The sequence below is a fragment of the Mesocricetus auratus genome, unplaced genomic scaffold (genome assembly GCF_017639785.1).
Source record: "Mesocricetus auratus isolate SY011 unplaced genomic scaffold, BCM_Maur_2.0 Super-Scaffold_6723, whole genome shotgun sequence".
Classification (NCBI taxonomy): Eukaryota; Metazoa; Chordata; class Mammalia; order Rodentia; family Cricetidae; genus Mesocricetus; species Mesocricetus auratus.
In genome coordinates this window covers 6334155-6584184 of record NW_024429183.1, presented here as the reverse complement: position 1 = coordinate 6584184, position 250030 = coordinate 6334155, and the positions used below count along the sequence as shown (strand labels likewise).

The window sequence follows — 250030 nt, the reverse complement described above, 5'->3', positions numbered from 1 at the left end:
ACTTCATACATACAAGTATCAGTTCCTTGACTCTTCACAAGATCTTTCTACAGTGAGCACTACTATTATTATCTTGGTTTTACAGTTGAGAAGACCAAGGCACAAGGCCACAAAGTCAACTGCCAGTGCTAAGAACTAGCAACCGGGATTGAATTCCTACATCTGAGTAGTCCCGTGCAATCATGGGGAAAGAAGATCTGGAAGCCAGACTGAACCACAATACAAACATCTTAATGGAAAGGGCATTGGGATTGTTAGAGTTGTCCCAATGATGGAACGTAGGTCAGCAGGCTTGTGTGGTGAGTGCTTTACCAGACCAGAGGGACTTATCCCAGCCAAGAGCTGGCCCTCTCTGGTGGTGCTTTACCATTGAACCACACCCCGCGCCTCTACTGGGTCTTTCTCTTTTTTTTTTTTTTTTTTTTTTTTTTTGGTTTTTACGAGGCAGGGTTTCTCTGTATTGTTTTGGAGGCTATCGGTCCAGCCCGGCCTCGAACTCACAGAGATCCGCCTGCCTCTGCCTCCCAAGTGCTGGGATTAAAGGCGTGCGCCACCACCGCCCAGCTGGGTCTTTCTCTTTTTAGTGATTTATTTGTTTTTATTTTATGCGTATGAGGGTTTTGCCTGCATGTATATCTTTGTACCATGTGTATGTCTGGTACCCACAGAGGCCAGAAGAGGGCACTGTGTCCCCTAGAATACAGTTAGAGACAGTTGTAAGTCACCAGGTGGGTACCGGAGCCTCTGCAAGAACAGCGAGTGTGCTTAACCACTGATCCACCTTTCCAGGTCCCTGACTCTTTCTTTTTTTTTTTAAGATTTATTTATTTATTACATATACACCAGATTAAATTGTAGATGGTTGTGAGCCACCATGTGGTTGCTGGGAATTGAACCCAAGACCTCTGGAAGAGCAGTCAGTGCTCTTAACCTCTGAGCCATCTCTCCTGCCCCCCCCCCCCACTGACTCTTTCTCTTATGTTATTCTGCACCAGGCTGTGGGAACACCCTCTAATGTCGTCCCTCAGGCACCATCCATGTTTTTGTTGTTGTTTTTTAAAATGGGGCTTGTCTCTGGCCAGGAACTTGCCAAGTAGCCTGGGCTGGCTAGCCACTGAGCCCTCTGTCTCCACCTCCCCAGCACTAGGCTTCCTAGTATGTGTCACCACGCCTGACATTTTTTTTTTGTAACATGGGTTCTGATGACTGAACTCAGGTCCTCCTGTTTGCAAGACGAACACTGTGGGATATTCTTCTACACTGTAAATATATGTTGATGTGATTGATTTAATAAAGAAGCTAACACTGGGTGGTGATGGCGCCCGCCTTTAATCCCAGCACGCGGGAGGCAGAGGCAGGCAGATCTCTGTGAGTTCGAGGCCAGGCTGGACCGACAGCCTCCAAAACAATACAGAGGAAAACCTGTCTCGTAAAAAAAAAAAAAAGAAGAAGAAGAAGAAGCTAACTGGCCAATAGCTGAACAGGACAAGGTTAGGCGGGAGAACCAGACTAAGGAGTGGGAAGAAGAAGGATGGGGTGAGAGGAGTCACCAGCCAGACATAGAGAGGAAACAGGAGGTGCAAGATGGAAGAGAGGTAATGCCATGTGGCAGGTTGTAGATTAATATAAATGGGTTAATTTAAGTTGTAAGAGTTAGTTAGTAACAAGCCTGAGCTATTGGCCGAGCATTTATAATTAATATTAAGCCTCTTTGCGGTTATCTGGGAGTGGTCAGGACAGAAAAGTCCACCTATACTTGGCCAATGGAGCCATCTTCAGAGCCCACTGTCCCTTTCTGAGCACACAAGTAGAGACTCTCTGCCCTCTTCTGATACGTGATGTCCTTCTGAATGCTGTGAATATGTGTTGCTTTTATTGGTTGGTGAATAAAGCTGTTTTGACCAATGACCAGGCAGGAAATCCAAATGGTGTTGTGGAGAGAAAGAAGGCAAAGTCACACCATGTAGCTGCCAAAGGAGCAACACACCAGAGCATTACCGGTAAGCCACAGCCTCGTAGCAGTACACAGATTAATAGAAACGGGTTCATTTATATTTTTGGTTGTGAACCTAGCCTTTAATGTCTGAGCTATCTCTCTAGCCCGAAATGGGTCAATTTATAAGAGAGAGCTAGCCAGTAAAAAGCCTGAGTCATTGGCCAAACAATTATATTTAACATTAAGCCTCAGAGTGTTATTTCATAAGCAGCTGTGGAGACCCAGAGCAGGAGAGAAACTGTTCCAGCGGGACTAGACAAAACAGAGAAAAGCTCAATTACACTCTTCCATCCCCATGCTTCATCTGGTTCATTGTAGAGAGCAAGAGGGACTCCCCCCCACCCCACAGTGCTGGGGGCCTTCCAGGAACTCGGAGTGCTGGTGTATTAGACCCTCTGCCTTGAGCACCAACCCTTTGTTGCTGCCTCTGGAATAAAGCACAACCAGCCTGGGAGGCTCTGCTCTCTGCTCAGATGCACAAGCACCAGAGCTCACACAGGACGTTCCCCCTGTCTCCACAGGGTCCCTGAGCTCAGTGGAGGGCCCAGCCAGGCAAGTAAGACAGAGCACAGCCTCCAAGTACAGCCTAGGGATGAGCAGGCTTACAGTGTCAGCGACTTGGGGTTACTGCTGTCCTCCAAACCACCTGACATCTGCAATGGCAACTGTGGGCTCGGGACATAAGTCTTAGTCTCTGGCTGGGGTGGGGTGGGGGTGTCAGGCCGTCGGGCCTCAGTTTTCTTATCTGAATGATGGACTGGATAATAATCCAGTTCCCATTGCATACTGGGACCCTCGGTGCGTCACAGCTGTTGGAGTTACTCTGTCCACGCAAACAAGATCAAGTGAAGAACCCTTGAGAGTCCTTATTTTGTATTTGGTTTGGGGCTGGGTCTCAAATAGCCCAGGTGGATTTCAAACTTGCAAAGTGGTGAAGTTGGCCTTCAACTTAGGATCCTTCTGCCTCTACCCCCTCAACACTGGGCTTCCAGGTATACCTGGCCACTGCAGCTTACATGGATGCCTCAGATGGACCTTTGTGTGTGGCAAGGTGAGCAGTCTATCAACTAAGCCACATTCCCAACCCAGTCATACTTTTTTTCCCCCAAAAAATACTTTGAATACTTTGGGGATTTTGCGGGTCAGTGTGAATCCTGCGTCAAAGAGGAACCAGAGGCCTGCATGGGGAGAGTGGGTGCAGACATAGTAGCTTCCAATACGTAGAGACCCAGGAACTGTGAGATGAAGGTGTGTCCTCTTTCACAACTGTGGGGACAGCCATCTTCTCTCTGTGACCAATTCTTTCCCATACTTCTTTCCATCAGGCTGCAAATCCCCAGTATCTTCTTACTCCTGGGCTAGGTCCTCTGGCATCAACGTGCAGTGAAGGAAATGCCCAGCAGAGGGTGTATAAGCTCACGATGATTTGAGCGCTGGGCTCTCGGGGCCACAGCCTGGAAACAGGAAGCAGGAAGATACAGCTAGCTGCCTGTCACCTGTGCCCTCCTAGCCAAGTCTAATACAAGACCCTAGTACCCTGGGGTCCCTGTGGCTGATGCAGAGGAACAATGGCAAACCCCTGCACCCTTCCTGATCCTAACCCAAACCTATCCCTGTCCTTTGGAGGCTTGTCTGGTTCATACCCTGCTTCAGGGCAGCCATGATCCCTGGAACTGCTGGAAGGAAGCTGCGTCTGCAAATACTGATTGATTGATAGGAACTTTCATGACGGCAGAGGTTGGAATGCTGTAGGTCTAGGGCCATATTATCTTGGGCCATCTGGTTTTTTTTTTTGTTTTTTTTGTTTTTTGTTTTTTTGGTTTTTCGAAACAGGGTTTCTCTGTATTGTTTTGGAGACTGTCCTGGAACTAGCTTTGTAGACCAGGCTGGCCTCGAACTCACAGAGATCCGCCTGCCTCTGCCTCCCAAGTGCTGGGATTAAAGGCGTGCGCCACCAACACCCGGCTATCTTGGGCCATCTTTAGTCCTTTACAGCCATTTATGTCCACCTCTGTGCCTGACCTAACGTGCTTCTGATTATTTGGTGAGTCCTTTGGAATGTAAAAGAGACCCCTAGCTCCTGACAACCCCAAGACTAAGAATGTGGTCAGATAACACTGGCGCCTATTATATACACGTTCCTAGTTGCTGAGACCCACCCAACCTGATGTCTCCACCAAACTATTTGAAACACATTGGTTTCTGCCTCTCCTTGTTCTGTTACTATAAAAGCTTTATGAAACAATTACTACAATCGAACATGGAGTTTGGGGTACCCTGAATCTGCATTCCTGGGTCATGTTCACTCATATTTGTTTCCAGAATAGTCCTCTTGTTCCCCATAAGGTGAGAGCTGCATTTTTTTGGTGTAGATGCTACACAATAGATACTTTTTTCTTTCTTTATTTTTTTGTTTTTTCTTTGTTGTTTTTTGAGACAGTTTTTCTGTATAGCCCTGGCTGTCCTAGAACTCACTATGTAGAACAGGCTAGTCTGGCACTCAGAGTGCTACCTGCCTCTGCCCCCTGAGTGTTGGGATTAAAGGCGTGCTCCACCACCACCCCGCTGAGCCCCACTCTTTTTTGGTTGTTTGTTTGCTTGTTTTTCGAGAAAGGGTTTCTCTGTATTGTTTTGGAGACTGTCCTGGAATTCGCTCTGTAGACCTCGAACGCACAGAGATCCACCTGCCTCTGCCTCCCAAGAGCTGGGATTAAAGGCGTGCGCCACCACCGCCCCAGGAGCCCCACTCTTGTGAGAGGTCGGGATCCAGTGCAGATGTGACCAGATGTGACCAGATGTGACCTCTGCTTCCACAGAGCTCTAGACAGGGAAGGCTTTGGAGGAGTTAGTCACTCACACCCTTGCCAGGTTCAGGTTCAAAGTCCGGCTGCCGCTAAAGCTTCCCACCCTCTGGCCCTGGCCTGTGACTCATCAGCCCTGGAGTTTTCTTCACTCGTCATTCACATGTCAACATAGACAGGTACTCACAGGGCGAGGGCTCGCTAAGTTTCCACCTGGAGAGGTGGGATGACTCTGGACCCTCTCTCCTTATCCACCCCCTGTTGTGTTTCTTTTCTCTCCTGCCTTCCTTCCTCCCTTCCTTCCTTCCTTCCTCCCTTCCTTCCTTTCTTCCTTTCTTTGTTGTTGTTTTGGTTTTTGGATTGTTTTATTTGTTTTTGTTTTCCTGTTGCTGTTTTTTTCATACAGGGTTTCTCTGCATAGCCCTGGCTGTGTTGGAATTCACGATGTAGACCAGGTTGACCTCGAATTTACAGTGATCCATCCCCCTCTGCCTCCCGAGTGCTGGGATTAAAGACACTCACCACTACTGCCCCCCCCCGTTGGTTTTGTTTCTTATAGCCATATTCCCATTGTGACTGGGCTCAGTGGCTGCTCCCTTGAGCTCTGGCTCACTTGGTACAAAACTATTCCTAGTGTCCTGACCGGCACACCTTTTCTGCTGTAGGTTGAATTCTCCAGTATATAACTCACCCACTCACATCATTTCAGAAGCACTGACACATGATAGCACCAAAGAGAGCTGAGCAGAAGGTAAATGGCCATAAAGCCCCACATAAGGATGCCCGCTGGCTTCCCACACATGAAGAGAATTCACACTCTCACCCCTTTTTGAGTTTCCCAGGGAGTCAACCACAGTTGTGCCCTGGGAGTGATTCAGACAGCAAAAGTAGAGAGGCTATTGGTGCCATAAATTTTCTAAAATGGTCACTAGTTCTTAGTGAACACCCAAAGTCACAGAGCCACATTCCCTCCATATACACAGTGGCTGTACTGTAAAATTCAGTGTCACTATTAGAAGGGGCAGGAAAAGAAAGCACATTTGTATGTAAAATGAGGTTGGGTTTTAGAGGAGGGTCCTTTCAAGCAGGGCTTGTGCCCACATGAAGGGACAGACGTATTGTCCTAGAGGACTATCCTACACAGCCCAGAATGTCTAGCCTTCCTGCCCACTGTTTCAACCAAATGCCAGCAGCTCCCACACTTCTTTATGGTTGGAGTAAATTTTCAGTGTTGGTGGGGTTATCTTGCCCCCAGGGTAACAAGGGGATATCGGGTCAAGCATACTTCCAGCCCACAGCCCACATGAGGTCTGCACACAGTGTCCTTGCTTTCAGTTCCTCTTTCCTTAGATTTCAGTACACTCTTCATTTCCACCTTCACTTAAGGGCCTCTGTCAGGGACCTACCAACTGGCCTAGAATGAGTAATCTGTAGAACAGAGCTGTTCTTGGGCATCTATCTGGTTCAGCCTCCTGAGGCCACAGCTGTTCACTGCCTGGGAAGCCGGAAGTGAATCAAGTTTAAAGCCAGGTCCTGATATCCCAGGGCAGGCTCCCCTTCACTACCAGGCAGGCAACACTGTCACTACTGAAAGTTCCTAGGAATTCCTGTGTACTGACTTTATGTGTTGAACCCAAAAGATTGACCCTTGGTTACTGGCATCAGAATATTCAAACATGAAGTCTCCAGCAATTAGGCAAGAACCTGGAGGCAGGAACTGATGCAGAGGCCATGGAGGATGCTGCTCACTGGCTTGCTCTCCATGACTTGCTCAACCTGCTTTCTTATAGCACCCAGGACCTTGATGACCAAGCCTCTATAAGAACTGTCCATGCTGATGTATCCATGTCTGTTCATTTTGGTTTTTATTCATTTTGAAATATGGTCATGTTGAATAGCCCTAGATGGCCTGGAACCTGAGCCCCTCCTGTCTCAGTCTCCCTAGTTCTGAGGTTATAGGCATGTGCCACCACAACTGACTACTTTGCTCATTTATAGTGTTGAGTGTGAATATCCATCCTATTGCTTGCATGACCATTGTTCTATGCTGTCCATGATAGATGTGTCTAAGCCTTTGCCAGCTTGGGGAGACTATGGACAAAGCTACTATGAATGTCCTATTGGGTATTAAATTTACCTAGTGTAGATAGTAAAAATCATATGTTACCAGTAACACCCCAAATCTCCTAGAGTGACTATAACAAAATTTCACAAACTGGATGGCCTGGAGCTATAAAAATTCATCCTCTCTTCATCCTGCAGGCTAGAAGCTCAGGATCAAAGTCTCAGGAAGGTCATGCTCCCTTGAAGGTTTTAGGGGAGACCAACTGCCACTTGGTGTCAGGTGACTCTTAGCTAGTGGCTGTGGCACTCCAAGTCGTGCATGGCTTCATGTAGCCTCCTCTTCCCCTCTCTCTCTCTTTTTATTTGGTGCTTGTCTTGTTTTGATTTTTGAGACAAGGTCTCACCATGTAACCCTAGATGACCTAGAACTCACTGTGAAAACCAGACTGGCCTCAAATTCAGAGATCTACCTGCCTTGGCCTCTGGAGTGCTAAGATCAAAAGGTTTGCAAACCATGTCTGGCCTGTGGTGGTTGTTGTTATTTTTGCTTTTTAGATGTATTTATTTATGAACTTATGTACAAACATTCTGTTAGCTTGTCTGTGGAAAATATGACTCTGGTGTCTGGGTCAGAAGATGGTGTCCAGATCCCCTGGAACTAGAGTTACAGATGGTCATGAGCCACTGTTCAGGTGCTGGGAATTGAACCCAGGTCCAGTGCAAGAGCAACAACACTGGGCAACCTCACCAAGAACTCCCCATCTTTTGAGACCCCGGGCTGGCCTGAAATTCTCTGGATAACCAAGGATTTGAACTCCTACTTTATCTCCCTTCACCAAGCCTGGTTTGTGCATCGCTGGTGGTCAAACTAGGGGACTTCCTGCGTGGTAGGCAGACTTTTTACCAGCTGAGCCACACCCTTATCCTCCTGTGGATTTTTGTTTGTTGGTTGGCTTGTTTGTTTTCATTTAAAAATTTCTTTGAAAGAAGGAGGACAGAGCAGATTTTCCAGCTCTGAGGACTGCTGCTGGCCTTGAGTCATTGCTATATTACAGATGAGCAACAACTATCAATCAAACATCCTGGTCTTTTACATATCTTCTTGGGGCTCCCCAGTCCCTAGGCTTGGGCCTTCCATGTGGCATGTACTCACTAAATAAGTTCTCACTGATTAATGGGTGGCTCGGTTCCTGTTTATCTCTAAATTCTCATTTTTCCAGTCCCACGGTGGGGTTTGATGGTGCACACCCACAATCCCAGCATTTGGGAGACAAAGGTGAGACAATCTTCAGTTGGAAGCCAGACTAGGCTAGACACTGAAACCTTGGCCCAAAACAAGCAAGTGAACAACAACAAAACCATAAAAGATCAAAAACAAAGAAATCTCAATACATCATTTTAATATTTGATAGCATTGGGTAAAAATTGGAGCTAGAATAAATAATGCTTTGACCTTAGCTCCTCTCGTCATATAAGTGCTCACAGCTGGTCTTTGGGACCCTTACCCAGGAATCTCTGGTGTCCTCATGTGTCCCTGAGCCCAACCTTCTTTGGTCTGGTCCCACACTAGCACCCTGGGCTCCTGGCCTCTGTGAATGTGGCTGGCTCCCTCTCACTCAGTGTCAGTCTCTGGGACCCAGGAGGGAGCCCGGCAACTCTCCCTGATGTGTGGGGGAGGGAGAGGTTGGGCGGGGAATTTGTTTACTCTTCCTGGCTCCTGTTTGGTGTTTTGGTGCTGGGTTCTGCATACCTTTCCTGCTGGAAGCTGCAGAGCAGCTTTGTTTGGCTGTCAGTTTCTTTCTGGAGCATTTTTTTGTTCCTTTCTTTTGCTGTGACATGAAAGATGGATCTGAATTCTTCGGTTCTTTATGAAACAGAAAATAGGGAGAGAAAATTGTGCTATGTCGTGTTGTTCTCTTTGAAGTCTGGTGTGTGTGTGTGTGTGTGTGTGTGTGTGTGTGTGTGTGTGTGTGTGTGTGTGTACTTTCTGGAACATGCTAGCAAATTGCTTTCTGTCCTTCTGTGCACAGGGAAATCACATGATGTTTTTCCTGGGGGAGGAAGGTGCTGTACAGCCCAAGGTGGATGTTGTTTAAGAAACATGACCAGGGTGGGATGTGGCTCAGCTGGTAAGGTGCTTGTCCATCGTGCACAAAGTCAAGGGTTCGGTCCTCACAGCATGAAATCAGGGAGAGGCACAAGCCTTATAATTCTATTACATGGGAAATGGGAGCTGGAGAACCAGGAGTTCAAAGTCATCCTTAGCTTCATAGTGAGTTCAAGGCCAGCCTGAATGAGACCCAGTTTCAAACACCTCTTAACCCTTCCCCACAGGAAAAAAAATGGAGAAGAAAAGAAAAGGAAATTTCATTAACCAATTTCTCTTGGACTCAATGTTGCAGGGCCAGGCCCTACCCTTACCCAGTAGGCACTAAATATTTGTTGCTTGGATGGATTTTACCTGTGGGGGGGGCGCACATGCACGAGTTGCTGCTGGAAATTGAACCCAGGACCTTTCCATTTATTGTTGTTGTTATTTAAGATAAGATTTATATAGCCCAGGCTAGGCTCTAACTCAGCATGAATCCATGACTGCCCTTCTTCTTCTTCTTCTTCTTCTTCTTCTTCTTCTTCTTCTTCTTCTTCTTCTTCTTCTTCTTCTTCTTCTTCGATTAAAGGCATCATGCCCGTCCTTCAGCAAGTGTTCTTAGCCAGCCTCAAGCCATCTCTAGCCAATAGGACTATAAAATTTGCATATTCATAATGAGACATTTTAGGATTTGCATTTGTTACTTTTTCATCACTATAACAATGTACCTGACAGAAGCTGCTTTAGGGAGGAGATTTATTCTGGCTCACAGTTAGGGCCCGCCATGATGGAAAAAGCCTGGCTGTGGGTGCGAGCGAGGCAACTCTTCACAGGTTCACTCCTCAGGAAGCAGAGATGAGATCCTAAGGGCCAGTGTCGAAGTCAGTCAGGAACTGGCAACAGTTACTGTTCCCTGCACAAGATCCACATAAGAGCAAGCTGACAGGGTCAGCCAGTGTTCTGGACTCCATGGGTTGTCTAAAAAAAAAAAAAAAGATTGAGTGTGCCTTTAATCATCCCAACAATTGATAGGCAGAGGTAAGCAGATATCTGTGAGTTCTAGGCTGCCAAAGCTACAAAGTTAGACCCTGTGTCAAAAAAAGAAAAGAAAAGAAAAAAAAAAACCATGAATTTAAGAAGGAGTGGCGACGGTGTTCACGGGAAATAAGAGGCAGGGTTGAGGGTAAATAGGATCAAAATATATAATATATGAAATTGTCAAAGGATAAATAAAAGATAAAGGGAGGAAGAAAAGGAGGAAGAGAAGGATGAGGGAGGGCCAGACTACAACTCTCAATGCCTGCTTCTGGTGACCAGTGTCTGCCAGATGAGTTCTCCTTCCCAGACATTCTACAGCATCTCCAAACATCACCCTCAGCTAGGGACCAAATGTTCAAACACATGAGTTTGTAGGGACAGTTCAGATTCAAACCACGGTAGCAAGAGAGTCAAGACTTATGTGGCAATCTGTCATGATTTCTATGCACCTCAGACACACAGACTGAAGGTAACCTCATACTGTATTTTAATAATTCTGAGCACAAAAGATTCACGACATGGTATGACATCAGTGCTCAGGGATTGCTGGGCTTGGAGCATTTGGATTCAGGGCTGGTGCTGCTCAGCTTGGGCTATTGCTTGATGCTTGCAAAAAGTTGGATGCAGTGTGCATGTCTTCAACTGTAGATAAGTACATCCATGCATTTGTCCCTCTTATAAAGACAGCAGTCATATTGGAGGAGAGTCTACATAATCACTTCAACGTGACTGTCTACAAAGACCTTACTTCTAAATAAAGTTGCAACCAAAGATATTCAAAATTAAGATTACAGAGGCTGGAAAGATGGCTCAGAGGTTAAGAGCACTGGCTGTTCTTCCAGAAGTACTGAGTTCAATTCCCAGCAACCACATGGTGGCTCACAACCATCTGTAATGAAATCTGGAGCCCTCTTCTGGCCTGCAGGCATACATGGAAGCAGAATGTTGTATGTTGCATGCAGAATAAATAAATCTTTAAAAAATTAAGATTACAATATTTATCATAGAGGAGACATACTCTAGCCCCTAACAATGACAAGTTAGATGGTTTCTGACTCTTCACCATTGGAGGGCACTCCTGTGGATAAGCTCAGCTGCCTCCTCATCCAGCAGCTCTTAAACCATGGGCCCAGGGCGGTAGCAGCAACATCTGGGAGCTTGTTAGAAAATAATAGTCCTGAGGCTGGAGATGTAGCTCTGCTGATTGAGCATTTGTCTAGCAGACACCAAGCCCTGGGTTCCAACCTCAGCACCGCTCAGCAAGCTAGATGTGGGGGTTCACACCCGCAATCCCAGCACTTAGGAGGTGGAGGCAGAAGGCTCAAGAAGTTCAAGGTCATTCTCTGCTACATAGAGTTCAAGAGCAATGGGCAACATGAGACCCTGTCTCAAAACAGTAACAGTGGGAAAACAAACAAACAACAAGCATCAGCAAGTGTTTTTCCAACCTGGGTTTCTCAATGTCTACCGTCCAAGAGAGCCCTGCTTCCCCTCACTCATGTTACACCGTTCTTTTGCTTTCTGCCAGTTTGATGGAGGTACGGTGCCATGTCCCTGCCTAATTTGTATTCTGTTGTGGAATAATCTTTTTGTACACTGTGAAGATGTGTCTCTGCCAAGGCGCCTTCTGATTGGCTGAATAAATAGCTAATGGTCAATAGTTAATCGGGAAGAGGTTAGGTGGCACTTCCGAATAGGGAGAGAGGAGAGAGGATGAATCTAGGCATGGGAGACATGCCAGAGGAGACAGAGAGGAAGCAGCACACGCAGGAGGAGAGGTAAAAGCCACGAGCCATGAGGCAGTGTGTAGATTAATAGAAATGGGCTAATTTAAGTTATACGAGCTAGTTAGGGGGGCTGGAGAGATGGCTCAGCAGTTAAGTGCACTGGCTGTTCTCCCAGAAGACCTGGGTTCAATTCCCAGCACCCACATGGCAGCTCACAACTGTCTGTGACTCCAGTTCCAGGGTATCTGATACCTTCACACAAAAGGGTATAAAATAAAGTTAAAATGTATTATTTTTTTTAAAGAGCTAGTTAGAAGCAAGCTTAGGCTAAGGCTGAGCTTTCATAATTAATAATAAGTTTCCACTCATTTTTTTGTGAGTTGGCAGCCCCAAAGAAAAATCTGACTACACCCTCCCCAGTAAGTATGTGTGGCACATGTGAATGTGCATGCCAGTGTATGTATGTGTGTAATGTGTATGTGTGTACATGCCTGTGCACATATGAGTGTGCATGCATATGAGTGTATGTGCATGTGTGTTAGTGACTGAGAAATGTCTCCTATGTTCTTGTTTCTGCTCTGGGAAATCCCTTGCTAATTTATTTGTCCATTTTACAGAAGGAGTTGACAGCTGACCTTGTTTTTCAGCCTGGGTAAATCCTGGGGCTTACCCACACAGCAGCATCTTCTGCTGGTTCTCAGCTTGTGGACCTGCTTGTTTATGGGATCCTGTGAGCCCCAAAGGCCTTTCTGTTTTTTAGCTTGGGTGTCATCAAATGTTTCAAGATGCAAGCCTTATCTTGTGGAAGCTACCCTGTCCTACCCCAAGGTTATGGAAATACTGTCTTATATTCTCAACTAAATATTTTCAAGTTTTGTTTCTCACATGCTGGCCTCAGGCCATCTGGAATTTGTTTGTGCGTGCTATGCATGAAAAGAATTTGATTTTACTTTCCCAACCCCAATAGCCAGTGGCTGCCCCCACCCCACTTCATGTTGTGCTTTTCCTATTGGGCAAAGCCGCGCACTGTTTGCCTGTTCCCCAGAGGTTCCCTCTGAGGGTAGGTCCTGCAACACAGTGACACCTCTGCCTGCCCCAGTGGTGAGCCTGGCTGACCATTGCAGCTATGTCCTTCTAGAAGGGGCAGCAGGGATAAATGTTAGTTTCCTGTGTCTACTCTGATACATTCTACACTCACTTTCTGTGTGTGTGTGTGTGTGTGTGTGTGTGTGTGTGTGTGTGTTTATCTGGTGTTTGTATGTGATGTATATTTGAATGTGTTTGTGTGTACACACACATGTGCAACCAGGCTGTGTGAGACTTTCCTGGAGTGACAATGTGTGCACATTAGGACACACACACACACACACACACTGCTGCTGCTGCTGCTACTCTTCCTATTACTACTACTACTACTGCTACTACTACTCACCCTAGTTAAGGAAAGCATCTCAGATTGAAGTGCAATCACACCAAAGTCCAAAATGGTGAATCTGTTTATTGGGGTTACCTGCAGAAATGTGGACAAATCAAAAGCAGGTGCATCTCCAATAGTGCACCCCAGCATGGTGGGACCCTGAAACTCTGTGCCTGATGAGCGGACTGCTGACACTTCTTCTAGAACACTCCTGGTTAGTCTCCTCCTGTGGTCGGTCGTTGATGGGTCTATATCCTTCGGAGGACTGTGGTGAATCTCATTGGCTCAGCTTTCCCTGTGTGAAGTCTGTTCACTTCATGAGTCTCATGACTCCTCCCCCATGATGGAATGTCACTTCCGGGAGGGCCTCCCCATCCAGCAGCATGTGTGTACATGACAGCCCTGTTGTGCGTGGGGTCCAGAGACTCCTCTATCTCTCAGCACCTGATTGTTTTTGAGATAAGGTTTCTTCCTAAACTTAGAGACCATCCCTTGGCTAGACTGTTGGCCGGTGGGCTCTAGAGTTCTCTCTGCTCTTTTTGTTTGTTTTTTGAGACAGTGTTTCTCTGTGTAACAGCTCTGGTTGTCCTGGAAAGCTCAGAGATCCACCTGACTCTGCCTCACAAATTCTGGGGTTAAAGGCGTGCACCCTCACTGCTGGTGTGATCTGCCTGCTTTTGCTTCCAAGCACTAGAGTTACAAACACACGTTAGCGTGTCTGGCTTAGTACAGGGGTGCTAGGATCCGAATTCAGATCCTCCTCTGCACAGTAAACACGTTACTAACTGGGCTGTCTTGCCACCCTCTCTTTTTTCAACATTGGGTTTCACATAGACCAGGCTGACCTCAAACTTCCCATGTAGAAGAGGATGACCTTGAACTGATCCTCCTTCCTCTACTTTCCAAGTGCTGGGATTACAAACATGCACCACCTCTCGGGGTTACACAATCCTGGGGACTGAGCCCAGGGCTTCATGAATGCCAGGCAAGCACTCTGTCAACTTAGCTACATCATCAGCCCCACTTTCCAACATTTTATTATTTATTTATTTTGAGATAGGGTCTCACTCTGTAGCTCAGGCTGGCCTGGAATTAGCTAGGTAGGACAGGGTGGCTTCAAGCTCTGACAGTCTTCCTGTCTCAGTCCTGCAAGTGCTGAGGACCATGTGTATCGCTATACTCTGCTTATCTGTCATCTACCCATCTATCATCTATCTGTCTGTCTGTCTGTCTATCTATCTATCCATCCATCATCTATCATCTACCTATCTATCCATCTATCTTCTATCTATCTACCATCTACCTATCTATTTATCCATCCATCTATCTATTATCTATTTATCCATCCATCCATCTATCTATCTATCTATCTTCTGGAGCTAAGGACGGAACCCAGGGCCTTGCACTTTCTAGGCAAGGGCTCTAGGGCTCTACCACTGAGTTAAATCTCCTACCCACATGCTCTGCTTCTTGATGTCTTTTTTGATAACTTTTTAAATTTTATTTTATATGCATTGATGTGAAGGCGTCGGGTCCCCTGGAACTGGAGTAACAGACAGTTGTGAGCTGCCATGTGGGTTCTGAGAATTGAACCCAGGTCCTCTGGGAGAGCAGCCAGTGCTCTTAACTACTGAGTCATCTCTCCAGCCCCGCTTCTTGATGTCTTAAAATGTGGAATTACAACTGGGCATAGTGAGACACATCTGCAATCCCAGCACTCAGGAGGCTGAGGCAGGAGGATCTATGTAAATTCTAGGTGAGCTTGAGGTACATAGTGAGTGCCAGGTCAGCCCTGCCTACTCAGTGACACCCTGTCTCAAAATAAATGAATGAATGAATAAATAAAATAGAGCAGGAAGCTAGAATGCCAGCATTGAGTGGCTAGAAAGCTGATTCTTTGGGAAGTTCTGGGGGATAAGGCATAGTTTTCCTCACAGCTCCTAGGTGATCAGCCATCCAGCCTTCCTTGGTTGCCAGAGGCATGGCTCCTTCCGTCTCTGACTTCACAGCATCCCCTCATGACGATGTGCTGTTGCTCTTTCTTAGCTCTTACACAGGTCTTGACATTGGATTCCCAGCCCCTCTAACGTAGAATGATTGTGTTTTAAGATCCTTAATTTAGCTGCATTTGCTAAGACCTTTTTTCCAAGGCCACATTCTCAGATTCTAAATGGTCTGGGGGCAGTGTTCTGGGGGGAAGGTGGACAGGACCATCTGTAAAGGGATATGAAGTTTCCACAGGGTAAGGCAAGCATCACATGTCCCAGAGAGCATGTACTTCCTGGACCCTTTGTTCCATGATGGCACTCCATCCATCATGCCTGTTGGTGGCTTGAAGAAAAATGGTTCCCAAAGCATATGGCATTATTAGGAGGGGTGGCTTTGTTAAAGTAGGTGTGGTCTTGTTCGAGGAAGTGTGTCACTGTGGAGGAGGGCTTTGAGGGTTCATATGTATATATTCACGCCACGCCCAGTGAGACAATCTACTTCCTGTTGCTTGCACGTCAACACATAGCAGCTTCTTTTCCAGCACCATGTCTGCTATCACAATGAAATGTTCTCCTTTTTTTTTTTTTTTTTTTTTTTTTTTTGGTTTTTCAAGACAGGGTTTCTCTCTGGCTTTGGAGGCTGTCCTGGAACTAAACCTTGTAGACCAGGCTGGCCTCGAACTCACAGAGATCCACCTGCCTCTGCCTCCCGAGTGTTGGGATTAAAGGAAACGTTTTCCTTTATAAAAGAGTTGCTGTGGTCATGGTGTCTCTTCACAGTAATAGACACCCTAACTAAGACAGTGCCTAAATCTCCATACCCAGCAATGGGTAATCTCACTCCTGGAAATATATGTTGTTGTTGTTGTTGTTGTTAATTATTGTTTATGTGCATTGGTGTTTTGCCTGTGAGGGTGTCAGGTCCCCTGGAACTGAAATTACAGACAGTTGTGAGCTGCCTTGTGGGTGCTGGGAATCGAACCCAGATCCCCTGGAAGAGCAGTGCTCTTATTGCTGAGCCATCTCTCCAGCCCCTAGAAATGTATCTTAAGGAAGCCATTCATCTTCTCAGTGGGGGGGTACCCTCCTTTGTTGACGCTTCATTACTTACATGGAGTCACCACCCCCCAGGAGAGGAGGTAATTAATTACTTCAACATAGTTGGCAATCTACTGAGAAGCTCCTGAGAGTAGCTTCAACACCTTCAGTGACTCAAGTCAGGTAACACAGATGAGGAATGAACTAGGAGGGACATCTCAGGTGTTAGCCAAGCCTATGCCTATCAGGCAAAGAGTTCCCGGTACTATGAAAGACAATTAAGTCCCTGAAACAGGAGACACTCAGGCACACATGAGGAGGATGTCTCCTGAGGCCCGCAGGCCCCACAGAAATAACACCCTGCCTTCCGGGCCCCAGGTGTGGTCATCAAAAACGACAAAAGTATGACAGCATAAAAAGGCTCCTGGTGCCTGGATGTGGCTGGCTTAGCTGATAGAGTGCCTGCCTAGCTCACCATGAATCCCTGGGTTCTGCCCCCACATGAAACTGGGCATGATGTCACATGTCTATAATCACAGGACTTGGGAAGTGGGGGCAGGAGGATCAGAAGTTCAAGGTCTTCCTTTGCTACATAGTAAGTTTGAGGCCAGCCTGGGCTACTTACTACATAAGACCCTGTCTCAAAAAAAGTTTGGTGTGTGTGTTAGACTTAGCCTGTGTGGGGAGGTCAGAGGACAACCTGTGGGAGTCAGTACTTTCCTTCCATCATGTGGGTCCCAGGATTGAATTCAGGCTGCCAGGCTTGGCATTGGATGCCTTTACCCTTTTCCCTATTTCTCTGACTCTGCACAAAGTAAGTATTTCTTTCTTTCTTTTTTTTCTCCGAGACAGGGTTTTTCTGTATTGTTTTGGAGCCTGTCCTGGAACTCATTCTGTAGACCAGGCTGGCCTCAAACTCACAGAGATCCGCCTGCCTCTGACCCCCGAGTGCTGGGATTAAAGATTTGCGCTGCCAATGCCTGGTGCAAAATGAGTATTTCATAGCAACATTGGTTATAGTCAACCAGAGACCAAGGAGTCCATTTTTTTTTTTTTTTTTTTGCTGCTTGCTAAGCCTTACCTGTCCAGTTAGTCCTCGGAAGGGCCTGCCAGTCCTGAGCTCCTGAAGGTGGCAAAGCAGGGCTGTTGCAGTGGGAACCCATGCACCAGGGAAACTACCGTGGCAGAGCCCCAACAGAGGCAGGACTCCTAGCTTTCTCTAGGACTCCAGATGGTGAGGTCACCATAGAGAACCCCAAAAATGCAGGACGAGATAGGAGATGTACCAATGCATGTCATCAGGGAGAGAGCTAACAGCAGGTGGTCTCTGGGGTCTGAGGCAGATGGAGCAGGAATAAGGTGAGCCTCCCTAGGTGACTGTCATCACCGGCAGGTGAGAAATACACAGGTTGCTGGCATACCCCCGGTGAAACTGGAGGAAAAGACAGGAGATTAATGGGGGTTGTTCTGAGCCAGGATGCCAGGCACTTTGAGCCTCCTATTGCTACCCATTACCTAGATGATGTTGGTAATTTTCCTTCTCCCCACTTGTGAGATTCAATATCCCATCTGCAAAGTAGAAGGGATGAACCAGAGAGCCCTCCTCCTGGTCTCTTCCCCTGCAAAGCTAGTGTTCCGTATCAATGACTACTCTATGAGGGGAAATGAAGGGAGCTTGAGTGCTGTTTAGATGTATTGATGGTGTCCATGTTTGATTGGTGATATCTGCCCTAGCTGTAGACTAGGAGAGTCAGTTTCCCTCACTTTAACCAAGACCCAGAGCTTCTGAAACACAACCAACACTCATGGTAGATTTGGCAAATTGACCTTCAGGAAAAAGTAGCTTAAAGCTTTTTTTTTTTTTTTTTTGGTTTTTCGAGACAGGGTTTCTCTGTGGCTTTGGATACTGTCCTGGAACTCACTTTGTAGACCAGGCTGGCCTCGAACTCACAGAGATCCGCCTGCCTCTGCCTCCCGAGTGCTGGGATTAAAGGCGTGCGCCACCAAAGCCCGGCTTAAAGCTTTTAGCCAAATGAAAGAGAAAAATGAATTAATATAGGAAGAAAGTTGGGTTAGAGAGATGGCTCACTGGTTAAGAACATTTGCTGTTCTTGCAGAGGATCTAAGTTCAGTTCACAGCATCCATATTAGGTGACTCACAGCTCTAGGGGATCCAACGCCTTCCTCTAGCCTCTGTGAGTACTGTGTTCACATGTACATACCCACACATATGCACACTTAAAAATATTTTAAAAATGACTGGAGAGATGGCTCAGAGGTTAAGAGCACTGACTGTTCTTCCAGGGGTCCTGAGTTCAATTCCCAGCAACCACGTGGTGGCTCACAACCATCTGTAATGAGATCTAGTGCCCTCTTCTGGCCTGCAGGCATACATGCAGACAGAACACTGTATACATAATACATAAATAAATCTTAAAAAATATATTTAAAAAAAGCTGGGCAGTGGTGATGCACACCTTTAATCCCAGCACTTAGGAATTAGAGGCAGGTGGATCTCTGAGTTTGAGACCAGCTCTGATCTACAGAGCAAGATCCAGGACAGCCAGAGCAACACAGAGAAACCCTTTCTCAAAAAACAAGCAAACAACAACAACAACAACAACAACAACAACAACAAAAGCAGGAAATAAAGAAAGAGCCGGGCGTTGGTGGCGCACGCCTTTAATCCCAGCACTCAGGAGGCAGGGGCAGGCGGATCTCTGTGAGTTCGAGGCCAGCCTGGTCTACAGAGCGAATTCCAGGACAGCCTCCAAAGCCACAGAGAACGCTGTCTCGAAAAACCAAAAAAAAAAAAAAAAAAAAAAAAAAAAAAAGAAAGGAGGAAAGAAAGAAAGAAACTGGGACTGAAGAATGGCTCAGTGGTTAAGACGGCTTGCTGCTTTATCAAGAGGGCCAGAGATCTGATCCTAGCACCCATGTGGGTGCCACACAAATGTCCAGAACTCCAGACTCAAGAGACCTAAGAAGCTTTCTGTCCCCCCCCACCACGTTTTTAAATCTTTAGAAATAAACTACTATGTGACTGACTAACTGGTTCAGGCCCTAGCAACCTGTCAGTTACCACTGCTGTTCTAAATTCATGGGGTCACTATTTCCCATGCTGAGTGAAATCCAGTAGTTTATTGTGAGCTGTTCAGGTTCAGTGCCTTTAAAATTGTCCGGAGAAACCGGAGCATGGTGAAGACTACAGACAATGGCTGACCATCTGGACAAAGCCTTCTAGTGCTGAACCAGGAATTGAGTCGCCTTCTGCCAAGGTCATCCCTGTGAGCCTAGTGAATCATGACTATGTCCTGTGAATATTCTAACATGAGACTGAGGATGGTAGGGCAGACTTGTGTCCATGCCTGTTCCAGGGTGGGGGTGGGTAATGTGTCCTGTCTCGGGTGGAGAGAGAATCTAGGAGGGAGGTATCTCAGACTGGGAAATAGCTGGGGGCTTCGGGCTCCGTTTCCCACTGAACTATGCCCATGTCCAGGAGTCCTAACCCCCAGCACCTCTGAATGTGACCTTATTTGGAAGTGGGCCGCTGCAGATGAAGTCGTGCTGGGTGGGGAGGAATCTCTAGAAAAAGAGGAAGCTGAAGCGTGGACACAGAGGGAGAGTGCCTTGACTCTGAAGGCAGAGATGGGGGGAGGCTTCTGTATAGGCCAGCGCTGCTAGCAGAGGCCTGGGGCAGACCCCTCCAGGGGTGGAATTATGCCACAGAGACCTGGATGTCAGGCCTCCAGTATCTGTAACAAGGGCTTTCTGTCGTTTAGGGTGTCCTCACACCGCAGTCCAAAGTCGTCTGTTAGAGGAACTTCAGGAAGGTCCTGGAGATGAGGACAGGTGGGGGAAGGCAAGAGTTGTGGCCTTCTTGGAGCCTAGGTGACCTAAGTCTCAGGGGCCAGGCTGGGTGGAAATAAGCAGGTGCAACTGGTTTCTTACCGGGGTGCCTGGGCATGGGGACCGCTTTGTGGAAACAGACCCGAATCTGACCAAAGCAAGGTACCAGCACAGACTTGAAGGGGACAGGAAAGGGACAAGGAGAAGAAGAGTGTGAGGCCCTGCCCTAGGTGGAGTTCTTCTCTAAGTCTGGCTTGTCTATCTCCTCTTCCTCCAAGTACCCCATGTGCAACACCCCATCTCTCTCTCCCCTTCTCCCCCATCTCTTTCCTCCATTTCTCCCATCTCCCTCCCCAGGTCTCTCCCCCATCTCCTCATCTCCCCCCATCTCCTTCCTCCTTACCCCTCTCCCCTCATCTCTCCCCCATCTCTCCCCACCTCTCTTGATTCAGGGTCTCATGTATCTCAGGATGACATAGAACCCCGATCCTTGTGCTTCCCCTCCTGACTGCTGGGATTACAGGCAGGCAGTGCTGGGGGTTGAACCCATGGCTTTGCACGTGCAAGGCAAGCCCCCTACCAGCCAAGCTACATGTGCAACCCATGCTGTGATGTCTTTAATTGTCTCTTGATGTGCTTTGACCCCAAGTGGTCTTGGCTGTGGCTCTAAGTGATCTGAAGCCAAATTATGTGTCACCAGGCTTCATGAGACTACTGCAGCCTCTTCCCTAATTCCTGGTCTAAATGAAAAAAGCAAGGATGGCCAGAAAAAAAACTGTTTTCCATTGTCTTCTGTGAAATGTCAGATCTATAATTCTCCCACCATCCTCATGGTTTTTTTGATAACAACATTTACTTTATTCGTTTTTAAATTTTTGAGACAAGGACTCATGTAGTCCATGGTGGACTCAATCTCGGAACCAAAGATGACCCTAGACTCCTGATCATCCCACCTCTTCCTCCCAAGTGCTAAAATGACAGGCACATATGCCTCCAAGGCCTGGTTATATGGAGTTCCAAATCTCACAAGTACTATGTAGGGCCTTTCCTGACTGAGCTACGTCCCACTCAATCTTTTCCTCTCACTTTGAAAGACAAATTAGAAAATAAAAGATTGAAGTTATAATAAGGTGATCTGGTGTGGTTTTTATGAGAATGGTTCTGAGACCAGATTGGTCCACCTCAAGCTGTTTAAGCTTGTTTTTGCCTCAGTTTCCTCATCTGCACAATGGACATACTTTTCTTTTAGTGGAGACTAATTTAAATGAATGAATATGATTTACAAAACTGCCTGGTACATGGTAGTTACTATGCCAGTCTGAGTTAGTACTACTAACACAATGGCCAAATGTGGTGGCATCTCAGCACTTGAGAGGTACAAGCAGGTACCACTCTGGGTTACAGAGGGGGACCCTGTGCATTAGTCACTTTCCAGTTGCTGGGACAAACTACCCCACCAAGGAAGCTTAAGGAAGGAGAGGTTTATTGTGACTCACAGCTGAGAGTCCCGTCTATCAAGGCATGTAGTACACGGTGAGAGAGGTGTGTAGCAGCTGCTTACACAGTTTCCACAGCCAGGGAGGGAGGGAGGGAGGGAGGGAGGGAGGGAGGGAGGGAGGGAGGGAGGGAGAGAGAGAGAGAGAGACAGAGACAGAGAGAGGAGACAGAGAGAGGAGACAGAGAGAGGAGAGAGAAGAGATAAGAGAGAGGAGAGAGAAGGGGGGAGGAGAGAGATATCTCAGTTTACCTTTTCCTTCTTTTTTTTAAGATTTGTTCCGTTGTTTTTGTTTGTTTCTTAAGATTTATTTCTTTATTATGTGTATAACATTCTGCCTCCATGTATTCCTGCAGGCCAGAAGAGGGCACAAAATCTCATTATAGATGGTTGTAAGTCACCATGTAGTTGCTGGGAATTGAACTCAAGATCTCAGGAAGAGCAGTCAGTGCTCTTAACCTCTGAGCCATCTCTCCAGCCCCGTACCTTTTCCTTCTTACTCAGTCCACATCTTAGCCTATAGGATGTTGCCCCCACATTCAGGACCAATCTCCCCTGTTCACTGGATCTAGGAACTCTCTCACAGACTTGCTCAGGACTCTATCTCCTGGGTAATTGTAAGTGCTCTTAAGTTGGCGATCAAGATTAACTCTCTTAAGCCAGGCAGTGGTGGCACATGTCTTTAATCCTAGCACTTGGGAAGCAGAGGTAGGTGGATCAATGTGAGTTCAAGGCCAACCTGGTCTACAGAGTGAAAATGAAACAAAGAATACCTCTCTCTCTCTCTCTCTCTCTCTCTCTCTCTCTCTCTCACAGACACACACACACACACAGACACAGGCACACACACAGAGAAAAAGAGAGAATACATCTCCAACCTCTCTCTACACACAGAGAGAGAGAGAGAGAGAGAGAGAGAGAGAGAGAGAGAGAGAGAGAGAGAGAGAGAGAGCAGAGTCCAGAGGACAGTCACACCAACCATGCTTGCACAATGTGTCTCATACATAGGCTGGAGTGGGTATTTCCTCCAAGCAGGGCCAAGCAAATCCTTCCCTTGGAACTGGGCCAAAAGTACCCTAGGTCAGTTTGAACTCTCCTGTAGAATGCCAAGGCCACACTGCTGGGAAGGCCAGTCTGACAAGGAGACAGAGGAAGGACCCGGGATCATTGGTTCTGGCCATTGAGGCTCTGTGAGACACCTCAGTGTGTTGTAAACCACGCCTTCCCTTTGTTAAAGCTGCTCTGATTGGTTTCTGTTGTACTGAGGGCCACTACCTCTGGGACTTGCCTTCTCCGTGGTTCTGGACATTGCCCTGCATTCCCGGAGCTACAAGCAAATGTTACTCTTTTCCCTGTCGCTGGGCATATGGGGACAGCTCCATGTTTATGAAGATGAAGGAGAGCAGGACTTGAGACCCTCCACACATTTGTTAAGCCCTGACTTCCACCTAAGCCTTGTTCTGAACACCTAACCACATTGTCTCTGGCCAAGGAGAGCCTGGTTTCAGAGACATGAAAAGACTGGTTGGTGCTACCCAGCTAAGGGTGGGCCTCACTGTCTTCCAAAGTTCTTGCTCTCCACGTCTCCTCAATGGTCTTCCTTCACTTTCTTGAGTGCCTTAGCTTCTTTTTCCTAAAGTACCCCAGGCTGGCCTCAAATTTCCTATATAGCTGAGGTTGATCTTGAACTCCTGATCCATCTGCGTTCACTTCCTGAGTGCTGAGACTATAGGCATGCACTTCTACACCACGTTTACAAAAATACTTGGAAGTCAAACCTACAGCTTCATGCATGGCAGGCAAACAAAGTGATATCTCCAGTCTTAGCCTCTGCTGCTGCTTCTGCTTCTCTTCCTCCTCCTCCTCCTCCTCCTCCTCCTCCTCCTCCTCCTCCTCCTCCTCCTCCTCCTCCTCCCCCTCCTCCTCCTCCTCCTCCTCCTCCCCCTCCTCCTCCTCCCCTTCCCTCCTCCTCCCCCTCCGTTTTTCAAGATAGGGCTTCTCTGTGTATCCTTGGCTGTCCTGGAATTCATCCGTACACCAGGCTCGCCTCAAACTCTTGAAGATCTGCCCGTCTCTACCGTCTCCTGCCTCCCGCCCAGTGCCTCAGCCTCTTCATATGCAAACTGAGTTTGTATTGTTACCCTCGCTCATCCCAAAACTGTCTCCAGGGGTTGGTGAAGGAGTGGGGGTGAGTCTGGAAGAGCGGAACACTCTCTCAAGCACACATCATAGCCCTCAAACCTTCCTTTCCTTGCCTCTTAGCAACTGACTCAGAGCGGATGGCGGTGGAAAGAAAGGAGGTCACACGTAAATTGGTCAATTTGAGCAGCGTCATAGAGAAGGCTGGTGTGGGAGAGAGATGCAATTAATATGAGACGCAGACACGTTTTTCTTTTCCCTTTCCTTTTTTCTGTTTTCTGTTTTGTTTTTCGAGACAGGTTTTTTTTTGTTTTGTTTTTTTTTGTTTTTTGTTTTTTTTGGTTTAACAGCTCTGGCTGTCCTGGAACTTTCTCTGTTGACCAGGCCGCCCTCAAACTCCTGAAGATCCACCTGCTTCTGCCTCCAGAGTGCTGGGATTAAAGGTGTCCACCATCACTGCCCAGCCAGGTTCTTCTTTAAGCAATAAACTAAAAGATCCATGATTTTCTACTCTGTGACTGGGCCAGGAATCAGCATGCCTGGGGTTGGAGAGATGGCTCAGCAGTTAAAAGTAGTAGCTGTGCTCCCGAAGGACCCGGGGTTCAATTCCCAGCGCTTACAACTGTCTGTAACTCCAGGGAATCCAAAATACCAATGCACATAAGTTTAAAATATCATTAATTAAAAAAAAAAGAATCACCAGGCATGGTGGCTGATGCCTTTAATTCCAGCACTTGGTTCAGAGGCAGGTGGATCTCTGTGAGTTCTGGGACAGCCTGGTGTACTAAGTTCCAGGACAATCAAAGGTAGATAAGGAGACCCTGTTTAAATAAAAATTAACAGTGCCTGGTGTTTGTACTCTGTGTTCATGAAATACCTGAGGAGTTAAGAAAATAGAGTAAAAGTAAGGAAAAGAAAAAGGAGGGGGAGAGAGGGAGGGAAGGATTCTCATCTATGAATAGACTAGCCACTACCCAGAAGAACTGATGCATCTCAATCCCAATGTAGCTGTTGGTTCTTTTCTGTTGAGGGCTTTTGAGAAACAGGGAGCCCATCTGTAGTAATGGAAGGTAGATCAGGCATTGCTTAGGTCAGCTGCATAGGGGCAGAGAAACTTTCCTGGTGTGTCAGGCACTCTATATCTGTATTATGGTCACATGACTGAGGAGTCACCCAAATTTAACCTCCTCTTTCAAATGAGTGTGGTTTGTTGAATATAAAATTCCACTTCAAGGACTGGGGGTGTAAAGCCCGAGGTTCAATCCACAGTGCCAAGAGTAAAATAAACAAAACACTTCAGTAACATCTACGTTTCTCCTATTTTAATTATGTGTGTAAGTGTGTGCATCTGTGTGTGTGCAAGTGTGTGTCTCTGTGTGTGTCTGTGTGCACATGCATGAGTGCACATGCGTGCAGGTGCCCTCAGAGGTCAGAGGCTTCAGATCCCCTTGGAGCTGGAGTTGCAGGCAGTTGTGAGCAGCTGATGTGTATCTGAGATTTGAACTCAGGTCTTCTGCATGACTAGTACATGCTCTTGACCCCTGAACCATCTCCCCAGCCCTTCTATTTTCTATTTCATTCACTCCTTTTTTGGGAATACAATCTCACTGTGGAGCACAAACTAGCTTTGTCCTTGAAATTCTCCCACCTCAGCCTCCAAAGGGCTGGGATTATAGGTATGTGCCACCAAGCCTGACTGAATAACACTGATTTAAAAGGGGGAAAAAGCCAGGCGTTGGTGGCGCACGCCTTTAATCCCAGCACTCGGGAGGCAGAGGCAGGTGGATCTCTGTGAGTTCGAGGCCAGCCTGGTCTACAGAGTGAGTTCCAGGACAGCCTCCAAAGCTACAGAGAAACCCTCTCTCGAAAAACCAAACTAACTAACTAACTAAATAAATAAATAAAAGGGGGAAAAATACAACACCCCATAGATGGCCATATTGTCACATTTCTGTAACCCCAGCATTGAGGAGGCTGAGGCAGGAGTATTAGTGCTAATTTGGGGACATTCTAGGGTACACAGTGAGTTCAAGGACAGAGACCTTATCTCAAATCAACAAACGTTAGAGCCAAACAAATACTAAGACTTGTATTTATATGTGTGTGTGTGAACCAGTCAATGTATTGATTGTAAGAAATGTGAATTCCGAAGTAACACTCGATCTTCTGTAATGCGTTTTCTTTAAGTCCACAGACGTCATTACATGGTGCAATAAGGGGAAAGGGTGGCACTTCATGTTCTCTCCTTGGCCTCTTGGTCCCCTGAAACCTGAGAAGGTGGGGAGGGACACAGTAGAGTCAACACTCAGTTCACAGTCATGGTCACAGGTCGATACATATGAAACCATGCTCCCACCCCTTCCTGTCCTCGCTGCCCACTAATGTCGCCTTGAAAATGACAGGAGCCTCCCAGCAGCCCAGAAGAAGGGGGAGGAGGAGATCCCAGCTCCAGGAAGCAAATGGACCTCCTCTATACTGAGAGAGCAAATAGGTGCATTTTATTACCTTACTAAATTAAATGCCATGGGTACGGAGTGTATGTTCTGCTAAGTGGGTGCCTGATGCCTGGGACAAATGAAGTTCTGGAATGCTCTGCAGGCTGATGCAACATCAACGAGAGAGTTTTCTGACTGTACTTCCAGAGAATTCTACCAAACCCAGAGCACCACCGTGGGTAGTTAGGAAACTGGAACTACTCCGGGACACGTATTTCATTGCTTACATTCAGCGTCTGCTCTTTGCTATACACAATTGCTATTAAACAGGCACCATGACCTCATTCATACTGAGCATTACAGCAGCCTATGGGTTCCCACATTCATTGATAGTCAGATAAATTTGACTGTGAAGACATTTGCTCCCATCTCCTCTATGAGGAAGTCACCACAGTGTGAGTGTGAATCCTGCAGCCTGTGACCCATAAAATGGCTGAACAGAAGGCTGGCACAAGAGAGCCACCCACCATGGACTGAGATGAAAGGGAACATTTCCCTTTAAACCAGGAGTGATGTTTTTTGCCCCCACCGCCATCAAGGGACATTTAGAAATGTCTGGAGATCTTTATATTTGTCTCGGAGGTGCTGGTAGTAGTCAAGAGGTGGAGGCCACGGGTGCAGTGAAACAGGGCAGTTCCCTTCCTGTCACCATGAAAGACCTGTCCCAAGTGTTCTCGGAGCTGCGTCAACATGGCTTCTAAAACAAAAGCAATGGTGCGGTGTGTGTGTGTGTGTGTGTGTGTGTGTGTGTGTGTGTGTGTGTGTGTGTGTGTGTGATGACATACTGAGTAAAAGCACTTGCCACCAAGCTTGATGGCCCGAGTTTGAGCTCCAGAGCCCACATGGTAGCATGCATGTGTCCATACACACTTACAAGTGAATAGGTGTAAAAAATGAAACAAGGAGGGTTGAGAAATAAGCAGTTCTCAGGGACTTGATGTGGGCACACATGGAGCGTCTGTAACCAGAGGAAAGGTGCTGTGACCGCTCCACTGTGGTCCATCAGCTAAGGACACTCAGCAGAATCCAGCGAGGGCAAGAATTTGTTTTCTTTTTGGAAGACGCCTTTAAAGAGATGTCACTTTAGGTCTGGTTTCTCTACATAACTGTAAACTTGATGGGGGCAGCATGGTGAGTTACATTCATGATACCTGGAAAAGTTACTGGCACTCAAGTGAGCTATAAGAAGTAAGTGCCTAGGGAGCTGGAGAGATGGCAGTGGTTAAGAGCCCTGGGTGCTCTTCCAGAGGACCTGGGTTCAATTCCCAGTACCCACATGGCAGCTCACAAGTGTCTGTAACTCTAGTTCTTGAAGATCTGATACCTTCACATGAATGCACATGAAATAAAGTTAAATAAGTTATTTTTCAATGTCTAGGGATAGGCATATAGATCAATATTCATGAATCCCCAGGTTTGATTCTCAGTATCACGTAAGCCAGCATAGTGACACACACCTGTAATCCCAGCATTTAGGAGATGAAAAAAGGACCGGGAGTTCAAAATCACCCTTAGTTATTCAGTAAGTTTGAGGCCAGGCTAGGATATGAGACCTTGTCTCAAAAGCAAAGTCCAACAAAAGCAGGAGTCTAATACAATTGAATGAATGAATGAACGAACGAATGAATGAATGAATGAAGAGTGAAAGAGGCGAACCTAGCACAGGGCTGTGTTAGACTGATGGATGTTAGAAGAAACCCATGTGTTAGAAGATGGATGAAGAGGTGAGAGACCCATCTAGCCCATAGATACCTCCTGGACACTTGCTTTATGCCAGGCCCTAAGGAGGTGTGCAACCACGTGCTAGGCTGACCTCAACCAGCTCAAGTGGGTTGACCATTCACTCCGCAGGAACTTTACAAGCTGACTGTCAACACAGCTATTTAAAAAAGATTACGTAGGGGGCTGGAGAGAGGGACCAGCAGTTAAAACACTATCCTTCCCGGAAGACCTGAGTTTGATTCCCAGCATCCTTATGGTATCTCACAATGGTCTGTAACTATAGTCTAAAGGGGTCACAACATTCTAGTCTTTATACGTACTACACAAATGTGGTGCACAGACAAACATGCCTGAGAAACTAATACTAAACGAATAAATAAATCTTTTTTAAAAAGACTGTTAGGGTTACCAAGATGGATCAGTGCTTGCCACCAAGCCCGATGACCTGAGTTCATCCCCCAGTATCCACATACTGAAAGGGGAAAAATGTCTCAAACAAGTTACCCTCTGACCTCCACAGTGCGCCATGGCACATATGCACCCACATATGCATGCACACACACCCTACAAAACATATGTCATAAAATATTGTGTTCTATAAATCAATTGTTAATGGTGTATTCTTTTTAGATGTATTCTTATTTCTAAAGATCATGTGTGTGCATGTGTCTGTGTGGGGGAGACCAGAGGCATCAGATAGCTTTGAAGCTCGAGTTACAGGTGGTTGTGGACCCTCTGATGGGGGTGCTAGGAATGGAGCTCTCATCTTCAGTGTGAGCAGTATGTGCTCCTAACTGCCAAGCCATTCCTGCAGCCACAAATGTTACATTCGCTTTGTTTGTTCCAATTAGCTGAGACTCCAGACCTGTGCCATCGTACCTGGCTCTGGGGTGCATCTCTACTGAACTTCCTGTTCAGCAATGAACTCAATAGCTCCTAATGAGTCTCAGTGGGAGTATTTACACCAGGGGAGTTGGCACACTGTGAACCAGGACTTTCTTTTATTTCAGCAAGCTGACTTGTTTGAGCACGTACCACTGGGTGCAAAGGTGAGCCTCTCCAGAAGGAACCCTGCCTGCCTGGTCCGCATCTGGATTTACGTGTCATTTCATGAACTATGCAAAGGTCAGGCAGAGATTGACACTGGGCCTAACCACAAGCTTCATGTCCCTTCCCTGGCAGGGACTTTACCACTTCATCAAAGTCTTCAGTAGAGTGGAGAATGCACACACTCCTGTTCCTTCTCTTACCTGTAAAGCTCTCAAATTCAGTGATGGAAGGGAGACTCTCAGGGTGTCTTTCCTCTCAGAGAAGAGTCTGGAATCTTATGGTACCAAGGACAACTTTGCTGCAAAGTCTATGGGGCTTTGTCTCCTACTGAGGTCTAGACCACCTGGGATGGGGCTTCTGATACTATCCAGTGTCTGAATTCAGATTCAATTCTAGGTCAGGAACCTGGGAGGGAGTGAGGCAGGGACTCAATCATGCCTTACCTGTTCCAGTCTAGGAGTCCAAGGACTCAACCATTATGGACTGAATACCAAATGCCAGCTCATATGGCGACTTCTGAGTCAACCCTGTGTCTGGCACTATCCCCACAGCCAGGAATGGGTGACCCTGAGGCAGTTGCTGTCTTGTCCTTCTGCTCTTCCTTCCTTCTCCTCTTCCTTTTTATTTTTATTATTTTTGAGGCAGCGTCTCATGTCAGGCTGCAACTCACTATATTGCAGAGGATGACCTAGAAGCCAAGATGGTCCTCCTGCTCCCACCTCCCGAGAGCTAGGATTACAGACATGGGCTCCCACGTTCGGATTTCTTGCAATTCCTTGAGCCTCTGTCTCACTGATTCCAACCTAAAGTGAAGGGGTAGTATTACCAAAAAGATGGCAGCGACACGATTCAGAGTTTTCTAAGTGCTGTCGCAGGGAAACACAAAGGATACTTGTCATGTCTCCCAGCATCCCTCGAGGAGAGAGCAAAAAGTGGACATAGAGGTCAAGTCAATCTTGATTTTGGCTTTGGTTTTTATTTTTCTTTTAATATTTTATATATATACATACATATGTACATATATATGTGTGTGTATGTGTGTGTGTGTGTGTGTGTATTTTACCTGCACGTATGTCTGTGTACCACATATATGCCTGGAGTCCTTGGAGGCCAGAAGAAGGAGTTCAATACTTTGGAACTGGATTACAGATGGTTGTGAACTTTTAAGTGGGTGCAGGAGACTGAACCCAGGTTCTCTGCAAGGATAGGAAGAATTCTCTTAACTGCTGAGCCATCTCTATTCTCCCCAGTCTCATGTAGCCTAGGCTGGCCTTGAACTTCTTTTGTAGACAAGGATGGCCTTGATTTCTGATCCTCCTGCCTTCACTTCTCACGCTGGGATTACAGACATCCACCACCGAATCTAGACTGTGTGGTGCTGGGGATGGACCTAGGGTCTAGTGTAAGCCAGGCACACGCTCCCATCTGAGCTATAGCCCTGGTATTCGGTCTCAGGTTTGAATCTTCATTGAATCTCTCCAGCTCATTAACTGAGCCTTGACTCCCTGTCTCTAAAGACTATGGCTTTTTGTGCTGCTGGAAGATCATATCAAAAGCCACACAGAGTCTGCCACTGGGCACTGGTTGCTGCTCTCATGACATCTCTGCTTAAGTTTAAGGGATTGACCCAGTGACTGCACTGAGAATGTCCATACTAATCCATGTTAGTCACCTTTTTGCTGGAGCCTGGGACCCTGGATGAGTAGAGGAAGTGTACAGATGTCCCAGACACAGAGACCAGTCCTGCCTATGCAGATTACTCCACCCAGTGGAATAATTGGACTTAGACCACCTTGCCTTCTGTCTGAGTACCCTTGACAGCCTCTTTACTGGCCTCCCCACAACCAGGCTATGTGGCTGCTACCCTCAGCTACATGATGCTATAGTCACTGATCTTTTGAAAATGTCACATACAAGTCACTCTGTGCCTAGTTCAGGACGTCACTCTCCACTTATCTACTTTCTGAGCTTGCATTTCAGGGCACTGGCGACTCACCTTCCAGGCCTCTGCCCTGACCAGCTCTACATTCAAACAAATGGCTATAGTTTTCTGAAAGAGCCAAGCAGCCTTTTACCTCACCTTCCTTTGAGATTCTATCCTCTTATCTGATTCCTTTTTTACTGAAGAAAATTTATTTTATTTTTAAGTGTGTGTGTGTGTGTGTGTGTGTCTGTCTGTCTGTCTGTATCTGTATGGTGTTGTGCACATAAGTGCAGGTGCTCTCAGAATCCAGTAGAGGGCATTGAACTACTAAAAGTTGGAGTTAACAGGTGGTTTTTGAGCTGCCTAAAGTGGGTTCAGGGAACTAAACTCCCGTCTTCTGCAAGAACAGAAAGCATTCTTAACTGCTGAACACTTCTGGAGTCTATTCCTCTGATTCCTAAAGCCCTCTTGGAGCAGGGGCACACACCCCAGTGCTATGCTCACCCTACCCAGCTGGATTAGCTACTCCTTCTTTTTCATCTAGTCCCAAACACAATGTGTTCGCTGTCTGCTCTTTACACTGCTCCTGGTGAGCCCATTCTGACTAACTGGGTGTCCCTATGGACCATTCAAGGGCTCTGCATCCTAATCTACAGGAGTGCATACTGAGAGCATCCTTGCAGATCTTAGGAAGTTAGGGACCACTGACAGTAACAGTCACTAATAACCCACTACCTGGCCTAGGCCCATCATAGCAAGATCTAAACAAAGGTTTGTAGGAACTTAACCCCGCCTCTAAAAAGGCTGGAGGGGTTTTGACCACCACCATCCTCCACATAAATTTATTTCAGGGATGAGGGCTAAGGGCTTTCCCTTATTGCTCAATAGTTTCTACAAATCTGTTGAAGTTTGGCACTTGAATGAAATGCCAGTAAATTGTGGGGAGGCAATGAATTTCCAGTTTACAACCTAACAGTGTCTCCCCTGGAGCACAGAGAACAGTTTTGTCCATCTTCTGCACAGACGGAATATGAGTTTTTTAGAAGACATGTAGCTCAGACTGGCCTCTAATTTGTGGTCCTGCCTTAGCTTCCTAAGTGCTGGGCTTACAAACTTGTGCTATCACAAATGGCTAAGTGTTTTATTTAGTGAGGGAGGTAGGCTGAGACCAGTCTTCCCCTCTCTCCAACCCCTGACTGCTGTTCTTAGGAGGGGCATGTGTGACTAGTACCATCTCAACGATTCTCTTTTATTTTTTGTTTTTGGAGACAGAGCTTCTCTGTGTAGCTTTGTAGACCAGGCTGGCCTCGAACTCACAGAGATCCACCTGCCTCTACCTCCTGAGTGTTGGGATTAAAGACGTGCACCACTACTGCCAGGCTCCATCTCAAGAATTCTAAGGACTTTCTTTTTCTTTTTTTGTGTTTTTGATACAGGGTTTCTCTGTGTAACAGCCCTAGCTATCCTGGAACTAGCTCTGTAGATCAGGCTGATCTGGAACTCACAGAGATCTGCCCTCCTCTACCTCCCAAATGCTGGGATCAAAGGTGTGTGCTATTACCTCCCGGCAGATTCTAAGGACTTTTTTGGGCATTCATCATACAGTTCAACATAGACCGAACACACCAGACCCTCACTTAACAAGAAGGTAGAGAGCTGAGGTTCGTGTGTGTGTGTGTGTGTGTGTGTGTGTGTGTGTGTGTGTGTGTGTGTGTAAAATGTTTGTGCACATATTCATGAGTGAATGACAGTCTTGTGTGTTAGTCAGTGCTTTCCACTTTGTTTGAGACAGGGTCTCTTGTACTACCACCGTGTAAGATAGGCTAGCTGGCCCTTCAGCTTCTTTGGATTTTCTTGTCTCTGCCCCCATTTTGCAGTAGCAGCGCTAGGAATATATAGACACATGAGCTAGTGTTTGTCAATTCTGGGGATTTGAACTCAGGTTTTTATTCTTGTGCAACAAGCAATTTTACTATCTCCCCAGCCCAGCTGCAGGGGTCAGAGGTGGATGTGTAGGAGATTGGAGATGAGGAAGCCTGGTGGAACATCTCCGGTGTTCCTTGCCAGCAATGACAGAAGGGGACATGTTTTGTTTCCGAGCTGTCATACTGGCTCATTTGATGTGTTTCTCTTCTAGGCAGGAGGGGGACGGAAGATCAGAGCTGTCCAGGTTCAGTGTGAGAATCTGGAGCTGCCTGAGTTGTGGGTGGAACACAGGGGGTTTGGATCACTTTGGGGGAGCTTTGTTACCTGAGATCCTAAGAGGGGTGCTGTGCTCAGGATGTCGAGGGTCTGTGCTGTCTCCCAGTAAGGACCCCAAAGCAAAGGCCAGGAAGCATCAAAGACTAGAGGAGAGGACTTCAGTGGGGACTATTCTCAGATGCGGGAGGGAATATTTCCTTTTCAAATATAGGTAAACTTTTCTTTTTTAAACATACGTACTACAGGCTGGCCTTGAACTCAAAGTCAAAGATGACCTTGAACTCAAATCCTCTTGCCTCCTCTTCCCTATTGTTGGGATTACAGGCACACGACACCTTGCGAGTTTACATAGTGGTGGGAATCCAGTCTAGTATTTTATACACGCTAGGCAAACACTCTACTGACAACCGAGATACGCACTCCCGTTCTACTTAAAAATGAACATTTTTTTTTTGAGACAGGATCTGCTGCCTTGACTGGTCTGAAATCACTATGTAGCTCAAACTGGCCTTAAGCTCACAGCAATCCTCCTGCCTCAGTTCTGAGTGTTTGGGTTGCAATGGTAAGTCACCACGCATCGCTGTGTGTGTGTGTTTGTGTGTGTGTGTCTGTGTGTGTGTGTGTGTGGGCAATTTGGGGGTAGCAGTTTGAATTGGGGAGGCGATATCAGGGATGCAGCGGGCAGCACCCCAGCTTTCAGTCTGGCCTTGGACTGGGAAGGGGAAGCCTGGTCCGCATCCTCTTGGTCATGGGGCAGACTTTATTTCCCAAGCCCAGCCCAGGATGGCGGGGTGGCTAGGGGCGCAGGGCTCCGCTGTGCACCCCTGGGGGCGCGACCCGCGCGACGTCCCCTTTCACACTGCCCACATTCTGGGGCGCGGCGCGGGGACTGTCGAGGCTCGCCCAGCCCGGGCCCCCTCCCCAGGGGCTGCCGCTCCCGTCGGGCGGCGCCCGCCTCCAAGTCCCCGCCCGGGGCCCGGCCCATCCCGGACTCCGCCCGCCCCGGGGAGGCCGAAGCCGCTGTTGCCGCCATTGACGTCAGAGGGCGGGCACATGACCCCGCGGGGACCAATCGCGCGCGCCAGCCTCCCGCAATCTCCCCGGCAGCCGGCGCGGCCCCCCGCCCGCAGCACACACTAGCGGACGGACGCGGACACACGCACCGCACAGCGCGCCCGCGCGAGGCCGAGACACGCCCGCGCCCGCCGTCCCCGCCGCCGCCCCCACCCCCCGAGGACCCGATCCTCTCTGCACCCCGGGATCGCCCGCCGCCCGCGCCGCAGTCGCTAACCCGTTCGCGCCGGCATGCGCCCCAGCAGCTAGAAGGAAGCAGCCCAGGAAGCGCCCCGCGCGCACACGCCCGCCCCCGCGCGCTCCCGTTCGTCCCCGCGGGGCGCCCCCAGCCCACGCCCCCCCACCTTCCCGGCGGTGGGGGGGTGCGGGCCCTCCGCGGGGGCCCCGCCGGCCCGGCCCCACGCCAGCCGCGATCGCGCGCGCGGCCCCCCGCCCCGGCGCGGCCATGGATGTGACGAGCAGTTCGGGCGGCGGCGACCCCCGGCAGATCGAGGAGACTAAGCCGCTGCTAGGGAGCGACGTGTCGGGCCCCGAGGGCACCAAGGTGATGGGCGCCGTGCCTTGCCGCCGGGCCCTGCTGCTGTGCAACGGGATGAGGTACAAGCTGCTGCAGGAGGGCGACATTCAGGTCTGTGTCATCCGGCACCCTCGGACCTTTCTTAGCAAGATCCTCACCTCCAAATTTCTGAGGCGCTGGGAGCCGCACCACCTAACGCTGGCCGACAACAGCTTGGCATCCGCCACGGTGAGTGGCCCTGCGTGGCCGTGGAGCTCCCCAAGCTGGGGTCCCCCGGGACCGAGGCACCCCCGCTGGCTGTCCCCGAGTGCGCGGCCCCCGAGTCCCGGCCTGCGCGCGGAGCTGGGCTGGAACCTCCAGACCTGATCCTCCAAGGCAGGCTGGGGAGCCCTTCTTCGTGCCCTGGACACTTAGCCCACCAGGGCTGAGTGCTTGGGGACTTTTGCCTGAGCGCCTGCTTTTCCGATGGCTGGGACCCCGGGGTGAACCTTAGACTGGGCCCTGAGGGTAGTGGTGTGTTGTTCCTTTACCGAATCCGTTGCCCATCTGGATCAGAGCTACAGGGGAAAACAAAACGCAGCCCTCTCCTCCATAAAAACCGTAACCCCCCAGCGCCAACAATTTCCAGAAAGCAACTCCTGCGCTGGCTTTAGCCTTCCTTTATTCTTTTTTTCTGCCGGGCCTGGCAAGGCAAAAATCGGGTGCCTGCCCTTTCTGAAAACCTCCTTCGCACGTTGGGAGGTTGGAGGGGGGAGGGGGTCGAGGTGTAGGACCCGCTCAGGCCCTGGGTAGTCGAGTTCTCTGGGTAGAAGAAGCTGGGCTGCCCAGTCTGCCCTTGCGTTGTCTGTGGAGCGTGTGTAAGCATGTTTTGTGGCTGCGTCCTGTTTTGTTAGTTTTTTTGCTGTGTGGCCAGGGCCGGGTCAGCTGGATGAGATGGAGAAAGGAGGATCTTACTAGTTGCTTTCGGAAATCGAATCTGCAAATGGTGGCCTTCTTCCTCCTGGGGACAGACAGCTGTGGTGGGGTCGAGGAGGGGGAGTGGGGGCGGTGGGCAGGGCCTAAACAGGATGCTTTGTGTTTTCCAACAAGGGCAGTTTCAAATACAGGCTCTGGCTGGGCCTTAGCTTGGCGCTTGGGGCCCCATCTTTGTAGGGGCCCCTTCTTGTCTAGAATGTACCGTCCCCCCATGGCAGGCTCTATGGTGTTTACTAAACACCATGGGAAAGGGAAGAATTCACTGCCTGCTCACACCTGTGTCAAAAGAAAGCCCAGCCAGGAAACAGGGTGTTGCTTACATGCATGCCACAAATGTGTAGCGTGTGTAGACATTTCCTCGGCATCCATGTTCCCTTGGTGGTGTGTCACAGTCTGTGACACATGCTCCTAAGAATGGGGGGGGGGAGGAAAGTTAGCCTAGACACCCTACTCCTTGAGTCTACTTCCCCTACCCCTGAGAGCATTGTGACACACAAGGACTTTTATTCTGAATTTTGAGTCTGATATGCTTAAAGCACGTATTTTTTTCTATGCTCTGGGCATGTTGGTGCAGTAACTGCAGACTTTGTCCCCAGGAGGATTGAGGGTTGCCGGAGGCAGCCCCGTCTTTCTCCTAGATTGGTGGTGTGTGTTCGTAAACCTTCCTTGAGTCATAGGCCTCGGCCTTGATTTTCATTTGACTGGCCAGTACTGAGGCTTTCAGGTCCCAGAGGTGGTGGGTAACCGTCCCTGGGCTCTGGGGCCCCCAAGCCTGGCCTTTGCATTGTCACCTAGCTGGGTGTGTTGTGTGTGTGGGGTTATTAGGCTCTGTCCTGTTTCCTGCCCTCCTTCCAAATGCAGAGGAGTTGTCAGGGAAGGACTGTAGTTGAGAGGAACAGTGACCTGCTGTAGGAAGGACAGGACATTCTCTGGTCCTCCAGGGCACAATCATGCTGTGGCTAGCTGATCTTCCTGCTTTGGGAGAGGCGAACTCTGGAGACCAGAGGCCCCCTACTTTCCCTGACTGCTCAAGGGGTCTGTCTGTTTGAGAGAGTCAGAAAGGAATCAGGCCCGACTATCTCCAGCTCCCGGGGTCCCTTGTCTACCCTTGGCCAGCCGAGGTCCGGGGGCTGCCTCTGAGGAACACCTGAGTCTTGTGTGTGGCCCTAGGTTATCTGAGGAACAAGTTGGGTCTTGACAGAGCCTTGTCTCTGTTAGAAAACAGGGAAAAAAGAAATGGGAGGAAGTGTCTCACAGGCTGGCATAATCCTGCCCTTCCCTTTCCTCACCTGGCATGAGGGAATTCCTTCAGTGTAGCTTTTGCCTTGTGGGGGCGACAATGGGGGCCTCCAGTGGAGGCCTCTAGTGGAGGCGTGTGGCTCCCCTACCCCCAGGGCCTGTGTGGATGGAGGTGTGGCCATCAGGGCCTCCAGCAGTGGCCTCCAGGCCAGAGGTGGGGATAGGGCTTGCTGCTAGGGATCTTGTCCCATGTGGAGATGTCTGCTTCGTGTCCACTCCCTGAGAAGTGGAGGAGCCTCCTCGGGGTTCCCTTAGGCCTGGGCATTATGTAATCTGTCTGCATTTTATAGTGCGGCCCAACCACTATTGAGAAATATTTGCTCAAATGAAACAAAGGTGAATTTGAGTGCAGTTCATTCCCAGAAAACCCTTTGTAGCCCCTAGCCCAGCCCCGAGTTGCCCATGTAGAAATGTGTCTCACGGAGGGGTGAAGTATATATCGTTCATCTGAGACCCAGTTCAGAGCTGTCTGAGGATTATCCGGTTAATTGTGTGTACTTCAGGAACGGGACCCAGAGTGACTGATCTGGATTCAGACCAGTCAGCAAACAAACCACTGAGCTGGCTGTCTACACTAATTCAGTTACCTGAATCATGAGGGATATGAGAGGCTTGGACCCCAGCTGCACTGGGCTGGGGTGCAAGCCAAGTTTCTGGGGTCTCCTAGTCCCTCCTGGCATGGGCCCCCAGCTGGTGACACACTGAGTGTGGAAATCTCTTGGTTCCCTGGGGAGGGAGACCCAAAAAGGAATTTGGTGCCAGGGACCTGACACCCCTCGCCTGACCCGGCCATAAACTTTGCCCTCGGTGGGGTCAGGTCAGAGCTTGCCCTGTACTGTCTGCTAGGCCGGTTACTGATTAAACTCTTGCAGAAGCAACAGCACGCCTGACATAGGCCAGGTTTGATGTGCCTAGGAGACTTTGGATCCTTTGGAACCAGAATGCTTGTCAACAAACAGGAAGCTCTCCAGCTCCTGTGGAGGAGTCATAGGGAGGGGGTACCTCCTGGGTGACAGAGGCGGTACCTTCTTGGGGAAGGGCCCTGCCTGTAAATGAGGAATGAGGATTCTCATTCCTCATTTACACTTACTTCCCCATCCGTGGGAATCTCTGCACTCCGGGTGGCTGCCCATTGTGTGTTATAGGTTGGACTCTCTAGCCAGCCCAGGTTTTTGTCCAAGTGTCCCCATTGGGGAGGACAGGAATCCATCTTGCCATTCGTTGCTTGGCTAAATTTGATCACCTGCTAGACGTGTTTGTCTTTTGTCTGTAGCCTTTGTTTCCACTGTACCAAAGAGGTACAGAAAAGCACCCCACCTTTCGTTTCATCTCACCGTTGAAAACAAAACAGAACAAAACAAAAACCTAACAAACGGTTTGAGGATGGTGGGCCTGATCCGAAAAGCCCACTCTTGGTTTGCTGCGCAGAGGTTCAGACACGAGGGATGGGGTAGCCTTCTTTATTCTCCAGCCCTGTTCCTCCAGGACTGCACTAGCATTGTCTCCTCTGCCGCTCGGCTGCAAGGCCTCCAGGAATCTGGTTGGGTGAACAGACACTGCCTTCGCTTCTGCCCCTGGCTTTTCCCTCCTCTAGAGTGTCTGAGCATCCATCCTGCAAACTTGGAATTTGTTTCAGCAAAATGCTTCTGAGATCTAATGTGTGGTCATTTCCTAGCTAAGTGTCACCTCCAGGTGCTGGGGTCTTTTCCTTGAGAATTTAAACCCTCCAGTCCCCAGGGACCCCCTCTAGGTACACAAATGCTAGTTAGTGTGATAAGGTTTTTTTGTTGTTGTTTTTTTTTTTTTGTATTTTCCCATGTAGGTCTTTCTTCTGTGTGCCCATTCTTCCCTCCTTTTATGATTCTGGCATTTAGTAAGCACCTTTTTTTTTTTTAATGTCAAAAGTGGATTTTGGGGTGCATCAAATTTGTTTCCTATAGTTGTGTGTTCAGAGATGGGGACAGGGATGGTGCAGATGGGCGTGTGTCTACAGCATTCTCCGTGGCCCTGCAGTGTGGCCTGTTCCGCAGGCTGTAGGAAGTTGGTGCGTTTTGAGGTGCCCTTCCAGGTAATAGGTGTTTTGCTGTGTGGCAGTGTGCTCTGCTACCAGGCCTCAAGGAAGGGGGCCTTGTGCTAAGCATCTGGTTTTGGGGACCCAGAGTGGCTTGTGTGTGGCCCTGTTTGCTCACTTGGTAGAGGGAAAATATTCTCTGGGGGCATTTTGTGGGGAGCACAGGAGGTGAATCATCCCAAAAGCAAAGCACCGCAGGGTACCCCACCGCGGGCCACCTCCCCCTCGACTCTCTCCAGCCTGGTATTTCTTCGGGAATAGATATTTGAGATGGACTAGTTATGACTTTGATTAAAGGATTAAATGAGACAGAGCAGAGCAGCCAGCCTTACGTGTCCCCACCGGGGGCGGAACAAACTTGGGTTTTACTGTTGTCACGTGGAGCAGGGCTGGAGCCTGAGGTTGCAGCTTCCTTTGGGCACCTTGCTTTCCCTAAAGGGCCTTGATTTGTCTGCACGTGGAGGGTGACGATTGCGCCCCATTTATTATGGTGACAATTCAGATGTTGACAGTGGTTCTGGTGAACACCTGGTATAGCAGGATGGCCAGCACACAGTCAGAAACAGTTTCTATGGGGAGAGTCCCCAGAGTGAGCTCTGCAGAAAAGGAAGGATTATGGGTCGAGCACTTAAAGACTCTTGCCTCCATGCCCCACTAGTGGAATACGATCCTTGGTGGAAGGAGAGACTCCCACAAACTGTCCTGACCCCCACATACACGGGCATGTCTCCTACTCTCCTACACCAAAAAGACACTTTTTTTCTTTTTGGTTTTTTGAGACAGGATTTCTCTGTGTAGCCTTCACTGTCCTGGAACTTGCTCCGTAGACCAGGCTGGCCTTAAACTTGTAGAGATCTGCCTGCTTCTGCCTCTGCAGTGCTGGGGTTAAAGGTGTGTACAACCACCCATTAAAAAAATTCTTTTTAAGGAAGATCTTTGCTGTTTTAAAAAAGAGGGGCAGTCACCTGAGGTACACAGAGTGCTTGGGAAAGTTAGGGGTGTCTGCTGTGAGATTGTTGCAGGTATTTTAGAAGAATTTCTCAAGAGGTACTTAAGACACACAAACACACACACACACACACACACACGCACATGTATATACACATATATGTAATTGAATCGTTGTGCACTTTACTAAGTGTATCCACAGTGTAGGGAAAGGCTGCAGTCTTTTTTTTTTTTGTTTTTGTTTTTGTTTTTACGAGACAGGGTTTCTCTGTATTGTTTTGGAGGCTGTCGGTCCAGCCTGGCCTCGAACTCACAGAGATCCACCTGCCTCTGCCTCCCGAGTGCTGGGATTAAAGGCGTGCGCCACCACCGCCCGGCTAAGGCTGCAGTCTTATCGCACGCTGAGGACCCTCAGTGGTCATCTTTCAAGGCAAACGCGCTAGCCTGTTTTCTTGGGTACCCATGCTGAGCACTCTGAACACGAACACTCGGCTGTGCGTTGTTACCAGTCATTGGAGGCTTACGTGGAGTTCACTTTAGACCCACATACGTGTGACTGACTGCCTTGTTCTCTCCTCACTGCTAGGTAATTTTCCCGTCTCGAAGTGTACCGTGCTAACATGGTGGGCAGACCAGTTCCCCTGTCGTTGGGGATTTAGCTTTGTCTTGGTTGTTGGCTGTTACAAACAAGGCACTTCCCATTTTATCAGCTGAGTTGTATCTGTTTTAACGGTTTAAATGTTGGCCTGCTTTCTTGGGGGTCGGGGGCATGCATTAGTCTGGCAGAGTGTCACCAGGAAGTGGGTTCCCGCAGGGCCTGTCTGCCAGCCCTACCACGGAGCTGAGTGAAGAGACTGCCAGCTACATTCATCTCCACTCTTAGGACGAGGGTCTGGGCTGCTCCAACCGAGAGCTTCTGCCTTCATTCACACTTCCTGTTTTCCTCAGGATGGAAGCCAGGTGGTTAAGCCCCATAACAGAAAGTGGGAGTGAGGATTTCTCGTCCTCTCTTCTCACTCTGGTGAACAGTGTCCCCGGGTGTGGAGGGGGCCAGCATACCTTTGGAAAGGACACTTTACTCCCTGCCAGCAGAGCCCTAACCAGAGGTGCCTGCTGTGTGTATATTACATATATAGTCTCCAGTCTGAGATTTCTGGGGTTGAAATTGTTCCTTAAGGCCACACACCTCCTCACCTCTGTCGTGGGTAAGATGTGCTGTGCACGGCGGCAAGAAAGCCAGGAGAGGAGACTGTGTGTGACACAGACTTGACATCAGACAGGTGATCTGCAGCTTCCCAGATGACTTATCCGCAGAGGGAGGATTGTGAGGACTTCCTCCTTGCTGTCAGGGCGTGGGTCGGGGGTGGGGCAGTGGTGGTTATGGGGAGACAGGTGTTCATTCAACAGCGAAATCCCACTGCTCTGGGTACTTGGAAGACAGGAAACAGCAGGATAGTAAGGCCAGGGAGCCGGTGGCTGAAGTGAGGAGTCAGGGAAGGTGTGGCTTCACTGTCTGGGGGAAGGATGGGCTTTTCAGGTGGAGGGACAGGATAAATGCAAAGGCACCCGGAGACCAGAGGGAATTTACAAGTCACCTGGCTGCATTTAATAAACAATGTTTACTTTCCTTTCCCCTCTTCTCCAGGGGACTGGTTTATTTCTTTATTATTTATTTATTTTTAAGCCCTGAAATCTTAGCACCCAAGAGATTGAGGCAAGAGGATTGACACTGGTTTTGAGGTTAGCCTGGGCTACATAGTGAGACGTCGTCTCAATTTTTATTTTCTTTTCCAGCGAGCATCTAGAATGTTCTTCTTGCCCCTGGAAGTTTCATTCTGGTTCTCCTCTTCTTTCCTCCCTCTCCACCTCTTTTTTTCTTCCCCTTTGAAAACCAGCTTCTTCCGAATGGAGAGTGAAGAACAGCTTTGTTGTAATGCTCTAAGAGGGTCTTAAATTACCCAGCCTGGCAGGATGTTTTAAAAGCCAACTCCCTTGGTGAATAACCAGGTTCCACAGATCCCAGGTTTTAGACTCATCTGAGTCACCACTGGCTTTGTAGGTGGCCGTGCGCTGATGGGAAGCTTGGAAGCGTGGAGCCCCAAAGACCCTTGAGGTGACTCAGCAGTGGGGGGGCCCCACCACTGCCCCCCATCCTGGCCTTTGTCCTTGTTGTTGGCCCAGCGCTGCTGTTATCAGCAGTGAGAATTATTAGGCTGTGGAACCAAGCAGGTGAGCTGGCTCCTCCGGTCTGCAGGTGGGCGGGGCCCTAGGAATCAGGCTGGGAAGCAGGTGCTTGCTGGGGCTGGGCTCGCTGGGTCCAGCTTAGGAGAGGTCACCTGTGGGGAACAAACACCTGCACTTCCATTGGCTTTCGTGAGTGTCCTGGGGCGGTCCTGGACTCTTGAGACTTCAAGAATAGCTAAAGATAGCAGGCCTGGCTTCTCTGCTTCCTACTCTGCTCCTTGGCCAGGCTGGGTGAATATATTTATTTGTTCCAGGCTCAGCTAAAGGATGTGTCAGTCAGGGCAGACTAGCTGTGTAACAAACAGCCCCTCCACCAAGAGGCCTTCTGGCTTCAGGCAATGGTTTCTTTTTGCTCATCATAGCCCCAGGGGAAATCTTTGGTGGCACTGTCTCATTTATCTCTTAGGTACCGGTCTCCTTTGTACCTTGTTTCAGCTTGGTTAGAGGATGATGGGGCAAGAGGACAAGGGCACACCTGAGGCCAGGTGAGCCTGGGAAATGTGCTTTAGAAGTGTGTCTTGGTGCTGCTGTGGTGGAGTGTATTTGTAGTCTCAGCACTTGGGAGCCTGAGGCAGGAGGATCACTAGTTTGAGGCCAGCCTAGGCTCCATAGGAAGTTTTAGGCTAGCCTGAGCTACAGAGATAGCCTATCTCAAACAAACAAACAAACAAACAAGATAAAATAGATGGGGCCGGGTGTTGGTGGCGCACGCCTTTAATCCCAGCACTCGGGAGGCAGAGGCAGGTGGATCTCTGTGAGTTCGAGGACAGCCTGGTCTACAAAGTGAGTTCCAGGACAGCCTCCAAAGCTACAGAGAAACCCTGTCTCAAAAAACCAAAAAAAAAAAAAAAAAAAAAAAAAAAAAGATAAAATAGATGATACTTAGGAAGAAGGGAGCCCTTGAGGAGCGGTGGCTACCCAGCTTGGCATGCGACAGTGGCCCTGAGGTCCCAAAGGCACTGACAGCACAGTCACTTAGAATGAAAGGGAGTGATCTCCAGAATTTGCTGTTCTCTGTTGAGGAACAATGGAGGGAAAGAAGCCTACTGGAGCCGGGCGGTGGTGGCGCACGCCTTTAATCACAGTACTTGGGAGGCAGAGGCAGGCGGATCTCTGTGAGTTCAAGGCCAGCCTGGTCTACAGAGCCAGTTCCAGGACAGCCTCCAAAACAATACAGAGAAACCCTGTCTCGAAAAACCAAAAAAAAAAAAAAAAAAAAAAAAAAAAAAAGAAGAAGCCTGCTGGAAGATGTGTATAGCGGTGCTCAGGGAGGGGTGACAGTTATCACTTAACTGAATGTGTGGGCCTGTGCTTACCTGGTTTTCAGAGTGATCCTGTGGAGGTGGTTATTATGAGATGGGAAGAAGGGTCAAGAGGCAGAGTCAGGTGTGAGACTGTGAACTGATTGTCAGATACTGTAGAGTCAGCATGAGTACCACAAATACTCTGCTCACAGTGAGTACTTCAGAGGCTCATTAGAGAGTGAGTGCTCCAGGTACTGTGCTGACACTGAGTACTTAGGACACCCATTACACAGTGAGTGCTCCACGTACTGACTGCTCACAGTGAGTACTTCAGAGGCTCATTAGAGAGTGAGTGCTCCAGGTACTGTGCTGACACTGAGTACTTAGGACACCCATTACACAGTGAGTGCTCCAGGTACTGTGCTGACACTGAGTACTTAGGACACCCATTACACAGTGAGTGTTCCACGTACTGACTGCTCACAGTGAGTAGTACTTAAGAAACTCTTTTTTTTTCCACAAAAGATTTTATTTAAATTTATTTTATGTGCATTGGTGTTTTGTCTGCGTTCATGTCTGTGTGAGGGTGTTGCAGTCCCTGGAACTGTAAGTTACAGACAGTTATGAGCTGCCTTGTGGGTGCTAGGGACTGAACCCGGTTCCTCTGGAAGAGTAGTCAGTGCTCTTAACTGCTAAGCCATCTCTCCAGCCTAAGAAACGCTTTATAGAGTGAGTGCTCCAGATACCGTGCTCTTAGAAAGGAAGTACCCAGGTACTATAGAGTCAGCATGAGTACTGCAAGTACTTAAGTATTTAAGACACTCACTTAGAGAGTGAGTACTCCAGGTACCGTGCTCACAGAGAGGAAGTACCCCAGGTACTGTGCCGACAGGAGTACATTGGAGAATGCCACCATAGTCTTCTCTCCAAAAGGGCTGGATGTGCCTAATTTACTGTACAGTGTCAGATAAACAGAGTACATGTCCTCGGAGGTTTATGCCTCCTCTTGCTATCTGGGGGATGAGTGTTTGCTGTCTTGCAAGTAGGTGGCTTTAGGAAGATCCTTGCTTACTTAATTAAATCTTTTTCTCTTTTAAAATATTACACTAATAATGATTGTCGTGTCTGCCCGTGCATGTGTGAATGTGGCTTCACTTGTACCATGGCACGTGTGGTCAGGGGACAGCTTTTTTGGTTGACTTGCTCCTTTACCTTGTTTCCGAGGCAGGGTCTGCACATCCCAGGGGTAGCTGGCCTGCAAGCTTCCAGGCTGTTCTGTCCCCACTTTCGTGCTGGGATTACAGATGCACACTAAGGTGACTTCCAGGCATCAAACTCAGGCTGTCAGGCTTATGAGGCTAGCCCTGACCTCGCCACCTCCCCATCCCTAGGGAGGGCTTTGTGGTGGAGTTGGAAGTGATAGAGAAAGGCTGGTCGTTCATGGGTGAGCCAAGGACAAAGTTTGGAGGGACAGAGGCACATTTTAGGAGGCCATGTAGTTGTGAGTGGCACTGTATCACCCTGAGTACGAGTGTGTGTGAGAGAGGGACCCGATGCGATCTGGGCCAAGTCTGCCAATGCAGGTAGTTTGTTTGAGAGTTGGAGCAGGCAAACCCCGATGGCTACTTTACAGGACGTGTAGGGTTTACATACAGACGTTGAGGACTCCAGGCATGTTGTGAGTCACCAGGGTCAGGAAGTTACAGTGGTGACCAGGCAGAGGCCATTCCGCATGGGCCATCGTTAATGACTCTCACGGCTCTTGTCTGTTACAGCTACCTCTCTTTTACAGCTGGAGAGACTGAGGCAGTGCTACCCAGTCGATTTCCTTCTTGTGGATGGACGAGTGAATGGATGATCTGGTGGGCGGGGGGATGAATGAATCAAGAAGCTGCTTACTCCCTAGCTGGGAGTTGAAAGGGGGTGGTCACACAAGTGAGGACTGTGTTTGTGCCTCCAGCTCTCCACAACCTTACAGCCCTTGTGCCTCTCTCTCGGGCCATAGGGCCAGCAGCCGGGCAGTCCTAGAGATCCCAGGCTACTGCCTACAGAGTCCTCGAAGAGTCCCCACCACAGTGGGAGGCCCTGTGTGGCTCCCAAGCACCCCTCCTGCCCTTCCTTGAGGCTGTTGAGCTGCATCCAAAGCCACAGGACGGATGGGCACTTTGCAGGTGACCAAGAGTGTTTCTTCTCTCTGTGGAGAGCAGTGGAGGAAGTTCAAGGGGTGGCTGGCGGTGGGGGCAGGGCTGCCTGTTGCAAAGGGGAACAAGGACTTGTTTTGCTCTGGCTGGTTTTTGGTTCATCAGGGTTCACTAGTCTGCCACTGAGGCTCTCTTCAGGGCAAATGACAATTGGCTGCTGGGATGGGGGAATCCAGTAAGCCAGGCTGATGATCCCGGGGCCCAGGAGCACACCCAAGATGGCAGACAGTGACCCAGGTAGCGGTGATGCTTCTTCGAGCTACACTGGGTCTCTTGGTATGTCCTGTTCTTAGTTTTGCGTCAGCACCCATAAGGCAGTGGGGGAAACTTCAGTGAGTGCTCCAGGTACTGTGCTCACAGAGTGAGCACCTCAGGCAATGTGCTCACAGACTGTTTCTTGAGAGATTAAGGTTATAATCAGGCCACATGGCTTCAAAACCAGTGGCCTCCAAATGCCACCATGACTCCATAGGAGCCCGACAAGAAGGGTTGAGTCACCAACAAGGTACGGATGACAGCGGCTTCCCTCACACTGTTTACCATGTGCCTCATCGCTCCAGGCCCTTCCAGTAAAAGAGCACCCGAATCTCCTCTCAGGAGCATCACTGTGTGTGGCTGGCGAGCAGGGCTCTACAGCAGCTGGTTCTCAACCTGTGGGTCATGACCCCTCAGGGGGTAACATGTCAGATATCCTGTATTACCATTCATAGAGGTAGAAAAATCACAGCTATGGAGTAGTGATGAAATAATTTTATGGTGGGGGGGTCACTGCAACTTGAGGGACTGTATTAAAAGGTCACAGCATTAGGAAGGTTGAGAACCAGTGCTCTAGAGTTTAAGACCAGAGTATCAGGTGAACCTCAGGCTTCACAATGCCAAGAGGATTATGTGAGCAGAGTTTCACCTGGGTGGAGAGGGGGCACCAGAGACCCCAGAGACTTCATTTGTCACTCAGACATCTTTCTGCACACCATCTCAGCAGACTCATGCAGGAAGCCTGCATCTTAGCTGCCCTTGTTGTTCAGCCTCTTAGAGCCTCAGTTTATCACCTGAATTGTCTTTAAGGACTGCCCCATTGTAGCTGACCCTGATGTATTAGCCACTACCAGCATGAAGTCCAGTGGCCATTGAGTGGTACCCTACCCACCTGCCTGTTGTCTTTACCCTCAGGGATCCCATGAACTTTGACACTAACTGCTTCTTTGTTCTTTTTTTTTTTTTTTTTTTCAAGACAGGGTTTCACTGTGTAATAGTCCTGGCTGTCCTGGAACTTACTTTGTAGACCAGGCTGGCCTCAAACTCAGAGATCCTTCCCCTCAACCGTCAACCTACCACCCTGTGGGGAGCCATGAGTCCGTGTCGGGAGCACCACCTGTGCTCTTTGTAGCAAGGGATCATGTTTTCTCCTTTGCGCGTGGGCGCACGTGACTGGCAGCACTGGCCCCTGTGTATCTTGGTGACTTGTCTCTAAGGTTATCCGTTGAGTGTTTGCTATCTGCTAAGCAGTGGTCACACGCCAACTCAAGGGATCTCTCCTGGCCACTCCGTCATGGGGCCCAGAGTCAGTTGTGGTGTAAGACCTGTCCTGTGTTGAGCAGCATCTCTGGCCTTGACCTACTAGTTGCCACCACGATGCTCCCACTAGGAGTTGCCTCATGAACATAGCACCCATGATTGAGAACCACTTAGTTTCCTCACAAATCACCATCACCCCCCTCTATGAGTCCCCATATGCTGGAGAAGTAGCTGCAGAGCTGGGCCTTCTTACCCTCACGGTCACCTTGTTTCATCAGTACTGTCTCCAAGGAGTCACAAGAACTGTGGGTGCAGGAGAGTCAGCCCCCTTCCTCATGCAGTATGGAGCTAGGAGTCCAGGAGGGAATCCAGGCTGGTCAGAGTGTTAACAGACCCTCCCCTTTCATTACCCTGCTGTCCCTGCCTTGGCTGATGACTCAGGACTTTTTAGAGCTGGGTGGTTGAAAAAGACAGTTGCATCATTGCCAATAAAAAGGTGATCAAGAGGAGTTAGCATTAGAGGGGCTGCAGAGATGGTTAGGATCATTTGCTGCTCTTCCAGAGGACCGACCTGGGTTTGATACACAGTGGTTCACAACCCCCTGTTGTGGGGGACGCAGCACTCTTTTCTGGGCTTCATAGGCACCAGACACACATGTGATGCTCAGACATATATGTAGGCAAAACACCCATACACATAAAATAAAATAAAAACATTAGAAAGTTTACTATGAGAAAAAAATGTCTTGAGAGGGTGTAGCTTAGGGCAGGTGGCCTGGCTCCTCCTTTCTTCTTTACTTTTTTTTTTTTTAATTGGTTTTAGAGATAGGGTTTCTTTGTGTAGCCCTGACTGTCCTGGAACTAGCTAGCTCTGTAGACCAGGCTGGCCTCAAACTCAGAGATTTGGGCCTGCCTCAGCCTCAAATGCTGGGATTGAAGGAATGTGCCACCATTGCCTGCAGCCTCTTCAAAAAACAAACAAAACCCAAAAAACTTCAAGGCCAGTGTGCACACCCTTAATCCCAGCACTTTGGAGGCAGGCTATTACACAGAGAAACCCTTCCTCAGAAAATACCTTAAGGCGGAGTCTGGTAGTGTAGCTACTCCAGAGGCTAAGTGAGGGGAGTGGAAAGGTCAAGGCTAGCCTGGTTGACTTAGTGAGACCCTGTCTCAAAAGAACAATGTAAAAAGGCTACAGCTATAGCTCAGGTGGTGGAATACTTGCCACCCGTGTCCTAGGCCCTGGGCTCATCCCCAGCACCAAGTAAAAATCAGGTGTCATGATGTCCGTTTTATAATCCCAGAACTTGGGAGGCAGATGTGCGAGGGACGGGAGGTAAGGTCACTCATTCTCTGCTACATAGTGAGCTGGAGGTCAGTAGGCTCTAGGAGATCCTGTTTCAACGACCGGAAACAAAACAAGCAGCAGCTAGGGAGGCTCAGTGGTAGACATTTGCCTGCTGTGTTCGAGGCCCTTGGCTAGTGGTAGACATTTGCCTGCCGTGTTGGAGGCCCTCGGTTATATCCCCAGGACTGGTTTTCTTGTTTTGGTTTTTAAAGACAGGGTTTTTCTGTGTAGTCCTGGCTGTCCTACAACTTGCTCTGTAGACCAGACTGTCCTTGAACTTGTAGAGATCGGCTTGCCTCTGCCTCCCAAGTGCTGGAATTAAAGTTGTGGGCCACCACTGGCTTCCTCAGGACTGTTTGATCTAAGCCCCACCAAGGTGGCAGAGTCCTGTGTCTTCAAAGGATAATTGAACCTTCGACAACAAAGGGAAGGTTTTGGAGTTGTAAGTGGGTCTTGCCAGCGGGCTCCATACAGGGTGGGGCGTCTTAGTCCGGAGAGCCATGCAGGAAATCCTCCTGTGTAGTCCGTGCACCCGGGTGTGTCCAGTAGACCTACTGCTGGAGGACTTCAGCCCCTGCCTGTTGCCCCTGGGTAGGGTCCTTCCTACCCAGCCAGAGAGCAGTCTTACATGAAGATGCCTCTGGACCTCTGTCCTCTGGACTTGACAGGGCCCTTCCCATCTTATCAGGGAAGGTGTGGTTACCTGAAGGAAACTCTCATAAGATCTACTTATTGGCCTTCCCTTATGGAACAATAGGAGGACGCCACTGTCCCTTATGTGGGATTCTGACCATCATTCCCTCCTGTGTCCTGACTGCCAGGGTCTCTGGAGGTGCTGGGATATAAAATGTGTGGGACATTAACCATAGGGGAATTACGAAGCCTTGGGGAAGTTATCTATACTGGAGTGGGACTTTATGGTTGATGCAGCTGTTTTGGGATCACCTATGTGACCTATAAGGAAGAACAATAAACTCACTGCCTCATCAAGCTAGACTTGGCATCTGTTACTCTGGTCTGTCTGTTGGTACCCTACCTGGGATGAATTGACATTTGTGCGTACCTTCATGTCAGCCAGGATCTCTTCTGGGTATGTGGTCTGGGAGCGCAGAGTAACCTGTGAAGCATTAGACACCCTGCCCACTCTAGCCAGAGCTGATCTGACAGGTGAACTTCTCAGTGAGGTGGGGGCAGGTCAAAAGTGTGTTTGTGCTATTTTAGATTCCCACCTTTTGCATTAGCTCATCTCTCTATGGAGGACCTAGCTCTGATTCCCCCACCTCCTGTGGCTGGAGGAAGGTAGAGCCACCACCCAGGGTTGGGAGAGTAAGGGTCTGTGCTTCTTAAAGGGTGTACCACTGTCACTCACTTCCACCAGTGCGGTGGCTACTTCCTCTGCCACACCAGAATCACACATTATGCTCTATGGGTTGGTGAATTTGAGTTTTGAGGTCTTCTCATCCATGAATGCCAGAGTCAGCCCAGGCCTTTGAGTGAATGTAGTAGTCACTTGTTGGGGCTCAGGTTGTAAAGAGATAGAAGGAAAAGCCCCGAGCCAGCAGTGATGTATACACCTTTAATCCCGGCACTTGGGAGGCAGAGGCAGGTGGATCTCTGAGCTCAAGACTAGCTTGGTCTACACAGTGAGATCCAGGACAGTCAGGGCTGCACTGAGAAGCCCTGTCTTGAAACACCAAAACAAAAACAAACAAACAAAAGCAAAAAAAAAAAAAAAAAAAAAAAAAAAAGAAGAAGAAGAAAGGGAAAAGAAAATTCCAGCTTTTTGGAGGGTCCTGCCCTGTCTGGTGGCCTTGGGGCCAAAAGACTCCTGAAGGGTATGTACTAGAGACCATGCTGGGACCCTAGACTCCTAGGATGGTCCCTCTTCCAGGTTTCATCCCCACCACCAAGTCTCTGGTTTGAACAGTATGGAGTTGGAACATTAAGACATCTCCATGGGTTCTACCTTAGCTTTCAGCAGCAGTACTTGGTAAATAAGATTTTGATCTCAGAAAATATGATTTAAAAACAGAATTGAAAGTTGTTTTTATTTTCTAAACGGTATTGCTTGTGACACATGTGTTGGATTGGAGCGGTGGCCTCAGTCAGAGCATATGAGCAAGAGAAAGCTGCTCACAGTCCCTTCATGCACCTGGGTTTGTCTGATGCACTGGCTGCCTCTGCAGGACAGGTGCTCTGAGCTGGATGTCCTAACCTGGGGCTGCTGTGTCCCGACCACCTGTTGTCCAACAGGGACCACTGGGAAGCTGCTCTGTCCCCCCTTTCTGTGTGTGTGTGTGTGTGTGTGTGTGTGCGCGTGCGTGCGAGCGAGCTCACGGTGTCACCTTAGCCTTGCTCAGTGTTGGGGTCACTGCCAGGTGCAGGGGGCTGCTTTCTTAACCTGTCAACCCTGTAGTCCAAGCTCAGGGGCCTTGGTGGATTTGTAGAACTCTTGTGGCCTTGGTGGATTCATAGAACTCTTCAGTCTAGTGCAGCAGTTACATTCGGTGGCCTCTTCCTTCAGGGAGGGAAGGTCCTCTTCTTCCTGTTGGATGAGTGCTGGAGACTGAGTCCCTTCTGAGCCCTGCCGAGGAGCCTTCTCACAGGGGAGACCCTGGCTGACCCGGGAGAACTCAGATTCCTGTCCTGCCTGTCCCTCATCTGTCCCCCATCCTCCATTCTCCCTATACTCCCTCCCAGGAGCTGCTTCGAGGCCCTTCATTAATTATCAGCTCCTAGATTCTGGGACCACCCTGGGATTTTCCCACAGGGTGTCTTATGTCCTAGGAAACTCTGTCCTCGACAGATGGCGAGGGCTGGTCTTCCTAGACAGAAGACCTCTCTTCTAGTCCACCCACACACACCTTCATGTCTCTTTGTGTAACTATCTTCAAATTCACACCATTTGGTGTCTACCCTCTGTTTCCTCCCAGGACCCTGGGGACACCAGGAGCTTGCAGAACATGAAGTGGTTCCAGGTCCCTTGTAAGAGTGATGGTCAGTGAACGGGCACAGTGCGGACTGTGTCCTGGGCTCACAGAGAAGGGTGGGAGCATTGATGCCAACGATGGGAACAGCAGCCCTTGTTTGTCGAGATCATCCATGTTCTATTGCATCGATTATTGTGCTCATCCCAGGCTGTGGGAAGCAGATATTCGGGTTGGGGAAGATGTCTGACTATGGTTGACCTAGAAGGTCTTTCCCAAAAGCTTTGTGGAGTTCCAGGTGGGGTACTGGATAGCCAAGGCTACACCAGGCAAACCCATGCACTTGCTGCTTCCAGTTGTCTTGCTGGGTTGAAGACAGCAGATGTGTGTTCCACATCCTGACTCGCAGCTTAGATTTTGTTGGAATGGCGGGCGGACATCCTGTGTTGGAAAATGCTCATCTGTTTTCTGTTCTTCCCTTTCCCCCTTTTAAATAAAAAGATTAGAATCAGAGCTGGTCAGAGTTGAAAGAGAACCTGCAGGTCCTCCAGCTCTGGAGTGACACATATATGACACATGCTGCTGCTTTTCCCTTGGCCTGCACTAGACATTACTAATCAATCCTCGTGTGTCTAGTCTTCCCAGTGAGACCAGACACAGCCACTATTAATCAGTATGAGACGCGGCTTCTCATAGTATAGACTAAGAACCCACTGCTTAGAGTAGCTAAATGACCCCCCAGGGTTGCATAGATGTCTCCCTGCCAGTGTGCTGATTGCTAAGAGATGACTTTAAGTTTGATGTCATGGGGCTGGGTAGAAAACTTCAGTTGGCAGTGGCTGTGCAAGCATGAGGACCTGAGTTGGAGTCCCAGCACCTATGTAAAAAACTGGGCACAGTGGCTTGCACCTATAATCCCAGATCTAGAAAGGAGGCAGGAGAATCCTCGAGGCTCACTTGGCCAGCCAGTCTAACAGAATTAGTTCAATGAAAGACCTTACCTCAAAAAATAAGGTAGAGAAATGATTGAGAAATGTATCTGACACTGACTTCTGACCTCTACAGGCACATAGACACACATGCACTTTTGAGCATGCACACCCACACATGTACACATACCTGAACATCTGCATACACACTAATGATTTTTGCTTCTTTTTTAAAAATTCTATTACATTTACTTATTTACTGTGCATGTGTATACCTGTGTGCATACATGAATACATGTAGAGTAATACTGTAAAAATGTTTTGAATCTGGGCACAAATGCTTTTTGTTTGTTTGTTTTTTGGAGACAGGGTTTCTCTGTGTAGCCCTTGCTGACCTAGAACCAGCTCTGTAGACCAGGCTGGCCTGGAACTCACAGAGATCTGGCTGCCTCTGCCTCCCAAGAGCTGGGGTTAAAGGCGTGTGCCACCACCGCCTCGCCAAACGAGTGCTTTTGAGGCTGATGTCTGAGGGAGAGTGGTGGCGGTCAGGATTCAGACTTGCACAGCAGTACTGCACACGCCCGGGTTCACATCCTAGTGATGTCACTTCCTGGTTATAACTAGGATCAGATGACGTGACTTCTCTGAGCACCGTCTGCCCAGCTGGGAATGATCACCTTCCGTCCCAGGTACCACACGTGCCCTCAAACAAAGCAGTGGATGAGGCTGAAGATGAAGATGGCATATGCCCCCATCCCTGTGCCTTCCCGGAGACCAGGAAGCTGGCAAACGGTCATTTAGCGTCTGTCCTGACCCACCCACTTAGGGTTTGTCCCGCTTACCTTTTACATGACTTGCAGCGGAAAGTGGTGTGGCATGTTTGTTTCTTCATGCCTGTTCTCCTTCCTTCTTCATCTGGGGCCCGTGAGCAGGGTGCCTGTCACTCACAGCAAATGGCAGGTGCCCAGCCTGCCCGACTGAAGGGGGTTCTGGGATGTTCCGAGTTAGATGTCTGGATTCTTGCACTGGCCTCGTGGTAAGACGGCAGGCATGCAGGTGGGGCTTAGCACACGTGCATTTTCCTGGGATCTGTAATTTAGACAGTGTTGCTTCGGGCAACAGAACTGTGAGTGGAAGTAAGCATGTAAACGACAGGGCATTTCATTAAGAGCAAAAGCTCAAGGCTTCCCTTTGGAGCTCTGCAGCCAAGGGAAACCACGATTTATCTGTGCAGCTTTCTGGGCAAGCAGAACCCTGTTTAGTCTTCTGGGCTGCGGTGAAATATTTCTTCTTTTATCCGAGTCTGGAGTTTCAAGGTTGGTGCTCCTTGCCCCTTAAATGTGTTTTTTTCTGAGGCGTCTTGGCACTGTCTGATAAGCAAAGAACAGCATTGAGGAAGATGCGTGTGGCCTCTGTCCCACAGGGGCCATCTACAGTCAGGCAGGTGAGGCCCCTGCCTCCCTACCTTGTGACCTTCCCAATAAATGGGGCGACCTTGGGCTACCTCACATCTGTAACCTGAAAAGCAGAGTGACAGGAAGACCACAAACCCTGATGGCTAAGGATTGTATTACAGGAAGCATTGAAAAGTCACATCCACGCTGGGTGTGGTGGAGCACACCTTTAAAAACCCGACGCTCTGGAGGCAGAGGCAGGTGGATCTCTCTGAGTTCAAGGCCAGCCTGCTCTGTAGAGAGAGTTCTAGGATAGTCAGAGCTACACAGAGAAGCCCTGTCGTGAAAAACCAAAAACTAAAAACCAGACCAAGCCAAAACAGTAAGCAAGCAAACAAGCAAGCAGACAACAACTCCAACAACAAACAAACAAGTCAGGCCCAGGGAACTCAGCTTTTGCGTTTGGATCCTCTGACTTTGACTGGAGGGTGGGTCCCCTGTGCTGGGAAAGGTTGGCAGTCTTATTGAATCTGTTCCAGCCGACAGAGTCAGCGAAGTGAGCGAGCTCCCTGCATGTTTGGTTGTAATGCGTCTCTTCCTCTGGGGTCTCCGAACACTTCACTCAAGCTAGCAAACTAGCTTGAGGGCTAGGCCGCAGGGGCCTTCGCAGCCCCGGCACTGAGTTCTCTATCAGCTGTCCACCTCTTCTGACTCAGGTGGGCAGTGAACTTTAACTAGGACGGCATGTGAGTGACTCTAAAAGATCAAGTGACTAGAGAGGCAGAGGGTGCAAGGGCATGTCTGAAGCTTGTGAGGATGGCTTTCTTATTCTTTTCTTTTTTTTAGTATTTACTCTGTGTGTGTGTGGTGTGTTTGTTAGTTTGTGTGAGCATGTGTATGCCACAGTGTGTGTGTGTGTGTGTGTGTGTGTGTGTGTGTGTGTGTGTGAGAAGATAACTATTGAGAGTCTCTTTTCTCTTCCATCATGTGTGTCCCAGGGATTGAACTCAGGTCACCAGGCTTGGTGGCAATGACTTTTTCCTTCTGAGGTATCCAACCAGGCTCTTGGGTGCCTTTTTTGTCTCTGTCTACTTCTGCTTGGTGGCCTTGCAGGGGTGTGGGGGTGTGGGTCTAGGTGCAGTATCGGGGCTGTAGAGTCAGCACCCTCTCTTGTAATGAGCGGGCCCAGGTGTGGTTCACAAGCTGTCTGTGTCTAGCCTGGGCTGTTCTAGAAGTTGGTTTCTGACCTCTTGAGTTGGGGTATGCTCTCGGGGCCTCCAGAGATGGCATAGACTGGTCCTTCTGGTTTATATTTAGGGATCCAGGAAGAAATTGCTTCAAGTACCATCCCTACCCCATCCTACCTGACTTTATCAAAACACAGGTACTTGACCAGGAAGGAGGAGAGATTTCACTCATGCTCTCAGTTTTTCCTGCATTCATTTGAGCATTTGAAGAGCTGACCCAACATTTATTTTTGAGGCAGGGTCTTATTATGTAGCCCTGGCTGGCTTGGAACTTGATATGGACACTAGGGTACCCTTGAACTCACAGAGATCTGCCTGCCTCTGCCTCTCTAGGGCGGAGAAGAAAGGTGTGTGTACTTTTATTTGCTTCTCATTGTGGTAATGTACACACACTGGAATGCTAGTCATTGCCACGAGTATCCGTTGAGGGTCCTGGCCACAGTCGGGCTTGCTGCTGGACCCTGTTGTGCTGTTTCTTCTTCTCCAGTGTCGCATGGTTGTCTCTGATCCCCACACCCCACACGCGATCCTCCTCAGCACCCTGGAGAACACTGCTTTCTGGTACCTCAGTCAGACCAGGAGAACCTGTCCTGTCCTGCGTTTGCCACTTAGCATGATGTCCCACGTTCCCTCTTGATTATGTAGTATGTATCAGATGTCCTTTTAAACCTACATCAAATACGTGTGTGTACGTGGGTACGTGTGTGCCATTGTACAAACCAAGGTCAGAGGACGATTTGTAGGGGTCAGTTCTCTTGAGTTCTTGGTGTCATACTCAGGTCCTTGGTAAGCGTTTTTTCTGACTGAGCTAGCCTTGTCTGCTGCCCTGGTTTCTTCTTTTAAACATCACTTAGAGGACATTGCTGTGTAGTTGCTAGACTCGAATCCCAGTTCTACCACTTACTAGCACTGACCTCGGCAATGACCCTGAACTTTGGAAGCCTGGGTTGACCTGTCTGTATAGTGTACGTTGCCTGTGTCCACTTTGTGGGTCACTGGGAAGCCTGGCTGAGACCTCATTCATGTATGCCTCCCTATGCCTTGCGTTCCCAGTTCTCAGCAAGGTGGATGGGACCGTCATTAGGCTGACACAGAGTGAAAACTGACGTAGTTTTAAGATTCTCACACACCCTGCTCTGCACCAGTGGCTTGGTGAGCCTCAGGTTCATCATGTAGGTTTGGGAAAGCAGCATCTTTCTCCGGGACATGCTGATTGAACTGAAGCTGTGCAGCCACGTTGCCCCTGGGTCAGAGTCTGCCTCCTCCCTGGGAACCAGAACAAAAGAGCCCCTCTTGAAAGACGTCCTTGTTCCCTCGTTAGGGAAGGCTCAGCTGGGGTTTGTGGTGGCTGGCCAGACCTTTTCCTGGCCTCATTTTGGGCCAAATTTTCTGGATAGAGGGCTAAAATGAACAGCACGTCAGGCAGGCATTGAAAATAGAAGGACAAAAACAGCATTTGACGTGTGCTGGCCCTGGCATGGCAGGGACTGGGGTCGTCTAGGGCTCTGAGAAGTGTCGTTTTATTTTACTTTTAAAGGCATTCTCCTGTAGCCCTGACCTTGAACTCGCCGTATAGCCAAGAATGACTGAGAACTTCTGATCCTCCCGCCTCTGGCTCCTGAGTGTTGGGCTTCCCAGAGTGTGCCGCCACATCCAGTTCCTGTCATGTTGGGGATGGAACCCAGGGCTCTCTGCATGCCAGGCAAGGCCTTTGCCAGTTGAGCTACAGCTCTTGAGAGGTCTCTATTTGTTGAGTTTCTGTGTGCCAGATGGGACTGGGGCAAATGGTGGCAGTATGGACTTGATACTCAACGTGGAATCCAGGCAGGCCTTTTTGTCCCCTGAGCATACTGGCCTTGCTGGCCTGGAAATGAGGTGCTTGACGAGGCAAGATGTGTCAAGGAGGTGGGATGAAGCCATGTGACCCAGGGGTGGGCTTGTTACAGAGCACCCTTAGCAGCAATGTCCATCTTGGTCTCTCTCTTTGGGGGAGGTGGGAGGATTGGGGTGTCCCACCTTTAGGGTCATGTGCACCCCAGTTAAGACCTGGGAAGGAAGGACTTCAGAGCCTGCTGTCTCAGCCAGCTTCCTTTTTCTACACCCTTTTCTCTGCTCCAGGGCCCTGGATACTCAGTGTAGGAGAGAACTTAAGGTCCTGAGCATCTTGAGATGACCAAGTTGGCATCCCAGAGTTGGGATGCAGTGGGGAGGCTCAGTGTCACAGGGTTTCTCCCTGTAACAGGCTGTCCTGGAACTCACTTTGTGGGCCAGGCTGTCCTTGAACTCACAGAGATCCGCTTGCCTCTTCCTCCCAAGTGCTGGGATTAAAGGCGTGTGCCAGCTGTCTTGTTAGTTACTTTTGATGTGACAGAATACCTAACAGTTTTAAGGGAAGAGAAAGTTATTTTGGCTCACTGTCTTAGAGGCTTTTTAGCTCACCCCAGCAGTGAAGGCCTGGAAGAATGACTTTGTGTGTGGGAGTGTGTGGTGGTAGGTACTGTATGTAGCAGGAGACCAGGAAGCAGAGGAGTGATAGCGCTGGACTAGGGCCCTAGTGACCTACTTCTGATGGAAGCCTTACCTCCCAAAATAGTGCCACCAGCTCGGGACTAAGCATTGGGAACACAACGGTGTTGTGTGTTTCAGAACAAAATCACAACAGGTGGGCTCACCCACTCCCAGCCACCCTATCCTCCTCCAGCCTGGCAGTGTGTCTGTGTCTTCAGTCACAGCCTTGTCCCTCTCATCTGCATAACCTTGGTGGTTTCCTCCACGCACTGTAGAGGTCAGGGGTGGAGCCCTCCTGCTAGGTGGGGACAGTCAACTGACAGGCCCTCGGGCCTCCAGGGAAGTGCCTACTCACACACACTTCACCTTCCTGCCTACCTGTGTGTGTTTTCTGGCTTAGCAGTGAATCACGCGCTTACGGGGCACCTGTTGGATGTGGGCATGGGAGTCTGGAGTGAGCAGCCTGGGAGGAGAGTGCAGGGGAGGGTAGATTCTAGTGCCTTCTGTGGCTCCAACACAAACAAGGATGACTCAGAATAATGGGAGCTTGCAGGAAGCACCAAGGTCCCTGTGGGGACGTCTGCCCATCAAAGCAGGTCTGCTAGGCCAGACAGAAGAGAGGCCCAGGGGATGTGAGGTGCTTGATGTTGGAGGAGGGCAGCACCCCACAGCCCTGGTGTATTGAGTGGGGTGGCACACTGTGGGCCCTGACAGCTGTCTTGGGTGAGAGTTTTGGGACTTTGGATGTCAGGAGGCAAGCAGATGCTTCCTCGGCATGTTCTTCCGGTTTGGATGTGAAGGACCAGGTTCTTGATTTTGGTGTATCCTCCCCAGGCCTGGGGAACTGGGAAGGGCTCGTGAATGGCAGGTGGGCAGATAGATGGCTGCCCTCCTTCCACTCTGGCTGGTACTGGAGAAACTGGAAATAGCTGGACTAGAACCTGTGATCCTGCATACTGGGGAACATTTAACACCGGAAAGACTGCCCTGGCTCTGCCGTTTTCTGTTGTGTGACTTTGGGTGAGGAACTTGACCGCTCTGAGCCGTTGTTTCTCATCAGGCTAACAGAGTAGACTTTGTATGGATCCCAGAGACTTCACAAAGGACTCGGTGAGGATGCTGGTCCAGAGTTTGCCCCGGACGCAGCACTGGGAAAGGGAGTACGCAGGAAAAAGTTGGACTCTTGGGAGACGTGGGGTGGAGGCTTTCCAAGGCAGGTGCGTCCAGCCCTGGACTAGGTGTTCTGAGTTCGGGTTCTACCAGTTTCTGGCTGTGCTGCCACTGGACAGAGAATTGGCATCGAGCTGAGTGTGTTAGTTACTTAGTGTTTGCCTAGTTAGTGTGTCTGGATGATGGGCCAGTAATGCTGCGACCCACAGGCTGTGTGGGGCACAGAGCTGTGGGGTCAGTCTGTCTGTGTGAACGGGTTTATGCTAGTCTTCAGCAGGGGAAGGGGCAGAGGACTTCTGGGCACACTTGACCAGTAAAGTAAGCGCACCGAGCAAGTCAGGAACAGAGTGGTGGATGGTATATGACATTTGTTCAGCACACATAACACATGGGTGTTAGCTTTTTTTTTAAATGTGTTTTTATATTATTATTTGTTGTGTGTGAGTGTGTTGTACCACATGCGTGTCTGGTGTCTGAGGAGTTGTTGTGCTGCCATATGGATGTTGGGAATCAAACCTGGGTCCTGTGAGAGGTCAGCAAGTCTTCACCACTGAGCCAACTCTCCAGGCCTGGGTGTTAGCTTTTGCCAGGACTGGGTGTGGAAGGTCAGGCCACTTCCTCTGAAGCCTTGACATCAGTCAGGCACAGCTCTGTTGGTTTCAGTTTAAAGGAACAAAGGAAAGATGCTGAAAGTATCAGATCGCGAAGCGGCCTCTGCTCTCTGGCCTCCTCTGCACTTCCGCATTTGGTGCCTGGGCGGCTCCAGAGGCGCCTGGGAGGGGAGGTTCTTACACACCCTGGACTCCTAGCCTGGTGGCCTGGGTTCCAGGCACCTAGCTGGGGAGCTGTCAGAAGCCCCACCCCGTGCGGTTTTATATTTCCTCCCATGACCTGCACAAAGGACAAAAGCCGGCTTCGGGGAGTGTGCAGGGATCCCAGGCCACCTAGTGGTCAGGTAGACCCTGACTCTCTCCAGTTGGCCTGCCACAGTGGGTGAATGCTGGCTGGAGCAGAAAAATGTTAGTTTTGCAAGTCATAAATGACTTTGCCTCTTTAATAGTCTGTCCCGGTGGTTTGTAAGTAAAGGCAGTAAAGGCAGACCTGACTTCCGGTGTCAGCTCTGCCAAGCCCCGAGTCAAGTTGTCTGAGTCCGTTCAGATGGGAAGCAAGGGAACATCAGCATACACACGCATCCCTGCACACTCATGTATATCCCTTTACACATGTAAACACACTCACATATATGTGTGTGCAGACATGCACATGCGTGCAACATCCCTGCACACATGTAACTGCATACACATAAAGGTGTATACACGCATGCACATGCTGTACACCTGGCACATGTATGCAGATACATTTAACATATACATACAGATGTACATGTGCATACAGACTCATGTGCACATCTGTATGCTCATGGTGATGCAGGTGTGTGTATATGCAAACTCGTACATGATCAGGCGCATCTGCACACATAACACAATCTGTGTGTGTACCTGTGTACAAATGCGGGTGCACATCCATACAGATACATATACATAGGTATGTACACATACACCTGCGAACACACATGCATCTTCTGAGATCATCTTTGATATTTCTCTGTATTCATGTTGGCTAGATGCATGTGTGGTTTTGGATAAATTTTGACACCCCCTCCCCCCGTGCCTCAGTTTCCCCATCTGTGAGATGAGGAGCAGTACTGCTGACTTGGAATGTGATTGGACTGGTGAGACTGTGCTTTCTGAGTCTCAGCACCAAGCACTTTCCAAAGTGTCCCCCTGGGTTCCCACTCTATGCATCTGATGACCTGGACCACAGAGATGGCAGGCCCTCTGAGTCCCCTTGGCCTGCCTACCCTGGGCTCGCCCTTGAGTACCTTTGGTCTAGCTGAATGTGCCTGTCTGGGTCTAGGCAGGACAGACATGGCCATCAAGTCACGGCTGTTCTCTTGCTTGAGCTGGGGATAATTGCATTCCTGAGGAGTGAATGACAGGTGGGATGGGGTAGAGATGCGGGCCACGCTGCTCTGTAATTTTGGAGTCTGGGCCGGTTTCAGTGGCGGCCGCTTTTCCTCTGTAACCAGCAGAGCCTGCCGCCCAAGTCTATAGCCATGTTTGTGAGCGCGTCACCTCTGGCCGCCTTTGTCCTTCCTTTCTTCTTTTTTGAAATAGCTTCCCCCACTTCCTATGAAATTCAACTAGTAACTTGGGTGTGGTGGTTCAGGGTTAGTGGTTCCTGGCTCCAGTATGGGAATCTAGAGTAGGCTGAGTGAAACATATTTTCTATTCGATACCTGGGCTGGGATGTGGCGTGATTTCTGGTCCCTCCGAGCTTGTGGGGGGTCTGTGGAGGAATCGGCCTGTCTCAGAGTGATACTGGGACTTGGTAGCCGGTGACCTGCTGGCTCGGTGCAGCCTGTGGTGTATTACACTTGGCCTATTCAGTAGTTACTTTCCTCCCTCCCTTCTTGAAAAAGTTCCAGTAAGTTTCTGCGTGTAAAACTGGGAGAGTGTCCTTAAAAAATTCTGGGTTTCCGTTTTTGGATAATAATGATAAAAACCAGAATTTGTGTGTCACTTCTAAGCCTGGCGCCACTCTTGGGACTGTGTGTGTCTCTTTGTTTCTGGAACCCAGCAGCTCTGGGTACCAGTAGGTATCGTTTCCCCAATCTATGGCAAAGTGGAGGCTGGTGGACTCCAGCCTGTCCACCTGCTCTCCTCCTCATCATGGCCTCAGTGCTGGGTCTCTCCACACTGGCTTTAGTCAGGGTGCCCTGAGAGCATACTGCGGCCTCAGCCCTGGCTTTTTCCCTCATCCCCATCCAGATGATGTCTCAGGAGCCCACCTGGAATTTTAAGGTTGCTCCCTGTGTCTAGGTAGAGTTCTACTGCTTAAAGATCTTAGAATTAGGGTCCTGGGCTTCCCGAGTGATTTAAGACACCTGTCCTTGTCCTGTGTCAGCGTGTGCGGACAGAGAGGGATTTGAGAGACAAAGATTTCCATGCCTACCCATGAAGGGTCTCATTGGAACCTGGGCACCGCCTTCTTGGGATTTCCTGTCATCTGTTTCCCAGTCCTGCTAGCACACCCTTTCTGCCCTTCTGAGTTTTAGGGGTTCAACCAGGCTGCCCGCCCTAGAGGCAGTGCAGAAGAGGAGGGGTGCTGCTGTCTGTGTCTGTTTCTGTGGCATTGTGGTGGGTGGTTGCGCTTCTGGGGGTGACCCAGCTTCAGCGTGAGTCATTTTAGGATCTCTCAAACGTCATTTCATCTAAGGAGGCTTTGGCTGTGTTGAAGAGGAGGACCTGTGGTTTTCCAGGATGCAGCCGCTATGGTTGACGTGGTCATGGGTCCAGGAGTATCGGCCAAGGTGAAGGGAGCTAGGTTGGAGGGTTGAGCCCACCCCCACTCTCCTTCCAAACTTTCTGACTCTTTCTGGGTATCTCATAGTCACTTTGCTGAGGTGTGTTTGTCATTAATAAACCTTGTTCTCTATTCCTTTTAAAGAATGATGAACTCTTCAGCAATCCAGAGGAGTATATGAAGCTTGTACACATAAGCTGGGTGTGGCACTCAAGTCTGCCTTCCTGGTGAGGGAACAGAGACATCACACTGCCATCCCCAGCAGTCTGAGGAGTCCTCTAATCTTTCAGGGATCTCATCTCAGGCCAAACTGGGATTTATGGTTCAACACAGAAAAGAGTTTTAGGACAAGCTAGTAGGAAGCAGAGTTGATGATTATCACAAGACTTTCTGTTGTTTTTGGTTTTTGCTGTTTTGTTTCTTTGTTTTTCAGATAGGATTTCTCTGTGTAGCCCTGACTTGCTGGCCTTGAACTGAGAAATTCTCCTGCCTCTGCCTTTGGAGTGCTGGGATTAAAGGTGTGTGTGCTATTAAATATATTTCAATATATTTAATTTAAACTTTAAGAACAATGATTAGGAGAAAGAGTTTTTTGTTTTTTCCAGAAAGAAAACACACCCAAGCTCCTCAAGAGAGAGTCAAAATTGTTTCAGGTGTTTTGATATAAATATCAGATTACATCTCAAAGAACTGTTAGGTATTTTTCTTAAAATGTTTATTCTTTAAAAAAGATTTATTTAATGTATATGGGTATTTTACCTGTGTGTGTGTGTGTGTGTGTGTGTGTGTGTGTCTGTGCACCACATTCTGCAGTGCCCACAGAAGCCGGAAAGGGGCATTGTATCATTTGGAGCTGGAGTTACAGATGTTGTGAGCTGCCTGATGTGGGTGCTGGGAATCAAACCTGTGTCCTCTGCAAGAGCAACATCTTCTCTTAACTGCTGTACCATCTCTCCAGCCTTCCTTTTAAAATTACATGCGTGTTATGTGTATATGTGCACTCCCGAGGGCAGGTGCCCTGTGGAGTCCAAAAGAAGGGACCAGATACTCTGGAGCTGGAGTTGCAGGCAGTTGCGAGTCCCCCAGTATGGTTGCTAAGGACAGAATTGGAGTCCTGTAGGGCACTCTTAACCACTGAGCCACATCTCCGGCCTTCCCCCTTTCTCTCCTTTGATAAGTGAGATTATAGGGTGCCTCTGGAGATACATGGTATGGGATTATAATCTGATAATGTAAAACCAGAAACCATTATGTCGTTACACCAGAGGTGTAGGAAGTGTCCTTTCCCTGTGCAATTTCTGGTGTATTTCTTAGAAAAATGACAGGTTTACAAGCTGGGAAGGGAGAAAAGCCTTAATCAGTTGCTAATTGTGCTGTAATTCTTGCTTCTTTGCTAGAGGGGAGCTTAAGCTGGGTTCCTGGGCAGGAGCTTGCTGACCTTTCCTAGGAATGCCTGGCTTGGAGGAGAGTGGCTGGAGGTTTGGTGCATGAGCTGGGGTTGGGTAGGCAGTCTGGGGTCTTCTAAAACCCCCAAGCTGGGGGACCATCCTCAATAGACTTCTCTAGGTCTGGTCTCTGGGGGTCACTCATGGACTTGTGCTTTTGTCGTTCATTGGCCACAGTGGTTTACAAATGGCTTCTAGACTTCCAGTCTTCTTCATTTTTCCTGTGGGGACTGTGATGCAACTTGAAGGTGGTAGACAGAATCCTTGGCATACCTCTTGCCATCCAGGTATCTCCCTTTAAACTTAACAACTTTCCAGTTTCTGGGTAGGGTATTGTGTCTAGTTCTGACCAGCGTCTCCACCCTATATTTAACTATTGCAAGAATGAATCAGTCAATATTTGTTGAGTAGCTACTGTTTGTTGGGTTTCTGCTAGCCATGGGATTTTGTGGCAGCCAGAACAGATACCCTGTGCCTCAAGTCAATGAATTGACAAAGTGTGTCAGGCTTCCACCTTCTCCTACCCCGATTGCTAGGTAGCCTGGAGGCTCACCAACAGACTGTCCTCCTCCCAAACTCCTCATCTGTCTTTCCTGGTCAAGTTCTTCTGGCAAATTGGTTTTGCTTTTGCTGGTTAGACCCAGAACCAGTTCAGGGAGTCCAGGAAGCAGAAACTACCTGTGTTGGCTCCTTGGGGATACCCAACAAGCCCTGACTTGGACCCAGGTGTTGGACTGTGGTTGCTATAGCAACCTATTATCTCTTCCCCCACCCACCTCACCCCTGGGCATGGACTGACTTGTGAGTTGAAGTCCATCTTGTTTCTTTGTAGACCAAGCTGGCTTCGAACTCACAGAGATCCACCTGCCTCTGCCTCCCGAGTGCTGGGATTAAAGGTGTGCCCCACCACTGCCTGGTCACCATCTTGATTCTGATGGAGAGAGGGTTCCTGCTTGGAAATACCTAGAGTGAAAGCAGGCCTCCTCATCCTTGGACCATGGATACTGGGACCTGGTGGTGATGCTAGGTTCTACATCTCTGCTGTGATCTGTGACTTAAAAGCCCTGATAGAGTCTTGATAGATGGGCAACTGATGGAGGCATTGGAAATATTGAGCTGGTTTTGTGCTAGGGAGTCTCTGGAAAGGACTGGGAGACACCAGAGCTCGTTCTTCAGCCTTCTTAGGATGGCTCTGGGTTTCCTGCTCCATGTTCCCATGTCTTTGCTAGCGTGTGTCACCCTCTTCTGTCCACACATCCCTCCTCATTTACATTCTGGTAACCAGAAGACCTCTTGTCCCCCCCCCCAATTTTCTTGGTGGCTTCCGACAGCAGCAGCTGCCCACTGTGAGCTCTCTATCAGGATGACCTGGAGCTTGGGTTCTACCCAAGAGGAGGAATCTTGCCTCTTATTCTGATGTCACCCATGTTGAGCCATTGAGAATCCTTTGCTGCTTGAAGGTGGGATTTAATTCGCTGCTTCCCTCTTGAGGGTCATCAAAGTCATTTCTTAGTTTCAAGTCTGAAATATGTCCTGTGTACATCAAGTCACAGGTGATTGAACGGAGAGGGAGGTGACTGGGTGTCAGGTGATTTCTGTGTGTTCGGCTTCCTGTTGTCCCTCTGGGCAGAGGGGGGAACCCATGCTGGTTTATTTTGCTCTTTTAGGACCTAGCCAGTGCGAATAAGATTGAAGAGTTTACTGCACACATAGGGTGTGCCAGGCTCCTTGTCGAGAACCTTAGGTCTTTTCTTTAGCCACTCAGACACCACTGACACAGACAAGGGGCAGGTAGTGGTTCTTGTTTTCATCTTTTCTTTGAAACAGGTTTGGTCTCTATGCCCCAAGCTGGCCTTGAGCTTGAATGCAGCCACTCTCCTGCCTCAGCTTCCACAATGCTGCAAATACAATCATGGTGCTTTTTACCCCCTCGGCAGTGCTAGAGAGGGAATATAGGGCCTTGGCATGCTGGGAAAGTGCCTTGCCACTGATCTACTTCCCCAGCCCTGAAATACACACTCCACTTATCCCTCCGTGTGGATGGGGGAGTGGAGGCAGGAGGTGTTGCTAGTGACTCAACCAGCTGTGACTGATCTGTGTTACTGAATTGTGGGCTCCACAAATTTCTCTGGGTCTTGCCCCCTCCCGGAGCCTGTTCCTCAGCTGCCTGAGTTTGTGTCGGAGGCTTGTGACTGTGGCTCCCAGATCTTCTGCCCAGGACTGGGAGCTTGACACTGTGCCTGGTCAGCTGAGATGGCCAGTGTGGTCAGACCAAACCAGCATAGAGGTTGAGAGAGAGGAATTTCTGTTACTGTTCTTCGTCAGATGTGCAGTTTCCTTGGACCAGCTATGAGGTTTGGTGTAGATGGACTTCAGATTCGTGTGTGTGGTGTGGTGTGATGGGCGCCAGAGGACAGCCTTAGGTGTTGTTCCTCAGGCACCATCCATATCCCCACACATACACCCCCCTCCTTTTTTTTTTTTTTTTTTTGAGACAGGGTTTTTCATTGGCTTGGAACTTTTTAAGTAGGCTAGACCTGCCAGCTCCAGGAATCTGCTTCTGCCTCTCTAGCATTGGGATTACAAGCACATACTACTATGCCTGGCTTTTTTAGAAAGAGCATTTTAGTAATGTGGGTTCTAGAGATTGAACTCAGGTCCTCATGCCTGTGCATCAAGTGTCCTCCCAGCTCTCTCCCCAGCCTGCCGGGAGGGTTTTGGGTTTGCCTTGGTATGCAAGTGTCAGTCACATCACAGCACACGTCATTCCTACGTGCAGTTACCATGTGTCACTAGCAGAGTGATTAGAGATCAAATCGAAGTGGACTAGAGCGCAGGTATTCACACACTCTGCCAGGGCCTCTGAGATGCATCAGCCACCCTGAGAGCAATCCTAGAAACAGACAAATGCATCCCCATTCAGCAGATGGACTAGTTGAGGCTATTCATTTGTTAGTGGGTGCTGTCATATCCCATGTGAATCTAGACAGAGGCAGGACCAGGGCAGTGCACTTGAGGTTCTCGAGTTCAGTGTCAGGGGCTGCAGGAGCCATGCAGTAGGAAATGCTTTCCTTGTGCATTGGCCTGCCTGGGCATCCTCCCAAGCCATCTTGCATGGGAGTGCACATACTGACTCTCCAAGTAGATCACAAAGTGTCTTTTTCCCAGGCAGACAGTTTCTGCATGTCCTTGGCTCAAGGGGGTGCGACTGGAGCAGGTCAGCCCCTCGCCCAATCCCCAAGAGAGACCCAGGCTCCCCAGGAACTAATTTCTTAAGAGAACTTTATGGTGCTTAACTCCCTAAGAGAATCCAGATGCTCCTTGTGGCCGGCACAGCTGCAGATGTCCTGGCCAAAGCCAACTTGGTTTGGAAGCTCAGCTCCAGCAGCAGCAGCAGCAGCAACAACAGCAGCAGCAGCAGAGTCTGGAAACAAAATGAGCGAGTTGTTCTTGTCCATCCTCCCTCTTCTGTGCTCACATCAGCTGAGCTCTGACCTCAGGCATCACGTATTCCGTATCCCCATCCTCTTTGGGTCAGAGGTGCTGGGCACTGAACAGGACAAGGGATGTGCTACGTTCAGAATGTGGGATTTGTGGTGGGGGGCTGCCGAGGTGATGACATTCCTCTGGACGCCAGTCCAGAGGAATGCTCTGCCTACTGGATCAGGGTCTGGGGTCCTGAGAGTGAGCCCTGGTGTGGCTGGGAATGGATGAGAGGGACAGGGGCTGGCTCTGACCACCTCTGTCCCCACAGAGCCTCTCTGAACTGTCAGGGAGCTAAGATATGACTTCTTAGAAATGGAAACCACCTACAAGGAGGTGGCCTCCACAAACTGGCACTAGAATTCCTGAGGTCCCGGGAAACCCAGTTCAAACCTGGGTGGTCAGGGGCAAGCACTGGCCTATTCCAGCACTGCCCAAGGCCTCAGCCCCAACCACACAGCCCTGCCTGCCCGGTGAATCACTTTGAAGTGAGGGGTTCCGGACCTGTGGTGGACTCAGGGAGCCGGCTTGGCGGGAATGGGCAGGCTGGGCAGTTTGTCCCGCTGGGTTTCCAGGCAGCTCCTCCTCTCTGAAGAGGATGCCAGAGCCACAGCACCAGGGTCTGGAACATGGATCATAGGCTGAGGTCTAATGACACTTCCTAGCGCTGTGACATTGGACACGTTATTCCACTTCTTAGAGCCCCGGCCTGACTTATCTGTGAACTTGGGACATCATTGTGCCGCTTTCAAGGGGTCTATGCGAGTTGTCAAAGGAGAAAATCATGGGAAGTGTTTAACTTGGTGCCAGGCACAGCATGGGCCTCAAAGCAGCTTTGGCAGGTAGCCTTCCTTCAGAGTTCACTCAGGACGGTGAGCTGGCCTCGACAGCACCAGGCATCCTGCATGGAATTACTGCCTTTGTTGCCTGCTGTGTATGCTTTGGTTAGGAGGCTCAAATGGGGTGCTCTGTCTATCATGTTTGGCTATATACCAGAGGTCAACTAAAGTTGTCTTTTTCTATTTCATACTTTTTAAAAGCGTTTTTTATTTACCTTTAGTTTTATTCCCACTGATGTGAAGGTGTCAGATCCCTTGGAACTGGAGTTACAGACATATGAGTTGCCACATGGGTGCTGGGAGTTGAACCTGGGTCCTCTGGAAGAGCAGTCAGTGCTCATAACCACTAAGCCATCTCTCCAGCGTGAAAGTTGTCATTTTCATCCACTTTGCACCGTTCTGTTTCAAACAGGTCTCTTAAACAACTTGGAGCTTTCCACCATAGCTAGAGAGACAGGCCCGTGAGCCCTGGAGAGCGTCCTCTCTCTACTTTCCCAGCATTGGATCATTGGTTTGTGGGTCTGTGCCTAGCTTTTTGTATGGGCGCCGGGGGTTTGAACTCAGGTTCTCATGCCTACACCACAAGCACTTTGCCTCCTGAGCCATCTCCTTAGCCCCGACACTACTTTTGATTGGCTGACGTTAGCATCAAAAACATGGGTATATTATGTAATTGTTGCTTTGGCTTCCGAGTAAAAGCCGAGAGGCAGTGACTGTAGTTACCAGGAACTCAGGGTCTGGAAGGAGTCTGCCTGAGTTTAGGTTCTTTTCCTCCCACCCTAGCTGTGTGACCTTCGGTCTTTAATGAGGGTCTGTGAGGCAGCTCTCCACCCTTTGAAGGGGAGATGGTGCTGCTACGGTGGTCCTGGGTCCTCTTTATCCAGGAAGGCGGATGAGGCCAGATAATGGAACACACTTATTACAGGGAGGCTGCACAGAGGGAGTGTGATGTTGTCATGGTTACCGCAATCAGCCCTTCATCCTGGCCAGGGCTCTTTGTAACCTCCCCCGTTCTGGGCAGTGCTGGTTTTCTGGTGAGAGTGATGCTCTGGTGCCTTCTGGGGTGGGTCTCGGTTTCTCCTGCTTCCCTTCTGCTTCAGTGAAGCCGCTGCCTGGGTCCTTACTCTTGTTCTGTGTATCTCAAAGGAAGTTCATGGTGGGATGGGAGCTTCACCAGGATGGAAAAGTTGGGTCTAAAGTCCAAGCCTGTCACTGTTGTTGACACTTGACCCAGGCAGAGTGATGAGTGGCCTTGTGGTCTTTTCCATAAGGTCTCTTTATGGTTCGTTCTCTCCTTTTTTATTTTTTTTAACTTTTGTGTGACATGTGTGGTGCATGTTTGTGTATGTGTGCACGCACATGCATGTGTTGGGCCAGAGATGGATACCAATGTTGTTTTCAGTGGCTTTCCACCTTTGTTTTGGAGACAGAGGTCCTTACTGAAACTAGATTTCACCCACTTTGCTATTCTGGCTGGCCAGTGAGTTGCAGGGTTTACTTCCTCCACTCCAGGGAAATGACGGCCACCATACCTGCTTTTTAGGTGGGTGCTGGGATCCAAACTCAGGTCTCCCTGCTTGCACAACAGGCACTTTCTCCAACTGAGTCTTCTCCCCATCTCTTTTTTTTTTTTTGGTTCTATTTGCATTCTTCATTTTGCTTGTTCATGCATTCTTTTTTCATCTGTCTTTCAGTTTTGAGCACCTCTGCTGTGTCTGAACCTCACTCAGGCAGGTGTGGAGTTTGGCGTTGGTAGGAAGTTAAGGCCCATCTAGTTTCAGGTCTGCAACTTCCATCTGGTTCAGTTAGAGCTACCAAACTGCTTGAGCCACTTGCAGAGGCTCTAGAGTTGACTGGAGGGATCAAGGAAACCCCTCTGTGCTCCTTCAGTTAGCATCTTCATGGACCACTCCACCCGGGGGGGGGGGGGTTGGAATGGACAGGGAGGAGGGGAGGTAGTGTCTGTACCCTAGTTCCCACAGGGGCCTTTACAATGGAGCGTCAGCCTCCACACCTGCAGAGACAAAAGTGTGGCACTGCGGTGCTGAGGTTGGTGTGCTTGTTGAGCGTGCAGGAAGCTCTGGGTTCAATCCCCAGTGCTGCATAAACCAAGTGACCAGGCGAATACCTGTCATCTCCTCAGGCACATGTGCCAGGTAGAGGCAGCGGGAGTCAGGAATTCAAGGTCATCCATGGACTTGGTCTCATGTAGCCCAGGTTGGCCCTTGAGCCCTCTATGGAGCCTTGAATGACCCCGAGGTCCTTCCTGATCCTCTGGCTTCCACCTGCCCAGTGCTGAGTGAGATTACTGGCCTGTGCCACCACACCCAGTTTGTGCTGTTGCTTGGGGTGGGGCTCAGTGCTTTGTGACTGCTAGGTCCTCTATTAACTGAGCTACATCCTGAGCCACTAACTTTCATTCTTGGTGGAAAATATGGGCCACACTCCCTGCCCTGCCTCCCTTCTGTGGCTTTCATGAGGATCAAGAAAAATTATATATGAGAAAGTTCTGGGCCAGTTCCAAAGCCCTGTACACGAGAATTCTCCATTCCCTTCCCTTTATTTAGTTGCCAGCACAGTGTAAGGAACGTTAAAGGGAGTTTTTAAGAAGGGAATATCTCCTTACAACTCTACCTCCTTAACATAACCACAGCAAGCCTGCACTACATAGTCACACCGGCTGGGCAGATGGGATGCTTTCGGATGAATTGTGTGTGTGTGTGTGTGTGTGTGTGTGTGTGTGTGTGTGTGTGTGTGTGTGTGTGGTGGTTCAAGAAAGGGTTTCTCTGTAACAGCTCTAGCTGTCCTGGAACTCACTCTGTAGACCAGGCTAGTCTCAAACTCACAGAGATCCACCTGCCTCTGCCTCCTGAGTGCTGGGATTAAAGGAGTGTACCACCACTGCCTGGCTTTTCAGATAAATTCTTTGCTGGTTCATTCTTGCTTTCCTTGCTGTCCCAAAGCCTAAAACGAAGCAGCAGACCCTGGTCACTTGGCCTCCTTCCTTGTTGGAGCTCCCGTGCTGCCTGGATCTGGCTGAGGACTCTTTCTTTTGACTTCTTATTCCTCTGGGTCTCTGCCCGTCTATATATTTCAGTGTCATTTTGAGCATTTGCAGCACACCGGCTCTTTTTCACTGTCCCCTACTGCCACTCCAGAGCTTATTTGTAGTTTTTCCAGGCCATCAGCTCCCTGTGGCCTGCTCCAAAGTCCCACTGTGCTCTAGGAAGCTGCCTCCTGCTAAGCCCTACTTCCTGTCCAGTCTCCCCCCCCGAAGAAAGTACACTGTGAAAGATGGTCTGTATGTTGCTTGCTTTTCTTTCTTAATGAAGAGGAGCGATGCTTGGGAAGCTCCCAGGAAGCTGGGCCTGGGTCTGAGCAGTGCATTGCTTTGGGTAAGGATGAGGTAGACCTTCTCCTCAGAAGAGCCGACGCCATCCGTGATGGATGCTGGCCCCTGAGTGCACATAGCCTCCTTCCAATGCCGTCCAGTCACGTTGATCTCACTCTCTCTTTTCTCTTTGGTTTTTGGAGACATAGCCTTGGCTGTCCTAGAACTCGCTCTGCAGGCCAGGCTCAAACTCACAGAGATCCGCCTGCCTCCGCCTCCTAAGTGCAGGGATCAAAGGCGTGCGCCACCACCGCCCAGCTGGTGTCACTCTATCTCTTTCCCCTTAATTAACTTCTCCAGTTGAAAATGCTCCTGCTTTTAGTATTGCCAGTCAACAATTGACATAGAGACATGAGTGCCTTTCGCCCCTGGTATGGCCTCTGCCCTGTGTCCCTATCACTCCGTTATTAGGGCTGTTGTTAGCAACAGAGATGTATGTCCCCTCTTCTACTGGCTGCAGTTCTTGGGGTGAAAGAGTAGAAAAGAAGGCTTGGCAGCAGGGGCCAGGGCAGGGAGCCAGGACCTCAGAGCTACCTTTGTTGGGTTTGGGGACAAACACTTTTGAGGAGGAGGCAGAGGTGGAGGGAGGAGGGAAACCTGGAGGGAGGGGGAGATGCCGGGACAGAGGCCGGCCACAATAGGCATGGTGAGACATAGGTGAAGAGAGCAGGGGACAGTGTGCCTGGAGCCAGAGCAGGGATTACAGGATGAGCAGTGGGGTGTGGGTGTGCGTGAGAGATGCCAGAGACTGAATGAAATAGGCTTGGGAGGGAAGGGAAGCCAGAGTCACACCCTGCCACCATCTTCCTGGGAAACTTGAATGGGAAGTTGTATTAGTTACTTTCCTAGTTGCTGTGGCAAAATGCTTGAGTAGAGCAGCTGAAGGAAGTTAGTGCACCGAGGCGGGAAAGGTCTGGTGGCGGGAGCGTGAGGCAGCTGGTCACATTCAGTCTGCAGTCAGGAAGCGGGAGGGGTGTGTGTGTGTGTGTGTGTGTGTGTGTGTGTGTGTGTGTGTGTGTGTGTGTGTGTGTGCGCGCGCTAGTGCTAGCCCTCAGGATGCTAGCCCATAGGGGGCTGCCACTCCTGTTTAGGGTGGGTCTTCTCCTTTCAATGAATTCATTATAGATAACCCCTCATGGACACACCCATTTGATTCTAAAGGGCATCAAGTTGACATTCAAGAGTAATTACCACAGAAGTAGAGCCACAGTTGGGTCTGGGCAGCCTGGGCTCCTCCCTGGCAGCATCCTTTTTCCCAGCTGTTCCTTTCAGAGTCATGAGTACAGTTCTTCTGACACACAGATGTCCCTGGCATGTCAGCGTTATGGAGCAACCCTGCCCATTCTTCCCTTGGCTGCAGCAGCTTGAGGAGGCACCTGTCCTATCCTTAGCTACCTTCTGCTTGTAAAGTGTTGGTAGGCATCCACGTTGCCTGCCACCTCAGCCTGCGGAGACTTCTGTGGAATGAGATCTGCTGCTCACCTGGAGCAGGCCTGGTACTTGGTGTGGACTGTATACAAGGTGTGCCCTCAAGGTGGTGACCTTGGATGTTGGTGGTGTGAGGTGATCCCCTATAGGTGACATTCAATTAAAAAAAATTACACATTGGGGAACTGAGGTGGGGTTAGTGTAATGGTGGTAATGTTTCTGTGAGACACAGAGCATGCACTCTGACCCTCTACATAGGACAGCCAACAGGAAATCAGACTTCAGGAGGCCAGGTCTGTCCCAGTTCTGACTGGTGGCCCCAGGATTGACCAGAGCCAGCCTAGCCTGGTTCAGTTTCAGGTCTAGCCTGTGCCTCTCCTGGTTCAGGTTCAGGTTCAGGTTCAGGTTCAGGTCTAGCCTGTGGACCGGTGGTTCCTCCTAGAAAGTCTTAGGAAAGATGACTTATTTATTAGCTGATTTTTATCTCTCAAACATATAAGAGACATGAGTGTGCAAAAAACAAATAAATACAAACATTGCCCTAGCTAGTTTTATGTTAACTTGACACAAGCTAGAGTCATCCGAGAGGAGGGATTCTCAACTGAGAAAATGCGTTTGTAAGATCAGGCTACAGGCAAGCACGTAGGGCATTTTCTTTTCTTTTCTTTTTTTTTTTTTTAGGTTTTTACGAGACAGGGTTTCTCTGTATTGTTTTGGAGCCTGTCGGTCCAGCCTGGCCTCGAACTCACAGAGATCCACCTGCCTCTGCCTCCCGAGTGCTGGGATTAAAGGCATGCGTCACCACCGCCCGGCGGGCATTTTCTTAATTAGTGATTGTAGTGATTGCCTGGGCTGGTGGTCCAGAAAACTGGCTGAGCCAGCCATGGAGAGCAAGCCAGTGATTAGCACCCTCCATGGAATCTGCTTCAGCTCCTGCCTCCAAGTTCCTGCCCTGTTTGAGTTCCTGTCCTGACTTCCTTCAATGATAAGGAAATATAAGCCAAATAAACCCTTTCCTCCCCAAGTTGCTTTTGATCATGGTGTTTTATCACGTTAGTGTAACCCCAATGAAGGGAAGGATTTAGCATATACTAGGAGATAACCAAGATCAGAGAGATGTATTAGTCTCATTTACCTATAAGAAGAATGTTCTAGAAGCTTCCATTCCAAGCACCTCCTGGCTCTCTGAAGAGTTTCCTGGGTGAAGGAATGGGGCTAGGTTGGTGCTATGCTGTTGGGGCCCCTGGTGACCCAGGTCAGCTTTAGTTTCAGGTATGTCTTTATCATTCCTGTGTGTCCTGAGCCTAGTGCTGGGGACTCAGATCAGTGCTTGTCCATACACGGGCTGAGAACTGAGCAGATGTGGGAGTAGGGATCTCGTCCCGGAATTAGCCTGTGTTGACCCAGCAGGTGAGAAAGCAAACACGTGGCTTCTCTGGCTGCACTTAGGCAGAGTGAGGACCTCTTCCTCCTCACCCACAACTGTTGGGCCTTCCTGGGGAGTCTGGGTGGCTCCTTATTTCTGGGAGGAAGGGGCACACTGCCTGTAGGAGGTTGAGCATCGGGAATTTGGAGACCGTGTACAGTGTGCTACTGGTGTAGGGGAACCATTGTGCTCCCTTACCACTGGCATGATGCCAAGAGCCACACAAATGTCCAGGACAGATACCCAGTCCTACACTGATGCTTAGAGACTGTACTTTAGGCAAGCCAGGTTTCCTGTCTGAACTTTTGAGTTCCACTTCTCCCGGGGCAGGTTCATTTAAGCTGTCTGCCTGGGTTTGAATGATGTGAACTCATGGCTAGTGCCCGGCCCTTGTAAATGGTGGATGCTCACCAAGTGTCACCTGGGATTGTCATCACCTGGGTTACTGTCATCACACAGGAAATGTACTTCTATGGTCCAGATGGACCTCTCTGGCTTGTGGGGAAGGGAAGGCCTTGGGAGAGTGGGCAGTGACGGGGTGCAGCAGTTCGGATGTACCCAGGCGTGCCCAGAGAGAATATGTAGAGAAAAACAAAAGAACCCTGCCACACCATTTCCTGTGAAGGAGGAAGTTGCAGATTTCCTCCCTGGCGTCCAGGGAAGGATGGGACAGGCTGCTCAGGGTGTGACCCACGTGGGGAGGACGGTGGGTCTGGCTGGAGTGGCTCTGTGCCCAGAGCGCGGCCTTCCTCCTGCTGGCAACCCCCGGCTGGAGCCTCTGAGCTCCTTCCCCGAGGAGCCAGGTGCCCGGGGTAACTTGGATCATCTCTTCTCTTTTGTGCTGGGTGGATAGCAAAGGGTCTGAGAGGCCCAAGGCGCCTTGAGCTCCCTCCTCTTGGGAGTCACCGCCCTCCCTTTTGGAGCCCCCTCCCCCATTCCTTACTGTACCGCGGGCTGTCAGTTTCTACCCCCTGTTCCGAGGGGACTGGAAGCTGTTGTTCTTCGGCCTTCTTTCTTCCAGCTCCGCGCATTTGTGTGATAAGTGTCCTGCGCGCCCAGAAATGAGGAACTGGGTGTGTGTGTGTGTGAAGGAAGTGGGTACAGTCGTGCTCTGGCTGTGAGGGTTTGATAAGCCTTTGGCTGAGCGTGGGGCCTTCATGACCCTTCAGATCCAGGGTAGTAAGCTCATTGTTGCCTCAGTATTGCCACCTGTAGTAATGAGTCCACTTTAGGGTTGCTGTGAGTGGCAAGAGCAGGGCCTGCCCACAGGGAGTGTGCTCTGTGGTTAGTTGTTACTGCATTCACTCACCCTAAGTAAGCATATTTAAAACTTTCTCTTACATTTATTTATTTTACGATGTTTATGTACACGCACACATGTACCAGGGTGCGCATGTGGAGGTCGGAAGACAACTCGTGGGAGTTAGCTCTTTCCACCATGTGGGTCCTGAGACTTGAGTTTGGGTCGTCAGGCTTGGTGGCAAGCTCCTTTAGCGGCTGCACCATCTTACAGGTCTTAAAGTGAATACTAAGCTGATGTTTGCCGAATGATCTTCGGGTTGAGTAATCATGTCTCTGCTTTTCCTTCATGAAGCCTCTGCACATTGGGGTGGTGGCTCCCCAGCAGCTTAGGCGCCAGCATGGGCGGAGTCTTGGCTTTAAATTGGGTGGACTCTGTCCGAAGGTTTCCAGTGAACTTGGTGTCTCTTCAGCCGGCGTGATGGAGATAAGGCTCATCAAGGCACACCATCCAGGGTGATGTGGGTATTGGGCCCCAGAGACTCCAGAGCACAGTTGGGGTCCCCAGAGTCAAGGGGATCCCAGCTTTGAAAGCTATCATCCTACCTTTGGGCTGCTTCCTGGATAAGTGTCATCTGACTTTGAGAAGGGTGTTTTGCTGAAATTAGGGGAGGAGGAGCAAAGGGCAGGTTTAGGAGGGAGAGAGCATCAGATGATGCCCAGGACACCTCCCGAAGCCTGGCATGTGGAACTGTGCTAGCCTCTGCTGGCCAGTGAATGCAGCAGTTGGGAAACGGTTGCAGAGATGGCCTAGGTGTCTGGGCTCTGGGAAGTCTTATTGAGGAGGAAGCTAAGCTTCCTGGCTCCCAGAGAAGGCCTTGGGTACAGGTGGAAGTAGTGGTTTTTATTTGAAAGTCCCTTCTAGGCCTGGTAGAGCCTGCAGAGTCTGGTAGCATCTTCCAGGTAAAGCAAGGCTCTAGGGCTACCCTTTTAAGAACAACCTTCCTCTGGGAGGCTCTTGAATGTTTCTTAGACCTTGGTCTGGCCTAACTTCCTTGCACCATAGCCCTCAGCAAGTGAGCCCAGGCTGCCTGAGCCCAGGTCCCACAGAGCTGTGAGCTGAACGCCGCCCCCACCCCATGCTGCTTAGCTTGGCAAGGTGAGCTCTTGGAACCCTTTGCAGAGGACTCTGAGCTCAGCTTGTAGCTTCCAGAAGGGACTATGGGGCTCTCTCATTGCTCCCTCAGGATCTGATGATACAGCCCTCTCTCAGAAGTCCCTGCTGTCAATGCTGCTGACATCCTAGCTAGGCAGGCTAGCCCTCTGAGGGCATCTGGGCCTTGGCACCTGAGAGTTTGTTAATCTACAACCACACTGGACTTGGGAGCTCAGGATGCTAGCCTGCTGGATTTCCACAGCGCTCTGGGCTATATGAAGTCACCACCTGGGCCCTGGAAACTCCTTCCATATAGGGCCTCATTGGTCCCTCAGCGTCTGTAGCCCAGCAGCCATGTGGATAGCCTCCTTTGCTTGCTCTGCTCCAGGGGGGTGAGGAGGGGAGCTCCCTTTCCCCCCCACCTGCTCTTCCCCCCACCTGCTCTTTCCATGGCAGCATCTGTGCCTGCCTGTTACTTCCCATGTTTGATGTCTAGGTGGGCACTGGGTTTCAGTTTCCTTTTCCCTGTGTGGCTCACTCATTCCCACACCCTGTTCCTTTGTTCTCAGAGTGGATGCATGGCAAGAAGGCAGATTCCTGGGTCTTGTATGGGCCTGGGACGCCCTGGTTACCGCTGTGGGCCCCTGGGTGGACTTGACTCACTCAGAACTTGGTCTTGTGATAGCAGGAGGCAGGGGTTGATAAAATCATGTAACAGATGCTGGCACAGAACGTGGCCCCACGCACAGCCCTAGTCACATGGTGTCCCTCTCTTTGTCATGACATTTCCTCCTTTCCTGTTTAATTTCTATAAGAGAAATATCCTGGGGACTATGGTACACTTTCCCTAGAGTATGGACACAAGCATCTCCCGTGCCCACAAGTGGGCAGACATTTACTTTTGCACAATCTCGAACTTCTAGCTCTTGAGTGTGCACACTGCCTCTGAGTGTGCCACATACCTCTTGGAGTGTACCAAATCATGTGTCTAATAGTGTAAGTGTCCACATACACTGTTTTTTATTTATTTTCAACCAGAGTCTCTAGCACAGCCTCACTTCAAACCCCTAACTTTCTGTTTCTCAACTTTTTTGGCGGGGAGGGGCACTGGAAACCAAACCCAGGACCTCACACATGCTTGTCAAACACTACCACTGAGCTATTGCTCCAGCCTGGTATTTATTCTTTGTGAAGTGCACGTATGTGAAGCATATGACCAATGACACTAGGAGGTCGATAGTATTATTAGCCTTATTTTACAGATAAAGAAACTTAGGCCAGACAAGTTAGGTTACCTGTTTGCAGGGAGCAAGGCCAAGATTCCATTCCAGTTTGGCTTCAGGGTATGGTCTTAAGTCATACACAATGCTGTTTTTCCATGCTGGTGTGCGTGCGTGCGTGTGTGTGTGTGTGTGTGTGTGTGTGTGTGTGTGTGTGTGTACATGCATTCACGCTCAGCTCATTGTAACACCTGCAAGCACAGCTGTGCATATTTACCAGCGTGCATATGTGACTGTGGAAGCTTCCTTTTCAGGGCCGTGGGTGCACAGGCCTCACATGTATGCATTAAGAGGACTCGTGCACAGTCTCCATGCGTTTGCACTTCACGCACGCCTCACCCTTCCCCTGATCTCCAGAGCCCTGGCTAGGTTGCCCTTTGCTCTCTGGCTGGAAGGTTGGGAAGTGAGTGCAGTAGGCCCGGATTCTCCCATCCATCCACTTCCGTACCTCCTCTCTCAGTCTTGTGACCTCACTTTCAGAGGCCGTCCAGGCCCCCTGTCCTCATCTCCCATTTGCCTGCCCAGCTCCCCAGTCTCTTCCCTTTTCTTCCCCCAAGTCTCTTCCCTCTCTCCGTCAGGGAAGAGACATGGGGGATGGAAGAGACTCCCTGAAGTCTTCCCACTACATCATGGCAGGGAATAATTGAGTATTATCCCTTCCAGCTATTGGCTACCAGCGGCCCCCAGCAGAGTCTGTGACTAGAACAATGTGTGGAAACCTGGCCCGGCCTGGATTGGCCTGGCCCTGCCCAGCCTAGGGCCTGCAGTTGTTGCTCTAGACTATCTGATTCAAGCCTGGGCTTGTCAGCTGCTGAGGCACTCCTATTTTGGCCCCATGTTGGAAACATAGATTCCTCTGCCCTGGCTTTGCCGATACCCCAGCATCCTCTGGGCTGTCCCTGTCCCTGTGTCTTTGGAGATGGGAGGAGTTGGCCCTTCAGCCCTGTTTCAGGTTCCCTCTCTCCATTCTGTACTCTCCGGTATCTGGGTCATTACATCTCTACCTTTCATTTCCTAGACAGTCAATTCTCAATGTAGCTTTTTGACAGGAGGTCATGGTTGTGGTTTAACGTGGCTTTTGGGCCTTTTATTTTTATTATTTTTTCTTTTATTATTTTATACATAGTAATACTTTGTCATATTTAGTTCTTATTGCCCTTTTTATCCCCTCCCCCAACATCCTAACATGATTTCCTTCTGCTTTCATGGTGTGTGTGTGTGTGTGTGTGTGTGTGTGTGTGTGTGTGTGTGTGTGTGAGAGAGAGAGAGAGAGAGAGAGAGACAGAGAGAACTTTTTCTTGGCTACATTGCTGAAAAAAATGACTCCCCTCTCTTCTCCCAAGGGAGTTCAGCAGCAGGGGAGTCTCATGAACACCTCTTCCATTAATGGTGTAATGTTGACAGGTCCAATATTGTGGTGACCAGAGTTGCTGTGAGTTAATGAAAGCAAGCATTTGAACCTTTCATTCCCCCTCCCCTCCCCCTCCCCCTCCCCCTCCCCCCTCTCTCTCCCCCCTTCCCTGTGCCTAGGCTCAAGCACCTGCCTCTTTTAGAAGTTCCCATGAACTGAACGGGCAGAAAACAAAAACCCAAGTCAATGGGATATTGCCAGTTTGAGTAGGTGTTCCCTGCCAAAAATGTTTAAAAAGTTAAAGGGCTTTTCTGAGCAAATCTGGCGGTTATCCTTTGAAAAACAAGCAAAGGCCAATCACTTCCTGTGGCTTCCTGAAGCCCTGAGCCTGGACCTACCAAGAACTCTAGAATAGGCAGGCACCCCCAGTTTTCCTGGAGAACTCAGACATTTGTGTTGGTGAAATTCCACTGGCCTGATGGGTGGGCTTGGGGGAATTGCATTTTAGTCTCATCTTGCAAATGACTTTCTGAGATCAAGTAATTTGGCAGGAAGCAAAACGGAGAACTTGGGGTTGTGACGCACAGGCAGGCGATGTCCTTCCTATTTTGGGGCTAGTTCTTCTGAGTTTGCTTGCACCATGAAGCCTCAGGGGACTCTAGCCCTCCTTTGAGCCAGCCGCTCTTGGCCTCAGGGGGAACGCTGGCAGTGCCCTGGCCACATGTTGATCTGGCCTTCTTGCTCTTCCTGCTTGACATGTGTCCCACATTCCTGAAGGGGACAGAGAAGGCTGGAGTTGGCTGATGGCTACCATTCTGAAAGGTGTGTGTGTGTGTGTGGTGTGTGTGTGTGTGTGTGTGGTGTGTGTGTGTGTGTGTGTGTCAGGGGCAGCTGTGCAGCGGGGTGTGTGAGACTCTGGTTCTAGGGGAAATCGGGTTCTATCATCAAAGTTAACATTTCCTTACCTGTGAAGGAAGATGACTGCAGGGCCTGTCCTTACTGAGCAAACATCCAAGAGGTACCTCCTTCCTGATAGGTCATTCTGAGCTGCAGGCCTTTGAGGCAGCTGCTGCCGAGCCTCCCCGTGCCGATGGGGAAGCTGAGGTCCAGCGGTATGTGTCACCCGGAGTGCTCGCAGGTGGCCAGGCTGGAAGTTCAGACCAAGGAAGCTGGCCCCATCGTCTGGGCTGTGCTCACCAGGTCTCACTGCCTCTCTAGATGGTGTTGCAAGAGTCCCACCAGGAAGATGACCACTGGTTCTGCTTTGCCTGGGGGCAGTCCCAGCTTCTGATTGCTATCTTAGTAAAATGGTCATCCAGGTCACACCCCATTCCATCTTCAAAGAGGATCTGTGGAGGGGGGGTCACATGGTCTCAGAACCTCAACTAGTGTGCCTCAGTTACTCCTAGAATGGAGGTGTCTTCATTTATTTCATTCACTCTTGGGAGGTCCTTGGGCATCTCGTCAACACCAGACACTTGTGGGGAGACAACAGACAGAGCCAGCAGCTCTGGGAAGAGAAGTCACACACCCAAAACCCGCCCTTCTAAGAAATTCAAAGTATGATTCCCCTTGCTTTGTTTGGCAAATCACTACAGTGTAGCCATTGATAACTTCTTGCTTGCAGTGGTGGGGTGGAGGGTGGGGGAGAGCGAGACTCTGGTGTTCGAGAACTTTTTTTAAAGCTGTGTTTATTCTTGAACAGGCTGTCTCCAGGCTGTGGAGCCATTTCTGTGCCCAGGTGCCTGCTCATTGACTTATCTCCATTGAATGGCCACTGCGCCGTGTCTCTGGCCTTACATGCTTGTCACCGTTTCGCCCGGCAGCGAGGGAGAATGCCTCTGAGCCCCTGTTTGTTCCTGTCTGCAGACCTTCTACAGTGGTTGCAGAAGGTGGCTGAGACACCCCCTTCCTAAAGACTGCTCCCTTTGCAAAACTGTAATCTCACTCCCTACAGAGTCTTGGAGTCTCAGGAAAGTCAGGATAGTTGGACACCCTGTTCTGGGAAGAACCCCCCTCTGGGTCACCAGATGGCTTTAAGTGTCTTTCTTAGCCAGACCAAACTTGACTTTCCTCTTTTGCAAAGTGGCTTCTCATGGTCAAGCATCATTAGTTTTATGAAAAGGGTCCAGCCTCAGGCATCTTGCCGGTGTCAGTGAGCATGGCTTTGTAATGCTGTTAGAAATGAGTTCCAGGTCACAAAGGAAGCCATGGGACAAGACACACTTTACACTTGGTCAGGACGGTGTGCTGGGGGCAGGAGGGGGGGGAGCAAATGCACGGGGACAGGAAGTACAGTTGGTTTTTATTCTAGCTCATGTGGTGGCTGTGTCTTTTTCTCATTTGCTGGAGTCTGACCCCACAATCTTATTCAGTTGGCTAGTCTGAAGAGATTCAGGGCACAGGAAATGGTGGAAGAGGAGAGAGGTCCCTGCTCCAAAGAGGAAATGGTCACTGCTCCAGGACATCTACTCCTAAAATAGAGCAGGGGACCCTTGTGTAAACAAAGGTTTTACTGGCTGGGGAGAATTAAAATAAAAAGTCTTACAAGGTGAGAGAGCTAAAAAGATCTTAAATAATTTTTTTCTGTAAACACATTTTTTTTTGAATCATGATCTCACTGTACCGTAGCTTTGGCTATCCTGGAACTCACTATATAGACCAGGCTGTCCTCAGACTCACTGAGATTGACCTTCCTCTGCCTCCTCCTGAGTGCTAGGATTAAACCACCACACCTGGCTCTAAATGTGAGTTTTGCAGTCTGTGATAGAAAAGACTCACTTGCTGTTTCTTACAGTGGTAACAAACTGTCTTGGGGAATTTTCTGACTCTGTACTAGACAATAGATGTTATCCTTCTGGTCTCAGTGGGACACCGGATGATGGTCCTGCCGTACAAACATTGCTCCTTTTTACTTTTTTTTTTTTTTTGCGACAGGGTTTCTCTGTATTGCTTTGGAGCCTGTCCTGGAACACGCTCTGTAGACCAGGGTGGCCTCGAACTCACAGAGATCCGCCTGCCTCTGCCTCTGCCCCCTGAGTGCTGGGATTAAAGGCATACGCCACCAATGCTGGGCTCATTGCTCTTTTTTAGATGTGGCTCTGGCTATCATATCTCTAAGTGGGGTATGTGGAAATGAATTCTTAATGTCTTTTGTCTTGTTCTCTGAGGTTGCCTGAAGTCTGCGGTCATAGCCCAGATCTCCAAGCAAGGATGGACGTTACCGGGACAGAATGAGAGTGAGCAGCTGACATTTACTGAGCGTGTCTCTAGACCGCTGGCATCATGTGATACTCACTCTGTATTTAAATCCTCTCTGGAAAACCCTCATTTTACAAACTGGTAGTGGAGCCTGGAAAGGGGTCAATTATTTCCCCAGTGTCATAAGATGTTTGCTGGGGCCTGAGCCTGCCTTGGTTGCCCTTCTGGCCTGGGCAGTCCTGGTCTACATCCCCAGTGGACTTGCAGGCTGCTTGTTAAAAGAAGCAAGTGACGGAAGCAGAAGGAAGGGTAGGGAGCCTACCTTCAAGCAAGTTGACATTACAGTGATGGTTTCTATGGTGTATTAGAAACAGCAGGACAGCTGGCTTTCCCTGTCAAGAGTTCCGAGAAAGGGATACCTTCAACCAGGCTCTTGAATATACTGGTACAGGTAGCCAAGTCGGGTCCTGCTGCAGTGACAGACAGCTCTACATGTCAGTTCCTTGACACCGTGCCAGATGTTCAGGGCACACGGCAAGAGGGCTTTTTTTCATCTGCTCCCCCGGGGCACATTGTTAGGTTTCTTTTGAGTATGCCTGCGCACATCCTGGACCACTGGACTTGGCCTGCTAGTGAGGCTCACACTCCTCACATGCTCCGACCATGTGGCTGCACCTGTAATTCAGAGGGCCCCTTAGGGATGCAGGGGGAGGGGAAGGCTGGTTCTGGTGGAGGGCAGCTGACGTATAATTTTGCCTTCAGATCCCCAGGCTCTGGGCTGGGATAGGCTTCCTATGGACAGCTGCCAGTTCCTTTGCCATTCATTTCCCTTCTGGTTTCAGAAGGGGCAGAACCCAGGCTGGAGGCTTCTTTGGCCAGGCTTGTGGGGCTGGATTTCTTTCCCATCAGGTCCTGGGGATAGTGTTAGAAAATTGTGAGATTGTGAGTTTTTTTTTTTTTTTTAACTAAGACCCCTTTTCCCTCCTGCACTTTCGAATCTCTCTCTGCTGAAGCATGTCTGGTTTGAGTTGGGGGTACAGCTGTCATTGACAGAGTGCTAACTAAGTGTTAGTCACCCCATTGTCTCTCCTCCAACAACTTGGGCTGTTTTTAGCCCCACTTAATGGAAGAAAGTCAGGACAGCATTCATCTGTATCAGGCATAGAGCAAGGCTCAGAGGCGTGAAGGGAGTCTTCTAGGCTGCGCAGCTGCAAGCTGGCCTACCTGGGATTAGATCTCAGCTTGTGGTGTTCTGGGCTTGCGTGTGCAACTGGCCCACAGAACTTACTGAATCAGGTCCTGAGGCAGTCGCTACCAGAAAGGGATTTGAAAACATTTTCTACCCTTCAGAGAAAGCCCAGGGAGATCTTGACCTCTGTTTCTTGAGAAGTGGAGCTTGGCTCAGTTACATTCGGCCATTTCATTATATAGCAAGATCTGATCCTTTAACTGCAATTTATTGGTCTTAAAAAAAAAAAAAAGTAGCAAAACAGACTTGGCCTTGTATCATGGAAGGTTCATTGGAAACCGGAAGTCACTGCCGGGAATAGTTTAGGAGGGGTGGTTGGAGGTGTGGGCAGACATCTTCCTTATGGAAAGAGCATAATAAGGTCAAACTCTGAAGTTGAAGTAGATTGGTGTTGTTCCTGAAGGCTTGTCCCGCCCCAGATTTCTGGGGGGTTCTGCATACCCTTTCCCTGCAGATGTCAAAGGGGACCGGGAAGCCCTTTAAACTCGTATGCTTGCTGCCTGTGGGGACACAGGAGTTTACTGTGTCTTCTTCATTTGACCTGCCCACCCGAGGGAGAAAGGTTGAGTGATTTGAGTAACGTGTAATTGAAGACGTGGCCTGGAGACCTGACCTGCAGCAGTGGTTTTGTTTCCTGTTAGGTGCAAAGGTGACTGAGTTTAACTGGTGCGCAATTGAGAATGCGAAGCCCTTTTCTGGCTGCATGTACTTTAGAAGATTTGGCTGAGAGGGCAAAGGTTAAACCATTTAAATCAGGGAACCGTTTAAAATATTATTTTGCTATTAAAGTAGGCACAGCTTTGGAGTGGAATGTGAAATTCACAAGGCTTATGAAATTAAGTATGAGGCCTGAATGGAATTCTTGGTTGGGTGGCTGTGTGGTACTCTGCTCTGTGTTGGGGTTTTGGACTTGGGGGCACTTAGCAGTGGGACTGTTGGGGACATTGGCCCAGACTATGTGATTATGGGATCTGTCTCTGTTGATTGTGTGTATGTGTGCATGCACATATGTGTGTGTGTATGATCGTGTGTGGGCCAGAGGTCAATACTGGGTGTTTTTTTGTTTTTCTGAGACAGGGTTTCTCTGTGTAGCACTGGCTGTCCTGGGTCTTGCTCTAAAGACCAGTCTGGCCTCAAACTGAGAGAGCCACCTGCCTTTGGGATTAAAAGTGTGTTCCATTAGTGCTGGGCTTATATTAGGGCATCTTTATCTCTCTGCATCTTGATTTTTTTTTTTTTTTGAGGCAGGGTCTTTCCCTGAACCTGGAACTCACCGCTTCTGCTCTTGGAAACAAGCATGCCCCTGGTGTACCTGGCTTTTTATGTGGACACTGGGCACCTGAACCCAGGTTCTTGTGTGTGCACAGCACGCACTTCAGTAACCAGCCTTCTCACCCTCGGTCACGCCGCCTATTCTCTTCTCATAGAGGACAGAAGTACCCATCCTTGGACCTCTCCTTCCAAGACAGTCTTAGTCCACAGAAGCAAATGCATGCAAATTCTCTTTCGTTTTCCGGCTTGTTTAAACAAATGACGGAATCCTATACACAAGGCCCAGGCTGTTTTTAGTCTAAACAATAACAAGGGTTTGTTGTGGGTTGTGATCCTTCTCTGTGGCTGCAGACTCTTCCTTCATAGGAATTTATCTAAACATTTTCCTGGGGGTGGATGTGTATCCAGCCGTTGGCTCTTTTCAAGTGGCTGTGCCGTCCATCTTTGAGACATTTGCAGGACCATTCCCAGGGTTAAGTGGGACAGCCAGGCCAAAGAGACGCTGTGCCTGTGAGAATAGCGAGAACAGCGATAGTGTTTCCAAGCCTCTGTGACCCTTGGCTCCAGTTGACTGCTGTGGCCTGATCCTTGAAATGATGGGGAGCCATCAGATTTTGCTAGCGGGACCTGAGCAGGTGCCAGGGTGGGGATAGGTCTCCCATCCTAGAGCCTTATCTGGAATGTGCTTAATCAAAACTGGAGCCCGGGGATATGTGGGGCAGGGACACTTGAGCCAAAGCTACCTCACTCAGAAGCCGGACTTGGCGCTTGGGTGTTTGGAGTGTTGATTCCCCTTTGTGCTGGGTGGCAGTCTCCACCGCCAGCAAAGAGTTCCGAGTGCAGTCCAGGCCCCCTTTCACACTGCCGCGGAAGTGGAGACTTTTATGACAGGAAGGAGTCATTTGTGTATTGCTTTTATGACAGGCCTATTTGTCAGGGAAGAAAGTGTCACCAACCCCCACTGCTTATTTGCAGTGAGGCTACTCACGGGTCCGTGGCCAGTCTTCCTTCTGCATTCTCGATGGATGTCAGTCACTACTCAACTACTCCATAGTTGAGAAGATGGGTGAAGGGAAGTTTTTGGACAGGGCACTCTTCCATAGTTCCGTCCACCCACCTCCAACCCCACGGAGTAAGTGTGGCTTGTGCCGTCCAGGTAGGGTGTCCTTGGTTTTGGAGCTGACACGATTACTTTATTTATTTTTATTTTTTATTTTTTGGTTTTTTGAGACAGGGTTTCTCTGTGGCTTTGGAGGCTGTGTCCTGGAACTAGCTCTTGTAGTCCAGGCTGGCCTCAAACTCACAGAGATCCTCCTGCTTCTGCCTCCCAAGTACTGGGATTAAAGGCGTGCCCCACCAACGCCCGGCGACAGGATTACTTTCACATGGACTCCATGTAGAAGAGGTCCTCGGCCCTTCCCATGTCACTCTACCTCTCACATTCCTGAATTTAGAATTTTTATTTTATTATCACCAACATGTGCCTGGCAGCGGGTAGGCACTCACGGAGCCATGCTCTGCCTCCCCCCCCCACGCTTCTTTCTCTTTCTTCCATTCGTCCTGAGAGGTTGAGGCGGTGAGACCATGGAAGTAGAGCCGTGCTCCTCAGATAGCCTGGGGATGCAGACTCCTGCCTGGGGCCCAGGAAGCCTGCCTAGGCCACCCAAGGCTTGCTTCCGTGTCTCTTGGGAAATCTCTGCTGCAGCTGCACGTGTCTGGCCCTGTCACCCTGCTGTCTTCCTGTCCTTCCTGAGCAGTTGGGAGGTGGCAGCTGGCTGCCCTGGAGGGCTGGAGCAGGAAGTAGGAGGGATAGGGCTTCCAGCCCGTATCAGTTTGATCGCCAAATGGAACCTCATTTTTAGATCAGTTGGCATTGTGGTTGGAGATGAAGGTGCTTTTCTCCTGTCTCGGATGGGGCATCTGGCAAAGCTCCACTGACTTTAGCTTTGACTGACCCTAAGTGTCTTAATGGGACATTGACCAGCATCCAAAGCATTCCTTCACCACACTGCTGCTCCTTCCAGCTATGACTTCCGGGTCTCCAGGTATTGTGGGTCCTTACCTCTGTCCAAGGGCTCCACAGAGGGACCTTTGTGTCCTTGGGTGGGAAACCATAGCTCATCAGAGTGGCATTGCCCAGGTGGGGCCCATGATTGACACCTTCTTCACTGAGGATGGAGATGCTAGGGATATCACTTGATGGTGAGTGTCTGCAACCAGGCTTGATCTGGTCTGCTTGGATGGTTTTATTTATCTCTTGGGACAGTCTCTTGTGTGGCCTTTTTTGCTGTCAGTTCCCCATAGTAGTAAACTGAAGCTTAGTGGCCCAGTAGGACATCCTTGAAGTCACACACATAGCCAGAGAAGGGGCTGGGATTTAAACCTCTAAGGGGCCATTCCAGAATCTCACCACCAGCCTTTTCAGGTGCTTTGTCTGGACAACTGTACATAGGGGTTCTCATCAGTTAAACTCCTCATTTGGGGAAAGCATGTGCTGAAGCCTAGAAGAGCCCCGTCACCCACATAGCTGCACCAGCAGCCAACCCACTCCTGACCCGTCCTGTGGCAAGGCTGAGGTGTGGATGCCCCTCAGTTCCGTGGACACCCCTCAATCCGCCTCAGTTCTCCTGGCCACTGGATTATTTTGATGCAAGTTCCCAGTGTTGTTATTTCTTTAGAGGTCATTTAAATGGTGATCTCCAAAAAAGTAGTCTCCCTCCCTCCCTCCCTCCCTCCCTCCCTCCCTCCCTCCCTCCTTCCATCCCTCCCTCCCTCCCTCCCTCCCTCCCTCCTTTCCCCCTCCCTCCCTCCTTTCCCCCTCCCTCCCTCCCTCCCTCCCTCCCTCCCTCCCTCCCTCCGTCCCTCTGTGTGTACCCCATTTGTAGGTGTTTTTTTGAATGTGTGCATCCTGTGGAGGTCAGACAACAACTTAGAGGAGTCTTTTCTCCTCCCACTGTGTGGGTTCTGGGGGTTGAGCTCAGGTCATCAGACTTGGTGGCAAATGCTCTAACAGGTTGAGCCATTTCATCAACCCCCTCCACTTTAGTTTTTGAGACAGGATCTCTTGCCCATTCTGCAGCTAACCAGCTCAACGAGACAAGCTAGCTTGGTGAGTGAGCCTAGGGCGTCTTCCTACCTGCCTCTCCGTGCTGGGGGTTCCAGCACTCGTTGCCACATTTGGCTTTTTACATGAGCACTGGGGATCTGAACTCAGTTTCTTATGCTTATGTGGACAGCACTTTACTGAATGAGCCTTCTCTCCACCCAGGTCTTTTAACTTACTTTTTTAGTTTTTGAGACAGGGTCTGGCTGTCTTGGACTCATTATATAGATCCGGCTAGTCTGTATAATGAATTCCATATAAAATTCACAGAGATCCTCCTGCCTCTGCCTCCATGTTGCTGGGATTAAAGGTGTTCATCACCACAGCCATTTTCTGTTATCTGAAGTCCAGGCATTACTCTTAATTGCCTCATAAGTTATTTTCACCATGGATTTGTTCAGATAAGAGTTCAGATATAAGCTGGGTGGTGGTGGTGCACTCCTTTAATCCCAGCACTCAGGAGACAGAGGCAGGCGGATCTCTGTGAGTTTGAGGCCAGCCTGGTCTACAGAGCGAGTTCCAGGACAGCCAAGGCTGTTACACAGAGAAACCCTGACTCGGGATGAGAATGCAGATCTGGTTGTCACTGCATGTCTGCCTCGTTAGTCTCTAGAGGATTTTAAAATACCTTTTCCATCCTGTAGCTTTTCACATGGAGGCCCGGCTGAACTCTTCCTCATGGTATCGTTAGACAGCTCCTCTGAGCGGTGCATTTCCTGTGAATTTCTGATCTCAACCTGTGCTGTGCAGTCCCACAGTTCCCAGCCCCATGTGACCTGTGAGCTCTGGAAATGTGGGTGGTCCTAACGGAAATGTATCAACACATTAAATAGATGTTTTCTATAGAAAAAATCACCTAACCTATCTTATGGATACATTTTTAAAATATATTTGTTACATGTTGAGATGATAACATGTTGGCTATATTGAGGTAGAAAAATTCTGTTATAACTGCTTCACTTTGTTAAAAATGTAGCTACTAGAGGTTGTGGAGATTAGCGTCCATCAAGTGCCTCCTATATTAGCATGAGGACCTGAATTCAAATCCTCAGTACCCATACTGGGTATGGGGACACAGGGGTAGAATCCTTGGGGGTCTACTGGCCACTTACTTTTGTTAAATGAGTGAACTGGCTCAGTGAGAGACCTTGTCTCAAAAAGGTGGATAGCAATAGAGGAAAACACTAGTTATGTACTTCTGGCCTCTACATACCAGTACACATCCCCTCCCCAACACACACACACACACACACACACACACACACACACACACACACACACACACACACACACGCACGCACGCACGCACACACACGCACGCACGCACACTAAAAAGAATGTGGCTACCACACAGAATTTAAATTCGCCTCTTAAACTCACATTATATCTCCATTGGCAGTTGCTCATCGGAAGCACTGATTGATCAATTTGTGTTAAAATGTTAGGCTTGAACTTTTTCGGGAGTCACTCTAGGGTCCCTTGTGTCTGGTGGTCCTCTGGGTGTGATTGGCAACCCATCTGTTAGCAACTTTGCCATCAGTTTTCCTGCTAATGTTTTAGCAGTCATTACCAACACATTGGTGCGCTTCTATAGCAATTTCAGAGCATGGTGGATACTGTAAGGATTAGATGGGTTACCCTGACATGGCTTCTCTTGGCTGGATCCTTGGCCTTTCTGATGCTCAGCATGGGTGGGGAAGGTATCAAGGAGGCCTGTTCTTTCCTTTTACATCAAAATTTAGCCTCAGTAGCTCAGTTGGTCAGGCCTTCCAGAGGCCAGCTCATGGTTTTGTTCCTGCTATCCGAAAGAATTCAGGGATTTCTGTATAGTAAGTTCCAGTCTGTTTCAGGTAAACTACTTTGGAATCTCTGGTTGTTTTTGACCAGTGGAGCCTTACACTTTTTTGTTTGTTTGTTTTTGTTTTGTTTTTTTTTTTTCAAGACAAGATTTCTATGTATCTTCGGAACCTATCCTGGAACTGGAGTTGTAAACCAGGCTGGCCTCCGCCTGTCTTTGCCTCCTCGAGTGCTGGGATTAAAGGCATATGTCACCACCGCCCAGCTGTCCACGTTGGGTTTTTTTGTGTTTTTTTTTAAATTTTATGATCATTGGTGTTTTTTCTGCATATATATCAGAAGCCCTGGAACTGGAATTACAGACAGATGTGAGCTGCCATGTGGGTGCTGGGAATTGAACCCTGGTCCTCTGGAAGAGCAGCCAGTGCTCTTAACTGATGAGTCATCACATCAGCCCCGGAGCATTACACTTTAATTCTGTTTCCTTGTCCTTTTCTCTGCTTAGCTGGTTGGGATTCTCTGGATGTTGTTCTATTTGCTTTGTTTTCAGTTGGTGCATAATAACTGTGCATACTTATAGAGTACACTGTAAGGTTTTCATGCATATATATGTGTGTAATGTTCAAGCCAGGGTAATTAGCACACCCATTTCCTTTACCATTTACAGTGTCTTAGGGGAAGTGAAGTCCTGAGTGTGGGGACTGTCCACATTCACCACTGTCTAGGTGACCCAGGATGTGGGGGCTTCTCTCCAGCAGGATATATGTAGGTGCCTCCTCCCTTTCAGCTTCATTGCCAGTTCCCAGGGAGAGGCCCCTGGAGAGGAGGCAGGCCAGATCAGCTGGCCCGAGCACCACAACTAGTAGGTGTTCCGGAAACAGCTGTCAGCTGAAAGATGATCTGTCCCACCACCTGGCCTCCTGGATTGGATGCCTCTCCAACCCGAGACTCTCCAGGGAGGCTAGCCCCCACATGGGGTTGGCCTTTGATCCTCGGCTGTAGCAACTGGAACACCTCCCTGGGTTATATACAGCTCATGAACTAGGGAACAGAGCTTCCCACCCGATTGCTGTGCAGTGGCTTGAGGGGTCCTACTGGCTGTTCCCCAAAAAGGAACAGCCCCATTCTGCAGGGCTGTAATCATCGCCTGACTATTGCGACTCTGTGGTGTGAGTCCAGCATTCTAATCCTTGAGGGTTGTCCTATAGTCCCCTAACATGCAGCCTTTGCACTATTGTGATGGCCACAGCATTTACTTTGCAGTCTCTCAAAAAGGCTGGCCATTGTTGGCTCCATTGGCGAGCATCATCGTGGGGCTGGAGGAAGGCTCAGTCTTCTGGTCCCCAAACAGATGATGATGCTTCTGTTGTAGCTACTGCTGCTAGTTTAAAAACAGCAACAAACAAACACCAGAGCCCCTGCAGCCAGCCTGCTCAGTGTTCTGAGAATGTCCACCTCCAAAACAACTGTGTTTATGGAGACTGACTTCGCTCGCTTACTAGAGACAAGGCTAGAAACCGGCGACACTTCCGCTCTATTTGAGGGATGGATTTATGTTCGATGCTGTGAGGCTAGCAGGTGCTCTGCCTTGTGCACTTGGGGCTGAGGCTGGCATGGAGGGATGCACATGCCCACTCCCAGAGGATCAGGGTGCATGAGCTTCTAGAATGTCTTGGAGGGAGAAAAGGCCACTCAGCCTGAGTACCGAGGCTGACTTGGGGGAAGGCATGTGAGTTCTGGAAGAAGGTTATTTACAGTAAGTGCTACTCATTGGTGTGCTACTCACTGGTCCGCTACCTTGGACTTGGCCTGGATGAAGGCTGATTTCTTTAACCACAGAGTGGACCTGTCATGAGGGCAACATGGGGAGGCCCCTGTGGGTCTCTGACATGGCTTTGCACACAACTTGCACGTGTGAGAGGTGACTGCAGAGTTAGGGCTGAGCTACGGTACTACTATATACGTTTTCCTGCCTTCGAGGGTTCCTGTGAAGACCAAGGATCAGTGTAACACCGTCCTTAGAAGGGTGCCTGCCACTGCTGGTTCCGGTGTCACCAATGCTGCCACCTGTCAGATTAGGTACCACAACCCTTTGCTCCAGGGATAAGCCATAGAGAACAGCACCCTAGGGCATTCTTGGCTGAGGAACTGCTTTGTACCCTAACAACCATGGGACATATCACAGCCTTCTTTTCTCCAGCTGTGATCTGAGATTGGGGAGTTCCTCAGGGTCACCTGGTTGCTTCTCTGACAGGGCCTTGATGTCCCAAGATGCTCACCCAGCCTTTTCCTTGGAGCCCATGTGGCTGTTGCCAGTGAGACCAGAGCAGAGGAAACCAAGAGGAGCCAGTGGGGGCTGAGTGAGGGGTGAAGCTGGATAGGTAAAGGGAGCCCAAATTCTGCCTTGGAGCTGAGAGGCCTCGTGATGACCCATAGCTCTTCATGGAGAGATCCTGTTTGGTGGCATCACCGGGCTTGATTGACTCCAATGAGCATCTGTCTCACAGAAGAACTTTGGACTTACTGTTGAATGCTGTGAGTACAGGGCCTAGTTGGGTATGTGTGAGCATAAGCCAGTTTCAGGAGATGGTAGTTGTGTGTGTGTGTGTGTGTGTGTGTGTGTGTGTGTGTGTGTGTGTAGTGAAGCCTACCTGTGTTGTTTATTCTCCTAGCCTCCATCATGTGTGTGTGTCTGTGTGTTTGAAGCAAAGCCCACCTGTGTTGATTTTCCTAGTCTCTAGTGTGTGTGTGTGTGTGTGTGTGTGTGTGTGTGTGTGTGTGTGTGTGTGTGTGTAGCCACCTGTGTTGTTGATTTTCCTAGTCTCTGGGGTGTGTGTGCTCCACCTGGCATTATTGTAGCCCAGGAGGCGAGTGTGCGGCTACCCTTGGTTCTGTTTCATGCTCTTCCTCTGACTGCCGCCTGAGCCAGCAGGAGGCTTGAAGAGTCTGTCAGCCTCAGCAGCGGTTCAGCTTCCTCTGGACTCTCTCCCTGTCTTCTGCTGGTTTCCCAGGCCCTAGCCCCCTTCCCACCCCTCTCTCAGTCCTTCCAGTACGGGGGCGTGAGCAGCTTCTGGCTGCCCCTCATCTCTGGGTTTCTCATTGTTCCCTTTTTTGATTCTGGTGACTTTATTCCCCCATGTAACCACTTCCCAGAGTTGATGTCCAATAGTTTCGATGCCTAAGTGGATGATTGGACCCTGGCTGACCCAGCCAGTGAAGATGCCATGGCTGGCTTTTACGTGGTTGTCACCTGACTCCAGCTGGGCCATCTGTTCTTTTGACCTTTGCCATTTGCCATGCATGGAGACTCCTGAAAGTTCTTGCCGACCTACTGACGTGGCCTTCCTTTGCAGCCTGGGCTTGCATCTTAGGTGGGTGGCATTCTTGACTCTTGGGCTCCCTTAGAGACGCAAATCAAGCTCATGTCTCCCTGGCCTGTGCAGCCCCCCCCCCCCAGGGTGCTGGACTTTCCGTGCCCAGATGATCCTCTCCCTTCACCTGTTCTCTGCAGCATGTTGGCTCCCAGGCCTGGAATCCCTCATTCTGCTGCCCTCTCCAACCTGCTCTGTGTCTTTGGCTAGGGCCTTTTATGTGTGCCCTGGTTCCTCCTGGGAACTTGTCCCACTCTGGCTTGATGATGGCTTCTTGAGTTGTGTTCAGGTAAGCTGTGGGTTTCATGGTGGCAGAGGCAGGGTTGGCTTGTTCACTGTTGTCACAGCTATGACTGACTACCTGCCTGGCCTTAGGTACTCAACCTTCTGAATATCTTCCTGGAAGAATCCCTGTGTGTCCAGAAAGGGATGCCCAAGGATGAGTAAAAGCACAGTGAAGTAGCGGATAGAACATTTGTTGCTCTTACAGAAACCTAAGTTTAGTGACCAGCATGTACATGGTAGCTCACAGCCACCTGTAACTATAGTTTCAGGGGATCTGATGCCTCTTCCGATTTACATGCACGCAGTGCCCATACATGTATTCATGCAATCATACACACATCTAAAAAAAAGATGCTTGCTTCTATTTTAAAGAACACTTGAAACACGGCAGGAAAGAAAATGGCCGTCAAGGTTATTAATGAAAGCCCAGGGAGGTACATTATAGTGTGTATACCCAGTGGGTTAGGATGTGGCAATGACAGATGATGAGGCACATCTAACGTGCCTGCCTGTGGATAGGCCCCCAAGACCTGCCATTCTTCAAGACTTGTTATTACACAAGAGTGTTGAACAAAGGTATCTGACAGGAGTATAAATGCCAGAAAATGACTTGAGAGAACAGCTGGTACTGGCCAGAGGGTTGATCTCTGGGGTGAAAGTGGGGCTGAGAGAGGGGTTGGGGAGAGATCAGGGCACTTTGGGCTTTCACCCCTTCCTGTTTCTGTACTACTTGAATTTTACCGACAGCCGTCTCATTTGCTGTAATTGCCAAATAGATTACAAGCTGCCTGGGGAAGCAAAGCTCCTGGATTCTCCCCTGGCTGCCCTAGGGAGTCAGAATAGTTTCCCCCGGAACTCCAGGGCAGTGGTGACTCTCTGGGGCATTGGTCGGAAATGATCCCATCCCTTGGGAATGCCAGTTTTGGAGCTCCAAGTCTCTCCAGAGGCTTGGAAGAAAGACGTAGCTATGGCACAAAGTTGGCAGTGGCATGAGACGTCTATTTCAGGGCTGACCTCCCGCCGTGGCCACGGGAACCTTTATTGGTGGAGGATTTTCTAGGAAAATGAACGTGGACGAAGGTGTGGAATTCCTTCGTAGGCAAAGTGAATGCCAGGGGTCCCATTGTGTCACCGTGGCTGGCTGTGTATGCACTTGTGTGTGTTGGAAGTAGAAGGGGTGGGTCATGTGGCCCCACTCTTTGGAAGGCTGGAGACAGGAGCGTCCTATTTCTTGAGTCTGCTTTGAACTGTCTAGGGCCAAAGCCCATGGACTAATTGCCTCATGCCAACATTGTCCTCTTCAGCTCTCTCTCAGATCTGAAGACAGTGGAGCACAGCAGGTCTGTCTGTCATCAACTTGAAGTCGTGACCCACCATTTGCTAAGGGTCAACTTACCTGTCCCAGGGGGCTTGCTGATGTGCAGAGCTGGGAACTAGGAAGTGTCAACATGGTGGTTGATGACCATGACCTTCCGGGAGTGGGATCATTTGATGCCCTGACCTGCACCCTGACCTTGCTGGCAACAAACCAGAGGCTTGGGAGAAACTGGCTTCCAAAGTCCCCATGGGACCACGGCTGGACTACATCTTGGTGAAGGAACTGTGTAGGCAAGGGAAGGGATGGGTATGAAGTGGCATCTAGGCTGCTGGGTAATTGACCATATGGGTGTGCTTGCTACCAACCCCACCTGCATCGTTTGTGGGCATCCCTTACCCCACCCCTAGGGAGCATCGGCCAACAGGTCTAGGGCAGCTTAGATGATGGTCCACTTGTATGCACATCTCAGTTATTACCCTCCCACCACCTTTCAGTTTGAGAGCAGAACTTGGGCGGCTTCCACACAGCCCTGACTCCTCACTCATGTTCCAGCCAGCGGAGGGAACATGTTCTCAGATTAGTATTCCCAGTCATTTGCACCAGCCCTGGCCTCCAGAGCTCTGCAGAGGTGGGAGTCTGCATGGGTGAGGGGGAAGGAAGTGAGCTTGAATCATCTCCTATTCTCTTGGGGAATCCTGACCTTCCCCGAGCCTCACTTAGACATTAGGATAAATCAGAAATGGCCACCATCTGACTATATGGTGCTGTCACCACCATCAACAGCAGCACCAACAGAAGCAGCTTCATGTGTCTAGCAAGATGTCTCAGTGGGCCAAGGCCTTTGCCACCAGCCCCAATGACCCGAGTTTAATCCCCAAGACCCACATAGTGGAAGAGGAGAACCAACTCCTGCATGTTGTACCTTGGCCTCATGCTGTGGCACGAACATGCTCACACACATATATACATATGCAGTAATGTAAAATAAATAAGCAGAACAAGCTCCACATGCGTGAAGTGTTGGAAGAGGTTTTCAGAGGTGTTCATGGTCTTCTCAAGCCCTCAGAGGGCTGAGGTGGGAGCAGGAAGGTCCACCCATACTCAAGGGCCATGACCAGAGGTGACATGACTAAAACTGGCCTGGGACTGCAGCAGGGGGTGACATAGCTGCAGTTTGAGAGATTGAGCTCAAGTGCTGGGTATGGGGTGTGTGTGCGCGCGTGCGTGCATATGCTGCTGCTTGTTTCAGTTGCTGGATTTCTAGGAATAGTGTTGGCCAACTGGCCTCATCTTGAGTGGACTCTGTGTGGTTACCTGGGGAGTGCCTGCCTGGGGACTGCCAGGTGTGTATACCCTACATTTGCCTCTTACTGCTGTGTGCCCTCAGACAGGTTCATGTTTGAGTCTCCATTTTCACACCTATAGTTTCCACTGTGGGAGAAAGAAACACAGAGCCTGACACACAGAGTCCTCTCAGTGGAGCATCCATGAATGTTTAATTAAAACTACACTTATTAAGAGGTCAGTGCTTGCTGGGTGGGTGGTGGCAGCGCACGCCTTTAAATCCCAGCATCCATGAGGCAGAGGCAGGCGGATCTCTGTGAGTTTGAGGCCAGCCTGGTCAACAAAGTGAGTTCCAGGACAACCAGGGCTACACAGAGAAACCCTGTTTTGACACCCCCCCCAAAAGAAGTCAGTGCTGGCTGTTGTAAATAAGCAAGCCCGTAGACTTTGTATTGAGTGTAGCTGTGCTAGCCAGAATTTTTCAGGGCCTGATAGATGGAGAGAAAAACAGCCCGACCTTTTATGCTATGTGACATATCCTCCTCCCCCCTCCTGTCCCTGTGCCCCCCCCCAGAAATCATAGTCTCCTTGAGTCCCATTCACCTTTGAAATGTAGTTAGAAAGAAGGAAATCAGGTTCATAAGGAGGGCTGGGAGGATGAAGCCTTCCTTCTTGGAAGGGCCTAGCCCCCCAGTGTCTGGTCCCATGGAATGGTTGAAGCCAGTGTGCACCTTTACTGAGAAAGCCCCTCTGCCGTCTCCTGCGGGTATCACATCCTCTTTATCACAGGCACAGCCACAATCAGAATAAGCCCAGTGTCCTATCCCACCCATCCCCCAGGCTTCTAACTGATGCTTTTGCCAGGGAACTGGGACGCATTTAATTTGGGGCGGGGAGGGGGGTAAGTTCTTAACAAGCAGGAAGTAAGCTTTTAAACTCCAAACTGCATCACTTGGAAGGCCCTTTGCTGTCACTTCCTGGCCCCATGACGGGGACCGCAGGACACTCAGCACCAAGGCCTTGCAGCAGTCTTCCTGAGTGGCCTCTGCATCATTGCTTGCGAAGTGGCTGGTACTGCATGGTTGCCATGGTAGCAGCAGGATGTGGTTTCTATGGTGATGGTCCGCAGTGGCAGGAAGACAGCCGAGGTTTCAGTTATCTGGTGGCTTCTCATTCTCCTCCCCCAGCCACCTCCCAGCAACAAACTAGAACTGCCCCCACTCTGGCTGTGTACAGGGGTGAGTGCAGAAGCCAGATGCCTCCCAGAAATTTCACTGCCAGTTAGTGGAAGGACAGGCTGCACAGGACAGTTTCTGTTTCCAGAGGGAAGAGGGGACTGTTTGCCCAAACAGTTCAGCGGGGATGGGGATGGGTGGCTCGTGTTTGAGCCTAGCGGGCCGAGTCTGTGGGGACCCTCTCAAAAAGTCCCCTTCTGTGGGGGAGGCTCTGCTGACCTTTGTATTGTTAACTTGCAAGTTGGTGTGAGGTGACTGAGTTAGCAGAAGGCAAATGGCTTTTAAGCCCTACATGTTTTCGTCGGGATTTCAAAATGGCCGAAGTTAGGGGTGGGTGGGTCTTCCCAGGATCTTGTTCTTCCTCAGGAACTCTATGAGACGGAGACAAACAGCAGAGTGTGGTCACTACATGTTTTCCTTAATGGCCTCATCAGCTGATAGATGGGCATCTCTGTGGAGAGGTGGGGGTCTGATACAGAGCAGGGCAATGTCCAGAGAGATATGACGCCCTTTACCTACGAGGGAGGAGGAGACAGTGAGTCTATGGGGTGCCATGAGTTTCAGGGTCAGCTTATAGTGGAGGGGTAGATTTAGACTGCCGTCTGGTCCCATGTATGCCTGGGCTAGATGAAACTCCCCGAGATAAAGTGCCCCATGTCCCAGCCTCCAGCTGGGATCTCATCAGTCCCACGTGGCGACTCCACTTCTCCCTGGCCTGTCAGCAGCTCCGATTGGTGATCGATGATGTCACTGGGTTTCTGGAGTGTGCTGGTGGGTTGGACCCTGTCCTCAGCACTTCATCTAGATGGAATCTGAAAACAGTGAAAGCCCGCTGGAGGCTGTTGTGCTCATCCCCCCTCCCTTGACTTGTACCTCAGGTGCCCATGGTGGAGAAGGCAGGTCTGGGCAGGGCATGTAGAAGTTGCTCTGTCCTGGTGAGGTTTCTCCTTGGCCCAGGGGTTACGTTCCAGCAGGGCCAGAGTGCCCTGGTTCTCAGCAGGAGGGTGCTGCACCCAGGTGAAGCTACATCACCTTCATGAACTCTGAAAACTGGAAATACACATGACGCCCATTGTTTGTGCAATGTCACCACTGTTGAGGCATTTCCGTGTTAGCTGAAGAACCGGCCCATCTCCACCTCTGGACCGACTGTTGGTAACAGTCAGCTGTCTCCAATTTCTTTCAAAACTAAGTGTAAAGCATCCATGGATAAACTATTGTTACCTCAGTGCTCACTTTTGGTTTGCTGTCCCTCCAGGGCCCCTTGAAAATGTACTGTGGATCTTACCCCCCCCCCCACACACAAGTACACAAAGCATAGGTCATAGCTTTGTATTTCTGTTTATTTGAGTGTTTTGAGACAGGCTCATCATGTAGCCCAGGCTGGCCTTGAGTAGTCTAGCTCTTACCACTTACCTCTTTGAGTGCTCTCCAGGTGTACCCCCAGCTTGTGTGAGTGTTGAAGATCATTAGTTCCTTAGTTCCTTTCGGCACTGAGCCCAGGGCCTCAGCTAGGCAGGGAACTCTACCACAGGGCTGTGCGCTTAGCCACTAACTCTTCCATCATCTCAATCCATCCCAGGGACTCCCTTCCTTAGACCCACCTGCAGCTCTAGCCACTGGGTGGGCTTGGAGGCCTTCCTGCCTCCACTTTGGTTGGCTTCAAACGCAGGGCTTCCCTGTACCACCCCCGGCTTCCCTGGGCTCTGGCCAGGTGGTTGACTAAGCCAGCCCGACAAATCCAAGTTCTTACAGCCAACTATGTTTGCCTCACTTAGGCCACCGCCAATCCCCTCCTTCAGGGGGCACAGTGGCCTCAAGGCTGAGCTGTCTGGAGAAGAATGATGAGGAGGCACTCCAGGTTTGGGGACTGCTGTGCCTAGTGCCCTGACTGACCCTGAGTGAACACACCTCCCGTGCTATGGTGAACCTCTCACGCCTAGTGTTCTTGAGTCATAGGTGTGTCCCCAAATGTGTGTATGCATGTGCCCATGGGTAGCCTTCATGAACAAACATCCTGGTGAAATTGTCTGTCTGACATTTTAGCTGTGGCTTTCTTTGTTCCCACAGTTGTTAGGGTACCAGGAGAGCAATGGTCTGATGCAGGCCAGGTCTGGGGACCTGCAGAAGACCCTGGAGGAGCTGCAATACCCCTTGCCAACAGATGCCAGTGTCAGCCTCATATACTTGAGTTAGTTGCCTAGCACACATGTATGGAGGACCTATTCCATGATGTCTGGGGGAGACATGAAACTAGAAACCCATGTGGTAGCCGTCCTGCCGTAGCTTGGAGGGACAGACAGATGCAGAGAGAACTTTGAGTCTGAATTCCTTGGCCAGCTGGATTCTTTCATGCTCCAGCCAATGGTCTTGGGTAAGTTAACCAAGCTGTAACATCTGTCATGCTAACTGCAATCCTACTAACTTCTCCAGGTTGCCAGGAAATCTTGGGTCAGTGTGCCAGGGCATGGTAGCCCCATTTCACAGATGTGGAAATCGAGGTCAGAGAGGTGAAGTGACTTGCCCAGGGTGGCCCAGCCTGTATATGGTGCAACAGCTCTGAGTAGCCCCATCTAACTGGGGTCCAGGGTCCGCTCCATCTCTGGCCCACAGTCAGATGTGCACAGCCCATAGCCAGCTGCTTTAACCGTTGTTATAGTTCACAGCCCCTAGACTTACACTCACTGTTTATTCGGATTCATCAGGGCCGGTATCTTCCTCCTGAAACTGTTCAATCAGGACAGCGTGTTTTAAAATTACAATGACTTATTTTTAGGAGTAGCCTGAGTTTGACACAGAACTCAGAGGTTAGAGGGCAGCTTGTGGGTGTCAGTATTCTCCTCTCACCATGGGGGTCTGCTCCAAAGTCACATAGCATCTGACCCATGGCTGGAATTTTGTCATTTGATGGGTTAATAAGAAGAACATCTGGTACTCATCATGGGTTTTAAGATTAAATTCTGATAAGCACATTTCTACGTGGTCCACCTTCTGTGTAACTTCCTCTGAATGGGTTTTCTGTGTTTAAAGGCAAAACAGAAACCATTGTTCTAGTCAGGTGTGGTACTTCATACCTGTAATCCCAGCACCTGGGAGATGGAAGCAGGAGCATTAGGAGTTTGAGGCCAGCCTGGAGTATATGAGAGACCTCTCCCCCAAAAGAAAGCTTGATCTAAGAAAAGATACTCTTGCCCAGGTGCCAGGGAGCCCAGCACATGCAGGTGTCTCGAGATCTCATGGGAGGAGTAGTGTGTATGAGACCCAGGGAGGGTAATGCTGTGTGCGTACAAAGGGCTTCCTCTGTGCTGGCATCAGCCCCTCCTCATTGTTCCTATTTAATCACTGGGAATCTTCTCTTAGTTCTGGAATGGCTCTGGACATGTCGGGAGTTGTTGGGACTTCCCACAGTGAGCAAGCAGGGTGTGAGCCCTGCAGTTGGCTTCCTTGGGGAGGCAGCAAGGTGCAGGTATAGCCCAGACAGCACGTGCAGCCCTGGCAGGTCTGAACCTGAAGAGGAATGTGTTTGCCTGCTTCTCTTGTCATCAGAGCACTCTTGTCCCCAGCTGGCCTGCTCTGAGTGTGCCCGGGAAGGGAGTCAGCGCTGGAGTCAGTGGGTAGATGGGGAATGTGTCCCACACTGTCTTAGCAAAGAGCCCAGGAAAGGGAGCAAGCAGACCGAGCTCTAAGAGTCAGAAACGGCATTTATCTATAGTAATAAAGGAATGGGAATAAAGGGCTGACTGGAGAGAAAAGGTGAGACTTGTAATGCGTGCATCCGCGGAGCCCAGGAGGTGGATGTGTACATCCACCATGTGGTAGACTCTTTGGAGCTTCGCTACTCTGCTTGTAGTAGCATTATTGTGTTTTCGTGGTGCTGTGTTTAAAGCCGGGTTCATGCTAAGTGTCCTACCAGCTGTTATTTTAGTGTGTGTGTGTGTGTGTCTGTCTGTCTGTCTGTCTGTCTGTCTGTCTGTCTGTCTGTCTATGAATATTATATGTGTGGGCGCTATTCCTCAGGTGCTACCCACTTTGTTGTTGTTATTAAATTTAAAAAAGTTTCTCACCGACCTGGAATTCCTTAGTGGGCTACAATGGTAGGCCAGTAAACTCCCATGATCCTCTTGTCTCTGTCTGGGATTACAGGCATGCACTACCATTGGTCTCCCCCCCCCAACCCCCACGAGCTCCATGTGGATTCTGGAAGTTGAACTCAGGTCCTCAATGCTCACACATCTGGCACTTTGCTGACTGAGCCATCTCCTCAGCCCCTATTATTTATTTAAAAAAGGGCACAACTGAAACCTGCTATCTTAGTATCACTCTCCATGTACCTGACACCTAGGCCCCAAACCCAGAAGCCCTCTGGAGTCCCCTTCCAATATCTGCCCTTCTCCCCTAACTCTCCTGACCTCTGTCTGTGTCTGTGTGGTTCCCTTTAAGGCTCAGTTGCACAAACAAATTGATGCGCTTTTCTCGCACTTCTTTGGTTCATCATGATGTTTGTGAACCTCGTCCATGTTGTGTTCATAGCTGAAGGTGTTTTTTTTTTTTTTAACTTTGTTGCTATATAACTCTTTCTCTTAAGAATTCACCATTTGGGCAACTAGTTAGATGACTCAGCATATAAAGGTGCTTGCTGCCAAACCTGAGAGCTTGAGTTAAACCCCGTGATCTACATAGTGGAAGGAGAGACCCGAGCACATATATATACCCACACCAGCATCTGAACTGTCTCCTTTCTCAGGCTTTGAGGGAGCATTATTTCTAGGGACCCAGTTGCATACAGCTTTCAAGGAGCACATGTGGGCTTTGGGTGACACAGGCTTAGGAATGAACCCCCACTGACCTCTGGCCATATACAGACACAGCTTGTGCAGTAATTCACATTGGTTGCACCCGTTCATCCCCCCCCCCCCCCAAGGAACAAGTATGATGCCTGGCTGCTTCACATTTGTACATTTGTTGCTGTCAGTGTTCAGCATTAGCCATTTTGATGGTTGTGTAAGTGTGCAGCATTCCTTGGTGGTTGAAGTCTTTTATAACAAAATGCTGGGAAACTATCACTCATACTCGGTGATAGTGTTGCTACTGCTGTTAAACCAGGCATGTTTGAAACTGGTGCCTCTCTGGTCTTGGAAGATAGACTCTTCCCTCTGTGCAGTGCCAAGGAGGCTGTGTCTGCTACAGATCCTAGGACTAACCAAATGTAAGGAATCTCGTAGAGCTTTAATAAAGATGGCCGTATATAGAAACTGGGGCTCTGCGAAGCTGGGAATTCCTTAACCCATGCTTAGCCTTGGTCAACAAGACACAAGACGGAGAGTTGTCTGGCCAGAAGTAGTGCATTTCCTGCTTGTTCACAGAGAGACTGTCTCGTTAATAGCCCAGGCTGGTCTCAAACTCTGGTCGTCTCCCTTCTCCTGCATTGCTGGGGTTATGGTGGCACACAGAAAGGTGCCTTTGAGCTGGGCTAGGCAAATGAAACAGTTGCACTTACTTCTTGCTAATTCTGGTTGGTTGTGACCCATTCCTGGAAATGTCCTGGTTCCTGGCCTCAGGTCACAGCTGCCTGACTGCTGGGGTTTTCCTCTTGGGCATTCTTCAAGCTCCCTTCTCACTGCTGACCCCCTGCTTAGCTGATTTCTCTCAACACAGGTGGTGTGGCCTTAAGTCACGCTCTCTCCGCCCGCCCTTCCTTTCTTAGACTCATCATATATTTAGGGAGCTTAAGAGTTGTGTCAGGCATTCAACCATGTTCTCTCTCTCCCTTATCCCTTTCTTCAGTTTTGCCCATCCATCCATCCATCCGTCCGTCCGTCCGTCCGTCCGTCCGTCCTCCCACCCACCTGCCACCCACCCATCTTCTCCCTTACTTACTGAATAGTCAGTATGAATTAAACCTTGTATCAGACCCAGATGGATGAATGGTGATCCTCACTTTTAGGTCCTCCGCCCAGGTTTCTCTTGGGAGAAGACAAATGAATAAGGAGATGTGTCAGTCACATTTCCAGTTGATGTGACAAAGTATCTGACACGATCACTTAAGGAGGGGTTTATATGGGGTCATGGTTTGAGGGTGCAGTCTACCATGGCAGGGTAGCCATGACAGCAGAAGCGTGAGACTACTGCATCCACAGAGAGATGAGCACTGGTGCTCAGGTCACTTTCTCCTTTGTACCCAGTCTGGGGCCCTGGCCTGTGCGGTAACACAGTCAAGTTAGGGTGGGTCTTCTCCCTGAAATCCCTAGCTACAAGTTCGCTCAAAGCATGCCCCGAGGCTTGTATTCTTGGTGATTCTAGAGCCTATCAGGTTGGCAATGGATGTCACCCATCACAATCGATAGCTATGATACAGCGTGGCACACATGATGGCGTGGGGGCTGGGGACAAGGGAGAGCGATGTCTGGGCCAGATGAGGGAAACGAGGAAGAGAGAGAGAGAGAGAGGCCACACTGGGTGCTGCCTGTTGACCTTGTCTTGAGATCCTTGTGGGGGGTCGAGTGGAGTGCAGGTCTATGACGGTTCCAGAGAGGGGGACAGTGAGGTGGGCATTGCCCAGGACACTCAGTGATCCTTGGTCACTATGTGTGATGGGGAGTGTCAGGGGCCAGGTTGATGATGTGTCTGTGGGGTTCAGCAGGTCAGCTTACCCACACCTATTGGCATTCCAAGGAGTGTGGTGTGGGAATGTAGGGGACAGCCAGGCCGTGTGGTAGGAGGAATGATGTCCCCTGAAGATGTTCTTGTTCTGGTCTCCAGAATGTGAACATTTGTCCAATGTCACAAAAGGGTTTTGTGGCTCAGCTGTGTCCAGAGTTTTGAGATATGGAGGCTAATATGGGGCATTGGGGCAGGGACAGTGTAAAAGTGGTGGCAGGAGAGTCCAAGCAGAGGGGGAAGTGACAGCAGAGAGGAGCCATGAAATTTCTGTTGTGGCAGGAGATATGGGCCACACACATAAAGGTGCTAGGACCTCTGGAAGACCCTTTTAAACAGTCCCCCTTGCACCCCCAGGAGCAGCTGGCCCCACCCTGTCCATGCCTTTGGTGCAGCCCATTGGGGCCACGCTAGGCCTCTGAGAGGACAAACCACCAGGTCTGTGGCAGTTTGTTCCACAGCTGTGGGAACCTGTTAAGTGGGCAGGTGTGGGGCTTTCTAGAAATTGGTGCCAGGGTCTGAGTAGTGGGCAGGAGCCTGGGACTGGTGCCCAGAGGCAGTAGGTCTGTCTCTCTGACCTGAGAATCCTCTAAAGGGTTCACTTTGCAACCAGCTTGGGCTCTTTGAAGATGGCCGCCAGAGTCAAGGCTTCTTTTAGGCTCAAGGGAAATCACAGATCCAGCCCCATCAATGCTGGGGGGCGGGGGTCCTGTGTGCTGTGAGCTTTGAACCTTCTACCCGAGACTTCTGATTCTCTGTCACTGAGTGGGATAAGAGTAGGAGCCCGCTTTGGGGGAAGTCCTAGGAATGTGCTGGGTCCCTTGGGACTCATCTCCCACCTCCTTCGAGGAGCAGGAAGGTGGGGTGTGTCGGGAGTATCATGCAGCCTGTACTTTGCTGAAGTCAAACACATCTCTTGGGTGGGAGGATCTGTCTTTTGTGGGATCGGCGCGTGGCCCGTCTGCCTGGGTGACTCACCCACACCCTCCGCTGCCGCTCCTGACAGCGCCTGCGATCTGTCGCCTCCTGCTCGCTCACGACAGCCTGCTCCCTTTACTCAGCCTCCACCCCAGCCTCCCGCCCCCCTCCCACACCTCTCCTCACGGGGCCTCCAAGGCTCTGTCTCTCCTGGAAGGGGAATCTGTCACCGATCATCTGAGCTGGAAGACCTCCCCCACATGTCAGCACTGGTGTGTGCCGGGTCGTGGGCACCCCTCTTTTGCAAGCACTTCCTGCTGGGGCAGCAGGGTCCTTCTGTGTTCCAGGTTATCCTCCACACTGCTGCACACCCGGCATTGACCACGGGGCACTGACCAGTGGCAGCTTGTTCATCCATAATCAGGGTGAGTCAGCTGAATGCTGCTGTAAGAACCAGCCCGAGATGAGTCAGCTTAAGAGGAACATGGGTTATCTTGACTCACAGATTTGGAGGTTTCTGTCTCCCTCTGACTTGTGGCCCCATTGCTTTGGGCTTCTGACAACCCCGTACTTCACGTCACGTCAGGAGTAGGGGCTGGAGGAGGCACCTTCATGTGGTGGCCAAAGGGGATCGGGAGGAAGAGGAAGCATGGGAGGAAGCATGGGGGTTCCATTAGCCCCTTCAGTGACCCCAATGCCTTATCAAGGTTCTACCACTGATGGGGGGTGGGGGAGGGCAGTTTTTTAAAGCACATGGGCCTTTTGGAGGACAACCATGATCTTGACTGTGGTAGTCACTGTACGGGGTGAATGGTATTGACTTCGAGAGCCTGGGAGACGACCTGTTGGAGTATAATAGGGTCTGGGCAGTGTCATGGTTCCTGTGAGGTGCTGTGGGTCCAGCCGTGAGGGTTGGAGAGGCTAGAAATCTACTGGCACATTGATTTGGGGCTGCTTGGCCTCAGGAGAGAATAGCTGTTTTATTGTTTTCTTCAGTACTGAGCATTGAACCCAGGGCCTCACGTAGGCTTTGCAATATCCCCCCATTGTCTTTTACTTTTCATTTTGAACGGAGGCCTCGCTAAGTTTTGCAGGCCAGCCCTGAACTTGTGGTCCTCCCGTGACCGGCCCTCAACTTTTGATCCTTTTACCTATGTCTTCTGAGTAGCCAGGATGACAGGCCTATGCCACTAGGTTCAGCCCCTTCTGTTTTAAGCTACCTGGACCATGTGCGTTTTCTGTGACAGCTCTGGGATATATCTGTCCACTCAGCCCTGGCTCTACTGCCCTGAGTAGTGCTGTGTCTGCCTATTAGGCTATGGCTCCCGGGGGTTTGAACCTGCTGTCTGATCCCTGCCTAGGGAACCTGGGTCACTGGGTTCAGTCTCTCGATCCTCCTTCCAGGTCCCAAGGTCAGACTGCGCCGTGGCTTCTCTCAGACTGGCTGATTCCAACCGTACCCTTGCTGGGAAAGCAAAAAGGGCTGCCTGGCTGAGCAGCGCTGCTGTCGGTTGCAAATTACTACCTGGGAGCCTGTTGTTGGTCTCACCTGTGCTGCCTTTTGCATTTAGAAACGGTTGGTAAATTTGCTTACGTGGGTCTAGCCCGCCCTCCACAGTGAAGCCTCAGCACTGTGGGTGTCTCTGGTGCGTGTGGGTTGTGAAACCTGTCCAGGCTTCCTGTTCCATTCTCTGGAGTGGTCACAGAAACCGGAAGACAGGGAAACCCGAGGCATGGTGGTGAAGGAAGGGGACACGCCCAAGGTCACAGTGCACACCTGTTTGAGCTGGGCTTCCAAGTGGAGGCTTGGGGCTCAGAGTTCTGCGCCTACCTGCTTATCTTTACTCTGACTGCAAAAACTTCCTAATTGATAGACACCAGTAAAGCCAACCGTTCACCTTTGGACTTGTGTAGAAAGCCATGCACTCGTCCACAGGAAGCTTACGCACACGCACGCTCCTGTGCTTAGCTGTCTCCTAGAATGTTGGTCCTCACTCATTTGAAAACATTTCCTGAAGGACTTCTGCCCGGCCAATAAATTGAGCCCAACCGATAGATGACTAGCTTGTTTGTAGCCTCTTAGTCTCTTTTAAGTCCTGCAAATAGCTGTGAGTCCCCCCAGGGACTCAGGCCTGCTGGCCTCCACTCTGTCCTGCAGGCTTCAGAGACTCTCTGAGAGACTTCTGCGGAACTAAAGGGGGTGGGTGGCCTGATGCTGAGCAGTGTGTCAGTGGGGACTTTCAACCAGGTGTCTTGGGGGACAGGGGTCGGCTGTCAGCCTCCAGATAGATTGGAGACATCCCCCAGTGGCACTGGGGATGAGGATGTCTCCCTGGACGCCTTTCTCATCCTGCAACTGCCTGGCTAGTCTCTCAGTGTTTAACCGAGAGACTTTGGTAGTCTGTGTCGCCTCTCATGATGGGCAGTTACGATTCGAACCTCCTCGTGGGACTTACTGGACACTGCCCCACAAGTCCATTGCCCCTCCTGAGCCGCTCTTGCTCCGTGACCATCTCTTCTTAGAAGTCACCTTCTTTAGACTTCTGACCACATAAAACTTTGGCCCTTCCCCCGCTCCATGTATTTCTTGCTTTCTGCCTTGGAAGTGAACAGGCCTGGTGTTTTTATTTTGTCCCTGTCTCCGCCCACTGAGAAAGCTGGAGTTTTGCTCGTCACCGGTGTCCTCCCCACCCCCACCCCCAGATGACACATGTTAGGTGCTCATTGAATAGTTGTGCCGTGAACAACTGAATCACAGAACTCTGAAGGCCTCACTGTGCTCATTGAAGTCCGCCTGCTAAGTACAGGCGGCCAGCCTAACTGTTTTTACTGATGTCATCGGGCACTTTCCACGTGGAGGGCTCTTACCAGAAAGCTTCCCTGAGCACATCCAGGGGGCATGTTGATGCAAGGCAGTAGGGGTGCCAGCCCGAAGGAGGGGGAGGACAAAGCCCTTGCCATCCCTCCTCGCCTGTCACTGGGAGACTCCCACATGGGTTGGGGTGGGATGGCATCTTCTTCCCTTGCCTCTGGCCTCCCAGTAGCATAGGAGAGGTGCCCCATAGGCGGCCAGATGCCTCTGCCCACGTTGTGGATGAGAAGGGGCGTTGCTCTAGTCTGCGGCCTCATGTCTGAGTCTGGCTTCCTGCACCTGGGCACGTCCCAGGCAGTCTGTGGCCAGGCTGTGTCTCCTGGCCAGGTCTTTCAGGAACGCACCCTTGCCAGGTTGGCTGTGGGAGCAAGGCTTCGCTTGCTCGGTCACCCTCACCGTGTGGGAAGTCCTTGGTGGTCTTCCCTAGGGTTCGGCTCATCCTGTCATCTGTGCAATTCTTTGAGTTTTTTGTTGTTTTGCTTGTTTGTCTGGTTTTTGCTATTGTTTTTTGGCCTGCCTTTTTAATTGTTGAGGGTGCAGTGCCTTTGTTGAAAAGCAGTTTGTGAGGCTGTCTTTTTAAATACAGGAAACCTGTTGATGATGTGTATATGTGTGTGTGTGTGTGTGTGTAGATTCCCGAGGTTGACTGAGGGTGTCTTCCTTAGTCATTTTCCACCTTATTTATTTATTTTTTTTTGTGGTGGGGTCTTTCATTGAACCTGGAACTCACCAATTTTTCAGGGCAAGCTGCTCATCAAGCCTTTACCTGCCTTATTTCCACTGTATGATATTGAGATCCAAATGAATAGGTTGGTGAGCTCTTACAGCTACAAGACATTTCATGAATCTGCTCCCCTGAACTGTGGGGCTTCAGGTCAGTTCACATGTCCCATTTCTCTTAAGGTCAACAGCTAGTTCTATTTGTACTGTTACAGTCCTGACCTGCAACTTCAAGTTGTCGTAAGGGCAGCCCTGGGATGTGCTCTGAGCTCATGGCCTTTGGGTGAAGTGAGTGTAACCTACCTGCCATCTAGTTCCTACTCTCAGAGCATGGTCCTGGAGCTAAACCTGGAGCTTAACGTCCAGCGATTACCTATTGTTGGCAAGAACCTACTGGGGTGTGTGTGTGTGTGTGTGTGTGTGTGTGAGAGAGAGAGAGAGAGAGAGAGAGAGAGAGAGAGAGAGAGAGAGAGAGAGAGAGAGAGAGAGAGAGAGAGAGAGAGAGAGAGAGAGAGAGAGAGAGAGAGAGAGAGAGAGAGAGAGAGAGAGAGAGAGAGAGAGAGAGAGAGAGAGAGAGAGAGAGAGAGAGAGAGAGAGAGAGAGAGAGAGAGAGAGAGAGAGAGAGAGAGAGAGAGAGAGAGAGAGAGAGAGAGAGAGAGAGAGAGAGAGAGAGGTTGCAGATGCTAGATTAGTCTGAAGTGGGAGTTTCATCAAAGTTCAGCAGAAGCATTAGTCATGAAGTGTTGAACCATTTCTCATGGGCAGTCAATTATCCTGTGTTGTTCCCCTGTCCCTACCCTAAGGTAGGGTTTCTCTGTGTAGCCCTGGCTGTCCTAGAACTCACTCTATATACCAGGCTAGTATTCAGTTCAGAAATCCACCTGCCTTTGCCTCCTGAGTACTGGAATTAAAGGCTTGTACCACCATGCCAGCTCTTGTGACATTCTTAAAGGACAGCAAGGGTTGCATGGGTGAAGTGCATGACGGGGTCAGGGAGACGTCACAAGAGGAGCAGAACCCAGGCTCACTGTCTTGAGCAATTGGCAAATGTGGGGTACATGGGGATCTGCGAGCAGGGTACAGAGATCAAGTGTTCTGGACAGTGATAATCCACCTATGGCTTGTTCTGGATTGGACACTGCTTACCCCTCCCCCCAATTTCCTTACATCCTAAAACATTATGGGAAAGCTGATATTTGGGTAGCTGGAGTGTTTTTCTCCCAACCAGGCATCAGGAGGAAATAGTGCTGAGCTAAGGCGGAGGGTGTCTGGCCCTCAGGTACATGGAGCCAGCATTCCCCCGTAATCCACCTGTGCGCAGTGAGGAAACAGACACTGGGGACAGATACAGGGAACTAGCAGTGGTGACTCACATGCTAGGAAGGAAGGCAGAACTGTCATTGGGGGTGACTTCCTATTTGTCCACATGCTGTGGGCTTCCCATCGTCCCCTCTGTTGGGTCTGCTCTGGGCTGGCATGAAACCCCTTCATTTTACCTCAAAAACAACTTCAGAAGTGCTGATGGGGGACCTGAATTTACACCTGGCATGCACAGAAAACAAAGCTAGGTGTGGTAGTGCACACATGAACTCCCAGTAAGCCCAAGTCCCCACACATGAACTCCCAGTAAGTCCCAAGTCCCCAAGAAAGAGTCTGCTTTGCAAAACCAAGTAGATTGCTCTTGAGGAGTGACTTGTGAGATTGTCCTCTCAATTCCACATATTGCATCCATGCTCGCACAGGTACACCTGCACCCACACACGTACCTGCAGGAATGTGTACACATGGGAAGAACACACACACACACACACACACACACACACACACACACACGCACGCACGCACACACAAGAAGAGCCTGCATTTTGGAAGGGAGATGATTAGATAACTGTTTTGTAAGATTTTTTTCCCGGTTGAGTGTGGTCCTGTGCGTTTCTTTCAGCTTTGCAGTTTTGCAGTGGCGATCTCCCTTCCGACAGTTCACCCAGGTCACGCTGATGTTCTGTCCACTCCAAAGAATGCAGGAGAGTGGCCTCATTCCAAGAAACCACAAGACAGCATTAAGGTCACAGCCCACACGTGACATTCGAAACCCAGACTGCAGTGATCTTGGGGAATAATACTGTTATCTTGATTCTTCTCACCGTCAAGTTGATTCCTTCTAAGGCCATTAATTTTATCTCTGTCCCGTGGAAATTGAGTCCCTTTTCAATAGAAGTAAAAGTAACAGTGTTCTGCTCTTGGAAACCCCATCTATTAAGGCTGATATCATCAGGCTGTTTACAAGTTCACTGTGGGTCAGACACCAGTGTTTATGTTCATACACACAGGAAATTGGATTAGACGGGAAAGAGCACACGCCGGTGGGACGTGACTGCCCTGGGTTCAGGCAGCTCAGAACCTCCGCCTTGTCCAAATGCTTCTTCAGGCGGGGATCCCCGCTAGTGATGGTGACGCAGAGTCTTGCTCAGAGCAGCGCAGTTGGGGGCAGCCACCAGGGAAGAATCCTCGCCACAGGGATTTTATAGGCAGGCACTGCAGTGTCAGAGAAACCCTGTGGGATTATTTCCTCAAGCCCTGCAGGGTCTGTGCCCTATGAGAAGGCTTTCCAGTAGTTAGCCATGGAGCTTGGCGATGGCCCTTGGGGAAGGATGTTGCTCTCTGAGGTAGCTTTGGGAATCCAGGTTGCTGAGTCATTATTAGAAATGCAAAGAGTCAAAAAAGATGAAGTTGCCCTCTGCTTACGAACGGTTAAAGTCTTCTTGCTTTTGGGAAACCTTTCTAACTCTGACTTTGGACCTCGGGACAGGGATGGTTCTGGGTGGGCACATTTTCCCAACTCTTTCCTGTATCACCTGAGTGTGTGCATGTGTCCCCCCCCCCAATTCCTCCACTGTTTCCCACGCTGAATGACCTCCAGTCTGGGGCAGCAAGCTCATCTCGGTAATGCTGACCTCCACATTGCTCATCCCCCACTCCCTTCCTTCCTCCCCCTTTCTTAGCTTTATGGCCAAGTCTGTGTAGAACAGTGAGAGTAGTCACCAGTGGTGGTGGGATACACAGTTGTCCCCATGGGGTGTTTCATTTGACATGAAAGGATTGTGTCCCATGGGTCTGGAGCCACGGGGTCACAAGTCAGTCCTTAGCTCTCAGCACCGAATGGGAAGGGATCATCCATTGGCACATCTCTTATTGACTTCCTTGTGGACAAGTGTCTGACCAGAAACAACTTACAGAGAGAAGGATTTGTTCGCGTTTGCATTCTGAGGGGATGCAGTCCATCATGACAGGGAAAGGAAGGCTGCTGTTCACATTGCGTCTGCAGCCGGGGAGCAGAGATGAGTGTTGGCTCTCAGTCAGCTTCCTTCTCTCCATTCAGTCCAGCACAGGGAATGGTGCTGCAGGTCCATCTCCATAGTGACTCTAGAGCTCATCCAATTGGTGGCTGAGATTAATCTGTATGTGGCCTAGGGGAGCTGTCCTCTCACAGTTCCAGGAAGGAGCATTGATCTAGCCTCTGTCCTGTAGAACTCACGAGGTAGTAGATGGTAGGTCTGGTGTCCTGGCACCTGACAGCATTTTTGGTTCTGCTAGAGACATTCCTTCAGTATGCAGTTGCACCTAGCTTTGAGAACCTGAGGACCAGTGCTAAACTGACATATGTGCTCATGCCTGGGTCCATGGCCATCCTTGCCCTGAGTGGAGCAATGCCATTTCCACCTTGGTCACATCCAGTGTCACTTGACTGCTAGAGATCCCTCTTCAGGGTTCCTGTAAGAACATTCAGAAACAGTTATGCATACGCCTTACCGCTAGACATCATGTTGGTCCTCGTTTGACACTGATGTTCAGGGCTACCCAGAACCCTGCCCCAACTCTGCCCCTGGCCTTCCAGAACCTGTGAAGCTCACAAGGGGCATGCCTCATTGCAACAAGTCAGGGGGCCTGGACATGCTGAGATGGTAGGAGGTCAGAGTTGTGGGGTGATCTTGAACTCAGAAACTTCAGACAAGTCACATCCTTTCTCAGGGTTTCAGTTTTTCCACTTAGAGTTGGGGTGAGGATAAAATAATTCACCATCAATTCAAGATGGGTGGACTTTTCTGTGACAAAGAGAAGTTCCTCATTTGCTCATGTCTTTCCTTGATTCATTAAGAAATGGACTTGCTGGGTGATAGAGGTAAACACCTTTAATCCAAGCACCTGGGAGACGGAGGCAGATGAATCTGTGTGAGTTCAAGGCCAGCCTGGTCTACATAGTGAGTTCTAGAACAGCAGATGAGAGAGAGAAAGGGGGGCGGGGTGTGGGGTCATGCAGATTTTGACTTGTAGCACCTTGCTATGACCTTTCAAGTCCCTTCAGTGTCATTGTGCTTCAGCTTCTACTTTCTTCCTGGAGGGGAGGCATACTGGGCTCTTATCACTGGTATAGCCCACGAGGGAAAGAACACAGCACGTCAGGTCCTAGCGGAATGCAACTACCTAAAGGAGTTTTTAAATTGCACCCACCCAGTGCAAGAACTCATCAGTGTGAACAGGCCTTGTCAGGAAACCATTTCCCCTTTAATACAGTCCCTTGGTTCTCCAGAGTGGTCCTGGGTAAAATAAAGTACTGGCCTTGGCCAGGGTCAGGCTGCCCTTGCACAACCATCTTCTCATTCTTTGGAATTTGCTCTGGCCTGCTTAGTCAATCCAGATTCACAGACAGGCTCCCAAGTCTGCGTGAGTATCTTTTGTAGAGAAGAAGAAAGTTAGTCCTTACATGGTCCCAGGGGTGGGAGGTTGCGGACATGAAAAAGAGGGGTCTCTTACTGGTAAGCCTTCAGCACGGTGTGAGGCGGCACTGGCTTATGAGGGCTTCCAGAGATGGTGTGGTGCTGCTTGAGCTCAGAGAGGGTGCGTAAATTCTGCTTGTTTGTGAGCATAACATCACCGACAGCCTGGGGCTGGCCTCTAGGGTCTGTGTGTGTCCTACAGCACTTCCTTTTTGCTGTGGCTTGAGTCCTTGGTCCCTGTTTCTGCTCTGGGTGCAGTATAGGCTGCCGGGAAAGGCCAGCAGTGTTTGTTCACATGTAAATGTGAACTCAGGTGTATGAAGCTGTATATTGCATGTATGTATGTGTTCAGTATTCTGTATGTATGCATTATATATGTGTATTTAGAGGTGGGACATTGTATGTATGTACACTAATGTGCACATGCACAGAGGGTGTGCCCATGATTATATAAGTGCACATGTTTTTTATATGTTTAAAGGTGTGTATACAGGCACACAACATGTGTATATTGTATGTTTATAGGGGTGTGGTGCTGTATGTACATATGCATCGGTACAGGTGTATTGCATCTTGGTATGTGTGTGTTGTGTGTATAGAGTGTTCTCTCTGTGTGTGTGTGTATATATGTATGTGTGTGGTGGGATCTTGTATACTCATGTGTTATGTGTATGTAGATAGAATATATGTGAATGTCTGTGAAGGGACATGTCTGAATGTATATTCTGTATGTATGTGTCATGGTGAATGTGTGTGCCATGCATGTGTCCTATATGAATGCATACTATGTGTAAATATGTGTGCTGCATGTCTGTGTGTGAATGCATGTGTGCCATGCCTGAATGTGTGCATGCCAGGTGGGTCTACATGAGTGTTAGTGAACGTGTGTGTTCTTTGTGTGAATGAGTGTGCTGTATGTGCTGGGCTATACTTTTGATCCCTGAAGTAGGTAACTTGCATGTGGTGCTTTTACTCTTTAGACCCTTTGCAAGACAAAGTTCAACTTCTCATTCTCCGGACAGCAAATCCAAGTTTGACTCAAGCTTTTCATTCTCCAAGTCTGCCAACTCCCTTTGGCTCCCCAGGCCTTAGACAAGCCTTTGCTGGCACTGAAGAGCACTTGTTCTTACACACCCCTACACCTCTGCAGGACCAGGCCACAGCCAAACAACCCCCTTGCCTCTACCCAGTTCCTTGCCTTCTCATCCTTGGAAACAGTGGGCCCTACTGTGACTTCGAACTCCCATCACTCTCTCTAGCAGCGAGGACATGCCTACCTGACGTGAAGTAGAGGCTACAGCCAGGCAGGACGGAGGGCTGGAAGATAGAGCTCTGTCATACATTTGGCTGATCTTTTTAGCCCTCCTGTTCTTAGCATTGTTTCTCTGTGACCAGTGGCTTTTGAGCCCACAAGGGTCACGGTTGGATATAGGAACCGCTCTGTTAACCCCGATGTTCCCAGAGACCTCTGCACAGATTTCCAAGTGTGGTTACAGTCTGGGTCTCAGCTGAATGACAGTGTACAGGGTCCCTACGTGCCTGTGAGAGAACTTCTAAATTCGTCTCAGACAGAGTCACCCCCTCACTGGAGGCAGATCTAGTGAACACAGGAGAATCCAGCGTGACCTACATTGGCAGGAAATGGGATGAGGCGGTGGGTGGGTGGGACGTGGTGACGCTCACTGTGAGTAAAGGCGTCAGGAGGATCACAGCCAACCGCCAGGGATGAAAGACACTTAGTTTATAACAGACTCCAAGTTCATCCCTGTAAGTTATAGATAATGTATTTTACAAACCCCTGCAGGGGACCCCATCACCTGTGCAAAAGGTAGGGAGCCAAAGCCCAGGGAAAGAAGAGGGAGTGGGTCTGGCTCTCTAAGTCAAGGGAAGTCAGGCTTGCCTCACTCTTCCTCCATGGCAGGGGTGGTGGGGGTATGGTGGAAGTGTGTCAGGGTGGGAGAGGACCACAGGAAAGGGGGCTTGGCTCACAGCGGTGCAGGTGGGAAGAGCTGGTTGCAGGGTAAACTGCCCGCTCGTCGAGGGGAAGAGAGGATGTGGCTGTGTTCTGAGGCTTGGCGAGGAAGAGACAGTGTCTGAGTCACAAGCTGTTCCTGACTTCCTTTCTTCAGCTGATATTTACGAAGAACTCAGTACAGAGGGGGATAAAAGCCCTTATGCATCCAGAGCGTTTGCTGACCCAAGGAGATGGGGACGGTGACTGTAACCCAGTGATCAAGAAGGGTCAGTAGGTTGTAAGCACCCTTTCTGTTTGTTGTCATTTACGTACCCACCTGCCCATCTGACCTGCCCGGTCCAGTAACTGTGGGCACGGTGGGGCAGGATACCCAACAAGTCTGTTCATGCGATTAAAGCAAAACAGAAGTAGATGGAGCGGTTCGAACGCAATAAACCTCTTTCCCAGGGCTGCGAGCTCCCTGGAGCTGCTGAAAGTCAGAGTGTGCCACGCGCAGTCACCATGGTAGAGTTCTGCTCCTCTGACCCGGTACCAGGCTAAAAAGGCCCTGCTGGCAGGATGTTTGCGGTCACACGGAGTTGGATCAAGACAAGTACATGTCCTTTCATGATGTGGCCATGCCGAGCTGGATCTCGAGAGACAGAGCGGATGTAGTGTGACTGACTGGGTCAGGGAGATGGGAAGAACTGTGGTAAGGCCTGCCTCTGGAATGATCTGGAGAGGCAGGCAGGGAGGTGGATGTGGGCAGACAGTATGGGCTCTACAGGTGGAAGAAACTTCTTGGAAAAAAGACAAGACACCTACCTCCTCAGCTCCTGTTGTTGCCTCCTGGCCAGATGGTCTTTAGGGGCCACCTGTAAGCCCTGGTGTGCTAGGTAGAGGGTCCCAGGGCCAGAGGCAGTAGCTTGTTGGAGGCCGGGAAAACTGGACCTTGGGAACACATCACTTGAAGCAGAAGGTGGAGTAGGAGAAGAAAGAGGAAGGAAGTGGTCTACAGGGCCTAGAGCCTTGAGACTGTCCATTTGGTGCCCGGACACATCATCTTCCTGTCATGGTTAGCCAGCGGACGTAGCTCTTAGAACCTGGGGAAGTGGCTGCTTGGGGCTTTAGACTCCAGGCCCTCTTGTGCCATCAAGTCCAGGTGCCCTGGGAGAAAGGAACAGCCCGCAGCTATGATGTACCCTCACTGCCACCTGAGTTTCGTGGCTCTGATCCCACCCTCCTCCTCAGCGTGGACATAGTGAGAACATTGTTTTGTGAATGCATTTACCCTGACCCATGCTTCGCGTGGCTCTATGAGGTCTTATTCATACTAAGAGGTCTTGTTGCTGTGTTACTGATTTTGAAGGCTGTGGCCATTGTTCATCCTGTGCATTGGAGGGTGCTAAGAAGCAGTGTCTGGTAATCACCCCCCCCCGTGGTGTGTGTATGGGTGTGTGTGGATATGAGTGCACTTGTCTGTGTACGCATGTGGAGTCTAGAGGTCAACCTTTTTTTCTTTTTTGTCCTGGAGCTTGCTGGGTTGGTTAGACTGGTTGGCCTGTAAGCCCTAGGGACCTTGCCTGTCTCTGCTTCCCCAGGGCTAGATTATAAGTGCACATTACCACAACTGGCTTGTATTTGAGTGTGAGATTGAATTCGGGTCCTAATGCCTGCATAACAACCTTTCCCTAAATGAGCCCTCAAGGATCCCACTGGTGTCTGAGCTCACCAGTCTTTTCTGGGATTTGAACCCAGGCCTTGTTGCTTGGGCCTGTATGCTCAGCTCCACCTGTTTTACCATGGGCTTGGATGGGAAGGTCAGGGTCAAGAATGGATGCCTACCAGCACGTAGGAGACAGAGATAGGCAGATTTCTGTAAGTTTAAGGTCAGCCATGGCTACATAGTGAGACCCTGTCCCAATTAAAAAAAAAATAAAGCAAGTGTCTAGAAAATGTGGTCAAGGAATGTGGCTTCTTTGACCTGGCATTTGTTATCAGCCAGACCCTAAAGTGCAGGACTTTGAGGGTACAAGGGAACAGTCCCTGACTGTAAGTTGCTCCCTGATTCCCTGAACCTGTGGAGCACCAGATGACCTGCCTCAGCCTTGAGGGGGGACATTTGCTCTCACAAGGCAATGATTAACCCTGCTGAGCTGGCAAAGCTCTCTGCAGGCAGACCTTTACCCTGGAGAATGCCAGCCCCGCCAATAAGGGCGCTTGTTTCCCATCTGCTCTTTCTTCATCTCACTTTTATTAGCAGGCCAGGAGCCAGTGGGGCGGAGAGCAGTTAGGAAATTCTAAGGCCTATTTCTCCCACTTTTTCTTGCCAGTATCAGTTAGCCATGTGACACCCCCGCCCCCCAGGACTGTCCTGTCCTATATAGAGGATCCTGCAGAGAGAGAGGATGGTGGTATGTATGTAGGTGTACCCTTAAGTGACATCCCACTGGTCCCAAGAAGCCCTACTAAAATCTCTTGTCTACTTATGTGGACCAAGGCCAGCAACCACAGGGATGATGGCCTTTGCTAAACCTGGCGAGTTAGAAGCGGAGTAAAGTGGGGTGGGGTGACAGAGCCAGGGCAGGGCTTGGCTGCCTAACAAGATACGGGGTACCACCAGTTTGAAAGCCGATGGACGTCCCCTTTCATGTTGAGAAGCTCTGAGTGTGTGTGCTTGTTTGTCCTCTGCGCGTGTTCTGTGTGTGTGCGTTTGTACACATTTGTTGTCATGTGTTCAGATGCACACATATCTATTAAAAGGGTGTGCGTATGAGTGTGCTTCCTTCCCCTTAGGGCTGAGTTGTCTGCCACATGTGAGTATCAACATATGCTCATGTTAACTCTCTTTGCCGTGTCCCTCCGTCTTGGCTAGGCCACCACCATCTCCAGCTGCTTGTTGTGTGACTTGAGGCCGCTTGTGCATGCATAGTGTCCAAGCTTTGTGTCTTAGTATGTGAAGTGGAGGCTTCCAGACAGCCATTGTACACAGTGTTAATGAGAACTGAGGGAGGCTGGGGGATCTGGTCCAGGGGGCATGGGTGGAGGAGTGTGTCTTGTCGTGTGTGTGTGTGTGTGTGTGTGTGTGTGTGTGTGTGTGTCTCGTCGTCACCCCCCCCCCGCAGTATGGGAGGGCAGCAGGGACTTAGTTGTTGTTTATCTGTCTTTGTTTTGGTTCTGTGGTCATTAACAGCCCTGGACAAGACAGAATCAAGGATCTTATTGTGTCCATGAATGTGTACCTGGCCTCTGCCTGCAGCAATGTCACGTGGCTGCCGTTGCCAGGAGAGGAGCTGTTCATGCTTCCACAGCTCAGCTTGTGAGTTAGCAATAACTAGAAAGCTGCAGCCAGGGGCTTGGAGGACCATGGCTTTTGCCCACACACTGTATCGACATGAAGCAGGTGTCCAACACCGTTCCCTGGGGGTAGCCCCAAGGCTCTCCTGTCATATTTGCCCAGAAAAGGACAAAAAAAACCTGAGTCTTCTTTTGTTCCCTTCCCTCAGCTCCATCAGTGACAACCAGAGGGTTCTGAGTAACCATGGGCAACAGAAAGCCAGGAACACAGGAGTGTTTGCTCTGCACCACTGTTTTCTGATTAGTCACTCCTCGCTAATTAACCAGTGACAAATGGGACAATAAAGCTCTGGAAAATACCCATCAACCTTCTAGAGCCCTGGCCATACATATGGCAGATTAGGCCTGGCTGTAAAGTAAAGAAATGAGGACCTTTGGTCCCGGGGCAAGCGCCCAGAGGTGCAGCTTGCACGTAGCTTGTTGGGTAGCAGTTGCAGGTGTGTGCCTCAGATACACACGTGGGATGAGTGCCCGGCAGGCTGCTTTGTGACCCTTTTTCTCCCGTGTATGGAATAAGTGACGTCACCCATGGCTCTTCTGTGGCTCAGGCAAAGTCCCCTGACTGTGGTGGAATCCCCCAGAAAATTCTAGGGATGTTGAGAAACCTATGGACAAGGTGGCCTCTGCCCCCAGAGGTGGCCCAGATCTTCTGTTGTGTGGGTACTTGGGTGTGACATGTGAGTGACAGGAGTTGTAGCCTCAGAGTTCCCCAGGATGGACCAGTTTGGCTGCTGTGAGACTGTCCAGGACGCCAGAAACTTCCTCTTGCTTCTTCAGTGCAGATCCTGCTCTGCATGGGCAGCATGGCGGGTGGGCATGCAGACCTCCGTAATCTTTGACCCTGGAAGTATGTTTCATGTTCCTTCTCTCATCTTTCGTGGGCTAGACTCAGTGGGGGTAGCCCTGGCCCTGCTTCCTGTGGCCAGTGAGCCTTAACCCTGGGAATGGAAGCAATTTCACAGCTGTGTGCTCCATTGGAACTCTGTGCATCACCCGATTCTGAGTTGTGGCTAGCTGGGGTCTCAAGAGTACCCTATATACAATGAACATTGGTGTCTTAAGGCTGATATCCCCAACAAACATCCTCAAGCATGTCCTTGTACAGCCCTGGATGTGACAAGTCCAAGATGGGGTCTCATGAGCAGAATCAAGGGGGATGGTGTCCTGGTATTGGCAATTATCAGCTGCTGGCGGTGGGACAGTGTGGTGGGGGAGGTGAGGAGGGCGTGAGACTCATCTCTGTCAGCAGAGTGGTCTGGTCTGCTTCTTTAACCTGTGTCTGTGTCTTCGCCTCACTCCCGATGCTTCCTTCCTGGCTGCTTGTTTCTCTCAGGGGCCCCTTTTCCAAATTAGATGTCATTTTTACAGGTTTTGGGGGGTCAGCGGAAGAACACATTTGGAGGACAGGTCTTTTGCCCACTCCTGGAGGCCATTGGTCCTCAGGAAGAGGGGCCAAGCAAGCCGTTCTCCCACCCCACACCCCCACCACTCTTGCCAGTGTTGTGACCTGCTGAGTTTTCAGAGGCAGGCCTCTCCCCTCAGTATGGATCCTGGAGCCCAGAGCTAGAGACCAGACTACACAGAGGTGTGGAGGAGGGTGTCGGATGTGTTTCTTTAGGTGGCCTAGTCACCAGGAGGGACAGGAGGTCCTTTTTAGCCAGTGGCCCGTCTGTTGCTGGCTGGGGGGTGAGAAGTTATTGATATGCAAGGTGGGCTGGAGAGTAGAAATCGCCGTGGTCACTTGCTTGGCCGCTGGGGTCCCAGGACCCTGAGCCTGGACCTTGCTCTGTTAATGGAAGCTGTGCTCTGTTTGTGTCTTTCTTCAATGCAGCCTACCCACCCCACTGCAGTTTTGGAAGGTGTGTCCTGTTAGGTGCAGGCACCAGAGCAGGCTAGGACTCTGGGAGACTCACTGGCCTTGGCTGCAGTGATGTGGGAAACAGGCCTCTGGCCCCTGGATAGCCATTTGCACTGAGGAAGCGCTGGCTCACGATGCCTTCCTCCTGCACAGCCAGAAAGGGCGATTGTTTTAGACTTTTCTGATGAACACCATGCATTCCAAGCAGACTTTACTGCTGAGGCTGGTGCCAGCCTCAAACAGGGCAGGCGACTGTCGTGCACTGTGGCTCCCTCTAGCCCAGTAGTGGGTGAGGTCGCTTGGACTAACAGGGAGACTTGTAACTACAGCCTAGGGAGCAGAACTGGGTGTGCACGCCATCCTCGGGCAGGCATGCCATCCTTCCTAGTCCTGTGCAGGCCTACTGCTCTCCCCCATGCCCTCGCCCATGGCCAAGAGCTATATAGGCAGCATGGCCAAGATTCTTCTTTGGAGTGGAAAAATGGAAGAATGAGGCATGAGCTTCTAATTAGCAGGCAGATCACTGGAGGGAGGAACACCCTCAGCTTCTTGTGCTGGAGCAGTGGGGCTTCTTGCGGCCTGTTTGCACCATGCGCCCACATTCCTTAGCTGCTCAACACCCTTCTAGGCATCAGGGCCAGTGTGCAAGCGTCTCCAGTGGATTCTTTTCTGTGGTTACTTTCTTGGCCATGTGAGCCTAGGTGGGCTGCTTCAATTTTCGGTAGACCTGGGATTCTGTCAATTGTTTTAGGCAACGCTGATAGTGGTATCATCAACCCAGCTGGAGCTGGGAGTATCAAGTCTGGTCTCTGCCATGCAGTTCCTGATGGTGGGGTCGTGGTAGCTGGAGCATGAGGCAGCTGATCCTTCTGCTCCCCCATCAGGAGACAGTGATGATGCTGTCCTAAGCTCACTTCCTCCTTATTTAACCCAAGACCTAAGTTCATGGAATCCATCCACATTTAGGTTAGACACCCCCCCCAACTTAATCTAAAAACCCACTCACAGACATGCACAGAGGTTTGTTTCCATAGTGATCCTAAATCCTGTCAACTTGCTAACCAAGGGAGACCACTATATTGGCAGGCTCTTTGCATACCACGACATGGGCTGGGTACTCCTTCTGGTCCTGGCTCCTCACCTCTGCAATCAGTGCCCCCAGCCATGGAACTGTGACCCTGCAAGACCTCATCTCAAGTCTGCAGCATCTAATGAAAAGCCAGAGGGAGTGGGGAGTAGGCCTGTCATTTTTCTCTGTGCAAAGCCACAAGAAGTATTTCGGGTGGCGTTACTGGTGTAGTGAGTGACAGGGAACAGAATCAGGACTAGGTGCCTTGGATTGAGGATGTTCTAGTCCTTTGCTTCCAGGGGTCATAGGCTCTAGGGATGCAGCCAGGTAAGGGGATTTCTCTCCTACGTTTTTTGGGGGGGGCAACGACAACAGATGGTGACTAGCTACTTGGTACATGGCCCCACAGACTTGGGCAGTAAACCCTAGCCAGATCCAAGAGACAGTCTGCACTTTCAGGCTGCTGAATGGTAGTTAAGTAAGAGCCTGCTTTGTAGGCAGTAGATGGAGCAGGGTCCAAGCTGGGGACACAGTTGTATGGTCTGCTTTGGCTCATAGAAGGCTGGACTCTGTCTAGGCTCTTTTGTCCATGGGCTCTGCGTGTGACTAGTGAGCTCATGGTCACGATTTTAAAAACAGTTATCCTGGGTGCCATTGACTTCATCCCACTTAGTGGAGAATTGATGCTCTGGGTGCATCTTCATCGGCTCAGGGTCACACAGCTTCCCAGTGACATAGTCAGAGGTGCCACCAGCCACTCTGATTCCAGCTAGAGGACTGTGCCACGTCTCTTTTGGACACATGTTGAATGCTTGCTAGAACCTTCCATGAATGAGTAAATACAACTATCGGTAGGGGAGAAACTGTAAACTACAAGACTAGAAATGTAAAATCCAGGAGGTGGTTTGTGCTGTGGGTTCCCCTGGGGAGAGGGCCTTCCAGCCTTGTGGCCCTATGGTGGGGCTGTGGTTTGGAGACGAAATGTTCCTACAGGCACATAGTTGGAATACTTGTTCCTTAGCTGGTGGCACTATTTGGAGAGACCGTGGAACCCTTAGGGTATGAGGCTTCACTGGGTGCAAGTAGGTCAGAGGGGCAGGCAGGCCTTTGAAGTGGATTGCTCACCACTGGTTCTGGCCTCATTCTCTCCTTCCTGGTCTACCGTGATGTGAGACTCTTCCATCCTACCCCACCCCACCCCCACCCCCAGTCGCAGTGAACTCTGCCACGTCTTTCTTTTCAACCATGATGGACCATGTCTTTCTTTCCTACCAGGATGAACTGTGTCTTCAAAACTTCAGACTCAAGTGTGTGTCTCTCTCAGGTATTTCTGATAGTCATGGTCATTGAGCCCTTCTGACTTGCCCATCACCATGCCAAAATGTTCACATCTTGTTCTGCTGAGCTCTTCCTGCCCCTCAGCCTCCTCAGTTCTACAAGTCAGTGGTGACGCCTCCCCACGGACAGTCGTGACAGTGACAGCCATGTAGTGTCTAGTAAACGCCTGATAAATAAGTACGCCTTTGTGGCTGTCACTGTACCTTCTCCACTGTTTGCAGCCATCTTGTTCTTGAAGAACACAGAGAGAACTGCTCCAGAGGACACTCCAGAGAGTGAGGTGTCCCCTCCTGTGACTGCTATCCGCATGTCACCAGTATGGAGATGGTTATTAATCTGATGCCTGCTGTGACAGTGACTGGTACATGCTCAAGAGCTTTGACCTTTTGGAGTCTGTGATAGCGCCTCTTTGGACGCTGGGGTTCATTCACATCTGCGTCCCTGTTCCCATGTGTATTACTAGGGGAATTGTGGGGTTACATGGTGTCTCCATTGACTGTCTCTGAAAGACCATCACCATTTGCCATCCCTGTCAGCAGTTCCCAGCTGCTCCATGCCTTTGCCATCACTCACTAGTGTCTGGTTTTTGGATATTGGTCACCCTAATGGTGTGAAGTGATACTTCATTGGATTTTACATGAGCATTGGTGATGGAAGGGAGCAGGGCGGGTGTGGGGTAAGGAGTGAGGGGTAAACACTAAATGGCAACAGGGTATCTGTTTCAGAAGATGAAATAATCCACTAAACAGACAGTGCTGGTTACATAATCAATGAGTGTGCTTAATGCCTCTGAACTTGGCATTGAAGTGGTTGGAAATGAAGTTCTGAGATGTGTGCCAGCTGGTAGTGTGCTCACCTAGCATGCACAAGGCCATGGGATCCATCTTCAGCACTGTACCAACCAGGTGCCATGGGATCCATCTTCAGCACTGTACCAACCAGGTGCCATGGGATCCATCTTCAGCACTGTACCAACCAGGTGTTGTTTTCCATCCTCTATTAATCCAGCACTGGGAGGGGTAGAAGCCGCAGAAGCAGGAGTTTGAGGTCATCCTTAGCTATGCAGTGAGCTCAAGGAGTGCCTGAGCTACAACACACACACACACACACACACACACACACACACACACACACACACACACACACACACAGAGAGAGAGAGAGAGAGAGACAGAGTTTAAAATAAAAAAACTGGTGTGTCTGTGTGTGTGAGATCACACTTGTTGAAGAAAGCTTCATAAGTGGATGTTCTTCAAAATGCTGGCCAGTGCTCCCCCAAACTGGCAGGTTCTTGGAAAGGAAGGATGGTGTGAGCAGATGTTCCAGCCTAGAGGCCAAGAAGCGTGGATCTTAATGAGATGCAGTGTCTTGGAATCAGAGCTCAAAAAGGGGACTATGAGGACCTGAGAATCTGTCCTTGACTTTTCCTGCTTTCACAGCCGCCAGAAGGTTCTGTTCTTTTTCTTGAAGGGTTTCCTTGCACCAAAATCCAGAGAGATTTTCATGGAGGTAGGCTGTGGTGGCTTCTGCCTGATACACTAAGAACCTTTCTGGGTAATGGCTGCCAGAGGCCAACATCATATAGGGGAGAGACAGCTAACATAAGAAAGGGCTCCATGCGTGTGTGACTGAAGGGGAGACTTGGGCCTCTATTAGGTCTGACTAACCCTTCTCCAGGAGACATTTTTGTAAGGATCAGGGACATTGTGGGTAAAGACACACCGTATCAAAGTTCTACCTAAACCATTTCTAAGGGTATATGACCCTGTGGCATTCAGTTTGTTCCCATAGAGCCTCTGCCACTAAACATGGATGCCCTGTTCCCTGTTCCCAGCCTTGGTAGTTCTTTTACTTTCTGTCTCTGTGAACTTGACCCACTCCAGAGCCTCTGTGGAGAATCAAAGGCTGTTGGTCCTTTGTGATTGGTCAGTCTCACCAAGAACAATGCCCTTGGTGTCCATTTTGGAGCATGGGACACTCTTGGTTACTATGTGCCACATGGTAGTGTCTATTTCATCGTCAGTAGACATTTAAATTGCTTCCATGTGTTGACTTTTAATGTGGGATGCTGCAGTGAGCATGGATGTCACTTCAAGATCTGCCCTCCATTCTTGCCCCATGCACTTGGAGGTGGGGTTGTGGGATCACATGGTAATTTTTTCCCTCACTTGTTGAGGCATTACGACCCTAGTCTAGGTAGCCACTTTGCCATCATGCATTCCGTCTGACTGCAGATGGAGACCTGGAATCTCCGGCCGCCTGACAATGTACAGGGCCAGGCCAACTCCCACCGCCATGAAGCCCCCATGTCTGTAGTGCCAGCACATGTGACTGTCCCCTGGATTGGAGTGTGTGAAATGGAAGGACTTGGGCTGATGCCACAGAGGTAGAACAGCCCATAGCACATAGCACGTGGTGCTTGCTCATGTGTTGGGACATGGGAACCTCCTAAGTGCCTTTCTTGTTACAGTAGTAACATTACTGAGTACATATGGTAGGGAGCCCTCAAGAGCCCAGCAGCTGCTGCTGCTGCTGCTGCTGCTGCTGGTGATGATGACGACAAAGATGATGATGACAGTGATGATGATGATGACTGATGGTGACAACAGTCTGCTGAACTCTCTGAGCTTTGCCTTTCCTTGAAACCTGCCACACATCAAGGCTGGCAGAAGGTGCTGCACACAGTAGGCCTGTCGGTTCCTGCCTCCGATGCCATCTAGTATTTGTTCCTGAAGATCTTTTGCCCTTTGAAAGTGAGGCCTTCCAAATGCAGGCCTCTGAGTCCAGCAGATAAGGAGCCCAGTAAACACAGGGTCTCTCCCCATGTTGGTAAATGACAGGGAAGCAGTTACCTGGACCTGACTCCAGAGCTGATCCTGCTGCCCACGGATGCCAGGACTTCCTTCTTGTGTGCCGGGCTTCTGGCTTTTTGTGGCATGCCTGGATAAAGGCTGTCGAGCCACCAGAGAGGTGGCATTCACTGTGAAGAAGGTCTGGCTGAGATGTCCAACCTCTAGACCCTCACTGCCAGGTGGGCGGCTCAGGGAGAAAGATAGCAGGTCGTCATCATTGTCACCATCATCTGTATCGTGAATTCTAATTGATCTTAATAATGAAAGGCCAGAGTCAGATATCAGGGTAAATGCCGAGAGATCAGGGAAGGAAAGGAGTCAGCCACTAAAGAGACGTCTTACCTCTACCGAGTCCTCTGAAGGGGCCGAGCTTTTCTCTACGATTCCTCAGACTGAATGGGTGAGAGATTCTGTCTCCATCCGCCTTCTATTCCTATCTCCACCTCCCCAGTGCTGGGATTAAAGGTGTGTGCCTCCCAAGTACTGGGATTAAAGGCATGAGATCCCAAGTGCTAGGATCAAAGGTGTGTACCTCCACTGCCTGGTCTCTATGGTTAGCTAACATGGGCTAGCTCCACCCTCTGGCCTTCAGGCAAACCTTATTTGTTAGGGCACAAACAAAATATCACCACAATCATCATCATTGTCGTTGTTGTTGCCATCAGCAGCAGCGGAAGCAGCAGCTTGGGCTCTTTAGGGTTCCCTACGATATGTACTCGGTAATGTTACTGCTGGTTTTCAGCTCCGCTGGCCGTGTCAGAGCCTATGAACTCTAAACATGAACATACGTCAGCAAGGCACATTGTTTCCATGACTACTACCTTTTGGAAATGGCAGAGAAGAAACATGGAAACAGACACCTTCCAGAGGTTTGGCGGGGTTTGAACATGCCTGAACTCCTACTCAGACAGCAAACCCAAGGTGCACTGCTTGCAGTTGAAACTCTGGTCCCATGCTGTTTCTGAGAGCTCCCCAAGAGGTCCACAGGAGTGCCGGCAGGCAGGACTGACAACCCACCCCATCTGTGAACGTGTACCTTCCCCTGCTTTGCCCCCTTCTGTAGAACTCTGGCTTCAGTAACTTTAGTAATGACCCCGTAGCCCAGAAGAGGGGCTAGGGTAGAGCCTGACCTCTGTACCGGCCACCATGAGGGCCAAGGCAGACTCTGCAGCCTTCAGCCAGTGGTGGTGGTAGGTGACCCACCCAGGAAGTAGTGGTTCATCTGCCCCACCCAGGAAGAGCTAGCTTCCCTGTTTGATCCAGTCCCAGGCCCCTCCGCACCCCCATTCATCTCTTCTCATCTAGGTCCTGCCTGGAGCACGGAGTGACCTCCTTCAGGACACACTGGCCCTCACCCATCTTCCTCCAGCTCTGGGAAGGAGTAGGCACTCTACATGTCACGAGGATGGGCATGTCACTTGTCCCACTGGTTTTAGGGCCTCACAGAACCAGCTGGGAAATGGCAGTGAGAAACTCAGGAGACCCGAGCAAACATGTGGTTCTTTGAGCCAAAGTGATCAGCGGGGGGCCAGGGAGACCATGGCCTGTCATTTGTTTGCACAAGCTAGTCCTCTGCCACCCTGTCTCGGACCATCCGGGGAGAGACAAAGGCGCTTCTGAGCAGAGTCTGTCCTCGCCTTGAGGAGGAGGGCGCGCCGGGGTGGCGGGACATGCTGTCTTCCAGATAAAATTATGTGCTTGGGGTTCAGTGGACTTAGGCCTCATTCATGCACTTCTGTTTGCTCAGTCAGCCGGCTCTGTACCTGGTCTCCAGCCTCCTGGGACAGGTTGGGGCCTCGCTGTTCTTCCAAGGAGGGATGGCTTACTGTCTTCCCTCATGCTAGCTCGTCTCCCTCTTCCCATCCAGTGTTCACTCACATGAAGCTGGAGCCATGCACACAGCCATTCAATGCCCTGGCCTTGCTGTGTGCTCTGGGCATGCCACTAGACCTCTCTGTCTCTTCGGATACCATGAGTCTTCTATTGTCTGCCTCTTAAGTCAAACAAGGGTCTAATATATTCCCTCCTACAATCAGGACCCATGATTCTGTTCCCAGTTATATTCTCCAGGAGACTGAGTGCTTTGGGCCACCAAAAGACATAATTAAACATGTTCAGAGGAGAACCCATGGGCGTATTCTCAGGAGAGCCCAGGAGCAAATTCAGAGTCAGAGTGGGATACTGCAGGGCCACAAACAGTTGCACAGCTTGACGTCCTCTGCCACACAGCACTGTCAGCTGACTTTAGACCAGTGGCATGGGGCCATCATGTGAAATTCGAGGACCGGCAAAGCTACTTGCTGTGATAGAGGATGGGATAGTGGTTACTTTTCAGGGGAGACACCAGACTGGGGAACCGTCTGGAGTGCTGGCTGGTGCCATACATATGACACTTTGGAGTGACACAGATGGCTCTCGAGCCTTGGGCCTCACCATCCTTGTCTGCTCACAGGGTCCTTAGAGGTGGGCACCAAGCTGGTAGAATCAGAAACAAAATTTCAGGCATATGCTGTCAGGAGAGCATGTGATACCAGGACTCAGCTCCGCTGCTTCGTGATGGAAGGACCCTTGGAGGGCCGTGCCTGTCTTAGAAGTACCCTTGCCGTGGACACACCAGTCTCTTGCTAGGTAGAATGTGCTGTGTGTGCACAATGAAGCTGGGCCCTGGAAGTGAGTGAGGGTCAGGCAAGGTTGTGTGTCAGATAAGGAGAGTGGCATTCCCATCATGCCTCCCTTACTACATCTTTGGGCAGGGTACCATGTGGGCTTCAGTTTCCACTCCTGGGAGGGGTGTGTGTGTGTGTGTGTGTGTGTGTGTGTGTGTGTGTGTGTGTGTGTGTGTGTGTGTGTGTGTGTGTGTGTGTGTAGGCTGTCAGAAACTCAGCCCAGAGCAAACCTACGACACCCCTTCCCATCCCAGTTGCTCCTGGACTGTGCGCCCACACACCTCTTCTTCTTGGTCTCTCTGTGCCTGGCCCTTCTCATCTTGTTTTCATGGAACCAATGGCTTTTCTAAATATTCTCTTGGGCAGGACAGAGACCAGAACATTTCTATACTCAACCCGGGATGCTGAGAGCTGGTCTCTGTGCAACTATGATTTATTCAGTGCTAGGTGGCTTTTAATGCTGGAAGTAACAAAGAGACCCATTTTGCAGACATGAAGACTAAAGTCCGGAGAGGCCAAGGCTTTGCTTCCGATGACAGAGTTCCTGCAGAATCTGGGAAGTTGCTTGGGTTGTCCTGCCTTGCAACTGTGGAGAGAGTGAGGAGGAGGGAATTCTACCTCACCTCAGCTTTGATCATGGACCCCCTGCTGTGGTCAGTGGAGTTTGCCTCCCCCCCCACTCCTGGCTCCTTCTCCCCCACTGCCTCTGGCTGCAAGCCTGCCCTCTGCAGGGGCACTGGGAGCTAGCTTGATCTCCCACTCCGTGCAAGGGGCTCTTCAGCAAGGGCCCTGCCATCTACCCGTGGACTGTGTCCTATCACCATGTGGCAAGTGCCCAGGGCAAGGGCACTGTGCCTCAGCAGTGAGTCACTCTCTCTGTATGCCAGGCAGGAGCTCCAAGGAAGGGGGTGATCCCACAGAGTGAAGGCTTGGAGGAAGGCACGGCTCTTGGCTGGCCAGGGGAAGAGGGAGGAGAGCGGAAACTTTTACATTCGTTCCTGGCTTTCCAGCCAGTAAGTGGTGATCAGCCTCCCAGGTCAACAACAGCCCAAACCGTGGCTCTCTCTATGTGAGGAGACAGAAGCCGCCAAGTAAGGCAGGACTGGACTTGGCTACATTAACAAAGCGACCTTTGAGCACAGACAGGAAAACTGACAAACAAACTGGCCTCTCCATCTGCCAGACTGGAAGGCACATGATGATATCAGTGAGTCGCAGCATAGCTGGCAAGGGAAGGGTTAAGTGGCCTTCATATGGAAAGAGCAAGGGAGAATCAATAAGAAGTTGTGGCCACCTCAAGGGGAAACACACACACACACACACACACACACACACACACACAGCAGGAAGACAAAGATCTATCTACAGGCCTTGGCAGTGTGAAAGACTTCTCCGCATCCCAATAGAGGCACAGCTCCCTGGGAAATGGGCACAGACTCAGTGTGCCAGTAAGCTTTGCCAGGAAGGGGCTCCCACAATGCTCCTAGAGACACTTTCCTCTGCTTGACTTGTTTCCTGTTCTGTTTTTCATATGTTGCATTGATAACTCTGACCAAAAGCAACATAGGGGAAGGGCTTGGGGGCTTGAACAATTGCAGTTACAGCCCACCATTGAGGGAAAGTCACGGCAGGAGCTCAAGTATCTGATCATGTCACACCCACAGGTGAGAACAGAGGGAAACGATGGACCCACATTGGCTGCTTGCCAGCTTTCACCTCACTGACCCATGTCTCCTCTAGCTCAGGACCCGATGCATGGGGAATGCTCCCACCCACAGCGAACTGGGTCTTTCTACATCAATGAACAGTTAAGGTAAACCACCATTGACCAGCCTGATCTAGTCAATCCTCAGTGGAGTCTCTCATCTCAGGTGATCTTAGGGCAGAGCAAGTTGACACTCAAAACCAGCCCTCACAGTCTCTGGGCCCCTCTTCTCGTCATCTTTCCTCCTAGTACTCAGGCCCCTGAGCATGGAGCAGTGCTGCATGTGAGCACCTAATGTTTGGTAGTATTGGCCATTGCTAACTCCAGGCTCTTCCATGAGGCTTGCCTTCCAAGAATACAGGAGGAAGAGGGAGGGGAGGAGGAACTTCACAGTCAAATTTCTGCTGGGCATGACCTTGGCCAGGCCAGGAGCTTGTGCCCTTGAGAGGATGTGGTAAGAGATCATTTGCCCTCTGGGATCTCCCACCCCTGACCCCAGTCAGAGCCCAATTCGGGTCTGTCTAGAGAGGATGTGACTAGTACTGCCAAACCCAGCCAGGGTCATCCCAAAAAAGGGGAATCTGAGAAAAACAGCTTTGGCTCCCAAGGAGCCTGCAGGGGAAACCTGATCCCTGGAACAGGGCAAGCACACCAGAGAAAAAGCAGGGAATTAGAACCAAGTAGCTCTAGGCATCAAACAGAGGAACCTGGGTGTGTGGGGCTGTGGATGGGAACTTTGTACAGCCTGCAGTTTTGCTGTCTTTCTTAAACTGGTCTCGAAGAATAAAAGGCTATAGCTAGAGGCTGGATTCGCATTCACTGCGAATATGCCATGAACAGTTGTGTGACTTCCTGGGAAAGCATGGACATCCCAGTAAGGGGACCCACTTCATCCCAGTCTAGCTTAGTGAAGTGGTGAGTTTACTGGGGTCACTTACAGAAGCATGGGTGACTCAAGCGGCTGCATCACTGAAAAGCCCACCCCAGCATGTATGACGACTAATGACAGCTGTATCCCTAGAGGTCCCTACAGAACTCGGAGGCAGCTGGGCTGGCTGGGAAGTCTGCTCTTCCCCGGAATTATTATTTGCAAACCTCGTAGCTTTCAGGAACTTCCTGAGCCTTGTAAGTTTGGATACTTCCTGGGCCTGTGAACTCACTGCTCTCCTCCCGCTAGGAGAGAGGTTTCCAGTCCAGCTGATCAGATGTGATGCTTAGGGTCTCAAAAACTCCCCTTGCTGGCTTCTAGCCTCTGACAGTTGGGAACCAGTGGTCCTTGAGCACACTGCATAACCTCTTTCTTTTTTGTCTACAACTTTCCTGGCCAGTGGACCTTATCTTACATGCAGGAGCGAAGAGTGCCCCACCTGCCCGGGTCCTGTGGCTTTGCTCCTTACTAGTCTTATTCCTAATCCGTAATCCTGTTCGGATAGCTGCTTCCCTTGTAGCACAGGATCGCAGAGTCAGTAGAGGCCAAGGTCCCTGGCAGTGGTTATGAAATGGGCAGTGATTCTCACAGAAGGCAACAGCTCTTGTTAATAGTGAGCAACTGGCCCAATCCAGTTTGTCTGCAACTTCCCTGTGTAAATTAGTGTGCAGAGTCACTACACTGGGAAGACCCTCAATCCCGGACATATTGACGTGTTCGGTTCCCCTCCCTCATTCATATCCAAGTGTCTTTGAGTGCCAGATGGGAGGGAAATGTAAACTTAAAACATACAATCAAGTGGCCTCTGGCCCTTGCACTCCAATTGTAATGGTGAAGTGCAAAACACATTTAAAAAGCAATTAAATTAGAACTCGTTGATTTTGAAATGAAGCCACAGGATCAGGAGGGTCTTCTTCGAGATAGTCAGGGTTTCCTGTACCCGGGCTGGCCGTAAACTCCTGATCTTTCTGCCTCCACCTCTCAGAGTGCCAGGATTACAGGCGTGCTCCGATCCTCCAGAGATGGAGAGGAACTTGACCTTCAGTTTGGGTCAGATTGAGGGCATCTGGACTCCAAATTTCATAGTTGGAGAGAGGGCATGGTTTGTCATTTTGGAAGTGAGTGTAAAGCTACCTGTTAATTTTCCTGAAAACAGTTTTGTGGATTGGTTTGGGGGTGGGTGGGGCTGGTGATAGGCAGGTGTGGCAGTGCCCCCTCACCAGGGTATAGGCGATGGTAGAGACACGCAGACCCGCAGCCTGCGCCCATGGCAGGTCGTGTTTCTTTTGGGGAAGATTCTGTGATGGGACCTACAAGAAGAAGGCCCTAAGGGGGAGAAGTTGGAAATTCACTTTAAGTGGCAGAACCAAGCTGACTGAACGGTAGATTCTGGTACTGTTGTGACAAGCTGGTCACTCGGTCCTCAAGCCAGTCTCCCCTCTTCTTCAGTGGCTCATTTTTCTGTGCTCTCCCCTCAGGGAGTAACCTAGCACACCTGTTGAGCAGCAGATGCACCCCTCAGAGATGGCTCTGACAGGGAGGGGAGGATGGGCAGTGCCGGCGGCTGTCACCTCACTCTGAGTGCCTTGCTGGTGACTCCAGCTTTCCCAGCTCCAGCCTCCTGGTTTGTAAGACGTGTGTTGCCATCAGTTTGCTCCTGGTGACCGTGACAGTGAAGTGAGTTGAGGTCTGTCAAGCCTCTCAGGATGCACCTGGCCTGGGATTCAGGTTGAGCACTGTCTTGGACAGCAGGGCCCCCCCCTGACTTTGGTGCTATGCTTCCTCCTGTTCTCTCTTTATTCTGTGTCAACTCCTTAGGGTACAGTGTAGTAACCCCAGACTCTGGGCTTGGCCCGAGACAAAGGCCCAAGTTGCAGAAGGTAGCGAGCCTTCAAGTTAAAATCAGCTAAACCAAGGAAGTCAGTTCCATCACAATGGCCACTTAACAAGGGCTCAGAAGTGGACTGGGAATGTGGTGACTAATGAGTACTCTCCTGGCATGTGTGAGTTCCTGGGCCCCGTCCCCTGCATTGCATAAACGGACACCTGCAGTCCTAGCGCTTGAGAGGTAGAGCAGGAGGATCAGTCAGGCCAAGGATTCATGGTCGTCCTTGACTGTATGAGTTATGTATGTGCAACGGTGCGTGTTCCATTACAGTGGGTAACACATACAGGACTTTCCCACTACTCTAGAAAGTTCTTGGGCGGTGCTGATCTGTGGGAACCACACTGCTCGTACACCAATCCGAACTTTTTTTTTTTAAAGATTTATTTATATTTATTGCATATACAGTGTTGTTCTGTCTACACACCAGAAGAGGGCACCAGATTGAACTGTAGATGGTTGTGAGCCACCATGTGGTTGCTGGGAATTGAACTCAGGACCTCTGGAAGAGCAGTCAGTGCTCTTAACCTCTGAGCCATCTCTCCAGCCCCCCAATCCGAACTTTTTTTTGTTTTTGTTTTTCAAGACAGGGTTTCTCTGTATTGTTTTGGAGGCTGTCCTGAAACTCACTCTGTAGACCAGGCTGGCCTCAAACTCACAGAGATCCGCCTGCCTCTGCCTCCCGAGTGCTGGGACTAAAGGCGTGCGCCACCAATGCCCGGGTTCAGTCGGAGCTTTTTTTATCTTGTGGTGGCTGTGTATTCTCCTTTGTCCTCAGATCTGCTGGTGGCTGTGTGACCCTCTTGTCCAGTCTGCCAGGCCGTCTTGGGACTGCCCTCACCTGGCACCAACGGGCTTTACAGCCCCAGGAGTCCCGCTAGCTGGCAGGAGAGTGTGGCAGGGATTCCAGGCCTGGCACCTGGCACGTCACTCAGCAGGACCGGCAAAGCCTGAGATTGTTCCGGGGCCCCTCCCTGACAGCTCAGGATGTTGGCTAGTACATCAGAGAAAGGCAGTGGCTTAGCGGGAACTAGGAAGCTGGCGGAGGCTTTACTGGGCAGCTGGAAAATTCTAGTTGTGCATCAGGAGAGTGAGGGAGGAGAGGTATTCTTTAAGAACATGAATGGCATTGACGTTGGCTGAGTCCCCTCTGGCTGCTTGCTGACTGCACCCCACCTCTCATATGCCTGACTATAGGGGCACGGTGGCCCTAAGCCAACTCCTGTCCCCGCTCTTCAGGACTCACAGAGCAGCAGAACAGACAGATGCACAAAGGGGGCATGGTCTTAACTGGTAACACTGCGTGCTAGGACCAGCCACACTGACCCACAAGAGAGGGACCATGTCACCGGCTTGGGATCTATACACTGGTGGAGTAGTTACGGGGGACATCTGCAGGGCATTATCACACCAAGGAGTCCTGCTCATCCCTGTCTCCCTTAGTCCTTTGAGAAGGGTACGGATTGTTCCCTTTAGATAGAGGAAATAGTGTCTTGAGATGGTAGGAATTTCCATCTACTGGTTCTGGAATGTTCTCAGAGTTACCACCTGATTGAGAGCAAAGATTAACTGAGCACCTACTATAAGTTAGACACATGCCTGACACTTTCCCTCATTGAGCTTTCCCTGCCATGACCATGCCTGTTCTTCAGAGGAGGGAAACTGAGGCAAGCCATCAAGGTGGCATCACAGAGCAGCAGGCTGGGAAGCTGAAGGCTTCTTGGGAGCTCTGCAAGCCCAGAGCTTTGTGAGTAGGTGGGATTGAGTGACCTTCAGCAAACGTCCTCAAGCCCCACGTGGCCATTCCTGACCGCTGTGCGGGTGCAGGTTCCACACCAGAGTTAGTAACATCTTTAGGGGAGAGAGCTCGTTTCCTAGTGGAGCCTATGTGTCTCTAGAGAGGTGACGTCAGCCTCAGAGGGATGGTCCCCCAAGACTGACTTCATCGGAGCCACGGTAAACAGGTGAGGCCCTTGGGGCTGCAGCCAGGGTCGGCTGCTCACCCTGCCCCACTCACTTCGCACGGGCACGCTGCCCCATGGGTATGCTCAACTGTCTGACGCTGACGGACGACGGGAACCTCTGTCCTGTGGAGCGCTGTGCAGGAGAGGGTCTGGGGTCAAGTTGTGTGGTCGGTCCTGTCCACAGTGTGGCCTTCAGGTCTAGTGGGGCTGTGAGGGTGGGACAAATGCTGGTCTCTCAGGTCCCCCCCCCACACACACAGCTGTTCCTTCACACACACTCAGGTCGATTGCACAGGCTGATAACTGCTGAGTTGGCAAAGGACTCATTCTCAGCTAAGCCAGTTCCCTTGGTGCTGTGCTGAGCGCCAGCACGCACGCACGCACGCACGCACGCACGCACGCACGCACGCACGCACGCACACACACACACACACACACACACACAGCGCCTCGTCTAACCTATAGCAGTGACATATGTGCCGGTATTTGCCGTCAGCCCCGGGGTTGCTGGGAAGTCACCCATTCTCAAGGGAAGTTCAGCTGCGTCTTCAGACTGATAAAATGCAGTGCTGTGTACTGGACATTGCTCAAGACAGTGAGTTAGTTGCTCAAGGGCACGCAGCTGCTGAGAGGCTAAGCCAGGGTTTGAACGTGAGCATGTGTGCCCTGTTGTCAGAACCTGGCGTCTTTTAAAATTTTTATGTCGTGTCATGCCACCCCCCAATTTAGTTTATTTTTAAGTCAGATGACAGCTCTGCAGGGGTCAGTTTTCTTTGCCTACCATGGAATTGAACACTCAGGTCATCAGGCTTGGTGGTGGGTGCTTTTGCCCACCGAGTCAGCCATCTTGACGCTTGCCTGACCCCTGAGGTCTGTCTGACCTGGTCTACAGTGTCTTCTCTGCTCCTTCTTCTTGGGCCGCTTTCCTTCCCAGGCCCTAAATGAAGAGTTCAGATGAGAACCGAAGCATGGTGGTGCATGCCTGTGATCCCAGCACTTGGGAGGTGGAGGCGGGGGAGGCAGGAGTCCAGTTACCCTCCAGAGCATAATGAGTCTGAGGCCGTCCTTGGCTCCATGAGGCCTTGTCTCAAAAAGCAAAAGGCGACTCAGGTTTCTACGGCAGGAACACGCGTGGCTCTGCCGCCCCCCACAGGAAGGTCTCTGGGTGGTGGGTATCGTCTGTCAACAGCTGTGAAGGTCGAGAGTGGTGGAGTCCCTTGTGGGCCTCCAGGCTCTGCCCTCTCGCGACAAGTGGCTTTTGACATCTGTGGTGGACCCTGGTGGGGAAACTGAGGCACCAAAGGATGGGACCACTTCACATCCAACTGCCAGAGTCGAGGTTAGAGCCCAGGAAATTTGGTCCCAGAGCCCTGCTGTTCCTGCTGTTGGCTTTTCTCCTCAGCTGTGTCTTCCATGTTAGTGCCTCAGCCCCAAATCCCATCTCCTCATTGCATTTTCGCCTGGGATGTTTGCTTGTAGGTGGCCAGGCCCTCCCACCCAAGGCCAGGCTTGACCAATGGAGCAAAGGCTGCACTTGCAAAGGCCTCTAAGTCAGTTCTGCAGTGGGGGGTTGGGGGTTGCTGGTTACCCAGAAGCCTCCTCTGCATTCAAGGCCTGCCGTAAAAGCGTCTGTTACCTGCTCCCTGTGTCTCAGCTGCAGTGACTTAAGAGGCATCATGGGGCCTTGTTTATGAACAGGAACGCCAGCTTGCCCCAAGGCCACTCTCCGGCAAGCATACTACTCTTAAACGTGGCTCAGAGCTGCAGAAAGAAGTGTCCCCGGGGGACATCAGCCCCATGCGGTCACCCCCTGGAAGCCCCTTCTCGGGTGCTGAGCACTGCCCTGTATGACTTGAGTGCCTGAGACAGTGGAGTTAGGACAGGTGTCGGACTCTGTCCTCGGGACAGGAGCGCCTGCCGGCTGGAAGACAGAATGAAAGCTCAGAGCGTGCTGCTTGCTGGTAGAGCTGCATTTGCATTGCTGGAGACAGCAGCTCTCCACTGCTTGAGAGCTCCTGACGGTGGCAGTGTGCAGCAAGCGATGCTCCCGTGACAGCTAGAAGAGAGCCACGGCTCTCCCTGCACCTCCTGGGTGCTCACAGGAAAGAGGCGTTCGGATCCGCACTGACCTGAAAGTTTCTAGTGGGCCTTGCCCCTGAGAGGCTAAGTGCCGGCTGCCGTGGCCTGCAACCCTGGCCATCTGAGCAGACAGTGAAAGAGGGGATTAATCCTCGGCATTGGGTCACTGTGGTCCTTTGTCTTCACTGTGATGGTGGCAGTGTGTGACTGCCCCCTAACCTCTCAAGTTGTGTCCTGGGCCATTCCTCCAGCTACCGACCCTGTGAAACAAACAGAACAAGTCCTGCTCTTGGATTCTTACTCACTTTGGGATTGATTAGCCGCCCGACTATTCTTGTGGCTCCCTGATGCACCTGTCCTTGGCTTCATCTTATTTCTCCATCAGCATCCAGTTTTGCTTTTAAAACAAAACCATGGGGTGAGGGGCTGGCCAGGAAGACGGCTTCATTGGTAAAGTGTTTACCGTGCAGATGTGGAGACCTGGGTTCATTGGTAAAGTGTTTACCGTGCAGATGTGGAGACCTGGGCTCATTGGTAAAGTGTTTACCGTGCAGATGTGGAGACCTGGGTTCATTGGTAAAGTGTTTACCGTGCAGATGTGGAGACCTGGGTTCATTGGTAAAGTGTTTACCGTGCAGATGTGGAGACCTGGGTTCATTGGTAAAGTGTTTACCGTGCAGATGTGGAGACCTGGGTTCAGTCTCATCTAATTAGCCCTGATCTTGGAATCAGCAGGGCCATGACACTGGGGCATCCATTGTATTCAAGTGGGAAGATTTGGGGTTCATCTCATGTATTAGAAGTCGAGATGGATGTGTATGGATGGGTCCCCAGTGCCTGAGTCCCAACAGCTGTGCCCCACAGGAAGTATTCGTAAATATTTGACGATCTAGCCAGCCACACATGAAGCAAGGGAAGCAAACTCTCAACTCAGCATGTGGGTGACTGATGTCAAGCTAAGCATGGGGCAGCCCTCTCAAAGCCATCATCTATAAGACTCAGGCTAGAGTGGCCTCAGAGGTCCCTGTGACACCATGGTCACCGTGGACTGATGGCAGTTCTACCTGATGACGACACAGGCCTCCCAGAGCCCACATCTTTGAAATCAATTTTCTGCCACTCTGTGGAAACACCCCCCAAGCCACCTGTCATCTAATGAGCTGCTGGAAGTGGTCTTTGAAGACGTCCTGAGACCTTGGTTCTCTCCTCTGTCACTCAAGAGGGGCTGGCAGCTCTGTACAGGGCCTACTGGGTCTGGACCCCACACCTGTGGTCTCCTGTGGTCCTTATGTGGTCTAATTCCAGAAGGGTGGTTTTGTGAGGGTGTAAGGGCAGGTAAAGGAAGCTAGGAGGTGGAGGACGCAGGAGAGGTGGCTGGGTTTAAATCCCCGGTGTCCTGGGATTCTCTCTGTTCACTTTGGCCTGTTGGAATCCATTGGTTATTAACCATTTGCAAAATGTGCAGAGCAGGGTTTTGTCTTTCAGTGTCTTCCATTAGACTGAATAACACCAGTTACCCGGTCTTGACCCACATGATTGGGGGAGGGGTGTGTATGAAAAGGAAACTGTATGACTTGGCACATGGACCGTGCATATGCCCTGCATACTGCTGTGATTCCACTTGGTCCTTTCAGCCACTGAGTAGTTTTGGCATGTCCTCTCCTTTGAGTGTGCTAGGCTGTACTCCCACGGATAGAATGCATACAGGTAGACTAATCTGAATCTTGGTCACATAGGTACATATAGGAGACTCCGTCTCAGTGTTTGGCCTGTTGGTCCCCTGAGCTGCCAACCTTCAAAGTCCTTTCCCATTCAAGCTGTCACAAGTCCTTCCAGGTTGTAGTAGACCCTTGATGTGGACACTGTCCTCATCCCCATTTCACCAGTGACAAAAATTCAAAGCATTCAGAAGTCAGGAAGAGCTGTCAAATGGTGTTGAAGATCTAAGTAGTTTACACCCACATTCTAGAACTTTCCTCCAGACCACCTGGCTTCGTGACATGCCCCAGCATGTTTCTATGTGCCCTGCCATGAGCCTTCTTGGAGATGATCCCAGGGTCTATGCAGGAGCGCGTAGCTGTGTGTACACAGGCTCAGTTCCCTCGGCACCCATTGTCACCCATCCTTGGAAGCCCTGGCTAGAAGCCTGCAGCTCGAGGAAAGACTCGCCAGGGACTTCCCATGTACGAAACACACGGGCTCCTGAGTCCAGCTAGGCTTTGCCAAGAACTGAAGAGAAACATTGAGTTTATTTGTCTAAGAGTCTGCCCTGCTGGCCTGAGCTTCCGGAGAACCCAGCTTTGTGGAGCGAAGGTCCTGTGAGACAGAAGGCCACTGGGGTCAGACAGAGGGAGGCCCATGGGACATGAGAAGGGACTGGTGGCGCTTGTGGGCTGTAAGAGCTGACACCCACACTCCACCCCCACCCTACTCCCACCCCCACCCCCAGACAGGGCTGATGTCCAAGTGGCAGAAAAGGAAACACCCCAGATTGTTTTGTTTCTGTGGGCAGCATCTCACGTAGCCTAGGCTGACCTTGAACTTCTGATCTTCTCACCTCCACCTCCTGAGAGCTGGCTTTACAGCCATGCACCGAATACCATGCTATGTGGTTCTGGGGATGGAACCCAGGGCTCTGTGGGTGCTCTGCCCCCTGAGCTATGTTCTGAGCCCACTTTCCTTTTGTTTTAGCCAGAAAAAAACCCCACATCTTTCTTTTTGTTTTAGCCAGAAAAAAACCTACAAACCATCCTTCTAGTTGCCTCTCTTTTATCAGCAATTTTTTTCTTCCCCGATAGGGAGAAACTTTGGAGCAGGCATGGGCTTGCAAGTGCTTCTCTGAGGCCAACGACTTCTCTTTAAAATCTTTACATCTCTGTTGTGTCAACACTCCAGAGGTCTTCTTTGCTCAAGGTCTTCTTTGAGTTCAAGACTAGGGCTACCCAAGGCTCTGTCTTAGCAAAAACAAACCCAGCATAAACTCTTGCTTTAAGTGGCTTGTGAGGTTCTGTTTGGTTCCAACCCATGGGTCAGTCTCATCCTGGGCCGGTGGTTGACTGGGGATGCGTCAGTATGTACTTTGTAGCTCTGTTGCTGTGATAAAACACTGTGACCCAGAAGCAGCTCGTGAGGGAAAGGGTTTATTTCAGCTTACGATTCTCAGGTCACACCCTGTCATTGGAGGAAGTCAGGGCAGGAACTCAAACTGATGCAGAGGCCATGGAAGGGAGCTGCTTACTGACTTGCTCCCTGTGGCTTGCTCACCTTGCTCTCTTATACAACCTAGGGCCACCTGTCCAGGGATGGCACCACCTACTGGTATGCTAACCCCAACCTCCCCCCACCCCCATCAATCACTAATCAAGAAAATGCCCCACAGACTTGTCTGTAGGCCAGTCTGATAGAGGCAATTCCTTCGTTGAAGTTCCCTCATCCCAGAGAACTCTGGCTTGTGTCAAGTGGACAGGAAGTTAAGCAGCCCACAGTGTTCCCCATCTTCTCCAGCACTCATGGTGGAGCCCGTGGCTTTCTCCTTTCCTAGTAACTCGAGTTGCTTCTTGAGCCTGCAAGTCCTATTCCTGCCCCCACCTCTTGTCCACTTCATTCGTTTTCGTGTTCGCATTTGTCCATCACTGAATGCCCCACATGCTTTGCATAGTTATCTCTCTGTCGCCACCATGCTATGGGGAATTCCGTGGGAACAGGGCCGTGAGCCATCACGTCCACCATAGATTGAGATGGATGAGCTCTCACTGCGTGCCAGGCATGCATTTGCCCCTCGGTCCTCCTGTGCCTCACGGTGGCTGTTCTGCCCATCCTCTCATGCCATTTCCCGTTCCCAGATGAGGAAATGGAAGCTCCTGGTCCAGCCCAGGCCCCAGCCGTGGAGAGGCAGAACTAAGGTGGCATGTTGGATTTTTGCCTTGCAAGTATGTGTTTGTTACCATTACAGTTGGAGCAGATGCAGAAAATGGCAAAAAGATCTGCTGCTGTTTAGAATGTTGATGTGTGTTGCAGCAGACATACATATATGCACAGGTGACCGGTGGTTTCTGTGTTCTGAAAGCACTGAGGCAATCCTAAACACCTGTGTTCTTTCTAGTCCTCATGTACTTCCTATGGACGGGGTCAGGCCTCGATCACCAGTGCACCCCCTCAGCCTGGCCTGTGCCTGGTACATGCAGGCTCTGTAAAGGGAAAACCACAAAGCAAGGCTGATACCCTCTGCTCTATTCAAGTTCCGTGTTCATAGTCCTTCATCTAGAGCAGTATAACAGCTTGGTAACACCCAGAAAAAGCATACATCTTTGGGCATCATTCAAATAGCCCAGGGCCTTCCTTATGTTTGCATAAAATTCCACTAAAGTGCCAGAGTGATGACTCAGTTAGGGAAATTGTTGGAGGGCCCAAGTTCAATCCCCAGAACCCATGTAAACAGCCACACATAGTGGAAGGGAGAGACTCAGACTCACTGGCCAACCAGCTTGCCTACCTACATGGTGAGCTCCTAACCAGCGAGGAATCCTGTCTCAGAAAACAAGGTGGGTGGCTCCCAGGAGTAACATCGGAGATTGTTCTGGGTAGCCACACATACCCACATACATACATGCCATCCACCCGCCTACGCACTGAAAAATTCAAAGTAGAAAGACAGTTCTGCCGTGGTGACATGTGTGAGCATAGGCTGACTCCTGCCCTGCGTCTTCCTTGTCAGTTGCTACCAGGTGAGGACACGCCGTGGACATTGAGGAGTAGCAGAGGGCACAGTGCATGACCTTTGTCTGCTCAGTTCCCAGGCTGAATTGAGGGGTCACAGCACTGCTGAATGCTAGTCCTAGCGCTGCCACTCTTGGGGAACCCTGGAGCCCCCTCACCTCCCAGAGCCTCAGCGTGGACTAGAATATTATTCGTATTCTCCCCACCCCCACTCTCACCCCACCCCATTTTCTTCCTGACTGTCTTTCTGGAAGGTACTTCCCCACCCCTTCTGTGACAGAGGGCCCGTGACCAGGCTACAATCACACTGGGCCGTTCTGGCATGCTGAGGAGGATGAGGGCTTAGATCTCACATTTGTGTCAACCCAGCATCTCTGCTTCCCCAAGCGGATGAGGATAGCTCTGGGAGAAACCCCCCCCCCCCATCTCCTGGAGGCCAGTGTTTTCCCTAAACTGATCCTCTGGGAAATTTCTGCAGAATTTACATGATGCTTCCATTGAATTTAGGCTTATGGCCAAGGGCAGGGTTTAGACCTTAGAAGGGAGTTTGCTGGATGGAGATAGGGCTGAGGGCCTTAGCACATCTCAATGGGACCCAGTGCTGGTGGATGCCCAGAGAACAGCTTTGTGGTCACGAACTCACAGACACCCTTGTTCCTGTCAGCATTCTTTCGCTGGGACAGGAGAAAGGGCCCGTGTTTTTGGAGACTTCAGTTCCTGGTTACATAGCCATGTCTCCTTGGGCCTGTGGCAAGGTGGAGCCATGTAGGAGCATCTGCAAAACAAATCTGTTGACTTTGTGGTGGCCAGGAAGTAGGGGCCAGGGGGACAAGGGTTCCTCCCCCCACCCCTGCCTTCCTCCTCATAGGCTCTGCTGCTTATGTGAAATAGTGTATAGGGCCTACCAGGGTCCTGCTATGGAGAAAGGGTTCAAGATCAAGATCACCCCCAGGTTCCTGAGTGCCCAGAGCAGGGTTCCAAATTTACTGTGCTGTTGATGGCTGAGTTTCACCATCATTGAGTATATATCTTTGCATATTGTGTTCTTTACATCTGAGGCACTAATGGATGCTGAGTAGACAGCCTAATGTTGCTGTGGGACTTGGGAGCTGACATGTGTGATTGAGGAAAAAGGGTAAGAGGCTTCCTTGGGCCTGCCACTCTGGGCTCTCAACCCTGGAGTAGATGGTCCTGTGTCTTGAGTATGGAGAAGAAAGGTCACCTTTCTGCCACATGAGCAGCTGCCCAAGGTCCCTGGAGAAGTCTCTGATCGTTACTACCTTTTCTGAGGTTCTCAGGACACCTCACAGAGCAGTGCCCTCGTCACTGATCCCAGAAGCCCCCTCCTCCCATGAAGGATGCACTTCATGTGTGGAGATAGTTGAGCCCCATCGTTGTCTACTCCCATCTCCCAGACTTCAGAGTCCTTGTGCTACCCAAGGTTCGTGTTCCTGGGAGAGGGCAGCCCAGTCACTTTTACAGACTTCCCTGAAAAGCTTAGGTGCTTTACCTTGAGACCCAGGGTTTTTACATTCCTATGTATTTACTCAAAAGAGTGCTGATGTCATCCATGGAACCTATGCATGAATGCTGACAGCACAGCCCCCCCCCCCAACCACATCTGTAGACGCATCCATGACATGACCTTGTAGCCCGAGAACATTGCTCAGCCTCAACAAGACACAGCGAACTATGGACAAGGGCAGCAGCAGATGCACCCTAAGATCCTGAAAGGACCCATGTGGCCACCACGTATACAGACTTATTCCCCCTTGCAGGAAACCCAAGAATACACTGTGCTAGCCTACAGTGATAAGATCCCAGACTTGCTGACACCCCCAGACAGGTGGGACAGGGAATGTATGCGGCCCTCTGTGGTGATGGGAATGTCTTGGTGGTGGCTGGGCGAGAATGTGTAAGTGCAAAAATATTCCAGTATGCATGAGATAGGCTCACTTTGCTGTTCATACTATATGCCCAGGGTCCTTTGAAACAGTGGTACCTGTTGGCAGCTCACATCCTGACTGTTGTGGTTCTTAGACATGTCTGTGGACTCTGGGTAGAATGGTGCTGACTTGGGGATGTCTTTGAGGCATCCACCAACTGTTCCAGTGGCAAAGGCACATGATGGGAGAGATGCCAAGTGCCAGGCCTGGGGACCAGATTCCCACCCTTCCCATGCCCGCAGAGAAGACTTGGAAGATTCTGGATGTGGAAATATCTGGCCTTGGCTCTGTTACTAAACTTCTTGAAGCATTTGGCCATAAAAGGGGGCAGCTGCTGGAGCTGGCTTCTTGATTAATGGGCCCCCTGTATGCCTCCTAACTGTCCCCATGGAGCTCTGGGTGATGTCCCTGCCCTCTGGACCCAGCTATAGGAGGTTTTTTTTTTTTTTTTTTTTTTTTTTTTAAAGCAACTGGGGCCCAACTCTAGTGCAGCCGCTGTTGTAGGTGTGCAGGGACTCCGCAGTCTTTACAGCAAGGGGAGGCCAGACCCTCTGAACTTAATTGGCCTTAGCCTCATTTTGCATGATGCACACTTGAGGTTGGCGGGTACTGCCCATGACTGAAGGCTTCTATGTCGGTGGTTGCAAAATTGAATCATGGTGAGAAGCAGGGAGCCTGTGACCTGTCATCACCTCTGTCTTACTCGATTTCCTCAGGGCAACTACAGCCCCCTGCCATAGCATGGCATCGTGGTTGAGTGAGGCTGGAGCACATGAGGGACTGTGCTTAGTGGGGACGGGGCTTGTTGTAGGGGAGGATTTGATGGGGTGGGGCTTTGTGAACAGGGCTTAATAGAGTGGGGGCAGGCTTGGTGGAGACTGTGAGGTAGGTATCTTCCTATCACCCCACTGGAAAGATAATAGGACAGAGGTGTTTCACAATAATGGAAAGATAGGAGGTTCAAGTGGCTGTTAGCAGGTAGAGCATGTAGGCGGTCCATGTCGTGGGGCACTGTTCAGACACAAACAGGATAAGGTAGGGCCTCAGCTGTAAGCCAGTGTAGCAGCGTCCTGAATAGGCAGATTCATACAGTCAGAACGTGATGGTCGGGTGATGGGGGCTGGAACAGCAAGTGGCAGCATTAATGTTTGTGGGGTTCCCTATAAGTAAGGTGTTGGTTTCTTGGCATCATGAGTGTTCCCTGCATCTCAGAGGGCTCCTGATTAAGTGAAGACTATATGATTCCTCTCATTTTTGGTGGAGACTGAAGCCCAATTTTCTATTCTCGGCCTCTGGCAGAACCACCATTGAGAACACAGATGCAATACTGTCCTTGACCTTATCAGTGCTGCCTGGCCACCTAGGCTGGAAGGGACTCCCTGTCATGCCATGTGACATTGCTCCTGGGGACCAGAGCAAGGCTTCCTATTGCCAGTATGATGGCGCCATTGGATCCTACTCTGCATCCTGGCCTCCCCTGAGTGATGACTCAGACAACTTCCACTCATTCCTGCTGTAGCCCACTCAGCCGGCTGCCTGAGTGACAGCCAGGCCTCTGCTTACAACCCGGGCCAAGATGAGGCTTCTCCAGCATTTAGCGGCTCCAGTCTGCAGTGGTTGATAGAGGGAGTTTCCAGATAGGCTTTTCCTTTTGGAGTGCGGGAGCCCCCACCTCACTAGGACTTATGTCTTGAGTCAGCCTGGAGCCTCATCCTGGGGGTTGGAAACTCGTGAGTCATGCTCTCTTCATCACCATGGAAACCAGCAATAGACTGGGGTTGGCAGAACTGATTTCTGAAAGGTGTTAATGGTGAAGGCTGTTGGGTGATCACCCCATTTCTGAGCACCTCACTGGATGAGAAGTCTACAAAAACAGGTCATGTGAACATTAGCTCTGAAGACATGGGGGAGCGGACAGGGAACCCTGTTGAGGCATCTTCAGCCACCTGCTCTGTTTCAGTGAAAGTCTTGGAGGTTTTTAAGCCAGGCTTATCCTAGACTCCTAGAGGGCAGTTTTCGTCATTGTCTGGGAAGCACAGGCCCTCTCAAACTAGCCCATAGCAGAAGAACACAGACTTGTCCCCACCACCCTCCCACGAGAGAAAAGTGTCCCTAATGCACAACTCAGTGTCCCAGAAGGCTCCACCCCAAGAGCCAGGACCCTGGGTGACGGATGTCTGTGCCCTCAACACCCAGCCATGAGGACCTAGCGTGGTGCTCAGTCCACAAACTCCAGTGCTAAACCCACCTGGCTAGAATGTGGCTGAGAGTAGCATCAACCAAAGCAGCCAGCAGTCAAGGCCATGAGTCCCCTCATCCCTGGCTAGGGCTCCCAAGACGCCTTAATATCTCTCTAATGAGAGTAATTTGGCAACAGTGGAAAACATGCACTCACCCTTTGTCCCAGTAATTCCATTTCTGGGAATCCGGCCTAAAGAAATAACCCTAAATATAGGCTAGAAAAACAGGCTTCACAAGGATGTTCACTTCGGAGTTGTTTATTGCTCATGCAAAGCAGAATGGCAGTTCTTTCCAATAGAAAAGGTGGGAGCAGAAAGAAACTCAGGGCAGATGTTCATAGGTACAGCACAAGCAAATTCTTTGACTGGGACTCAGCAAAAATTATGTTTAGGGGCTGGCGAGATGACTCCGTGGGTAAAGGTGGCAAGCTTGATGACCCGAGCTTGATCCCTGGGTGGAAGGAGAGGAGTGACTCCTACGAGTTGTCTTCTGATTGCCACATATAAACTGTGGTGTGTGTGTGTATACATTCGTGCACAATTGATAAATAAAGAGCAATACAGATTATGATTACAAATAATCAGGAGAGCTTGCGAAAAGGCTCAGTGGGTAAGAGCCCTTGTTTTGCAAGCATGAGGGCCCGAGTTTGGATCCCCTTCATTATATTGAAACCAAGCATGGCAATGCACACTTGTGACTTAATGTCTCAGTAGGGACAGGTGTGTCCCCATAGCTCAGTAACCAAATCAATGTAGGCCAAAGCAGGCCAGCTCCAGGTTAGGTGAGACCCCCGTTTGAAGGGGTTAAGCAGAAAGTGATAGCTTTGTCGCCAGGTACCTGATGTCTTCTGGCCTCTGCATACTTGCAATGAATGGCACATGCCCACATACACACACTACATATACACAGATGCAGAATTACATATGCACAGAAAAAATTAAAATGAAAGAAATATGAGAGAGAGAGAGAGAGAGAGAGAGAGAGAGAGAGAGAGAGAGAGAGAGAGAGAGAGAGAGATTGGGAGTTGACCTACTGCTTCGCATGTGCTAGTCAAGCACTCTCCCTCTGAGCTGCATGCCAGGCCCTCTTAAGTTTTATTTTGTGACAGTCTCATCTGCCTAGGCTAGCTCTGAACTCACCCTGTAGTCCTGGCAGGTCTTGTCTTTGTGATTTTCTAGCCTTAGCCTCCAGACTCACTGGTTTTACGGGCTTGTGCCTTCAGGCTCCGTTCCTGAGTGATCTTGATTTAATTTTATCCACATGCTCAGATCCCGTCCCTCACCTTCCCACGCTGCATTTGTTAGTCAAGTGTGAGCTGTCATTTACATGTAGTGACATCTACCCATTAGGGTGCAGATCCAGGAGAGCTGATGGATGGAACCACCAGGAGGAACAGTTGCTTGGGGTGAGCTGGTTCCAATTACCCCAGCAAGTGTGTCCTGCCTCCCATCAGCCCTGCCCACCCATGCAGCCTGGAGTTTCCCATCTGCTTCAGTACAGACCAGGATGTGATAGCCACCCATCTGATTCCATCCCTGGGGTTCTGTGGATTCTAGGGTGCCCTGCAACAGGAACATTGCCCTGTGGGCTTGACTCCTGAAAACCCATGATCTCTTAGTTGTGCCTGAGAGCTGCCTCTCCCTTGGTGGTGGAAGGCTCAGTTGTCCTCCTTTCTGATTGGCTGCTGTTGATTCTGGCTACTGTGTCACCATTGCTGTGGGTAACATTGTCTCAGCGGTGTGACATATCTGCTCCTACATGACCTGTTTGCATTGTTTAGCCTCAAATTTCCGGCCCCAGTGGGGACCCCCTGGGCAGAAGCTGTTGTCATCGTAGCTTGACGTGCAGTGACCACAGAGAGACCTTGGATGTAGAAACGAAAACAGTGTCCTTGTGCCACACCACTATGCCCGTCCTTAGTGTTCTACACTCAGTGTGCAAGTGTGGCCCTGATTTGGGGACCCAATGCTTCTGTGTTACTGTTGGGGTCCAGGTCCAGTTCAGTCATCTTAGTTTCCACCCAGTGACCCTTTGTGTTCCCAGATTTCATGGTAGAATCCCTCATCCTGTCCCCTCAAACCCTCTTCCAGCCAGGACACTTTATTTGCTCAGGTATTCCTTGTCTTCGGTGCATGGGGGGCGCCCTCTTGTTTTTGGATGTAGAGTTTATTAGGTAGCCCAGGCTGGCCTCACATTCTCGGTCCCCGGGCCTTCACCTTCTGAATGCTGGAATGACAGGTGAGCCTCAGCATGCCCAGCTTAGGCAGGCATCTTGAGGGACCAACTTCAGTTGGGTTTTGGGGTTTAGGGAGGAGGATGCCAGAGATAAAGTATAGTCATCATATTGATCTCCTCAGTATGTTCCAGACGCTGAGCTAAGTAAGTCCTTGGCAAATTAGGTGCCCTGAAATATTCTCTGCTTTTCTGTTTATTAAATTATCATCAGAGGAGCCAGATTCAGAGAGGTGCAGTAAGTGTCTTAATGACACACAGTAAGGAACTCGGAACTGGCTCTGACGACTGCTTTGGGCCAAGTGCTGAGTCAGACTGTGGCAAAGCGATCAATCTGGTTTTTAAAAACATCGAGTGCTTATTTATACCCAGCCTTTTCCCAGAAAGCTTTGCTTCCAGCTTCTGCTCCAAGCTGCGTTTTGGACAGCCTGGCTGTGTTGTAGAATGGAGGCGAGCCTACGGCAACCTCCGTGAACAGAGGTGGTCTGCACAGGTAGAGCACTGGCTGTGTCCATCAGACAAGGAGCTAAGGCCAGAGGCCTCTCAGGAGGCGTTTGGAGATCAACACCTGTGGCCTTTCTGCTGCTGTGGGTCTGTGTGGTTCGGTTCCTTCATGATCCTACCTGCCATGCCCTTTGCCACAGTGGTGGGTCTCCTGTGGTGACTTGAGGGACGGGCGTTTTGGATTCGGCATCTTTGTGGTCCAACACTGCAGCTCCTCTTCCTGGCTTCTGTGGTACTGAGGGTGGTTGGGCTAACTAGCCTTTTGGAAGAGAAAGGGCTGAGCAGCTGCCCCTGCTTCCTCTAGAGAGGGCCTTTAACTTAATAATAAAGGGCCACCTTCCCAGGTGTGTTGTGGGCTGGTACTTCATTTGTTAAAATGACAGTCATCCTGAGAATTAGGCTCACTGAACATGATGGCAAAGGCCCATGTCCCTGTTGTATATAACAGCCAGCTGAGAGACGGGACTGTCATCAGTACATGCAGTAAATGTTTGAAATTAAGCATCTCCCCAGCCAGGGGCAAGGCTGAACTGTGTTATTCAAACACTGGGCCATGTCCCTGGGCTAGTGCCGGGGGTGGGCACGGGGGACAGGGAGTAATTCTGGGTGTACAGTGCGGGAACAGGTACTTACTCCACAGACTGACGAGGCACACCGTGGCCTGCAGGTCTTGCTGAAGGACAGTTCACTGACTTGAAAGGCTCGGGACAAGCCATCTTCCACCTCCACAGTTCTGGAGGCTTCATTGATGCTGTCAGACTTTCCTGCAGCACCTTCTCTTTGGGGACATGGTCGCCAGACCCCAGATGTCAGCCCTTCTAGAAGTGGTACATGCTACCTAAGCTGTGCGCATCCCTCTTCCCTCAGCCGTATTGCCGTTTCTGCCTTTGCGTTGGCCTTGAGTTTATGCAGTGGCCTCTCCTCCGCCCTGGTCCCTTAGCCCCATTTTGCCCATTTTCATTCCCCCATTCAATGCTCCCCCACCTCAGCTTACTCTCGGATGTTTCTTATTTGTTGTCTGTCCACCTCACTACACTCCAGTCTTGCAGTAACCAGCACGCCCCCCCAGAATATACTAGAAGCTCAGTGGATATCTGTTGAACCAACCTAAGTTGATCAGCCAGTCTCAGCTCGCACCAGGGAAGCTGAGACAATTTAGCCATCAGCTCTCCCTTCCTTCACATGTGTCACTTGGAAAAGAAGAAACGATCAGAGGCCCAAGTATCTAAGACATTCATCTGGGCCATGTACTTTAAATTGTGCCTTCCTGATTCAGTGTATTACCATGGATAGGTTCAGTCTTGGCCATGGGAAGGCCACAAATCCTCTGTGCACCTCCTCCCTAAAGTCATCGAGAAATGCCACTCAAGGAGTTCCTGTAGCAGCGTATGCACATGCAAGGGTCTCAGGGAGGTTGCTGTTAAATGTCTTAGCTTGGTTTTCTTTTCTTCTGACTCTCCTGAGCTCTCGAAGTCTTGGAGGCAAAGTGTTGAAGACCCCGGTTGTTGTCCCATGCTGCCCCCCACCCCATGCTTCTCTGAGAGAGTGGGACTCTCTTAAAGGCGAGCAGTATGGATAGCTTTAGGCTTCTCTTGCCTTCTCCCAGCACTTAACCATGGTTGCCTTTCTCATGGGTTTTCCAAATACATGCTATTGGCCTATGTGGTGGACCAGGCACTGAAGAAAGACAGCATACACTGTATGAGCTTTGGGGGTAAGGAAGGAGCAGGATGGGTTAGAGGTCCTATCAGTGGGCTGCTATGGGGAGTGACCCTCCATTGGCATGAGGGCCATTGAAGGATGCTGTGCTGGGGAGGGATGCTGAGATTCTAGCTCGACCCTGAGTTGGGCCCCCAGCTGAGCTCTGTGACCACCAGGAGATGACCCTTCACCCTTGCCCTCAGGGTTCCCTTGCCTGTTCTTCATTTTTTATTCCTAGATGTGGGATGAATTTTCTTCACAGGCTTTCCACACGGTGGAATGCTGCCAGCCAGGAACTCTGGAGGGCCAGAGTTCTTCGCAGCCAAATTTCTGTGCTTATACTGTCTGCTCATCACCAGCATTGGTTTCTGAGGTGGGGGCCGTGCCAGCCTTTGTAACCTGGGTATGTTTCTCTCTTTCTCTCTTTTTGCTACAGCCGTCCGGGTACATGGAAAACTCCGTCTCCTACAGCGCCATTGAAGATGTTCAGCCGCTGTCCTGGGAGAATGCCCCGAAGTACTGTTTACAGCTCACGATCCCTGGGGGGACCGTCCTGCTGCAGGTAGGATGAGTAACCACGAGCTAGCAGCTTCTCCCTCTCCTTCCTCCCCTCCCCCTCCCCTGCTCCCTCTGTAGATGTTAGCTTTTGTCAACTCAGAACATCACAAAGGTATAAAGGGCTCCTCAGGAAGGCAGGAAGAGGGCTGTGTGTGGATTAAGTACTTGCTGCATGATGCCTACTTTTAGGAGCTTGCCAGTTCCTCCTGAGGCTGAAAAATGAATTCTCTAGTCTTCATTTTACATATGGGGAAACCCAGGCCCATGCCATAGGCCAGTTGTCGGGCCTCAGAAGTTACTAGAAGTGTACCTTCTTACAAATCTTCTCTTTCTGGACTCAAGTGAGGGTGTGTCCTGTATCTTGTTTTGTTGGCTTAAGTTTTTGTTGTTGTGTTTGTTTGGTTTTGGTTTGGTTTTTTGTACTTTTTTTTTTGCAAACAATGGAAATACTGACTCTGTGTGTCTGTAAGGACATGGGTTAGAAATGACACAAGCATCATTCAGACAAGTTGAATAGGAATGACATGCTATTGAAATTGCTGAGAAGTCCAGGAGAGGACTGCAAGAATAGCTGAATCCAGGGGCAGATGACGGACGATGTTATCCATACTTAGTCTTTGCCCCTCCCTCTGTGTTGGCATCATGGGGAGATACATTGTCAGTGTGTGGTGGGAAAGGGTATGTGGCCACCCTAAGGCACTGCTTAGAATTTCTAATTTTTTTTTTTAAAGTAAGGGTGCCTTTCCTTCCATTGAAACTTCACGGAAGAATCAGGTTGGCCCTGCTGCTCCTACTCCTGTTGGGAGTGTGCTCTATTCTACACCTTTGACAATAACAGCTTATGGCTCTTCTCATACCGCATCCCTGGAAAGGCGAAGCAGTAGCTAGAAGCCAGCTGCCACAGCAGTGCAAGGGACGTTGTATAACACATCCCTATCCGTACTGTTTTCTCTTGGAGGATACTGGAAGCCACGCCTGTCATAGCTCATTTTTTAACTCAGCCACCAAACGGTGCCCTCTGTGCCTGCCTCCCGGGGCCTGGCCCAATGACCACCCCCAATTCCTCATCATGTCCCCTCTGGCCAGCAGAGCTCCCCAATTCCTTCTTTCCCCCCTTGTTTTTAGTGAGGGATGGGGGAAAACATGCTCAGCCTCTGCCGTGCCTCTCTGCCTCCCTTCTGTCCCTCTTGCCCAGCTGTGATGTCTGTAGTACTGGGTCCGTGCAAGGCTGGGCAATGCCAGACCCTGTGGGGCTGGGTGGCCCTATGAGCAGCAATAGCCAAGATGAGGAGGACTGCGGAAGGGCAGCAGGGCAGCCCTCTGGAATGTCGTTACTGCTGAATTAAGTAGCTTCAGACCTGGGCCCTGCAGCCCCATCCTCATCCTCACTGTCAGCCTCTCGGGAGACCAAGCTGTAAACACATGATTACTGAAGCTGCAACTCAGGTGTGTCCCAGAGGACTGGAAGGGAGAGCAGGGTGACTCATTGGTCCAGGCCCCCGGAGGCAGCCGGGCCCTAGGGATGCATTGGCATGGGGTCCAGAGGGATGAGTAGGGTGCCTTACAGGGGGCACATCTAGTATTGGTGTGGGGAGGTAGCTCTCTGCTGCAGTTGCCCGTGGAGTTGATGGCATGGCTGTGTCTGGATGACACGGTCTTGTCAACCTCTGACTATATATACTCAGGACATGAGGGAGCCATAGAAAGCTCTTACGGGACAGAGGGGACACTAGACAGATCAGGTACTAAGGGGCAGAAGGCTGGGCGTGTGAGAAAGTCAGGGAGTCCTGGTTCCTCTGTTGATAGTGGTCCCCACTCACTGGCAGGGGAGTCTTTTGTTTTGGGGGGCTAGAGAGGGCAACCTTGCCCTCCAAGGAAGGCTAGAGCATCACCCTGGGTCAGAGATGCAAAGGCATGCTGGCCGTCTCTGGGCATGTTCCTTTAACCTGGACATGGCCCTGCCTGGCGGCAGTGATGACTCTCCCAGCTGCAGTGGGCTGAGTGACGCGTCAGAGCTCCCCCTGTGGGCTGACGAGCCAGGCTGCCCCAGCGTCCTCCAAGCTTGCCGCCCCTGCTTGGTGGCTGCTCAGTCAGAGGCAGGAGCAGCAGAGGAGGAGAGAAGAAGAAAAGAGAAGAGGCCCCTGCAGCTACTGCTGCAATCCGGAACCCAACTCAGGGAAGCAGCGCAATCTCCCTCCAGAGAGCTAGGTGGGTGTAGCCCTGCCCCTGCCCACCCATGCATGGGTCTCTCTCCAGCCTGCATTCCCAGTAGGCCAAGGGAGGCAGACTAGATTGGCCACCTGTCCCTGCCTGTCCCTTGACTCCATAATTGTGTATGACTTCTCTATTCCCCAGGGGGTGACAGAAGCGCTGGTTAGGGCCTCTGCTGGGCATTCTGGTTCACATGTTATGTGTGACGGATGGCTTTGTCTTCATTCTTGAGTGACATACTATGTTAGGACCCAGAGCCCAGGTGTCACCAAGAGTGGCCTCAATGACTGAGGATAGATCTTCCTGGTCCTGGGGAGGAAAGGGATCTGGAAGTAGCCAGGTAGGCCGAAGGGTCACCGCCCAGGGGTCGTAGCCCAGTAGAAGTGCCAAGGGCCTGTGGCAGGATAGCAGAAGTCCTGGAGTGTTTTGAGCCGAATCTGGGCACGGCAGCCACCAGCTCCTGTGGTGGCGTGAGCTTGGGTTTAATTGATGCTATTGGTTGAGAAATGTTCTTTCTGGGCGCCGAGCCATACCAAGTGTCGGGCTCTGCTGTATCTGTGCTGTCTAGCCCTCCATCTCCCTCCTCCCAGCATCTTCGTCTACCTCTGTGTCTGTCTTTCTGTCTCTCTACCTTTGTCTCCCTTCTGTTTCCTTCTCTGCCTTTCTCTCTGCTCTTCTCTTCCTCCCTCCCTCTCCAGCCTTCGCTGTGTCTCTCTTTTCCTCTAATGTCTCCTCGGCCTCAGAGCATCTCCCTCTTCCTCTGTATCATCCTCCTGAATTCCTCCTCCGGTCCTAGTGTCCTTCGAGGGACTGCCTTTCCCATTCTGCCTTTCTTATCAATAGTGTATCTTCCTGGAAATCCAGCCCCTGGGACCTGAGCTGGGGGTTCCAGGAAGGCTGAGTAGACCTTCCCACACATCCCCTTACTAGGTACCATGGTGCAGTTCTTCAGCAGATGCTCAGCACAGGAGCCAGTGAGTGCTCCTGGGAACCTGGTGATTTCAGTGTGAGCTCTCTAGGGCATGTGTTAGCAGACCCAGCAACAGCAGAGGCCTGCTAATCCTGTTTCTCTCTTACCACCTTCTTGTCAGCACCATTGTGAGGAGGCCAGCTTCTAAGTACCTACACAGTGTATGCCTTATGTGGGTCACATTGCTGGTGGCTTCAGGTGAAGTGCTGAGCACCGAGGAACCATGCAGTACTGATATGCTTGAGGCAGAGGGTCCTCCCTTAAGGAAGAGCAGACAGAACCCAAGGTGGCTTGAGTTTAGGAGGGAAAGTGGACCCCCCCCCATTGCCAGTCTTGAAAGTCCCATGGGCAATGGAAAACTGTTTACTCCACACACCAGTAGCTGGGAGGGACAGGGGCTGGATGGGTTCCTTGCTTACTGGAAGGGAGAGAGGGAGAATGAAAGAGAGCTTTCCCGGCCGCTCTTTGCTGTTTTTCCTGGAGATTGGTCCAGGAAGCTGAACTTGGGAACAGTCCCTGCAGGCTCTGGGCTGTTTTTCTCACCTCACGGACAATGCAACAATGAGCTAGAACTTGGCAACCTCTGCAGAGGAAGTTGGGCAGGCTTGCCTGGAGCCAGCCCTGTGGGAAGATTATCACCAGGCACAGGCAGAGAGCCACCAGAGCAAGCCTAGAGTCATGGGGGCAAGGTGGGCTGTGAGCTCTCTCTGAGGTTCCTGGAGATTCTCCTCCAAGTCACCCTCAAGGTACACTGTACCTAGTGTACCCTGGGATCTGGGTTGTCCTGGCTCCTCTCTGCTGCCACTCTGGCTGCAATGGAACTTCATAGACAGATGCTCCTTCTGGCTGCAGCACAGCCAGACCAACGTCCCCTGTGCTAGAAACCACTTGGGGAGGCCTGTACTGGGACTCAGAGTGTCCTCCTCTGCTGAAAGAAATCTCATCTTTGTCACACACTGCCTGGCCCCCTCTGCCTTCCATGTTGGCCACTCGGTACTGGGAATAGGTGCCATGTTCTTCATTGACTATCAAGGGAAAAGCAGCTCCCAGAGCCACGGCACAAACCCACAAGAGCCAGGCACACTGTTTGCCTGCTCCCTAGGAGGTACTGGGGCAAGCAGCCTAGGAGAGAGATGGGCCTGAGATATGATCCCAGTCTGCTCTGCTAGCCAAGCTCACTGAGCAATGGGAAGCTTCTGGGCCTCATTTCTTCACCTGTAACTGGACCACAGTACTTGTCTCCTTGGTTACCACGGAATCAAAAGACAGTCCAAGCCTGGGACACAGGTGTTCAGGGACATACCGCCATGCTTGTTTTTGGAGACTCAGCAAAAGCATGGCGATGAAGAGGGTTCTTTGAAGTTCCATGAAATGGGTATATGGATGTTCCACCGATCCTCATGTTTACTTCTCTCTCCTTTCTCCTCTCCCGTGCTTGCGCATCCATCTGTGAATGCACCTGTCCACTTATATCTGTCAACATATCTAGCTCATCCATCAATCTACGTACCCACCCACCCACCCTCCGTCTACTTAACCTACTTCATCTGTCATTCTACACACTCACCTACTCAGCCACACATTGGCCCATCTATCCATCTGCACGCACACTTACCCTTTCACCCACCTACCACTCCACGCGTCTGTCCGTCCCATCCTTCCATCCATGAATGCACCTAACCACTTGCCCCTCCATACATCCATGTACCCGTTTCCCCACCTACCCATCTGTCTGCCCACTTACCCAGTGCACACTGCCCATTTCCCTGAGGCTGCTGGGTGTCTGTTCTGGAGCACGCATCTGAGGTATTTCTGCTGCTACTGCATGGGGACAGGGCTAAGTCGTGCACTGGCTCTCAAAAGCAAAGCTTCTCCCCTCTCATGTCACATTACTCGTGCTTACTGACCAAGTTACAAGCCGTGTGTGCTTGTACTGTGGGTAGGAGGAGCTGGGAACGAGACCATGGACAACATTGAGAACATCTAGGCCCCAGGTCCATATGGAGATGGTGATGGTGGAGCCCAGGGTGGGCTGGACTTGACTCTCATCCCAAGATCCGTTGGATCTTCTGAAGTTGCCTACTGGGATCAGAAGTGCCACATGCCAGTATCAGGGGTGGCCAGGGCTCTGCTTCTGAGGCCCAGGAGGGAGTCTGTCTCCTTGCTTAGATTCTGGATTCTCCTTGGAGTCTATGACTTTGACCATCTCCCTACTTCAGTCTGATTGACCCTCCTGCTGACAGAACAGAGGCACCGGTCTGCTTTAGCTATGTCATCAGTGGCCAGTTCTCACCATCCAAGGTCAATCAGTATGCATAAACACAGGGAAAGTGCTCCAGCCCGCAGGCTGGCGACTCTTGTACCCAGCAAAACTATCCCATACTGGAAGCCATGTCTTCTATTCTGATTTTGTTCTCAGGGTTCAGTGTACAGTTTTTCAGGAGGCAAACCAGGGCCTCGGAGCAGATGGCAGTGGTTAGGGGCTTGTGTGGAGGCCAATAAAATGGTTTGAGACATCCCAGAAAACGATGACCTGCCACTCTCCTGTTCTTCTTGTTACAGGCTGCCAACAGCTACCTGCGAGATCAGTGGTTCCATTCTCTGCAGTGGAAGGTAAGTCAGGCCCGTACTGGTGCCTTTGCAGTGGCTGCTTGGGCCTTACAGAGTGTTGGCTGAGAACCAGGCAGGACACAGACCTGGAGATGGGGAACGTTGCCTCTTGGGTGGCTCAGTGAGGGGTCACTGCTCTTGCTGGAAGCATCTGCCCCCTCCCCAAATGCTGTGCCTTGCGACAGAAGCGGGTCCCTGATGGTGACTGCTCAGCTTGGAGCCATCCAACTGCTCCCTTGCGCCCAGGAGGGTCTTTGACCTGCTTTCATCAGAGGGAGGGCAGACCTGGGGTCCAGGGAGGCTGGACTCTGGGTTCCAGAAGGTTCCTTGAACAAGAGGCTTTGGGCCCTGTGCAGAGTGGAGATTGAGCAGAGGTTGAAAACCCGGGCTCATGTTCACCAACCTTGATCCCTTTGGTGGGCTGGCTCTCCAGCTTCACCCCCGTCCTCACTCCTGTGGAAGTTTCAGGCTCCTGGCACTTTGAGGTGGCAGACTGCTGCTGTCACTTCTCAGTCCTGGGCCAGCTTTCCTGATGAGAAAAGCCCCTGGGAGACCCAGTCCCCTTGTGTTCAGTGGCCTAGGTGATGGAACCAGGTCAGAGGGCGTGGATAGTGCATACTAGGTTATCTCTCGTCTCCCTCCTCTGCCTTCTGAGCTGTGGTCCAACACTCACCATTGTAGATGTGGACCATGTCACGGGGTGTCTTCATGGTGGCCTGAAGGGCCTTGGAAGCTGGCGGCGTGCGATAGAGTGAAGGAGTGCCCAGCAGATCACGTGACTGCCCCTGAGAGATGGTCCTCTCCTCCCGTTATCTGTTCATCTTCTTGCTCTCTGCCCCTGGTGCCAAGTCTGAGCTAAGCATGAATCATGAGAGCGAGACTGCATTTATGGAGCACCTACTGTGTACTGGCAGCAGGGCAAGATTTCTGCTCGCCATTTCACCGGAGCCGTGCCTCTGCAAAGCTCGTTCCTCTCTGTGCCAGGCTTAGTCCAGGAAAGGTCGCTCAGCGAGCAGCTCAGCTTCCTGCAACCTGCGAAGGCCCAGGAGGGTTTAGGGGGTCCTGACTCACCATCAACCTTTTGAGGTGAATATTTCCTCCACCTGCACTCCAGGCACACCTCTGAGGGAGACTGCTTATGAAGTGGTGTAAAATGGAGTTTCAAGTTGAGCTTGGCGGCACATGCCTACGTTTCTAATACTTAGGAGTCTGAGGCAGGAGGCCTGCCACCAGTTGGAGGCTTCCAAGAGACTTTGGTGGAAAGATTATCTCAGAATTCAAGTCTAGGATTATGTGTGGGATTCACAAAATAAATTCAGAACTAAGGAGGATGTCCTTGGGTTTCCAGTCGTTCTTATAAGGGCCTGGGTCTCAATTCTGATGGTGCCTGCCATATTTATGATCGCTAAATTCAGTGAGTGATAACTTTCTTTAAAAGCACCCGGGAAAACTAAGCCAGAGTTGTTAGAGGATGGCAGTGGCTTTGCCAGGCCTTGTCCCTCCCTCCAAGAGGTGGGTGGTGACCCTCATTCCCTCCATATAAGCTTGTGTGAGATGCTGGTGTGGTCTCCCTGGGGCAGTTGGCTCTGGATGTTCTGGGTATGCAGCCACCAGGTGGCAGTGGTCTCTTGGTATAGCAAGTTGATTTAATGATGGCTCCTGGAGGTGCAATTTGGTGAGAGTTGTTAAACCTTGCTGTCCATCCTTGCAAAGTGACAGAGAATCATAAGCTGTTAGGGGGAATACTTCCAGCTAGTAACATCAGCTGGAAGTCCTGGATTCTAACCCTTACTTTACCTTGGCCTGTTCAGACAGATGTGGGTGTTGGTTCATTTAACTGAATACAGTCACTGAAGTTTGTAACTTATCAGGCCGGGCTGATATGTTGTCATTTAGCTAGTATGGAAACTAGAGTTCAGAGAGGCCAAATAGCTTGCCCATAGTTGCACAGCAACTTGAATCCAGACCCGTGGGTCCATCCTGCCTCCTGTCTGTCAGACTGCCTGAGATTTGGACTCATCAGCCCATTCAGGATGCGACTCTCTCTCTCTGGCTCTGAGGCAGCCCAGCCACTCTTTTCCTCCACAGGTGAAGGCAACCACCATGGAGTTCTCTTCTTTTTTATTTACTTGCTTCTTTTTTCATCTTTAACACAGAGGAAGAAAAAAAAAAAGCTGACAGTAGAGCATCAGAATTTAGGACATTTAGCAATCCCACAACCACGGTTTGGATTTGTGAATTTTCTGCTTGTGGCCTACAACAGGGAGTATATATAGAGTGTGCTCTTTTTGTAGCGTGACACACTCCTCAGATACTGTGTCTCCCAGTTTAACTTGCCTGGACTTGCCCAGGGCAGTGTGTTTCCTCACGAGGGAAAAACTGGATCTTAAAAAGATTTTGCTGCAAATACAGCATATGGCCCTTAGCAGGACAGGGCTCCTCAGCCAAGGGATACTGCGGAGTCCACCTCAGGCTGCCCTGAGGGACACAACAGAGTGTGACCGCAGCCCCCTGGTAGGATTCTTGCCTTGTTTTAATAGTCAGTAGGTCTCCACTGCTGCCATCATGACCCCCTTGGCTGAGGGGTTCCCTCACTACCATTTTCTCTGCCTGAATAGATTCTCTTGAAGCAACGGTTGTTCTGAGGAGACATGAGGGCGTGAGCCTTGGTCAGGGGAGCCCAGGGAAGCCTGGAGTCCCATGGTGAGATGGGGGTAAGCACCTCCTGTACTAGGAATGGGATGGGAAGAGTTGTTCTGCCCCAACCCAGATCCCCAGAGCCCAGCCTGCAGTCCGGGGGTTCCCTGGGGAGGCTGTCCTGTTTGGTTTAGGCAGTAGGCCCTTGAGGCCAATTCCCTTGGGTGTGGAACATAAACAGTCATACAGAGTTAATGAGGCCTCAGTTCTGACTCAGATGCTCCTCTTTGCTCCTGCCCTAGCCCTCAGAGGCCAGGATCTGCAGAGATAGCCTGCGTGTACTCGAGGCTTCGAGGGAACAGCCCACCATATGTACAAGGCCCGGAAGGCACAGGCCCTTCCGTGTGTGAAAGGCCATGAGCAGACAAACTTGAGAGGACAGATAAGGTCCTACTGTGTGTACAAAGCTGTGAGGAGGCAGGTCCATCTGTGTATACAAGGCCATGAAGAGGCAAGACTGAGAGGACAGATAAGGTCCTACTGTGTGTACAAAGCTGTGACGAGGCAGGTCCATCCGTGTATACAAGGCCATGAAGAGACAAGACTGAGAGGGCAGATAAGGTCCTACTGTGTGTACACAGCTGTGAGGAGGCAGGTCCATCCATGTGTAAGACTGTAGGGAGACCTGTTATACAACCCTATGAGGGGACAGGCTTGTTGTATTGTACTAGGCCATAAGAAGAAAGGCCTAACATGTGTTCAAGATAAAAAAAAAAAAAAGAATGACCCACCCAGATATATGTTACTGTAAAAGGACAGGCCACGGTGTGCACTAACTAGGCCACGTGTGTAACAATGCTGTGAGGGGACAGCCTAGGCTGTGTGACACCAGTGGTGTTCCAGGCTGTGAGGGCACAGCATATGATTACAAAACTGTGAGAAACCAGCCTGTGTTTCTCTCTGGGCTCTGGAGACGAGAGGCTCCAGTGCACACAGCCATGAGGGGCAAGCCTGCCTGGATACCTTGAGGAGTGTTATGGCTGGTGATGAACCCTTAGCCAGGTGCCTTGCCCTCCCCTAGGCAACTGAGGCTCTGCAGCTTGGCCTTGGCTTCCTGGTGTGGTTCAGAGGCCATTGCACAGGAGTCATAAAACCCGCAATGATTGTGTTCTTGAGAGAAAGTGAGTCACTGAAAACACAGCAGGCCAGGGGACAGGGCACAGGTGGGGCGTGTAACAAGAGCCGGCCAGACACGAGGGCCTTTGCATACACATGGCCACAGCTGTCTACTTCTCCCTAACAGGCTTTCCCAAGTCCCTGGAAGGCATGACCTCACAGCCACCCCTGTTCAGGCCTCTGCGCCCCCCCGTTGTGCTTTGGAGGTTGAAAAAGGAAAAGTGCTTTAGTGTATGAGGGCAGCTATTGTATTCGTGTGTTGTCAGTGGACGGAGACTTGCGACGGATGCCTCGGTTTGCTTCTCTGTGAAATGGGGTGTCGGGAGCACCTCACCTACTGAGTCTTTGTGAAGATCGGAGAACCTATTGTTTTCGAGGGAAATGAAGCAGGTCTGTAGAAACCAGTGCCCCTGCCACACCCCCTCCCCACCTCATCTGGCCTCCTGGAAGACCAGTAAATCCTCACAAAGACTTCCTACTAGTGTTGGCCCCACAGGGTTTCCTAGGCTCTTGAACACCCTATGTCTGTGTTCCACACACATTTGTTGCCTTGAACCTCAGGATGGTTCTTCGAAACCTTTGTCCCTCTCGACTTATAGAAGAGGGGCTGGAGCCCAAGAGAATGAAGTCATCGCCAAGGACAAGTGGCTTCTTAGAAGTTGCCTTGCAGCGGGGATGGACCTGTGTGTGTTCAGAGCCCCTGGTCGGGGGCCGTCACTGTTAAGGTCCCTGCATAGGCTCTTTGCTGCTCTTACCCTATACTTCACACAGGGAGGAGGCCTGGCCTGTGCCAGGATTGCTGGGACACCAGGTCAGGATGACACAAGGCCCTGAGGTGACACTTCATCTCGCACTTCTTGTTGAAGGCCAAGCCAGAGCACTCCTGGCATGGGAAGCTTGGGGCTCTGTATAAACGCTATCACCCTGGCTCTGTCTCTCCTTGGCCAGGATGTCACCCTGGGAAGGACCCATCCCCGGATTCTGTGCTGTGGCTTGGACTTCTCTTTCCTCTCTGATCTGTGGATCTTCTGCTGGAGTATCCAGACACACCCCTAGTCGCAAAGCAGCAGGTAGTCAGCGCACACTCAGTCTGCACTGAGCCAGTGCCTGGCCTCTCATGGCTTAGCATCACTGCTGCAGGGAAGGCCTGCTTCTCCTGTGTCCCTGTTTCACATGTGGATATTGGGACTGAGAAATTACGCCTGCATTTGCCCAGTCATATAGCCTTTGAACAGAGGCCTGCCTGGAGTCCAGAACCCAGTCTTCCTTCCCCGGCCTGGAGCATAGCTCCAGACATCGCGTGCAGAACACACACTTTGTCACGCACTCAAAACCCCATAAGCACATGTGACCTATCAGTAGCTACTGGATTGTTAGGCTTAGATACTGGGCCCTGGCAGCCTAACCCTCCAGGCTTGCCCAACGCTTTCTGTATACCAATTAAGCAGACACAGTAGCTCCCCCTACCCAAGTCCATCATCAAAACACTGACATGAAGTTTGAGCTAGAGATGCATGCAAACTAAGCAGTCTTTGTTGAAGGGTGGCCCCATCAATCACTGACCCACCATTGTCTCTGCTCCAGACTTGCCTGTGAGGTGGTCTGAGAGTTGTCATAACTGTGTGCATTCTCACCAAGGGATCTGACTGACACCCTGACTCCAGCCTTTTCTTTCTCTCTGCGTGGATTCCCTGGGAGAAATTCTAGTTGCTTTGGGCCCATTGTTTCAGTAGTCTGATAGCTGGGGGAGGAGGCATGAGGCTATCTCCCTTCCTTCCCAGACAGTTAGCTTTCACAGACCCAGTCCGTCCTCAGTACTGTGTGTCTAGAATACACACGAAGGAGAGCTTTGCATTTCCTTCCAGGCCTTACAGATGTGTTGAGGGTTACTGGTTGACTGGCTGGTCACCTGTTCTTGGCTGCCGGCCAGCATAGCCCCAGTCAGACCTGGCTCCCACACCTGCCCAGGTGATGTACCACACTCCCTTGTACTCAGTGCCCAGACCTGGCCTGGCTCCTCACTTCCCAGTGGCTGCATCAGCACTCTTGTGTGGCTCCGTGTGTTCTGCCTCGCCACATGCCTGCCTTGCCTGTCCAGGTTAGCTCTGGGCATTCAGTCCCAGAAACATCAGAGGGACTCTAGGAGCCTTGTAAAAGTTGAGCTGTGAGAGGCCACCCTACTCCAGCACTGCAGGAAAGCCCTGGGGTGACCCAGGGAACAAAGGTGATTGGCTCAGGAGGACCCAAGCATGGAGGCCTTTAGTGGCCCAGGCCACTCGTCTCCAGTGTCTTACAGCCTCAATGCGGTCCCTCAGAGTCACTGGGGTCCCCGTAACTAACAACAAGGGCAACTCCTGGGATTGAAACTAACAAGTGGCAGAGGTTGGGTGGCCTTGGGGAGGAGAGCCATGCTCCCAAGCTTCCATTATGGCAGAGAAAACAATTACTTGACACCGACTAATGTTGGGAACCATGCTGGGTGATGTCTTAGAAGCCCATCTTAAAGGGTGAGGGGAAAGAACACAGGGACCAGGGAGGTAGTGGCACACACACACCCTTAATCCCCACAAGTGAGACAGAGACAGGTGGATCTCTGTCAGTTCCAGGCCAGGCTGGTCTACGGCACGAGTTCCAGGACAGCCTCCAAAGCTACAGAGAAACCCTGCATCAAAACCAAAACAACAACAACAACAAAAAAAAACAAACGGGGGTGAGGGGGGAGTTGTTGGTTCAGTGTCTCTCTCATGGACACGGCCGGGTTTGGGATGTGGCCTGCGTTAGCTTTGTCCCTTCCTTCCAGCTTCTTCGGTCACAGTTTGGCAGAGTTATAGATAGGAAGTCATGGAGGTGAGGGACAGCACCCCATGCTGAACCTGCGGTGTTCCCACTTCCCCGCATCCCCCTTTTCCTTCCTGTCCGCTTTCCTCCTTCCCACCCTCTCACCTATCTCCCCTGTGCTGGGGATTCTGTGTTAGGAGAGTAAGTACTGGGTCACTGTGCCGTCTCCTCAGCCGGTGATGTGGTGTTTGTTTCGGAGAGGGCATCTCGCTAAGTTGCTTCAATTTGCCATCCTCCTGCCATGGCTTCCCGGGTGGTTGAGATGGCATTATGAACAGGTGCCCCCAGATGAAGCTTGTTACAGACTCTTCTGTCCTTCCCAGTAGCCCAGAGAGAAGCATCCAGATCAAAAGAGGTGACCCAGAGAGCTCTCTCCAGGGATCCTGGGGTGGGATGACCCACAGTGGGTCTCCAGTGCCCACACTCCTAGGGACCCTGGGGTGGGATGACCCACAGTGGGTCTCCAGTGCCCACGCTCCTAGCAGCGCCTATGATTAGTTTGGCCTGCTTGAACTCAGTATTGTAAATGGACTTATTTGTGCCTTGGGCTTGGAGGCTGAACATCGGGTTTGTGAGACTTAAGACGTGTTCTTTTGTAGTGACGCTGTATTCTGTTCATGCTGGGTGACGTTTTTTGTTCTGCTGTGGGTGTGTCTCAGCTTGTTAATCCTCTGAGACAGGACATGTCTAGCTAGGCCTGGTACAGACAGGAACACTCTGGTGTCTGTGCCCACATTCCTACCGTGGGTGCGTGGGAGTGAGCCGCCAGGCTGTGGGGCATGTTTATGGTCACCGTATAGTCACCACGAGCGGAGGCTGACCACTCTTTTTCCTGAACAGTTGCATACCCACTGCTTCTATTAGTTTCTGGCATCCTGAGTGGGTCAGTAACTTGACAGACTCACACAGGATTTGACAACATTATTGAGAATGGATGGGCATTTTAGGAGTTAGGGCCCTGTCCCCTCTCCCTTTTCCCTGTTCTTCCCTCGGCCTCTTGGCTGCTATGCGTTGAGCAGCCTCGTTGGTCACACAGAGTACCTCCTTGGTCACCCTGCCATACTTTTTTTAAGTCCAAAAGCAGTGGAGCCTGATGGCTCTGGACTTCACCTTTGAAGGTGTGCGCCAAACAAGTACTTGCTTCTTGCCGCTGCTTCTTTCTTGGGCATTTGTCCAATGGAAGGCCACTGACCGACCCTGTGGAGTCCAGGTAACAGAGGTCAGGCTACGGGTGAAGAAGTGCTGCCGGATTGGGCTCAGAGCAGCTAGACGGGGCTTTGGATCTTTAGGAATTCACTGACATCCACACTGGGAAACCCGGTTCCCAAAAGGACCAAGGAGAGAACTTGAGTGTCTCCTGTCGACAAACAGCACAATGAGCTTTGAAATCCAGTCCTCACCCCGGAGATTTGGTGATTTTTTTTTTCCTATTCCATAGGCTAAACATCTGGAACCCAGACCGGATAGATACAGTTACTTGCCCCATGCAGCAAAGCTAGAGATTGGGGAAGGGGAGGGGAATATGGCTCTCAGCACGAAAGAGGACCTGAATTTCACCCTCAGACACCCCCCCCAATACTTGCTTGTAACCTCAACACTGGAGGGGCAGAGACAGACAGATTCCCCAGGTCTCACTAACCAGCCAGCCTCACCCAGTCAGCAAGTTCCATGTCCTAGTGAGAGACCTCATCTGGGGAGGGACGGAGGGAGGGAGGGAGGGAGGGAGGGACGGAGGGACGGAGGGAGGGAGGGAGGGAGGGAGGGAGGGAGGGAGGGAGGGAGGGAGGGAGGGAAGGAAGGAAGGAAGGAAGGAAGGAAGGAAGGAAGGAAGGAAGGAAGGAAGGAACTCCAGGTGACAGTTTCCAAGCCCTCACTCACGTGTACGTGCATAACACACACATATATATACATGATAGAAGATGGAGGAGCTGGGCCTTCACCATGTTCTTGGCCTCCAAGCCTGCCCTTGAACCCTCCTGTCCTTCTCCAGCACCTCTAGGGACCTGACTTTCTGAGATCCCCTCCCCTGCCTGGTTCCCGGGAGCAGCATGGTGGTTCTCCCAGCATTCTGAAAAGAAGTGGCATCCGTGGGTTGTTTTCCTCCCAAGCAAGGAGGGGACTGGAGCTTCCATGTGTCATCAGCACACGCTTTGATGGGGACCGATGAGTCACCGAGCCGCACAGGGAGGGTTTTCACATACATGGTTTGTGGGTAAGCCCGCTTTCTACCCTTTAAGGCAGAATTTTATTTGATTTTTCCCCCCTCCTTCTCTTTGTGGATGAGTTTTCCAGACATAACCAGAAGGCAGCGTCATCATTTGACATGACCTCTGTTCCTCAGGAGGCTGTGGTGGCAGTGGGGTGCTCTGATCTGGGGATGCTGTCTTGCTTTCAGGGTGGCATGGTGGTTGAGTGACCCAGTGGAGGAGATGACGGTGGCTTGCCGTTCTGTGTTGGCCTCAGTGACTCCTGCCCGCCCATTGGCTTGGAAACGAGGCTAAACAGAGACTTAAAAGAGCAGCCACAACTGTCCCCACAGAGGAATTTGCCCTCACCCTTCCAGAGGTGATCAGGCAGACCCAGTGGGTCAGTCGCACAGGTCCAGGGAAGGGGAGGCTTGGGGAGAGGCTAATTGGCTAGCGTTGGTGTCAAAAACCCGAGGCCCTTATGGCATGGGGTGCTTTGAGTTTTCAGGATGCAGACAGGCAGAGATATCCACTCATGGGGACACAAGTTCACTTCTAACAGCTGCTATGTGGTGGCAGCATTGTGTTCCTTGAATGGAAGAAAAAACAGTGTAGATCTCTAGATGCTTGAGCCAGACTGTCTACAAGGGCTGTGTCTGTCCTTAGATGCGAGAGGTTTCCAGGACCTTGACACTGCCAAGATGGCAGCAGGCATCTGTGGGTGCTAGTTTGTAAGGCTCTTGTTGAAGTCTAAGCACAGATCTCCGCTGTCCCAGCCTCCCAACCAATTCGGACAAGGATTTTGAATCCCTGCCTCATTGGTTCTCAAAGAGCGGCTCACAGGCTCCAATCACATGGCTGCTTAGAGGGTCTGATTGTGAGGTGGGGTGTGGTTCAGTTGGTCCAGTGTGTGTCGAGCATACGCAAGGCCTTGAGTTCAATTCCCCACACTTCATAAACCAGGGGCAGTGGTGTACACCTGTAATCCAGGAATTTGGGAAGTGCAGTCAGGAGGGTCAGGCGTTCTAGGTCACTCTTAGTTATGCAGTGAATTCAAGGCCAGTCTGGCTACATGTGACCCTACCTCAAATAATAAACAAATTCAGATCTAAGCCATGAACCGGAGTAAGGCCACTGTACACTACATCATACCAACATTCCCTCCTGGTGACACTAACGCAACCCAGGCTTTGGCAGCCAGAGAAGGGAAGCACAATGAGTGTTTGATGAGTGACTACTAGATTCCCTCCATTGCATCTGTCATCTTGTCTAAGCTGCGCAGTGTCCCTGGGAGGTGACATTTCACAAAGAATAGAACTGACCCTCAGATTAAATAATTTTCTCAGTGTAGCCAGGCCTGAATTCCACCTCAGAGTCTGACAGCTCCATCTGTCCTCATCAGACCCCGTTGCTGTGTCCCTCAGAGCCTTTAGTTCAAATTCCAATGCTTGAATGTGACCCCTGGATTTCTCTGTCGTGTCCCCTCCTCTCATACTGGTGGCTTTGAATTTGGGTTTTCCTGGGGTTCTCAGTGTTACTGTCTGAACCCCAACTCTATCCCGGAAAATACAGTTGCCTGGCATGAGGTCAGGACAAGGCACAAGGATCACGCCTCATTCTACATCCAGGGCTAATATCGCGGACTGTCAAAAAGCACACAGAAGCCAACTGTACATTTGAGACCAAGATCCTTCTCCAAGTCCTGTCATCCAGAACCCATGTGGTGCCTTTCTTAACTGTAACTCCAGTTCCAGGGTTTTGACAAACACAGTGTGCATACATGCACAGAGGCAAAACACTCATGCACATAAAATAAGTAAATCTAAAAAAAAAATTAAGGGTTTATGTTGGCTCATAGCTTCGGCATACAGTCCACGATGGCAGGGAAGACGTGGCGGCAACAACCTGAGGCAGCTGGACACGTGGCATCCGCAGTCAGGAAGCGGAGGGAGAGGGGGATGCTGGTGCTCAGCTCCGTTTTATTCCATTTGGGACCCCAGCCCGGGATATGGTACAGCTGCAGTAACTGTGGGTCTTCCCATCCCAGTCAGATCTCTTTGGAAAAAACCTTTGTAAGATATGCCCCAGGTGTGTTTCCCAGGTGATTCCAAACCCTGCAAGTTGACAGTGAAGCTAAACCATGACAAGTGTTTGCGCTGAGCAACTCCACCTGCCTTTAGTGTTTGGCGAGAGGCCCCGCTACAGCCTGTCAGGGTGCAAGGGCTTGTCATGAGTAGGACCCTGGTCAGTCAAGAATGTCTGTGATGGAGGTCTCCAAGCCAAGGCACTGTGAGTGACCCCCCCCCAAGTTGAGGTTGGGTAGTAAGACCTCAACGGGCCTCATTTTGATATCTTCTAGGACGCCCTGCCTCTGGGACTGTGGGTGAGGTGACTTGCAGAAGCAGGCAGGAGGGAAAGCAGCAGGAACTGGTTTGGAGTAGTTCCCAGCAGGTGTTGAAAAAGCAGAGCCAGGTGCTCGGACCTGCGTATGACGGAGCATGGATTCTGAAACTGGCTGTAACTGACACGGGGACCTCAGAGCTCCTCGGTGTGCTTGAGTGTGAAGAAGGTGGGAGGTGACTCAGATGAGGCTTCCGCAAAGTGCCCGTCCCGCCTGCCACCTGCTCGTATAACGAGTGCACCCTCACTGTCATGTTGCCATCACCACTAGCCTTGTCTTCCCAAATGGGGGCTCTATCCCCATTCAGAAATAATGCCCTATTTCCCTGTCCCCACCCCAACGACTGCCATCCTACATGTTGTCCCCTGAGAGCTGACAACTCTCAGAACCTTAACGTGAGCGGAATCACAGGAGACTTGGCCATATGTCACTCAGCAGAATGGCTTTCAGGTCATGTGTGCCATAGCACGAGTCAACATTTCCTTCCTTTTGAAGGCTGCGTAATACTCCAACGTTTGTATATGTACCACAGTTGGTTCATGAGCTTGTGAACATGGGTTGCTTCCACCTGTTGGCTTTTGTGAATGATGCTATTGTGAGCATGGGTGTGTACACGTATACTCATTTGGTACCCACTCAATAATTAGGTACCTCTCATCTACAATACAACAGGCTGGAGGAGTCTACCTGAGTATGGAGTCTCTTAAGCCTTAGGATGGATGTTTCTGGTATGTAGCCAGGACTGAGGGTCTTAGGAGGGTTTTCAGGATAGGCGTCAGTATTGGGGAATGTTGTGGGAAGGAGCCTTGATTTGTGGGTGGTTTGACGGTGTCTGCTGTTGTGAAAGGAAGATGCAGGGTGGACTCTCCCCTGTGGCTTCTCTTTGCCAAGGACTGTACGTCAGCTGAGGCTGACGTCCCTGTCCGAATTCTCCTGGAAATACTTCCTGCAGCCTACCAGGTCCCCAGGTAACTGCCTCTGACATCACGGATGAAGCAGGTGTAGAGGGTTGGGCGTGGCTGGGCCCAGCTTGCTTGAGGCCACACAGAGCTAGGACTTGTACCTTACAGCAAGGGCCGAGGCGGGCTTTGGGGTGGTAATGCAGATCCCACAGTCCACTGAGGAGTCAGAGGGGACAGACTGCCAGAACTAAGGGAAAGAGAACCCAGCACATACCACGGAGGATGAGCTGAGGGAGTCTCTCTGTGACGCCTTGGTGAAGTGATAGGAATAGATGGATCAGCCTGACTCAAGGGACAGCTAGAATCAAGGGACCAGGGCCCTGGGCCGCAAGCCAGCCCTCACCTGCTGCTCCTCAGGCATATGAGTTTCCCAAATCCAACTGTCTCTTAAAACAAAAAACAAACATATAAACAAAACAAAAAAACTTAGAATTCACTGTCTCATAGCTCTGGGGCCAGAGTCAAGGTGTAAACATGGCCTTGCTCCCTTGAAGTCTTCTGAGGGCATCTTTGCCTGACTGTTCAGACTTTGGGGACTGCAAGCAACCCTTGGACCCTTGGCCCTCCTTCCTTCTGGCCATGCAGCTCCGTTCCCTGCTGTGTCTGCTCTGTACATGTGGCATTGTGTGTGGGGGGGAGGTAAAAGGAGGGAGGAGAGAGAGAGAGAGAGAGAGAGAGAGAGAGAGAGAGAGAGAGAGAGAAAATAAATGAGAATGAGATAGTTTCCATGTGGCATTTTTGCAAGGGCACCAGTTCAGGACCCAGCCTAGTCCAGCATGACCTCATCTTACTCCATCCCATCTGCAAAGACCCTATTTCCTAATAAGGTCACAGTCAGATGCCCAGAGTTATAACAACTGGGCTATAACTCCCAACCCACACTAGCAGCAGGGTGATCTTGGACAAGAGAGGTCCCTTCCATCACTGCCTGATGTGTGCCATAGGTTGGGATGTGTCTGCCCCACAACCACTCAGCAGGCATGGGGGTTGGATATGACTTCTTACAGGGCTCTGGAGTCTCCAGGGTTTCCTGACAGCCCTTGGTGCAGACAGCCAGCCTCTGTCCAGATCTGCAAGACCAATACTGCCTTTGGTCCAGATCCCCAGGGTTCCCGGTCCATGACAGTTGTTTGAAGGATGTGCCTCTGGTACTGATGCTGAGATTTATGATTCTCTTCCCTGCCTTGAGCAGACTACACCATCAGCCATTTCATTACATCAAGGGGCTCAGCTATTGTGTACAATATTGCAGAGAAAGTGGAAGCCTCGTCCCTGTCTCCAAGCAATATGAACTCAGTGGGAAGCATAATGCATCTGTGTGATTATCAAGTTTGTGCCTGGGATGCAGTGCAAGTGGGATGTGGTACCCAGCAGGGAGCCTGACACCTAGGTGGGTCATCCACTCACCAGCCAGACTCATGGTTACCCAGGCAACCAGCTGATGCCCAGAGCCAGTAGAGCAGGACACCCACCTGGGTCTTGCTGTTTCCTTGGCAGCAATAATAGCTACAGGGAAGCTGCCTATGGTGGTCACTTAGGAGGCTGAGAGCCTAAGCTGTGTCCTTTTCCAGACAAAGTACCCATCTCCTCAGGAGCTGCTGTCTCAGGCACACATAAGCTAGGCTCTCCAACTGACAGAAAGGCACAGGTTTTTAAAGTTATTACTGTATTTATTTTACATGAATGGATGTTTATTGCATATATGTCTGTGCCTGGTGCCCGCAGCATCAGTCAGACCCCCTAGGATTGTAGGTACAGATGGTTGTGAACCACCATGTGGGTGCTGGGATTCAGGGCCTTGAGAAGAGGAGCCAGTGCTCTTGACTGCTGAGCCATCTCTCGAGCCCTACTTGATGGCATGAGGTCAAGACACTCAGATTGTAAACTTGGCTATTCTAGTTCTCCTATTAAGACTAGCTGTGTGGCTTAACCATTTAGCCTCCATTTTCTCATCTATAAAGTAGGGCTCACCTTTCTGAGATAACTGTTGAGATTACAGAAGTTAATGTGAGGGCCTAGGGGGAGAGCTTAGTAAAAGTAAAGCTTGTTTTGCAAGCTTAGAGACTGAACTGAATCCAGTCCTTTGAACCCAGGCATGAACCAGGTGGTGGTGGTGCACACCTTTAATCCTAGCACTTAGAAGTCAGAGGCTGGTGGATCTCTGTGAGTTTGAGGTCAGCCTGGTCTATAAAGCAAGTTCTAGGGCAGCCAGAGGTGTTACACAGAGAAACCCTGTTTCAAAAAACAACAAAAAGCCAGGCATGGCAGTGTGCTTTTGAGATCCCAGTGTTGACGGGTGGATTCCTACTTGCTCATTGGTTAAGTTCCAGGCCAGTGAGAGACCCTGTCTCAGAAAACAAGATGGACAACCGAAGAATGACACTCAAGGCTGACCTCTGGCCTCCTTTTGTACCCTCACACATATGTGTGCCTGTGTGTGTGTATATATGTGGGCAAGCACACACATACACATGTACACACACACACACACAGCTAACATGTTAGGTATTTAGTATGGAGCCTGACCAGTACAGATTCCTCCTAAAGGAAGAGTGATGATGTTCTAGTGATATTCATCACAACCCATCATGTACCACAGCTGCTCTTGTGAGTAGCCATTGTTACGAGTGCTTTATGTCCCTTCCTGTCCCCTACACCTGGAAAAAAATGGATAAATTCCTCTGATGAGCAGGACCAGTGGGTGAGCATGCAGTGATTACTGGCCAAATCTAGGTCCCCTGAAGACCCACATGGTTCAGCAGAGGCCACAGGATGGGTTGGTGGCCATCTAGATGTTATCAGAGAACAGAGACAGAGATGGGCACAGCCCAGCAGTGGTTGACCTGGCCACACGATGAACTCCACATCATGAGAGGGAATGAACATCAACAGTCACTCGGGTGCATGTCTGTTGCTGGAGCTTTCTGGCCCGTCAGGTACCGCTGTCCCTCTCAGTCCCAAATAAACACGCAGACCCTATATTAGTTATAAAAACTGTTGGCCAGTATCTTGGGCTTCTTATTGGCTTCTCTGACTTAATTATTAACCCATTTCTATTAATCTGTGTATTTCCATGTGGTCTTATCTTACTGGAGAACGCCTCACACGTCCTTTCTTCCCAGTCTTTACATGGTGACTGACTGGCTGACTCTCCTGCCTACCTTTCCCAGAATTCTCCTTGTCACCCAGTCCCGCCTATCTTGCTGCCTTATTGGCCAGTAGTGTTTTATTCATCAACCAGTAAGAGAAACATAAATGCAGAAGAACTTCTCCCATCACCTCTCAACTCTGAAGCCATCTTGCTGAGTGGGAAAAGCCTGGCTCAAAGGCCATGTGCTTGTATGACTCCAGTCCCATGACTGGTCCAGAAACCAGGAGACTAGCTCTTGGGAGGGGAGGAGGCATTGACTGTTGGATGTCCTCAGTTTCCTTTGGGATGAGAGCTGTGCATGATATACTAAGTGCCATGGAACTGTATGCTTCAGGAAGATTGGCAGTTCATTGGTGTCTGACTTTCACCTTGATAATGGACATGTATGTACAACAAAGACAGCAGGAATGTCTCTCAGACTTGGAGTCCCCAGACAGCAGGGTCACAAGCTTTCTCCAGTATCTGCTTGTTCTCTGTTGCTGTGATAAACACCATGACCAAAAGTAACTGGGGGGGTATTTCATCTTTCAAGCGTGAGACAAAGGAAAGATTCTCATCAGAGAGAAACAGAGTATTCACCTTAATCTCTGAATATTTCTAAATCACAAGGGCCCACCCTGTGATAAAAGAAAGTTGCATTTATAGCATTTTTATGCTTTTATTCGCTTGTCAATTATACATGATGATGGACCTTGTTACGACATTGTCATACATGTGTATGATATGCCCAGAAGGCCATTTGTCTGCTTGCACCGACATGCACAGCCCATAGCAAGTGTAGAGTCAGGACAGGGGTGTGGTCAGCTTGCCTTTCTCACTGGGTGTGAAGGGACTCTGTGGAACACCACATAAATTGGTAACTTATCCTGTCGCCATGATCGAGTACCTGGCAGACAGCTTCGGGGAGGAGACATTTGTTAGGGCTCACAGCCCATCATGCGGAAGCAGACATGACAGCAGACAGGTGGTAGCTGCTTATTACACGATGCCAACGAGGGAGTTGAGAGATGGGACCAGAAGCAGAGTCTGCCTGCAGCCTGCATGCTCCACCCTTACAACCCGCTTCCAACAATGAGGCCCCACATCCAGAGGGTCTCACCATCTCCCAAAACAGCACCAACGGCTGGGGACCAAGTGTCCAAACACATGCGCCCATAGGGGACATTTCACTGTGAAAACACACTTTGGAGGAAAAGCCTGAGGTGGGGTGCCTGTTGGCCTGTCCAACCTGCACCCCCTATGTAAGAGGATTGCTTTGAATGTGGCCAAACACAAAAGTGTCAATTTACTCAACATTATAAGGGGCGTGCGTGCGTGCATGCGTGTGGTGTGTGTGTGTGTTCTCATGTGAACTTTGTAGGTGACAGTGTCAAGGTTGTACACACTGGACTCACCTACTAGTTGGGGGCTTGGAGAACTGTGTTCCCTATGGGAGGAGGCAGGTAGAGGAAGAGGCTGTCCCCTTGTGCTGAGCACAGTGTTGTCTTTTCTGTGGAGAGGCAGATGAGCTGGACATTGGGCATGGCACTGCCCCATAGCTTTCTGTGGTGACAACAGTGTCCTCCCTCTGTGCCATCCCGTGTAGCAGCCACTAGCAGCTGCAGAGCGATTGTGTGACTAAAGAGCTGGGCTTCCACTTAAATTTGATTGTAATTAAGTTGACTGTCAGAAGCCCCCTGCGGCCAGTAGCTTTCGGACTGGCCAAGTAACTCCATGCAGGACCTGGAAATCAAGTGTCAAAGCCGGTCTACATCCTCCCTAGCTGCTAAGCTCCCTCTCCGTAGGGACGTCCTCCCCTCCGCAGCTCCTCAGAGTACCCGTGACAAGTGACAAGGAGCATGCGTACTTGTGTGCATGCGAGCCTCAGAGGCTGCAGCAAGCAGCAGAGCTGTGGCCCCCATCCTTGGGAAGAGCATTTCCAGTATATTCTGAGCCACACCTCTCCTGGTGGGGGGAGGGACACCCACCTGATGACAGCTTGTCTCCTGTGGAAGAGCTAAGAGGCTCCACTCTCTCAGGCGTGAGAGAACCCCAGTGTCTTGTGCCTGCTTCTGCCACAGGAGCAGTTTCCAGAGAGATGGCTGGTGTTGCCCAGGTAACGTCCCTTCCTTGACAAGCAGAAAGGGTGAGGACAGTCATGGAGTGCCTGGCTCTGCCAGAAGGAAAGCAGGAGGCTCTGCCTGCTGGTTCTGTTTATTGTTGGCTGGGGGTGCTTTGCCACTAATGCTGAGAGCCTTTCTTAGTCTTCCCTGCTCTGGACCACTCCCTCCTACGGTTTGGTAGGTGATGTTGTCTGTCTATAGTTGTGTAGCCAGGAAGTAGATTAAGTGCCTCATGTGTGTTCTTTCATGGAGAATCACAGCAAGCCTTTGGAAGTAGCTATCATTTTACTGCTTTGCAGATGAGGGACAGCAGTCAAACGATAGACTGTAAATCCCAGGACCTGTCTGCCCGTCTTACCACAGTCTCCTTAGGACTTAGCACAAAGCTTGGCACGCTATAATAGAAGGCGTCACATAATCTTTGTTGGATGGGTAGTAAGTAGGTGGGTGGTGGGTGAGTGGGCAGATGGGCAGGTGAATAGATGGGTGAAGGTTGGATAAATGAGTAAGTGGATGGTAGGGATGGCTGGATGAGTGCATCAACTTTTGGATGAAAGATGGGTAGGTAAGTGAGTGATAGATGGATAGGTGAATGAGTAGATAAATAGGTGGATATGGGATAAATCAATGAATGGATAGATAAATGGAGGCTGAATGGATAAGTAGATGGTAGAAAGGCGAATGGGTGGGTTGATGGATAAATGGGTGAGTGGGTGGGTGAAGAATCGGTGGATAAACAGCTGATGGATGGATGAATGGGTAGATGGTAGAAATAGAGCTCAGATTTGAGCTGAAGTCTGCCTGTTGCAAAACTCTTAACAAACCATGCCGCCTTTGACTTTGCTCACCTCTGTCTTCCTAGATGGCATTATATAGATTTTAAAAACAGCTTATTTGAGGTGCAAGCTGTATGTCATTGAGATTAACCATCATAACTATGCAACTTGATGGTTTTAGTAAATTTATGACTTGACCTACTGTATGTCTTGTGTCTGACTTCTGTCACTAGGCACAGTGGCCATGAGGTGACCCAGGCTGTCACAGGATGCATTCATTCCTTTTTCCACCACATGGCTGTACCTCATCTTACTCAGCTATCAGTTCCTTCATTGAAGGACATCAACTTTGTTCCTGGACAGGCTTGTGCTTATCTCTGTGGGACTAGGCTTTTCTTTTTCCCCTCAGGCAGATTTCTAGAAACAGAACCACTGAGCTGTGCAGTCATTGCATGCTTGGCATCTTGAGACTGTCAGACAGGCAGGGATGTAGCTCCATGGTTGGAATACATTCGAGATCCTGGGTCTGATCCCCAGCTCAGGAGGGCAGGAGGCAAGGACTGTAGAATGATTTTGCCGTATGGCTGTACATTTTTGCTTCACAAGACCAATGCACAAGGATTGGTTTGACATCATCCTTGCCAGCATTTGGTATTGTCTGTCTTTCCCATCACAGTCATCTCAGTGGGCATGGAATGGTATCTCTGTAGCACTGTAATGTGTATTTCCCCAGTAGCTTGTGGTGGCGAGTATCTTTTCAGCCCCCTCTCTGTTTTGTTTGCTTTGCTTTTTGTTGTGGCATGCAGTCTCAAGTAGTCCATAATCCAGGCTAGCCTTAAACTCTTACATAGCTGAAGATGACCTTGAGTTCCTGCTCCTCCTGCCTCCCCCTACCCACAGTGCCGCTATGACAGGTGTGTTGCTTGCCACCACAGCCAGATGTGAGCATCTTTTTGTGTGTCTACTCCCAGACTGGGATCTGACTCATGAGCCAGGGCTTGGCAAAGCGCTATTGATGAAGGGCCAGATGGCAGCTCTTGGTGGCTCTGAGGGCCATACTCAATTTCTGTAGCATATTCTATTTGCTTTGAATTTTACAACTCTTAGAAAACCCATAGGGCCATTTTTTTTTTTTTTGGTGTCGTTGTATACAAACAGCCAAGGCTGGCTTTGAACTTAGGCTTCATGTTGTCAGCCTCATACTAAGTCAAGCCTTATAGCATCAGCCATAAGAAAGCTTCAGGACTCCCCAACACATGCACATACACACGTGCGCGTGCATGCAAACACACACACTCATGGCTCCTGGCAGAGCAGACTCAGTAGGAAGACAATGTTGCCTCTAGGGAGCTAGGATTCCAGAATGGCCTCATCCTAGCCCCACCATGACTCATCGCCTGCTGAGCTCATCAGAGGGATGATTCCAACATGTCACCTGGGGTGTGGCTAAGGACCTGGAACCCTGGATGGTCTTCCCTACCCACCCGTCTGCAGCATCAAGACCCTCCTACCTACTTCTGCCAGACCCTCTCATACTTCTCACATACTGGTCACCTGTGTCCAGTTCGTGGGTTTATTCCTGGCCCTTACCCTGCCACCAAGCATCCTTGACACCTTCTTCAGTGTCTCTTGGCTGACCCATCCTGCCTCTCCCCTTGACACCACTGGTCCGTCCCGAGGGCTGTGATGGAAAGAGTGAGACCTTTAGAGGCTCTGCAGCCAGTTTTGACTCATGTGCCAATTTGTGTCTTTATGGCTACTTGGCTTCAGGCTGGTTACTTCTTCCTCCTGGCTGTGACAGTCTTGTGCATAAGGATTCCAGCAATTCTACAACAGATGCTGTGGCCACTCTGTCCTACTCCCAGCATCGTCTACCTTTGCAGGCTGCTCTCCATGGACACCATGACCGTACCTGAATGCTTGTGGCCCTGAGACCATCTTGGTTTAGGCTCCAGAAAGACATGTGTTAGACTAAAGGGAACATGTGGACCTATGGCCCCTGCTCTCTGAATTACAGGCAAGTCTGCCTGTGTTTGAGAGCCCCTAGCAGGATTCAATTTCTGCTACCCACATAGACAGCATTGCCAGGTGCCCATCAAGGTGGAAGGTGTCCTGTTTACTGGCTCCCCACCCCTTAAGGCCTTAGAGTTTGGGGTTCTTAAAAATTTTAATATACAGAGACAAGCATAATCTATTTATTTCACTGGGTAGATTGTCTGGAATGAGCCTTTCAAGGTCACTTAAGTCTACTTTAATGAAGCCCATGGCCTTCTAGATCAGACTGGCATTGAGAGCAGATGCAGCAACAGTGAGAACCCTGGCCCAGCTTCTGTGGGTGGCTCTAGTGGAGCTGCTGGTGACCCGTCTTGCCTTCAGATGGCCAACGAGGAGAAAGGCCTCCCCATCTCTCTCCCTATTCCCATGAATGTTACCTGTAATCACTGCCAATCGTAAGTTATCTGAACTCAGTCCCTTGACTGAGAGTCTGTTTGCAGGATGCTCTAACCTGGGCCAAGAGTCCACCCAGTTCCTAGGGTCTTATAACTGAATGTTAGCCCTTGTCCCAGCCTTGTCTGAACACTGTCTCTGAAGGAGGTGCCCTGATGGCTCAACAAACTCAGCTCTCAGCTCTAAGGAGGGTCTGTCAGTACCACGGCCAGGTCACTGAAGGTAAGGGTCAGTCTCTGAAGCTAGTTTGCTCAGGCACTGGTGATAGTCCTGCTTGCCTCTGGCTCCCTTCCTCTGTCTCTATGGCAGTGGGTCTCAGCCTCCCTAAAGCTGTGACCCATTTAATATAGTTCCTCATATCATGGTGATGCCCCCAACCATAAATTTATTTTTGTTGTCACTGCATAACTGTAAATTTGCTGCTATTATGAATTGTAATGTAAATATTGGATTCTCTCTCTGTCTCTCTCACTCGCTGGAGCTCACTGACTCAGCTAGTGTTAGCTGACCAGCAAGCCCCAAGGATCCTGCTGTCTCCACCTCCAGCATTGGGATTATAGATAGATGCATGCCACCGTGCATGCTTGCCCAGCAAGCATTTTATTGCATGAGCCACCTCATGGCAGACCCATGGTCTCTGGCTCCCAAATGAGTGCTTGGATTGCAGGCATGTGGCACCATAGCCAGCCATGTTTTGCAGAGTTTATATGAGGGTTGGCCATGACCATGCTGGCCACATATATTAATGACAGCTATTTCTAGGTTGTAGGGGTTTTTTTCCCTTCCTCTTTTTACTTTTGAGTATGGTTTCAATTTTTTTTAATGAGTGAGCATCATCTTTATAGAAATAATTAAGTAATTCTTCTTTCAAACATAATAGCTTGCAGCTGGCCAACAAAAGAATTACGGGAGCTTCCACTGTGCACAAGTTGAGTCTGTGGGATGACCTGAGGTTGGATTGTCTTGGTGATTCTCATTGAGTGGTGAAACTTAAGAAGTTTGTCTTTTGACAACGACATGGTTTTCTAGTACACATTGAATCCCCAGAGTCAAGCGTCAGGGAAAGCACTAGTGACAGGTCCAGAGAAGCCTGTGTAGACCTGAGTGTCACATCTTGTCATTAATATAACGGAGGTGGGGACACACCCTCTTCACCAGCGCACCCGATTTACTTGTCCCTGGGGTGCTTGGCCCCAGCAGAACTTGCCACACTTCTCCCGTCCCCAGAATTCGAAGTCTGTGGACATTGCCAGTTCTCCTCCACCCACTGCGCTATGCACATGCTGCCTTCCCTTCTGTAGCCCAGTGTCAGACTCCAAGGAGAGCTGGGGAGAACCACGGGCTCCAACACAGAGCCACGAGGTCTAGGAGGCGGGAGAGGAGAGAGGTAGGGCCTGCTGGCACGTGAAAGAACTAGGGTGAAGGAAGAAGGAACGATGCAGGGGTGGGGGATTAAAAAAAAAACCGCCACAGGGAGATGGGTATGATGGCACACGCCCGCAATCCCGGTACTTGGAAGATGGAGGCAGCAAGATAAGCAGTTGGAGGTTAACTTGGACTGCATAGCCAGTTCATGCCACCCTGGGTTGCTTGACACCCTTCCTCAACAAAACAAAAGATACCCGTAGATACAAATTTATGCTCGTGATGCAGGTGGCGGCAGGGAATCAACCAGCAAGTAGATAGTGCCAAGAAAGCGCACGGTGCGTGAGAAAGGACGGATGGTGAGTGCTGCTTGTATTCCTGTGGGGTGTAAGTGTTTGAAAGAGACACGGATTGAGTTTCATTCATGTTGGATGTTCTGTCTGGAAAGTATGTGTGTGTGTGTATATGTGTGTGTGAGAGAGAGAGACAGACAGACAGAGGGGGGGGAGAGACTTCATAAAAGAAAAGAACTATGTGGGTCCCACTGAGACTGGGAGGTATTTCTCTAATAACCTCCCGCATCATAATTTTTGTATTTCTTGTATGTTAGACCTAGGACCCTTCAGGTGAAGTAATTTCTAAAATGAACCATCCTCATCCTGGTTCCATCCATCCTGTTGGAAATTCGATGTGCCCCCTCAAATACTTCCATTTCAGCCCAGGTCCTAAAATCATTTTGTAATTCTTAACCCAGAAATGGCACAAGAAGACCCCAGTGGCCTTCAGATTGAGCTTCAGTTGTCAGTAAGAGCCCCTTCCTTTTCCTTTTCCCCTTTCCTCCTTCAGTCTTTGGCTCAGAGGTTGTGGCATGCCACCCCATCTGGCTGCTGGCACGGGGTACGGTGACTCTAAGATTAGGCTTTCCCCGAGAAAAAGGGAGTTTAGCACTAAGTGATAAAGCTTGTTCTGTTGAGAGACCCAGCAAGCAGTGCGGCACAGAGCCAGGCAGGCAGCCATGGGGAGGGGAGCACTTGGCTTGGACCTCCGCCCTTCACGGCCTCTGTTTCCATGATGTCAGAGAGGCGGAACTAACGGTGCCTCAAATCTAGGAGGGTGCAGCCCCTGCCCTGCATTCGGGGTTGGAAGCTGCACAGACCGAGGTGAGCATGCATCTATCTTCCTCATCTGGTTTCCTTGGGCCATGGACTCAGTCCCCACCTGGCTGGAGCTGAGTTCTGGCCTTCATCCTGACCATCCTATTCTTTGTCTGAATGCCACTTGCCGAGAGACCTCGTAGGATCTGCACAGGCACAAACACTGCTCATAGGAAATCTTTTGTGGGCCCGGAACATCCCCGCTCTCGCTGTGCTTGGCGACTTGGGGACTGAGTTTGGCAGAAGACATGATCTAAAAGAGCCCTCTCCTAATTCCTTTCTATGTGTCATCGGGAACAGGGTGGGAAATTGCTGTTCCGGCGTTCGGAGCCTGCCTGTCTGCAGACGTACCCTTGACCTTGGATGGAGTAGTCTGTTTCTTTCTTCACGCATCCATTTCCTTTTGAGGAAGAGCCCAGTTCAGGTTGACAACTTCTCAGGACCTCCTCACCCCAGCCAGCAAGGTTCTCTGATCATCTTGAGTCTTTTGCTAAGTTGGTGATGTACTCCCATCTCTCTCTCCACCCAGAAAAAGATTTACAAATACAAGAAGGTCCTGAGTAACCCGAGCCGCTGGGAGGTTGTCTTGAAGGAGATTCGGACACTGGTGGATATGGCCCTCACGTCCCCACTGCAGGATGACTCCATCAACCAGGCCCCACTGGAAATCGTCTCAAAACTGCTCTCGGAGGTAAGATGCGCCCCCAGCTTGACGTGGCCACCCCTTTCCTCCTTCATTTGTCTAGCCTTCACCTCCATCTTGTCCCCAGCCCCATCTGAGTGAGCAGGAGAGATCAGCCTATGGTGTACCACCCACCCTGGGGTTGCTAAGGAAGCCAGTGTTTCTGACCAAGCCTTGAGGACATTGAGAGTGAGGCTTTCTGGTTACAGTTGCCTCCAGCTTGTCTGGAACTGTAGGGTGACTGTCGCCTCTGCTAAGTCCTAGGTCAGACCCAAGATTTGGATGGTGACTCTGACAGCAGAGCTACCATGGTCAAGTGGCGAATTTGAGGTCCTCTAAAACCCTAGAGCAGTGGTTCTCAACCTTCCTAATTCGGCAACACTGTAATATCGTTCTTCATGTCATGGTGACCCCCAGTGCAGAATTATTTTCATTGCTACTTCATAACTAATTCTGCTACTGTTATGGATTGTAATGTAAATATCTGTGTTTTGTGATGGTCTTAGGTGATCCCTGTGGTTGAGAGCCACTGCCCTAGATGAAGCTTTTCCATCCTGCTTTGTCCAGCAGTGTCTCATTCTGGCTTTGTCCAGCCCTTGTTAGCGTTCTGTCCCCTTCACCCCCAGCTGTCTGCGGATAGGCATTGTTTGCCTCGCTGGAGGTTTTCAAAACCAGACTTCATGCGCATGATGCCCGTGGCGACAGGAAATCGTCATACATATATGAAATTGCCAAACAATAAAACAAGGCAAAAAAAAGCAAAAAATAATCAGACTTCAGCACAATGGCCATTTCCAGGTTCTCTTTAAAGACGGAAAATCTGGCTACATCGGGCAGGCAGCTACGGCTACTCAGCATCCTGTTCCGGACTGGCTAGCGCCGTCCACTTTGCTAGGCAACCCTGTGCCAGAGTGTGTGCCAGTTGCCAGGCACAGCTATGGACAGGGAGTAACACCGAGTCCCTGCCTTCCCAACCCATGTTCCGTCAGGGGTGCAGTGGTCATGGAGAGACATCATCAGTCAACCCCAAGCCAGTTGGGGGAGTATTCCCAGAGCCCCTGCCCTCCTAGCCCGTGTTCCGTCAGGGGCGGCAGCAGTCATGGAGAGGCATCATCAGTCGGTCCTAAACGAGCTGAGAAAATATTCCCAAACCCCACTCCAACCCACTGGGATCTGTGCACTGCCTCGACGCTGTTTCCTGCTCTCTACAAATAGCCACAGCGCTCTCGTTTATGCGCCTGCCTGGCCCCTGGGGATGCCAGGGTTGCTAGCTCCCTATTTAAAATAGTCACCACCTGAGTGATGTCTCCATCCTTCTCCCTCCCTCCCTCCCTCCTTCCCTCCCTCCTTCCCTCCCTCTCTCCCCCTTCCCCCCCTCTGGAGAGTGTCATCCCGTGTCTCAGTTCACTCCTGTTCACACTCCCTTCAAACTCCTGAGTTACTCCATCAGCTTTTCTCTGCTGTCTTAGGCTGGCCTCCACCTTGTAGCCCAGGAACTCGGGTCCTTTATGATGCACAATGTTGGGGGTCCCTCCCTGGACGAGTTGGGTGAAGTAGAAAGTGGTGGCAGTGGCAGAGAGACGAGTGGGTGGGTGCACGGGTGGGAGAGAGCTTCCTTCTATAGAGGGCCAAGGTTCCAAATCTCAGGGCCTCCTGCCCAGCGTCCAGCCCTGATGTTCAGGCTTCTAACCCAGAGTGAGGGAAAGAAGAGGCTCACCTTTCCGAAGCCGGGCAGATGGGTTTCCAGTCGCGTATTAGTGATTTTACAGCTGATCTGACAAAAGCAACATAAGGGAGGGTTTATTTTGGCTCGAAGTTGGAAGGTGCAGTCCGTCCCTTTATGATGAGGAAGGCATGGCAGCAGTAGCCGGAGGCAGCTGGATACATAGCATCCACAGTCGGGAAGAGAGAGGTGACGCTGGTGCTCAGCTCACTTCCTCCTTTTTAATTGGGTCCAGGACCCCAGAAATGGTGCTGCCCATATAGGGTGGGTCTTTCTACCTCAAGTAACCCAAATTAGAAACTCTCTCACAGGCATGTCCAGATTTTTGTTTCCATGGTGATTCTAAATCTTAGCAAGTTGATGTTGGTCAGTAGCTCACTAAGGACACCGAACTGCACAGCTGACTAGGGACCACCCCCAGGTCCACCCAGTGGCCAGATTTGCATCCCATGTAGGAGCTGGACGGTAAGGTTTGGCACACCTGTAACATCAGCCCTTGGGAGGTGGAGGCCAAAGATCCAGAGTTCAGTGTCACCCTTGGTGACATACTGCGTTCCAGGCCAGTCTGGGCTACCTGAGACCCTGTTTCAAAAACAAAACAAACAAATAACAAAAACAAAAAACAAAACAAAAAACCTGATACCTGGAGTGATGGCTCAGTGGTTAAGATCACTTGTTGCCCTCTATATGCAGGCGAAACACCGATACACATAAAATAAATTTATCTTAAAAAAAAAAGCCAAGCCTACAAAACCTATGTAAGTAGAAGTCTCCCTGTCCAGTGAACATGATGTGCATTCCTGGGGCTTCTCAGATAGCTCTTCAGGTACCCACACAGTCCAACATAGGGAACTGTCCCAGGCTTGAATGCTATAGCTCTGTGCAGAAATAAAAGCTTTGGGCTCAGGCCAGACAGAGAGAAGTTCAGGTTCCTACTATGGCACTGTCTCCTTGTGCATCGGGTCAGCGGCTGCACTGTGATAAGCCTCAGGTAACTCATTAGTCAGCAGGTAGTCAAGAAAAGCCTGTCATCATAAAGCGGTGGCTGGTGAGATAGTGCGAGGGAATAAAGGCCTTTGGTGCCAAGCCTGATGGCCCAGGTTCAGTCTCCAGAGTCTACGTGGCAGAAAGAGAAAACCAGCTCCTTCGAGTTGTCCTCTGACCCCCACCTTACTTGGTGCCATGACATGCGTGCATAGGCACGTACGAAATAAGTAAGTGTGATACAGAAGATTTTCAAAGTCAAAAATCAAACAGAATCCGTGTACCGAGCAGAAAACTCACTACCTCCTTAAGGGAAGAGCAGAGCTGGGTTTCATCTGCTGTGACTCAGAGTGACTGGTGTTTTTTACCAGTCAGAGAAACACCCCTCTGCTTGTCCTAGACACTCGAGAGGGCGGGCGGCCCCTGCTCGGAGCTTAGACACTGGCCCTTGTCTCAGCCTTCCATCCCAGGTTTCTGGGGTGCGGGCAGGTGACCAGCCTTTCTTTTGGCCCCAGCTGGTGCAGACCTGCTAGATGCCCCCACTGCCATTGGTCTGTTGTGATGATAGGGGCAAGGGCCCTGCATCATGCCATCCCTAAGCTCCAGATGTGACTGCTGAGAAATGCCAGTGGACACGGGTAACAGTCCGTGTCTTCCAGAAGAGACACAGTAGACGGGTATGAAAGAGAACAGCAGAGCAGGCACTTTAATTTTCCCATAATTCCTACCATTTCTCCACATCCTCGTAGGAAGGCAACACAGTTGGTTTGCAATACAGTCAGTTTAACAGATTCCAGATCCAGGAGGGGGAAAAAAAAAAGAAAACAAAACAAGGCTATTAACCTAGATTTGTTTTAGACGTCCATTGCTCAAATGTGTGTTTAGCTGAAACGTCTTGGGGGCACTTGTGGTACACCAGTGTTTCTTGGGAACCTACTTTGAGAACCACTGGAATAACATATTGATCTAAAATAAAAGTGCCGAGTACCCAGTGCCAAATTGGACACTCACAAAAGGTCTGTTTTCTTCTTTAGAACCACCCTCTGGTTCTAAGCAGTGTCATCACCAAGTCTGAACCCTCAGGCCACAGCCCCGTGATGTGCAAGTATCAGGACCCCCACTGGCCAAAGTAGTAACTGAATCTCAGCAAGACATGAGTCACGCAAGCCTGGGAACTGTGAGACGGCGGTGGGGAGCTCAGTTTCCCCTTTACCCGCTGTTCAAGTTTCCTTTCAGTTGCTGTGATGACAAAGCGTCCTGACCAAAAGTAACTTGGGAAGTGAAAGGGTTTCTTTCAGCTTACAGGTTGCAGGCAGCCATTGAGGGAAGTCGGGGCAGGAACTCAAGAACTCGAAGCAGAAACCGCAGAGGAGCTCCGCTTGCTGGCTCACTGGGGCTTGTGCTCAGCTGGGTTTCTTATACAGCCCAGGACCATCTGGGCAGGGCAGGGTGCAGCTCACAGAGGGCTGTGCCCTCCTCCGTCAGTCAGCAACCAAATCGAGGCAGCCCCTACAGACAGCCCACAGGCCAAGCTGGGCTGTGTTAAATTGTCAGTTTAAGATAACCAGGATGTACGCACTTCCCGGCCTGATATGTTGAGTGAAGAGGTGATTGGGGGTGGGAGGCGGGCGGGGGGGGGCACTGAAAATATTTGCCATGCTGTGGACCCTTGGGATCAAATGCCTGGTTTTGTTGATCGTGCTTTCCTTCTTTCTCGGTCCTTTAGAACACAAACCTGACCACTCAAGAGCACGAGAGCATCATTGTGGTAAGTAGCCTGCCGGCCTCCCTCCCGTCCCCCATTCCTCTAAAGCCCCAGCCTGGTGCCCAACCCAAGATCCTTCCTAAAGCGCCAGGCTGCCTCACAGTCCCAGCCCTTGACGGGCCTCTTGGCTGCCCACTCCCCCATCCTGCCTCAGTATGTCGTACAGAGGAGATGGCTGTGACAGGCGGTCTTTGGGGTTCACTGCAAGCAGCTCTCCGTCACCCTCATTCCCAAGTCTCCAGGGGGTGTGACTTTCACTTACAGCCCTCACCCTGTTACTGGCCAGGTCAACCCTCTCTTTCTTGCCCTGGTTATGCTCCCTGGTTAATTCATTACTAAAACCCTCTAGTACATACAGCAATTCTGAATTCTCAGAATTCAGCCGTGGCCTAAGCACCTTTGGGTAAGATGTTTTCCTGGACCATTTTAAGCTCTGAGACACTGTCATGAAAAAAAGGAAAAATGGGATTGCACCGATGGCATGGATGTCCTGCCTTGTTACCTGAGTCTACAAACAGTAGGAACAACCCCACCATCACATTCATCTGTTGTAGGAAGACAAATGTGATTGCTGCAAAACAGAGATATGTAGTGCGGGGAGTGGAGTGACAGAATCCCAGGAGAGAGAGCCAGAAAGTTTCCCGGGCAGTGACATCTGGGCTGGGCTTTGAAGCATCAATAGGAGTTTGCCAGATGAGTAAAGGCATCTGGGAAGAGCAAACAATTTACTCAAAGGTGCAGAGATTAAAGCAACATGGCATACTGTGGAGGTTTCGGCATTGCTGGAGCAGGAAGCTGGGAAACAACTAGATTGAACGTAAAGCAGGACACAGTTCTGGAGAGAACAGGGGGAGCCTCTGAGGAGGGGCTGCAGCCTTGGGAGTAACATGCCAGCCCCGGTGCCCCTTGAGTCCATCCAGCTAAGGCAGGCTTGTGTGAGCTGCTGTCCGTTCACTAGCGCTGTGGAATCAGCACTTTTCCCCTGGGCTGGCCCTCTGACGCAGAGTTTTGTCCTCACCGTTGGCCTGTTGATAGTCAGTCCCCTGTAGCAGCGCTTGATCATTCTCTGTGTACATACTTTTCCAGTAGAGCTTGAGTTAGCTTTTTTTATTTCACCAACCAGATTCCCAAGCTATAAAACCCATCAGTGGCTACCATTTGGGTGTCCGCAGAGGCACACAGGCTAGCACACACATCCTGCACTGGCCTGCTCTCCATGATGGTGAAGACGGCAGACTCAATGCTAACATGGGTCTAAGCTCAGAGCATCTAGACCTGATGAGGAGCCCACTGATAGAGGGCTACTTAGTTTTGATATTGCTAGTGTTTCACTGTGCTTTTGTTGTTGTCATTAAGAAGGTTTTAAGCCAAGCCTCGTGGCACAGGTGTATTTTCCTAGCTACTTAGGAGACTGAGGACAGAAGGATCACAAGTTCAAAGCCTGCCTGGGCTGCGTAATGAGTTCAAGGCCAGTCTGGCCAACTTAATGAGCCTTTTCTGGAAATGAAAAATAAAAAGGGGGCTGCAACATTGGCTCAGTGGTAGAGTCCCAGCCAGTGAGGGGCTGGCATGTGGCTCAGTGGTAGAGTACTTCCCTCCTACTAATGTGTGGGAAGGCCTAGATTTTCTGTACTTAGAACTAAAAAACAGAAGGAAAGATGGTCTTGCCTTCTCCCATTACCATCTTCAGAGGCTGTTTACCCGCAGTAACAGCTTCTTCATGAGTGCAGTGTGACAAGGGACGTGTTCCACATCTGTCACCCCACCTGTCAATGTTGCCTGGAGATCCTTTCAGGTCTTTCTGTAAATTTCTTGCACAAATGCCTCTCCCTCTGTGTGACATCTGCAGAGGGAAATTCCTCATTTTGGAGGTACCCTGGGCATTGTCAGAGTGTGACGCTCCTTGTTCTCTGGCCTTAACTCTCAAGAGGCCTTTGGGACAGAAATATCTCAAAGTGTACCAGGCACCCCTTAGGGCCAGTTCACCCTCATGAGACCTGTGTGTGTGCGCATGGTGTGGGGGGGGGAGGGGAGCTGCGTGCCCTGGTGTGTGTATGGAGGTCAGCAGCAGCAAGCAACTCTGTGGAGCTGGTTCAGTTGTCCCTTCTGTGTGGGTTCCTGGGACCAAGCTCAGGTGATGGAGCTTGCACAGCAATCCCTTAACCTTCTAAGTGTAATATAATGCTTCTTACTGGCGATTTTGTGACCTGCCTCCATGGCGATCTAAGGGGTGCACATTGGACATGCTTGTTCTTTTTATTTAACGGCTGTCCTTTCCGGTCCAGTGGCTTCAGTGCTCAGACTCTGGAAAATGCCAGTTGGTGCCTTTCTCATAGCTGCTCAGGACTCTGAGCCATCGTACCCAACATGCCGAGCAGAGGGCCTGCCTTCTAGAACGATTCCACAAGAATGGGAGCTTGCTTATTGATTATATCAATATATTTAAATACAGTCATCACTTTATGACCAGCCAAGACCTGGCAAACTCCCTGACCCTCTGTCTCTTCATCTGTACCTGTGGGCCTGAGGATTAGGTGAGGGGGTGGCTTGGACATGGCACTCGACAGCTGCTTTCAGTGCTAAACTAGCCCCCCTGTGCCACACTGTAACTCACTTCCATTAGGAAGGAGGCCTAGCATGAAGAGACTAGAGGGACCCAACCCAAGGAAATGACACCCTGGCCTGCACTGGCACCCGAGTAGAGCATGGGCAGTGCCTCGGGCAGAGAAGGGCCCTCCCATCCTGTTGCTGCCACTGGGACCCCAAGCCTCCCTTGGTTGAACCAGCAGAGTTGTGCTGAGTCCTCTGGCTCTAGGGTGGAGAGTGGGGCATCGTCTGCTTCCAGGAGGCAAAGGAAAGGCTGTGTGTAGCTGAGGCCGTGGCCAGGCTCTGAGCAGGTCACAGGGGTCCTACTACTGTCTTCTATATCATGCTGTCCCTCGTTGCCCAATTTCTCCTCCAGCATAGTCATTGTCCCATACTCGGGTCTGTCCCATGGTGAAGAGTGGAGCTGTCTATACCTAGAATGAACAGTAACCCACACATGATTGGCTCCGAGTCCTGGTTCTGCTGCTTACCAACTGTGTGCACCCTGGGCCTGTGCCCTCGCCTCTCTGAGCCCAGTCTTCCATTCTCAGTGGATGGACAAGCTACACGATTGTAGTCACACAGAGGCTGGTGTAGGGCACTGGAGACCACCATTGTAAATGCTGCCACCGTTATCTGCATGGCAGTTGTTTCATGTTGAGGTGGGACAGAGGTGTGCCTGGGGCTGGGAACCCCTGACCTGAGTGGCCTGGTACTGCCCAGAGCAAACCCAGGATGGAGCCAGATACTATGTGTCACCTGTGGCTGGTGGCCACCATGCTGGATAGTCTAGAACTGACAAAAGGGGCCTGAGCATAGCTCTGCCTGTTGGTCTGAATGGGGCAGCTTCATCTCAGAGGACTGCCCACCTGAGTCACCAGCAATCTCAATCTTTAACCCACCCCCTTCACCCCCGCACCCGGCATTGAACCCGGGGCCTCCCATCACCGAGCTGCACCTCGCCACTTTTTTGTCATCTTGAGCCTCGGTGTCCAGGCTGTCCTCAAACTCACTCTGTAGCAACAGGCCCCTGCCTCAGCCTCCCAAGTAGCTAGATGACTCCTGGACCTGTACGGCCTTTTCCACAATCCTCCTAGAACCAGCCAGGCCCTAGTGTGACGCAGCGAGCCCCAAGGAGACTTGCTAAGCAGTTGCTCAAGGGTGGAGGGGTGTGCCCTTCCTTGAGGTGAGGTGTGCTTAGATGGTTTGTGTTGTCACATTCAGCAAGGTGAGGCCACAGGTACTGCTGTAGTGCACGGGACTGGCAGCCCACAAAGCACAGTCAACCTGGTGGCTAAGGAACCTCACTCTCTGATGACTGTGGAGACGTTTTGGACTGCATTGGAGACAAAGCCGCTTGCTCTAGTGGTTTAGTTGCGAGGGGGCAAGACCAGAGTGTCAGCCAGGACTCTGCCCAGCCTGGCACCGTCCCTTAAGGGTGGTGCCAGGAGCTCAGCTCCCTTCTCCCTCAGTGATAGGAACTTAGAAGGTGCCCAGATCCCTTCTTTACTTTTTTTTATGATTATTTTTATTTTATGTACATGGATTTGCCTATATGAGGGTGTTAGATCCCTTGGAACTAGAGTTACAGACAGTTGTGAGCTGTCATGAGGGTGCTGGAAATTTAACCCAGGTCTTCTGGAATTGAACCCACTGAGCCATCTCTCCAGCCCCCCAGATTCTTGTTTAAAATGGCATTGTGTTCACCCAATAAGATGTCCTGCTGCTTCATGAAGCCCCTAAAATTAGATGTGCCACTGTGGGTCTAACCTGGAGCCTTCCTGCACCCTGGAACCCTGATCTGCACGTTAGAATGGAGCTCTACCCTGCGGAGGATAGAGGGACGTTTTCATTTCACCACAGACAGCTCTCTTCTGCAGACCACATTCCTCACCCCCACCCCCACCCCCACCAAGCCCTGCTGACTGGTGCTTGTTCATTTTCTTGTAGGCAATTGCGCCTCTGCTGGAAAATAACCACCCACCACCAGATCTCTGTGAATTCTTCTGCAAGGTATGGTATCACTGCAGTGTGCTGCCAAAGGCCACTGCCACCATGGTGTGCAAAGCTAGAGTGGGTATGAAGGCCCTGCTTGAATGCCAGCCTGGGCAGGGTCCCAGGTACGGGCAGGAGGCGTGCAGGTACCCGTCTTGGGGCTGCTGTCCTCTGATAGACAGGCTAAGGAAGAACCAGGCGTCTGGCTTTGCTGTGCACTATTCCTGGCTGTCTTGGGAGGCAGCTTGCAGCCAGTCTTCTGGATTCCTGACGTCAGAGCTGGGTTATTCTTAGCTGAGGCTCCTCTGAGCACTGGCTGGCCCAGGGTAGGGGCCCGGCTGCAGGGCTTTCCCTGGACCAGGGAAACTGGCAGCATGTGCCAGGTCAGCTTGGAGGAGCCACAGAGCAGGGCAGCATGCCCAGGGACCTGATGCCAACCTCACAGCAGTTTGTATGCAACATAGCCAGCCACACCAGGGGACAGGGCCTTCCCAGAACAACAGCTCAGCAGCCTGGGGGACTGGGCTGACACACAAACCTCTCTGTCTCCCCCCCCCCGTGTGTGTGTGTGTGTGTGTGTGTGTGTGTGTGTGTGTACTGTACTAACTTGATATCCTTAGGAAGACACATGCTTGCATCTCTCACCAACCCAGCAAAACCATGTCATAGCCCTGCAAACTGACTTACTTTGTCCTCACTCCATGGTTCCCTTAAGCACCATGTGGGGCCCCTGTCCCCTTCTACAGCCCCGCGCTGCCCGATGGGAACATGTAGACTATACTCATCATGAAATAAGCGTGTGAAGCAGGGACAGGGTCCTTGGTGGAAACCCTATTTTTTTGTCCCCTGGATGGCCAACAGCAGAGTGCTGGAGGTGGGGCTTGGAAAATGGGACGAGTCTGTGTTCTCTTTGGCTCTGCTTCTCCTATAAGGAGACCTTTCCCAGTGACTCACACATTGGCCAGCCCATGGCATCCAGGGGGCAGTTCAGGACCCAGCACTGAAAACCCTTCATGCGGTATAGGCAATGGGCACCCTGGCCCAAAGGGGCGAGCATCCACCAACATGGCAAGCCCACACAGGAGAGAGGCCTCTGCTCTAACAGTCACTGTCATCTCCTAGGCAAATGGAGTAAGAGACCCTGGACTTCAGGCTCCTACAGGATCAATTGGCCAATTGCTTCTCCACAGCCTGCTCAGTCTCATCCACACAAGCCCCATGCAGGCCTCTCAAGCTGATGGTTTCTCCTGCTCTCATAGTTATAAATGTTTATTCCAGAAAATTGGCCTTTGTTCAAAGTCTTTTTAAAAGTTGATTCGTTTATTCTATGTGTTTATGCACACGTGGCCACGCTGAGTGTGTGGAGGTCACAGGATAACTTGTTGGAGTTGGTGCTTTCTTTCCACCTTGTAGATTTTGGGGATCAAACTCAGGTTGTCAGCTTGGTGGCAAATACTCTTACCTGCTGAGCAACCTCACCAGACCCCCAAAGTAAGTCTTTCCCTGGGGTTCCTGCTAGCAGGAAGTAAAGTAGGAGAAAACGGACCTTGGGAAGTCCCTGCTTGAGCCTAAATGGAAGAGGCGAGAATCTGGCCAGTGCCACGTGGCTTCAGGCTGTCTTCCCTCTGGAGGCTAAGTCCAGGGAGTGGAGCTTTATTGGTACAAAACCCTTCCCAACAGTCCCCAGGGCCTCTTTGAGGAGTCTCCAGACAGTCCTTCCTGCTAGACTTCCAGGCCTCAAACACAAAGCTGCCCTGATTTCCCAGAAAAGCCCTGGGCTCTTTCTCCCAGGTCCACTGGTCTCTCTAAGAGTTGCCAATAGAACTCCTCTGAGGCTAAGGGGCTCCTATGCACAAGCAGGTCAGTGTGGTAAGGTCAGTGGGACAAGGGAGCTTGTCCGCTCAGCGGAAGTCCTTCTCCTTCAATTCAAAAGCAAGGCACCATGGGATGGAGGGTGTAGCTACTAGACAGAGCACTTACCTAGCACAGACCCACTGAGCCTTACATTTGATCCCTACCACTGCAAAAACCTGGGTGTGATGGCTCACATCTCTAATTCCTGGCACTCAAGAGATGAAGACAGGAGAATCGGTATCAAAGTCATCCTTGGCTACACAGTAAATTCCAGGCCAGCCTGGACTGTCTTTAAAAATGCAAGTGTGAGAAACTCTTAGGAGCTTGGCCTAGGGACTTCTACAAGATATTGACAGCAGCCACTGAAAAGTCAAGAGGCTACCCCACACCTAGAATTTTCTTCAACTTATCAGACAGGCCTGCTGGATCCTACATAAGGGAATACAATTCCAGGCAGAGCAGACCCATCTGAGATGGTCCTAAACATTCGAGGTCAAACCAACAGCAACAAAAGATTCTACCCTGTCCGGGTTTTTTTCCCCTTACTCTAACAGAAGAAAAGCAAGAGGCTCTGTGGTTTTCACCCAGTTGAGTTTGAAACCTAAATTCACCCACAGATGTGTATAATGGGGTTAGTCAGTTGCCAGAACTTTGAAGTAACCAAGGTGTTCCTCAGTAAGTGAATGGATAAATTAACTGTGGTCTGCCTGTGCAGTGGGATCTGTGCATGTGTGTGCGTGAGTACATGTGTGCAGAGAAGTCACAGGACAACCTCAGGTGCCTTTCCTCAGGCAGATTTCATATTTTGACACAATGTCTTCACTGATTGTCTATTGGCTAGGCTGGCCTGTCTCTGCCTCCCTGATTTTCATTTTTATTTATGTGTAAATGTATGTCACTTGTTACACGTATGTGGGTTCCCATGGAAGCCAGAAGAGGGCACCAGATTCCCTGGAGCTGGAGTTACAGGTGGCGGTGAACTGCCCAGTGTGGGTGCTAAGAACCAAATTCCCATCTTTTGCAGTTTAGCCTTCCTAACTTAGTTCCCTGGTAACCATGGAGCTGTCCCTCCTGCCTCACGCCTGGGTTCTGGGGATGGAACCCAGCAAGTGTTTTGCTGAGTCATCATCCCAGCACTATCAAGAGACTCTTACTCGGAATTATAAAGAAATGAACAGCCAGGTGTGGTGGTGCACACCTGTAATCCCAGCAGCAGGGATACTGAGGCAGGAGGACAATATGGACTGCTTAGTGAGACCCTGTCTCTGAAAAAGAAGGGAGAAAAGGAGCCTTAAAGCTGCGAACAGCCTGCAGGGAACACCAGCCTCACAACCCATGAGTGTTACCCCTGGGGGACAGCGTACTGCACAGGCTGCATGCCTTTGTGATTTCAGCTATAAGTTAAGCATCTATAGTCCACAAATCTGAAATCCAAAATGCCCCAAAACCCAAAACATTGAGCTCTGACGTGTCACCATGTGTAGGAAGCTGTCAAAATTGGCACACTAAAACCATTGCATGAAAATCACCTTCAGGCTCTACATAAAAAGAATCCTTTGCTCTTCAGGTCTCCACACTTCTAACAGAGCCTGTTAACCTGTGCGTACAGCTCTGGGAGGGGCAGGCTGCTAGGGAGGCAAAGGCCAGAGGAAGGGCAGGGTGCTAGGCAAACAGAGTCCAAGGTAAAACTAGTATATACTACTGGCACGGTGATGCATATCCTTGGCCTTGGGTCCAGACCCTTAGAATGTGCACCCAGAGACCACCCTAGTGTAGCCTAAACTGTGACCCTGTGACATTCTGGTGTAGGCTAGTCACCTGCAACAAGTGTACTGTGCTACTGTGGCAGGTTGACTGATGGGGAGACTATGACACATCTCCACTTTGTAGTTTTGCTGTGAGCCTAAGCCTGCTCTAAAGCGTGCAGTCTTCCTAAATAAGCTGCAGCAACATTCAGCAAGGGAAACTATATCCTTGTGGGCTTGGTGTCATCCTCCGGCCTCTGGAAGTATCGGGCTGTGGGTGGGGCTCCCCCAGCCTGCACTGACCGTGTCTCTCTCCCCCTAGCACTGCAGGGAGAGGCCCCGGTCCATGGTGGTCATCGAGGTGTTCACACCGGTGGTTCAGAGGATCCTTAAGCATAACATGGTAAGTGCCTGCATGGACAGCCTGGGGTGGGTGGGCGTGGCCAGATGTGTGCAGCTTGTTCTCCAGGGCTGTTTTTCCTCACTAAAACAGGCAGAGAGATGTTTTTCCAATAGGTGAGAATAGGCGCTGTGGCTGGGGCCCTACTATGGGACGTAGACAGTACACTGTTCTCCAGGATGTAGATCCTCTTGAAGGATGGGCACGTGCAGTGACATCCTTCCTTCTGAAGGACGTGGTGTAGAGGGCTGAGAGCAGCTCCAGTGGGAAGAGCCTAGCAGGAGTGGCCTTGGCTGGGCATAAATGTCAACATCACAGCGGTGATTGCTGGACCCTTACCCTGAGGATCTTTCCCCTGTAGCCTGTCACCCCAGTCCAATCTTAGGAAACAACATATCCTTCAGCTCTGTCCAGATCATTAAAATAAGGAAAGTCTGAGCAACAGGCCCAGGCCAGAGGAAGGACACATGACAACTGAGTGTCATATGCAGTCCCAGATGGGACACCAAAACAGACAAAGGACATTGTGAGGGCTGGAGATGTTGTTTGGTTGGTAAAGTGCTTGCCCAGCGTGCATGAGGCCCTGGGTTCTGTCTCCAGCACCTTATAAACTCAGTGTGGTAATGGACCCCTGTAATCCTAGCCCTGGGGGGGTGGAGGCAGGCAAGTCTGTCAGGGTCATTCTCAACTACAGTATGAATGTAAGGCCAGCTTTGTTCTACATGAGAATACGTCTAAAAGCAAAGGTGGCAGGGGCACACACATTAGTGGGGAGTGATGGAAATCTAAACGGAGTAGAGGTTAGTTCATTTTGAAAACATTAAGGCAGAATTTAATTGTCCCCTTTGATGACCTGGCATCTGTATGGCACTTAGTGTGAGAATGGCAAGTATTTTCTCAGTACCACATGTAGGGTAGCTGAGACTTTACAACACAGACAAGGCCTAAGAACAACAAACGTGTCCCTGGAGATTTACTGGGTACCATTTTGGAGCCAGACACTGTGATGTCATTGACTCAGTGACAGCTCTCTGAGAGTATATACATGGAAGTCTAGGACCAGAAAGACTGAGCAGGGTCACCAGGGTCTATGTCACTATGAGTATTCATGATGTGGGGAATGGGCCTCTAAGGTCAGGACACTTCAAATGTTCTTTTATTGTCACCTGGGCATATGAAAAGCCTCTGAGAAAGGGTAACCTAGAAAATCAGCTCCTGTGTCCACAGCAAGCCCCTGGGGGTGGCGGGCGGTGGCGGTGTATAACCCAATCCCTTCCCCAGGCAAGAGTGAAAGCGCTTGACAGTTGCACTACCCCACCTTCTGTATCCATGACAGACATCATTAATCAAGCACAGCACACCTGCAACATCAGTGAGAGTTTTGCACTCAGTGCTCCAGGCAGTAGGAGCAACTGGAAACCGTGTGGGTACCATGAATAGATCCTGCTACCTATGGACATAAGCAGTTCTGGGTTTTCACTGGTGGTCAATAAACATTTCATAAGGGTTCTTTGGGGAAGGGAATTTAACGGGAAAAAGTCAACAGTCTGGCCTCCAAGGGCTCAGCCATGCACGGTTAGCCTTGTGTTTGGTTCATTTCATGGGCTTTCAGGAGTGACCATGGGATAATATTTTTAATACGAATAAGAAATAACTCCAGGTCAAATGCGTAATTTACATCATCTGTTGACCTGGCATTTAAGGTTTGCCCCGTCAGCCACCACAGGCATCAGGGGCATGAAGTATTCGGGCCACACTAGACTCTTGGTGGATCTTGGCCATACACAGATTGACAGGGAGCATAGACCAGAACCAAGGGGAAGCAGGGGAGATGGAGAGCCGTGGCTTGGAGTCCCATGACCGCACATCCCTAACCGGGTTCAGGGAAGCAGGGTCTGTAGACTCATGTGACCCTAGAGATGCAGGGGATAGAGACGGACTCACTTCATTCCACAGGGCCCTTCAGAACGGCCCAGATTGGCTTGACAGGCTGAGACCATGTGCTTTTCTGTCACCTTTTGTAAGAGAATGGAGCACTGTGGGCATCTCCCCAGATAGGAAGGCAAGATGAAGTGTCTCCCTGCAGGGCTCCATTCCTAGCTCAGTGTTGTATGTGTACATGCCTGAGAAAGAGAGACGTCTTGCTGGCCAAATACATCATTTTTTCAGAACTGGAGCAAGAGTGTTCGTTCCTTCCCCTCCCTGACCTGAGGCAGAGCAGTGTGGGTTGGTACCTGCCAACCCTCCTCATCCCATCCCTAGCTGAGCTCGGGAATGAACGCAGACGGACAGTAAGGCCAAGAGGCCTTTCCTAAAAGGGCTTCTCTCTCTCTCTTTCTCTTTCCCTCCCTCCCTCCCTCCCCTCTCCACTGCCCGTTTCCCTGACAAGTCCAGGACTCAGCAAGCCCCTGGGCCACTCTAGGTACTTGGCTCGTACCTCCTGGGAGGGCTTGCTCTGCCCACACCTGCTGATGTCACTCTCGAATTATGCCACTCAGCTAGAGCAGGAAGAACCCTTTTGTCCTTGGCCAGGGCCCGTGATTAAGCACCAAGTGCAGTCGCAGATGGACACTTGTGGTTCTAGATGCGGCTGTCCCCCGGGCTAGGAGCACTTTTTAAGTGTGCAGCCTCCTGCTTTCCCCACCTTCAGTGACACACCCGCACTGCCCTTTCCTGGCTGTGTGCTTACACACTGGCTGCCTCCCGCACACCCACCGCCAGCACCCACATCTCCTTCCAGCTCCCAGTCACCACTAGCTCCCTCCTTTGCGCGTAGGCCTCACTGTGTAGCCCAGCCGGGTGTCAAACTCACAAACTTCCTGCCTCAGCCTCTCCAGAGCTAGGATCATTGGTGTGTGCCATCGTTCTTGGCTCTCCCTGTGCCTTCGAAGGTGGCTCGTGGTCTTCAGACACTCTTTGCTCTAGAGGCTAGGGGTCTCTGGGGTCTGCTAAACCCCAGGAAGCCCCTGAGGGACTGTGCCTGGGCGCAGCTTCCCCTGTCACACCTCCACTCAGGAGGAAGCTGGTGCATGTCACTCCTGTAGTAGGGTGTGTGGAGCTACACTTGGCCAGAGATGAGTTCCCAGGAACTGCGCTATTGCTCTGCACTGCAGTCTCTCTGGCTGCTGAGTGCCTCAGACACCAGCTCCGAGATTCAAAAGAACTTGTTTCCCAGGGCAACCAGAGGCCAGGAGGGGCATCTGCCTACCCAGCAGAGCCACGGCGTGGAAAGATGCAGCCTGCACCAGGACCCTTTCTGACCTTGGGAGACATTAGAGGTGTGAATGGGAATGCGATGTCTCCCTTCCCCAGCTCCTGCCCGCTGTGCCTCAGTAACTCTGCCTTTGCTGTCTCTGCAGGACTTCGGGAAGTGCCCAAGGCTGAGGCTCTTCACCCAGGAGTACATTCTCGCTCTGAATGAGCTCAATGCAGGCATGGAGGTGGTGAAGAAATTCATTCAGAGGTGTGTCTCACCTACTCACCCACCCACCCACCCCCACCTCTCCCTACTCCGGACTACCTGCCCGGTTTCTGATACACAGGGAAGAACTGTGTCTCACCTTGTAGGAGGCACTCCACTGGAGTCTCCCAGCCCTGTGTGGTCCCAGCTACTAGCTTGTTGTGTGACAGTGAGCCTGTTCCTCCGTGATCCTGGGAGATTGTTGTACAAATAAATAGCACGTGAGGAAGCCCTAACCCTCCTGTAGGGGATTTCCTAAATCATGTTCTTGTCCCTGAGTCTCCCCCTCCTCTACCCCCCATGGGAGCGGCTGTGGGTGTCCAGGGTGGAGCAAGGACCAGGGACAAAAACATCATCGATGCCATCTCACCTTGGCCTGTACTGTTAGGTTTCCTTTTCAGATGTTCTCATGCCTCAGTTTCCTCGTCCGTGAAATGAGGTCCCCAGTATCTGTGCCATCCAATGACAATCCCAGGGAGCTGAAGTGTACTAATTTGTCCTGTGTTTTAAGAAAACCTGACTTGGGGGCTGGGTCTGTGGCCCAGTAGGCAGATTGCCTAACCTACTTGAAGCCTGGGTTCAGTCCCTAGCAGGACAGAAACCATGCATCATAGTGTAGTTCCTTGGTCCCAGCCCTTGACAAGTGGAGGCAGAAGGATCAGAGGTCCAAAGTCATCTTTGGCTACATAGCAAGTTCAAATCCAGCAGGTGCTACAAAAGACCCTGTCTCCAAAAGAAGAGAGAAATAAAAAGAGCCTGTTGATCCAGTGGTGAAGCTGGGGTTTGTGACCTGTGCTCCCTGCAGTCTCACAGGGCATTCCCACACTCAGGCAGGCTGCTCTTCTGCAAGGCCTGGTGTTAACAGGGTCACCTTCTAGTCCCCACTGTGGTCTGTGGGGGCAGGGCAGGGCAGGCCTGTCTCAGTGACAGCAGCTGTGATGACAGTTTACCTCAGAGGTTGCATGCATCATCCTGGGCTCACAGGCCAGCCCATTTTACAGATAAGGACCGTGGCACAGTCACCCCCGTAACAAATGATAGTCACTAACACATTACTAAGAACTCAGTGATGTTGGAGGTGCTGTGTTCAGCTAAGGTGACCTGAGTGATGATGGTTTTGGGGGATTTGTTTGTTTGTTTTGGCTTTTTGAGATAGGGTTTCCATGTATAATAGCCTTGGCTGTCCTAGAACTCACTCTGTAGACCAGGCTGTCCTCATACTCACAGAGATCCACCTGCCTCTGCCTCCCAAGTGCTGAGATTAAAGGTGTGGGCCACCACCTCCTGGCTAAATGACTTTTTTTTTTTTACAAAGCATACTTTTGAGAGTTACGCTGTGTCATATTCCAGAAACACCTGTACAAATGGTGCTGTCTCAGGACAGAGCCAGGACATGCTGCGTCCTTCTGTGAACTGGGTTTGCTTCTCTGTCACCACTGAGGATGGTGTGTCTCTCTGCACACAGTTCAAGGTGTAGGGGTAAAGTCTAAGCAGCTGGCCAGGCCCCTCAGCTGGCACCCCCAGCCCTGCCCATTCTTAGCCAGGACTGCAGGCCTGAGTCACCAGCCACATGGCACAGACGCTCCGCCTGTCCTCAGCAGGGCTGGCGGAGTAGGTGGTCTCACGCCTGGGCAGTTCCTCTGCCCCTCAGCTCCGTCTCGGGCCAACAGCTACTCCCCAGCCTCCTCACCTTCCCTCCTCTCTCTTCCAGCATGCATGGCCCCACAGGGCACTGCCCACACCCCCGGGTCCTGCCCAACCTTGTGGCTGTGTGCCTGGCTGCCATCTACTCCTGCTACGAAGAGTTCATCAACAGGTCAGTGTTGCCGTGCCGGGTGGTCGGGGTGGGGGCCACAGTGCCACCTCGTCCTGAGAATGTGTTGCTGTAGAGGGTGACTTGTCACCCCTCTCTGGTGGGAGCGTGGAGTGGCTGTTGCTGCCTTGACTTCATGCTGTTTGCCAGATGCCTCAGCCATTGGTGTGAGCCCTGCCCTAGGGTAGGGCTGAAAAGGCGACATGACACCCAGCATCACTAGCTGCTAGGCAACTGGGCTCTAGTTAGAGGCATCCTATGCTGAAGGCTGCTCACTATGAGATAGGGTGACACACTGAGTAGTTGGGGTAAAGGACTGCTCGGGTGTTTTAGCACCCTGGAGGCTGAGGCAGGAGGATTACAGGTTTAAGGCTACATAGTGAGAACCTGTCTCAAAAAAAAAGAGAAACACATGCATGTGTGGCACCTGTACACGTGTGCGCTCGTGTGTGCATAGGGGGGAGGGTATTGAGGTGTGTCCCAGCCTTGCCATTTGGCAGCTTGGGTCTTGCTGTATGGTCTGTAGTTTTTCCTCAAGAGCCTGCTGCAGAATAATAGTTTTCAGCGCTAGGAAGTGGCTGCATTGTACCTGCGAACATTTCCCCTCCTGGGCCGAGTGTTCTTGGGGGACACACATAGATCTCCGACTACACAGAACCTGTCTGGTGGGGAGACAGGCACGCACATGGTAAAACTGGGTAGTGAGGGAGCCAGAAGGGGGTTACTGTGGATTCTTGACTGGGAGAGGAGTCTCAGGAAGAGTAAGAGCCTAGGATTTAGGTGGAGCGTGCGACTGCCGTGGGCAGCTGCTGTGTCCCTCCGCTGGGACCCCTGACCCAGGAGCCTGGCTATGGTACACTTGTGTATTTCTTCATCTCCCCTTCCCGTTTTGATACAGACCCCATTTGCCCTGGTTGAGGCTGTTTAGGGGCCACAGAGGGACACGGGTGCCATTGATCTGTGAGCATCTTTCTGTAGTAGACTTCTAGGTCATTAGAGGCTGATGCGCAGGGCATGGTGGGGTCTGCTGCAACTACCCAGTTGTTCTGTTGAAACAATGCACAGCTGCGAGGGGCCCCCCACTGCCTAGGCACCGTCAGAGCTGGGGTGAGGGCAACAGCATGTACCAAAGTACTTTCTCAACAAAAAGGCTCCAGTGCCTTTGGGGTCACTGAACTTGGGCAAATGGCTTCTAAAACCAGCAGGCAGAGAAGATCAGGAAAGGGACATTTCTAGGTAGCAGGGCGAGAGAGCGGAGGATTGTTGTTCTTGGGCCTGGTCCTGTCATCACCAGGAGACTTTGGGCAATAATGAACCATTTCCTTGTTTTGGAAAGGGTGGCCACATCCTAGGACTCAGCTCAAAGGCTGCGCTGCCCCCTCCCAGAGGAATACTGTGATGTACATCTCTTCCCGTCCCACAGTTGGTGGTGATATGACCTCGGCAGCCAGGGGTCATGTGAGGTGGGATTTGGCTGATGCTGCAGACAAGGGCACCTTTGTCCTGGAGAAGTGGCTGTTGGCCTTTTGCCAGCACAAGATGGGGTCTATGCAGCTTAGCAAAAAAGAAAGGAGGAAAGGATACCCAGGCCCCTACTGCCATTCTGGATTACTTGGTGTGGTCTTGGTGGTGTTTGGACTCCCCTGGCCAGAACTAAGAACTCTTGCCAGAAGAAAGTTAGACGGGTCCTTCAGGGAGGCGCTATTGAAGATAAGACCCCCCCAGACTGATAGTGACAGGGAAGAAAGAAGCAGGAAGAGGCGTGTCCAGGGAGAGGGAGAAGCACTTGCAGAGGTCTGGTGGCGACGGGGCTGCTGCCCATCACAGCATTTTTTTCCATCTTTGGTCCCAAACGCCTGCTGCAGAACCACTCATCCGGCTGAAGTTACATGCAGACTTTTTTGGCAGGGTATTTGACAGAGGGTCCCTGCAGAGGAGTAGCCAAGGGAAAATAGTGTGGCTAAGGCCAGGGACAGAGGAGCTGAAGCCCAAGGGGCTCCCCTGGGATGGTATTGGTAGCAAGCGGAGCTCAGCAGGTAAAGTGCTTGCCATACAAGTGTGAGGACCAGAGTTCAAATCCCCAGAATCCACATAAAAGCTGGGCTTTTATGAGTGGGCATGGCAGCCATTTGTAATCCTTAACAATGTCATGGATCCCCAGAGCAAGCTGGCCAGCTCAATTAGGGAATCAGCAAGTTCTGGGTTCGAATGAGAGACTACTTCAGTAGATGATGTGGAGAGCCATCAAGGAAGACACCCAGAGGATGTGAGGGCGATATGGCTGCCACGTCTGTCACCCCATTGATTGCAGGGTTGATGTAGCTGATCTGGCTGGCTAGACCGGTGTTCCCTTCCTCCCTCACCACTCCATGTGTGTCCCTCCCCAAGCTGCGTGCTCGGTGGAAGAGGATGACCTTCCCCGAATAGAGGAGGATCAGTCTTTGGTCAAGGGTATATGAGTAGCTGTGCTTCCCTGCTAGAACTCCAAACGCACTCTCAAGGAAGACACCCAGCATTGACTCTGGCCATTGCATGTACCCACACATACATGCACACATGAGAACAGACATATGCTACACCACCACCACACGCACTCATACACACACTAATAACACAAAAAATAGATTTAGGTTCAGCGTGTGGGTGTGGGGCCTAACGTTTGCAGACTGACGGGCGACAGATGCTGAACCAGAGGACACACTTGAGAGGAAGCTGGCTTGGGTTACATTTTCTGAGAACATGGGTGAGTCAACAGAAAGTTTAAGTAGGGGAGGGATGTCATGGGATTGCCCTTCCAGCGCTACCCCCAGCTGCTGCTGCGTGAGAGATGGGCTGCAGGATTTCAGTCATGAGGGACTCTCACGATGAAGGCGTGAGGAGGATACGATAGGTTGTCCTTCCTCCCACACAGGCTGGCCTTGGCTCCCAGCAGAGCACAGCTGAGCCTCTGGGAGCCCTCGAGAGTTGGGGGGTCCCAGCTGATGGTATGACTCCCCCCTCCTCCAGGCTTGGTTCTGCCAAGTTGTTTCCCTTTGGCTCATTGGTCAGTCCCTCCCAATGTCCTCCAGGCCTCCGCACCACTCCCGGTGAGCACACGATGTTCCCACACTCGAAAGAACAGACAGCCTGACCCAGGTTAGCGTGGCTGTCTGGAAAATCACCGAGCAGAGCCAAGAGGCCTTGAAAATCCACTCCTCGACCCCAGCAGAGGCAAACAGAGGGAACTGGAGTGCTGAGCTCGGGGGAGCAAATGAGGTCCGAGCCCACGGAGATCCATAGGCCCCACCTCACAGACCACATGCCGCTTCCGCCCACGGTGGCGTTCACAGGTTTACAGAAGCCAGTGATTGCTTTCCCCAACAAAGCCAAAATGTGTTTATTGAGCGCCCTCAGTGGGCTGTGCTCAGCTCCGGCTCACGGCAGGTGCAAAGTGGATTCAGGCCTTCCCCGAGTCTGTTCTCAAGTTCTGCACATGGCTCCGGAGCTGCCACGTGGAATGCCAGTGTGAGGCCCAGCCCTGAACACCAGAGCATGTGCTCGCTTCTTTTTGGGGATGTGGCACACGTGACAGGTTTGAGAGGGACCTAAGCAAGTAGCTCTTTCTTTTCTTTATTTCCTTTTTTTTTTCCTTATTTATTTTGCTTGTTTATTGTGGGAAGGCTCGTGTGGCCAGAGAATGACTTCAGAGAGTCATGCTAACCTTTCACCATGTAAGGCCTAAGTACAGACCGAACTTGGGTTGTCAGGCTTAGGTACCGGCCCCCCTACCTGCTGAACCATCTTGCCAGTCCAGTGAGCAACTGTTTCTAGCCGTCCCTGGTGCTGCGCTCAGTCATGTGTAAGCCCTGACATTTGCTTGTGTCGGCCTCCCTGTGGCTGAGCTCCTCGAGTTTGGGGGTGTTCGAGAAGTTCCCTAGTTGAGGGGGAGGTTCCAGCATCCACTGGGCACCGGGATAGAAAAAAGCTATGGTTTTGGAGTCAGGCAGGGTACATGTATGTGGCAGGAAGAGAAAATCAAAGGGGGCTTCCTGGAGGAGAAACCTGCAGTCTTGGGGGCTTAGAAGACAGCTTTGTTAGTATACCTTAGCTCCTAGAGCAGAGGGCTGGCTCCAAGATCCAGCTGCTTGAACTCACAGGCTGTGGCATTGAGAGATCGCTTAACCCCGTGGAGTCTGTCTCTCGAGCTTCTGAGAGATTGTATCTGTAAGCACCTGAGTGAAACCTGGTACCTGACAGCATGGACACCAGCCCCAGAATCTGTCACTACTGTCACCATGCCTGAGGATACTGTCCCAGGAATTGAGGGTAACTTTGGAAGGCACTTTGTCAGGTCGGGGCTCTGTTAAGTCCTGCTGTGAAGAAGCTACAGACATCAATGTTTGGACTTACATTTTCTAAGCAACTGTGCCCAAAAGCCCAATTCCTCAGTCGCCACCTTTATGACACCTCGCATAAGCATACCTTCAGGCAGTTAGAGATGCCAGAATTTAGAGGAGAGCCCCAAAAGACCCCTGGAGAGTTTAGACTCACCAGAATGTGGGTCTTGGGAGCCATGGATATGAGCTGTTAGCCCTCAGGAGTTGGGCAGATGCTGTGTTTTCTCACTCGGTTGGGGCAGGCAATAAAAGGGCCCTGAAAGGCATGATGACATCAAGGTGGGCGGGGCAGCTGCACCTCAGGAGGCCAGTGGAGCAGGACTGGATTACTCCAGTGTCGCAGGCGTATCAGGAGAGATCCAGGGGTGGCATTGGTATGTGTGCACCAGTGCCGGGTGACTGTCACAGTGAGGGGTGGCATTGGTACGGGTGCACCAGTGCTGGGTGGCTCATAGAGGTGAATGTTTACTTGCTCAGCAGGTGTTTGTTGAGTGCCCACTGTGCTAAGCTGTGGGGGATTATGGAGACAGGCAGAGTGGTCTGGACTCCAGATTCAGTGCTCTTTGAGCTGTGTATACCCCAAGCCAAGCCTCCACTTTTCATTCCTAACAGACTTCATGACAGCTCCTTGCCCCTGTTACAGGGGCTTTAGGGGAACCTACAACTCCTCAGAGCTGATGCATGAACACTCAGGAAATCTGGGTGTCTGTCGCCAATGGCCCTTTGTTTTTGGTTTCCTTTTCTGAGACAGGGACTCACTATGTAGCCCACACTAGCCTTGAACTTGCAGGCTCCTCCTGCCTCAACGTCCCAAGTGTAGACATTCGTTCATCTTGCTCAGTGCCGGGCTTTCTGGTTGCCAACGCTGACCCCTTGCCCACACCTGCTGTTTCTCTTCTCCCGCTCCAGCCGAGACAACTCCCCCAGTCTGAAGGAGATCCGGAACGGCTGCCAGCAGCCGTGTGACCGAAAGCCCACCTTACCTCTGCGCCTGCTGCACCCCAGCCCAGACCTGGTGTCTCAGGAAGCCACACTGTCTGAGCCACGGCTCAAGTCGGTGGTCGTGGCCTCCAGCGAGGTCCACGTGGAGGTGGAGCGCACCAGCACTGCCAAGCCGGCGCTGACGGCCAGCACGGGCAACGACAGTGAGCCCAACCTCATCGACTGCCTCATGGTGAGCCCAGCCTGCGGCACCATGAGCATCGAGCTGGGCCCCCAGGCCGGCCGCACACTCGGCTGCCACGTGGAGATCCTCAAGCTGCTGTGAGTGCTCCAGAACCCGCTGTGGGGAGGGCAGGGGTTGGGAGGCTGGCCCTGCTGCCAGCCTGAGTCCTGTAGGGGTGGGTGTGGCTGAGGAGCCTGTGTATGCACACTTGAGTTGGATGTGAAGACTTTGCAGAGGCAAGTGTGTCCCAATACTAAGGCAGGAGGATGGCTGCAAGTTCAGAGGCAGCCTGGGTTATACAGTGAGTACAGGTCAGCATGAGCTACTGAGCAAGACCCTGTCTCAAAATCAAACGAGCAAGTATGTCTGTGAGTCGGGGTGGGGGTCCTCCTGTACTCTGCAGTGCCATCAGCCATTTAGGGTTTGTGTTGTCGCACCTGAGTTCTGGTAGGGTTCAGAGGGTAGGGTTGGGTTTCCAGCCACCTAACTCATGTGAGCGCACATTGGGGTATTCTGTCCACCTGACTTATCAACCAGAACGCGGGGGGAAGGGGGCACATTGGGGTATTCTGTGCTCCCAGATAAGTACTGTGCTCCTGTACTTGAGGGAGAATATGGAGGCAGCAATCACCTGTCTGTTCTTCCTGTTGTCCTTGAGAGGACAAGGGGGCCTGCTAAAACCTGTGCCAGCCTCTCTGTGTCCCCTCAACTGAGGCCAAGGCAGGGTACAACCCAATTTATTGATTCTACAACCAAAGGAAGAAGCTTCCAAAATCCATTCAGAGCTTCAAGAACCCAGCTCAGATCCAGGTTTCTGTAAGGCAGAGAGGAGTCTCGTTTCCTTCCTGGTCAAACCCACAGCACTCTTGGCGATGGACTCCTCTCTGAGCTACACTCGTGGCAGCAGCCTTCCGGGACAGAGCTGGCTGCCTTGGGCTATCTCCTATGGGCCCCAGGCCTCTTGCCACTTGGGTCCTTTCTGCTAGGAACATGCAGGACTGGGAGGCATCCCGCCACTGAGGGACGTTATCTCCTTTACAGTCGTTCATGAATGAGTGTTCCGTTCCACCTGCTTGGCCAGTACTCCTGCTGGCTGCAGTTCCAGGGCATGGGTCGGGGGGCTAGGGGCCATGCCTGGGGCCTGGAACAGTCTGAAAGGCAGGAAGGATCACATGAGAGTTTCTAGTGTTTCTAAACTCTCTCAGAAACCAAGCTGGCTCTTAGGTCTATGGTCCCCGGCCCTCAGACTTGTGGATCTCAATAATCATCAGCAGTTCAGAGAGCTCCAATGTGTATCTTGTGTCAGGGAAAGCAGGTTTAGAGCATCTGGAACTGGGTACATGTCCCCCAGTGCCACTCACTAGTCTGTGACATGAACCTGTCATATGAGCTCTCTGGGTTTAGCCCCCCCAGCCAGACCTTGGTGATGCAGTGTGAGAATGGGGGCTGATAACTGCAGCCCCAGCCCAGAGCAGACACCACCACACATAGGTGGACACCCAGTGTGGGTCAGTCATCACAACTGGTGATTGTAGTATAGTGGTGTCTCCTGTCCCAGGAGAGTCAGGATAAGGCACACTTCTAATTTCTTGGCAACTTAGGAAAAGAACACCGTGGCGTTCAGCATGCATGTGGGTGGCAAGAAGCCAGTGTTTAACAGACATGGCGTTATCTGTTGGATAACCTGAGACAGGTGCTCCTGGCTGTCCTAGGCCTTACTTAGCTTGCTTGTCTTGCCCCCTTTTGTAGAAGGCTGCTATGAGATTTCAGTAATGGGACATTTTCCCCGCTGTCCCACGGGTCTTGGTGAGAGTGAACATTTGACAGTACAGTCCAGATGAGAGCGAAGGAAGAGAAGATAGAGCCGGGTGTGGTGGCACAAGCCCTTAGTCCCGGTGCTCGGGAAGCAGAAGGAGGTTGGTCTCTGAGTTCTAGGACGGCTTGACCTACATAAACAGACCTTGTTTCAAAAGAACAAAACAAAACAAATAAAAAACAATAAAAGAAGAAGGGAAGGTGGCGTGGAGTGGAATTGAAGCGGCACTTCACGTGACATCGAGAGGGTGAGGAAAGCCACACTCAGAACTCTCTGGGCAAGGCCACGGGGAATATGGGTTAGTATGGCCAGCCAGGCAGTGCATCGTTCTTATCTGTTACCACAAGCTCCCCAAGGCAGGCTCTTACATCATTGGAATGTGACACCTCTGAAAAGTCACCACAAGCCTCCCCTGGAGACCCTTAAGAAGGAGCCTTACTCAAAAGACACACCAGAATTGATCTACTTTGGACCAGCCTGGAGTAGGCTGAGTTGGCCAAGACCAGGTAGAGTGGCCTGGGGTCTTCAATAAGGAGAGCCCAGGGCTTTTTCAGGATCCACACCCACCCACCCATCCATCCACCCATCCATCATCCATCCATCCACCCATCCATCCACCCATCCATCCATCTATCCATCCATCCACCCATCCATCCACCCACCCATCCATCCATCCATCCATCCATCCACCCATCCATCCATCATCCATCATCCACCCACCCACCCATCCATCATCCATCCATCCACCCACCCATCACCCATCCATCCATCCATCCATCATCCATCCATCCATCATCCATCCATCCATCCATCATCCATCCATCCACATAAGCATTCATAGTCTTTAAGAATTTGCTGCACATCTATGCTAAGCCAGGTTCTGTGCTTAAAGCCAAAGGTCCCAGCTGTTTCCTCCACCCTTTCTCTCAGAGTGTGAAGAACATCAGGTGCCCAAAGTAGTGACATCCAGAGCAGGGTGTGGTGGGGTGCAGTATAGGTAACCATGGACTCCCATGAGACCATGGCAGTGGGGCACACTTCCATTCAGAAAGAAAGAGCAGCTGAGATGGAGGAGGGACCATGCCCCTGCCTCTGGGCCCCAGGAGCCCCACGTCTACTCTCTCAACTCCATTCTGCTTTGAGTGTTTAAGTCTCCTTTGAGTGCTCTAATGGCCTTTCTACACAGAACAAACTTTACTCTGCGTGCGTGCGTGTGTGTGTGTGTGTGTGTGTGTGTGTGTGTGTGTGTGTGTGCACGCGTGCGCGCGCGCACGCACACATGGGAAGGCAAGGGGACGACATTGGGCATCCTACTCTGTCACTCTCTGCCTTATTCCCTGAGAGAGGGTCTCACTAAATCTGGAGCTAGGCTGGCAGACAGCAGGCCCCAGTGATCCTGCCCACCACAGCACAAGAGTTGCAGGCACGTGATGTTTACATGGGTGATGTGTTTTCAAACTCATGCTTATACAGCAAGCACTCTTACCTACCAAGCCATTTCCCTCCCTCCCTCCCAAGCTTCCAATTTTATTTTGTAAATCCTTTTTATGTGTGTTTTGCCTGCATGTATGTCTGTGTGAGGGTATTAGATCTTGGAGTTACAGACAGTTGTGAGCTGCCATGTGGGTGCTGGAGAATTGAACCCGGGTCCTCTGGAAGAGCAGTCAGTGCTCTTAACCACCGAGCCATCTCTCCACCCCCTGTAAAACTTAAATAAGAAAGGGGGAGGGGGGAGGGAGGGAGAGAGAGAGAGAGAGAGAGAGAGAGAGAGAGAGAGAGAGAGAGAGAGAGAGAGAGACAGAGAGACAGAGAGACAGAGAGACAGAGAGACAGAGAGAGAGAGAGAGAGAGAGAGAGAGACAGAGAGAGACCAAACAATTGTAATCTTCTGATGAGGCACTGGACTGCCTGGTGGGCAAAACATAAATAGGAGCCAGGATCCTGGTTTCAGGGCTCAGCTGTGACCTGATACCAAGGCTGAGATGCCTATGTTCCAGCATTTGTGTTTATAAAGCGGTGACAGGCACCCACCTGGCGAGGAAGAGTCTCAGGGGGGCTTGGAAGAAAGCACGTGGCATACAGGAAACTACATAGGAAGTCACGTTCCAACGTGCCGGAGACCATGAGTCAGTTAAGGGTGGAGAGTACCTCATGGGTAGGCAAGCTAGCTACACACACAGATGACACCCTCCCCCGACCCGGGAAGGAACCGAGGGAAATAGATGCTTCTAGCATGCATCCCTGGGGCCTCTGGACTCTGAGACCCTCAGTTGGCACAATCCTTCGGCGTGCCAGCCTCCAGCACGCAGTGCAGCAGGCTATCATGCCCCTCGCCTCCTGCTGCCTGAACCTAGACATCCTGTCCCTCCCTCCTCATGTGGGCGCTGCAGAGATGAACAAATCTGAGCCCTGCACAGGGCACAGTGTGTGCCTGGATGTCAGCCGCATCACAGTAAGACTTATCTAGCACCGCCAGACCCTTCTGGCAATTCTTTCTCATGTCGTCCATCTGGGCCTTTCCTTAGAACCTTCCAGGGTGTGACCTGGATCCTGAAGGCTTTATCATGGGTTCATTCAGAGGGCGGGAGGGCGGGAATAGTCCAGAGCCAAGGGTTATCTAAGCTGTTCTTTGTTAGAAGGAAGCGTTTGTTGTGGGGCCGAAAAAAAAAAAAAACAGTGGACTGCATTTCTGTGGGAAGCCCAGGTAGAGGGACAGAACATACACAAGCGGGCAGGGTATCCGCAGGGTTAAAATCAAGAAGGGTTGGTTGGCCAGGTGTGACTCGGTTGGTAGTGTGCTTGCCTAGCCTTCACGGTGTCCTGGTGGCCACTCTTAACCACTGCATAAGTCAGCACACAGTGGGGTGTGTCTGTAATCCCAGTGCTTCACACGTGGACCACGAGTTTAAGGACATCCTCAGCTACATAGCAGGTTCGGGGCTAGCCTGGGCTACATGAGATCCCAATCTCAAAATCAAAAACAAATAGATTGAATGGGATTGGAAAAGGAAGAAGGGACGGGGGGGCAACATGTGGGATGCTCATTAGTGGAGGTGATGGCAGGAAACCTGAATTCTGAATGTAAAAGAGGACCAAGAATAGGCTTTGAGCCCAGGGCCAGCCATCCACCCAGCCGCTAAAAAGATAAGCCTCGTGCTGTGAGAACAGACTACTGTGACATTTGCTCTTCAGCTACCTAATAGTGTGTGTGTGTGTGTGTGTGTGTGTGTGTGTGTGTGTGTGTGTGTGTGTGTGTTTGCATGTGTGTACATTCAAATGCCACAGCATACATGTGGAGATCAGGGGACAGTGGGGGGTGGGGGTGACGTCTGTGACTTGAATTTGAACTTGGGTTGTCAGGCTTGGGGACAAAGAACCACAGAACCATCTTGCTGGCCTTGAGACTGTCTAAAAAGAAAGATGTTTCTGGTAGATGAGGACGATGCCCCAAACCTGTGGCTGGTTGATTGGTTGGTTTTCCTTGAATCAGTCTGTAGGCTTCCCTTTGGGTCTGGTCAGTCAGCAATGAGAGGTGCGCTTGTACTATTGTGACACTACCCCAGGCCAGTCGGCTGGGACCACAGTGTCTTCTTAGTTTTGAGGAGACAGATGAAGGTGTGGCAGGGCTAGCCTGCCCTGGTGCCCTTTCTCTGAGTCCTTTAGGTCTTTTTTCTGCACACACCTCTCATGTCAGTCAGGGTGGGTCAGGGTCCAACCCAGTGGCCCTGTGTCTCTCCAGATGTCACATTCTGAGGTCTTAAGGAGCTGGAGATCTAGAACAGTCTCTCACCCTCAGTGATGACTCAAAAGGGCAGTGAACTGAAACAGGAAATTCCCAATTCTGAGCAAGGTGGATTGGTTCTTTGTTGATTCATTTTGTGCTGTGGACACCGTCTCTGAAGTAGGTGCGGCAGGATCCGTGTTGTGTGATAACACCAGATACTTCCTATCTTATGGTCCACCCTGGGTAGCATGTGGAAAACCTCTCCCTGCAACTACCCCTCACCAGCTTCCTCTCTCATTCTAGGTCTGACTATGATGACTGGAGACCGTCTCTGGCCAGCTTGCTTCAACCCATTCCATTCCCCAAAGAGTAAGTCCTACCATGCCCTGTCCAAATGGGAGGAAAACTACCGGAGAGGGAGTGGTGTCTGTTCAAGAATACTAACAGTATTCAGAGGTGGGGGAGGTGCTGGGCCCCACAGCCAAGACATGGAGATATAGCCTGGCTTTGGGGGCCTGTCTGAAAAACTGAGAATGTGGTAGGAACAGTCCCGGGCTTTGTGGCAGCAACATAGGGACTCATTAAATTCAGAAGAGGTCACAGACGTCTCTACCATTACCTAGCCTATAGTCACTTTAACAGTTTTTAATTACGTACCAGGTGAGAACAATAATACCCTGCCTCCCTGGGGAACAGTAAAAATTGACAGTTAATATACTACTGTGCTAGGCATGGCAGCACATGCCTGTAAATCAGTGGTTCTCAACCTTCCTAATGCTGCGACCCTTTAATACAGTTCTGCAGGTTGTGGTGATCCCCCCCACACACACACCATAAAATTATTTTTTTTCATAACTGTAATTTTGCTACTATGTATATATCTGATATGTGGGCTATCTAATATGCATTCCCTGTGAAAGTGTCTTTCACCCTAATGGGGTTGTGACTCACAGGTTGAGAACCATTGCTGTAATTATAGTTCCAGGCTAGCCTGAGATACACAGCAAAACCCCATCTGCAAAAGAAGGGAGGGAAGGCTGGAGAGCACCTAGCACGCACAGCACCCTGGGGTCACTCTCCAGCACCAAAAGGAAAGAGAAAATACATGTGGAGAACCATTTCCGGGCTGTGCAGGGGCAGGCTAGCTGCACTTTCTGCTCCTTAATGGACATTAGCTCACACCACACTCTGAATGTGGCCAGAAATGGACCCTCTGTGTCTCTTTCAGCCGCCCTCATACTAACATGGAGTGCATCACGGGAAGCACTTGTGTGGTGGGTCACAGCCTGCACAGAGCTTCTACTGAACCACAGGCCTCACATGCCTGCAGGCCTGTTTTGACAGATTAGAAGCTGCTGGGCCTTGGGAGGCACTCGGGGCTCTCTACAGAGCCCATTAGTGAGCCTGTGTTTATGAATGCAGCTCCTTGGAGGGGGACATTACACCCAGTAATTGCCCCATTTGCTGGCCTGGCTAGTTCCCTCAGGGCCCCCAAGAATGGAGACCGGAGAAATCCAACTCCTCAGAGCCTGCTCTGTCTGTGGCATCATTGGCTACAGCAGCTGTCCCCACAGGCCCTGGGACCTGTTTGACAGTGGCCCATGATGCAATTCACTTGGAAGAATGGTCCCTGATTGCCTGGCAATGTGCGCTGGTAATTAGTGCCGCCTTGCCTTAATTGTGGAACAATTAGCAAACACACCTGGGTCCCTGGAGCCCACGTGTGCCTTCACGTTCACGCACTCAGCACCCCTGCAGTGGGCTGGTGTGGGCCTGATGTTTGTTGGCTTTGGGGACACTGGGGGCTCAGCCTGTTCATGTTACTATGATCCTCACCTTGTCAAAGGAGGGACAAGATGATCCGCCATTCTTCTAATCAGAGCTGAAGTCTAGATGTCCCCATAGGAAATGTGATCATTGCACATCAAAGACCTCTAACTGTCTGCCTCTCTGTTTTCGGTACAGAGCTCTCGCACATGAGAAGTTCACCAAGTGAGTAGGCGCCCACCTCACCTTCTCCTGCCCCAAGTGCCCCCTGCTCTGCATCCCATCACACCCTTGCCACCGCCGACCCCCTTGTGCCCATCCTTTGGGCCACATGCACTTTGGGAGGCTGCAGAGGCTCCTCCTGCACAGTGCCCTGTGACACACATCCAATCCCTGCCAGGAAATGTCCCGTGTGCCTTGCCTTGTCTACCCCCCCCGGACTCCCTTCCACCCATCTCCACCCCCTCCACACACACACACACCCGCACCCGCCATGTCCGCTTGGGCCTGCAAATAACCCATCCTCTTCCTTCCAGGGAGCTGAAGTATGTGATTCAGAGGTTTGCAGAGGATCCAAGACAGGAAGTAAGCCTTTTTCTTTCTTTCTACAGTAGGAAAAAGAGTTTGGGAGCCTCCTAGGTCTCTTTGCAGGGGCCACCTTGTTGTTGGATCCTTAGTAGGAATTTTACAGGCTCCTGACATTGTGTGCAAGCAACCAGGTGTAGTCTTGGACTGTTACTGTGGCTAACCAGAGGCTGGCAGGCAGTATCTCCATGCCACAGGGAGACTCAATGTCTTTGCTTTCTGTTTGTGGGTCTGTGATAGATGTATCTGTGTGCCAATGACTCGGTAGCATTGACTCTCACACTCAAGTTAATGGTCAGTCCCTACTCACAACCTGCTTCTGAGGAGTAGACGGGGCAAAAAGAGCAGGTGTGTGTATGTCTACATGACTCACATGTGTGGGATCACAGTAGGTGCGGATGTGTAAACCCTTCCCAAACATGGACACACGTGTACCCATGTGCTCTGAGAAGGGATGGAAGAATTGTTCTTTGTGCCCTAACATTGTCCCCACTCTAGACAGAGACCCTTCAGTAGAGAAAGACTGGACAGATAAGGAGGTGAAAGTGAGCCCCCCCCCCCAGAAGAGAATCTCGGGGTTGGAAAGAGCTTAATATTGCTAGGACATGCCTAGAGGGAGAACTGCCCACACAGGAAAGGTGGAGAATGGGGCAGAAGAAAGCAAAACACCCCAAGCCTGGGGGTTACTAATAAACCTCAGACAGGGAGGGGCAGAGGGCACAAAAGAGCTCTAGGCACAGACCCCAGAGACCCAAGCAGAAGAGAGGGGAAGTGGCCCACCCAGAGGGAAACACAGAAAGATACAAAGACAGGGCCTATTTGAAGCTGTTCTGCCCTGGGAGGCCACAGCTCTCTTCCTCAGAGCTTTTCCCAGCTAGGTAGGCCACGTGGCTATCCTAAGACGCTGAGTGCACGTGGCTGGACTTCCACAGCGTAGAGGCCCCTGTGTGTTCCCCAAAGGCTCGTGGAACTTAGTAGAAGACCAGTGGAGCTTGTGCAACTTGATGGCCTGGCTTGTTGACACCATTCACCTTTCCATTGTACCTGAGTCTGTTTCGAACTGACCGTGTGTTTGTCCTCTGCCCACAGGTCCACTCGTGCCTGCTGAGCGTGCGGGCCGGCAAGGATGGCTGGTTCCAGCTCTACAGCCCCGGAGGGGTGGCCTGCGATGATGACGGGGAGCTGTTTGCCAGCATGGTACATGGGGTCCCCACAGGAAGCTGCTGGTGGGCATTGGGCTGTTCCATCCTGAGTTGCATAGCAGCCAGCCCACTGTGTGGCCTGCCTGCAAGTCTTCTGGCCAGCACAGTGCCAGCCATGAAGAGGGAGGTGACCAAAGGGGGAGTGTCACTCATTCCTGCTTACCTGAGCCAAGAGCCTGATGCACCCAGCCTGTCACCTGCTCTGGGAAGTGAGGACCTTCACTGTCCCTTCGTTTTACAGTCCAGGCAACTGAGGGTCCAAGATCACGCTTGGTTGTCATGGTGATTTTCTGTGCAAGGGACAGATGCAGCGTGCCACAAGGTACTGCAGTGCCACCTGCTCAGCCAGTCCTCGCAGTGAGGGACTGGAGGCCACTGAATCAGTAACTGCGTTCACGGTGGTTTCTGGTACTTGCTTACCATAGAGCAGTGGTTCTCAACCTTCCTAAACTGAGACCCTTTAATACAGTTCTTCATGTTGTGGTGACCCCCCCATCCATAAAACTATTTCGTTGCTACTTCATAACTGTAATTTTGCTGCTGTCATGAATGGCAATGTAAATGTGTGATGTGTGCACCCCACCCCCATGAAAAGGTCATTCAATAACTCCCCAGGGGGCATCGATCCACATTTTGAGAACCAGTGTCACAGAATCACACGTGGGCTGCAGCAGAGGTCCAGTGGCTTGCTTGACAGTGGCAAGCTCTTTGTAGGCCAAGCTACTGTCTGGAGGTAGTGGCTTCTTTTGTAGCAAAGGGACACACCCTCCTCTTTCCCCCAGGACAGAAGATGTGCCCAGATGACCAGTGACCTCAGCCACTCTGTTCCCTGACACACACGACTCCATTCACAGATTCTTCTGGGGTCATGTGGCATGAGGAAAATACAAGCAGCAGCTAGACCCGGGCCTTAGTTCACTACCAGTCTTCCACCAGTTGGCCTTGCATTCTGACTGGCCTATTTGGGCTCCAGCTTCCTCATGATAAAACGAGAGAGACTTCCCAGAGCATCATAGCAGTTGTATGTAGTGGCAGGCATGAGATACTCACTGAGCCACCAGGACTCTGAGAGCCCAGCTTGGCCCTGGTTATTCCTGTCTCTACAAAGGACCGGTTTGCAGGGTAAACAGTTACCACAGTGAATTTTGGAAGAGATCTGTGCAATGACGATAAATAGACGTGTCCTCTGAGACATCACCTCAAGGGGTTTATTTTTAGGTCCTTTTTCTTACGAATCTGCTCCAAACCCCTGGCCTGCTGCCCTGGACCTGCTTTCTGAGTATCCCGTGTACCTAGAAACACGCCCAACTGCCTGCTTGTGCCACGTCTCCCTTACCATTGCCTCTCTGGCTTCCTCTGATGTCACAGCTTCACCATGGCAATGCTCGGTGTTTCTCCCACCCTTTCATGTGGAGACTCAATGTGAGAGAAGACACAGGGAGTCAGCTCCCGCCCAAGTGCTTTCATTTGTATGCCAGAGTTGTTAATGATGGGGCAGAAGAATATATAGACAGGGAAGGAAGCAGGCAGCCATGGGGATAGAAATGTGTTGTTACCATGGAGACGCGTGGCAAGAAGTGGTCCCTGGATTAGGCTGCTGTTTCCAGAGGCCTTTGCTGTTATCTGAAGTTACAGATGTTTGGTCTCCCTCACCTCTGTTGACAGGTTGGGGACACCTTTGCTCTTGTGCTCTCTCCTCTAAACACAACAACACCCCCTCCAACATATCTCAGGAGGGAGCAGGCTCTGCTGGGGGGGCGATGTCTCAGAACATCTTTTGGTACCGCAGAGAAAGCAGGGCACACAGAACAGCCCAGCTGCCACATGAGTCAGACCTGTTGTTTCCCCCACCTAGCACTCTCTGCCTAGAAATTTCTACCTGGTACCCTCAATGCTAGGAATTCACAGGATCAAATACCAGCAGCACCCAAAGGGAGCTGGGGGCAGGAGACTCCTTTTTTTTTTTTTTCTGTAGAGAAATAGAGTGTGGGTGATGCCATCCTGTGCAGGAACATCCCAACATTCAGGTGCACGGCTCTGCTACCATCAGCATCACCCATCTGTGGGGCGTGTTGCCCTCCAGCCTCATCCCTGTGCCCTCTCATGCCAACCCTCCAGCCTCATCCCTGTGCCCTCTCATGCCAACCCTCCAGCCTCATCCCTGTGCCCTCTCATGCCAACCCTCCAGCCTCATCCCTGTGCCCTCTCATGCCAACCCTCCAGCCTCATCCCTGTGCCCTCTCATGCTAACCCTCCGCTCCCCTGAGGCCCTCCAGCCTCATCCCTGTGCCCTCTCATGCTAACCCTCCGCTCCCCTGAGGCCCTCCAGCCTCATCCCTGTGCCCTCTCATGCTAACCCTCCGCTCCCCTGAGGCCCTCCAGCCTCATCCCTGTGCCCTCTCATGCTAACCCTCCAGCCTCATCCCTGTGCCCTCTCATGCCAACCCTCCGCTCCCCTGAGCGGCTCCTGGGGCCACTGTCTCACCTGTCTGGGTGCCTGTTGCCTGCACGCCGTCCAGTGTAGTCTCGCGTTTGTCCGGTGTTGCTCAACGTGTCCTCAGTCGCTGTCCACAGGAATGGTGTGGTGGTCACTGGAGGCCAGGCTGTTGGCACAAACAGGGAGGGTCACTGTCTTCTGGTTTCCCTCCTGTCCCTGTCCACAGGGGGCTGGCACTGAGGGTCACGGCACTGCAGGGGTATTTTCTGGTTGCTTCACCCGAGTCTTCTTGCCTTCCAGGTGCACATCCTCATGGGCTCCTGTTACAAGACCAAAAAGTTTCTGCTCTCGCTGGCGGAAAACAAGCTGGGCCCCTGCATGCTCCTGGCACTGAGAGGGAACCAGACCATGGCAGAGGTGAGGCCCTGCCTGGTACCGGGGGTCTCGTACGGGATCTGTGGGAGGAGCTGGCACTTTCTCTTCTGATTATCTACTACTACATAGCAACCGTCTGCGCATGAAGTACAGAACCATTAACTGACCAAGGGGTGGCTAGGCCCGCCTGAGTTGTTCTCCATTGGGGTCTCCTGCGGTTGTCATGTGGGTCGGAGCCCGTGGGGTCCTTGGAAAGGCTTTTTTCTCTGACCGGAGGACTGAGGCAGCCCCAGCTTCACTCTGCTTTGTGTGACTTCAGGGTCACTGCTCAGTCACCAAGAGCACAAGCCCAGGGCCCTCATGCCACTTTTGTTTCTCCTCGGTCCCCTTTCCCCACTGCTCTACAAAGTCCCCCCAGAGCCAGACACTCCTAGAGCACCTGTCCCATGAGCACCAGGATTATATAATAGCTGTCAGAATTGGGTGGCACCACCTTGCCACGTTCTGCCCTCTAAAAGCAGTCACCACGCTGCCCATCAGGCGAGGGATGTGAACAGGATTCCACCTTACAGGGAGGAACAGGAAAGGACCTACTGACCTGTTGGGAAAAGGCTAAATTTCCCTGAAGGTAGGATTAAGATACTAACATGTGGACAAAGGCAGAGTACTCCAAACTTCAGGAACAGCATGTGCCAAGGTCCCGTGGCAGGCCACTCCCTGACACACCCTCACAACTCCCGGCAGATCCTGTGCTTGATGCTGGAATACAACATCATCGACAACAACGACACCCAGCTGCAGATCATCTCCACGCTGGAGAGCACAGACGTGGGCAAACGCATGTACGAACAGCTGTGCGACCGGCAGCGGGAGCTGAAGGAGCTGGTAAGCCCTTGCCACTGCCCGCTGCCCCCAGAGCATGAGATGGCCCCTTGGGACGGCTCCTCCGCACCCAAAGAGTTTGGGAACGTTCCCTGTACTGCTCACATCATTCTAGAGGGACACAGGTAAAGCAGGTGGGCTGGAGTCACACAACCCACTTCCACTTCATGGCAGGGGCCCGGGTGTCATTGTCATACCCAGTCCAAACTGAGAGGCTGTCTCTGCACATGTGCACACACAGGCCCGTCGGGCTGTTCCTTCCCCTGGAGCCAGGTCCCTGCCATGAGACATCCGGTGTAAGATTTCTCTGTCATTTGCCAGGACGTGGGGTGGAAGTGGGTGCCGCTTACCCCAACAAGACCTGGATGGGTAATGTCCCTTCCCAGTGGAGCGTTTGCACTTCTGCCTCTGCCCGTTGTCACACATGCCATAAGCTGCCTGTGCTGTGGCCACCATGGTGCCTTCTTGCCCAAGAAAAGTAGCCATGGCTTCATGAGGCTGGTGGCAGAGGGGACATGTGACTCAACTGGTCTCCTCTCTTGCAGCAAAGGAAAGGCGGGCCCACCAGGCTAACACTGCCCTCCAAGTCCACGGTAAGTAGGTTTTAGTCTCTGCAGGGGTGGGGTGGGGTGGGACAAGATGGGCAGAGCAGGGAGGTGAACTGTCCAGTTGCTGGAAGGAGGTTTGACCAGGAGGGGAGAGAAGGGATGACCATGGGAAGGGAGATGGGCCAACTCTTCTAGGAGGTACGTGGACCCAAGGGAAAGAAACGAAAACCGAGCAGAATTAAGATGTTATGCTAAAGCTTGTTTTTGATACTGGGGCTGGGGTTGCAGCTCACGGGTAGAGCACACCAGTTTAGCATTTGTGGAGGCTCCAAGTTCAGTCTCCAGCACCTCAAAAAAGACAAAAGATTGCTGGTGACCATCAGCAGTATTACCGAAGGGTTGCTAGTAACCGTGGTAACAATAACTAATAGGCACTGGACTGTTAGTCTGTTTGACTTTTACAACCCTATGAGATCCACACACCGTTTTCCCATTTTGCAAAGTCTTTGGGGATCTAATTTCCTGCTACCCCGCTGTCCTCAAGGCATGGCTTCCTGTTCATGGACCAGGAAGCCTGCCCCAGGCAGGAGCCACCGTGGCTCCATCCCAGCCAGCAAAGGAGGAGGAAGTGGCAGGGTGCAGCCACCCTTCCCTTAGAGATTCTTCTTAGAAGTCCATTTACATCTCATTCTCCATATTTGGTCCACAATTAGCTGCAAAGGAGGCTGGGACATTAGCTGTAACTCGGGGGACAGCTAAAAGTCAAAGACAAGACCCTCAGTCCAGGGCATGCAGCATGTGTGGCTCTCTGCTGGCTTGGGGCTGAGGGTGGCTATTCCCATGGAAACCCCACAGGAGCTGCTGGCCAGGGGATGTGCATGCATCTGCACGCTCACACATACACAGGCACACCACACATGTGCATGTGCACGCTCTGCTTGGGAGGGTGCTGGCCTTGGTTGCAGCCCAGCCGTGACTCAAGCTGTGAGTCACAACCACAGGCCGAGCCACCACCCTTCAACTCCTGGGGACACAAGGCCCTCGGTGTGGTCAGAGACAGTGTTGGCTGCAGACAAGGCAGGGGGAGAGGGCATGAGGCCCTCATGATAGATGCCCCAGCCTGCCCTGAGCATCATGCCACCCACTGCAGGATGCGGACCTGGCCCGCCTGCTGAGCTCTGGCTCCTTTGGAAACCTGGAGAACCTCAGCTTGGCCTTCACCAACGTCACCAGTGCCTGCGCCGAGCACCTCATCAAACTGCCTTCCCTCAAGCAGCTCAATTTGTGGTCCACGCAGGTGCCGCCCCGCCCACGCCCCACGCCCCATCCTCTTCCTCACCCCCCATACTACATCTTTCTGCCCAGATCTCATGGGCCCAGCCATTGGCTCTGCACGCATAATCCTAACCCACTCCCCCAGACAGGAGGAGGTTGGGGACCTTATGCTGCTTGGCAGCCCATTTTCCAGTTGGGAACACTGAAGCCCAGGGCAAGCCCTGCACAGACTCCTGAGCTGGGAAACACAGGGCTGAGAGTTAATCTTGGGCCTCTCTGGCCTGCCAGGGAAATGTACATGAGTATTCTCTTGAAGCCTGCTGGGTCCCTTTGAGGTACACAGGCTCTTCTGTCTCCTGATAAGGCCACCCAAGTGCTACCTTCAGGCCTCAGCACCTGGGTTCAGACTCTCATAGAGGCCCTTGCCTGGCCTATGTCCCGGTCAGATCTGAACTCAGGACAAAGGGGTGTGTAACTCTGAGAAGAGGGCATGGCCTTAGAGCTAGATCCCATCACCTCCCACTCCTGCCCAGCCTTAGGCTTCCCTCCCCTGGGCCTGGAAAGGCTAAAAACCCATGTGCCCCACAGTTTGGAGACGCCGGCCTGCGGCTCCTGTCGGAACACCTCACTATGCTCCAGGTGCTGAACCTGTGTGAGACCCCAGTCACCGACGCCGGCCTGCTGGCCCTCAGCTGTGAGTACCCAGTGTGTGACAGGTGGGCTGGCCCCCAACTGCACGCCCTGAGAAGGAAGCAGGCAGTTCATTAACCAGTTTGTAGCAGACCTATTGCACCCTGGCACAGGCAAGGTGCTGGGAACACGCAGAGGGGTGTCCCTGCCCGTGGGGAGCTCGAATTTGGAGGAAAAGGGGACGTTTGTGAGACTGGCCTGTGCCTTCCATGCGGCCATCGTAAAACACCATAAAGTTTTCTAAGGCACCGTTGTCACTGGAGCTGTAGCTGCTGCAAAACACAACCTCTGTTGTGGGCCTGTCCAGACTGAGAAGCGTTCAGTAACAGGAGCCCGGGGAAGGGACTAGGACACTGGTTCCACAGAACTCTCTCTGATCAAGGGGGCACTGAGCCTGGGAATCTACAAGCTTTGTTTCCCTGCTTTCTAACTTGCTACCTTAGACAGGAGGCCTCATGACTCAGCTGTGAAGTGGCCAAACAGGCCTCTGGGAGGTGGCGGAGAGTAACAGTGGATCACACGAGTGGCTGGGACACTGCTACAAGCTTGGGGACCAGTTCTGGATGGTGGGGGCTCTGAGGTGGGGGAAATGGGTGACGTTTGAGCAGGGGTGGGGCTAGATCTAAAGGGGGGGAGGAGGTCAGAGGTCAGGGACCAAGAAAAGAGCCAGCTCTGAACCCCAGGGCATGAAATGGACTGCCTGGTGGTGACGATGACTGAACCCACAACCATCGCAGCACCCCTACCCACCCACACTGAGAGTGGCCTGCAGTTTTAGTGCCCCGTCCTGCCGTGGATTTTCGTGTGGTCTCAGTGTCTGTCTATTCTTACCCAGCCATGAAGAGTCTTTGCAGTTTAAATATGAACAGCACCAAGCTCTCGGCTGACACCTACGAGGATCTGAAGGTAAGCCCTGCCTGCTGACCCCCTCCCTCCCTGCTGACCCCCTCCCTCCCTGCTGACCCCCTCCCTCCCTGGCTATCCCCCTCCTTGGCTACCTCCTTCCCCTGCCTGGCCATCCCTAGAGCCGCTTCTCCAGCACAAGGACTGGCACACCAGGGACAGACAAAGATGGGGAGAGTGACAAAGGAAGCAGTCAGGGCTCTGTGTGGCATGTGGAAACCAAGGACCAGAGGCCACATACACCGAAAACAAAGGACAAGAAGCAGTCTGGGTGTTCTGGGTGAGAAGAAGGTATATGCAGAGAAGGCAGGCAGGCCCTGACCATAGCAAGCACAGCTGGAGTGAGACAGAATGGGAGAGAAGTCCTCATTGGGTCACACAAAGACTGAATTTTTTTCAGAACACCCCTGGTGCTCTCGGTGGGGTTCCAAGTCCTACTTTTAAACACCTAGCTGCTGTTTGGGAGATGACCTGTGGGAGCAGGGGCCAGGGCTGCTGCAGGCCCTCTAGGGCCTGGCCTGCAACTGGGCAGGGACAGGAGAAGGCTCTTGAGTGTGGCAGCTGGGACATTTCATCCATCAGAACACATGGGTGGGCTTCTTAGGGGGGTGGAGGCAGGGCCTTCTGCACTTTCAGCTTTAGGTCCCAGAGACACCCCTACATCCTGGAAGCCCCTGTTGGAGGGTCCTCTGGAACCCTTAGTCAGGGCTCTCGTTTGCCTGGGTCTCCTGATGATAGCCCTCCAACCACTACCAATCACTCTCTTTGGCCTTCCCACAGCTGGGCTTGCTCTTTGATCCAGGCATGGATGTAGCACCTGCCCAGCCTAGGCAGGGAACAAAGGCCAAACAGGAGCTGCCTTGATGTGTGACCAGAAAGGTCATGAGTCCCAGAAGGCACAGAACTTAGGAGTCAACAGGGAGAGGATAGTCAGTGGGAGCGATAAGGGTTCAACTATAGAGCTAGACACTCAGGATGCCTCTGTAGACCAGTGCTCTTAGCATTGGTTAGCCTTGAAAGAGGGGTGGTCTCCAGGACTTGAACCTGCCAGCTGTGCATTTACACACACACACATCCATACATACAAGCACATGGGGGGGGCGCCTGTGCATGTTGCAGTGGGAGAGGTGTAGCCCTCACAGTGTCCCGTGCCTCAGTTCTCCAAAGCCACAGTGCCAGTGAAATCAAGTGGAAGAGGGCAGTAGGAGCGACTGCTTATGAGGAGAAAAAAAATCACATTTTTCTTTTCATTTTGAGAGGGGGGTAGAGAGAGAAAGTCACATGCCAGGTGCATTCAGAAGGCATCAGGTCCCCTGGAGCTGGAGTTATAGGTGGTTGTGAGCCATCTGACATGGGTACTAAGAACCGAACTCGTCTCTAGAGGAGCAGCAGTCACTGAGCCTTCCCTCTAGCCCCTACTGCCTTTTTTTTTTTAATATTACTCTATGGGGCGGTGTGCGTGCATGTGCTGGCCATGACAGCTGTGTGGATTTACACCCCGGAGGGCTTTGGTACCAACCCAATGATTCTAGTTTTTGACCAGCCTCCGTCTTTCCTCTCCTGGGGCACCTGGAAACTACCTGACTTTTGAAGAAGGATGTTTGCGATAAATGCCAGACAGGCAAACCCACATGGTTCAGTATGCAGTCTGGTCAGTCTTCTGTTTTTTCAAACATGGGCATCTGTATTTTTCTCAGCCCCCTAGACTGGCAAGCATGACTTGAAGGTTTCCCAGCTTTATACCGATGACCATAGGCCCCCAGCTTGCAACTTCTGCCTGGGCAGGGGAAGATTGTTGGGCACAGGACATGGACAATGAGCAGGCTGCCTTTGTGTGCGTGCGTGCGTGCGTGCGTGCGTGCGTGTGTGTGTGTGTGTGTGTGTGTGTGTTTGGAAGTTCATGTGTGTTACTGAGTAGGGCTGGTGGGTGTAAGTGATGTTAGGAAGACAGGAAGTGAGTACAGGAAGGAGACCACTAATGAGACAGATGCCTCTGTACAGTGAAGGCAGAAGCCAGCTGTTGAGAGAATAGTCGGGCAGCAGGGGCAGAGGGCAGGGCTGAGATGGATCTTACAAGTAGGTTGGGCTGCAGATGGGCTCAGCTGCTCGAGCGCTTGCCTGATGCGCACAAAGGCCTGTGTTCCTTGTCCAGTTCCATAGAGACCAGATGAGATAGTGCGTGCTTGTAATTACACCACTCGGAGCTGAGGCAGAAGGATTAGAAGTAGGAGCTCATCGTTAGTTTCGTAGCTGTTTGAGGCCAGTCTGGGCTGCATGAGGAGGCTCTGTGTCAAATAAATAAATTTCATAAAAGTATCAGGTAGAACCCTATTTCAGTTTAAGGGCAGAGGAACCCAGGAGTAAGAGTCCAGGCCAGTTTCTGGTGCTACCCTGTCTCTCCCCCACTCTGCCCATTCTCATTTAACAATGGGAAGAGACCTAGGAATATACAGTCTACTACACGATGCTCGGGGCCCTCCCAAGAAGGTCATGGTTAATCCTTAATGCCACCCGCATGCCAAGGACAGGGCTCAGTTTAGCTGCAGGCATGAGAACAAGAAGCCTCAGGCTGCCAGGTGTGTAGTCCAGTCTCACACAGCAACTGTGATTCCACAGAGACCTGAGGTTTCTGCAACCACTGGAGAATGTCTCTGAGGCCACCTGCCCTGTGCTCTCCTTAAGGTCACCAGAGCCTTGAGAGCCCACAGCCTCACAAAGGAGAGGGTGTGGGTGGTATGAGACACACACCCCAGCCCCTCGAGGATCAGGCTGTCTTCCCCATGGTTGCTGAGGGGAACGACTGGTATTTGACCAGGTACCTTCTTATCACCCACAGGCCAAACTTCCTAATCTGAAGGAGGTGGATGTTCGCTACACGGAAGCCTGGTGAAGCCCCCTGTGTGCACAGGATGGTGTCCCACAAAAAAAAAAAAAAACGACTCTTGACTAATAGCCGTAGAGCAGTGGGTCCCGGGGTGGCCCCAGCACCTGGCTGCAGGATAGATGGGGGAGTCTTGGGGGGCGGAGGGGGGGAGGGGCGGGGGATCCTCAGCACGCCCAGTCCCCGCCTAATTCTTAGAGCTTCATATTGGAACCTTTGACCTTGATCAAAAGCGGCCTTGGTGGCAACAAGAGGAGGAACAGCGGGTAGGGAGGGCAGGGGAGGGGCGGGTGGGGATCCCTGTGTGGATTTTCTTTGCCTTTGTTGTGTGATGCCATGTGTGGGGGCATTCATCCAGCCTGATGCCATCGACTCGGGCCAGAAGGAGGATGCTCTTTTCTTCCTGGAGGTGCACCGAGCCGAGATCTCGCCCCTACCATTGGGACAGGAATACCCAGTCATGTTACCCCATCGTCCTGTGTCCCCACCATCGCTATGCAAAGTGGTTCTTGTTGTACATAAGATTTAAATAACGCACCTATTTAAGAAATGTTGACAAATTGCGGGTCTGGGACCCGCTCTTATTTATGAAGTCTTTGACCAGCCCTCCCTCCCCACCTGCCCCCTGGCGTGTAGTACTGTCTGGACCAGTCAGCTGTCGGGTTAGTGCTAGTGGTTTTGGTTTTGGTTTTTTAAAGGAAACAAACAAACAAACAAAACAACAGAGAAAAAAAAAGACCTTTGGAAAATTAATTGCTTTTTTTCTTAACGGACTCTGTATGCTAATGCGGTCCCCGTCAGTCTGCCTACCTGCTACTCTGTATTATTTCCAGCTGTCTCCAGCTTCCTTGTGGGTGGGGGTCAAGCAGGGGAAGGAGGAGGAAGGAGATAGTGTCTCCATATTGTAGCTCACTCCTCCCCTCTGCTGCTTCTGTAAATCTGGAAGGGTCCTGACCCTTCCTCCCTGTATACCCCATAGAAAAGTTGGTCCTCCAAGGTCCTGCTGCCATCCCCACCCCCTTTAGCTGTCCCTGTCCCCTACTGAGACTTGCGACCTGTAGCCTCCCCACCCCCTCACGCATGCCCCGTGCCCACCTCTTTGCATGGTCTCGTGGGAGAGAAGAGCTATGTCACCCAGCCAGCCTGACCCGACTGTCCGTATCTCCTCTCCACTAATGTGATCACTGCAGCGTCCCCTCACCCGTGTGCCCCAAGGCAGACCAACATCATTTCTTTTTACAAACAGATGGCTTTTTCTTGCCAAGTCCTCACTGTACAGAACAGCCCTTTGACAATTCTTTTGGGGTCCCCTCTCTTCCTTTTTCTGTTTGGTTTAGCACAAATATTTTCCCCCCTGGCACCTCCAAACCAAACCCACCAGTCGATGTTAATTGTTTTATATCTATTTAATCTTATTCGATGGAAACCATGCTTTAGTTGTTTTATACTTTGCCAGGTAGACTTTATTACCCCCCCAACTATGCCCTCATTTTTTTAAAAAAGAAAAAAACCACACACAAAAAAAAAAAACCAAAAACAAACAAAAAAACAGAGACTTTGGGTTTCGGTCTCAGTCTTAATTCACTTTCCGTGGCAGGTTTTCTTTTGTGCGTGTGCCTGTGTGTGTGTGGAGTGAGTTCTGTTTTGTGTTCGTTTCTCTGTTGATTTCTGTTGTTGCTTTCTTCCCCAACTCCAACCCCGGTTCCGTGCTTCATAGCACCCTGGTGCAGACAGAAGCAGAAGCAGAAAAATAAATAAAAGAAAAAGAAAAAAAAAAGGAAAAAATTTTTCAAAAAGATAAAAAAAAAACCCCGAAGAATTAAGACATCCCACCCCATCCCCTGCACTGTTGCTTTTCTTGATGGTTAATAATAAATACTGTCACGTAGCTGTGTACAAAGAGATGTGAAATACTTTCAGGCAAAAATAAACTGTAAGTGACTCATCAAAGGCTGGCCTTGCTGTGTAGTTGGGGGGGGACGGAGGGGGACATGGGGAAAGGCCCCATTCAGGGCCAGGACACCTGAAGACTGACGTTTCACTCTGGGTGCTTGACCGTGGTGCCTGAGTCTGTCACACAGGGCTGGCCCATCCCACATACTGTGAGGTCTGAGAAGCAGAGTCCCTAGCCAGTGCTTACTAGTGTCACTGTCACCCGTTGGGACAGCCAGCCCTACCCCTTCACTTTCCCAGGACAGCATCACTACCCTCTGTGAAACCTTACTTGAAACAGCCAAGACCCTGGGGGGGCCTAGTAGGCCATAGGCCAGCACCTGGCCATCCATTGCTTCTTCCCAGGGGGTGTCTCCAACGGGCAGATTTAATTTGTCTGAAAAGAGACAAGATATGATCGACAAGCATGTCGGCACACCCCTGTAATCCCAGGTCTCAAAGCGGAGGCAGGAATATCTGGAGTTGAAGGCTAGTGCGGGCTACATAGATCCAGGCCAGCTTAAGCTGTGTAGTGAGAACCTGTGTCGAAACTAAAAAGAGTGAGGGGGGGGGACTTAGTAGGTAACATGTTTGGTACATAAACCACATGCGGGCCTGAGTTGGACCCCCAGCGCCTACATACAGAGCCAGGCACAGTGGCTTTATGCATGCATATATGTATGTATGCAAGCACTTTATCTCCATACTTGGAATAGTGGAAACAAACAGACCAATGGAGCTTGCAAGCCGATTAGCCCAGTTGAACCAGTAAGTTCCAGATTGAGTAAGAGACCCAGCTTCAAACATCTAAGGTAGCGAATGACTGAAGAAGACATGATATTAGCATCCAGCCTCCATATTGCACCACACAAACCCTTACACCGAAGTCAGAAAACTGATGTCCACCCTTTCTCCAGTGGTTGACCCTCAGTGGATGTCCCCACTGTCCTGAGTGACCCTGATGTATGCTGTGCCCCTGTGTCCCCTCTGCCCTCCCAGACAACCTGATACTCCACCTGACAGCCCTAGTCACCCGAGGCCTGACTCCAAGACTGGAGTACCCTACACTTGCCTTGCTGTCTTGGGTTCCTCTGTCCTGTGAGTAGAAAAGCTGGGGCCAGCTACCCAGCCAAGGCCACACCAATGTGTGCTCTGTGGTGGCCTTTCATGGAGCAGGACAGGCTTCACTATGGGAACACAATCAAAAGGGGTGCTCCCAAAAGGGGTGCTCCCAAGCACTGGATTGCGTTGTCATCTCCCATAGCCAGCCATGAGCACACTGGATGCTGGGGTGTGACATTTCACATGCTTTCCGGCCTAGGCTGGGTGGGAGGAGCCCTTTGGAAGTGCTAAAGGACTCAGCAGCGCAGATGGGTGACGGAGTCACAGCATATACTGCTCCGCTAAGAGAGTGGCCAATCGTGTTAGGATCAGGGGACCAGGTAAGATGGAGAGGGCCTTCCAGGGCAGTCTAAGAAATGCCTCCCAAGAGAGCTGTGTTGTCCCCAGGTGTCTGTGCTGCCTGGCCATGCTGGAAGGGTTGAGTCAGTTAGCTGGTTCTCGGAGCTGGTGGGAGGGGCTGCTAAGAAATCTCAGCCTCAGCAGGTAGAACACGGAGTGGACAAGCTGCTCTTTGCAGGCTTGTCTGCTAAAACTAAACAAACAGGCACCCTGTGGCCAGCAGCTGTGTCCCCAGACAACTGTAGAACCGAGCTCACACATCCAACACACAAGGTTTGATAGTGCTCGACTTAAAGGAAAACGGTGCCCACGAGTAGTAAACACTGTGGGGCAGATATGTAACAGGGCCACCCAGGGTATACACACAGTAGTATATCCACATAGAGTTCTACAGAGCAAGAAAGAGCCACCCGATACAATACATAGATGCCTGAGGGGACGACCGAGTGAAAGGAGTCAGGCGCACAGGAAAAGTTCTCGAAGCCAGGTAGTTGGGGTGCTCAGCTTTAATCCTGGCATTCGAGAGGCAAAGGCAGGTGAGTCTCTGTGTGTTCAAGGCCAGCCTGGTCGAATGAGCTAGTTCCACCATAGCCAGGACTGTTTCACAGAGAAACCCTGTCTTGAAAAAAACAAAAAGAAGAATGTTCTTTGAACAGGTGCAAACCCTCAACGATGACAGAGGTCTCCATAGTGCAATCTTGGGAATGGCTTTTTACTGACATGGATGTAACAAGAAGAGACCCGAGGGCTCGACAACTTGGTCTGTGGTGATATGGGTAGCTAGACACTCATGAAGCTTTCCTCTGAAAATTAGTGCTATGCAACACATCGCACAACAACTCCTCCCCCCGAGATGGTTTCTCAGTATAGCTTTGGAGGTTGTCCTGGAACTCACTCTGTAGACCAGGCTGGCCTCGAACTCACAGAGATCCGCCTGCCTCTGCCTCCCGAGTGCTGGGATCAAAGGCGTGCGCCACCAACGCCCAGCCCCACACAACGAGTCTTTAAAATTAGCATTAGAGGGAAGCAGCCCAAATACCTATAAACCAGGGCTAGGGATGTAGCTCAATAATGAAGCAATTGCCTAGGGAATAGGAGGCCCATTAGACAATGGAATGTTATTTGCTCATAAAAAGGAAAGGGGGGACCAGCAAGGTGGCTCAGCAGGTAAAGGTGCTTACTGCCGAGCCTGAAGATCTAAACTCTATCCCTGGAACCCACGTGGGGGAGGAGAACCAACTCCCGCCAATTATCCTCTGACCTCTACTCGTGTGCCTTGGCATATGCATGCACACACAAACAAAAAGTTTATAAAACAAGAAAAGAGTGCCAGGTGGTGGTGGCGCACGCCTTTAATCCCAGCACTCAGGAGGCAGATGCAGGTGGATCTCTGTGAGGTTGAGGCAAGCCTGGTCTGCAGAGCGAGTTCCAGGAGAGCCTCCAAAGCCACAGAGAAACCCTGTCTCAAACAACAACAACAACAAAAAAGCAAAAACAAAATAAAATGTGTACATTAAGCATGTTGGCTCATACCTGCTACCTCAACTGAGTGGAAATTTCAGTGCTGACAGCCTTCTCGGTGTCGGGATTGAAGACATGCTCTGTAACCCCAAACACAAAACAGTGCAGCTCATTGAGGGCAGGGGTTGGGGGCAACATTTTCTGCATTTTGTTTTACTTTTCTGTGTTTTTGTTGTTGCTGTTGTTTGAGACAGAGTCAAACAGTGTAGTCCTGGCTGACCTGAAAAATTACTGTGCAGAGTGGTCTGGACTCAAATTTGCAGCAATCCTCCTGCCTCAGTCTCTTGAGTGCTGAGATTACAGGTGTCCACCATCATGCCCTCCCCCCCCCCAAAAAAGAATGTTTTAAGGGACATGATAAATGTCCTTCTCACCTATGGAAGCCATGCAGTCCTTGGAAAACCACCTCTGAATAGGCGGGCCTTTAAACTCTCTACTGCCACCTGCTGGGAAATTACAATCAAGATTAAAATCTGTAATGTAAAAGGATTCCCTGTGCATCCCACAGTCTGTACAGGTGTTTATGTTGGGGTGTGCAGCTTTGGGTTTCTTCTCAGTCACTTCTATCTAGATTTGGATACCATCCTAAAACTAATAGTGGCTTTCTTCTCTGTCCCAACTGTAATGTGGATGATACCAGCCAGGAAAGGAAGTGGACATCTAGAGCCTTGTTGTGTAGTCACCTGTGAACTGCACTATGGGGGTGACAGTCGGAACTGCACCCACCCTCCGAAGACTCTGGGTACTTACCAAGTCTCCCAGGTGATTCCTGTACATGTGATATTCTGCCCTTGAGGCTGGCTGCATTCTGGAGTCTCCTGCGAGTCTGTGTGCACACTGAACACTGGGCTCCCTCTGAGAAATGAGGCAGGTGCTGGGGAGGGGGTGGGAATGCAAGATCTGGAAGCTTCCCAGATGATTCTACCGTGCAGCCAAGTTTCAGACCACTGCTTGAGATGCCTGGCTGCTGGGTGCAGAGCTTAGTTAGGGCCAACAGCGTTGGGGTCCTGGAGGGCCCCTTTGTAGTGCGGCAGCTGGGACTTGCCCTAAACACCTGCCACCATCTGCATTTGGATGCGGTTCTTAGTGATTTCTACAGCCTCCTTGGAGAAGGCTCAACTGGGAGGGGCTGCCGCCTTCTTGCGGCCAGATGTGTGATCAGGGAGGCGTCCTATGGGAAATCAAGAATTTGGGACCTTGAGGGCAGAGTGAACCCGAGTTTTGGTGAAAGCATTGATCACGTGGCTGCCTAGGACTCAGGAGCCACATGATCAGATGGCTTTCCTGAGACCCGTTAATGAAGACATGGCTTTCAGCAGAGGGCCCCACGTGATAATTGGTCAGCTCATCCGGTTGAGAAAGACAGAATGGAAGGGACACCTCCCAGGGACAGATACACCCCCACCCCTGCCGACTGTATGGGTTTTGTGGTTTTTTATTTATTTATTTATTTAGAGACAGGTCTACTTACTATGTAAACCAGGCTGACCTTAAACTCACAGAGATCCTCCTTCCTCTGTCTCCTGAGTGCTGGGATTAAAGGCATGCACCACCATGCCTCACCTCCCCTTGGCTGCTTTTGCTCTCAATGTAATGGTAGAAAAGAATGATCCAGTTCCACACATCAGGCCTGCCTCCCCTCATTAGTAGGGAGGGAAGGGGGTTGGGAAGTCCTGTGGGAATAGGGTACCTCACAGCAGCACAGTGCTCTCATAGGCACCCTGGCTGCTGGGGAGCTGCTAGGCAGGGTGTGAGGTCTTTACACCTGTCTTTACCCTGAGAGTACCAGCATGCAGGGGTGGGGGTGGGGCTTCCTTCCCTGTGGGGCCTGTGCTAAACCAGCTCCTTGAGCAGAAGGAGAAGAGAGAAGAGAGAGCAGTTACGGTGACACAGCCCAATGAAGCTGAGCACTGCCCTGAACCCAAAGCTAGACTGGACTAAAAGCAAGATTCTCAGAAGCAGAGTTTCCAGCAATTACATATTGAGACACACAAAGAAATAGATGAAGCCAGGCGTTGGTGGCACACACCTTTATACCCAGCATTCAGGAGGCACAGGCAGAGTTCAAGGCCAGCCTGGTTTCCAAAGTGAGTTCCAGGACAACCTACAAAGCTACAGAGAAACCCATCTCAAAAAAAAAAAAAGTACGAAAGCCTTTTTGGCATACTGTTATTTTCTTTAAGAGGCTTCCAGATGCAGTGGTATGGGCTGAGAGCAAACCCGAGTTTGGCCATTCCCATTTAAGACCTAGGATCTCTTTAAATTGGTTGTTCAGGGAATGACTCTAAGAAGCAGGACACTGGAAGGCTGGGGATTGAGACATGAGAGTTGAGATGCTGAGAATCCGCACACCATTAAAGGGACTTTATGCAGATTGCATGACCATGAGAGAGAGACTCCATCTCAGAGAACTCTAATCAGAAAAGTCCCAGGGCAGGCTCTGGTGGGTGTGCTAGTGCACGCACCTGTGTGTGTGTGTGTGTGTGTGTGTGTGTGTGTGTGTGAGTGCTTGTGTGTGTGTGTGTCTGTCTGTGTGTGTGTCTGTGTGTGTGCGTGCGTGTGTGGAAATGGCAGGGCTGCCTGGCCCCACTCCAGAGCAAGCGTTGGTGTTTTACTTAGCAGAGTGCAGGCCTTCATCCTTTCCCATCCACCGGGGACGGGTATAGCCGCAGATGCTAAGGTCTCTCAGAAAGGGGTGAGAGTGTTCACTGATGGCCCACACGTCTCCTGCCACATGCTCAGAGCAGCTCAAGGTGGCTTATAATGCGAGATACAAAGCAACGGGAGAATTTGTGTTTTATGCTTTAGGTCACAGTGGTTCTCAACCTGTGGGTCATGACCCCTGGGGGTTTGAATGGCCTTTTCACAGGAGTCCATCAGAAAACACGGTATTGACACTGTGATTCATAAGAGTAGCCAATTTTCAGTTATGGTTGGGACTCACCACGATGAGAGGAATTGTATTAAAGGGTCACAGCATCAGGAAGGTTGAGAACCACTGGTTTGCGGGGAAGTGCACATGTCCACGTTTAGTGTGGACTAGGTCTCCTCCTTCCCCCCAGTTTCCCTCTTTAACAGAGTCTCCTGTAGCCCAGGCTAGCCTATGACTCTGTATAGCCATTCTCATTCCACTGTCTCACCTTCCCGAGTGCTGGGTTGTAGTTTCACATCACCATGGCATGGGGTAGGCTCCGAGGCTTTGGACATGCTAGGTACAGTTGGTTAAATGTAAAGAGTCAGGCAGCCATGGATGCGGTAGCCTGTCACCTACCCGTTAGGAGGAGAAACAGATCTGCCCCCTGCCCCGCCCCACACTTAGAGGTGTAATGGATGAGTGACACATGCTGGAGTGATGGGTGATGGAATAGAGTCAGTGAGTCAGGTGCCATATCTAACATCCAGGATTGGAGGGTGCGTCTGGATTTGGGGGAAATGCAGAGACCTAAGAACTTGAGCATGTTGAGTAAGCACTGTAGCATTGAGCCACATCCCAGCCAAACCCCAAACCTGGATTTTTAGTTTTGCTTGTGTTTTGAATAATCAGGTGTGAACCTGGGAAATCAGGTCAGAGATGCCTTAGAACTCTGTCAGCCCCCCCACTCCTGTGGCTACTACAGGAGCAATCTCTCTCTATTGCACACAACCTCACATTCACGGTTTGATGATGCCGTGCATGTGGCTTCCAGGACAGGAGTCCATAGAGTCAGAAGTGGACCTGGGGATGAGCAGGAGGACACGTGCTAACGCAACCAGGCTTCATTTGGGACAGTGAAGGCATCTGAGATGTCTGTAATGTGTGCATGACTCTAAGATACAATAAACGTTGGTGTGTGTACACTTTATCTGGCTGATCTATGAACTGAGTTTCAAGGCTGTGTGAGGACGTATGGGAGAGGGGTATCTCAGGGTAAAGCCCTTGCCTAGCATGCAGAAGGCCCTGGATGCCATACCCACCCGGTACCACACAAAAAAAGTGTGATTTAAAAAATTTTTTAGTGTATTCAATGTGTGTGTCGGGGGTGCACGCCTCATCGAGCATGTGAAGGTCAATGAACAGGTTGTGGGAGTGAATTCTTTCCTTCCACCATGTGGGACCTGGGGATTGAACTTAAATTGTCAGACTTGGGGGCAGGTGTCTTTACCTGCTGAACCATCTCGCCAGTGTGTGTAGTGTGTGTGTGTGTGTGTGTGTGTGTGTGTGTGTGTGTGTGTGTGTGTGTGTGTGTTAAAGCTTCTGCACCCCGATAAGCCTCTCTGCCAATACAGCAATCCAAATCAGACCAAATCAAACCAAATTAGGAAAAGCCCACATTTAATGGATACGACTTTCCTGGATAGCCCCTTAGAGGAGATGGGAAAAAGAGACCAGAAAAACCACACATCTATTGGGGGGGCAGTTTAAATACCCTGTGGGAGTGGTCTTAAAGTATCTCTGGGGGAGGGGTCATCACTTGGCGGGCTTCTTGGCCACAGAGTCTGAGGGAGGAGGCAGCCATTGTAATCACACGTGCCATTTTTCACAACAGCCACGTGAGGAAAAGTGGCTCGAAAAGAGAGCGGCTGAGAGGAACCTGGGCTCAGGGGCAGGCCCAGAGGGGAGCCAGGAGTGACTTCCCAGAGTGCAGATGAAGAAGAGCATATTCGGACACCCTAAGGCAGGACCAGGCTCTTTGGAAAGACAGGAGAAGCAGGAGGAAAGACTTCTGAATCAACCAGAGAGAGGGCTTTATTCTAGAACAATGAACTGGGGTAAGTGTAGAGTGGAGGGCTAAGTAGTAAGCTGGGAACTGTCTGCCTTCCTGGCCCCTCCCCCTCCCCCATCCTCATTAAGTGCCCATGCTTTCTGAGATGGCCCGTGGTAAATGGAGCAGGAAGCAGGGTCTGTTAGCGAGCAGTCAGCTGAGGGCACTCTGAGGACAACCTGGGGGCTGGCAAACGGGGAAGGACCACCAGCATGTTCACACCTGTCGAGAGCCTCGAGCATCCCCGCATCCCCGCATCCCCAAATGGGTCAGATCAGAGGGCGAGGCCAGTGGCTCCAACACTCTGGGGTCCCAGCTGCTGCAGATCAGGGCTGAGGCTGGGCCAAGCTGGCCACTGGGGGCGGGAGGCCGCATTCCCAACCTGGGCTCCTGACGTCAATGTTGCCATGGAGACCCAGCTTCCCTTGCAGGAGGCAGCTGCTGCAGCCCCCCACCCCCTCCCACCAGGCAGGGAAGGCTGAGCAAAGCTGAGGCGAGCAGAAAGAGTGGGCTGTGGCCCACAGGCTACAACTCAGCCTAGAGCACGGCCCTGCAAAGGAGTCAGGGTGCCAGGACCCTGCCTGCCATGCTGCTCAGATATGGCTGCTTTCTTGCATTGGCTTCAGAGGTAGAAGGACGGGAAATCCCTGAGATAGCACTCATTTTGGGGTCCAGGGTTTATCATCTCAGAGTTTACAACCTGGAAACTTTCTAGGCCTCTCCTTGCAGCATTCCCCTTCAGGAGAGATCAACAAGGGACGAAGAGAACACCACTTCTGTCCCGGGACTACAGCCTTTGTTGGTAATGTGCTTGCTTAGCGTTCACGAAAGCTCTGGGTTCGTTCCCAGGTACCAGCTAGAACTGGGTGAGGTGGTATATACGTGTACCCCAGCACTTGGAAGATGAGGCAAAAGGACCACACGTTCAAGGTTGTTCTCCATGACATAGTGACTTAAAGGTTAGCCTGAGCTACAGAGACCCTGTCTTAAAGAGAGAAGGAAAGGAGAGGGGGGAGATCATGAAAAGGGTTTCTGTCTGCCCTCCTCCTTCTCTGGACCTTGGTGAGACTCCTTAACTGGCTGAGGCATTGGGACATTGTCCTGCCCAAGAGGACCCCACAAATGTTTTGGGTGGGTGCTTGCGTTAGAAAACAGAGCAGCCAGCGGATGGAAGGGTGTTGGAGGCCAACATGAGGGCTCAGCTGTCCTTTGTTGGTCACTCCTAAAGGAGAATGTTGCAAGGAGACCCCTGGAGAGTTTCTAAGCTGTGAACTCTAAGAACGGGCTGCAGGCCCCAGGCAGCCATGTGTGGCTTTGGAGGCTGTCCTGGAACTTGCTCTGTAGACCAGGCTGACCTCGAACTCAGACATCTGCCTGCCTCTGCCTTCTGAGTGCCGGGATTAAACGCATGCACCACTAACGCCTGGCCTCTCTTTTGTTTCTTAATGGTACTATTATCAATCCGCCTGGAGAAAGTTTCTACCTCAGACCAGTTCCTCCCTCCTCCCCAGCCGATGCAAGGCCACCCCCCCATCGCCCCCAACACGGGGGGACATTTTTCCATCCCCACTGGTGTTACTCTAGACACCAGTTGGTCATTGTAGCTTCTCTGGATGGTGTTCTAGTGCTGGTCCGGGTGAGAGCTTTGACAATCTCTGTGGAACAGAGACGAGATAAGAGTTTGGTCCCTGACCCCACTCCTTCCCTCTGAGTGTCCTCCAAACTTCCGTGGTGTCTCTCTGGCCTCCTCTTTTGAGTGGGAAGCAACCTTGATGTCTGCTTCCTCCCTGAAATCAGTGTGACTCCCTACAGCTACCAGCTCCCTAACACCCTGAGTGTGAGCAGTGCCCTCTCCCCGCCGAGGCCTCTCTTGCCACATTTCTTCTTCAGACCCTCACCTAGACCCTTGCTTTGGCAGCCATGACAGGATGCAGAAAAGACCCAGCAAGATGTAGGCCTCTGACTCAGCAACACGTGCTGAGCTTCCTGACCTCCCAGTCACTAGGAAGCCAGATACCTCCATGTGGCAAGAAACCAATCAGAAGTTAGCTGGCAAGCTCTGGATGAGCTTTCCTGTAACAGTGCCATAGAGAGCATAGCAACCATCCTGGGAGGAACTATAGGCCATAGCAACCAGTCGGCCAATCAACACAGGCCAAGTCGCCCAAGTCTGGAAGTGCACCAATCCTGAGACTGTTGCAGACCCCAGACACTGCCCTTGCTCCACCCCAATAAATTCCCTGCCCTGCTGTCCCTCAGATCCTTCTCAATCTATCCGCTGTGTTGGACAGATGAGGACTCGAGTTAATGCAGTTAACCCGTTAATTAATTAAAGACTCTCTGTTTTTGCATGAGATAGTGTCTATTGGTGATTTTGGAGTTCAGAATTGGGCACAACATTCAGGCAGGGGCAGCATGGCAGTAGTTCACCTCTGCCTCTTGAAGGCATAGTATCTACCAGAGTATCTACCAGTCTGTGCATATCCTTTACAACCTCTGAATGAACAGATAAGTATCTGGAGGCACTAGTTGTTTCTCCAGGGTACCAAGACACCTGAGACTAGCCGACTAGCCCTGAATTATATTCTCTCTCCCTCCCTCTCTCTCTCTCTCTCTCTCTCTCTCTCTCTCTCTCTCTCTCTCTCTCTCTCTCTCTCTCTCCTGTCTCTCTCCCATCTCTCTCTCTCTCTTTCTCTCCCTCCCTCCCTTTTTACTCCCCCTCTCTCTGCTGCATGGAAAAGTCCCCAAACATTTTAAATTACCTGGGTAAGAGATTTGGAACGTTATTGTGTCTGGTGCGTGTGGTTAGCAATTACTGGGCAGTGAGATGACTCATTGGATGAGGGCACTTACCACTAAACCTGATCATCTGAGTTCAAGCCCCAGGACCTACATGGTGGAAGGAGAGAACCAACTCTCATAAGCTGTCCTCTGACCTCCACATGTGTGCTATGGAAGGTCATGCCTCCCCCACAGGAAATGTAATAAAAATGTGTATATGCTAACTATGCGTGGTATGTGTGATATTCTGGAAATGGAGCCTGAAGTCTTGCACACACTAAGTTCATAGTCTGAGCACTGCCCCAGCCTGCGTTTTAATCATTTTTCCTGTGCATGGGTCACTAACTCCTCATTTCTACCACTTCTCTATCTGCTCCATTTGGCCATGCTGTGGACCTTGGGTAAGTGAATGCAAACATATATGTCCTTTTGTATCTGGCTTATCTCACTGAGCATGTCTTCTAGGGTCACCCATATTATAGCACGTGTCATTACTGCCTTCCTTTTATTGCTATGTAATATTGCACTGTCTCTACATGCCCCACACTAAAATTGGCTGTTGTGGTGTGTGTGTGTGTGTGTGTGTTTGCATACAGGCACGTGTGTGCCAGAGTGTACAAGTGGAGATTAAAGGATAACATTTGGAAGTTGGTTTTCTCCTTCTACCATGTGGATCCCAGGGATTAAACCCAGTTTTTTTGTTTGTTTGTTTGTTTGCTTGCTTGCTTGTTTGTTTTTTATTTGGGGTAGGGAAGTGAGGCAGGATTCCTCAGTGTAGTCCTGGTTGTCTTGGAACTCATTCTGTAGACCACACTGGCCTTGAACTCAGAGGTCTGGCTACCTCTGCCTCTCGAGAGCTGGGACTAAAGACATGCACCATCACCACCTGACTTAAACCCAGGCTGTTAAGCTTGGTGGCAAGCATCCTGACCTGATGAGCCATCTCTAAGCTCACATACCACATTTTGCTAATATTTCATCCACCAATAAGAGTTTGGAGGACTCCATATTGATTTATTTCTCCTTCTCTCTTGTTCATTCTTGTTTTTATATTTTGAAGTCAGAACTATCTGTGTTCACCTGGTAACTTTTTAAAATGTTTTGTTCTATTTAAATTGGCTTTCCAAGTTTACATTCTGCCAGGCGTTGGTGGCACACGCCCTTAGTCCCAGCACTCAGGAGGCAAAGGCAGGCAGATCTCTGTGCGTTCAAGGCCAGCCTGGTCTACAGAGTGAGTCCCAGGACAGCCTAGGCTACACAAAAGCCCAAAAAAGATTACATTATGTAAGAATGTTAAAGAAAAACGTGTTCACTGGCATCGAGGAAGTAACCCAGCAGACGAGCATACATTTAGCACTCACAGGCCCTGGGGGCCATCACAGGATCATGTGATATTTGGAAAGCAAGCCTTTACCAGTCATGCTCCATGTAATTTTTTGTTCATTTGTTTGTTTGCTTGTTTTTTTGAGACAGGGATTCTCTCTGTAGTTTTGGAGACTATTCTGGCACTCGCTCTGTAGACCAGGCTGGCCTCGAACTCACAGAGATCCACCTGCCTCTGCCTCCCGAGTGCTGCAATTAAAGGCATGTGCCACCAAAGCCCAGCACTCCGTGTAATTTTTTAAAACATCTATTTATTGTGTGTGTGTGTGTGTGTGTGTGTGTGTGTGTGCGTGTGTATGTGTGCATGCATGTGTGCTGTGTGCTGGTATGTGCCACAATGTGTAGAGTCCAGAGCACCATTTGTAGAAGTTGGGTTTCTTCTTCTATGTGGATTCCCAGGGATTGAACTCAGGTCATCAGTCTTGACCGCAGGCCCCTTTACCCCACTGAGCCGTCCGTCTCAGCAGCCCTTCATGTGATGTTCTAATCCATGCAGAGCCTAATAATATTCCTCAAGTATTTCCATCTCCTTGATCAAAAGCTTGTTTCTCTTGTCTCGGCAGCATTAGACCCATGACTAGACCAACAGGAAAGTAGTGAGCCCGCCTCCACCGTCATCTATATTGTACATGTGTCAGAACCTCCTCCCTTTCACCGCTGTTTATAAACCGCACGTGTGTGGCCTCCACACTGGTAGTTGTTCATAGCCCTCGGGTCACCGCTATACAAATGGTACCCCAAACCAGGGCCTTGAACCCATGGTTCCCAACCATGTCTGGGGAATAGAATCCCCTGAGAGCTTCCAAAACTACCACCTCAGCCTGGTGTCCTTAGACCGGAGTAGGGGAAAGGGGTGTCTGTAGACACTTCCCAGTCTCTGATGCCCCCTGGTGGTGGCATGGGAAACAGCCTGGCACTCCAGCATCTGTGTGAACAGGCCTATGCAACCCCAAAGGTTCTCAGGATGCGTGTGGTGGTGGCAGATGTGGGAGGGTGGGCTGGAGGGGGGAACCTGGGGAACCTGGGGACACTGGAAGGCTCTACCCTTCCCTTCCCGCTCCCTCCTTTCCTGCACAGGTCTGCCTTGAGTGTAGGCGAGAGAAACAAGACTACCACAGAGGCTCTGCACCTTGCTGTGGTTTCCCTGACCTGACCAGGGGACAACCACTGTGTTTTTGGATGGGGGCCTGAGAATTCTGTGATGTGTTTGGGCGCAGGATCCCTTACCCTCAGTATGCCTGGCCCCTGCACCCTTGGCTTGATGGCAGTGGTCTCCAGAAGCATTCATTATCAGGTGGGATGGACAGCGTGTCTCCAGACAGGAGATGTCCCCTAGGCATAATGCTCAAATGTAAGACTTGGGATGCCCATTTAATTAATTGCCAATAGACAGCACATGTCCTGTTGTGTTACCATGTCACAAGTATGTTTTTACTTGCTCAGTCTAGAAAACATACCTTGAGGTCACGGTCACCATGATCGACAGTTAGTGCCCCAGTGAATTTTGGGTATTTGTTTAGATAAGAATGTGCACCAGACCCATGCAGAGACCACAAACAGGGAAGACAGCTGGGACAGAGCTTGGTGGGGTCTGGAAGAGGACACTGCCCCCAGGGTGCTGTGTGTGGCTGCCCAGCAATGGAGAAACCAGACCACAGAGTCTGGGTGTCCTGTTAGGGCCAGACTGGGAAAGGGAGACCTCCAATTGTGTTAGCACTCAGAGTTGCTGCTGGGGCCCAGACAGTTTGGGGCTCACCACAACCTGGGTTGTAGTTCCCCTCTGCTTTTCCCTAGAGAGAACCCATGACCCCAGAGATGGAGAATTTAAACACTGCTAGTTCATATTCAAGAAGAAGAAAGAAGCCCAGAGAGGGTCAGTAACTGCTTCAGAGTCACACAGCTGACAGCCTACTGAGTGAGCTAGGGCTTTTCCCTGGGGTGTAACCTCAGTCCTCCATTTCTGGAAAGTTCTCTGAGAGTCTCCAGAATTTTCCAAAGGATACTGAAAGCAGACTGTACACTAAAGCAGAGTCCCCTAAAGTCTAGACACTTCCAGTACTACTCTCTGGAGTGACCATGACCCCCTTCCTCTCAGCCTCAGCTGGAACGATGGCGTCATTCCCTGATGGAGAGAGGCAGTGTGAGGTGGCCTGGAATGGGAATCATGGTGTTATCATTCCATCTTTATGGTCCCCAGTCCCTGGTTAGCAATCTCTACTGTGTTTCACTGCCCAGTATCTACCCTGACATAGATGAGGGCCCAACAGAAAGACTGTATGGTCAAAGGCCGGGAGGCTGGAGGAGCGAGGACCTTTCAAATAGACAGAGTCCTGAGGGGTTGGTGGGGTGTGTAGAGTGGTAAGAGAAGGAACAAAGCTGCCCTGTGACCAGGCCTAGCAGGCAGGTGCCAGAAGCCGTGGGGAGGTTCAAGATGATGGATTGTAACCGACTTGGGTTCTGAAAGCCTGCCCTGGACAGTGCCCACTTCCTAGAGATGCAGGGCTGGGCACTGGGATGGCCAAGGTCAAGGAGAGAACAGTGGTAGGGAGCTCGCTACCCACGAAGTTTGGTCCCTCTGGCAATAAGGTGCAGCTGCGCACCTCTGTAACTTTCAACACAGGGCCCAGAGTCCACCACAAATGATCTTCAGGTGGCTCTAATGTCCCTGTGGTGTTGGCTTTGAGCAGAGCATGTCTGTCTCTTGGGTGGGTCCAGGAAGGATACCCAGGCTTTCTCTTCACAGGGTACCTGAGCTATGCTTCTCTAAGGAACATTTTCAGTATGTGGGGACCCATTGCCCCCAACAGATACCCAAATCCTTGGATGCTCGTGTCCTGTATACAAGGTCACGTGGTTGCGTGAGACCTTCACACTTCCTCTAGCTTCTGTGGAAGACCTAGTATAGTAGAAGCACTATGAAAATAAGTGCTTCTTACATGCTCTGCACGTGTGCGCACACGTATGTGCACACAGGCTCACACAGAGGCCAGAGGAGGCTATCATCTGTTCTGCTGTTCACTCTATCATTTCCTTGAGACAGGGTCCCTCACTGAACCTTAGGTAGCCTCCCGTCTCCAACCTCTACACTGCTAGATTTTCTGGCACGTGTGCAGTCTCACCTGGTCTTTTTCTGTTTTAAAAAACACAGGCACTGAGGATTTGAACTCAAATCCTCATACTTGCATAGCAAACATTCTTACCCACTGAGCTAAACATCCACTTAGCTCCAATGGTTCATACACTATTGATTTTTCCTTCTTTGTAACCTTAAATTTCCAAAATGGTTTGGTGTCCTACAAGCAGGACAAGCAGTACTGATGGAGGTGAGGCATGCATGAGAAGAAACCCAGGCAGATGTGAGCGGTCCCAAGGAACATCAGAAAAGGCTTGTGACATTTTTACTTTGAGGACAGGATCTCATGTAGCCCAGGCTGGCTTAAAATTTGATTGGTAGCAGAGGCTTGCCTTGAACCCATCATCTTCTTTAGTGCTGGGATTGCAGGCATTCACCCTCATTCCTGGCTAGGAACTGTTATTTCTGAAACACTTGAGGAAGGAAGGAAGAGGAGAAAACAAGATTGGGTTCCTTGCTGGGCATAGTGGTGCAAACCTGTAATCCTAATACTAGGCATGCTGAGGCAGGAGGATGGTGGGTTATGAGTCAGCCCAAGTTGCGCAGCAATGCACCCTGGGTACCTGGGAAGGCAAAGGAAAAGGAGAAAAATGCTGGGTGTTCTTGAGCAAAAATGTCTCCCTTTAACCTCAACATTGGTATGCTTTTTCAAAGAATGTTCTGGAACGTTCCTGTGGTTTGTTACCCTTCAGGAGAGACTATAAGAACCACCCTAAGTAATGAACCCAGGAACATGGCTGGGTTTCACATCCTGGTCACTCCAAGACTGTGACAGGAAAGGCATGGGTTGGGGTGCTGGAAACTTCTCCGGCAAAGCCTGGGTCAGGAGGTCTCACTCCAGCATCTGAATCTTGTCTGGTCTAAACCAGTAACTGGTCTTCCTCCAGCCCCCCACTCATTGGACAGGACATGACAGGCTCATGAACTAGCCTAGCTGCCCAATGAGCAGGAAGTAACCTGTGACCATAGGAAATCTTTTTCTTTTTATTATATTTGATTTATTGTTATTGTGTGTGTGACATGTGTGGGTGGGACCATAACAACTTGTGGGAGTCAGTTCTTCCACTGGGGATCAAACTCAGGTGGCCAGGCTTGCAAGGCAAGTGCCTTACCCACTGGATACCCTCCTGATCACCCTGTCTTCCCAACCTTGAACTCTGTTCAGGTCCATCTGGATGACGACTGTAGCTCAGAGCTGTGTTCAAAAGAACACTGACCAGTGACTGGACGACTGGCCACAGACAACTGTGGTGAACTCCCCAAGGGCATCCCAGTTGGGGCTGCTGTGGCTAGGTTCTAGGGAAAGAGATACAAATGCACATTTTTTGCCCTCAACATGGTAACTTCTATAACCCAGTGAGTGCCAGGAGTAGCTGCAAGTATACCACCCCCAGAGTTTCTGGGTTTATAAACATATATAAATATATATAGAAACATATATAAATATATAGAAACATATATATATATATATATTTGTCCACATGAGGCTCCTACTCCCACCCACCACCACCATAAGGTTTTTCTGTGGGATGGTCCTGGCTGTCCTGGAACTCACTTTGTAGACCAGACTGGCCTCAAACTCACAGAGATCGACTGCCTCTGTCACCTGAGTGCTGGGATTAAAGGCCAGCACCACCTCTGCCTGGCTGAGGCTCCCACTTAGACAACCATGATGGTCTTTCTTGGACCATGGGTTTCTGCATCTAATACAGGTAGAGACTACAACTCCCAGAAGTCATCACGGTGAGATAGAGGGTAGCAACAGGACTTCTCTGCATTCCCAGAAATGCAGTCCAGAGTAGTGCATTCTGGGGAAGGTAGTTTTGGTGAATTTTGAGTCTGGATTTGGAGTTTCTGGGCAGAATTTGTTTTTGTGACTCCTAAGTCCCCACATCCAAAGAGACATAACAACTGCACACAGGTGTGTGCTGGCAACTGTCTAGAAACGTTCTTACTCACACTTGAATAAACTGACTCCACCCGGGAAGGCAGCAGGCCTATGCTTTGGTGATTAGACTGTATAGTCAAGGGGCTCAGAGTGAACCTCTGCAAATAAAGGGGTTTATTCTTGCTTGTCCTTAGAGTTTCTGGGGGCTGGGTGTGAGGGTGAGGTAGACCTGGAGAGATAATGAGTAAAGTGCTTGCTGCCCAAGAATTAGGACCCCAGCTTGGGTCCCCCAAAGCCAAGCACAGTGCTGAGTATTATGGAACATGCTTTTATTTAATCCCAGCACTCGGAAGGAAGAGGCAGGTAGATCTCTGTGAGTTCAAGGCCAGCCTGGGTTACATAGCAATTTCCAGACCGACCAGTAAGACCCTGAGACTCTATCTCAAACCAAAAAAGAAAAAGAATAAAGCTAAACATGGTGGCACATATGCATGTAAACCCTGGGGAAGCAGAGTCAGGAAGACCCTGGGTCTCCCTGGAGAACCATCTAGTTGAATCAGTGATCTCCAGGTTCACTGAGAGACCCTTTCTCAAACATGAAGGTGGAGGCCGGGCAGTGGTGGTGCACGCCTTCACCCCCAGCACTCGGGAAGCAGAGGCAGGCAGATCTTTGTGAGATCGAGACCAGCCTGGTCTACAGAGCAAGTTCCAGAACAGGCTCCAAACAATGCTACACAGAGAAACCCTGTCTCAAGGGGGAAAAAAAAGACTGAGAATGTAGAGGAGGATGCCCAACTTTTACCTTTGACCTCTGGGCTCCATTTAAAGACGCACATTTATACACCTGGACACCTATGTGTATACAACACACAGAGAGCTTTATAATTCTTACTCCATTCACAATTGGTTTTCTCTGGAAATACCCTAAACGGAACCCTCACTCCAATGTCACGAAGAAAAGAACCTGAGAGCCCCAGGCCCCAGAGACGCCCCTGGTATACAGCAGCACTGGAATTTCTTTAACTCTGACGGCATGCCGAGCAACACCTTGGCCATGCTGTGCCTGCACCTCGTGGACTGTTGCTTCAGCTGTCAGCAGAAAGGACTCTACCACAAGCCCTGAGCCGGGCTTCAAACCCCCAGCTCCTGAGGCACATTTGTCAGCGCTCAGGCAGCGTTTCATCCTCTCTGACCCTAAGGAGGGCTGGGTGCTGGTTTTGGGGTGCCCATGCCCTTCCCCTGCTCTGGGGTCTGGAGGTCGGGACATCAGTGTTGGGGTTCAACAGGTTCTGTTTTTCCTAGTGGGGAAACTCTGGGCACCCCGACTGAAGTCCACTCTTCCGCAGAGAGGAGGGGTGGCCTGGGTTGGGACATGTCCTCTTTCAGGCTCTCCTTTGCTGGCCTCTGACCACTTCCTCTTCCCCTGGGTGGAGGCGGGGGAGGGAGGAGGCTGTGGCTGTGTGCAGCAGAGCAGTGGCCTTACCAGACACAGAGGGGCCTCAGGAACTGTCCCAGGAGTGGCTCCCAATGTCTTCATGGACTTTTGTCATGATATGTTGGAATCTGTGAAAAGACCTTTCTTTATTTAATGAGATAATGGGGTGTTTGTTCTTTCATCTATTTTTGTGTAGATTGTATGTATTGATTTATTATGACCATATTCATTCTCTATAACTGAACCACTCTGGGGGCCCAGTTTGTAAGGGAGCAAGTGAGACCAGGAGACGGGCAGCCCCAGTCAGGACTGCAGGCTAGACCGGAGGAGTGACGAGTACAGGGGAAGGGGTGTGTACTTTGGCCCTTTCAAAGGTGAAGAGTGTCTTAGTTAGGGTTTCTATTGCTATGAAGAGACACCATGGCCACGGCAACTCTTATACAGGAAAACATTTAATTGAGGGGGGTGGCTTACAGAGTAAAGGTTCAGTCCATTACCCTCATGGTGGAGAGCATGGCGGTGTGCTGGCAGACATGGTACTAACTACATCTTAATCAGAAGACAGCAGGAAGTGGACTGCAGCATTTTGTGTGGCTTAGGCATATATGAGACCTCAAAGCCCACCCCCACAGTTACACACTTCCTCCAACAAGGCCACACCTCCTAATAGTGACACTCCCTATGAGCTTATGGTGATCAGTTACATTAAACTACCACAGAGTGTAAGTGGAACCTGGGGAAGGAGGTTGTGGCAAGGGGCTTGTCCCTAAGCCTGGGCCCCCACCGGGCCAGGACAGTTCCCCTTAGGTAGCATTAAGCTGGTATGAGAGCACTATCTCCACATATCTTTGTTCTTCTGAAAACGGGGAAGTCAAGCCCCACCCAGCAGGATTTTGTTCCTTGGGAATCATGCCTGGGCAATGACCGAAGGACCTCAGTCTGGGTTTCCTACTGCGCCTGTTGGGGTGCAGGGGGGGCACCCTGGCGGGGAGGGGGAGGGGGGAGGAGTGTCTGCCATGCCCCCTGCTATCTCTCTGACTTCATCCCTACCTTCCTGCTTCCATGATCTTCCTTCCTCATGCATGGCTTCTCTGCTCCTTTTATCTCACACCGAGCTGGGAGTGGTCCATTTGAAAACTCACAAAGCAGTGTGCTTCACTTCACTTTACAATATGTTAGCATCAGGACTTGGGAAGCAGCCGCCAGGGCTGCTTCAGTGGAGGACTGTCACAGCACCTGAGGTAGACCTTGTGGACACGGATCCCTGATCCTCCCAGTGCTTCCTACAAACGCGGCAAGACCAGATACGTCACGGGCTGCCGATACCTATGGTAGGGTACTAAGTAGAACCCAGCGGGGTATTTCATGAAGAAAGATGGCAGCTGGGTGTGGCAACTCACCTCTGTGGTCCCAGCGTGCTGGAGGCAGAGTCAGAAGGGTCTGCACAGCTCAGCCTCCTGTCTTTGCATTAAGGGGTACACGGGTACTGGTAATTTGTCTTGCTTTTTTTTCTTTTTCTTTTTTCTTTCTTTCTTTTTTTCCCCCCCTCCTTTTTGAGATGGTCTCAGACCCTCCTGCCTCTGCTTCCTAGAGTCACAAGGGTTAAAAGTGGCTGCTAGGTGTTTGTGGCTCACGCCTTTAATCCCAGCACTCGGGAGGCAGAGGCAGGCGGATCTCTGTGAGTTCAAGGCCAGCCTGGTCTCCAGAGTGAGTTCCAGGACAACCTCCAAAACAATACAGAGAAACCCTGTCTCAAAACAAACAAACAAACAAAACAAAACAAAAAGTGTGTACTGCCATGCCCAGTGGGTTCTGAACCCAAGTCGTCATGTGTGCAAGGCAAGCACTTTATTACTGAGCCATCTCTCCGGTATCCAGTGTTAGTTTTAGTAGGCTAGGGTGGCTGCAGTGAACCCCAGGGATCCTCCAGTCTCCGTCCGCACCCCTGAGTGCTGGGATTACAAGGATGCGTCATCAGCATGTACCACCATTGCCAGCTTTTTTTTTTTTTTTAATGTTGGGATTAAACAGGTCCTCATGCCTGTGTGGCAAGCATTTTATCGACTGAACTGTCTCCCTAGTTCTATTTTAGTTTTGAGACAGTGTGTCGTGTAGGGCTAACTTCAAACTTTTCCTGTAGCTGTGGTTGGCCTTGAATTCCTGATTCTCCTGCCTTGACCTTCCAAGTGCTGGTATTACAGACATGGGCCAGGGTACCCATTTTTATTTGTATGTGTTTGCTTTTTTTTTCTATATTTTAAAAAACAGCTTCATGGAGCTATGAGTCCCATCCCATGCAGTGCACATACAAGTGTATATGCCCATGGTGTTTAGTGTGTTCACAGGGGAGTTGTTCTTTTGCACCAATACCAGGATAAAGCTGGAAGGGGGTCCTGCGTGGAGGACCGCGGCAGATTCCATGGCCGGTGAGGACAGCCGAGGTGCGTGTGGGGGAACCAAACACGCCAGGCAGACAGAGCTTGAATGAGAAGTTTTATTAGAAAGGGGAGGGAGGGGGAAGGAAAGAGAAAAGAGGTAAAGAGACACAGAGGGAGGACAGAAGAGAAGAAGGAGACAGGAGCAGGAAGAGAAGAGAACTGGAAAGAGCAGAAAGAGAGCGAGAGAGCGTAAGTGGGCAGAGTCTGTCTTTTAAAGGGGTCCTTTTCGCCTCTGTGCAGACTAGTACTGGAACCCCGGGCTGGCCAGAGTACTGCCTGAGTGCATGCTGCCAGGTGACAGGGGCAGAGTGACCCTCTACCGCACCTTTGAGCTTTCTTATCCCCAGCCAGAACGCATTTCCCATCAAGCAGCCAATGCCATGTCATAGCCTGCTTTCCCCTCCAATCCCAGCCCTATTTCCTCCCTGACAATGGACTTATTCTGGGAATTTCGTGTAAAATGGAACCCCCTTGTGTGTGTGGTTTTTTTTCTTGACCAATTTCTTTAGCTTTATGATGTCAAGATCACGTTTCTTTTTATGACTGAGTAATATTCCGCCGTGTGAATAGACCACTTCTCACTGACCTGTCGGTCAGTGGAGGGACTTCTGGGTTCTTTCCAGTCTTGGAGACGGTGAATAGCACAGCTATTCATACACAGGTCTCTGTGTGGACATGCCTTAATTTCTCCGGTATTTACCTGGGAGTGGGATGGCTGAGTCACACGCAAGTCTGTTTAACCTTGGAACAGCTAGCAGGTGCTTTGACAGCAATGTCACCATGTTACCGTCCCTCCCACCTCAATGTAGCATCCTTAACACTCAACATCAACCCTTTTTTTTTTCTTTTTGTCTATTCATCTTACAGAAAGGAGGGTTGAATCCAAGGCGTCATGCATGCTGGGCAAGTGTTCTACCATTGAGTTGCACCCCCAGGCTTCTTTTTACTTTTTATTTGAGATAGGATTTCACTAACTAGCTCGGGCTATCCTTGCTTGAACTTACTGTAACTGAGGCAGGGCTTGAACTTGTGATCCTTCTGCTTCAGTTGTAAGAGTAGCTGGGATGACAGGCCTGAGCTACCAGGCCCCACATCTGGTTTTGTTTGTTTGCTTGTTTGTTTTGTTTTTAGTTAGTATTCTACGAGGATGTAGTGGCTTATGGTTGCCATCACTGCAGTTGGGAAGATGAGGCAGGAGGATTAAGAGTTTGAGGCTTGGGGCTGGAGAAATGGCTCAGAGGTTAAGAGCACTGACTGCTCTTCCAGAGGTCCTGAGTTCAATTCCCAGCAACCACATGGTGGCTCACAACCATCTGTAATGAGACCTGTCCCTTCTTCTGACCTTCAGGCATACAAGCAGCCAGAAGGCTGTGTATATAATAAATAAAATCTTAAAAAAAAAAAAGAGTTTGAGGCTTTCCATATGAGGGGATGCCATGCTCAGACTTAACACAAAGGGGAGGGGCTTGGTCCTGCTCCAGCCTAATGTGCTAAACTCCCCATAGGAGCCCTTACCTGTTGGGAAGAGTGGATGGGAGGTAGGCTTGGGGGGAGGCGAGGAGTGGTGGGATGAAGGGTGGGAGGGAGAACTTTGTTTGGAATGTAAAATGAAACAAACAAACAAATAAATAAATAAATACGTTATTTTTAAAGAGTTTGAGGGCTAGCCAAGGCTACATAGTCTCTCTCTCTCTCTCTCTCTCTCTCTCTGTCTCTGTGTGTGTGTGTGTGTGTGTGCCACACATACACATATATTGCTGTTCTTGCAAGTGTGAAGTGACCTCTCATCATTTCAGTGTGTTTACATGTATTTTTTGGCCATGTGTCTGTGTCTAGCTTCAGTGAGAAAATATCTCTTTGAATTCTCTATTCCCATGTAATTGTGTTGTCTTTATAGAATTCTTTATAAACCAAGCTTGGTAACACGTGCCCATAATCCTAGCACTGGGAGATTGATGCAGGATGATTGCCATGAGTTAGCTCAAGACCAGCGTGATCAACATAGGAAGAACCTAACCTGCCTAGACCAGCGTGATCAACATAGGAAGAGCCTAACCTGCCTCCAACAAACAAAAGGCCTGATAGGAGTCCCTTATCAGCCGAGTGACTTGTGAGCAGCTCCTGTCCTGTGGGTCCTGGCTCTTCCCTGTGCTATTCTTTGTCTGATGATTGGCATCCATACATGCTGCCTTTGGCAGGGAGCATCACATTGTCCACTCTTTTGGTATTCCTCACAACCTCACCGGACAGGCCATTGTGGAGCGCACCCATGCCACTCTCAAACAGTATTTTAAAAAAATAAAAAAGGGGGAGTATGTCACCTCCCCCAATATTCAGTTATCCACCATACTTTATATTTTAAATTTTTTGACCATAGACAGTAATAATTTGTCTGCTATGGAGAGACATTGGAACAAACCCTCCCAGTCTTTGGGATGGGTCAGATGGAAGGACTTAATTACAGGAAAATGGCAGCTAGGGTCCGAGGGGCTGTTTGTGTTTTCCCTCCAGGAAGTGAGAAGCCTATTTGGGTCCCCGAACGGTGCATCAGGCATGTTGACCCCGACTCTGCTCCCGACACTAGGAATGGTCGCCATGATAAAAATGATCCAAACATTGCCAAACTCAGGTAAGGGAAATATGGGCACTGGTGAGGAAAACCCCTCCCACCGTTTTGATGCCAGTTAGTCACTGCAGCTCCCCATTCATCGCCTTTATAGCACCAATAAATACATTGGGAGTGGCTGCTGCCAACAAGAGATTGAAAGTCAAAAACAAAACAATCTGAGTTTCCCCCTCCTAAAAGGGGAATCTCTGCTTTATTAAAAATATTTAATATCTCCATGATTAAACCTTCAGTTGAAGGGTGGATTGGATTAAACGTCTAGGCCTTTGCCTGACAAAGGTCAGAAAAGCAAGGGGAACCTAAGAAGTTGCCTTCAGTTGGAGGGTGGATTGGAGGATCATCCTCAATGGAAGGATGGATTAAAGATAGATAAATTAAAAAAAACTGGTAAAGTTAATAAATGAGGTATTAGTATTCAGTAAAGAAAAAGGCAAAGGTATATAAAATAAAAATGTTTGGTTACATTTTTATGGGGTAGGTTATTGATACAAATTTAAGGTCAATTTTGTAAGTCATCTCTAAAAACTTTTGACAAAAGCCTGGCCTTTCCACTTTGCATCTACAGAATTACAAGGAGTGGGTATGGCTGTAGCCCCTGAGTGTAGCTCAAAACTTCTCAAATGAAGAAATGATGAGGAACATACAGGACTTTTTCAACCTTTTGTTTTAATCCAAAGATTGACTGGAGTTGTTCTGTTAAAGAAGTTTCAGTTCAACAAACTAATCATAACCTAGGCAAAAGGAGAGATATGTATGCATGGTCTGTGTGTATGGACGTGGCCACGTCAGTATGTATGAAGTGTGAAATGTAAATGCGTGAATGTTGACAAAAGCAACTGTTCTAATTGCCTTGGATATGATTAAAGGGATACTTAAATCCCTTCAAACAGTTAAAAACTACCTAAATCGATTTAGATATAGCCAAAAGAAACATCCAGTCAGTCGGTTAATATTTTAACAAAAAAATTCAAGTTAAGCCCTCAGAGCCAGTCAATTAAAAAAAAAAAGGAGAGAGAGAGAGAGAGAGAGAGAGAGAGAGAGAGAGAGAGAGAGAGAGAGAGAGAGAGAGAGAGGTTTTTTCAGGGAACTGCCCTGCCGCTTTGGCAGGCCCCACCCCCAAAGGTGTCTGTGTAGATGCAAATTAGGCCTTGTCAGCTCAGATGCAAACGAGGCCTTGTCAGCTAGTGAGAGCTACCGGTTAGGAAAAAAAAAAAGGGACTATTTGGGACATAGTATAGTTTACAATCCTTAAATGATTCTCAAAGGTACTTAATGGTTATGTCCCTTTTAAAGGACATCTACTAATAATTTAAATAGTGATCCCAATTCACCTAGATAGTTGACTAAGGAGGGTAGACAAATCCTTCTACTGTTATGGTCCAACTTCAACAGTTCATACAAAATTTAAAAA

General features: G+C 50.7%; 1 protein-coding gene across 1 annotated transcript; it reads left to right on the top strand.

Annotated features, from left to right (window-relative positions):
- The first annotated feature begins 34506 nt into the window (after window positions 1-34506).
- On the top strand, window positions 34507-225229 carry LOC101831493 (c-Maf inducing protein). Its single transcript, XM_005073070.4, has 21 exons — window positions 34507-34853; window positions 150538-150663; window positions 156403-156453; window positions 180176-180337; window positions 184762-184803; window positions 189337-189399; window positions 193303-193383; window positions 196740-196843; window positions 198552-198656; window positions 203939-204292; window positions 210038-210103; window positions 211700-211726; window positions 212038-212086; window positions 213176-213283; window positions 216026-216142; window positions 216845-216985; window positions 217528-217575; window positions 218681-218827; window positions 219394-219499; window positions 220331-220401; window positions 223235-225229. Exons 1-21 carry the CDS (start codon window positions 34554-34556, stop codon window positions 223286-223288), a joined length of 2322 nt encoding a protein of 773 aa, XP_005073127.1. The 5' UTR covers window positions 34507-34553; the 3' UTR covers window positions 223289-225229.
- Window positions 225230-250030: the final 24801 nt, after the last annotated feature.

Excerpts from the sequence above, each read along its gene's own strand:
- LOC101831493 (XM_005073070.4), top strand. The coding sequence starts at position 34,554 with ATGGATGTGACGAGCAGTTCGGGCGGCGGCGACCCCCGGCAGATCGAG. Across the intron at positions 156,454-180,175 it reads TCCATTCTCTGCAGTGGAAG|AAAAAGATTTACAAATACAA; the intron begins GTAAGTCAGGCC and ends CTCTCCACCCAG. Across the intron at positions 219,500-220,330 it reads CGGCCTGCTGGCCCTCAGCT|CCATGAAGAGTCTTTGCAGT; the intron begins GTGAGTACCCAG and ends ATTCTTACCCAG.